The sequence below is a fragment of the Chelonia mydas genome, chromosome 3, assembly GCF_015237465.2.
Source record: "Chelonia mydas isolate rCheMyd1 chromosome 3, rCheMyd1.pri.v2, whole genome shotgun sequence".
Taxonomy (NCBI): Eukaryota; Metazoa; Chordata; order Testudines; family Cheloniidae; genus Chelonia; species Chelonia mydas.
Genome location: NC_057851.1, coordinates 42,986,932 through 43,251,019, shown reverse-complemented (window position 1 = coordinate 43,251,019; position 264,088 = coordinate 42,986,932). Strand labels below are relative to the sequence as shown.

Here is a 264,088-nt window from a genome sequence, read left to right as displayed (position 1 = left end):
TGTTTCTGTTCAGTGGTCTAGGACCAATATTTGGAAAAACATCCTGTTTGGAAATAATTTGCTCTGCTCTACCAAAGGTGTCCTACTATCAACAAGTCACATAACAGTCCATAAAATCATGTTATTCTGTTTACCATTTTGTTTTTTCACTTCAGTTTCGATGTGATTTTTTGCAACCAACATCTTTTGACTTTCTAGAGATGGAAATTCATACTTTTTATACCATTTCAAAACTGGTATTCCATTCATGTTTAGATATAAGTTTGAGACAGAAGCCAATAAGATCATGTCAGAACTCAAACGGAGGGGAAAAAGGCAAGGTGGTAATTAGAACATTGTGATCGTGTGGTCTGATATCTTATGCTCTGCTCGGGCTGGAGATTAATTATTTTTGCACCTGGAAAGATGGAATTCTGAAGCAAACTTGACTTTGCAACTTAAATTTGGCCCCCTGTGCATATGATTGTGATAAAGTCTCTAGTTATATGATCATATGGTATTTTTTTATAGGACTTCTACCTGGCAGCTTTTAAATATTGTGTTTTCTCCTCATTGTTCAATGTGTCTCTCCATACCTTATTTAGTGCACAGTATTCAAACCCTGTTCTGAAGACAGAATTATAAATTTTCTCATGGCTCTTCTATGGTGTGCATCACTTTAGTGTCAGAATGCTTTACTACACCTTTTGTGAAGATGAGTGGGTGGTAGTATTATCCCCATTTTACAAATAAGAAATTGAAATACAGAGAGAACAAGGTCAAAAGTATTCGGTAATTTTGGGTGCCTAATTAGAAATGACTAGCATCTGATTTTTCAGATTACTTAGCATTTTTTACATTTGAAGCACAGCTTCCACAGCTCAGCACTTCCCCGTATCAGACCCTAGGGTATCAAGCTGAGCACTGTGGCAGGATGTACTAGGCATTTGCTACACCTGGCCAAAGACCCCACCACCTTGGCACTCCCTGCACTAAGAAGGTGCCCTGTTAGTAGGGAAGAGCAGCAAGTTTAGATCTACAGGGTTGCCTAGAGATGATGATGAACTGCAGGCAGAACCAGCAAGAGTTGGCCTTTCAGCACTTATAAGGGCTGGTAGCAGGCTGAGGCCATTCATAGAATCATAGAATATCAGGGTTGGAAGGGACCTCAGGAGGTCATCTTATCCAACCCCCTGCTCAAAGCCGGACCAATCCCCAACTAAATCATCCCAGCCAGGGCTTAGTCAAGTTTGACCTTAAAAACTTCTAAGGAAGGAGATTCCACCACCTCCCTAGGTAACACATTCCAGTGTTTCACCACCCCCCTAGTGAAAAAGTTTTTCCTAATATCCAACCTAAACCTCCCCCACTGCAACTTGAGACCATTGCTCCTCGTTCTGTCATCTGCTACCACTGAGAACAGTCTAGCTCCATCCTCTTTGGAACCCCCTTTCAGGTAGTTGAAAGCAGCTATCAAATCCCCCCTCATTCTTCTCTTCCACAGACTAAACAATCCCAGTTCCTTCAGCCTCTCCTCGTAAGTCGTGTTCCAGTCCCCTAATCATTTTTGTTGCCCTCTGCTGGACTCTTTCCAATTTTTCCACCTCCTTCTTGTAGCGTGGGGCCCAAAACTGGACACAGTACTCCAGATGAGGCCTCACCAGTGTCAAATAGAGATGGACGTGATCGTTCCCCTCTCTGCTGGCAGTGCCCCTACTTATACATCCCAAAATGCCATTGGCCTTCTTGGCAACAAGGGCACACTGTTGACGCATATCCAGCTTCTCGTCTACTGTAACCCCTAGGTCCTTTTCTGCAGAACTGCTGCCTAGCCATTCGGTCCCTAGTCTGTAGCGGTGCATGGGATTCTTCCGTCCTAAGTGCAGGACTCTGCACTTGTCCTTGTTGAACCTCATCAGATTTCTTTTGGCCCAATCCTCTAATTTGTCTAGGGCCCTCTGTATCCTATCCCTACCCTCCAGCGTATCTACCACTCCTCCCAGTTTAGTGTCATCTGCAAACTTGCTGAGGGTGCAATCCACACCATCCTCCAGATCATTAATGAAGATATTGAACAAAACCGGCCCCAGGACTGACCCTTGGGGCACTCCACTTGATACCGGCTGCCAACTAGACATGGAGCCATTGATCACTACCCGTTGAGCCCGACAATCTAGCCAACTTTCTATCCACCTTATAGTCCATTCATCCAGCCCATACTTCTTTAACTTGCTGGCAAGAATACTGTGGGAGACCGTGTCAAAAGCTTTGCTAAAGTCAAGGAACAACACGTCCATGGCTTTCCCCTCATCCACAAAGCCAGTTATCTCGTCATAGAAGGCAATTAGATTAGTCAGGCATGACTTTCCCTTGGTGAATCCATGCTGACTGTTCCTGATCACTTTCCTCTCCTCTAAGTGCTTCAGAATTGATTCCTTGAAGACCTGCTCCATGATTTTTCCAGGGACTGAGGTGAGGCTGATTGGCCTGTAGTTCCCAGGATCCTCCTCCTTCCCTTTTTTAAAGATGGGCACAACACTAGCCTTTTTCCAGTTGTCCGGGACTTCCCCCGATTGCCATGAGTTTTCAAAGATAATGGCCAATGGGTCTGCAATCACATCCGCCAACTCCTTTAGCGCTCTCGGATGCAGCGTATCCGGCCCCATTGACTTGTGCTCGTCCAGCTTTTCTAAATAGTCCCGAACCACTTCTTTCTCCACAGAGGGCTGGTCACCTCCTCCCCATGCTGTGCTGCTCAGTGCAGTAGTCTGGGAGCTGACCTTTTTCGTGAAGACAGAGGCAAAAAAAGCATTGAGTACATTAGCTTTTTCCACATCCTCTGTCACTAGGTTGCCTCCCTCATTCAGTAAGGGGCCCACACTTCTCTTGACTTTCTTCTTGTTGCTAACATACCTGAAGAAACCCTTCTTGTTACTCTTAACATGTCAGTTTCCAGCAAGACCGATAAAAAGGGCTGTCTGCTTTTTGGAGCCAGTAAAAGGTGAAGCCAGGACAGGGAAGGAAAGCTATACCTGCCCTAACCCAAATAACCTGGCCTAGTTAGGGGCCTAGATTGGACCACATTGGCCGTGGCTCTCCATGAAGAACTAATATTTACATCATGGACTTTAATGCCTTGGTGGCTAATTTGAGTTAAGATTTAATTTTTCTGTTAATCACAGAAAGGGACCGGACTGAGCTGGATGTGTGTGTGTGGGTGCTCTGTGACCATGTGCCTCATTTCCAATCAGTAGTTTGTTCACATCTCCAGGCAGAGTTCCTCTGGGAAGTATCCAGTAGTTCGCTCAATTCCTTCAAGGAGTGGTGGGCACTGGTGTTTTCTGCTCAGTGGCCCTCTATGGAATGCTGATTTTGTATCTTTAACCTGCACTCTGTATTATTTTCATTTGTTATCTCCCAGATTTAGTTGATCCTCTCTTCTTTTTTGGCCCTTCAAGGAATCCATCAAGAACATAGGGACCAAATAGGCCTGTGCACTGAATGAGGCAGGAGTCCTGTGTCAAAAATAGTATGTGATCATGTTTATAAAGACTGTATTATAATGCATATACACAGGGTGATCGAATTAAGGTTGCATGGGCAGTCTTAATTCTGGCATTTGCTAACTTTTGAGCTTTTGACTTTGCAACCTTAATGTTGTTTTAACATAGGCTTTTCTTGTGTGTAATTTCCTAAGTGTTTAAAAAAAGCAAACTGAAATAATAGAAATTGTATCATGTGGCATATTGATACTCATGTGGTTCATCCTTTAGCTCTGCCCCAAAGACCCCTGCCACTTGAGCTAATGGAATAACTGAATGCAATAGTAGGTTGTCATCCTCAATGTGGACCAGCGCTACAGGGGATTGAGAGACATTTGCCAATGATTTTCACAAATATTTTCAGACCACAGAGGTATGGCAAGGTTCAGGAATCTTGGATTCTGTTCTGGGCTCTGGAGGGCAATGTGCTGTAGTAGGACTCTTCTTCCCAATTTCCCTCCCCACCCGCCCCCAAGATTAAGCCTTTCTATCCTGCCCCTCTAACCCAGTGGTCACCAACCCATCTGTCAAGGTTCCTTCCCCACTCTGAACTCTAGGGTACAGATATGGGGACCCACATGAAAGACTCCCTAAGCTTATTCTTACCAGTTTAGGTTAAACACCTCCCCAAGGTACAACTTCGCCTTGTCCTTGAACCCTATGCTGCCACCACCAAGCGTTTTAAACAAAGAATAGGAAAAGAGACCACTTGGAGACGTCTTCCCCAAAATATCCCCCCAAGCCCTACACTCCCTTTCCTGGGGAAGGCTTGATAAGAATCCTCACCAATTTGTACAGGTGAACACAGACCCAAACCCTTGGATCTTAAGAACAATGAAAAAGCAATCAGGTTCTTAAAAGAAGAATTTTAATTAAAGAAAAGGTAAAAGAATCACCTCTGTAAAATCAGGATTGAAAATACTTTACAGGGTATTCAGATTCAAAACACAGAGGATCCCCCTCTGGGCAAAACCTTAAAGATACAGAAAACAGGAATAAACCTCCCTCTTAACGCAGGGAAAATTCACATAAAACAAAAGATAAACTAATCCGCCTTGCTTGGCTTACCTATACTGGTTGCAATATTGGAGACTTGGATTAGGATGGGTTGGAGAAGATGGATTTCTGTCTGGCCTCTCTCAGTCCCAAGAGAAAACAAACACGTAAACAAAGAGCACAAACAAAAGCCTTCTCTCCCTCCCTCAACCCCAAGATTTGAAAGTATCTTGTTCCCTTATTGGTCCTTTGGGTCAGGTGCCAGCCAGGTTAGCTGAGCTTCTTAACCCTTTACAGTAACAGGATGTTGCCTCTGGCCAGGAGGGATTTTATTGCACTGTATACAGAAAGGTGGTAACCCTTCCCTTTATATTTATGACACCATCTCTCGCGATTTCCGGCGGTGTAGCAGGGCAGCCACTAAGGCAGGCTCCCTGCCTGCCGCAGCCCCGCGCTGCTCCTGGAAGTGGCCAACACGCCCCTGCGGCCCCATGGAAGGGGCAGGGGTCTCCATGCACTGCTTCTGCCTGCAAGCACCACCTTCACAGCTCCCTTTGGCCAGCACAGGGAACTGTGGCCAATGAGAGCTTTGGGGGCGATGCTCGCAGAGATGGGTAGCGTGCAGAGCCACATGCCCCCCGCCCGCCCCTCCCAGGGGCCGCAGAAGCACGTTGGCTCCTTCTGGGAGCGACGTGGGGCTGGGGTAAGCAGGGACCCTGCCTTAGCCTTGCTGTGCCACTGACCGGGAGCCATCCATGCTAAGTACTGCCCAGTGGGAGGCCGCACCCCAACCCCCAGCCCTGAGCCCCCTTGCAGAACCAGCACTCCAAACCCCCTCCTGCACCCCAACCCCCTTCCCCAGCCCTGAACCCCCTCCCAGAGCCAGCACCCCGCACCCCCTCCTGCACCCAACACTCTGCCCCCGCCCGGAACCCCCTCCTGCATCCAAACACCCTCCCAGAGCTTGCACCTATCACTCCCTCCTGCACCCCAACCCTCTGCCCCATGTTCAGCCCAGAGCCTCCTCCCACACTGTGAACTCCTTGGCCCCAGCCCAGAGAAAGTGAGTGAGGGTGTGGGAGAGCGAGCGATGGAGTGAGCGGGGCGGGTCTTTGGGGAAGGGGTGGGGCCTCGGGGAAGGGTACATCCTGGGTTGCCCTTAAATTCAAAAAGTGATCTTGGGCATAAAAAGGTTGGAGACTACTGCTCTAACCTATTCCTGGCCCAGCCCTGTCTCTTCTTTCCCAGTTCAATACTGCATTCCTCAGGCTTCTCAGGCCAGTCCTAGTTTCCCTGCTGTGACTCAATCTCTTTTCCCCAGTCCTCCATCCTGGCTCCTTGTCCAATCTGTTTCTTCCCCTTGGCCTCCAGTTGTCCACCACAACCCATGTTTCCCCTTCACTGACACTCAGACCCAGTCTTCTTGTCCAAACAGTCTCACTTTTCCTCCAGCTCCCTTTCCAATCTTATTGCTCCTCCCCCGGCAATCAACTGGCTCCTCCCCTTCACTTCCTTCCAGTCCCATTCTCCCTGTCCAGCTCCCAGTTCCAATCTACTTGTCCAGCAAGTCCCAGTCTCTCGAACCCCACACTTCCTAGTTACAGTTTCTCTCCTTCCCCTTCCAGTCTGTGTCTACTCCTTCTCCTCTCCCCTGGTACTCTCCCCTTCCTATAGTCAAGTCAGCCTTCCCTGGGGGTTGTATCTTGATGCGGTGGGAAGGTTTGTGAGTTCCAGTGACCTGGAGAGCTGTGCTATAGGATCACCCCAACTGAACAGGTAGATAGACAGATGGTTCTGCAAGAGGGGAGAGGGAAACTCGGCACTGAATATGCCAGTTTGATGACAAGTGACCCATCTGTTGCTCTCCCTAGATTTCTCCACCTTTTTTCCTTTCAGCCCTAACATTGAGGCTACTGGAGGTGCTTCTTCCCAGGCTGGCAGTTTTCTTTGGAAGAGGCACAGGTGGCTGCTATCCTGGTCCATCTATGCTGGTTGAAATCAAGATTTTCTTAGGCAGTTGGTGGGGGTGTGTCTGCTGTTCCTAGATGACTGAAGGATGGAGGAGAGTGAAATGCAGATAGAAACATGCACCTTCAAGTTAAAACAGACATTTAAAAAAATATACCATGAGTGGCCCATAACTCTCTTTAATCCTCGCTGTTTTATGAAGTAAGATCAGTGACACCAGTCACACTAAGATTTATTGAGTCTCCTTTATTTAGAAAATTATTTTTCTAGCTGTTTTTCTGTTGTTTGTCATAAACCAAAATTATTTTCCTTGCTCCACTTTGTTGATTTTAGTTTCCTATTTGGATTCAGATATAAATTTCTGTCTCTAAACATTCCATTTACCTTCTTAGGGACACTGCCAAACTCTGCCTTTTTTCTTCTCTACAGCCGGCCTGGATCTTTTAATTGCTGATTTTTAATAATTCAACTTGATCACTGTAACTCCTTGTTTGCGGAACTTCCTGTTCAGTCCAGCTGCCCACTATAGTTTATCTAGGGTTCAGCAACAAAGCTTCTCCTGGGACTAAACCATCTTAGCATCTTACTCCTTTTTTGAAATGATCAGTTTGGCTCAGGGGTTCAAATGTCCTTACTACATGTGGTATTATAGTAGCTTTCTGGAGGTAAATATATTAAAGATTCGCAAAAAGAAAAGGAGGACTTGTGGCACCTTAGAGACTAACCAATTTATCTGAGCATGAGCTTTCGTGAGCTACAGCTCACTTCATCGGATGCATACTGTGGAAATTGCAGAAGACATTATATACACAGATACCATGAAACAATACCTCCTCCCACCCCACTCTCCTGCTGGTAATAGCTTATCTAAAGTGATCATCAAGTTGGGCCATTTCCAGCACAAATCCAGGTTTTCTCACCCTCCGCCCCCCCACAGTATGTCCCTTGGCCTGTGCCACTTCCCGCAGGCCCCATTGGTCTGGAGCAGCGAACCGCGGCCAGTGGGAGCCACGATCGGCTGAACCTGTGGACGCGGCTGGTAAACAAACCAGCCCGGCCCGACCGGGGCTTTCCCCGCACAAGCAGCAGAACAAGTTTGGGAACCACTGATCTATAGATTAATACTGTGAATTTTAAAAACAAAGTTTGATGGTAAAAGATTGTAACTGAAAAATCAGAAGGTTTGGGGAAAGGCAGACGACTGGGATGAAGGCCTTCAGAGAATCATACAGTAGAAACTCAGAGTTATGAACACCTGGGGAATGGAGGTTATTCATAACTCTGAAATGTTCATAACGGAACAAAATATATTTTTTCTTTCAAAAGTCTACAATTGAACATTAACAATACAGCTTTGAAACTTTACTATGCAGAAGAAAAATGCTGCTTTCCCTGTATTTTTTTGTTGGTTATGCTTAATACAATACTGTACTGTACAGTGGATTGGACTAGATGACCTCCTGCAGTCCCCTTGCAACCCTGATATTCTATGATTCGCTTTTTTTTGGTCTTTGCCTGATTGTGTACTTCCAGTTCCAGGTCTGTGGTTGACTGGTCAGTGTGTAACTCTGTCGTTTTTATTTGACCCTACAGAGTTTGTGGGGAAAAACATAACACTATCCCAGGTGGTTTCTGGTACAACACATTGGCTGGTATATTCTGTATTCTGTTTTCAGGGTAGGCTTGGAAGTTAGAGGGAGTGATGATCAAAGCATTGTCTTGATTACGTCACCAATTCTGTTTCTGGGTTACATCAAAATGGCAAACCTATAATATTGGTCTGCCGGTGTAGACCAATAGACTCAATGTTGCAGAATACTGAGTGAGAATAATGTTCAGCCTTTGGGTTACTTGCCCAGTGAGCTAGTAAGACATCATGATCATTATTTGTCATTGTCCATCGATACTGTGGTTCTTAGATGTTCTTCTCTTTATACTGTCCTCACAGCACCTTAGTGTATAGGTAACCAGTGACAGATGAAGTATTTTGGAAGGGAACTAGGGTGCAGTTGCCCTATTCTGTGGCCAACCAGCTGTAATAGAGTTTTTATGTCCCTGTGTTCTGGCTGCAGTGGAGTTTAAGAAAGTTTTCCTCTCACCACAGCGTGTGCAAAGTCTAGAGCAGTGTCCTGAGAGGTCACCAGTCTAGTGAATAAGAGCTTTCTCTGCTCACATACAGAGTAAAATCTTTTTTGTTATTAAGAATTTTCCGTCTTCACAATCCAAATCAATTACATTTGGAGCAGCTCTGAAAAATGAGTCCCTAACATTTCTAAACATGGGTACCCAAAGTCAGAAATACTCAAAATAGAGCCACTTTGGAACATGTAGGCCTTAAACCTCTTCACTATTTAAGTTAGTGTAGTGTTCACACACCATATTATGAATTAACTAAGGATCTGAAAAAGAACTGTGGTTCTTGAGGTATGAAAAATATAAAGATAATCAGGCCATTCCTTGAGAAATTGGATGACATAAGTAACTTTCAGAACACTACTCCAAGTGTGATTTAGTACAATACATTTTTTAAAAACTCATCGAACAAAACAAAGCAAACCTGGATTCATGAGGCATCCCTTGTTGACTTACCCGTGACTTGCAAGGCATTTCACACAGGGGTGCATCCAGTATATATTTTTGACTGGTTAATCTCTTTGATCATACTTTTTGCACCTCACAAAGCAGAGGTTGTCTTGTTTTACTGGAGGTCCTGTGCAGTTAGGATTTTCTCTTTTCATAATTCTTGTTTACAGAAGTTACTGTCATCTAACATTAGGAACTCCATATTGCTGCCAGTTTTTAGACCCCATTTTAAAATGTGTGTTTTGAATCTGGTCTTTCATTAATGTTTATCTAGATCTTTGCATACATTTAAGCCATGCATGAAACACTTCCAGTAAACAGTTATGTATTTTGTAATGGTTTAAAAGCGTTTGGGAGTTTTTGCTTTCATATGTATACTTTTTGAGCCATTCAGGGTCACTGAAATTGAACTGCTCTATCACGCTCTACTTGCTACATTTTTCAGCTGGAAGCTATTCTGTATAGTTGAATGTTGCAAGGGACCGTCCATTACGAGAGGATGTGTGATTTGCTTTCCTAGACAAATAATTTCTTACTGTCCCCTGTAATAGTAAATCTCAGTCTTTTCAGGTCACCAACTGTAGTTGCTTCAAATAACTGCAAGTCAAGACTGGCACAGATACTTGGAGCTTGTCTAATTAAAAGGACTATAGGAGTTTAAGGATCAGATAAGAGGATATTCTAAAAGGATGAGGGGCAGAGTGGCAGGGAGCTATATTTGTCACATTTACCATACACCAATTATACTGTTTTTCTTTAGAATTAATTCCTCCTGGGCTTCAGATTTACAAGCCCTTTTACAACTATATTAATTTGCACAAGATGTGAATGTCTATTTTCTTTCATTTTTTCTTTTTGTGACACCAATGCTATATTAAGGCCCTGGCTTTCATTATTATGAATAGTCACAGAGCAATTCTTTTATACCTTTCTGTCCTTACATTGCCCTGTCACGCTTCAGAAGGGCAGCTGTTACTATTTTCTTTTACACTCAAAGCGTTCTTTGCTACATGGCTCACCTCCTGCAGGGGGTGCTGCAATTCAGGCAGTTGGCACCTTTCTCTAGAGATGTAGGCAGTTTCACAAAGCACTTAGCCTAGCCTGCAGCTAGGGATTCTGCTGTCATGGGAAAAACTAAGAGAACAGAGATTTTAGATAGAAACTTTACGTCTAGTCTGAACAGTTTGACTTCAATGTTGAAGTCAAACAGATGTCTCTAGAAGGCTATCTAGTTTATATTTAAAAAAATATGAAGGGATGTGTTTTGCTTTAGTGTTAGATCTACAGAATGTCAAATGCATGCATATATATCAAGTAAATACAAATAAATTCCACTATCGCTTGTGAGGCCAGAAAAAAATTAATTCCTTAGTTACAGACGAAGTGAATAGACACACGCAACAAATGATTAGCTGGGACATTTTGGTGTGAATTATGAACATGAACTTGCAACAGAATATATTTAACCCTTTCTCCTGTGTGAAATTAATTTGAGAGCTGCTGTTAGCAAGTTTGTTAGCTCTGTTTTCTTAAACTCTCCTAATATACATATTTTCTGAGTTGTGATCTAGCATTATTCCCAGGGGTTCTCCAAGAAAGGAAGTAAAGAATGTTCTTTTGAAAAGCATGAAGTGGGAAAATGTTTAGAACTATTTATAGCAGCTCTTAGGCTGTGGAAATCCCAGACATTATCATCTATTTATATATATTCTTTGGGTTAAAAGGGTAAAGCCCAGAAATTTTATTCAAAAATCTACATATACTTTTATCCAAGTTAAACTAATAAGTTTTGGTTTAGGTTGTTTTTTTGGGGGCGTGGGGGGTGGGGAAGGGTAGGAGGGGAAGGGGGAACAGCCGTTTGAAATATTAGTGATAACTAATAAAAAGAACGCTAGAAACAAGATAAATACAGTACATGGTGTTCAGCAGAGCAAACATACACTTTACATTTGGAAAGGAGTATCATTTTTTTTCCATACTGCTGGAGGGCCCCATCCTCTGAGGTGCTGATCATCCTGATCTCCTGTTGATTTCACTAGGAGTTGAGGCTGATCAGCTCCTTGAAGGATCAGGGCCCAAGTGGTTTCAGTTTCTCATAATAACTGCAAATTAGACAGTTTGATTGGGGGCTTTTTGCTTCAGGATTTTTTATACCAGCTGCTACAGAAAATCCCCATATCGGGTAAACTGACACTATTGCTGAGTTACCATAAACTGAGTTATTCCAGCTGAAATTACCTAAACAATTGTGACTGAATAACAAACTATTTTATTGTAAAGTTGCAGAACTATAGTATAATAGCCCCCCAAAATTATTAAAAACAAAATTACAGTCTCTACTTGTTTTCACACATCAAATCCTCTCTCTGTTTAAATCTTTCTTTTGAACTTTTTCCAGGAGGCCCTTTAATTGGTGATCTTTCCTAGATATCACTGCTGATTTGTGCTTGCAGCATGACCATGTGTATTATATGTATATCTTGTTTTATTTGTTTAAATTAGGGTCCAATCCTACAACGCCTGGAATATAAATTCCACAGTTAGATGTCTTGCAGGATTGGGACCACAGATTGAAGAAAGGTGCTCATCTTCTTATGTTTTTATACAGCACAGATCACATTGGCTACTGATACTCAATTTAAAAAGTTTTTTTTCATGTAAAGTTTGTGATAATTTTGCCACAGTCAAGTAATTGGCATCTCTTAACTCCAACAACTCCAGTTATTCAGTGTTGCAAAGTACACTACAGAGCAATGACTTATCTAGTACACAGTTGACAACAGTGATGTAAATAATCAACAGACAAAATAAACTGTCACCTCAGCATTAAGTGAAAGGTTGTATTCACACAGAAAGAAGGCAAAATCTAGTTTATAAGTAGAACAGTCTCATATAGCAATATTATTTTGTTGTTCTGATAATCTTCGTGCATATGTCTCCTCCATTATAACATGCATAATATTGTAACACTGTTAATAATAAATGCCTGTGAGCGTACTAAGTAAACTTGTCCATCACTGTGATTGCATTACAGTGCAAAATCTGTTCTGTTGCTAAAAAGTCACCTATATCATACTATGACAAATGTGTGCCTTCAGTTACTCCCCACTGTGGAGATATAATATACAAAAAATACAACCTGATTCTCCTTTCATAATCCAACACTTTACCACAACATCCTTCTATTAGTATTGTTGTATTAATTTAGATGTAATAAGTGGGTCAAAGGGTAAACATAACCCAGTCACTGTCCAACGTTAAACGGTGTTCAACAAAGGTCAAGAGTTTGGTGTACAGAGACCTTGCTTAGTACCGTGACAAACACATCATTAAAATCATTTAAACCTTTTATTAAGAAAAAAAAGAAGGAAAAACAGTTAAAGGATATGAAATTAAGTATTAAGTAAGGCTTTCATTTTAACAATATCCCTTGTTTCCTTTCCCTGGAGAGAGTTTTTAGAAGTAAAAAAACCCCTTGTCTGACAGTCTTTTAGATGGTAATAACTGTCTTTTTGGGGGAAAGAAAATAAGTTAGTTGAGATAGGCTGGAACTGCTGCTGTTAAAGTCTGATCCCATTTTATCTTCAGTGGGATTCAGCTGGAGCGGGTGGGGTGGCAATGTCATCTGGATCCCTCTCTTTGGCACAGTCTGATCAGGACATCCCTCAGGATTAGAATGAAGAAGGGTCCCAGGGGATGGCAGGGTTGGCAGCCATGATGGCGAAGCTCACTCCAGGAGCTTTGGTCTGTTCTTCAATCTCCCCACCTGCCCCAAGTCTCTTTCTTTAAGGACCCAAAAAGGGAGTGATGGATGGATAGCCCAATTCCTTGTTATTTGTCCACCAGTTAGACCTAATACACATTCATTTGGTTCATTTATGTCTGGTTCCACAACCTCTATTTTTACTAAGCATGATTTCCACACAGTGCTTGAACTATACCAGGAGGCCTTAATATCTCTGCATTTCTCCCAACAACTTCACAACCTTCTAAAAAAACTAAAAACAGGTTTAGAGGGAGTTAGATAGTCCTGTGTTCTAACAGACTGACTTACCCAGAGGGCTTCCATATTGACACTAGTGCAGCCATTTATCGCCTCATTATCAGCAACATATATACTGCTCCTAGCACTATCTGAGACAACATTAGGTATTTTTCAAAGGAGAGGTATTCTCCCAGTGTACTGGTACAGTATATACTTCACTTTTCCCCATATATTCATGAGATCAACTCTTTTGATTCCTGTCCATTAGTTCAGCAGAATGATGGGGCCAAATGAAGTCTTTCCACCACTTTGTCTTGTACCAGCTCCATGGCTTTGTTCATCTTTACACTGTTCACTTATCCAGTTGTTTGTTTCTGCATGTTGCTGTGTTCGTTCTGATCTCAGACTTTTCAAACCACCTCAGTTTCTGAGTGGTGAATTTCCCTTGTTTGTCCGGTGATGATTGAACTGACATGCTTTTGTTTCTCTTTCCATTCTTCATTCAGTTTCTGTGGGCTAGTATTCACCAAGTGTTCGCTCCTTGGTTGTGTTGACCAGTGTATCATAGTCCATCTGCAACACTCCTCTAAGCTATCTACTGGTTTGCTCCAGCACTGTTTCTGCTATTATAATACTTTACAAGTTGGTTTTTTGGTCAGATTCGCTATAGGAGACTTCTGCAGTCAGAAGGCCAGACATGCCCTTTCACTGGCTGCTTTTACCATTAGCTACCCTCACTAGGTTTAGTATGCAAGTCAAAGCAAAGTCTCAGGATGTGGTGCTGCAGTGAACATACAGCTACTAGGAGCTACTAGTCAGATTTGAGTGATTCATAGGGACCAGCTGCAAGCAAACCACGCTTTGTGGGTGCAGCTGTCTACTATGTAGAGGACCATTTTACCTAACCCCATACATCCTAAAAATCAACTCTACCTCTTAAAAATAGTAAAGTAAAACTTTAGTGCCAGTCACTGAAAATTAAGTAGTATAACTCTCCCAGCAAAAAGTTGGAATGGTTGGACATGGAGTTTGTGTTGAACATTTTTGCAATTATAGACTCCTCCTCTTTTATGAGGAGACAGCCCACAAGGTGAGTGGTACTGGGAAGGGATGACACACCACAGGCCATCTATTGTGGGAGAAAATTCTCCTTTATCTAGCCAATGGGAGGGAGACACGAGGTGAAAAAAAAATTAGTGGAGAGAGGAAAGCCAGTTTAAATGGAATTTCAGCAGCTTTCTTTTGGATGCAAAAATTAGCTCCATTTAGCTGACATCATTAAATGGAAAAGGTGGTAACTCATGTGCAAATAAGTAGATATTAATGTTTTCCTCGATCTGACCACAGAAAAGCATTGAATTTAAATGGGAAAATTTACTTGCAGATTTTGATAGATTTTGGTCCTGATGCTCAGTAGAAAGATTATCTAAAGTCTGTGACAATATATCATATTCAACAATCTACTACCCAGATTTCCTCAGGACCAGAGCCACAGTGGAACAGAGTTCTGCTTCACCAATTTCCAGTGACAGAGGAAGTGATGTTCAGGCACTACCTGAAAAAAATGGTTACTCACCTCTCATAACTGTTGTTCTTCGAGATGTGTTGCTCATATCCATTCCAATTAGGTGTGTGCGCGCCGCGTGCTCAGTCGTCAGACAGTTTTTCCCCTAGCAGCACCCATCAATTCAGCTGTGGAGCCCCCTGAAGTGGCATCTTCATGGCGCTCAATATATGACCCTGCTGACCCGGCACCTCCTCAGTTCTTTCGTGCTGGCTACTCCTACAGAGGGGAAGGCAAGTGGGTTTGGAATGGATATGATCTACACATCTCGAAGAACAACAGTTATGAGAGGTGAGTAACCGTTTTTTCTTCTTCGAGTGATTGCTCATATTGATTCCAATTAGGTGACTCCCAAGCCTTACCTAGGTGGTGGGGTCGGAGTTAAGGAAACGCTGATTGCAGCACCGCTCTGCCGAAAGCCGCGTCATCTCTGGCATGACGGACGATGGCGTAGTGAGAGGTGAAGGTATGCACCAAGGACCAAGTTGCTGCCCTGCAGATTTCTTGGATCGGGACCTGGGCCAAGAACGCTGCTGACGAGGCCTAGGCCCTAGTAGAGCTATAGGAGCTGGGGCTGGTACTTTGGCCAGTTCATAGCACATGCAGATGCACAACATGATCCAGGAAGATATTCTTTGAGATGAGACTGGGAGCCCTTTCATCCAGTCTGCCACCGCTATGAACAACTGGTTCAATTTTCTGAACGGCTTAGTGCACTTGATGTAGAAAGTTAGTGCTCGCCGAACATCGAGGGAGTGCAGCCTCTGCTCCCGGTTACTGCCATGAGGCTTAGGGTAAAAGACAGGTAGGAAAATGTCCTGTCTGGTGAGGAAGTGCAACACCACCTTGGGGAGAAAGGCTGGGTGCAGCCTGAGCTGTGGGCCTTTAGCTCAGACACCCTCCTCACAGAAGTAATGGCGACCAGGAAAGCTACCTTCCATGACAGATACAGGAGGAAGCAAGGTGCCCCAGTGGTTCGAATGGGGGCCCCATGGGCCTGGAGAGGACCAGGTTAAGGTCCTGCGCAGGGACAGGCTGCCTGATCTGGGGATGTAGGCGGTCCAGACCTTTGAGGAAGCGATCAACCATAGGGTTGGGGAAGATGGATCAACCAGACGCTCCTGGGTGGAAGGCCGAGATAGCAGCGAGGTGTACCCTTATGGAAGACGCCGCCAGGCCTTGCTGTTTCAGGTGTTGGAGGTAATCCAAGATGAGAGGTACAGGCGCCTGGAGGGGGGCGGTATACGATGCTGGTCAGACCAGCACAAGAATCTCTTTCACTTTGCCAGATACGTGGCTCTAGTGGAGGGCTTCCTCTGCCAAGGAGGATGTCCCTTACTTGTTCTGAGCACAGAAGTTCCATGGGGTTCAGCCACAAAGCTTCCAAGCCGAGAGGTGGAGGGACCACAGGCCGGAGTGATGGAGGCAACCGTGGCCTTGAGTGAGTAAGTCAGGGAGGAGAGGTAATGTGACCAGTATGTCCATCGACAGCTCCAGTAGCTAAGTGTACCAGTGTTGTCGAGGCCATGCTGGAGCTATCAGTATACCTTTGTCCCCTCCCTGTGGACCTTGAGCAGGACCTGGTGCACGAGAGGGAACTGGGGAAAGGCGTAGAGCAGGTGACCTTTCCAGGGTAGCAGGAATGCATCCGTGAGTGAGCCTGGAAGGAGCAGAACATTGGGCACTTCTTGTTGCGTGGGGTGGTAAACAGGTTGACCTGGGGAAACCCCCACCTTTGCAAAATGGGGTGTATATCATCCAGCCGGATGGACCACTTGTGTGTGCAGAAGGACCTGCTGAGGTGTTCCGCCAGCATGTTCTGAACTCCTTGTAGAAAGGATGCTTCTAGCTGAATGGAGTGGGCTACGCAGAACTCCCACAGCCGGAGGGCCTCCTGGCATAGGAGAGAGGAATGCTTGTTGATGTAAAACATGGCCGTGGTGTTGTCCGTTAGAACTGCTCCGCACTCGCCTTGCAGTCAGGCCTGGAAGGCTAGGCGCACCGCCCTCAGCTCCTTGATGTTGATATGTAGGGAGAGCTCATCCTGCGACCACAGGCCCTGTGTTTGGAGGTCTCCCAGATACGCACCCTATCCCAGAGCTGATGCGTCCATAACCAGGGACAAGGAAGATTGGGGGTTGTGGAAGGGGACTCCTTCGCACACTGCTTGAGGGTTGAGCCACCAGTGGAGGGATGTGAGGACCTGCCCTGGCACCGTGACTACTGAATTCAAGCTGTTGTGCCCCGGGCGGTAGGCCGTAGTGAGCCATGCCTGCAAAGATCTGAACCGCAAACAGCCATGTGGCCGAGGAGACTCAGGCACTCCCTTGCTGTTACAGTTGGGAATTGCTGGAGGCTTTGAATTATGTCCGTGATGGCTCAGAATCGGGTCTCTGGCAGAAGAGCTCCCGCCTGGACCGAGTGTAACACTGCCCCAATGAGTTCTATTCTTTGGGTTGCTTCCAAGGTTGACTTCCCCAAGTTGAGGAGGAGACCCAGTTGTTCGAAGGTGTACCTGACAAATGGATTTGGGACTGCACCTGCCCCCTGGTGCAGCCCCTGAGCAACCAGTCGTCGAGGTAGGGGTATACTTGCACCTGCTGTCGATCGAAGAAAGCAGCCACAACCGACATGCATTTGGTGAACACTTGGGAGGGTGGTTGAGAAGCCGAATGGTAGGACAGTGAATTGGTAATGCTTGTGGTTGACCACGAAGCGTAGGAAATGCCGATGTGCAGGACGGATCACTATATGGAAGTATGTATCCTTCATCTTGAGTGCGGCATACCAGTCTCCTGGATCCAGGGAGGGGATAATGGTGCCCAGGGAGACTATGCGGAACTTCAACTTTACCATGAATTTGTTGAGTCCACGCAGATCTAGAAAGGGTCCGAGACCCTCCTTGGTCTTGGAGATTAGGAAGTATCGGGATTAGAATCCCTTGCCCCTTAGCTCCTGAGTAACCCCCTCCACCACTCCTGTGACAAATGAAGGGTGTGGGCGAGCTCCCTTTTATAAACACCTAGCCAGCCACCAGTCCCTCTTGGTGTCTGTTCTCTGCTTGCTTTACCTGTAAAGTGTTAACAAGCCCACAGGTAAAAGAAAAGGAGTGGGCACCTGACCAAAAGACCCAATGGGAAGGCTAGAACTTTTAAAATTGGGAAAGAAACTTACCCTGTGTCTGTTGTTCTCCGGAGAAGGAGACACGGAGCAGCAATGCTGTGTAAGGCTTGAACCAGGTATAAAAATTCATAGAATCATAGAATATCAGAGTTGGAAGGTACCTCAGGAGGTCATCTAGTCCAACACCCTGGACTAGCAGGACCAATCCTCAACTAAATCATCCCAGCCAGGGCTTTGTCAAGCCTGATCTTAAAAACCTCTGAGGAAGGAGATTCCACCACCTCCCTAGATAACCCATTCCAGTGCTTCACCACCCTTTTAGTGAAAAAGTTTTTCCTATCCAACCTAAACCTCCCCCACTGCAACTTGAGACCATTACTCCTTGTCTGTCTTCTTCAAGAAGAAATTATTTGGATAGGGAATGTTTCGTTAGACACAATCAGGTTTATTTTTTATTTTGGCTTGTGGATCTCCTCTGTTCTAACCCCTGATGCTTTTGTTTGCTTGTAACCTTTAAGATGAACCCCCAAGAAAGCTAGTTTGGGTGCTTAATTTTTGGAATTGCTCTTTTAAAATCTAGCAAAAGCCTAAGTTTCAGATGTAATTTTTTCTTTTTAATAAAATTAACCTTTTTTTAAATACAGGATTGGATTTTTGGTGTCCTAAGAGGTTTGTGCATATTCTGTTTGATTAGCTGGTGGCAACAGCTAATTTCCTTTGTTTTCTTTCTCTCTCTCTCCGTGTGTGTGTGTGTGTGTGTGTGTGTGTGTGTGTGTGTGTGTGTGTGTGTGTGTGTGTAAAAGGGCTTGAGGGTACTCCACAGGGAGGAATTCCCAAGTGTTCCTTCCTGGGTCCAAGGGTGGTTTTTTTTTTTTTTTTTTGTGTGGTTTTTTGTTGTTTTGTTATTTTTGCATTTGGCAGCGTTTACCAAGCCAAGGTCAGAGAAAAGCTGTAACCTTGGGAGTTTAATACAAGCCTGAAGTGGCACGTATTCGTTTTTAGAATCCTTGCAGGCCCCTACCTTCTGCACTCAGAGTGACAGAGTGGGGATTCAGTCTTGACAGCTCCCATGGCGAGGAGCATCTGCAGCTCCTGGATAAGGAATTGCTTCTGAGAGGGGTCCCTGAACAGGGACGGGGAAGGGGGTGGTAGGGAGGGTAGGAGCAGAACTGGAGAGAATATCCCACTTCCACCATGTGGAGGACCCAGTGGTCTGAAGTTATTTGGGATCAAGCACAGTAGAAGTGGGACAGACTATTCAGAAAAGACAGGGAAGGATCTAGACCTGAGCACCGTCCTCGAGCACCCCTTTAAAAGGCTTGCTTGGAATCTGACGATGGTTTAGTCAGGCCCTGGCCCTGCCCAGAGGTGGGATTTGAAGGCTTCCTTCTGCTGTTCCTGCCCCTTCTCCTGAGGTCGAAGTGACCACCCCCACAAAAATCTTGCGACCCTCCCAAAAGCTTTTCAGATCAGGACCCCCAGTTTGAGAAACACTGGTTTCCCCCCATTAAATCTGTATAGTAGAGGGTAAAAGTACACAAAAGACCAGATTTCACAGAGGAGACCAGATTTCATGGTCCATGATGTATTTTTCATGGATGTGAATTTAGTAGGGCCCTACTCATTGAAAGTCAATGGAATTTGGGTTCCTAGCTGCCTAAATCACTTTTGAAAGTGGGACTTAGGCTGCTAAGTCACTTAAGCACTTCTGACATTTTTATGCCTAACCAGCCCCTTCTTTGTGCCATTTCACAAGTAATTCCCACATTAATTGTTTTCAGTACCTTGAATTCTGAAACGTTAGCCAAAAGTATTCAAGCTTAGATGCTTAAAATGAATCATCTAAATCCATAATTTATGTAGGTGCCTCGGAGGGTGCAAGTGTGAATATACTGATTACCTGGTTTAGGTGCTTAATTATAGATTTAGGTGTCTAGCTTTAGACAACCACATCTTAAAACAGATCTGATCAGTTCACCAGCTTCCTATTTAAATCCTCAACTATCCACACAAATTGTTATAAATACTTTCTTTTTTATATATTTTAGACCCGTCAAGAGATTAAAAAAATTAATCACATGATTAATCGCACTGTTACAATAATAGAATACCATTTATTTAAATACTTTTGGATATTTTCTACATTTTCAAATATATTGATTTCAATTACAATACAAAGTGTACAGTGTATTTTTTATTACAAATGTTTGCACTGTAAAAAACAAAATAGTATTTTTCAGTTCACACAATACAAGTACTGTAGTGCAATCTCTTTATCATGAAAATAGAACTTACAAATGTAGAATTGTGTAAAAAAAAAACTGTATTCAAAAATAAAATAATGTAAAACTTTAGAGCCTACAAGACCACTCAGTCCTATTTCTTGTTTAGCCAATCGCTCAGACAAACAAGTTTGTTTACATTTGCAGGAGATAATGCTGCCCACTTCTTGTTTACAATATCACCTGAAAGTGAGAACAGGTGTTCACATGGCACTGTTGTAGCCGGCATCAAAAGATATTTATGTGCCAGATTAACTAAAGATTCATATGTCCCTTCATGCTTCAACCACCATTCCAGAGGACATGTGTCCATGCTGATAACAGGTTCTGCTCGATAACCATCCAAAGAAGAGTAGACTGATGCATAGAGTAGACTGAGACAGATGCCACCACCAGAAGGTTGATTTTCTTTTTTGGTGGTTCGAGTTCTGTAGTTTCCGCATTGGAGTGTTGGTCTTTTAAGACTTCTGAAAGCATGCTCCACACTTCATCCCTCTCGGATTTGGGAAGGCACTTCAGTTTCTTAAACCTTGGGTTGAGTGATGTAGCTATCTTTAGAAATCTCACGCTGGTACCTTCTTTGCATTTTGTCATATCTGCAGGGAAAGCATTCTTAAAACGAACAACATGTGCTGGGTCACCATCTGAGACTGCTATAATATGAAATATGTGGTAGAATCTGAGTAAAACAGAGTAGGAGACATACAGTTCTCCCCCAAGGAATTCAGACACAAATTTAATTCTTGCATTATTTTTTTAATGAGTGTCATCAGCATGTAAGTATGTCCTCTGGAATGGTGGCCAAAGCATGAAGGGGCATACAAATGTTTAGCATATCTGGCACATAAAGACCTTGTAGCGTCGGCTGCCAAAGTGCCAGGCAGACACTTATTCTCACTTTCAGGTGACACTGTAAATAAGAAGTGGACAGCATTATCTCCTGTAAATGCAAACAAACTTGTTTGTCTTAGCGATTGGCTAAAGAAGTAGGACTGAGTGGACTTGTAGGCTCTGAAGTTTTACATGATTTTTTTTGTTATATAACTGCACTCAAAAACAAAACTAACATTTGTAAATTGCCCTATAGCACTTATATGAGGTGAATTGAAAAATAGTATTTCTTTGGTTTGCCATTTTTACAGTGCAAATATTTGTAGTAAAAAATAACAGTATAAAGTGAGCACTGTCTACTTTGTACACTATGTTGTAATTGAAATCAATACATATGAAAATTTTAAAAAACATCTAAATATTTAATAAATTTCAATTGGTATTCTGTTTAACAGTGCGATTAATTGCGATACATTTTTAAAATCGTGATTACTTTTTTTGAGTTAATCATGTGAGTTAACTGCAATTAATCGACAGCCATAATATATTTATAAACTTAATCATAAATACACATTTAATGACAAAGAATCCCAAAAGAAACACCCCACCATGCTGCAGTTACAGGAAAGATATGTGTTAATGTAACAGTAAAGTCCGTGTACTTTGGTAATGCTTTTCAGCCAAAGATCTCAAAATGCTTTACAAGCACTTTAATTTTAATAACTTTGCAATGCCTGTGTGAAGTAGTATTTCTTTCATTGTATGGATGGATAAACTAAGGTACAGAGAACATATATGACTTTCCCAAAGTGACACAGACTATCAGTGGCACAATCAGGAACAGGACACAGAACACCTGTCAGTCATATGCTCTAACCATCTCGCTGCAAAATATATATTAACACTATAAGGTTGCAAATTTGCGCACACAGAAGTCAGGAGATGCAAACTTAAGCTTCTAATAGCAAGTTAAGTCTGCCACAATCCAAACAATGTATATTAAGTTATACATGTAAAAGTTTAACTCGTGATAACAATTTTACATATGTACAAGTGTCTAATTTAACATTATTTGTATAGCATAAGTAGAGTGCCAAGCACTTTAGAGATGAATATAAAGACAACCTCCAGACCACAAAATCCTTAGAGTCCAGAGAGACCACTTAAATAGACAATGAACAAACATAAGGAAGAGGGTGTGGAAATTGACAATGTAACATAATTGAATGGTGATGTTTCGCATTTGTCTTAATAGTTCCACATTTTTATTTTTCATTATTTTTATTATAAATAAGGCACTATGATTCTAGCTGTCAGTTAAACTGTGTCAGAGTGTTACCACTGAAATCTTCAAGAGTCTGAAGTCTTTCTGGATTCAAATTTGCACCCCAGAATCCTTCAGTATCTTCCTTAATTATGGACATGTAGATTCAACTGAATAACTATCTTCAAGAGATACCCAGATGTGGAAATGAAAAAAAAAACCCATGGAAAATAGAATCCCCCTCCCCTCGCCCCTTTTCTAAAAGTCTAGACTCCATTATTTGCATCCCATCTCTTTTACGTGAGACATCAAAATGTTCAGCATCATTACAGTCATTAAAGACATTCCTCTTTTTATTAAGCAAGAAGCAGAACTTAGCTGGGAACAAAATAACAGCATTGATTCCCAGACTAGAGAACTCTGCTTTTAGTGACAATTTTTTTATTCAAGCCTGTGTTGCCTGGGCAATGTCTGGAAAAATATAAATTCTGTTCTTTAAAGAGGAAGTACTCTGTCTCCAAACTTCTGAAATGGCTATCTTTGTGTTTTACTGAAATATGATGGAGAAAGTGTCCAAAAATCATATATCTAGTCAGGAGAATTTCAAGTGGGTGTGAATTTTAAAAGTTATTCTGGGAGATTCAACCATCAATGGGGTATATCAGATTTCTTCAAGAGTCCATTAAAAGTGGCATAAGAATCAACACTTTGAAACCTCTTCACAAAGGTCAAGTACATGTAAGTTACAGTTTATTGTAATGGTCTCAAATGTCTTGGTTTTCCTACACAGTAACACATGGGCTAAATTCAGAGCAGGTCTGAATTTGCCCCATCATTAATAAAAGTGCTATGTTGCTCCTAGAATTGTCTGTTTTAACTGATGCCCCTGAATTTTCTTGATCTAAAGGTTAAGATACAGAATTTTAGACTTTGGTTCAGTTTACTCAGTATAGGGACAGAGACATAGAATCATAGAATATCAGGGTTGGAAGGGACCTCAGGAGATCATCTAAGTCCAACCCCCTGCTCAAAGCAGGCACAATCCCCAATTTTTTTTTGCCCCAGATCTCAAATGGCCCCTTCAAGGATTGAACTCACAACCCTGGCTTTAGCACGCCAATGCTCAAACCACTGAGCTATCCCTCCCCCTGTCTTCATTTAGCATCCAGAGTGTTACAGGTCAATTCACTTTCAGTCCCCCATGCACATCATTCCTCTTCAGGGTGGATAAAAACCAATGATTTAAAAAAAAAAATCAAAAAAATTGGATTTTTTTGATAAAATGCTTTTTTGAGGGAAAAACCTATCTAAAGATAAAGATACTTTATAGCTCAAAGATATCTCATAATGGAATAGGGATTATAAATTCTAATTCTATAGTATGAGACAATATATTAATGTAATGTTTAAGAAAAGCTTTGTAAATGAGTTGCGATAGTTCATGGATCCAATCTTATGGGGTTCCAGAGGCTTCTGTATAGATTATTTAGGTTAATCTTTCTATCTACCCACTGGGACTCAGTGCTTAATCTAGAAGATACCATCAGAGATGCTTAATTTTGAAGTTCCCAAACTGTGGATTTGTGTCTCCATGCTTGTTAACAGAAAAAATGTTTTTAAATAAATAAATAAATATATAGAGGTTTAGAAATAACAGACCTCAACCCTATTGTCCCTCTGCAAATTTGTGTACATAGAGTCAATCCCTTATTCTCTCACTAGAAGGGAAAACCTATAATGGCAGCAGGCTGTAAAAGAGACCCAGTTTGGAAATAAGAACCATTCAAGAAATATATGTTTGATGATGATGTTTTAAAGAACGTCACACTAGTGAACTGCTGGAAGTCACTTAAGCACTTGGATTCAGAGACTGTTGAAGTGATAATCTCACTTTTAACAGCAGTAGTTCTTCTGCTGGTGTAGAAAGAATATTTTCTTCCTTTGGACTAATTCATTCCAAATTGAGAAATCGTTTGGGACCTGAAAAAGCAGGAAAGCTTGTTTTTCATTTCCAGATTATGAACAAACAGGAAAATGAAGGTGGAGATGACTGAGTTAGCTGCAGAAGCCTATATTTTAAGTTGATCATGTTGAGCTGGCTGACATAGTTGATTAAATTTTTGTTTTTGTTTTTTTAAAAAAAATTCATTTAAATATTTTAGTTAAAAACAATTTTAACAAAAACAAACCTGATTTTTAAAAATGTGAATGTTTAACTAAATTCAAAAATTAATATGCTTGTTTTGTTAAAATATTATATGTTTGCTGTTGAAGAAAAAAATCCAGAATACATAACATTGTTGTTTTAGTTAAATAAAACAATTTAAATGTCTGTCTGATGATGTTCTCCTCCTAATACAGCATGGAAAGAAAATCCTCCAAATATTAATGATTAACCTGTTGAACTGGAGATAGTTCACCTGCCCATGACTTCATAAATATCTGCTTCAATTGCCTTTGGTAAATGAAATAACCAAACAATCATTCATTTTCTGATATAGCTGTAAAAGTAATCTGAAAAGTTTTCAAAATAAATAATTTTTTAAAAATGTATAGTGTGTACCTTCTAAAAATGAAACCTACATCTATCTCCGAGTTGTGAAGAATATGTATTAAGGGTATAACAACCAACAAGAATGCACTTTTATGTAAAATCCATGATTAAATAGAGTCTTCCTAACTAGTGATTTAAATCAAATCCACTCTGTTCTTCTTTGTCTTTAGGTTTATCCCAGGACTCAAGTGACCACTCTACAACACTTCTCCTAATTGAGCTTTCTGTGCCCCTGACTTTGAGTGTCTAAACCAGAAGGATATCTGTGTCTCCACTCTAAGCCATCAAAATCTGAAGGGTGGCTTTCCTTCTGACCCACACCCCCAAAAGATGTCTTGCAGTACTTACCCCAAATGGCAGTCAACATTTGAAAAGTTCCCTTCAATACAACCAGACTTATGCAAAATAAAAAATGGAGAAAATTCAATTAAAGGTTAAGCAGAGGGGCCAGATGTCTGCTACATCCCCATTGTGACATGATCTTTTAACAAAAGGCAAAACTCCTGAAACCTGGAACTTGAGATCTCTCCAGTGAGTCAGCGTCTGGGATAGGTGATGTTAGAGAGCTTATTCCTTCACTCTACCACTTCCCTGGTCCTTCTCGCATGAACAGAGAGCAACAATACCTGAAGTCCGAAGGTGCAAACAACAACTACATCTATAAAGACATAAGGGTTTCCCAGCAGTGTCTATTGATAAGTGAGTTTTTACCAGACAGAAAACTATCAACCTAAATTTCCTTTTACATCTTCTAGGCTCTTCTCTTTCTCTGGAGGTGATAGATCAGATCACCTTCCTAACAGCCCCATATTGACTAGTTTGGAATGTGAGGATGTGACCGGTCGCTTCCCAGCTTATGGCTGCCTCTGCTGCTTAGCCAAAGGCATTGGCCTAAGAACAGGGCCTCAGACTGTCACAGTGAGAGAAGGCCCTTACACAGATTCTTTCTTGTATACCTCTATTACTAGCTAAATGATAAACATATACCTACATTCTTAGAGCATAGGCCTTTACAGACAGGCCTGAATATCTATATCCTAACAGGTGAGACTCCTGTAGATGCTACCTTTTAAGTGGTGGCAATCACAACATTATCATCTGATATAAAGTGAAATCTCTAGGTGTATATATCATGAGACTACACAAAGCCTCATTGGGATAGGATACAGTCTTACAGTATTATTTATTACGTGCTGAAAACAGGCATAGAAATGTCCAAAGTAAACATAAAGACAGCCTTGCCAAAGAGTTTACATTCTGATCTAGACGACACAAGAAGTGCTAGTTAAGAGGAGGTAATTTAACAGTTTATTTTAGAAAATATATAGTAAATGTCTATTATTTTTCAACGTTTGTATTGCAGTTGTGGCTAAAGACAACAACCAAGTTGGATCCTGTCACGAAGGTATTGTAAAAACAAATAATGCCCTGAAGAGCTTACAATCTAAAAGACAAGACATAACAGTCAGAGAATACAAACAAGCCATGGGGGTGAGAGTCGGGTAGACAAGGCAGCAGATATAACAGAATGTGCACAATTCTTAGCCAGTCAGTAGCACTGATCACAGCTCTCCACCTGCCTAGCCATTATCAGGTTGCAGTTTACTGTTTGCATTAAGGAAGAAGTGTTTTTTAAGGAGGGACTTGAAGGAGGTGGTGGCTCTAAGGATTAGGGAGCTGTTCTTAGGCACAAGAGGTGGTGTGTGAGAAAGTGCAAAAGTGCTTGTCAGAGAAGCAGAAAATCAGGTGATCAAGGCTGGCATCTTTGCAGAGTGAAGCTGGGAGGTGACCTGTGATAGAGAAACTGGCCAGGTGGATAGGGCGAGACTAAACTGTGGACAGCTTTGTAGGTAAGGACAAGAAATTTGTCTCTGATAAATTGGAAGAAAGGGAGCCAGTAAGAGGGACTTAAACGGTGAGCTCACAGCAAGTCAGAGCAATGAGCCAAGAAAATAATCTTAAGCAGAAGCATTTCAGCTGGACTTGAGTGGGGAGCAAGTTCAGGTACCAAAGCCAGTGAGATTACAGTAGATAAGGGGCCAATGAGCAGGGAGGGTTTGGACAAATATTTTGGCAGAGAGGAAAGATTAGATCTTACAGATACTGTGCAGGGAGGGGCAAGGTTTAGACATGATCTGGAGGTAAGATTCAAAGGACAGGGATGAGTCAACGATGGATCCAGGATTATAGGACTGAGTGACAGAGGATCATGGAATTTTGTGGGCATTATGGAAAAAGTGGGGTTTTGGAGCAATTTGAATGAAGAGAGGGCGGTGGCCTGATAGAATAGGATATACTGGTTATAATTCCTTTTGATTTAAAAAAAAGATTATGTGTATACACATGCACCCATGTAAATGAACCTGCCCTTTTGCCAACAAGTCCTCTTTCTCTGTAAGCAGGGTCTGTGCGACATCCTTATGTAAAGGAAGTTCTCCCACCTTTGACAAGGCTAATTCTTCCTTGTTTACCCTGTGTTTCAGTCTGTGATCTTTTGATATTTAGATGTAAACATCCTGCTTTATAATTTGGACATGATGTCATCTTTGGAATCAGTAGACAATTTCTCAGTGTGCAACAGCATGGAGTAAGTGTATTATTGTCTCTTTTTCTACACATTGTACCCAGTATGTATTGAAGTTCACAATTCTGAGATTGAAAAGCTGCTGTTTTAAGTTTATCCACGAGACAAAATTTAATTTCCACTGGTCATGGTAAAGTAACTATATTTCTTTAATGATTTCACTTTATATCAGATGATGAAGTTTTGATTGCCACCACTTAAAAGGTAGCATCTATAGAAGTCTCACCTGCCTCAGAAGATGGTTATTTAGTGGAGAGATTCAAAGTTCCAGATTCAGGAGTTTTGCCTGTTTGCAAGTCACAATGGGGTTATAGCAGACATCAGGCCCAACCCTGCAGGATCAAACCATAAAGAGTTCAGTTTGGTTCTATTCCTTATCTTTAAACTATTAATTGAGAACACATAAATCAGTTACACAGGAGACTTGTGGGGGTGGTAACCATGATGGTGAAACTTGCTCCTTTCAGTCCAGCTATCCCAGGTGTTTTGGTCCTCCCTCCCCAAAGTTTCTTTTTTAAGGATGGCAAAAAGAGCTGATGGATAGAATAGGCCAACCTCTCATTATTTTGTCCACCAATTAGGCCTAATTTCTGACACTCCAACTTTGGTCCAATAATTTCCCATTCCATTCTCCTTTGTTTACCACTCACAATCTTGACACAGACCTGAGTGAGACCTTTGTTTGGACTAATTCAGTCTGTCTTTAATTTTTGCTGACTTTTAAAAGCAATTTTATGTAACAGGAAGAGTTGGACTTTTGTTACTTTGGATAATTTAGAGAACAGGCCTCTGCACAACGATTATCAGGTAGTGCTTTGGGGGCATTGGCTCTCCAGGAACACGCTGCAAACCACCAGATAATGCCTCTCTGCAAAGGAAAGCCACCTCAGAAGCTTCAAACAAACCTTTGGCACCACGTTAGTTACACCCTCGTGCTACCACATCAACTCCTCAGCCTTGAGCAAGAGTTTAAGCTTCCAGTTAGAGGCCAGAGCACTGTCTCATATCTAGGCCAACCATAGAACTATGATCTGCTTTGCCAATTCCCCGTAAGAGCTCTATACAGAAAGCATAGCTAACAAGTTTAAAATACCAGCTGCTAGTTGCCACCTAAAGTTTTAAAATACCATAAGGTTGAATGTTTGTACTATGCAGAGAATGTTCCAGAATAACCACCCAGTTACTCTCACCATAAGACGACCTAAAGATGGAGAATAATACTAAGAGAAAAAAATCACTGCTTAACACACGTAGGTACGCAGCTTGCAATTTGTTAACCTGTTATTCACCCTTTCATTGATCAAACCAGACTCCAGTTACTGCAGACACTCAAACTTCCATATTCTCCAGTTTTCAGCCAGACTTCTTTCTATTTCTGAGTTGTTAACCTTTCTTGACCACAGGATTCTAGCTTATTCAGCTGAGGTAGTGTTTCTGCGACACCTCGGATCATGGTTTGGAAATTATACAAACCAAACTTCACTGACTGTCACTCTTCTTATTCAGAAACATTAATTAAAAATTCTTTTGCAACTAAGATCTTAAGTGCCTTCACAGAGAAACAAGCTTTAGAGTTAATAGCAGCTTTCTGGCTCAGAATCTGTTGACAGTACCTTTCCAGATGATGCAGTTATCTTGGGTACTGTTTCATTAAGACACAGGAGTTTCTTATACTGGAACCATAAATAGAAAACTAAGCTACACAACACATTTTACAAGCATTTTTATTTAAAAAGTAATAACCTCCAAAATGTGGCCCTCTGGATGGATCAGGAAAATAAAAACATAAAAGTAGCTAAACAAATCTGTGCTTTAATAAATCCACAACAGATGGCTCCTATATTAGCAACAACGTAGCCATTTACAGGCTTGTTATCCACTCTTTATAGTGCCCAAAGGCATTTATAATCTAAAACTGCTTGCAAGGAAATCAATGCCCAATCCACCCACCTACCATTAGTTTCCACTCTTGCCATCAAACACTCTTCAGTCAATCTTGTATTATTAGCCACTGTGGCTGTAAAGAGGAGGTTTTAGGCCCTATTTTGTTTTGGAAGGAGCCCTTTTAGAATGATGCAGGGTGCGAGGGGTGAGCCACTATCTGCCAGCTAATTGTTTGGGGCCCAATTCAGCACTTAAATACATGTGTATGTTCAATTGACGTTGACCTCTGAACCGTCATGGAGAGCAGTTATTGAACAGCACAGGAGTCAAATTTCAGTTAAAGCTCTCATGCAGGGATGACACTGTGATCTGCGGTCAGGGACGTTTCTTTTCTCTTTAATTTCATCAACGATTTTAATATGCAATTTGCTATAGTGAACAATGCTGCACAGTAGCACTGACTGACTTCAGGGCTTGTGGACATGCAAAGAGAAACTAGTGTGTAACTTTTTCTTGTTAATGTGTGTCTTGTAGCTTCTGAGAGGCTTAATATCCCTTAATGGCAGTCTTATTGTTGCTTTTATTCACATTTCAGTCTAAAAAGATAATGCTTCTCAGTTTTAATGCCAATATAGAAGACTTACAGTATTTGAAGACTAGTGGAGACCATTTTAGCTGATTTCCTCTCATCCAATGTCAATGTTGTTGTTAACATAAGAATCTATATTTAATAACATGAATTCAGCTAATGATTATACATAATGCACCATGGCCAATGATGATAAATGCAAAGTAATGCACATTGGAAAACATAATTCTAACTATACATATATAACGATGGGGTCTAAATTAGCTGTTACCACGCAAGAAAGAGATCTTGGAGTCATTGTGGCTGGTTCTCTGAAAACATCCACTCAATGTGCAGCAGCACTTGGATCACTTGATGATGACCTGTTCTGTTCATTTCCTCTGAAGCCTGGTATGGGTATTGGTCATAGTTGGAAGACAGGATACTGGGCTATATGGACCATTGGTCTGACCCAGTATGGCCATTCTTATGTCCACACTGGCACTTAAGTCAGCATGAGTTATGCCGCTCAGGGGGGTGGCTAATTCACATCCCTGAGTTTTTATCATTGTGTGTGTTACATGTTTACAGGGCAGATATGAAAACAAAGTTCTTGGCCTCAAAACCTTCCACTCTAGATAACGATGCTGAGATTTTCAAAGCAATCTAGGCAATTTGGATCACCATCAATTTCAATGAAAATTGGGCATCCAAATCCTTGTGTAGCTTTGAAAATCTCAGCTTCAGTGCACAAATACAAGCGGGAACTAGAGCTGTGCGATGAAATGATGATGTTTATGAAGTATGTATCTTGTGATTTTTGCTTGGAACTTTTTATTTTTAGTGTAGAATTTCCATTGTCTTAGTTTAACAATTCTCTGAGGGAAGGACTGGGGTTGAAAGGCATGTGTAATATGTTGCAGTGAAATAATTTGATTATCCGTTACTTTTACTGGTGCTCATATGTCATCCCATAAATATGAGGTTGTATAATTATATCTAAATATATACTACATACTATGTTTAAAAAAAATTAGACATAACCCTGTGCCCACTTAAAAGTTGTCTTCAGACTGATTTGTGTTTGGAATTATTACACCAGGATAATCTTTCCATAAGCACCTAAGTGAAGCACCTAAGTGACTTAAGGCTCTTAAGTCGAAAAGGGGACCTGGGAGCCGAAGTCACTTAGGTGCTTTTGAAAATGTTGCCTCCAGTGTATAATCCTTGTACATGAGACCAGAATTAGGCCCAAAGACTTGCACAGTATACAAATAAATACAAAGCAAAAGGATTTTTATTGGGCAAATACCTTATTACAAAAGGCTAATCAAAGGATTTCATTAGACAGACATTTAGATGAGACTCACCACACTATACCAAACTTTTGGCTGTATTTAAAAACCCATTACTGTCTCTTCGTAAAATCTTGTATTCACTGTTCGTTCAGCTTCTTACTTAATTGAAAACTGGACACCTTTACTAATTTCCTCACAACCATAAGGAGGCTCTTGAGTTCGCTCACTGCTGGAACATGTAGTTTTCCAGAGGACATATCCTGTGCTGAGTGACTGAATCTACAGGAAATCAAAAAGAAATATGTTATATACTAGCATATTAGGATGAATGCATAACAAATAGCTTCTTATTAAAAAGGAAATATATGCTTTGTATAACACAATATACGCTACTAACAAAATAAACTCAGCAGACTGAAATTTTGGTATAAAGTACCTCTGAGGAGCTGAGAACATAGGGAATGAGAAGGACCATAAAGATATATGCTAGTGGTATAGTATGTACACTGCACACACCTCCAATCTGCTTTTTTTAAAAAATGCTCTATCTCTCAGGTATCAAATATGTGATTGACTGTAGGACTAATTTGTTCAGTAGCGAACAGCTGGCATTGGGTGTGGAAAGCAGAATGTATATAACCAGAAACTAACTAGATTACATAAACTAGGGCTACATTCTGATAACAATAAGAGCATCAACACTGGATAAATCCCTGAGTAATATATGAATCTAGCCATTTGACTGGATTTGTATTTGTACAAATCTGATATCCCACATACTTTCAATATTAGATTGGAAGGGACACATTTTCAAACAGGTCTGTACTTCAGCCTCCACTTTTTCTTGGGTATGTATGTACACTCACAATGTATAGGTACACTGACCTGCGTGCACACTTTAACTATTCTAGGTGTGGATCTACAAACCTATGTATATACCTAGAAAACTTGCATCTATTGGAATTGATTCAGGATTGGATTGATTGATATGGGATTTTGGGTCAGCCCATTATAAAGATATGGCTCTTTTGCAAAATTGAGAGCCGAATTTGGACGTTGACAGCCCCTCCTGCAAACTTCAGTAGTGTTTGGATTCAGAGATCTGGTTCAGGCACAACTCTAAAGCACTACAAAGAGGTGAACTAGGAGAGTAATTACTTCATTACAACTAGGCATGGCAGAATTCAATTTTTTTAAAATAAATTGGAGACTATATCAATGTTCATTTTAAGCATTTTTTTATTTTAATCTATTTGAATTTTTACAGTTGCCATAGTTTTGGGTTTTAAACTTTATTCTATTTTTTTATTTAATTTTTTATAGTTGTGGGAGATTATGGGGGATCAAACAATTATCTAATGACAGTAGATTTTGAGATTCAAAAAGTTAAAGTTTTATAGCTGTTTAAAAAACACTGTGTCAAAACATATAAAGGAAATAGCCTTAAATCAAACATTAAGTTTGCAAGCAGCAGTTTTTTACTTTGCCTATCAGTATTTTTAATTCAGTTTGTGTGTGAAATCTATGTTTACCAACATTTACTGACAAAAATCTAATCCTTCCACGCCTAATTATAACAGGTTAATTCAATACCCCTAGCAAGATGAAGGGGAATGTTTCAAGTGGCAGCTAATTCCAGCTGAGACTGGTTTTCACAGAGCTCCACCCACACAGCTCTCACAGCAGGATACAAAGGGACAATATGCAACTAATGAAAGGCAAGCACAAGGCATTACGTAGAACACTCTCACAGCTTAACATACAGAGCACGACACTTAGCGTATGTCTATACAGCGATAAAAAGCCCACAGCTGGCCCAGGTCAGCTGATTTGGGCTCACTGGGCTCAGGCTCCAGGGCTGAAAAATTGCAGTGTGGACATTTGGGCTTGTGCTGGAGCCCAAGCTCTGGGACCCTGTGAGGATGGAGGGTCTTAGAGCTCAGGCTCCAGCCTGAGTCCCAATGTCCACACAGCAATTTTTAGCCCCACAGCCCACGCCCCACGAGCCCAAAGCAGCTGACCCAGACCAGCCGTGGCTGTGCCATGGATATTTTATCCCTGAGTAGTCGTACCCTTTCCTACTGAGGGCTGTAAATTAACTGTTTCATACACAGTAATTACCAAGCATTCTTTTAACAGCTTGATTTTCTTTCTGTATTGGGAAGGAGATCAGTTAAATGAACTAAAAATATTTCCTAGCTCGTTTATTTTTTACATGCTGACAGTGTGGGCTGCTGCTGTCCACACCTCAAGGAATTTACAATAAAAACAGACAACTGGCCTGAGAGTGTTTCTGCTTTGAGCATGGTTTCACTGTCCCCCTAGGTTCTATGGAAGAATTGGGATCCTCAGTTTTGGACCTTAAGAATCTGGCAGGAGAGGCTACACAGTGCACCATGGAAAATATACATATATTTCAGAATTATATGTATATAAAATATTTTTAGAGATGAGCTAAAGCTGCAAAAGCACTGATGTGCCAAAGCACCCCTCTTATAGGCGTAGATTCACCAAGTTAGAGGTGTTAGTGTACTGCACTCTTTCCAGATGCTGATGTTCGAAGACTGATGGCCTGGCTCACCATCCTTCCATGGTGCCAATGGATCATTTACCTAATGGTTCAAGTACTTGTGCATATTTTGACGTTAATGACCGTTTCTGGCAATCAGGTAGAGGAAACATCTCACCTCCAGAGCCCCTGGTGTCTATATATTTTAAGGCTCTTGTGCCAATATTGATCTTTTATTAAAAATTGTCTGGAAGGTGAAACAATTAAAAACAACAACAGAAGTTAGATGTTTAAAATAGAAGTATGCAATTATAAGAAAATCATGATGAGGCTATCATGTTTGGGCAAAGATTATTGTATTAATTTCCCCACCAGAATTTAATATAGTAGCCATGCTGTACTATTTGAAAAAGGCACAGGAGAAAAAGTGGATCCCTGGACTAAAATTATGGACCAACTCAAAAACAACACAAACAACATAAACTATTGGTTATGCATACATTGTTAAATGGATGTTAGAGTGTCAGTTGGGATTATCATTTATGTCCATCTGGAAGTTATGTTTGAAATACTAATATGTCCAAATGTATTGTTTAATTTACTACATCATACTTCCAGTCTTCTCCTCATGCCCTATTTCTGGTTCTTTGGAGTTCTTACATACCATACTATGCTGTCTCGTCTTATCTTTCCTTTTTTGGCACACCTGTTATTTAATTCTGTTATGACTTTAGAGAGTGGCTCTCACATTGCAGATCAATCTAACTAAAAACTCACTTGTCTTTCAACTCTTCAATAATTTTATCTTTTATAAAGTATGAAATATACTTTTGTTTAGACAAGTGTTTTCTCCCTTACAACCCAGGTTTTCTTTCTGCTTCAACCTTCAGCAGTGTTTTTACTCAGACTTTGCAACATTATGATCAGACTGATTTATTTAACAACTACTATCTGAAAGCTTTAGTATCTGCTATAAAGCAGAAAGTAAAGCTATCTTATTAAGAAGACTGTTATTCAAAACACAGATATCTTATTTTCTTGTGTTGTATTATGCAAAAAGATTCTTTTTAGGAGGAGAAGACATGGAGCTAATCTAAAAGATAAATACTCTTAGAACTGTGAATCCCAAGTAGATCACCAAAAGTTTTCTTCTGTGGGGATATTGCAAATGTACACTCAATTTACTGCAAGAACTTCAAGCTTAAAACTAATTTCTATGGTGTCTTAGGAAAAACCACAGGACAAGCAACTCCCAGGAACTCAGCACCCACAGATTTTAGCAAGAAATTTTCTTCAAGCAGAGTGATAGTCATAGCAAAGAACATTTCAGACATGCATACTAAATTACATATTATATACTACAAGGCAGATCCTCAGCTGGTGCAAAATGTCAGAGCCTATTGAAGTCAACAAAGCTATGACAATTTGCACTAGCTGAGCATATTCCCCACGTATTTTTATAATCTTGAAAGACAAATTTTTCACCAGACATTTTCAAGAGAGTGCTTCCTAAGTGTTCTCTCATAACCTACTTTAATTAGACAAGTATCACATTTAAATGAAACGACTCCCATATGGAGGGCACAATTTGAAGTAATTTGGACAGCACTATGCTAGGTCCAATCCCTAAAGGTGGGTCCGAAGATCAACAGAGCCCAGCCCTAATTTTACCAGAAAGTCCCTGACAGCATGAAGTCAGGACTTCCTAAAGGGTAACGACTGTAGCACAGTCTGTTCCATTCTCTTCTCTCCACACTCTCTCTCTGGTAATCTTCCGTCCATACTTAGAGCTTGTTTAAATGGAGCAGCACTGCTCAATATGAGGATGCAATTTCTAAAATTCACTTGTGCATTAATTGGTCTGTGTAAAGCCTGCTGGTACATACTAAAGATTCCCAAGTCACCTACTACAGGACAGGCCTAACAAAGAAAATAACAGAACGCCACTAGCCGTCACCTTCAAGTCCCCAACTAAAACCCCTCCAACGCATTATTAAGGATCTACAACCTATCCTGAAGGATGACCCAACACTCTCACAAATCTTGGGAGAAAGGCCAGTCCTTGCCTACAGACAGCCCCCCAACCTGAAGCGAATACTCACCAACAACCACATACCACACAACAGAACCACTAACCCAGGAACCTATCCTTGCAACAAAGCCCGTTGCCAACTGTGCCCACATATCTATTCAGGGGACACCATCACAGGGCCTAACAACATCAGCCACACTATCAGAGGCTTGTTCACCTGCACATCCACCAATGTGATATATGCCATCATGTGCCAGCAATGCCCCTCTGCCATGTACACTGGTCAAACTGGACAGTCTCTACGTAAAAGAATAAATGGACACAAATCAGATGTCAAGAATTATAACATTCATAAACCAGTCGGAGAACACTTCAATCTCTCTGGTCACGCAATCACAGACATGAGAGTCGCTATCTTAAAGCAAAAAAACTTCAAATCCAGACTCCAGCGAGAAACTGATGAATTGGAATTCATTTGCAAATTGGATACTATTAATTTGGGCTTGAATAGAGACTGGGAGTGGCTAAGTCATTATGCAAGGTAGCCTATCTCCCCTTGTTTTTTTCCTACAAACCCCCCCCAAGACGTTCTGGTTAAACTTGGATTATTGCTGTGCACATTGTAAGATGAGCTATTGCCAGCAGGAGAGTGAGTTTGTGTGTGTGGTTTTTGGAGGGGTGTGTGTGTGTGGGGGGGGGGGGTGAGAAAACCTGGATTAGTGCTGGAAATGACCCACCTTGATTATCATGCGCATTATAAAGAGAGGTTTCAAAGAGGGATGGGCTATTACCAGCAGGAGAGTGAGTTTGTATGTGTGTGTGGTGTGTGTGGGGTGGGGGTGGGGGAAGGGTGAGAAAACCTGGATTTGTGCTGGAAATGGCTCTACTTGATGATCACTTTAGATAAGCTGTTACCAGCAGGAGAGTGGGGTGGGAGGAAGTTTTGTTTCATGGTCTCTGTGTGTATATAATGTCTTCTGCAGTTTCCACGATATGCTATGCATCCGATGAAGTGAGCTGTAGCTCACGAAAGCTCATGCTCAAAAAAACTGGTTAGTCGCTAAGGTGCCACAAGTACTCCTTTCCCTAGTGCTCTGGAACATAATGCACAGCACTACATTAAGGCCCATTAGTGAGCAGCAGCAGGGTTTACACAGACCAAGTGCACTACACTAAAGCGCACTAGGGATCTTTTAGTACACACCAGCAAGTTTACAAGAACCGATTAATGTACACACATTAATGTGCTTTTGAAATCACATCCCCCATAGGGCATATTACCACACTGTAGAAAACCCCTTAGCACATTTGAAAGCACATTTTATAGTATTATATTGGGCTGAAATTAAATCTCTTACCTAGTATCCATTTTTCTGATAAATATTTTATTTCAGGTTGCTTCTTTCCCAAATATTCTCCAATATAGATTTTGGCCTGACGTAGGGTTTTACATATTTTTCCTCCACACAACTGAACAAGTTCACTTAGCTTGTCACATGGCGGTTGACTGGCAAGAGATATAAACATTACAGGCTGACTTGAAAAGAGGTCCTGCTGATATTTTCCTGATGACAGGTGACGTTGAAGTCTGCAGATCTGTTTTTAAGGAAACAAGGAAATTAAGAACTAACATGTTTCAATTTCATTTATGAGCAGCAAGTAAAGCTAGTCTTTGCATTTAGGAATAGAATTACAGGATATGAAAACAACTCTTTACATTCCCATGTAAACTCTTGGGTAAGTCATACCATGATTAGCTAACAATCACTATATATTTATTTTTTTATTTATGACTTTTTTTGGCTTGATACAAAAGCCAAAATATCCATGTTCCACTTATTTGATTTCCATAATCTAGCCAGGTATTTATTCAATGCTCAATCTAACATGGTACTTGAATACCTTACAAGTGTATAAATGCAGCAGGCAGTGTAAAGATAAGCTCTACCTTTGGTTCTCTCCCTCCCTTTCTGCAGCACAGGTTGAAGGAATTTGTTTAATAGTATTTTCATAGTAATTTTTAATAAAAAAGCTAAGTAGATGAGACGGGTTTTGTGTTTCTCTCTGAATGCGGTGAGAATGGTGGGCGCTTTTAGGTCTTGTAGTAAGTAATTCCACTTTGGTGGGCAAGATGCTGAAAAACCTCTATCTCCTGCTTCTTCTGGTTATAGACAGATCATCGGTCTGATTATAGACAGATCATTGTTCACAGTAAATCTTGGTCATGAAGTCTTTTGAGACCGCCCAGGTCCAAGCCACTGGAAGGCTTTGACCATTAAGACCAACACATAATAAACTTAATCCTATATTTTACTTTGAGCCAGTTTTAAGAGGCATTACGGGAAACCTTTAAAAATAGGCCTTGTCTGCAGTAGGGGCTTTAGCGCTGATGTAGCAATGCATATGTGTAAACGCATCAAACCCTGGCTCCACTGAAATCAATGGCAAAACTCCCATTGACTTCAAAAGGGACCAGGATTTCACCCCTGGTATTGAGATGCACTATGCTACTGTAAACCACGGCTTGTGCTGGTGCAGCTTACACTCAGGTTTACCGGTGGCAGCTATATTTGTGTAGTTACACTACTGCTAAAAACTCCAGTGTAAACTGGGCCTTAGGAAAGTAAGATACGGTATGTTAATGGATCTTGATGGAAGTTGGTGCTCAGCATCCTTAGTCACAATAACACACATGCAGTTTGGTTGAGAAAATGCAGATGACTAAGTGTAAGGGTCACATTCAAAACATCATAGACTTGTATTGTTGGAAGAAGCTGGATCCAGCTGCAGAGCTGAAAGAGCCCAACATATTTCAAGGAAAAGAAATGTAGTCCTGAACCCGGGGAAAAAACGAAAACAGTATTTTCCCTGCAGGTCCACTGTCTATATTTGCTTAGAAGGTTTGGTAGGTATAATGAAGTGAAAAAAACCCTAGGCAACCAGAACATGGAATCAGGGAAAATATGCCATGGTAAGGGTAAAGACCCCTTTGTTATTCCCCCCCGTGTTGAGGATTAAGCAGAAGAAATGCTGGAATTATAGTAAAGAATACCAGAGAAGTCTGTTCAGTCTAGGATCAGACTGGGCCAAGAATACAGAGAATGAATGGACAGAAGATTACTTAAAACAACCAAATCCAGATTTAAGATTAACAACATGTGTATATATATAGTGGGACTATTACACACCGTACCTCTTGCATGCAAACTCTTTCCCTCTTTAGAAGACTTTTTCCATGCATAACATAGAAAGAGAAAAGGAAAGTCCTTTACAAATCTGTGCAGTCCTTAAAACTATTAATGTGGTTGTGTACTTACAATTAAACAAGAAAAAGGCTGATTGATATACATGAGGAGTGTCTAGCAATTTCTTCTCCTGGTAGGTTTGGTATACTCTGGAACAGGGGTTCTCAACCTTTTTCCTTCTGAGGCCCCCCAACATGCTAGAAAAACTCCCTGGCCCATCTGTGCCACAACAACAGGTTTTCTGCATATAAAAGCCAGGGCTGGCGTTAGGGGATAGAAAACAGGACAACTGCGTGGGGCTGCATGCCACAGGAGCCCCTGCAAAGCTAAGGTGCTCAGGCTTCGGCTTCAGCCCTGGGTGATGGGGCTCAGGTCCCCAGGCTTCAGCCCCATGCGGTGTGGCTTCAGCTTCCTACCCTGTGCCTTAGCGAGTCTAACACTGGCCATGCTTGGAGGACCCCCTGCAACTTGCTTGAGGCCCCCCAGTGGCCCCTGGACCGCTGGTTGAGAAAGACTGCTCTAGAAAGGGCAGATAGAGTACTGTGGAATGAAAAAACATTTCCTTTAGCTCAAATATGAAGTTCAGAACTATTCTGGTCAGGTTGCTACTGCAAGTACTAAAGACTAACCATTACCCCTAAACTATCTAGAGCTGAAATAATCAAACCATTATAATAAAAGGGTTTTTTATAAGCCAATTAGTTGCAGTACATAATGACTTGAGCATTCGGGCAGGGGTTCAAAATGATGTTCATAAAGATGACAGATGTGTGTTGCACCAGTTAAAGTCTTTTCAGTGTCTGATTTCACTTCCCGGTAAAGTTCAATACAGCAATCAAATCTGGAGGTCACAAATACATGGAACGTCACATCTAAGTCTTTGTCTGCCAGGATTAGGTAAAGTCTCATGGCCAGCCACAGGAAGAAGATGGCATTTAAAAAAACAAACAAACCACAACAACAGCTGCTATTTAGGTTTCCAGGGTAAGTAGAGGTTCTAGGAGGACACTGTGCTACAATATCATTTGATCAGTGAGGGGGCAGATGTCCTTGTTGACTAGTTCATTGAAATATCTTCCTCATGCCAGCAGCGCCTCCTCAGTCTAGTTCAGGTTTAACAACATATACAATAAATGCACAAACTGATAACTGGATCTGCCAAACCTATCTGATATTTTTTGTCCCTGTTTTCCTTGTTGAAGCTTGGTGAACTGGCTCTTAGGTAATAAACAAAAGAGCTACAGTTGCCAATACAAGAAGAGATGAAGGCAAAAATAAAAGTTTGGGCACAAGAGTAGCTGAGATATTTTTCGATGCTGGTAATTTTTCACGAATGTGAAAAATAGGGAAATGATCTGAACAGTGGACTCCTGACTTTGACACTGACTCACTGTGTCACTTTGGGCACTTAAGATCTTTGTGCTTTAGTTTACAAATCTATGGAGTCGGGATGAAAATGCTCATCCAATTTACAAGGGGTTGTGAAGATTAATTAATGTTTGTAAAGAGCTTTCAGATCCTCAGATAAAATTACAAAGCAGATTTATTATCTTTATAAGAGGGAGTTTCTTAGTGTTGGTGATCAGTGCCAGACGAACAAGGAAAAACAAAGCCCATGCTGAGATACCACAGGCAGCAGCAGTTGTGCAATCTCCATCGATGTCATTCTTCAGAGGAGTCAGTCCTAAATGAAGGTAAAACTCTTTATGCTCATGAAATCCTTGGCTGCTCTGCTGAAACTACAAACCGTTAGTTTTCTATAAGCTAGCTTGCGGGACATTTTAGAGAAGCCAGAAGCTGATAGAGTTAAGGCAGGCCAAAAGGGCTAAAATATGGTCAAAAATGTGTTGTAGCTATTTATTCTTACAGTGTTCAAACAACATATGCATCAATAAGGTCAAAGAAAGCTTTCCCAACTGACTTCAGTGAGTACACGCTCAAGGCCGTAATATACTTTGTAATCTCTGATGTGCAAATAAAAGGCAGGATTCTGGTATTCCTGTGATTGCACTTACTCACTTTCATGAATTACCAGTTATTTCAAAATGTGTATTCACCAAGCAAACATAAAAATGCTTTAGCTAAAAAGCATTCAGGTAAGAAGTTCAACAAATTATACACTATACTCTAGTGAAAACAACCCAGAAACAGAGCCTCATGATAAACATGATCCTATCTTTGGTGGCTCAAATAGCCTTCTTCTTCCGTTAGAGAGAATTGAGAACATCTACTAATCTCCTGAGTTGCTTATAGAGACAAATCAGCTACATCTGAAAGGAGAAAAAATAATCACCAAGAGACATTAATTTAGTGTTAGTTTATCTAAAATTAACAAATCAGACTTGATTCCAAGGGACCTTTGTGCTCGACCTGCCATGCTGCTTTTTTTAGTCTGGCGCTCTAGGGCTTCCAAGATTAAACTGATTAGGATTGACAAGATCTGTTTATGTTAAAAACCCAACAGGACATGAGTTTCTTAGATGGAAGACATACAATTTAACTTGATTGTAATCCTGCTGTTTCACACATTTTACAGGACATGATTTTAAAAGGCCCATTGTATTCCCACTTCTTCAAACATTTTCTCTGAATGCATTTATTGTTGAGGTGACTCATAATGAAAAATTGTTTTATTTGTACAGTGAGTCCTACTACTGGAAATACACTTGGGTTAAATTAATATTAAAGGCAAAAATTGCATGAATGTTATGTTAAAAATTTGCACAGCTAATCACAAAGAGTCTGGAATGTAAATGTTATGATTCCAACAGAAACATTAGGTCAAGCTGTGTTGCACAATCCATGTAGTTTGGTATATATGTTTATGTTATAAACGCTAAGGTTGGGATTTTCAAAGGAGTTAAAATGCTGAAATCCCTTTGAGATAGCTCCTACCTTTAAGCCTCTTTTGAAAATCTCAGAATAATGTATTAATCTACATATTGACTAGAATAAAAGGAACAGCATATTGTACATTGTGCAATATGACCAAAAATAAGTTTCTGTTTGGACCTTACATTTTGTTTTTCCTGACGCTTTTATTTTTAAGTACAGCTTTCCAGCCAGATTGTGCTTGGATCCTGCTCAGGTGTACAACAAGGAGAGAAACTCACCCAGAGGCTAGAAATAATTGAAAATCCTGTATTCAGACAGCACAAGGACTCTGCAGGGCTAGCACTGCTTTCAAAGCCAGCCTACGCATAGAGGAGTGGAGGTAGCCAGTCTTAGAAGAGAAAACATATTGCACGCTCTGGAAGCCATTTGACCACCCCCAACTTGGACTAGAGATTGAATGGCACAATCCACCTCTTCAAATTGAATTACCCAACTGTCTTTGTAACATCAAAGAGTTTGCAGCACTCCAGGACGGCTGCACACCCTTTGATTTTTTTTTTTTTTTAAAGTTTGAGCAAAATCTTCCTCATTTCAATCCTAATCAGAGACCAAACGTGAGAAAAATTCAGCCCAAAGAAGTGAGTATTTCCACAAATAGCATTTGTGCAAACAGTTATTATGGAAACTGTTTCATAACTGTAACTATAATAGGCATGACCAGCACCTGCTATGATATCAAACACTGATGCTAATTCTCCTGTCTAATTACTGTATATTCCTATCAGGTGGCTCTGAGAAGAGAGTCCCACTGACTATAGTCATTATTCAGGATTTAGATATTTAGCTTAGTTCTTTCATCAGACAGATGAACTGGCAATAGCACCCCCCTTACATTGTTTGGCACTGTTATAAATCATAAATAATAGAAATTAACAATTTATAATCCCCTTTGAACTGAGGATTTGAAAAAGATCATCATAACACTGACTGAAAATTAAAGGTATTGAGAATTTATGATGTAATAATGCAGCATTTCTTCATTACAATAATAACAAGTGATCAACTTTCCTCCATTTTTCATGTCTTACATTTTTAATTCTTCAGATTGTGGGTTGTATGTTACAAAGAATATTAACAATAGCAGCAAATAGGTAACATATGATCTATTTAAATATATTGCACGTATGCAGGATTGGGATTTTTGCTTCAGCCGTTACATTTAACTTCCTCTTTCTGAACTAGAGACCTCCATAAACACTATCATTTTTAGTAACAAGTGCTACAGTTGTGCCTGGAACTTTATGAGAATGTATGAAAACAAATCCCTGGACAAAAGTACTTCCAATCCAAGACCTTGATCCTTTAGTGAGACTCGGGAGAAGGCCAGATCCACCTACAGCTGAACCTCAGAGTTACAGACATCTCGGGAATAGAGGTTGTTCTTAACTCTGGAATGTTTGTAACTCTAAACAAAATGTTATGGTCGTTCTTTCAAAAGTTTACAACTGAACATTGACTTAATACAGCTTTGAAACTTTACTATGCAGAAGAAAAATGCATCCTTCTGGTTCCAAGTGAGGTGTGTGGTTGACCAATCAGTTCATAACTCTGGTGTTTGTAACTCTGCGGTTCTACTGTATTTGTAAGATTGGAGCCCAAGTCATACCAGAGAAAAAGAAGGTAAATGATCAGGTTGAGGAAGAGATGAGTGAGGATTGCAAAAAAAAAGTCATAGGGCTGATTCCGATCTTGCTGACACTGATGCAAATATTGACATCAGTGGAATTACTTCTGATTTACACCAATGTGAGGTTGGAATAAGACCCCACAAAATGTATATAGTAACCTGCATCTCTATCTTTTTCTGTCTGCCCTCAGCCTCCTTTTTGATTTTGGGAGAATAAGGTCAAATGTGAGAAAAGGGATGGATGGCACAGGAGGGGAGGTTAGTAGCAAATGGCCATATACCTGACACACACAGTTCATTAGCATTCTTTCGAAAGTTACATGAAATATCAAGTTATTCTAAGTCTTTTTAAGGTACAGTACAGTAGGTATCAGAGTTTAACTAAAAATGCACTCGGTATAAAACAAATTTAGGTTAAAGAAAATATATTTTAAAAAGCATGATTTGTTTTGGTTATTAATCCTTTTGTCTTTGCGAATTATGCATGTGGTTTCCCCACAATATACTCCAGAGTGGCCTTTCAAATTCAGGTAATAAAAGTATAAGGACATGCCTAATGTTCCTACTTTTTTTTGATATAACTGGAAAATTATTCATCAGTGAAACTGCTCCCTTCCTATGAACTACACAAGTGTTAATGCACATCCTATAAGAAAAACAGTGTTGTATTTGAAGTACTCTCCTGCCTGAAACATGGTAGTAAGCATGCAATTCTGCACAAAGATTAAGGGAAAAATATTGCCCTAAATTACTTCAGCTAAAGGAAACCTTGAATTTAGTCTACTGTCACGAAGGCTGAGTCCACTTACCAAGCTTCTGAAGTATAACATCAAATAAAATCCACCATTAACACAGATTTATAGCTATATAATTGAGAGGTAGAGTGAACATTTTCAAAATTATGATGGCAGAGTTTTGTCCATAATGCTTGTCATTCACAGGAGATACATATTTTTTTGGCACACGTTTGAGGACCAAATCTTGTTGCTTGTGAAGTCAATGGGTAATTGACCATTTCCTTTAACCAGAACAGGCTCTGACCACTAAAGGGGGAAAGGTTTGATTCCCTACTCTGTTATACCAGTTTTAGGCTGGTATAATGGCACTGAAGTGAATGGATTTACAGCAGCATAAAACTATGGTGTAACAGAGTGGTAAATCAGGCACAAAAAATAATATGCTCCATTAAGCTACAAATTTAGTAAGAAAGATAGTTCTAAAAATGGAGTTTAATGGAGTTGGGTAATATTGCTGGTGAAATCTTAAGGTCTGAGTTTACAGTTTCAGTGGGATTCAATATCGTTAAGGGTGCTCAGTATCTCTGAGGATTGAGCCATTAGTATTTGTATTTGCTGACACTGTAGTTCTTCAGAAACATCTAGGGAAGAATATGGGCCTAATTTATTGCATATGTAGGAAACATTACACTTACATTGTCCTACATTTTCAGGTAGTCTGTCACTTTCTAAAAAATTGAAAGGAAAACACATATGTGGAACCCCAGGCACATTTGAAGATGAAGAGTACACACACATGAAAGTGAATAGAGTATCAGCCTGCTTCTGATAAAGAATAGTATAATGCAGTGAAGACAGCTTAGAAGTACGGTTATCCTGCAGTGAGGGTCTTGAAGAATCTGCAGGATCCTACAGGGATCAAGGAAGCCTGCATAACTATACACTAGCTTGGGTAGGTCCAAGGAGAAATGCTCTAGGTTTTCATCTTTCTAAATGTCAGTATAAAAGGATGAAAATGATCAAACCAAACAGCGTCATTGTTTAGATAGTAACAAAGTAAAGTGCAAACTTGTTATATCATAGTGCTTAAAAAGTTGGTTTGATCTTTTTTGTCCTTTATTTATTTTAGAAATTTGCTATTAGGTCATTTAACATTATAAGCAGTTTTAAACTTGAAAATGTTATTCAGTAAATATTTTAGTTTAAAACTATATTGGAATGCTGCACTAAATAGTGGATTTTTAAAATTAGGTGCTTCATAACTAATATGATCTGGTTAAGAACTGGATTTTCCCTAAACTTACCAGCTGTTCCATGCAGACATTGTTCTTTGCCTGTGAAGAATTCTATTGAAGTTAATGGGGTTGCACATGAGTGCATTGTCCAGCAGGCATGATCAGAGCCATAGCAGTATGCTCAGCAAAAATTACCTGGGTCAGCTTGTCTGCTCTAATAGCTACAATAGTCTCAACCTTTCCTTTATTAGCATCAAGGAATTTCGTTACTAGGGCAGGTACTTATTCTGTGAAGAAAACTCAGTCTGTAATGTTTAGTGCAAATTATTGAAAATATCGTATCCACATTCTAGTATATTAACTGGAACTGATGTTTTTCTATAAACTATCAATACTGTCCAGCCAAAGTACGCGCTCCCATTTTGTCAAACTGCAGAAGCACAAGATTTCAAATGACAGAACTGCTAACACCCTTTTTGTATGACTGGTAAAGGAATGTCAGCATCCCAACATGCATTCACAAGTGGAGACTGTTTGCGGGCAAATCCATGTATGTGCATTAATGGGTTTGGGGGTCTGAAAAAGTTTGAGCATCTGTCTGAAAATCTGAGGCAGAAAAATTACCTGCCAATTTCTCCTGTTGACAACATCAAGAGAAATATGTTATAAAGACAATTGATACACAGCAAAGACTGTGGAAATTCCTCCAAAATACTTCTCTTTTTTCCTCATTAGTTTTCTACAGAAGTGTTTTCTGGCAAAAAAGAAAGTGAAGGGTGAAAGAAAACTAGAATGAAGACAATTTTACTAATAAAGTTTCTTTATACTATGTGTTGACAGACAAGCCTTACTTCTCTCAAATCTCATAGACTGATAAGTAAGGCTAACTTCAACAATATATTCTCTAAAAGACATAGTCGTATTGGGAATACTATACAAAAATGTTTGGCAAACATATCTACTGTTTGGCAGATATTCAAAATCATACTTGAAGATGTTTGGATCACTTCTTCCTCCAGAGCAAATTTTTGCAGAAAAAAACAGAACAAAATTACTTACTTTTAGTTTAGATTTGCTTTTTTCCCACTGAACCAGAACAATTTATAAAACACTGTGTAACAAAAATATATGACAGCTATATATTTTAAAAAAGAAAAGAAATTAGGCTTATCAAACACATATGCTTTTCCCTAGTGTAGATCAATAGGACTTAAAACTAAGGTTTGTATTTCAAGTGCACATACATCACATCAGAAACTTTAAGGTTGCAAGATATAGTAAGTTTCATTATAATTCCATTTTACTTGCACATAACTTCCCCAAAAAAATCTCTTTCTAAACTGAAAGTTTCCATGTTTGGTCTCAGCACAAATGAATTTTTATGGAAAATTTAAGAAAATCCCTCGAAATGTAGGCTTCGATCCTGCAATCACTTGAATGTATGCTTAACTTTACACAGGTGAGAAATGCTGTTGACCTTAGTGGAACTACTCACGTGAAAGTCTGTGTAGGAGTGAAAAGAACAGGAGTACTTGTGGCACCTTAGAGACTAACAAATTTACTAGAGCATAAGCTTTCGTGGGCTACAGCCCACTTCATCAGATGCATAGAATGGAACATATAGTAAGAAGAAATATATATACATACAGATAAGTTGGAAGTTGCCATACAAACTGTGAGAGGCTAATTAGTTAAGATGAGCTATTATCGGCAGGAGAAAAAACTTTTGTAGTGATAATCAAGATGGCCCATTTAGACAGTTGACAAGAAGGTGTGAGGATACTTAACTTTAGGGAAATAGATTCAATATGTGTAATGACCCAGCCACTCCCAGTCTCTATTCAAACCCAACTTAATTCAAGCTCAGCAATTTCTCGTGGGAGTCTGTTTTTGAAGCTTTTCTGTTGCAAAATTGCCACTCTTAAATCTTTCATTGAGTGGCCAGAGAGGTTGAAGCGTTCAACCGGTTTTTGAATGTTATGATTCCTGATGTCAGATTTGTGTCCATTTATTCTTTTGCATAGAGACTGTCCGGTTTGGCCAATGTACATGGTGGAGGGGCATTGCTGGCACATGATAGCATATATCACATTGGTAGATGTGCAGGTAAACAAGCCGCTGATGGGGTGGCTAATGTGATTAGGTTCTATGATGGTGTCACTTGAATAAATATGTGGACAGAGTTGGCATCAGGCTTTGTCGCAAGGATAGGTTCCTGGGTTAGTGTTTTTGTTGTGTGGTGTGTGGTTGCTGGAGAGTATTTGCTTCCGGTTGGGGGGCCGTCTGTAAGCGAGGACTGGTCTGTCTCCCAAGATCTGTGAGAGTGAGGGATCATTTTTCAGGATAGGTTGTAAATCTTTGGTGATGCGCTGGAGAGGTTTTAGTTGGGGGCTAAAGGTGACAGCTAGTGGCGTTCTGTTATTTTCTTTGTTGGGCCTGTCCTGTAGTAGGTGACTTCTGGGTACTCTTCTGGCTCTGTCAATCTGTTTTTTCACTTCAGCAGGTGGGTACTGTAGTTTTAAGAATGCTTGATAGAGATCTTGTAGGCGTTTGTCTCTGTCTGAGGGATTGGAGCACCATTAACCTCAGCCTAGACCAATCCACACAAGCGGTTCATTTCCTGGACACTACTGTACTAATAAGCGATGGTCACATAAACACCACCCTATACCAGACACCTACTAACGGCTATACTTACCTACATGCCTCCAGCTTCCGTCCAGGACACACCACACGCTCCATTGTCTACAGCCAAGCTCTAAGATACAACCACATTTGCCTCTCACAGTTTGTATGGCAACTTCCAACTTATATGTATGTATATATATTTCTTCTTACTATATGTTCCATTCTATGGATCCGATGAAGTGGGCTGTAGCCCACGAAAGCTTGTGCTCTAATAAATTTGTTAGTCTCTACGGTGCCACAAGTACTCCTGTTCTTTTTGCCGATACAGACTAACACGGCTGCTACTCTGAAACCTGTGTAGGCGTGGGGACTTAAATATGCAAACTTACATTAATAAATGAGGTCTTAACTACCCACAAAAAAGGAAAAGAAAGATGGATGGTTTTAAATGAGAGCATCCTTGCTTGCTTGCATCCATTCAACTAGGTCAGAAAAAACACAAAATAAATTCATCTGTGTGTGATTGACTCACACAATTGACAATAATTTACAAATGAACTAAGAGATTTTCTCCAGAGTTTAATACATTTTAAGTTTCAATAAGGACTACTTCTTGAAGTGTCTAGATTCTGTTTCCTCAAAAGTAGTTGAGAATAAAATTCACATCAGGCATTCTTTCACCCCCTCTTTTCCCACCTGCAACCTAGATCACAACAAGCTGTAGGACAAAAGTAACTGAATCAAAAATAAACAAACTGTTGAAATAAGAAAGCGTTGCGCATTTTAGTTTCCAAAGAACTTGTTTAAGAACATTATGGATGACTGAAAAAGGCATATAGTACAAAAATGAGCATGCTTTTACCAAAGGCTCACTATTATTACACATATCCTTACAAACACTGTCACATGGCAGTGAGTATGAGGTTAACTCTGACAGATGTGAGAGAATGTTTAGCCAGCCATAGCCTCTAAAGATGCAGGTACAGAAAGGAAAGCCAATCTGGGATTGACCCATAAGAAATATGGCTGACTTAATTAAATTTAGTTAATTAACCTTTGTGCATAACAACCTTATTGTTCTCACACAGTCTATCTCCTGTAAGACAGCAATAGGGAACAATACTTTGTTGGATATATGCACCCTTCTATTTGTGATCAATTTTCCATTTTTGCCATGTGGCTTTCACATACGATCTACCCTCTCAGCTCATACAATGTCAGTTGTTATACCCTTATTGAGTTTTCCCATACTCCATGAACAGTCCCATTGATTTTAATAGAACAGCTTGAGTAGTAAGGTACTACTGAATGTAAGTGGCAAAATCTGGTTAGAGAAAAACATAAGAAGGACATTGCCAAGAGATACAAACATGTATTGACCCAAAGCAAAACTGTGGAACACCATAAACATATCTGCCTTAACACAGGACACTGAAATGTAGAGTACTTAACAAGCTGACTACAGTGTGACAAGAGGCAGCCCTTTAAGAGAGGTGCACCACAGGCTAACATAGAGCCATAACTTATTAAGAAGAACCTGTGTACGACGCAGTTAAATGTTACATATCAACTAGTACAGCATTTTTCAAAGTTTGGGTTGCAACCCAGTACTGGGTTGTGGCATGTCAGGCACTGGGTCGCTCTGGTCAGCACCTCCAACTGGGATGTTAAAAGTCCCATCGGCGGTGCTGCCCAGCTAAGGCAGGCTAGGGCCTACCTGTTCCAACATTGTGCTGCGCTCCGCAAGCAGCCAGCAGCGGGTCTGGCTTTTAGGCAGGGAGGCCACGGGGTTCCACGTGCTGCCCCTGCCCCAGGCACCAGCTCCGCACTCCCATTGGCCAGTTCCTCAGGACCTGTTGCTGGCCGCTTCAGGCGCAGCGCGGTTTGCGGTCCCAGGACAGGCGGGAAGCCTGCCTCTGCACCCCAGCTGTACTGCTGACCGGGAGCCACCAGAGGTAAGTCCACACCCCAACCCCCTGCCCCAGCCCTGAGCCCCCCAACCCAAACCCCCTCATGCATCCCAAACCTTTCATCCCCGGCCCCACCGCAGAGCTTACACCCCCAGCCCAGAGCCCTGACCCCCTCCTGCACCTCAACCCCCTGCCCCAGCCCAGAGCCTCCTCCCACACCCTGAACTCCTCATTCCTGGCCCTACCCCACAGCCCTCACCCGCCCGCACCCCAACCCTGAGCTCCTCCCACACCCCAAACTCCTCAACCCCAGCTCCGTTGGGTCACAGGCATCAACAATTTTCTTCAAGTGGGTCCCCAGAAAAAAAGTTTGAAAACCACTGAACTAGTAGGTGAAAGCCTGTGCTGTCTCAGGGGCATGGCAGTTGAGCCAGGTAATCCACCATTTGTGTTCAGTATCTGATTAATTTTTCCTTAGGGTTCTCCTTGTTTTAGCTCTCTGGATAGGTCTACCCTGCAACTGGGCACCTGCGGCTGGCCTGCACCAGCTGATTCAGGCTCCAGCCCAAATGTCTACACCATCATTAAACAGCCTCTTGGCCCGAGTCATCTGGCACAGGCCAACCGCAGGCATCTAACTGCAGTGTAGACATACCCTCTAGGGCCAGTGAGAGTAGCTTTCTTGCTTGGCATTGTGTGGGGTCAGAGCTTAGAGTGGTACTTTACGGGTGCCACCACGTACTAGACGTATGGGAACTGTTTTCACTTGTACCCAGTTCTGCACGGCTTGGAATCAGATTATTTCAGTAGTCGTGGCAGGTCTTCACATCAGCATGCTTGTATACCCTTTCACCAAACAAACACTCACAAAACACCACAGGGGTGAACGCACGAACCCAACACAAAGCAGTGGGTATTATTGACCAGAAAATCCTATAGAGTGGAGGTAAGGCCATGCTTGTAGGTATTTTTGGGCTATTGTTTCCATGGGCTGTGCTGTAGTGAGCCATGTTGATGTTTGTACATGTTCCCCTAAGATAACACACAGAACTGCCCCGGCTGGAAGCACAACCACCATTTTGTTACTCCACATTGTTACCCCACCATTTTGTTACTCCCACCTTCCCTGATCAGCTATCACATTCCAATAGCCACGGAACCTTTGGAAGCCGACATTCCATCTGGTCCTCACAGGGCCCAGTGATGACTGCACCAGGTGACATTCTGAGCAAACAGAGCTCTGAGCCACGTGTGTAGCTGTTTCCATCACTTCATAATGACTCAGACATTCTAGACTTCAGAATGATAGACAGACAGAGGGACAGGCCTGGAAGATTTGTGCAGGAATCGAATGAGAGGTATGTGCTGCCATGGAGTGTGTCTAGGGTTATTGTCCATGGTGACTGTGTTGTTGTGTAGATGGTTTAGAAGAACTGTGGCAAATGGGCCAAATAATCCACCATGTGTACAGTCTCCCTCATACAAGTCAAACTGTTGCATGCAAATTAGCTGTACAGTAAGGGTGCGAGTGATACTTTTGATAGCACAATGGTCTAGGACTCTGCATGGAACAGATACATGCCTTACTACTGTAGCTATACACTGCATGGGTGTAATTCATCAAGTCAAATTGACTGAAAACTTAAAACCTGGCCAGAAACAGACCATGAAACCCGATGATTCCACCTGGTGATATTTTGAACAAAAAGAGCCATCAACATTTCTTACAGCTGTTTTCAACTGTTTCACACTGACTCAACAGACACTCTAGGCTTCAGGCGGACACACAGAGTGACAATCCTGGAATTTATTGTACAGATCAAGTTACTAGGCAAGGGAGCAATGTTTGCATAGAAGAAATATATTAAAATTATGGCATCATGTGAATTATCTTAGGTTTTTTATTTAATTTGTTGCTTTGGGAAGCCCTACATTATTATTTTTATTTTAAATGACAGGATATTTTGCAGAAAGCTCCAAGAATGACATTTGTTTTGGGGACTGAGGCAGGGGGAATGCTTCCATCAGCCTTTAGGAGTAAATGATAAATCCAGTGCTGTCATCAGATTTGCTATACCTGGCAAAGTGTAGATGAATAATACTTTGATAAAGAAAAAGGTTTCCTATTCCAGTAATAACAAAATCAGTGAGCTTTGTTGAAAGGAAAAGCCTGGCAAATGCGACGGGTTACACAGATGCTCCCTAAAGAGTCTCTCCCCAAACAGTTGTATTAGCCCATCATAAAAGTAATGTTACATTGAGAGTAACTCCTAGTTTTATTATCCTAAAAATATACATATTCTAGTCCTTCTATTCTATCTAAAACAAACCATAATTATTTAGCAAAGACAAGAGTACATTCTCTCCCCCGCCTTAATTGAAGCTGAATGCCATTAAGAACGCCCAACAGTACCGCAATGTGTGCCAAACTTGAATTTTTTTAAGCGTCATTTGAGTTTTAAAGGCTACAGTAAGTGATGGGAACACAATTGTCTTGGGAATCTACAAATAACTTTAAAAAAGCTCATAAATCTGGCTTTTATGCCTTAGTTTTCAACAGCTTCATGAAATATGTAAAAACTTGAACACAGTAGGTTCTTTTTTCTTCACATTTCTTAGGCTTGACTTTTCTCAATCTTTTTGATATGCTTCAGTGAAACGAATAGAAAGGACGTTGCTTTTAAAAAAATAAATTAGGCACCAACAAAATTACTTAAAGTTTAGCTTTGTTCTTTTCAGTTATATTAAAAGAGAACAACATGTACCCATTCAAGTACGACAGCTTAAAATAGTCCCTCAATATTTTTTTAACATTGTAAAAACACCTCTGTCCAAGAAATGATGCACTTTAATATCACAATACATTATCTTATGATGAAACAACAGTATTTGGTACCAGTACATATAATTTTGTAATGCAAAGCTCAGAGATCTCCTATTAACACTAAAAATGTCATTATCATGCACCAATTCTGTAAAATAGTTTATGAAGAAAAAAACTTTTAATCATGAAACTCTTTTCACATGCACTAAAATGAAACCACTTTGAAAATGGTGCGTACCTTGCCCAACTACCAACAGAGGGGCCAGCTAAAATTGGCACAGACGTGCAAAGTCTTTAAAGCCATTCTGAAACTAACAGTGCAAAATTGTTGAAGTATATTAGCTGATATATCATTCAACTGTATGTGACCTCTGTGGAATGCATCCTTACTGCAACAATGTAACATAGGAAATATAGAACACAATAAGTTACCGGCCTTCCAGGAGCTCCTGATGGCCCTACTACTATGAATATTTCTGGTCCAGGGTTTTTATGACCGTCACTTCATGGCAGAAAATTTTATTTGTGGGTAACGCCATCTCTCCTGGTGTGTCCACTTAAACTATTGTGACTGATTAAGGGAGAGAATCTCAGGGGAGATACAGCACACAAGGAGTGTGTGGAGTCATTCAGTCCTGCCCTTGACATAGTAGTGGTTGCAGCTTCAAGCACACACCCTGCCATAGTAAAACATGGTTCTGTTTTAAAAACATTTAGTCGTATGCTTTTTAACTAACATGTTAAATAACAGTCACTTCAAAAAGGTAGGGATTCCATGATAGCTGCTGCAGCAGCTCTTCCTTCAGAGGCATTTAAAAATGCTCTTCTGTTTGAAGTTTATCTATCTACTACTGTTATAACCCTTAGAGTGATTATACATGAAAAATTACAGAAGTAGTATCTTCCAGTTTGCTTACTGTGTGCTCTGAGCACACTTTGGGTGGGCCTTTCATTCAGCAAAGAAGGAGAGAAAATCCTGGAAAAATAGACAAGAGTAGTTCTAATGCCACAGACATAGGGAGGGAGGCTTAGGGCCAAACTGTAATACCTGAAACTACTTTTACCCCATTTTTAAACTTAGTAGATTTCAAGTTGACAGTGTCCCTTTAAAAGATTTGTTTTAACAAAACAAAACCACATCCCAAAAAATCCACCCCAAAACACAAAACCAAAAAGAAAGGATATGATCTATGGCCAATGATTTTCTTCTCAAAGCACTCATTTTCAATGTCTCTAATTTCAGAAACTGCCACCCCCCATCTTGTGGTTTGGTACACAGTTAGCAGCTAACAGAAATCATTTTTGTTTGCCAAGATTACTTCACACTCCTGTGCTTTCTGATAAAGAGCTGGTGACCTTACAGAAACCTGAAGCAAAGCAAAGGAACTGCACTCTTCACACTACTTTAACTGTCAGTGATCACATCAGATGCTGAAGGGAAAACAGAAGTTTGAAGTGGTCTTGGCAGGTATTTGGAGTAAAAGGAGGAAAATTTTCAAAATGTTTTCTTTGCAAATATACTGTCATTTTAAAATATAACATAACTTCTGTTTTGGGATCTCAAACATTTTTAATTTTTTTTAAGTGTTTTCATTCACCTTTAAAAGATATTGGAGCATATTGTGCATTCTGAGACAGTACTATTGATATTATTTATTTTCTGCTTAACTAAGAGTTTCCCTATAGTTTTAAACAAAAAGTGGAGCAATGTTCATTTAAGTTACATGATGTCTATGTTCACCCTTGCAGGATTTGCTGCAGGTAAAAAAAGGCTTGGCTTGTAGATAAGACTATCATTGTGCATGACTCTAACATATAAGGACACGGAGAAGGCACAGATCAAGATATTCTATTTACTGTAAATGTAATTTAAGATTTTTCTGTATATCGGAAAAGTTGCTTTGCATTTGAAATAAAGCTGCAAAGCTTTTTTTTTTTTAAAAAAAAGGTAAGCTGATATGACATGGCTAAATATGGAGAATTGAGTAGTCCTTATATGATAGTGTTGGTGGCATTTCAGAGTTGTTGGACGAAGCGTGCACTGCCAGTTGCTGACTCTTCCCTCTAGGAGGGCTCCTTTCTAGTTTCTTTTCTCATTTCCTTTGTTATTTTGTTAGTCAGGTGGACTAGGTGTTCTCATATTTTAAGGACTATGTAGGACAGCGAGATCCACAGTTCTTTTTGTAAAGCTCCATTGCAGTTAATGTATTTTAGTGAGAGTAGAAAGCCTTTCCAGTAGGTTGTTAACAGCATAAACAAGAAAATGGAAATTAAAGACTGCAGAGCTATTGTACATAAATTATGAACAGCTGGATATTAGAGTTCAGGTGAGGGATAAGTAAATGCAGAAAATACTTTAAAACACAGAAATAAGATGGGGCTTCACACAAGCCTATTAGAGATGTTTTTCCCAGCCAACAGACTGGGTCACTCAGAGAAGAATAGACCTGAAGAACATACAAGTTAAATAACTTCTCATTAGAAGATGTTCCACATATAGTTTCCATTTATTTATTTATTTATTTTAAAATGATGGCTGCAGTCCTTGTCCACCCAAAACTCCCACTGAGTTCAGTGGGAATTTTGGTGGACACAACAGGAATTCATGGTCAATACAATACAGACCAAATGAGATATGGAGGGCAATGCTGACTCCTTTACACAGGAAGATACTCAGAATTACTAACATGAGGACAAACTGTGAAGCCATTGTGAATTCTGTATATGTTGGGGAATTACATCATTACAAGACGTAACTGTTCTGTCTTCATATGTAGGCTGAGAGGATCTACATCCAAATGCCCAGGCTGGTTAGAGGACTGAAAAGAGGCATTTCCTTTTGTAACTAATTAGTGCTGAAATAACAGTTCCAGAAGCATAAAAGGAAGTTCTTTTTAAAACTCAACTGCTGAACGAAGTGGTGGCCCTTTGGTCACTGCTGTCCACTGTCCAACACCCATGCTCACTTTTGTGCTCCTAGACTTATATGGGCTCTGAGTGCCGCAGAGGCAGCATACTCAGCCTGTGGGTTGAGGGAAGGAGAGATCACTCTGCATATACTTCTGTGGCTAAGCAAAGTAGTTGTATTGATGGGATTTAAAGGGAGCTCAAAGCCCTTCTTACTCGCAGAACACCAGTGTTATATGGAACTTTGAGGGAAGGGAAAAAGTAAAATCTTTCACTGAGGTCTGCTATTGTAGACCAAATAATTTTATATTAAAAATAAATATGCCCCAAATTAAATGAAAGTGGCTATTTTGTCTATTACTACCATGCAAGATCTGAAAATTATGCCTGATTGGTATATAAATTAAGAACAGCTGTATATTATAATTCAGGTAGAGTGAATAAAGGGAGAAAAAAACAGAACATTTTTATTAACTGCCTTTTAAATATTACTTTTAAAGGTAGAATGTAACAGATCACTTACATCCATTAAAAGCTGAACATATTCATTCATAAACAATGGTATTGTGCCAACATGATATACTCACAAACATATGTATATCAGGATGACATAGACAGACACCTGTTTTATTGAGTTGTTTAATCAGGCTTGCTAGCAGACAAGAGAATTTTATACATAATCTAAAATTGAATCTGTACGTAATTTCCTTCCCCTTTTTAACTGAAGATTCAAAGCAAATCAAGGGGAAACCTACTATGAGACTACTTCCAACAACAGATGACTCAACTAGCACCTGAGAATTTGTTGTGCTTGTATGTACTGGGGTTCTGAACTTCCTGTTTCAATAAAATACCAAACAAGTTGTGTTTCCTTTACAAATATGCTCTTACATCAAGTCCTGTTCCTATAATTTCAGTTTTTGTCTGCATTCCAACATTTTTTTTGGCAAATGCAGAAACATTCTAATTAAAGAGTGGAGAAAAACAAGCATCATTCATCACAGAGCAAATGTCTGAAAGATCATCTTTGCTGGCTAATTCTTTCATTCACTTTAAGTTGGCTTTAAAGAGCTTGATTTCATTTTGGCATATGCTAGTCCTAAATCAAACACAGGTAATATCTTTTGATGAGGTCCTATTAGTATAAAAAATGGAAAGTGATTAACAATTCTCTTACTAAAATTCTAATGGCATACAAAACAGAATGCTTTCTGTGTGAAATGGATCAAAGGTATTTCTGGGAAAATGGCATTGTATTTTAAAATATCATACTGTTCTGTATAAGTAATTTTATCTCTCTCACCCAATTAAACCATTTAACACAATTAAATATAATTTGAAAATTATAATTCCCATCCTAATTGGAAGTGATCACTGTTTTTGTCTCAACATGTTCTAGTTGATCAAAGTAATAAGTATCTTTTTATTGTTCTTACCCTTTCTTCCACATTAACAGTCTACATTAACATCAAGAATCCAGATAAAAAAGCTCTTTCTGCTTGATTTAGAGCTATTATGAGAAAGGCAACCTCCCAAGTAGAGTTAAATCGCAGAGCTGCAAATACATGACTACAGCATAATGGTCTGGTTAAGTACAATACAAGCCCTATGCATTAGTTTCTTTCCTTAATTTCATTGGTATCACTTATAATAAGCACAGGTCGAAGCCCTTTGTCCGAGCAACATTTCTTTCATTTTCTTTCCTAGAGTCAATACATTGCACAGAGTGATAGTCACTTCTGTCAACTAGCTTCTGTTTAGAAGCCACCTGAAACCAAAGCTGAGAAAAATGTGCAAACATCCTTGTTTTAGAATCTACCTCAGTGATAAAACTGGAAATGTGTTAGTAACCTACATTGTTTGCTCTTTTAAATAGCTGATTTACCTGTACTAAAACTAAGGTCAAAAATTAAATTATAACAGAAGCTTAAAAAAATGACATCATATAATTTACTTATCCAAAATGGAATGCCTAAGTTAAAGGTGTGTGTTTGTGCATTTTATATACCATCGTGAGAGACATTGCTCCTATTTTTCTGAAAAATCTGGGATAATTTGTCGGTCAAATGTAGATAGAATCACTACCAACCTTGTCAGAATTGTGTTCAGTTCTGTAGGTGGAAGCATTAGATACCTTCAAAGAGCTCTGTACCACTGTGGTATGCCACTGTTGGCTGGTCCTATGCCAGTATTGGCTGGTCAAGGCCAATAGAGAATGCTGAGAGAAATAGCCAACACTACCTCTCTTACGGGGACATTTGTCATACCTTGAAACATGTGATAGTCTGATCTGTCATGAAGAATCCAAAACTTGCCATAAATGATCTCACTTCTCCTCAGTCTCAAACTGTTAAGAAAGTGGTAGCAAATTGACTATGATATCATGCCTCAAATAATGGCACCTCCCCTAGCAATTTGCTGGGATACTGATTTAATACTGACCAAGAGAGAAGAACTTCTACACCACCAGTACCACTTCTGTGGACTCCGAAGGTGTTGCTCAAAGGTCTCCTATCCAAGTACTGACGGACAACTGACCCAGTCCAATCTACATAGAGAGATCAGACAGAATCACAGCACATGTTGGTACAGCTGCAGGAAACTATAACAATTGTCACATCTATTTACTACTTACTGTCTGATGAAAATTCAATAGAACAGAGTAGCAAACAAACAAAACCACCTATCAGTAGTGTACAGTTTTGTTATTTTATGATTCTCACCAGCTAGAACTAACTCAGCTATAAAAGCTATGGAGATACAAACACAATTTTGCTTTTTTGAAGTGCATGAACAGTATTTCATCATAAACTGTCACCCTTGTAAAATAAATATATACATAAATGATCTGTATTATCAACACTGTTTAGTTGCTTTTCAGTTGAGTTATGTGACCATCAGCTGACATGGTTTTGTGCAAACTTTTGTGGGTTTTTTATCCACATGGGTTTTCATCTCTTGAATTTCATGTTAGAGTAGACCCAGAATCTCAAAAAGACTAACACTCAACAAGAGTGGCAGAGTTTAACCTGATTCTAAACCAGAAATCCCAACCCCACCACATAAAACTTATCCAAGTTAATCAAGAAAACCTTCTGGTACAGCTATCCCAAATTTTAGGTTGGTAAAGAAACTGCTTGTTTTGGGGTTGCAGTATAAAAGTTCAGCACCATTTCAATTTTCAATCTCTATGGTGATTTCTTAATGCTTCTTCCTTTTGAGTTTTCTAACTTAAAAATAAAAAGGGCCATTTACCCTAAGGCCTAGATGCCCCAAAATAAGTTACAAAAACAAAAGAAACGAACTTAGTAGCTAACCCCACAACAAAACAATATAATTCAATCTCTTTCAGACTGCCCACAAAGTTCCCCTCCCAGGCAAACATAATTCCCACTAAACTTCTCCCTCTGGAATAGCCTGAGAGAACAGACATGCCTTGCAGGATGAAGCACTGAAAGTCAATATAACTGTGTATTTCTGATCAGTGGGGAGGAAGGAACTAGGTCCACAGTTAATGGTCCCTCATAGAAAATGTTGTACTGCCAATCCCCTCTCTTTTTAAACTGAGTGGGATCCAGTTTGAGTGTTTCCTCTGATTGCGTTTGTGTCAGTAGGACAAGGGAAGAGGGCAAGAATGGGTTCTTCAGGCAAGAAGATACCGAGACATTTAGGTTAGATGCACTCTATTAGAAATAAAGTGGAATTATGTTTTTGTCTTCATTACCTTGTAAGCTCCTTGGGACACAGACCGTCTCTTTGTTCTGTGTTTGTACAGTGCCCAGCACAATAGAGTCCTGGTCACATGCAACCTGAGGCACGTTGCGCATATGCTAAGATGACTAGCGCAACCTAGTGATAGAGTAATACAAATATATAATTATGACAATATGTTTGTATATAAACTAGAACAATGGAGCCTGGCACTTGCTTAGAGACTCTGGGAGCTTTTTTAATATAAATATTAAAAATAATATTGTCAAACATTGCTAATTTAGATGCTCTGGTAAATAGTTCTGATGATAAATAGCTTCAGTATAGAGCACATAAATCATCATAAGAACTTGATAATTGAACAAGTTCTTGTCTTTGGAAAAGCTTGCAAGGTCTACAACAGAATCTCCTCATCACATAATAAATCAAATGTGTTATGGACAAGAATAGAAACTTTTATATATACAATAAGTCAAATAAAATCCAAAACAAATACATTCAAACTGGAGCTCTGGTTTGCAGCTATCTTATGAAAACATTTTCAAACGAGGGAGGGAGTGTTTTCCAGAGGTTGGAGCAGGGGTTTGGGAGTCAGGAATCCAAGGTGCTATTCACAGCGTTTGCTTAACATCAGAGGAAATGGACCTTCTTAGGGCAGAATTTGGACAAAAGAGCATCTATTTTATTTTAAAAAACAGATCCTGATCCTGGAATCAGCTAACATGCACCCATACAAAGTCCCCGAATTTCAATGCGACTTACAGGTGTCCACACTAGCAGACCCTAGTGCATGGTATCCTCTTTGAACTGGACTCTAAGTCTACGCTGGAGGAGCAGAATCAGAACAGCAAGGAAAGACCTCATCTCATCACAGCCTTGAAGCAGCCCTAAAAAAGGACCTGCATTGTGGTCTGCTAGTGTGTATCCTGTGATGCCCCACTGAAGTCAAGGGGACTCGTGCACAGGAATAACTGAGGACAGAAACTGGACCAAAGTACGTAATCTTTAATGAAAAAAGATAGACCCTGATCCTGCTCTGGAAACCCCTAGCATAGACCTGTGTAGTCTACATGTTGTGGGGCTGCAAGAATATAACCAAGGCCTCACCTACACTAGAAAATTAGCTCGGTTAACTACGTTGGTCAGGGGACCCCGTGTATTCTTCCATTGACCTAGCTGCTGCCTGTCAGGGAAGTGGATTATATATGCCAATGAAAGAACTTCTCCCATCAGCGTAGGTATGTCTACACTGAACCACATAGCCCTTTGATGTTATTTTAAAAAGAAAGTGGAAAATGAATCAGGAATTATATAACAAAGAAAAACAAGACACCTTTAAATAAAAATACATGGATTCACTTTTTTTGGAACCACTATGTGTCAGTGTTATAAGTGCAGTAGATTTATAACTAATTTTTATAGCCTGGATATAGTGTACTACGTTCTTGATAAACAAAAGCCAACAAAGGCTCTTCAACAGCTGTCTTCACTAAAACTGTGGAATTAGGATTTTTCCCTTCTGAGATTTAAGATAGCTATAAATAGTCCCCCCACAAAGCTTCACCATATTGTTGATTCTTCAGCTGTTCCATCTAAAACTACTGTTAAATATTTGTAACCACGGGTATTAAAAGAACCATGAAGACTGCCTTTGACATGTTATAGTGATAAGATCACATATTTCACACATTTCTTCTCCTTTATAACAAAGTTGCTTGATAGCACTAATTTTACTGTAATACAAAGCCCCTGCATTTCTGCAGTTTAAATGTATGGACCATATTGTGGACAACTAACATTTAATGAAAGATAGATAAATGCTGCATAAAAGCCAAATTTACTATTATGCAATAAAATATACATAAACAATGCCCTTCTATTATAACAAATGCAGGGATCAAATGAGACAAAAGTAGGATTTCTGTGATTTTACAGATTTCTACACCTGCTGTGGGGCTCCAAAGGTTTAACTACCACAAAGTATACAGGAACCAAGAGGTTTTCTACCCTAGATTGCTCTCATGAAAAATTTAGCCTTCAACATCTCAGTAAGATGGAGCAAGAATTCATGCTTTACCACAACCCATATATGGAATATAGTCACTACTTATAAACCACTGAGCATGCTCAGAGAGCAAACAGCCAGTTATACTGTAAAGGGTAAAAGGGTATTTAGATGTGAAGTGACAGACACTATCTTTGCAGCTAATTACCAGTAGAGAAAATGTCTATTTCTTATCCCATCCTGTGATGTACTAACTGGCACAGAGGTTCTGGCTCATCATGCTGGTCACGCCTAGATATATCAGTATTCAGTACTCCTGTTTAATGGATGGTAAGAAGCAGATATCTTTCAGATACACTTTCAGGATGATTTACCAGATATTAATGAAGAATGAAGTCTCATCCATTCACCCCAGGTGAAAGGATTCTATAAAGCTAGACATTAACTAGTTACCAGGAATTATCACAAAATACAGGTGACTGTCTGCAGGCAGTGTGTGTGATGGCAAGCCTAGAGCAAAGCATAGCATCAGAGCCAAGTTCAAGCATGAGGGAACTCAAAATACCATCAGTGTCATCATTACAAAGTTGGCAAAAAGCCAAAGGCACATAACTTCAACTAGCTCCTTCATTAGGGAGGACAAAGACCAACATAAAATTTTACTTCTATTTTTACATGAAAATCTTAATTTCCCCAAGCCCTGATTGAGTCTGTGGAAGTGTAAGGTTACAGTTTCAGTCTGGAGAGATAAATGTAAGTGTACAATGTGTTATCACTAGAGCGGATCAGAACATTTCAAAAGCTATCACCAACATGATGATGTGTAACTAAAAATTTTTTCTGGGGGGGAAAAAAATTGACAGCAGCGATATTGGTCCAAAATCTGGTGTCAGTAACACTTGTAAATCTAGAATAACTCCAGTGGTATAACTGAAAGTAGAAATCTGACCCTCTGATTTTAAGTCTTGTGTTCATAGAATCAGAATCAAAGGACTGAAAGGGAAAAATCTTTAAAAAAATTATCCTAAATTAAACTGCTAAATAAAGAAATCTCAGAGATTAGTGTGTGCCTACCAGGGAGCATTATAATGTATGGGGACTACAACTTCACTTTAACTTTTCCTTACAGGATATGCTGAGGACGCCACAACATTCAAAATGTGAAAGCTTACCAGAAAGGCAACTCCTGCAAGGAAAGGAACACTTTGGGATGGGGGGTTGTCTGCGGGAAAGGGAGGGCCAAGGTTTGCTGAGGCAATAGGAGTCCATTAGGAAAAAGACAGGGACAGCAAGGAGGATGCTGGGAGCTGTAACAAATGCATGTGCAGCAAACAATCACTATATGAATTACACAAAACACACAGAGTGGAATTAGAACCCTGGACCTTTATCACCAACCTCCCTAATCTAGCTCAATGAGTCCCCCTTAGCAACTAGTAGTGAGAGATCACATATGTTATCTGTAAGCCAGCACCAGAGGACATCATCACACACTTACTCATACACAAATCCAGTGCAACAAAGAAGGAAATCATACAGGAGCTTGGGTGTCCTCAGCAAACTAAACTTTCTGAGGAATAACACAAAGCATACATAAAGTCTGAGGTTTCAAAAATTGTGATTTGTCCTGGTTGGTTTGCTGTCTGGGTAAATTATATCCATCTTAAGAAGATTTAGAAGTATCTGTATGGTGAAAGTGGCCCTTGATTTCTGGATATCTTTGCAAACTAACATTTAAAAGACAAAAACTATAATACCTCTTTCTTTTTCAACCTTGAGCCAACTTTCCTAGTGTGGAAGCCGGATATATTGTTTTAATGACTTGGCTTCAAGTTCTCATGTCTTAATTGGTAATAAACTTTAAAGTTAGTGCCAGCTTTCAACCATGTATCTTTATTTAATAAAAAATAGTAGTAGTATACTTTTGCATTGTTCATGATGGCTATTTGAAGAATCTTTTTCTTGTCTGTGGGAATTGGAATATGGACTATTCTATGCATCAACATAAAACAGACATCAGCATAAGCTGTGGAATGATGCATGGAAATACAATATGTGGCTTGCAGGATTTGCCAGAGTGGTATCCTATAGCTCAGTCTCTGTCCCAATAGACAGACTAAGAAAATGGCTGACATATGGCCCCGTCATCTCTGTCTCAGGCTTTGGACTTAATGGTAACTTAACAGTTACTCAAACAGGCAGTAAATGAAGAAGAGCTGTAAGTTTTCCAGGGTTTCTGTTGGATTAGTGACCGTGAGTTGAAAGGCTCAAAAACAGCTGCATTTGCACTGGGTCACATGCCATGACATTTCTTGCTGTGGCCACCATAGTATGTTTCAGCTACCCTGTGGTGTTCACCCAAACGATCCCATTTAAACAGGAAACTTGTGGGACAGTTGCAGCGTACATAATTGTGGGATCGCACTGTTCTATACTCCTGCTAGCAGGACTCTAAATATATCTGAAGTTTTGGAGGATGCTGAACTCCATAGCTCAAAACAATTGGATGCAGCTTTTAGCAAGAGGCACTTGCTTTTCATTAGCTACAGTAAATACCTTTGCCCCAGAAAAAAATTGAAAAAGATAAGATGTTTATCTAACATCTAAGGAAAACAAACTTCTGTCATCAAGAGTAATTTGGCTAACATGTTCAACAGTTAAATCCTAAGAAAATACTACCCCTGCAATACTGCAATTACACTGAAAACTTGGGTTACATCTGGAGTTTAATTTAGCCCTGCTTTAGAGCAGATTTAACTAGTGTTTTAGATTCAACAAGGAATAGTCATGAGTATAAAATCTAGACATTAGGGTGCTGTTGCACATATTTGTTCGGTTCCACTCATCATTTCTGGCTTTTTACCTCTACCGGGCAAGTATCTATTGTGTAGAATTTAACTTGATGATGATGATGAATGCTTCTGTTTTGTAACTTGTCTAACATAGACATGTCATGTCTCCATCCTAGCTGGTGAAGTAGACCCAGTTGTTTGCCATGTGGTTTACAACAAAACCATAGAACCTTGTTTGTTTCCACATCAGCAAATCTGAACATTTGAAAAAAAGTTTTTTTGCTGGTTTTGTTATCATCAGGTTTGCAGTGGGAAATATACTTTGCGAGTATAGTAAAATGTCATTTTGCACCATAAAAGAACTGGGAACATTGTTATAACTGAATGCAAAATTTTCAAAAGCACCCACTGATTTAGGAACATATATCCAATTTTCAAAACTGACTCAAATTCATAGACCTCCTGTATAGCACAGGCCATAAAACTTCCTCAATATAATTCCTAGAGCAGATTTTTTTTTTTTAAATAAACATCCAATCTTGACCTAAAAATGGTCAGTGATGGAGAATCCACAGTGACCCATGGTACATTGTTTAATGGTTAATTACCCTTACTGTCAAAAAATTATTCCCTATTTCCAGCCAGAATTTGTCTTGTTTCAACTTCCAGCCACTGGATTGTTATACCTTTCTCTCCTAGACTGAATATTTGTTCCCCATGTAGCTACTTATAGACTGTAGTCAAGCCACCCCTTAACCTTCTCTTTGTTAAATTAAATAAACTGAAATAGACTATAGACTCCTTGAGTCTACCACTATAAGGCATGCTTTCTAATCCTCTAAGCGTTCTTGTGACTCCTCTCTGAACCCTCTCCAATTTATCAACATCCTTCTTCAATTGTGAGCACCAGAACTGGACACAGAATTCCAGCAGTGGTTGCACGTATGCCAAATACAGAAGTAAAATAACCTCTCTAATCCTGTGTCAAGATTCCCCGGTTTATGCATCCCTGTATTGCATTAGCTCTTTCGGCCACAGCATAACACTGGGAACTCATGTTCAACTGATTACCCACCATGACCCTCAAATCTTTTTCAGAGTCACTGCTTCTCAGAATAGGGTCCCCCACCGTGTAAGCATAAAATACATTCTTTGTTCCTAGATGTATACATTTACCTGTATTAAAATGCATATTGTTTGCTTGTGCCCAAATCACTCTGAATCTAAGACCTGTCCTCTTCATTATTTACCATTCCCCCAATTTTTGTGTCACCTGAAAACTTCAGTAATGATTTTACGTTTTCTTCCAGATCATGGATAAAAATGTTACATAGCATAGGATCAAGAACCGATCCCTGTGGGACTCGACTGGAAATAGACCTACTTGATGATGATCCCCCATTTACAGTTTGAGATCTATCAGTTAGCCAGTTTTTACTCCATTTAATGTGTGTCATGTTAATTTGTATCATTCTAGTTTTTTTATCAGAATGTCCTGGGGTACCAAGTCAAATGTATTTTCCACTGAATGCATCTGATGAAGTGAGCTGTAGCTCATGAAAGCTTATGCTCAAATAAATGTGTTAGTCTCTAAGGTGCCACATGTACTCCTTTTCTTTATGTCAATACTACTACCTTTATCAGCCAAACATGTAATTTCATAAGAAAATATAGCAAGTTAGTTTAGAGAGACAAGGTTGGTGAAGTAATACCTTTTATTGGATCAACTTCTGTTGGAGAGAGAGAGAGAAACTTTAGAGGTTATATAGATCTCTTCTTCAGGTCTGGGAAATGTATATAGCGTGTCACAGCTATGCGTAAGCTCGAATGCTTGTCTCTCTCACAAACAGAAGTTGGTTCAATAAAACTTATTACCTCACCCACCTTGTTTCTCTAACAACCTCAGACCGACATGGCTACAACAACACTGCATACATCAAGTTAGTTTGACAGGATCTATTTTCCATAAACCCATGTTGATTTAATTACATTACTCTTCTTTCTTATTCATTAAGTCCCATATCAGCTGCTCCTTTATCTTGCCTTTATCAGACTGACAGGCCTATAATTACACAGGTCACCCCATAAAGCCTTTTTAAAAATTGACACACCATTAGCTTTCTTCCAGTCTTCTGGAATTTCCCCAGTGCTACAAGACTTGTTTGAGATTGAGGTAATCAGGAGCTTAACTCAAACTGAAAGTCCCGTTAGTGCTTAAAGACCAGATTTTCAAAGATATTTGGGCATCTAAAGAGGTAGACTGGTGCCTAGTAGGATTTTCAAAAAACACTGAAGCAGCTTAAATGCTTAATTGCAATGGGACTCTGGTGCCCAAGCAGGTTAGGTGCTTTTTAAAATCCCAGTACGTGCCTAAATACCTTACTTTAAAAACCTGACCCTACATCACTTTTGAAAATAGGACTTAGACACTTTTGAATTTTTTACCCTCAGTATGTTTAATTGTAGGCCTGACTATTCTAGATATGCTATATGAATTCACATGTTTCGCTTAAAGGCACTGTTTACAAGCAGAGAAGATTAGATGAGAGTTGAATCTTGTAAGAAACATTAGAGACTGAATTAGGATTTGACATTCATTTGTTTCTCTCCCATTTTATCCTCTCTTCATGTATCTTGCCTTTTCTTTCAGTGAAAGAAAATAATAATAATAAAAAAAGATCAGATGACCACCTCCATTTTTGTTCCCTATTCCTATTCTTTTTCACCCTGGCATTCTTCCCCCTGCATTCTCTCATTTTTCTCCTACTCCTTTCCCAGTTCTCTCCCCCTGCTTCACTTTCCTCCAGTTTGCTATTCATCTCTTAGCTTTGCCCCTCCTCCAAGTTGAATAAGTTAGTTGCCCTCTTATTTTCCAGAAATAGATGCCTTTTTCTTGTAAGAAAGAACTGACACTGACTGGAATTTTGTCAAACTGCGTGAAGATTAGTTTCTTTGAAGCCTGGTCCATGTTTGAATCCAAGCTGCCAGGTGTGAAAGGTCAGCCTTTTAGCCCATGGTGACACCTCTTGTAGAAACGTGTTATTGTTGGTTTCTTTTTAATAGTTAAATTAGTGCAGTTAAAATTGGGTAAGAAGTTGAGACATTTAAAATTTCATCAATCATTATGCAAACTGCAACTGGTTGCAGATTCAGCTCAAAGACTATTTTTCAAATTTACTTTTGTCTTGTTTTTTTAAAATTGTATATATTCCCCTTGTTCATATTAACAACAACATACAGGTGCCCTGGGCCATCTTCTGCTTGTTAGCAGTGGAGACAGGGGACATGAGAATTGTTATAATGAAGAACAGACCATTCCATCTAGTTCAGGAGTCAGTCTTTCTGACTTTGGCCAATGCTGGATGCCTCAAGAAAAGACATAGGCCCTCTATATGGCATCACAATGGTGTAGTAGTATGCTATGGAGAGTAAAGTTTTCATGATCCAAGCTATTTGTCAGTTCATGAAAAGCACTTTATAAGAGCTAGATATTATTATGATGCTCTGGCAATGAAGAGATACGGGCCCAGCAGATTTAGAAAGGAGTGTATTTCCCCATCATATTCCAGGAGACTCTGGCCAGAGCAGGTCATAAAATATATGAATATAAAAAGTAATCTCTTTGAGGAAAAAATGCTTTCAAATAATGGATTTATCTGGCCAGTGAGAAAATAACCACCCTTAAACTGATAAATTAAATGGGGATATAAGTTCCATTCTGATTTTACATAAATTACCATTATGAAGGGTTATTATATATGTATTACTTATTATGAGGTGCATTTTGTATCTTGTTTAATATTGTTAAAGTGTTACATTTTTAAAAAAATTCTTATTTAAAGACAAAAGCAGTAATTGAGGTGTTAATAAATTAGAATAACTTGCCTGGTTGTGAGTGTTTGATTAGCAAAACAGGCCAAATTGTAGAAGAATAGTCTTTATCCTGTTACCAAAAGTAACAAGGTGATATTGTAGCTCTTAGAATGTTACTGAACATATAACACCGATGGAATCTGTCTGAGTATAATACAGTCACTCCACTATTGGTATGTAATTCAATGATGTTGGGATGTCTGATGTTGAGAGGCAAATTGTTGCTAATGTTGTAATATAATCTCAGATATTGTGTTTAGCAGTTTGCAGTCATTAACACTTTCATGTACTTGTGAAGGTTCTAATTTCACGGCTGTGAGAAAATGCATGATTTATCTAAATATATTAATTATATTTATATGTTATGGGTATAGTAATCTTTGCTTTAAGTGCTTTTCACATGAAGGTCCAAGATAAATATTTTTCTAAAGGCAAGTGGTGGGATTTAATCAGAGATGAAAACTGCCTATTAGATCATCTAGTGCATACTCCTGCCAATTCAGGATTTTTCCTTACAGTACATTTTCTACTGTTTTGTCCATGCAGTTTTAAATTATTCAAGCAATAGGGATTCTACCACTTCTCATGAGAGGCCATTCCACAGTCTAATACAGTGTTTCTCAAACTATTCTACTGGTAACCCCTTTCACATAGCAAGCCTCTGAGTGTGACCCCCCCGCTTATCAATTAAAAACACTTATTTAACACCATTATAAATGCTGGAGGCAAAGTGGGGTTTGGGGTGGTTGCTGACAGCTCACAACCCCCCATGTAATAACCTCGCGACCCCCTGAGGTGTTCCGACCCCCAGGTCTAATAGGTCTCAGTACTAAGAGCTATTTCTTGATGCTTGGCATGAAATTAAGAAAATTAAAATTTAGGCCATGATTCCAAGCTAGTTCCCCTTGTTTTACGCAAGGGAGTGGATTCTGTGCCACAACTCTAAGGGGCACAGCACAGATCTTGCTCCTCAGGGTGTGGGGGAGCCAAGGTAGCTTTCAACCATCTTTGCACCCTTATGATCCTGGGCTACTTTGGGGGCTGGAGAGGTCCCCAACATAATTTAGATAGCCTTGAGGCATTTCTAAATTATGGCAGGAGAGACTTTGTACCACAGCGCTGCTTGTAATTTCTCTATTGCTGCTTAATGTGGCCTCACACCTACCCCACCCTCTAATACAAGGGCTTACAATGGGCTCCTTGGCTGTCTTCCACAGTACCTGCACTGGGGGAATACTTCTACAGCCACTAACAGAGATTTAAGACCCCCTTTATGCCGCTATAGTCTTTTTATATGGAACAAAGGGGCCTGAAGAAGGGTGAAAATTTCAGCTAAGACTCTGTTCCCTTATGATGTTTATGCCCTTTGAATACCTACATTCAGTTATATCTCCACTTAAATTATCATTTAGCAGCAACAAGTCCCTTTCATCTTTCCTCATAGATCAATACCTTCCATCTCAATTATCTGTCTTGCTCACCTTTGAATTCTAACCAACTCATAGACCAAGTGAGAATCAGAGTCAGAAAGGTTAAAAACAGGAGAATAAAATGAGAAAACCTAGCACAACAGTCCAAAAAAAGCAGAAGTAGAACACAAAGAAATGTTATTAGACCATACCATCAAAAGTATTTCATTTAAATTTATTTGAGACAATGAACCTCAGCCAAAAACTAGGACAACCACATTTTCTTTCCAGTGAATCTACTTTGAATTCTTAGCTGTCTGCATACATGTAATCAGAATATTTTCTCTAGCCCCAATTTCAGACCGTTCTGACCTTCCAGTCTAGAAAGTGGTATTGTGCCAGAATGCATGATGTGTTTGATGATGAAGACAAAACAGATAAACAGAACTACATCTAGTCTAGAAAACTGGTTTCTAAAAGGCTTTTACCTCATCCACATGACTACAGAAAGCATTTTACTTTAAAATGGATTCAGCAAACAGACATTTGTAAGGACTAGTGGGCCAAACCCTAGGGCCTTGTTCCAGGAAATGAAACTTAAATTGCTTGACATGGAAATTTTTCTAAGCACGCTGCTTCAGGCTTTTTTCCCTCCAGACACCATGTCACCTTAACAGTTTAAACGATTTACTGAGATTAATAAGAGTAATATTGAAATTTTGTTAGCAGTATAATCATGGAAAAAGAAAAAATGATATTTGAGTGGGGAATTTGGAAAAGGATATAAACTAGTAAAACAGTCAGCTGATCAGGAATTTGATGAATTAGATCTAAAGTTACTAATGTTGAGGAACAATGCCAGTCACTGACCATTAAGTCAACATCCTACAGGATATGGTTAATGCAGTAACTAATGATAATGTATCACTTGATTTTAAAGGTGAATCCTTGGGAGAATATTTTAAAATAGATATTTGACAGTTCTCTGATTGCCTCCTTTAACGGAAGGAACTGACTCAAAATCATGTGAGAATATATAATTACATAAGTTTTTTTATAAGTAAAATCAGGAATGGAACTTAAGATAGATGCATTAGATAAGATTTCTACTTCTAATGTTCATATGAAGCAAGATTTGGCTGTGGCTAAGCTGACTAGTGATTCTTCTCCTGTCAAGGCAGATATGAAAAGTGTTTTTGGATTCCATTTAAAAAAAGATTGCATTTAATTTGTAGTAGAATACAATAGTAATGTTTCAAGATCTACCTTTTCACTGACAGATGCAGATTTATACAATTAAAAAGCAAATGAGCAGATTGATTGGTTTATAGCCTGATAAACTGGTGATTCATGTTGAGAAGAAAAGATACCATTTTATGGATCATGATGCTGCTAAAAGATTTGGTCAGCTATTAGCTGTACACAATCTATTATAGATAGATGATTATCTTTCTAGCAGATAATTTGTTCAGCAAGATGAATAAAGAACAGACTGTAAAGCAGACTCTGATACTACTACTGATATCATTTTAAAAAGCACCACCAAGTGTTCTGAGAGTTTTTGATATACAGGTTGGAGGTTTTTTGTTTTGTTTTCTTAAATCTCTCTTTGGTTCTTTTTGGAAATTACTGGAAAAGATATTATAACTCTAATATGAATGTTGTAAAAGAAGTTTCCAAGAGCCTCCAATTCAATTTATTAAATAGTATTTAATGGGACATATTCAAAGGAAGCCACTTTAGTGAACAAAACAATGCATCTATTACTCTGTCTACGCACAGATAGGGAAGGTGCTCATCTGTAGTCAGTGACTGGCAGTATGATTGACAGACATGTAGTTTTCTAGAAATGCTGATTAACATCAATTAACCTTTGCGGGACAGTGTCTGCTAGTTATAAAAGACAGAGAACTTTTCTTCTTTTTCTCATGTGGATTAAGGACAAAACTGAAAGTGACCAAAAATTAGATACAAAATCCTACATTAATGCAATATTAAGGATGCACAGTTATGGCACATGCAACCCAGGAACTGACAAAAGTTATGATGGAATACACAACTACGTCTCTGTCCTGTTTGCACTGCAGTACCATATAATTACACAATCACAGGTTATTAGCTACATAATGTGTTTCTCACATTATAGAAAAAAACCATACTGTATTAACCGAGAAGTAGCATGTTATAACTAAAGACATAATTGCCAATGTATGTATGGAGCAGAGTTGGGGTGTGTATTCAACTTTAACTTTTCATTTCCTGATTTGTGTGTTTAACTGCTGCATTTATATAGTTTTTTCTATCTCCAGAATATAATTTCTTAAATTAAATTGCCATGGTAGCTTTAATACCAGAAATAGTAAAATTTCAGTTTTGTACCTCATCTGAAACATGGCATCTCAACTCCAGCCATGCTGGTGTGTACAAATGCGCTGAGGCATTGCTTCAATACTGTTTCAGAGAAAATTGTGCCAGTTTCCAAAATCACTATCACTTCATCCAGCACTTCACCTGATGCTGCTTAGATATGAGATCCGAAAGGATCATGGAAAAACGTGGTTTTGACCATCGAAAATTTGTGTTGCATAAAAAAAGGATTTCCTTTTAACTATTTATAATGTGCTCCATTTTATTGTCATCAGGTGCCTTCTTGTACTTGTATTATAGGGACAGATAAATCACTAGGACATAACAATGGAGAAGAAAATGGTAATAGTGGTATTTCTTCTCCCCAGGCAAGGGATTCCTTAGCCTTAACACAATGTCTCACCTCCTCTCCTCCTAGTTACTAACACATTGCTGTTATTTTGTTTCAGTTCACCATACCCCAGGGAAATGCTCACAGCCAATCTTAAGAGAAATACTGAAAAAAAAAGTCAATGTTTCTATTAACATTAGAACTGGGAAAGCCTCTCATTCCTAACACTCTTACCTTTAAAAAAAATAAGCATAAAATTTTACATTTTGGCCCTAACCTTATTTGGAAGTCTTTGTAACATATTTGTTTATTTCCTTGTTTGTAAGCCAATAATAATGATGACGGTAATCATTAGCTGCTGCTTTCCAGCTAGAAGGGCACATGCAAGAGCTCAGGTTTTTTGTTTGTTTGGTTGGGTTTTTTTCTTTATGAGTCACCTGGCCATGTTCTTTAGTAGAGAGGAAGACAAAGAATCATCTTTAGTGAAGACAAGTCTAGTTTACAGTGGCTCTACTCATTACAAATGTGTAGCCAAATATACCGCATCAAGTATGAATACATGAAAACCTCTCTCTGCAAATATTCTGCTTGCACTCTTAAAAAAAGGTTAACACATGTACTGTACTTTTTTCTTGAGGGAAACAGATGTCAGGAACTCGGTACCTTACTGGTGCCATAAATGTCCTCTCCCTGAAACCTTTGTTTATTCCTCTTGCACAATTTCTCACTTCCTTTTCATTCTCTCTTTGACATAAATTTTTCTTTGAGTTCTGAATCTTAAGTTGAAATAACATGTTCTTGGGAAGTAAGACATGCTATTAATAAGTATACCATTATTAGATCAGAGAGTCTATCACTAACATATGAATGGCTGTGGAGCAGAGGAGAGGCTTAAATCAGAAGGGCTAAGGGTGTTTGGAAGGCTGGATTACTGTCTAATGCCTAAAACATTTTTTAAAAGGCATTGCTTTAAACAAGTTATTAAGCATAATAAACTTTCTTCTTTGAGCATAGCTGTTTTCCTATTTTTCAACAGCATTCAGGACTCTTTCATATTCAACTAATTTTACACTTGACTCCCCCGCCAAAAATAAAAAAATAAAATAAAAAAGACAAAATCCCACAGGAGAGGCAACTGGGAATCAAGGGACATTTTTCTTTGAGGATGGGGGAGATCAGAGCATATTCTATGTAGAGAGGAAGCAACCAGTCAAAGGTTAATTCAGGAAGGAATGGGGTCACAGTGCATTTGAAGAGATTAAGAGAAGAAAGCAGGTGAGAGGCTCCAGTTTTAGACGCAGAGAAGAAAGTTAGGAGGACATTAGAGAGAACTGGTAGATGAGGTCCCATGGGAAGAAAATCTAAGGTATAAGGGAATTCAGGAGGATTAACAGTTTCTCAAGGAGACAATATTAAAGGCACAATTGCAAACTATCCTAATGCAAAGAAGGAAGGAGGGAAGTGTCTAATATCCATCAGGAAGAATTTAATGACCTGAAAATCAAAAAGCACTCCTCTGATAACATGGATGACTTGCAATGGAGGAGTACAAAAGAATATCACAAGCATGTAGGTACAAGATTAGAAAGGCTGAGACACAAAATGTGTTACACCTAGCAAAGGACATAAAAGGCAATAAGAGGAAATTCTTTAAATACATTAGAAGCAAGAAAAAGATGAAAGAAAGTGGAGGCCCTCTACTTAGCGGGGAAGGAGAGCTAATAACTGATGACATCAAGAAGCTGAGGTGTTTAACGCCTATTCTGCTTCATTCTAGGGAACTTAAGGAACTAGCTGAAGCAATCTTGGAACCATTAGCAATTATCTTCGAGAACTCAAGGAGGATGGGCGAGGTCCCAGGGGACTGGAGAAGGGTAAGTATAGTACCTATCTTTAAAAAAGGGAACAAAGAGGACCTGTGGTATTATAGACCAGTCAGCCTAAGTTCAATACCTGGAAAGATACTGGAACAAATTATTACACAATAAATTTTTAAGCACCTAGATGATACCAGGGTTATAAGGAATAGCCAGCATGGATCTATCAAGAAAAAACCATACCAAAGCAATCCAGATTCCTTCTTTGACAGTATTATTGGCCTGGTGGATGGGGGAAGAGAGGAGAGCAGTAGACCTGATATATTTTGATATTAGTAAGGAATTTGAAGATCCCACATGACATTCTAATAGTCAATTTAGGGAAATGTAGTCTAGATGAAATTACTATAAAGTGGATGCACAACTGATTGAAAGGCCGTACTCAAAGTTATCAATGGTTTGCTGTCAAATTTGGAGGGCATATCTAGTGAGGTCTGCAGGGGTCAGTCCTGGGTCTGGTACTATTCAATATTTTCATTAATAAGTTGTTTATGTTATTTAATGTTATTTCAACTTGACTGGAGAGTATGCTTGTAAAATTTGCAGATGACACCATGCTGGGAGGGGTTGCAAGCACTTTGGAAGACAGGATTAGAACTGAAAATGATCTTGACAAATTAGAGAATTGGTCTAAAAACAATATGAAATTTAATAAATACAGGTGAAAAATACTATTCTTGAGAAGGAAAAATTAAATGTACAGCTACAAAATAAGGAATAATTGGCTAAGTGATAGTTATGCTGAAAAGGATCTGGGGGTTGTAGTGTAACACACAAATGAGTTAATGTGATGCAGTTGCACAAAAGGCTAATATCATTCTGGGGTACATTAATAGGAATGATGTATTTAAGACATGAGAGGTAACTGTCCCACTCTACTCAGCACTGTTGAGACTGCAGCTGGAGTACTGTGTCCAATTCTGGGTGCCACACTTTGGGAAAGATTTGAATAAATTTAATCAGGAAATACAAAGTATGCTGGAATGGAGATAGTTAAAGAGTCAGACAGTCCTTGGGTCTCACTAGTTGTTATGGTTCCTAAGAAGGATAGGAATATAAGGTTGTGTGTTGATTACAGAAAACTTAATACTGTCACAGTACCTGATGCATATCCGATGCTCAGAACTGATGGCATGTTAGATACTTTAGGCTAGGGGAAATATCTAATTACTCTAAACCTCATGAAGGGATACTAGAAAATCCTTTTAGACAGTACAGAAAAATAATCCACGTTCATTACTGATTTGGGATTTTATGAGTTGAATGTGTTACCTTTTGATTAATGCAGGAGCCACCTTTCAAAGGCTCTTTAATCAAGTGTTAAAAAGTTACAAGACTTTGCACAGGCTTATATTGACGACATTGCAATATTTAGCAATTCTTGGTCAGATCATAAAAAACACTTGGGAACAGTGCTGACAAGACTCAAAGATGCGGGTCTCACTGGAAAAGTGTCAAAAGGTAAACCAGAAGGAGCCAAAAGGTCTTTTTTAGGTAGGTAGGTGGTGGCCAAATTTCTCCTGATCCCTTGAAAGTACAAATCTATTGTTAACTGGCCTTTCCCCCCAAACTAAAAAGCAAGCCAAATCATTCATAGGCTTGGCTACCTATTACCACTTATTTGTACATGGTTTCAGTGACATCACACAAGTTGGTGTGTATACTATTCCCTGGGGGATAGCAGACATGGTATTTCTGTGAGTGTTCAGTGGAGAAGATACTTTGAAGCAGAGGAATGCTTCAAAGGGACTCAGGGATTGGGGTGCACCTATTGTTAACCTGCATGGCAAAGTTAGGGCTGACAGTACCCAGAAGAGAGTGCTTGGTAGGCTAACAGGCTAGTGGTGTCAGCGGTCTGACACCCAGTTAAACACAAACAAGTCTCTCACATGCTGGAGGCATTGGTATAATAAGGTGACTCTCAGTCCTAGGTACCCTGAGAACCATCACAGTTGGGCAAGAAGTAAAGAGCTTAATCTGCAGTAAGGGAGATTTTAGGTTAGATGTTAGAAAAATCCTTTATACTATAAAGGATAGTTACATTCTGGAATAGGCTTTCAGAGGAGGTTGTGGAATCCCCATAATTGGAGGTTTTAAGAACCAATTGCACAAACACTTTCAGGGATGGTCTAGATTTACTTGGTCCTGCCTCACTGCAGAGGGCTGGAATTGATGACCTCTCAAGGTCCCCTCCAGCACTATGATTTTATGAAGGAAGAAGACTGTTAAGGTCTTCGAAAAACTCGGTAAGATTCTGTCTGAAGAGGGAGAGTAAAATGTGGCAACAAATAGATGTCACTCACATGAGTCAAGAACAAAGAGTGATTTTGTTAATCTCTTTTGTAACTAATTCTCCATGGCATTACATCAATACAATACGACCAATATGAGACTGGCACAATATACATGTCTAAATAATTTTCCAGAATAAACTTATTTGAAAAAAATTACTTCTTATTTATATGCTTAAAAGAGACAGGTTGCAGTAAACTTAAAGTTATTCAGAATGTCTTGGCTTTTTAAAATAAGCTCATTGTTTTGCACAATAAGTTTAGCAAATTTCATAGGAAATACACATACAAGTACATCCTACATTGATAAGCTCGGATAATAAGGTGATGGGCATGGTATAAAAACCTAGATAAACTGATAGGAAGTTACTGCTTACTTCAGAAAGGATTTAGAGTTGGCTTGATTTAACTATGGGTCACGAAGAAAATACGTTCATTAATTTCAGCTCATTGCAACAAAATATTTGTCATTCCTTTCTCCTAGGGGGAAAAAAAATAAGACTGCAGACTAGATGGCATGATTAGTAGTTAGTATTCAAAACCCTTTTACTGTTTATAATTGTGATTTTATTAATCTTGTCCTTGTTTTCATTTGTTTCTGAGAAACATTCCAAAAAAATGAAGGAAAGAAAATTTTGGAGTCATCAAATGAAATTATTATAGACTAATAATATTAAAAGGACCCAAGAGTGCATCCGAGAGTGCTGAAGGAATTGGCTGCTGTGATTGCAGAGCCCTTGGCCGTTATCTTTGAAAACTCGTGGCGAACGGGGGAAGTCCCGGATGACTGGAAAAAGGCTAATGTAGTGCCAATCTTTAAAAAAGGGAAGAAGGAGGATCCTGGGAACTACAGGCCAGTCAGCCTCACCTCAGTCCCTGGAAAAATCATGGAGCAGGTCCTCAAAGAATCAATCCTGAAGCACTTACATGAGAGGAAAGTGATCAGGAACAGTCAGCATGGATTCACCAAGGGAAGGTCATGCCTGACTAATCTAATCGCCTTCTATGATGAGATTACTGGTTCTGTGGATGAAGGGAAAGCAGTGGATGTATTGTTTCTTGACTTTAGCAAAGCTTTTGACACGGTCTCCCACAGTATTCTTGTCAGCAAGTTAAGGAAGTATGGGCTGGATGAATGCACTATAAGGTGGGTAGAAAGCTGGCTAGATTGTCGGGCTCAACGGGTAGTGATCAATGGCTCCATGTCTAGTTGGCAGCCGGTGTCAAGTGGAGTGCCCCAGGGGTCGGTCCTGGGGCCGGTTTTGTTCAATATCTTCATAAATGATCTGGAGGATGGTGTGGATTGCACTCTCAGCAAATTTGCGGATGATACTAAACTGGGAGGAGTGGTAGATACGCTGGAGAGGAGGGATAGGATACAGAAGGACCTAGACAAATTGGAGGTTTGGGCCAAAAGAAATCTGATGAGGTTCAATAAGGATAAGTGCAGGGTCCTGCACTTAGGATGGAAGAATCCAATGCACCGCTACAGACTAGGGACCGAATGGCTAGGCAGCAGTTCTGCGGAAAAGGACCTAGGGGTGACAGTGGACGAGAAGCTGGATATGAGTCAGCAGTGTGCCCTTGTTGCCAAGAAGGCCAATGGCATTTTGGGATGTATAAGTAGGGGCACAGCGAGCAGATCGAGGGACGTGATCGTTCCCCTCTATTCGACACTGGTGAGGCCTCATCTGGAGTACTGTGTCCAGTTTTGGGCCCCACACTACAAGAAGGATGTGGATAAATTGGAGAGAGTCCAGCGAAGGGCAACAAAAATGATTAGGGGTCTAGAGCACATGACTTATGAGGAGAGGCTGAGGGAGCTGGGATTGTTTAGTCTGCAGAAGAGAAGAATGAGGGGGGATTTGATAGCTGCTTTCAACTACCTGAAAGGGGGTTCCAAAGAGGATGGCTCTAGACTGTTCTCAATGGTAGCAGATGACAGAACGAGGAGTAATGGTCTCAAGTTGCAATGGGGGAGGTTTAGATTGGATATTAGGAAAAACTTTTTCACTAAGAGGGTGGTGAAACACTGGAATGCGTTACCTAGGGAGGTGGTAGAATCTCCTTCCTTAGAGGTTTTTAAGGTCAGGCTTGACAAAGCCCTGGCTGGGATGATTTAACTGGGACTTGGTCCTGCTTCGAGCAGGGGGTTGGACTAGATGACCTTCTGGGGTCCCTTCCAACCCTGATATTCTATGATTCAAGAATCAAAGATGAGCAGAAAAGTATCAAAATGGCTAAAATTCAGGAACCAGCAATCTACAAAAAGGTTTTTATGATTTTAAAATTTATGACAAGATTTCAGATCTCTTATTTGCATCTAGAACTTTATTTTGAAGTTTAATTCTCTCATATTACAACAATTCTTTAAATTATTCAGGAGTGTTAAATATTACTATAATAGTGAATCAAATAGCACTTGTGCCTCATTATCATAGCCTGGCTTCTTATTCTGTCCCTCAGATTTAGTCTCACTGGAAAAAACGTGAATAAAAAAAGCATTAAAATGACAATTCACTCTCCTACACAATTAACAACCTTAGAATGAGATGGAGGAAAAAAATCTGCAAATAGAGACTAAGACCGAGTCAACATTTTCTTATATTACTTCACAAACTTTTATGCTTCCTTTAGTATCAAAGATCTCACAGAAGTGCCTCTCTACTTGCCTGTCAAACAGAAGCTGTGCAGCTGTATGTAAAATGATAATTGGAAAGATAATATTAGTGGTCTTGCTTTAATGCAGTGTACTCATATACTGTAAGAAATAAAAACAGAACTGGTTGAGTAAGGGAAATTACTGTTTCTCAAGAAAGGAAATTGCCTGAAGCACATCTGGCAAAAAGGTTTAAATGCTTAATTATGGCAAAATATACATTTCACTCCTTTTTATAAGGTGAGTTCTCTAAAGTGAATGGCTTTTTTTTTTAAAGGGGGAAATATCTAATTTTTACTTTAAATATACTGGGCAGTATTTGCTATTTTATGTCAAACACTCTATTCACTTAACTAAAAGGCAATCAGGAAATTGCAGACTAAGCATCACAATTTCAGTTTGGATAATACATTGTACTGTACATTCAAACAGGCCCCTCCATCTATAAAGCACCACCAAAGGGAGATGACCAAAATGAGTAACGTAACAAAAGTATTGAAAGGCAACTACAACTAATATGAAATATAATAAACTTTTTATTGAATTTTGTACTGAAATATAAAAAACCCTGTGCCAAGTTATTCAGAATCCTCCTACTTTAATATGTCTGACAATCTTAAAATGCGATGTTCCCACTCACTGTTGATAGGATGTAGATCAGCCTGTCATTCAGCAGTTGTGGAATAAGCCCTGCCCTCCCTCCAAGCGAGAAGCCAGACATGTTCTAACTCCTCAGAGATACAGTAACAATGCAGCATTCAGAATTTCTCCTCCTCACCGGAACTTTTGAGGACAAAAATTTATTTAAACTTTCCTAACATTTCACACTAATTTTCCAAATTCAGCTTCTTCCCATTTCCATTCCCTTGAGCTATGGCTAGTTTGGCTTTGCAGGAGGGAATTACTTTCGAGGCACAACTTTCCCTCCTCTGCTGGGAAAGCTGCTCCCAAATGGATGACGGGGCAAACAATGTTCAAAAAGATGCGCCAAATTCAGCAACTTTTTCCAACATAGGGTTAAAGAGAGGTTATGCTCATCTTGTTGGCAAGGTGCCTCACTTTCAGCTTCCTACACATGGTGGGAAAGGCTAAGATCCTTGCAGCAAAGTAGAGAGTAAGTTGAGACAGATGTCGAGACAGCAAAGTCCTCACTGATATATCTGAGGGGGACATTCAATCTACTTCACCACCGGACAGCATGTATCAGACAGGAAAGAAGAGCAGCCTCTCCTTGTGCAGGAGCACTAAACTAATCCTCCACAAACAGAAGGTTAGTCACAGCAGTGCACCCAGCCACAGATCTCAGAAGAGGCTGCTGTGCTCGGAAGCTATTGACTTGCCCACTGCTTCCACATGAGTTCCAGCCAGCATTCCTGGAGAAAGATTTCTGTACTCTCCACACTACTCCTGAATGCCACTGCAGCAATTAGGAGCCACACATTCAACAGAAATGCTAAATTGGTTGATCTTTCCAACATTCAAACCACTAGATTTCTTTCCTGTGGAGGTCCAAGCTATATCAAGGGTCTTCTACTCCAATCTTGCTCTTGACCCTCTACCCTCAAACAGCCTCTCAGACTCCTGCAGTCCCAACACAGAAGCAGGTTCAACCCTCAAAAGCCAGGGCTCCAGTGTGATGTTTCTCAGGATACCCATGACTATGATTCATCTTGTTACTTCCTTGACTTCAGTGAGAGAAAGAGATTTGCTTGTGTTTAACTGTCAGCACCCTAATATCACCAGCCTGTTAGCCATCCAACCACTCTCAACTGGACTGTGCCAGCCCTAACTTTGCCTTGAAAGTTAAGAATAGGTGTAACCCCAGTCCTTGAGCTCATTTGAAGCATTCCCCTCTGGTGTCTAGCCCTTTATCCCCTGAACACTCACAGAAATACCAGGTCTGCTGTCCCCAAGGGAACAGTATACATACCAGCTTGTATGATTTAACTCAGGATCAGCAGCACCTTTCCTAATATCACAACTCTGAGATATATTTATAGCGAAAACGAGGATAAGTTTATTACCAAAAGATTCATGATTCAAGATATTGTGTTACCATTTAAAACAAACTCATAGCACATTTTCTAGAGACTAAACTTAACAGGCTAATCTCATGTCTAAAGATGTTTATCTCACCAACGCCTTTTGCAGCATCTTCAACCAAGGCTGGTTGTGATCCCATTTTCATGAATGTAAACGCACTGCCTGTTTACTTTCTAAGGTGCAGGATCAGTGGGTGTCTTCTTTACTTTATACTTGCATCCAAAAAGTTCAGTCTGTACTGAGACAGTACAACCCCGTTGCTTGTTTTTCCTCTGTGCTGTTCCCTGTTGACTCTACACCTCTCTGCTGACTTTGTAATACTTAATTTATATGCTGACAGAGAGAGGGGTGAATAAACATCTTTTGTCTGACAGAAAAGCTCTGTTATCTCTGCCATAATACAGAATTTAAAACTTCATTTTCAACATATATACATAACTCCTAGATAGCATCTGTACTGTGATGGACTCAGACCACAAGGATATAAGAGAGTAGTGGAAGGCTGATATATCAGCCTCAGAATGAGCAGGTTCCCTAGATAGCCAAACAAAGCTACTCCAGGCCAATCAAGACACCTGATGCCAATTTAACCAGTTAAGGTCGTTAGATGAATGTTGGCACCTGACCTCAATTAACTGGCAACAGGTCAGTTAAGGCCCTTAGGCTAATGGAGACAGCTGGAACCAATTAAGGTCCTACTCATACTGCTTTAAAGCTCTCCTTTCCAGCTCTCTCTTGAGAAGCCCAGGTGAAGGGAGCTGGAGGAGCGGAGTGGAGCATTGCTGAATCCTGAGGTAAGTGCGAAGCTTGGGAAAAGGGGACCATGGGGAAGTGGCCCAGGGAATTGAAGCAGCATCATTGGTGAAGGGAAAAACCGCCAACAGCTGATACCATTAGGGTCCCTGGGCTGGAACCCAGAGTGGAGGGCGGGTCTGGGTTCCCCCCTTCCCCCATGCTCTACAGAGATCCCCTTAAGAGGGGAAGCAGACTTGGTCCAGGCCGGAGGCCAAACTGAGCCTACTGAGCTCTAAGGAGCAACAGAGACTGTGGGTATTCCACCTTCCATACTGGCCTGTGATGAAAGTAGCTCAATAAGCTGTGACCTTTGCTGCTATGCTGGGAAAGGGATGTCATATTGAGGGTCTTAGTGAGCTTCTGAGGCCACTGAATCTGCCTGGAAGTGCGGGACCCACCAATACAGGCTTGGAGCTTTGTCACAGTATGTACATTTCATAACAATATTAATGACCAGTGTGATGCTGGCTTTCAGTTAAGACCTCATATAACATTCTTTGGTGAACCAGAATCAGAATATTCTTGTAACCCTCTTGCCAGTTGGCATTGAGAGGCTGCTGGATCACATCCAGTCCCTTTGATCCCTCCTCAAAAACCCAGATGAACTGAAGTGCAAATATGTTCTCCGTGACTTAGTTGACCAGTGTGTGGAGGGATGAATGCATCATCCTTAGTAAATCAGAGCTGCCATCTCATAAGAGTTTTTCCAGATCAAGAGCTACTTTATAAATCCTCTCAGGAAAGGGTTCTTGGCCCTTCCTTGTCTGACAACTTCTCAAACTCCCGGTCTCCTTGAGATAAAGGTGGTAGCACAGCTCTAGCAATTGAGAAGAAAACCCTTAACAGATCACACTGGTAAATGTTATCCTCCACTTCATTGTCAAACTGAAGAATGAAAACACACACAGGTCCCACCAAAAAGTGTAAGAAAAGTAAGACAAATCTTCCAAGTATTCCTCACTAAGAAAAAGGAAACTTTCAGCACTGGAGCATGAAAAAGAGGCAGAACCTCATGCAAGATATTTTCCTCTTCAGTATTTTTAAACTAAGTTATCAAGGTTCGTAAGTGCTTTGGATATACTTCCAGGGGAGAAGCCAGTCTGACAGCATCTAAGTAAAAATGTGAAGCAAAAATCCCTTAAAAATGTAAAGGAAGATCTGCATCCAACTTAACTCAACTTTAATAATGCGAATGATCCGATAAATCTCATTTTGTCTGGTTAGACATCAAAAAATTTTAAAAAAATCTAAGAGAACAAATGTGATTGTGCAGACTCCCTGAAGGTTGCCACAAGTAGTCTCATTCCTTGAGAAAGAAACAGTTGTACAAACAGAAGGATATTTTTGTTCAAAGAAACCAATAGATTGAAAAGTAGAAACTTCTCTTCAGAAAAGTTTTGTGGCTGCATCAACAAGCTTTCAGGGTATCTATCACATTTATTAGTTTTGGTAGAGCAACACCAGGCTATGCATTCTCTCTATTTGCCAAAAACAAACGTTTCACTATTAGATTTATTTTACAGGAAATATCCTCACCATGTCTTAAGCTTTAGACAAACACCTCAATGTACTGGGATCCAAAGCATGGTCGTTGGCAAACAAATACTCCCCAGAAAGCAAATCTGGCATATTTGTTTTATATCTCATGCAGCTGAAACGTAAATCAAGCACATTTTGTCCCCTTTGGAGTTCTCCAGAAGTAAACTTTTTGGGTTGTCTTTAGGTAAGGCAGTCATGAAAACATAAGGTGGAGTAAGACATCTCAACCATCCAATGAGCAACAAAGTAGAGATCCTAATTCCTACAACTGGCTTTCACAGCCTTTATACAGTTTCCATATCATAGAAAGTAAAACAGTGTTAACGTGTTTTGGCAGAGAAAGATATATAGGGAAACCTGTAATGACGCTTCTTATGATATACAGTGCTTGTCCTATGGATAAATAGGGGACTTTGGTCTCCAGTGCATATTATTTTGGAACCTTCTTTAGCACAACATTCACTTAAAATTAAAAGCAATATTTAATAAGAGAAGTCCAGTTTCTGTGTCCAGATCCAAGGAATTATAGGGCAATTTCTCCTCAAGAATCAGTTCCCCAGCATGATGGTTTCCAGAGCGTATTTTCTACAGCAGACAATTTATTTTTCCAAGATTTTATTGGAATCAAACTCTTTCCTGGTCTTTCTTAGCTGTTTAGTAGTCTCATGCTTTCTGAAGTTAGCTGATCATTGCAGGACACAGAGTAATCCCTGTCCTCCCCATGTACAGCCCTGCACTATTAAATATTGCTCCATGATGTATTTTTCTTCATCTTCCACCACCGCTATTGACCACAACCAGAGGTGTGATATTAGGCCAGTATGATCTAATATAGCAAATCCTATACTCCCATGTCATTTATTCAGAGCCGACTCTAGGTTTTTTGCTGCCCCAAACAAAAAATTTGCCACCCCAAGCTCAGGTGGTGGGGCTGGGGCTCGCAGGCAGCGCTGAAGGCGGAGGCAGTGATGTCACCTTCTCCCAGAGCCTGCAGGGGCTTTACCCCCTCCCCTGCCCGGCCGCGCAGAGAAGCCCTGATATAAGGGGTGGCACAAGGCAGCGCAGCAGCCAGCTCGCAGATGAGGTAGCACAGCCCTGGCTCGCCGGCAGGACTCGCCCTCTCCTCCCCAGGTAGCGGCTGGGCCCTGGCAGGTCAGCACCCCGGGGCTGGGGCTGGGGCTGGGGCTTCCCCTTCCTTGCCTCATCTAAGTGGCGCAGCTCTGAGAGCACAACTGCCCTGAAAAAAAGGGTGGCCGGAACACCGCCCCTGGAAATGTGCCGCCCCAAGCACGTGCTTGCTTTGCTGGTGCCTAGAGCCGGTCCTGCATTTATTGAGGAATTCCTACTGCCACTCTGTTTGAAACATTATCCCCTTTTGCCCAGCTGGGAGACTTTTGATTGATGAATATTTTTAAAATGAACATAATTTAAAGTAGCCAGTTAATAACATGACTAACATTTAAAAAACTGTTTTCAAGCTTTCCTATTCACTTTTTACATGATTCACATAAAAGATCATTCTATTCTAATTACAGTAGAATGCATTTATGCACAATATGTTCAGTTGAAAGTTCAATTCTTAAAAAAAGAGCATGATTTCTTTCTGAAAGGATAAGCTGAAGCCTACCTTTGTCTGATTAGAAAAGTGTCTTCCTCCTTATTTATACAAACTATTAAACATAAGCCAAGCAATGCTGGGCTGAGAAACAGTTCAAAAGAACGGTTTCAGAGTAACAGCCGTGTTAGTCTGTATTCGCAAAAAGAAAAGGAGTACTTGTGGCACCTTAGAGACTAACCAATTTATTTGAGTATAAGCTTTCGTGAGCTACAGCTCACTTCATCGGATGCATGTGAGCTGTAACTCATGAAAGCTTATGCTCAAATAAATTGGTTAGTCTCTAAGGTGCCACAAGTACTCCTAGTTCAAAAGAATTTTTCTTTAAGAGGACCAAACAAACAAAGGAACTTTTGTGTGCATATTTTAAAATGATCACAAGAAAAAATTTACAAGCTCACACTGAAAACATACTTGGAGGCTATAAGAACTGATGTCTAGGAAATTCGTAATTAGAATTGTGCTTAAGAAATTCACAGGGGTCCTGTAATTGATCAGTTTTTCAAGAGATTTAGTGCAGCATACCATACAGCATTCAGCAGTGTGCTCTGATCTTTGTGCTGCCTTGCAAGTGACCCCCCCTACAGGAAGATAACGGATAAGCCAGGAGGGAGGAGCAGTTTAGCTACACATGTCTGGCTACTCTTATCAACTTATCATATAAGGAAAGGAAAGTGATTGATTCAGATACCGAAGCTGTAAAATCTTGCCAAAAGACAAGCAGAAGAAAACATTAAAGCTTAGTTTTAAAACTAACACAGAACTTGCAGCTGAGACAGGACTGTTTCTCTATTGCATCTGACAGTTTAGGGCACAGCCGGAGAGAAGACAGCACTTTTTTTTTTACCAAGTTTGCAACGGGAAAGTAAAAAAAAAAAAAGCCCTCATTCAGAGTACTTTACACATGACAGTAAAGCACTGAATTTCAGGGCAGGTCAACTTGATAATCTGGACTCTTGTTAAGCATACTGAAAATAAAATACTTCAGTATTTTAGATTTGCTGGGTTATCATAGCAATTAAAATGTGGCTGGCTGTTTACTTTATTTTGAGCTGTAATCTTGTTTTAGCTTCAGGGTATAGCTCCTTTCGTAAAAGCATGGAGACTATCGGCAAGAAGCAGTATCAGGTTCAGCATGGGTCATGCAGCTATACCTTTCTATTGCCTGAGATGGACAACTGCCGCTCTTCTTCTAGCTCTTATGTGTCTAATGCAGTGCAGAGGGATGCACCACTAGATTATGATGATTCAGTACAAAGACTGCAACTACTTGAAAACCTCATGGAAAACAACACTCAGTGGCTAATGAAGGTAAGACAATATCATTTCTATTCTAAACACAGGGTTTGACTTACAGTAATATGTTTCTATACTTTTACTAATGCTGCTTTTTCTACTTCTCTAAATCTCTAATTTCACAAAATTGTCACCAAACTTTCTTTCCTAGGCTACGTTTGTGAATTAAGAGGTTCAATCAAAAGCTCATTTTGAAGTCCGGGATCATTATACAATAAGTAGAAGGGGAGCGAGAGCTGCATTATTCTGCAGAACATGTATGCTGTTTAGCTTGCAAGCAACTCAAATTTAATGACAACAGTTACTAGCAGTTATATATGCTGGCTTCAGGCATACATGTGAAAAGTCATACATGAAACAGTAAAAAGAAAAGGAGTACTTGTGGCACCTTAGAGACTAACAAATTTATTTGAGTACCTAAGGTGCCACAAATACTACTTTTCTTTTTGCAAATACAGACTAACACGGCTGCTACTCTGAAACATGAAACAGTAATAGGAAAAACTTGATCAGCTAGTTATTTACAAACAACTGACAGTGGCTAGCTTATCTCTATTTAAAAGTGCCTACAGTTTATTTACATGGAGTCATTTTCAGCACATTGTACAGAGATTTAAGTATGAGACTCAAGATTAGCAATCTACAAATGCTTCTTTGCTTATCTCCAGGGACTGATTTGTAGTGAAATTAACCTAGGGAAATGACAATTTCAAGAAAGCTCCACTAACAAAAGTCCTTTGAATCTTGTAATTCTTCCACTCAAATACAGAGTTTACAAAGGAAAAAGCAGAAACAAAACGTTGTTTCCATTAGTACAGAAAGTATGTCTGTCCTCATAATTCCTACAAAACAACCTGTTATAAATTGAGGGAATACATACGTGTGTGCACACACAGATGCACATGTACACACAGATGCACATGTACACACATACCCCAAACAAGGCAATATTTATATATTTCTACATGAATAATGGAAAGGCAATTAAATAATTCACTGATAAACGTTCATGTTAACAGAGGATACAATTACATTCAATTCCACACAAACAAGTTACATTTTTACAGAACCTAATTCAGACATTCCCAAAATATTAAACAGTATGTTAAATTTTGACTTAAGCTTGAGTTACACCAGCAGCTGTATCATTTTAATCTTAGTACAGGAAGAATAGTTTAGTTGCACAGTATAGCTCTAATCCTGAATCTATTTCACACTATTATGCCTATATTCTAAGCAAAAAGTATTATGATGCTTTAACATAATCACCATAATATAATGCTGCAAATACTTCTCTTCATATGCTTCAATGACAGCATAAAAATGGTTCTGAATTGTAAACAAAAGTAGAAAGTAGCTCATTACTAGTCCAGTATGTTAGTGACTTTCTTAAATATAAACTTTATTCTTTATTTTAACATTTGTAATGAATCATCATTATAAAATATTATTTTCTCATTAGGATTTACTTCCTCCCAGCAGGTACACAGATACATAGTATGATGTATCCTGTGAAACCAGCTAAGTGTATTTGCATGTGTAAAACACAACAGCCCTATTTTCAAGATATAAAGCAATGTGTACTTTCATATGTAAAAGTAGGCCTTGGACTCTGTCCATAATCTGGAAACTTGGATGATTCTATGCAGGCCCCTAAACAACAAGTCTTCTTTTAGGGTTTAAGCTGTTTAATATTTTAGGCATCTCAGTTTGCAAATTACAGCTTAAATATCTAGCCATTAACTACTCTTTTGCTTTAACTTCCCATTTCATAAGAAAAAAATATTTCCCTCCACACTTATGTACATTCATATTTATTTAGCAATATTTCCCGTTGCAGTGTTAAAGACCAACACTAACAGATGTGCAATGTAAGATGAAAATATACAAAGTAAACCAGTCTAATCTATTCAGTTGATAAGCCATTTCATAAAATAAATATTAAAGGCACACAGAAGAATTCTGTGCTAAATGCCAGTTATTACAATATTGCATTTGCTTAATTAAGAGACATCAGGTAAAGCAAAAACCTGTAAGATAATTCCACCACTCTTAGTCAAAATACTCTTTTTCCTGTCAATCTCTGGGAAATCCTTTTAAAAAAGAATAGATAAGCAAATCCAACACTGAGAATTCAAAAGGTAAGGTTTTTTTTTTTCCAAAGAGGACACAAATAAATTGAAGTATTTCTTTGAGTTCTGCAAATGTTTCCATAGTAGCACAGTGCTGATTTTGAACTGTTTTAGCAGCTAAACATCCTGTAGAATGATTTACTGTTTACCTTTTCATTGCTTTAACACCTGGTTCTTTATGTTTTCTGTTATATCTACAAAGAGCACCTCAGAAAGTCAACTTCTGTTGAGACTCACTTTGTTAGTCACACCTGGTCTAAGGGGATGTGAAAAGCAAATAGAAAGCCTTAAAGTGCTTAATCTACCCTACTTGCTGTTTTTTCATTCTATCACATACCATACTACATGCTACTTCATTAATATTTCAGATTATTAATGAAAACTCTTTAATGATCAACTCATAATTTAAATTGTATCAAATTTACTAGAACACTGACAGAAAATTGTAACATTCACTGCAATTTCTTCTTTAGTGATTACATTGAACTTGAGAAAAGTATTATGTCTTTTGTTCTTCTAAAAAAATATTTATTCAGGAAAGCACAGTTGAGACATGGCATCTTTTTATTTTTGAAGTGAAATTAAAATGATCTAAAATTGTCTCACAAGCTTCTAACGTAAATTAACTTTACAGGCTTTGTTCCAAGTGTATTGCACATCCCAAAACAATTTCACATTTCCCCCTTTAATCTATCAACCAAAGGAAATGTTATGTTTCTGAATGAACACTGGACTATATGAATGGAACAGCCTGAGAAACGTACACTGTATCTGGTTAACAGACAAACACAATGGGAAGACAATTAGTTGCACAGGACTGTTTTTGCTTTTGTGTAAATAAGAGGAGAATTTGGCCTATAATTGCCACACATTGTATCTTATTTCATGGTACCATATTCGTTGCTGAGAACCATGCTAATAATGGATGTTATCACTGTAAATACAGTACCTAAATCTATACTGCGACCATTTTTAGTGATTTATAAACAGAGATACCTTTCTGATAACTGATATTGATCATTAAATTTGAAGGAAACTGGGAATAAGCCATCAGATACCATCAAGCATCTAGCAATAGTTGCTACAGTGGAAGGCAAAAAAGCCATAATGCACCTAACAGAACTGTGCAATCCTGCACATTAATGGTATGTCTACACAGCAAAGAAAAACCAGCGACTGGCCTGTGCCAGCTGACTTGTGTTCACAGGGTTCAGGCTGCAAGGCTGTTTCATTACTGTGTAGACTTCTGGGCTCAGGCTGCAGCCTTGGCTCTAGGACCCTGTAGGGTCCCAGAGCAATGAAACAGCCCCACAGCCTGACTCTGGGAGCCAGAATTGGCTGGCAAGGGCCAGCCACAGGGTTTTGTTTGCTGTATAGACATACCTGAAGGGAGCAATCCTTCTGGACATCCCCCATCCCAAAGGATCAGTTTACCTATTGTAACATGGTATTTGTTTATCCTATTTGTTTTGAAATGGGGGTGGGGGAGTGCCAAATAACCCTGCGTATATTTCAACTTTAAACCAGTTCAGGGGAAGAAGGAGGGGACAATTAAGGTACACCACTAACGTTTTAATTTTCCAGGCTTATGCAGTAGTTACTATTCCTATTGTGAATTTTTGTTATGCAGCAATAGCAGATCTTCAAACATTGCTGCTGCAAGGTATACAACTCCTGTCCCTAAGGTTTATGAATAAACCAAATCCTATTAAAATTAGTGGCAAATATCACTCATTTGAATAATGGCAATTTCACAGCCAAAGCTCCATGTATATCCGCTTGAGAACAGATGCTAAGATCATTGTATTCACATCTTTGTACCTAGCAACTTTAAAACGAGAGGGATGGCTCTCTATAAAGAGTGACCCTATTTAACAAATTTGCTGCGCAGTCCTAGGCTATGTTATTAGCAACAGTTAAAGACAACATATTGACCATGGAGTACTGAACTTAAACTGTACAAAATAAATTGGGTATCTGCTGACTGGGACAAGACAGACCAGCTGGTAGTAGTCTGCACCAGGACAGTCCAGGTCTAATCCAACAGCAGAACTTGGTTCCTATCCACTACTGACCTTAAACTGGATTATTATGGGGTGCAGGTGTATTGGTAGAGTTTCATTCTTTTTGGTGATATTAAACAGATTCATTTTCCTTTCTCTGTTCAGTTTGAGGTTAAAAATCCTCTGACACTTTGAAATTACCTCAGTTGACCAATGTTTCTTCTCAATCAAAAGAAGTTCGAACATCTTAGACTACATGAGAATACTACCGGCAAACGCTCATTTGCCTGCATAACTACTGCATCACTACTTAATTAAATTATTATGAAACATTTTTCAGCACCTTGAATATAAAAGGAAATATATTAAATATTCCATAAACCAAACTTTTATGCAATGCATAGGGACAAAAATACATGTTATTAAAAATTAGTCAGTTAATGTTTTATATTTTGCAGTATCCAACAGATGATTCTGACTCTCAAATCTAAGAACTACATTCCTTTCCTACATAACACATCTGTTTTCACTTACATGTTTCCATCTACCAGTTACATATTTGTTAAGCAGAAGAGTACTGGCAGGACACAAAAAGAAAATACCTCTTTTTCCCCACTTTGAGACAGTATCAGTGTATGTTTTGGGGCAAATTTTCCAAGCAACTATTCAATTTATTAATGTAAGTCATGTAGATAAATCCCAGAAAAATGTTTTGAAATTGCATTCCCGCACAAGCTTAAAGGAAAGGCTAATGTCATTATTCTAAATTGCAAAATTCCAATTTTCAATCTGAAACAAGAATGAAACTGTATGGCAAGATGAAACCAGCCAAACAGTAGCAGAATGTTTCTTGTGCAATTCTACAATACAAAAATGAGACTGAGGATTTACCACCTGGCTCATGTTGTGCATCAACTAGGATCGCAATTTAGGCATATGGATAGTTGGAGCAGCAGTTGGGGGCTTTCCCAATTCATTCCTGACTGACATTTTCCCCTTTAAACTGCCCTTCTTCTTGCACATGTAGCAGCCAAACCTGGAGATGACCGAGCACACGGTTTCCAGGACTAATGTCCCACTAAGATGCCTGCTTGCATCCCCATTTCACACATTCCAGCCAGAGCCTGCCCTTGGAGTCTGAGAGCATAATCTCCATAAAGTTCCCATAGCCTTACATGCAGAGACAATTACCTTTAAAAACTGGGTTTCTTTTTTATGGGTACAATTATCTTACCACTGGTCCTCCTTTTGCATTTGTTTTTTAAAAATATGTATGCAACTATGCAACAGGTGCATCAGTATCTATTTCTTTATAAAACGTACCAAGCAAAATAATCAGCAGCACTGATGTGATTACTACTCTCACTGAAAACTCCTTTGCCCCAACTATAAACAAGTATTTTGTCAGCATTGAGCTCTGTATAAGACAGACAACAGGGTCCATTCACAATCCACAATTCTAAACATTAATACTCTCAAGAGCTATACATATTATATATTATTTAGTATTACAGTATTTGGGGTTTTGAAAAGTTCACTGCATTTTTCCTTATTTGATTCACAACCACTTCTCATAGTAAATCAAGACTGTTCAGTGAAGAGCGCAGAATACATGCATTTTATTTGACAAGTTTTACCACACTTTTTATACAACAGCCTCATGCCACATTTATTGCTTTATTTTTTAATAGCTTTGGCTGAAAGCCAGTACAGGGTGCAATGAAATGCTACTTTCTGCATCATAGTCACATTATAGAATTGGACATATACAAGGAGATAACGTGATTTTGAAAATACAGTCTCTGGATTAGTGTCAAGGTCTGCAACATTGGTGAATAACTTAACTGCTAGAGAAGGGAACATCAGAGTAACAAGCCACATAGCCCCATCAGCTCACTCAAATAGAATCTGAATCAGCACCAAAGCAGTCAGATCAGTCCCTTCTGGCTGGGGGGATGGGGGGGGGGGAATTGAGGGAAAGAGAGAGAACCCCTCACAGGAGGTGCTAATTTGTCAGCATTGCTAATTAAATTATTGTGGTTGGCATTGCTGCTTCGCCCTGGCCTGGCATGCAAGAGCAGCAGAACAATTCCAAAACCATTGGTCTGAGGGAGAGGCAAGAAGACCGACAAAATGGGGAATGGAGTATTACCTTCGTCTTTCCTATGCTTGTGTCAGATGCCTGACAAGGATGCCTGGTGACTAGGGATTCCTGAGTGACTTTGCAATACAAATGCATCAGATGACACCTATAAGTCCCTCATGATAATTAATTAATACCGGAAATAAAAAGTGAATAAAAGCAGCGCCAGAGAATTTGACAGAAAATGTCACAAAAAATCTACAAAGTGTAATCATGTCAAATGAAATTTTGCTTTTTAAAAGTCTGTTTTAATCCCTACAAATATCTGCTTTAGCAGTATGGAACCTATACCGTTAAATTTTACAGTAGAATGATTTAAGCTAATGTCCCTTCCTACAAAATTGCTTGTCAACTGGAAAAATTATTGATCAACTTGGCTTTCTTTTTAACAGACTTACCCCACTCTCTGAAGGTATCTCCAGAGTACAAGGGAAAATAATCACGTTTGCTCTTTAAGACAGGATGGAATGCTCTGTTTGGTGCATCTCAAGTGCCTTACACTCCAAATAAACCAAACAGTGTTCAAGAACACTTCAGATTACAAAATCCAGATCCATATTTTGTATCAAGAGATTCCACACCTAAATGGTTCTGCAAACACTCTCAGTGTCAGTATTCAAGTTGCCCAAGAAAGCATGTCATATGGCATTAACTCCCTTCTTTAACAGCTTGCTTTCTGCATTTTCACTGCATCACACCATAAACATATTACTGCAAATGCTTTTTGTCTTCATTAGCCTGTATAGCATGGCTAAACCTCAAATTAGGATACTGAAAGATTTGAGTCAAAATGCATCCAGCAACTAGCATGGACAGGAATTAGTCTAGAGTTCTCTGATGGTGAATAGACTCCTCCCCTCCTCCCATATAATTTATAGAATGTTGATTCTAGTATACTACTAAGGAATTATGTATTAATTTGGGAAGTCTATGAAGCTACAGGCGCTCTGTCTCTACACTGCTCCCTCCAAAAAGCCTCAAAATGTTTGTTAGCTTATCCCAAGGACTTCCAGCCCTACTGGGGCTATAACGAAGACTCCCTATCCTCAGTCATCTTCCTCTTCCTCAAAGACCTTGACTTTCTCTTACTTGCTCTCTCCTTTACAAGAGGCCTGGAAATGAGATATCCCTTCCCTGGATGGGTGACATTTGAAGAACATCTAAAAGGTGCTGGTGAATCAGCAGTTGGCCCACTTCTTTCCAGACCAATGGACTTCAGAGATTCCTGCTGAAACCAAGCAATGTGCAATATCCTATGACACCATCTGATACTCTAGAGAAAACCATACCTTACGGTTGTAGGTTTCGTATCATGTGCAGCTTGAGTACTGAACAGAATTAGAGATTATAGAGTACCCTTCACTCACATCACCTCAACTATGTATCGTGGACTTTATACAACAACTGAAATTTTACAATGTCCCGCTGAACAGCAAAGGCAGCCTTATTCATCTTAAATTTTCTAGAGAGGAAAGCCTGTAGAACACATTGCAACAGCTGTGTCTAGTGCAACAGGAATTCTTGAACAGGCATATCTATTTATTTTATTATTATTTATATTTTTAGACTCTGAAAAATCTTATGTTAGCGCACTCATTGTGATAATGAAAACTGACAAGTATACTAAAAAAAACACAAAATGAAACTTTCATGACCTGGATAATTACATTTGAGCCCAAAGTTAGCATATAAAACATGATGTCTCAATTCTCTTCATTTTCCAATTCAAGTTAAATAGAAGGGGATTGTTTTTAGCAAATGGAATATGAGTTAAGATAATACCAGAATAAAAAATTTTATATGATTATTCTGTAATTTGTAAATTTCTTTGGCTTTTTAGGACTATATGCTAGAACTTTTAGGAGAAGAAAATTTCAATTATTTGGAATAGGAAAAAGTGTTGCTTTTTATAATGAGGATTAGTACCTTCAAATCCCGTGCTTAAAAGATAAACACATCAGCCCAAAACAGAGATGTGAAAGCCATCACTTACATAATTTCCAGAGTTTTATCTTCCGTTACAAGAACCATCCAGGTTAGTGACATCTGTATAATCCATCAGGAATCAGTTGCTTGAGAGAGTTTACTTATATATTGTGCTCAGGCTAAAGAATAATGGAACATATTTCCCACAGATTTTTACTTTCAACAGCAACATTCTGTTAATTGAGATCAATTGTTTGGTAAACAACCATTTTTTCTCCCACTTCATTTCAGTCAAGGACTGGTCAGCTTCTGGACACTTAGTTCAAATTTGTTCAGTTTTGTAACCAAATACAGTATAAAGCATCCTCTTAAATGGCACTAATCAGTCAAGTAACAGTAACCCTCTATTTCTTGCTTTTTTAAAATACAAACCAACACAGAATGTGGCACAATTGGCAATATCTGTCCTGGAAGAAGTCAGTGCTAGAATGCCAACAATGGCACAGATCAAGACTGAGATACATTGGCCTAGCTGTGCAGTACATTTTTACATTTCCCTACATTGTATCAGGGGGTAACCTGTGCAATCAGTCTCAATGTAATGTGCAAGAAAACTCCCCCAGTGCAGCTTCATGGGTTTAAAGAAACAATTCCCTTGTTTGTGTCTGCTTGATCCCTTCAGAAATGTAAGCTAATTAAATACATCTACAAGGCCTTTCCAAAAACAGAGCAAGTCAAACTCAGTAAACACCAGGCTCCCCTCCTTAGACCCAATTTTCACAGCTGGATAAAGCAAAAGGTCACAGAGTTTTAGATGAACAGTCAATTACAATATACCCAAACTTGAGACACATTTATCGGAATGAAAGTGACACAGCTGACTTCAATGGAGCTTGCTTGCATGAGGGCTGACTTTGGCCCATAGTATCTATCCCTGCGTTTGCACTTCTGTTTCACACACCTCCTCAGCTGCTATCCTGTCACCTCAACTTTTATTTTATAATCAGATACAAATAAATACTAAATAAAAGGATATCATCATGACTCTCTCTGGAGCCTTTAACAACCAAGCTTTTTGAAAGATTCTTTACACATAATGAAACATGGTACAAATTCCAAAAGGGCAACATCTAAGGTTAATAAAGAGATACTTAGAAGGGCATGTCAGCCACAACACAATATAAACAATATGGCCTCATTTGAAAGTACTAACCATTGCACATACAAGGATTATGAGAACATTAAACAGCAAAAGATGTAAAAATACTGTTTGCCAAACAAGGGGACTGTGCTCCAGCAAGGGTCTTGTTACTAGATTGCTGCATTTTTCTTTTGAAGCTTTTTAAAAAAAATTAATATCCCAGGAAGACAATAGAATAGTACATTAGAGCCGTGAGTCCCAAGCACTGTCATAATGTAGAGCAACTGTTAATGAAAAGAAAGTGAAAAGGAGTACTTGTGGCACCTTAGAGACTAACCAATTGATTTGAGCATAAGCTTTCGTGAGCTACAGCTCACTTCATCGGATGCTCAAATAAATTAGTTAGTCTCTAAGGTGCCACAAGTACTCCTTTTCTTTTTGCAAATACAGACTAACACGGCTGTTACTCTGAAACCAGTTAATAGTGAGGCCATCTCATGAAACACTTCCTTTTTCATCCAGCCAATCACAATCACACAGGCTACCCCACCTTCCTCCAGCACATGAGAGAGCTCTCTTTCTCAGTTCCCCATCCAATCCATTTCCTTTCATATAAAATTAATTCTCCATCCTCCTTTCACTTACAATAATTTTTCCAAATGAATTTCCCCACCAACTTTGCAATCAATTCTCCTTAGCCTCAAGCAAATACAAAAATAACCCCTTCCTTCCACCTGTTTTTAAAATCAGTTCTCAGCCCTTTTCCCTGCAATTCATTACTCCTGAAGACTCTTTGGCCTCCTTCCACATGCAGCCACTTACATGACCTGTTCATGTCCAGTTCCCTTCTAGCACTTGGACCCCTTTATTTCCTCCTCTAACTCATTCTGGGCCCAGCTTCCCCAGGCCAGCATTCTCCTTCCCCACTTCCCCTGTTATTCAGGACTCCCAACCCAGGCTCATTTCTCCTCAGTCCCTACTACTTAAACTTTCTTATCTCTCCATCCCTCTTCATTTCTCAGTAGATGTGGTAGGAGCTTCCCTTGGCCTGATGCCATTGGCAATGGGTTCCGCTTTATCCAGACAGTGGCTGCTCTTGGTTCTGGGAAGTGTGGAGGAGGCAGCTTCATTTACAGAGTAGTGGACGATCTGGCTCCTGGCTTTCAGGAGTCCTGGCTGGAGTTGTACACAAGAGGCAACACTATATCATGACTGCCCAGTTTTCTGACCATCAGTGAGCCAGGCAGTGTGGGTGCCTTTTTAACAAAACAAATGAGGAGAACTAACCTCAAAGCACCAGCCTATTGAGGTGGGAAGTCTTTTTAATTAAGATAACATTTATAAATAATTTTCCTCGAGTGTCAATGTTAAACACAGAAATAGGCACTACTCCCATCATTAGCATTTGCAGTGTCGTGTTTTGTTTAAGAGATATTCCATGTCACCTATGGGAGGACTTCAATCTTCCACCAGATATTTGTATTTCTTAGTTCTTAGGCAGAATAGCATCCTAGCTGTTCTTCAGGTTGGAATACTTTGAAAGGGAACAATAAAAGGAAAGGAGTACAAAATACCATTTGGCAAACAAATGTATTAAGTTGCAAATTATTCAGCTTGTGTACTTTGTAGCAGGGTGGTCTTATAAAGTCCTTCCCAGCTAATTTTTTCTGAAAGACCTGCCATTGAGTGCAATCTGGTCCACTTAAAGGTCAAACATTTTCTCTTCAGAAGTACTGTTAGGAGCCTCAGGGATGTCATCTCTGACAAGTTTGTTTTAGTACTATCCAGAGAGGTTAACACCATAAGGGGCAGGGAAATCCTTCCCACCTTTCCTTCTGTTTGGTGGTGAAATTTTAACAGGAGGCTCCCAGGACCCACTCAAAAACATCAATAAGGGAAACAACCTAGAGAGAGTTACTACGGTCTGTAAAGAAAAATCTCTGCAAATAATAACTTTAAAAAAAAAGTGACACTGGGAGGAACATTACAACACATATTGTTAGCAATAAAATGTAATCCACTAAAAGTGAACATCAGCAAACGACAATGTATGCACTGGTTCAAAATACTACACGTTCAAAACCATGCCTGTCTTCATCCTAAAAAAAGAAGTGGCTGATTTTTCACATGAAGTTTCTTCAGAAAGAGGAGGTTTATTTTACAAAATGTTACTGACTTGGAGTTAAAAGTGTTCCCGGGTTTAAGAAATATTGTGAATGTTTTCAGTGCTCCCTCTCTGTAAGTCTGGAAAATGCCAATAATTCTACACCTAACAGGTTGACACTAAAAGGTCCACTGAAAACACTCTTGAAATGAGACGCACCCAAATTTTATAACCAACGAGGGACTAATTGTGTTCTCCAGTTTCCTAACTAGTTTGATCTCTGAACTCCAAATCATTCTTTCTTCTGGTGCGGGTGCAAAGTAAGATTACTGCTTCCCTGAAAAGCACTATTATAAAATATTAGAGCAAATTGTGAATGCCTAGCATTTCCACTACGAGCAAATTTTGAAAGGAAGTTTTTACTTTTTACCTCCTAAAATAATTCAGTTATAATAGGTCAGCCCATGTCATGAGACATTTGTAAAACAGGGTATCTTCTCAAAGGAGAAATTTATGACAGACTTCAGTGGATCTGGGAACTAAAGTACAATAAAAAGGTAACGAGAGAGCTTAATCCCAAGTAGCTCCACTAACTTCCTAAAAACTTCATGGTATTAGTAAATTTGTTGGACAATACCTGTATGCATACAGATCCCAGAGCATCCCTGGTGATAAGTACTACTAATGAAGCAAGTCACCTATAGTCTATTTGTTCTATCCAGTTCACTGTCCTGCTGAAAACAGACTAAGCAAGTAGCAAAGGATTACTTCACGTCCCGAGTACTGACAGTTTATTCAGACTGTATGTTCTTCAGGGCAGGAACAGGTCTTTATACCTGTCTGCAAAAGGTCCCCGCTCATTATTGGTGCTGTACAAATATTACTAATACTGACAATGCAAAGGCTTTAGATACCCCACATCCTCTCCAAAAAAGTTAGAATATTTAATTTGTTATAATGAAAGTCTGGCCTGACACGAATCTTGAATAAAAAATTAAGTAACGTGTGGCAAGGTTACTTATATTCTTTGTAAACGAGGAGTCCTAACTCTAAATAGCTTAAAGTGGTTTGGATGAACCCATTCATTATGTTCACACAAGACTTTTTATACACAGTCTAGTGAATAGCAGGAGCACCACTGACTCACTGTCTTCCTGGCTTCATTGCTACTGAACTTCGGCAAAATGCCATTAATGACTCAGACATTTATTTATTTATTTGTCCTTTATTTTTAGACTAATGGGAACTTTATGAATTCCTTCCCTGCCTTCTAAGAGCAAATACCACTTAGCTTTGATCCTGAAAAACAGTGTTTTAGAATAAAAGCTCAGGTAATTTCATCTATTTCTGATTATATAATAGGTTGGGTTTTTTTGCTTTTTACTGATATATTTACACGTTGGGTTTCATACAGAAAGTGATTAAAACTATTACAATGTTTTCTAGCATGCACTTATTTACCGAGAATATTTAAAGAAACCTCAAGCACAGAAATTAAAATAGATGTGAGTCTATTTTCATTTATAGTCCAGATAGTCTAAAATATACATCCACCCCAATATTAAATATCTTCAAGGATATTAAATACCTTCACTCTCTTTTAAATGGAAACTATTTAGGAAAAAATATGATTTGCATATGTGAGATTACAAATTACAATATTTGGAATTGTGAAGAGCTTTTGGATATCTTGAGATCTGAAAATCCCTCTCTACCTACTGTGTACTCTTGTGCTTTTTCACAATAGTCATTTGGGTCACAATATTTGCAGTTAGCTCAAAATACGTAAGGGAAAATATTCATATCATGCTACAAAATCTTTTAGTATTGAGAAGCTCCACATAAACCACTGTGCTTTCAGATGAGACTATTTCTCTTGACATTGTCACTCTTTATATATGCTTAATATATATGTGAAGACAATGGAGATATTTATATTCATTAGGTTTCATGTCATTAATGGAGATTTGATTTTCATCTTTATCTTAACAGTTTATTTCCCTGAAGGGGACATCAGGCATATAATTTGTTTTTAATGTGCTTATTTACTATTCTAAACACTATCACTTAAACCTTTAGCATTTTATTCTAAAATTGTATTGTGAACATTTTCCAATATATCCCAATGGATGTCCAGATATTATTCATTTATGTTTTTACTTTTACTTTCACTTTTTTTTTTTTTTTTTGGTGTGTGTGGGGGACAACAGAAAAGAGAGATGAGACAAAAGCTTAGCAGGAGGCCTGGTCTGGCACAAATACACTCAGTAGGGCATGTAAAGAACTAACACTGCAGGCTTCTCAAGCATTTCCACATGCATTCTCAAGAGGATTATTTTTCCCTTGTGAAACAGAAGTCTAAAGGGACTTCCTGCCCTAAGCATCAACAGCAACAAACCAGTTTTAAATTGACAACACTGCAAACAATTTTAAACTGACTTTCTTCCAGCCTGAAATCATGTGCTTATTTTATAGTCTATTCATTTTTCTTCAAGTTGCAGAACACTAAATTCCTGTTTCCGTTTTGGCTTTTAGTAAAATGGAATAAGATTTATTTTATTTTTCTAATACTGTTGCAACAAAAACCTCATGTTACATACTTTTAATTGGGAATTTTTATACAAAGAGAACATGATCACAAATAGGCAAATGAAGCTAGCTTTTTTCTTTTTAAACATGAAGATAATACTTTAAAATTTGTTTCCCTAGGTCCAGTAATATAAATGGAACATGAAAGTGCTAGCAATATTTTCAATTTATGCTTCCATTTTAGTTAATAGCTAACATTGTCAGAAAGTGAAAACAAATATGGAGATAAAGAAAACTAGAATGTTTGCAAAATAGAAATCTTAACAGTGTTTAGCCTTCATATTACTGAGAAGTTACAGCCATGCAGAGACAAGTGTGAGCAAATTAATGCAGAGTATGGTATTCATTCTTTCTATATTACAGTATACATGATAGCTAAATCTGAGTTCAGGAACCCCACTGTCAAAGACTGGCTTAAGATTTCTCAAATTTGATATTTCTGGAAAAAATATTAATGTTTCTGTACCTGTAAGAATGATGGAAGACTTGTATGCTCGTATGTTTAACCAAACTATACTTTTTCCTTCGTATAAAGCCTGAAATATATTTCACTGTTATACATGTTCATTGACATACAGGAAAACAACTTCACCTTAAGCAACACTTAGTGTAGCTTTTAATTTTGAATAAAAACATAAAATGTAATTGTCATAAATATAAAGGGAAGGGTAAGCCCCTTTAAAATCCCTCCTGGCCAGAGGAAAACTCCTCTCACCTGTAAAGGGTTAAGAAGCTAAAGGTAACCTCGCTGGCACCTGACCAAAATGACCAATGAGGAGACAAGATACTTTCAAAAGCTGGGAGGAGGGAGAGAAACAAAGGGTCTGTGTGTCTGTTGGTATGCTGCTTTGCCGGGGATAGAACAGGAATGGAGTCTTAGAACTTTTAGTAAGTAATCTAGCTGGGTATGCGTTAGATTATGATTTCTTTAAATGGCTGAGAAAAGAATTGTGCTGAATAGAATAACTATTTCTGTCTGTGTGTCTTTTTTGTAACTTAAGGTTTTGCCTAGAGGGATTCTCTATGTTTTGAATCTAATTACCCTGTAAGGTACCTACCATCCTGATTTTACAGGGGTGATTCCTTTACTCCTATTTACTTCTATTTCTATGAAAAGTCTTCTTGTAAGAAAACTGAATGCTTTTTCATTGTTCTCAGATCCAAGGGTTTGGGTCTGTGGTCACCTATGCAAATTGGTGAGGATTTTTACCAAACCTTTCCCAGGAAGTGGGGTACAAGGGTTGGGAGGATTTTGGGGGGAAAGACGTGTCCAAACTACGTTTCCCAGTAAACCCAGTTAGAGTTTGGTGGTGGCAGTGGTTATTCCAAGGACAAAAGATAAAATTAATTTGTACCTTGGGGAAGTTTTAACCTAAGCTGGTAAAAGTAAGCTTAGGAGGTTTTCATGCAGGTCCCCACATCTGTACCCTAGAGTTCAGAGTGGGGGAGGAACCTTGACAGTAATATTTAATCTCTTAGCTTTAAATTAAAAAAACATAGTCATTTAAATGACGTAGATTTCAGAGACTTGTATTTTAAGTCTATATACACTATGATCTCCAGCCTGAGCAAGAATGCATCTGTGGGTTAGCACTCCCAGGAGTTCCACCAGGGCCACCTGAACTAATTCCCACTGCCACATCTGTACATTTGGGGGAAGTGCTTTAAAAGGTGCTCCAGGTTGTGGGACAGATGCTACCTCATGTGATTCAGTCAGCCAGTGAGAAACTGAATGGGGCCATACAGCAGACACTCTGAAACAGGCAAGAAAGTGAGACCAAGGTCCAATTGTGCTAGAGGTATAGTTTATTTTTTGTAAGTGACTACAGTGACTCTTTCAATCTCTCTCATTTTGTCCAATAAAATCTAGAGAATTAGAAACAGGAAACTTAGACAACGTAGTGAATGCAATATAGAGAAACAAAGCAATTATACATATTTTCGTAACTAAATATTATGCAGACCTTGTTTTATTTTAGATTTTTCCCCTCAGATTTTTTCTAAATCAATTTAGGAGATTAATTGCACGGAATAATTGCTATGTTCCATAATGTATGCAGTGTTGTTGTAGCCATGTTGGTCTCAGGACATTATTGAAACAAGGTGGTTGAGGAAATATCTTTTACTCGACCAACTTCTGTTGGTGAAAGAGACACCAACCTTACCTCCATGGATGTCACCTACCTATACACCAACATCACTCAATGATGGCATCGCTGTCTGCCTCAAATATTTACCAGATAATGGACAACTCTGAGATATCTACCTCAATCAAATGGTCAAACTCATCCATTTCATCCTCACACATAACAATTTTACGTTCAAGAACAAAACACTTTGGACAAAGTATGAGGACAGCCATGAATAGTAGGATGGTTACCCAGTATGCCAACCTCTTCATGGGCCACCTTGAAGAAGAATTTCTGGTTGAATGCACCATGAAACCCATGATATACTTGAGCTACATCGATGATATTTCATTCTCTTGAGGGATAACCTAAACTCCCTCACAGGATTTCCACCACAACTTCAATAACCCTACCACCCATCCATCAAACTCTCTGTAGAACACGCCCATACTATCATCCACTTCTTGGGCACCACAATCAGCTTCAACAATGGAACCCTAGACACAACTATATACAAGAAACCCATGGATCTATCTTCACAGATCCACTGACCATGCCAAACACCAAGAAATCCGTTATCTACAGCCAGGAACTCAGGTACGACAGGAAGTCCAGGATATATACCTTAACACACTTACCACCACTTTCACGAAATAAGGACACTGCAGAGAAACAGATTGCATCATGAAACAGGCCATCCCAAATACCCTAGAAGAACCTGCTTCAATACAAAAATAAAGCCCCCTCTGAGCACACACCTCTAGTTGTCACCTACCAGCCCACTTTGGGATATGGGGTATCAAACAATTACAACCCATACACATGGGGAACACATCCTGAAAGAAATTGTTCCTGAACACCATCTTCTGGCCTTCACACACACCAACCTCCTCATCAGAAGTATACTCCCCACAGATCAGGACACACTAACTCAAAGCAGTACTGACCCTACCATAAAATATGCAAATCCTGTACACATATTTCCACTGCTACTATGATCAACACTCCCCACAACACACCTTTCACAGTCCATGCGTCCTACACATGCCTATCACAACATGTGCTGTACCTCATCCAGTGCACTAATTGCCTCAACAACAACTATGTGGATGAAACCAGACAATCACTAAGCTCTTGAATGAACTCACACAGAAAAACAATAAATGACAAAAACAAATATACCTGTGGGTGAACACTTTTCACAAAGCAATCATTCTATATCTGACCTCTCAATCCTCGTTCTCAAAGGAAACCTGCACAACACCCTCAAAAGACAAGCCTTGAGCTTTAATTCATAACTTTGCTAGATTCTATACCTTTAGGTCTTCTTACAACAGTCTATAACCCACTTAATTCACCCCCAGCTTTTCCCCCTCTTCCCCATCTATGACTAGAGAGCTGTTAATGGGCCACTTTACCATGAATGGTCCCTTGAAATATGTTCAACTGTTTATACTAAACAATCTGTTCCACTTTGTATTGAGCTGTGACACTCTGAGTATGTTTCGCAGACCTGAAGAAGAGCTCTTTGTAAGTTTGAATATTAACTCACTCGTGTTCCATAATGCCAAATAATGTTTAGTATTTTACAAAAGTTTAAAATACATAATTTGCAGAGCACACTGCTGAATATAATCAAAGTCTGAGGACAACTACGGCCAAGTCTACACTACAGATCTATATTGATATAGCTACGTCACTCACGGGTATGAAAAATCCAACCCCCTGAGCAACAGTTATACCTATCTAACCCTCTATGTAGACAGCACTATGTTGATGGGAGAGCTCTTTGGGAAGGTGGATTAACTATGCCAAGGGGAGACACTCTCCTGTTGGCAGAATAGTGTCTTCACTAACATGCGACAGCTGCGCTACTGTAGCACTATATGCGAAGACAACCACTATAGCTATTTCTGGGGGAAGGGATTAATAGGAATGCTGAAAAACAGGATTAACATAAAAAGAGGGTCAGAAATGGCCTTCTCAAACTCTTGCCTCCTCTGCTGAAAATATGGAGGTTTGCTATGTCTCCTACTTTCATGTCTCACCATATTTCTCAGTGTTTGTCAGAGAAAAGAACAAGAGGGGAGAGAGCAGGGCTTTAAACAAACTATAAGAAAATGATCAACTGACATTGCAGGTCTCTTGACCACAGGGAGAGGATGACTTTGTGAGGACACCTCCTCTTACTGCTACCCTCACAATGTACCGCTAAGTGTTAAGCCAAGTCTACACTTAAAATTTTTGCTGGTATAGTAGTTAGAGGAGGGATTTTTTTTAAAAACAAAAACAAAAACAATATTTCTATAATGGCAGAGGCCCTATACTAGATGCAGTTATACCACCCAAAAAGTGTTTTTGATTGTATAGTTTATTTCATTTGGGGATCCAGGATAAGCTATATTAAGAGAGTTTGCTGGTATAGCTATCCCGGCAAACCTACTGTGCTACAGACTATTCCTAAGTCCATTCTGTTAGGTGTCCAATTGTCACCTTATGGGAATGAAACTGTTTCTAGTTTCTCGGAAAACCTCTGCTATGCTCAAAAAATTCTCCTCTCTAGATCCCTCCAACAAACTGAGGTAAGCGGCTTAGGAGCCTTTTCTTGTTTTTTTCCCCTCACATCTCTCTTCTCTGAGTTTACTCCTCAGATATTTCTTCACAAGTGAGTGGGCAGTTCAGGCTTTCCTCCTCTGCCATCTAATCAAAGTACCAAGCTTAATGAATTCTTCTGCTCTATTTTTCTCTTAGGAGGGTGGGTACAGTACATTTCTCCTCTCTTTAGCAATGGATTGTCCATTTTCCTTCTGTCTGTTGGGTGTGCACTTTCCCAGAGGCCTGAAATCTCTCAGTGACCTACTTGCTACAGCTTTCTCTTCTTAACTGCATCTCCTTTATTGCAGAACCTGGGAGATCTCTTCGGGAGCCTGAATGGTTGTTTTAGTGCTGACAACCCGACCTCAGATAGCCTCATATTCTATTGATGGCTAAGGCTATGTCTACACTACGGACTTTACAGCAGTATAGCTATACCGCTACAGCTGTACTGCTGTAAGGTCTCACCGGTAGCCACTCTTTGCTGGCAGGAGACAGCTCTCCTGCCAGCATAATTAAACCACCCCAATCAGCAGCATTAGCTATGTCGGCAGGAGAGCCTCTCCACACCAGCACTTTTGTCGGTGAAACTTTTTTCACACCTCTGACGGACAAAAGTGGTAGTGTAGACAAAGTCTATATTGAGGATTTCACGGAAATTGTGCACCATTTCACAAATAGAAATGCAGATCCAACAAGGTTAACAATGGTAGAGGCACTAGTGTAGTTCAGCTGCGGGCATTTTTACCATTGTTGCTAGTACCAGAGGAGCTGTGCCAGTGCTAAAGTATCTGTGAGAGATTTCCCTAAAATCCTCAGTGTAGTCCGAGATTATAATCACACTGCATGCACAGTAGTATCAGAATGCTATAAGGAAATAAGCAAGCAGTTAATAGTAATTGCTGTGAGTTCTCTTCTCTCCTCCCATCTCATCCTGCTGAGAGGTAATTTGTATTAGATTTATGTTTTCTGGACTGGAAACTAAATAAAAGATCATGCTCATTTCAATAGCAGATATCAGTTACTTCAACCAATTTGTTAGCATCATGCTTTAATCATAAGTTTAATCATACCAGAATAACTTATTTCCACCTACTATTATTTTCACTCCCTCCTTAGAAATGCTAATATCTTAAAACTAGATGTTAAAATACAGATGTTGTTAACTGTGTTATAAATTAGATTAATACTCATAATTAATAATGTTATATTAATAAAAATGAGTTTAATTTAAATTCACTAATTATATTCTGATGATACTTTACATCCACCCACAATAAATGAGCTAATCTGTTTCCCTTTTGTTTTAGTTTTTAGTCAATTTCATCATCAAGTCCTTCTACTATGGCAAGGCTTCATTAGTTGGGTTACAAGGGTGGGTTAGGGACTCATGGTTCATGGCACATATCTCTCATTGTCTGGGGCATAAATGTGGCCGTTAGCAGGATGAGCCTACTTTGATTAAAATGTTTGATTGTTCACTCCACCCAGGGATCTTTGAGACTGAGATCTGCATCATGTACTATATGCTTATTCGTGACATTCATGGGGGTTGGCACTTGGCAAAGTAGGGATTTTAATGTGTGTATTAATAAAACAATTATTGCTGCCAAGAACACGAATGTTTAGTTTGTTTAGATAAACCATTTAGCATTCAAGAAGACAAAACCAAAATCTCATTTATAATTTTAAATGGATAAAGTACAAAATAAAATGTCTCCAGAAAAGCACAAATCATTTGTTAGTCTATTAGCAAAGTTGTTCTGTAAGATGAACACAAACTAAACAATATGGATCACAAAGATTCTTCATTTAACTAAGAATTGGCAAGTCAATTCTTTCTGCAAGTGATTAATAATATACTCAAACCAACAGCTGAAAGATAATTTTCTATTAACAGATACATGTTTTTCTTTCCCTCACCAATTTCAAGCTTGCTGTTTGTTAAAAAAATCTTGGCTATAATAGTGATGTTTTAGAATGTGTTCCAATATGATTGATCTGCCCTCGTTCTTTTGGCAACTTAAGTTAAACATTTCTGTCAAATTTTATAATTTAATATGATTTGAAGTAATAAGGGATGACAGTCCAGATTTTACATCTAAATAAAGTGCTTTATATGTGCGTCTAAAAATGTTTTATCATCGTTATACTATGAAATAAACTAATTTTTAAAGTATTTTTTTAACTCTTTCTAAAAGCTTTGGGATCAAAACCTGTGTTAAAAAGGTTACTTTTCTGTGAATTCACTCAGGGTTACTTTCTTTAATTAGGTGTCATTAACATGTATTAAACATACGGTTTTTACACAAAAATTTCATCCAGTACCAACTTCCATGACAAAAAAACCTTGGAGAATATCACTGCATGGTGCAGTTAGAATATTGTCATATTGTGCCTTCTTTCAAATTCTATCAGAAATCTACCTCCTTTCCCCGATCCTTCAAAACAGAACCTTTGAAGTCTATTTATTATGTGGTTCTGTGAGCTGTGCTTCTTTTTAAGGCTGAATTGAATTTTGCATTTAAAAACAGGAACGTAACCACTTTACTATGCAGGACAAATACTGTGTATTCTCTCCAAAATTACAGCACTTTCGAGTACACAGATTTTCTGGGAATTTACAGGTAAATCAGTTTCTGAATTAAAACAAATATAAAAAAACAGGTAATTTAAAAAATTTTGCAGCTGGAGTTTGAACATTTCCCCCCAAAAAATCTTAATGTAATAACAAAGATGCAGAATTCCCATAAAGTTAAAACTCACTAAAGTCTCATGTATTGACTATGGTTAGAGACTTTTTCTCTTCAAGCAGCAGTAAAAAGAGAAAAGGGGGTTTGTGCGCTATATTTAACCCCATAAAGATGCTGGGTTTTGAGAGAGATGCTCTATTCTAATTCCAAAGCACTGGGAAAACACCTGGCCCTTCAGCAAACAGGGGTTTCTTTCTTTTATTCTTAGTTCTTCTGAAAGGCCTCGATGCTTTATAAGCCTGTAGAGCTTCAGAAATTCTGAAATGTAATTCGGAGATGCCAGCTTCCTTTTCTTTCTTTAACAGGTTTCATCATAGAGACCAAAACCTCTCAGATCCTCAAAGAGAAAGTTTTTATTTATTTTACTCATATAAGCTCTAAAATCCTGAGATTTTGAAAGAATACCTTTTTTTAAAAAAACTCCCATAGTACTGAAATCCATAAAATGATTTTAAAGAGTCCATTTTGACCCTTCGTCTCAGACTCTATGGATTTGGTTTTGTGAATGGTTTTGAATAAAACAAGATATAGGCACAGCCTGGCAGCTTCAGACTAAAGAATGAACCTTTCAAAATGTGTTGGATTCTAAAAGGAATCTCATTGATTCCTTTGAGTGACAAATATAGTTGTAATTTTAACCCAGCAATTCTAAACTTCCAATGTTAAGATGAACCAGGGACTGGACCAAAGAAAAATGTCTTAATATTTCATATTCCTGGAATTTGGTATCCCAGGTCTTCTTTTAAATGCAGACATTCACCCTTGAAATTCACTTGAATACCATAGGGTTTGAACCCCTCCCTCCTCCCCAGCTATGCATGTTGCCTTAAATAATAGTTCATTAATAGCTTACATTATCAGAGTTCCAAAGTCTTTTCTTTGCATCCAAATCATTGGATATTTAAAAATTCAACAAATTCTTGGTCAAAGAATTTTATTTTTGCATTCCTAGACATGTGGTGTTTATAGTAACCAAAATGGCTAACCCTAGGTTTCAGCTGTTTGAAAGGTTCTTGAATAATATATACTCACACACATACATATTTGATTTTATATATATATATATATATATATATATATATATATATATATATAAAATCAGACTTCTTCTCTGATCTTTAATCATGCAGCTAAAAAATGCTCTTCAAAATATTTCTGAAGTCTTGATACACGAAGGTGACTAAACTCTTAGGTATTTGTCTTCTAAAATTTTCCATAACTACTAACACTAGTGCAGCAGCTCTAGTGGTAACAATGGTGGGAGTGCTAGGTTCAAAGTGGCTGCCAGCATTTTAACCTCAGTTATTTAAAGAGTCCATTTTGACCCTTCATCTCAGACTCTATGGATTTGGTTTTGTGAATGGTTTTGAATAAAACAAGATATAGGCACAGCCTGGCAGCTTCAGACTAAAGAATGAACCTTTCAAAATGTGTTGGATTCTAAAAGGAATCTCATTGATTCCTTAGGGTGACAAATATAGTTGTAATATAGCAGCTCACCGCTGCTGTTCTGAGCATTTGAGGGGGGAGGGATAGCTCAGTGGTTTGAGCATTGGCCTGCTAAACCCAGGGTTGTGAGTTCAATCCTTGAGGGGGCCATTTAGGGATCTGGGGCAAAAATTGGGGACTGGTCCTGCTTTGAGCAGGGGGTTGGACTAGATGACCTCCTGAGGTCTCTTCCAATCCTGATATTCTATGATTCTATTTCTAAACCTGCCCAGAATAGTTCTACATAAATAGTGATTAACTCTGGTGGCCACAAGATCTTTAACTCGGCATGCACTCCTGCTGTTGCTCCCTCTGGTGGAGCTAATCTGCATGTTGACTGTATTCTTAAACAAAAATATAAAGAAAGCAATTATCTTTCTTTTCCTCTTGTAGCTTGAGAATTATATCCAAGACAATATGAAGAAAGAAATGGTAGAGATCCAGCAAAATGCAGTGCAGAATCAGACTGCAGTAATGATTGAAATAGGCACAAACCTACTGAATCAAACAGCTGAACAGACCCGCAAGTTGACAGATGTTGAAGCTCAAGTAAGTAATACATTTCAGATTTTCATTGACTTTAGTGGGCTTTGAAGCTACCCATACAAGGGATTGTCATAACAGGGAAATTTTAAAATGTTAGCTGCATATTTCTTTAATAAATAATACACTTAAAACCTCCAAGATCTGCCCCAGCCTAAACTGAATAATCATATGATCTGCTGTAACCCATACTACTTCCCCTTCCTGATTATTCACGTCCAATTTGTCAAGTCACAGCTAAACTGGAGTTTTATTTTCTTTGGGACAGGGACCATGCTTCTGATCTGCTACATGACTTTCTAGGCTTCAGAGTACTGTAAAAATAAAACTGATTCCTATTTCTGCTCTTTATTTTATTTTTTCCTAATCAATAAGCGTCCTCCATGATAGCTTATTCTCTCCTTGTGGACACTGTTGTGATATCATAATGAATCTAGGATAATCACAGTCATTTCCACCATAAGACACTAATGTCATAAGTACATTTTTATGATTTCACTGTGGGATGAACCACAAGAAGATTAAATGAGTGGAAGAAAGGCTGAGGAATTAGAGGAAGCTACTAGAAAAAGTAAAGGGCAATTTTTTTTCTAGTTGACTTCAGCGTGAAGTCCCAGTTCAAGTGTGGGTCTTTAAAAGAAACTGAGAAGTTCCCATACTAAAAGTGGAAAAACTTTACAGAATTCCAGCACTGGTTTAAGGCTCAAGACAATTACATCCACAAGTATGGTCACTACTGAATAACCACATACCTTCTTTTATCTTATTGCTGTAGTTAAAAAAACAAACAAAAAAAACAATTTAACAATTATTACCACACAATAAGTGACGCACAGTTTTCAAAATGAATGAATTTAAAGGTTTATCATTAATTATTGCTCTAATTGAAAAGTCTGCTAGCAGACAAATCATCAAAAACTGATTTTTTCTAAAAAAAACAAACAAACAGCAAACAAACAGTTCTAAATTGTAGAGTAAGGGTATGTCTACACTACGAAATTAGGTCAATTTTATAGAAGTCGATCTTTAGAAAGCGATTTTATACAGTCGATTGTGTATGTCCCCACTAAGCACATTAAGTCGTCAGAGTGCATCCTCACTACCATGGCTAGCATTGACTCACGGAGTGTTGCACTGTGGAAAGCTATCCCTCAGTTCCTGCAGTCTCCTCTGCCCATTGGAATTCTGGGTTAAGCTCCCAATGCCTGATGGGGCAAAAACATTGTTGTGGGTGGTGTTGGGTACATGTCGTCAGTCTCCCCTCCCTCCGTCCCTCCCTCCATGAAAGCAATGGCAGACAATCATTTGGCACCTTTTTCCCTGGGTTACACATGTAGACGCCATAGCACGGCAAGCATGGAGCCCGCTCAGCTCACCGCTGCTGTTCTGAGCATTGTAAACACCTCGTGCATTATACTGCAGTATGTGCGGAACCTGGCTAAGAGACGGCAGCATGAGGACATGTGAGGAGGTCATGGACACAGACATTCCTGAAAGCACGGGACATGGCAATTGAGACATCGTGGCTGCAGTAAGGCTGGTTGATACAGTGGAACACCGATTCTGGGCCTGGCAAACAAGCACAGACTGGTGGGACCGCATAGTCTTGAGGGTATGGGATGATTCCCAGCGGCTGTGAAACTTTCGCGTGCGTAAGACCACTTTCCTGGAACTCTGTGAATTGCTTTCCCTGGCCCTGAAGCACAGGAATACCAAGATGAGAGCTGCCCTGACAGTTGAGAAGCGAGTGGCGATAGCCCTGTAGAAGCTTGCAACGCCTGACTGCTACCGGTCTGTCGGGAATCAATTTGGAGTGGGCAAATCTAATGTGGGGACTGCTGTGATTCAAGTAGCTAATGCAATCACTGACGTTCTGCTATCAAGGTTAGTGACTCTGGGAAATGTGCAGGTCATAGTGGATGGGTTTCCCTAACTGAGGTGGGGCAATAGACGGAACGCATATCCCTATCTTGGCACCGGACCACCTTGTCAACCAGTACATAAACTACAAGGGGTACTTCTCAATGGTGCTGCAAGCACTAGTGGATCACAAGAGACGTTTTCACCGACATCAACGTGGGATGGCTGGGAAAGGTGCATGACACTCGCATCTTTAGGAACTCCGTGCTGTTTGAGCAGCTGCAAGAAGAGACTTACTTCCCAAACCAGAAAATTATCATTGGCGATGTTGAAGTGCCAATAGTTATCCTTGGAGACCCAGCCTACCCCTTGTTCCCATGGCTCATGAAGCCATACACAGGCAGGCTGGACAGTAGTAAGGAGCAGTTCAACTATAGGCTGAGCAAGTGCAGAATGATAGTAAAATGTGCCTTTGGACGTTTAAAAGCTCTCTGGTGCTGTTTGCTGACTAGGTTAGACCTCAGTGCAACCAATATTCCCATTGTTATTACTGCTCGCTGTGTGCTCCATAATATCTGTGAGAATAAGGGGGAGATGTTTATGGAGGGGTGGGAGATTGAGGCAAATCGCCTGACTGCCAATTTTGAACAGCCAGACACCAGGGTGATTAGAAGAACACAGGTAGGTGCGCTACGCATGAAAGAGGCTTTGAAAACCAGTTTCATGACTGGCCAGGCTTCGGTTTGACAGTTGTATGTGTGTTTCTCCTTGATGCAAACCCGACCCTTTGTTGATTTTAATTTCCTGTAAACCACCACCCTCCCCCCTTCGATCACAGCTGGCAACGGAAATAAAGTCACTATGGTTTTGAAACCTTGCATTCTTTCTTTATTAATTAAAAAAAAGGGAGATAACTGATAAGGTAGTCCGGGTGGGGTGGGGGAGAGGGAAGGACAAGAACACATTGCTTATTGTAGCCACATTACAAATCAAAACTTGACAGCCTTCTGTTGCTTGGGCCATCCTCTGGAGTGGAGTGGCTGGGTGCCCGGAGCCTTCCCTCTTCCCTCCCTCCCCCACCCGCCCACGTTCTTGGGTGTCTGGGTGAGGAGGATATGGAACTTGGGGAGGCGGGCAGGCAGTTGTACAGTGGATGCAGTGGCGGTCTGTGCTCTTGTTGGCTTTCCTGCAGCTCCACCAGATGCCTGAGCATATCCGTTTGCTCCCCCATTAGCCTCAGCATTGCATCCTGCCTCTTCTCATCATGCTCACTTAATGCTTTCCTGGACTCTGCTACTGAATGCCTCCATGCGTTCAGCTGTGCCCTATCAGTGCGGGAGGACTGTATGAGCTCGGAAAACATGTAATTGCAAGTGCATTTTTTTCACCTTCTGATCTGTGATAACCTCAGGGACGGAGATGATAGTGGGAGCATAGAAACATTTGCAGCTGCAGGCGGATATAAAGGGAGAGTAAAATTTAAGATGATACATTTCTGAGAATAAAAGGGAGACTCTTTCACAGTGAATCAAGCAATTCACAGCAGACAGCACATGTGCTTTAGGTACAAGGTCTCATTTTGCCTTTTATATTGAGCACCTGCCGGTATGGTGACACATCACACACGGCTGGGCAACAGAATTCAATTTCCAGGCAGCCATGGTAAGCGAAAGGGTACATGGGTTTGGCTTCTAACGCCTTCATAACATGTGGGAATGTTTTCAGACTGCAGCGTCCTCCTTTCCCATAGCAAGCAATGCTGGTTGGGTTTGCCATTTAAAAGGAGGGGCTGTGGTTTTCAGGATGTGCAGCACACACCTCCCCCCACCCTTCTGCGTGGATATTTGGGATGATCCCTTCACCTCTCCCCCTGCCGCGTGGCTATGGGATGATCCCTTTTAGCCAAGTGCAAACAGTCCAGCATGAAAAGGGGTCCTTTTACTGTTCCCTTACAAAAATTTCCCTATTTCAACCAGGTGACCATGAATGATATCACTCTCCTGAGGCTAACACAGAAAGATAAAGACCGAATCTTGCTTGAATGCCACCAAAACCCAGGACCATTCGCTGCCACACTTTGTGCTGCAGTGATTCCAGACTACTTGCCACTGGCTTGGTGTGATAAAGTGTCCTACCATGGAGGATGAAATAAGGCACCCCTCCCTAGAAACCTTCAGCAAAGGCTTTCAGAGTACCTCCAGGAGAGCTTCATGGAGATGTCCCTGGAGGATTCCCACTCCATCCCCAGACACGTTAACAGAATTTTCCAGTTGCTGTACTGGCTGTGAATGCATCCCAATTCTTCAGGGCAAATCAAACATTAAACACAATTGCTTTTAAACCCTGTACTGTAGTTACAAATGTACACTCACCAGAGTTGCCTTCTCCGCCTTCAGGGTCGGGGAGCCCGCCTTGGGAGGGTATTGGCTTCAGGGTGATGAAAAGGTCCTGGCTGCCGGGAAGAACGGATTCACCACTTGCCTGCTGTACATTCTCCTCCTACTACTCCTCCTTCTCCTCTTCTTCATCCACAAAATCCTTCTCCCGGTTGTGTGAGATTCCCCCCTTGCAGGTGTCCACGGACAGTGGTGGGGTAGTTGTAGGGTCCCCCCCCCCCCCCCGAATGCCATGCAGCTGATCATAGAATTGGCATGTATGGGGCTCTGACCCAGAGCGACCGTTTGTCTCCTTTGTCTTTTGGTAGGCTTGCCTGAGCTTCTTGATGCAGCACTGCTGTGTCCCTGTTGTAACCTCTGTCCATCACGCCCTGTGCGATTTTGGCATATATATTAGCATTTCTTCTTTTTGATCGGAATTCAGCCTGCACAGATTCTTCTCCCCATACAGCAATCAGATCCAGTGTCTCCCGTTCGCTCCATGCTGGAGCTCATTTGCAATTCTGGGGGGACTGCATGGTCACCTGTGCTGCTGAGCTTGCCACACCCACCAAACAGGAAATAAGTATTTGTGGCACCTTATAGACTAACCAATTTATTTGAGCATAAGCTTTCGTGAGCTAGAGCTCACTTAGTACTCCTTTTCTTTTTGCGAATACAGACTAACACGGCTGCTACTCTGAAACCAAACAGGAAATGAAATTCAAAAGTTCCCAGGGCTTTTCCTGTGTACCTGGGATAGTGCATCAGAGCTGAAAGTGCTGTCCAGAGCGGTCACATTAGAGCACTCTGGGATAGCTCCCGGAGGCCAATAACATCGATTTGCATCCGCACTACCCCAAATTCGACCTAGCAAGGTCGATTTTAGCACTACTCCCCTTGCCGGGGAGAAATACAGAAGTCGATTTTAAGAGCCCTTTAGGTCGACGGAACAGGGTTGCTTGTGTAGACGCATTCATTATAAAATCGACCTAATGTGGCTAAATTCGACCTAACCCTGTAGTGTAGACCAGGGCTAAGACATATAAGGATAAATCCTGGATTGAAGTAAAATGGCATTGTGTATTTTGTAACTTCTTTTCACATGGTAAGCAAATTCAGATATGTATTTCTATAGAATATATTTAAAATATTTAGCATTTATGTTATGCTTCATATGTTCAAAGTACTGTACAAATATTAACTAATAAATATTCACAGCACATACTGCTATTTATAGATATTATCTGGTTACTTGGAAGAGGTAATTTGCCACCTACAATATATATTTGTTTGAGTCTGTATGGTAAACTGATGGCTCCATTCAGAAACAAGTTAAATACATCTTTATGGCTTTATCACTAAGAACCACCATTTTTCAAGGATCCCCATGTTTTTTCACTTGCTGAGAAAATATTTGTATTCACTCACAGTAAAGTCTTCACAGAAATTACCCAGCTAGGAAAAAGACTGTCACTACAATTTTCTCTCTCTCTCTCTCTGAAATTACTGTTGAGTAGGTTAAAAGCTTAAATAATAACAGATGGAGATTAACCAAACAATTGCTCTCTCAAGGACACTCATTCTTTGGCAATAATTCTCAATTACACTTAAGTGTGAAATCATGTCCTGAATGACTGTTTAACATGAAGGATGTGAGTAATCAATTCTTCCTGTCAACTAAAGCCAAATTCTGATGAACTAAAAAAAGCTATTCTAAAACAGAAAACTGACATTGTCTAGAGAACACACAAGAATGTAACGTAACAAAGCAAAACCGATCTTCCATGCCACAACACAATACTATTGTTTTTTCAGTAGTAGATGTATTACTGAATAAAAAGGAACTTAGATAAGGAAATAATTTACTAAAACTGAAACCATGGAATGAGTCTCTTAAAAATTTGGTCACATGGTAAACAGTTCAATCCAAATTATGTTTTTCACTTCTAGACACCCGTGACTTTCTGGTCCCATTGAAGTCAAAGGCAATATTCCCAACGACTTCAGCATGGCCAGGATTTCACCCAGTCATATTAAAAGAAAATGCTTTATATAGTCACATCAGAATGGGAAGAATCTTACATAGGAAATTATTCTTAAAGAGCAAATACAATAAATACTCCTGAGGGAATTCTGCACCAAAAAATTTAAAAATCTGCACCTAAAAATTCTGCAGAGGATCTAGGTGAAGGTGGTTGGGACTCTGCGGGGGAGACTGGGTGTGGGGTCTGAGTGGTGGGGGAGTGGGGCTTGATGGGGTGGGGGGTCCAAGTGCAGCTGGTTGGGGGGTGAGGCTCGTCAGAGGGGTCCAGGCGTAGGGGGTAGGGTTTGTCACGGTGAGGGTTTGATGGGCCTGTTTAACGGGGGAGCCCCAGTTGCTGCTGAGGGGATGCGACATGCCTGGCTCCCGCTTCCCCCCGCAATTCCCTATATCCCCTTTTCTTCTCCATCTCACTCCCATATTTCCCTTCCCTATTCCACCTCCCCTTCCTTCCCCACTGTCTCTTCCCCCCACCTCACTTCTCTCATTTTCCCACTTCTGCCACAGGCACTCACTGTTGCACAGAATAGAAAATAGGAAGGTTCCCAGCACACAGAAGGGGAGCATGATCGGCACTAGGACGCAAGAGGGGGTGTTCAGCTGCAGAGCCAGTGGAGCACAGACACAGCCTCCTTCATCTGGGCAGCTCTGCGTCTGCAGAATGAGGAGTGGCAGTGGCATGTAACCCCTGTGCCCCCCCCATGCCTCGCTTCTGTTTGGAGGGGGGCAATCCCCCCCAAACTGTGACCATGGTTGCCTCCCGCTCTCCCCCCACGCAAGCTGCTGTCTTCAGGGAAACACAGGAAATCTGCGCCGGGGGGCGGGGGGGGGGGAGGCGGAAGAGGGGCATTTTCTGAGGGCACGCAGTCATGCAGAATCCCCCCAAGAGTAAATACATTTCAAATACTGATTCTCAGCTACCTCATTAGAAAGCTAATGGACAAAGTAATTTTGAAACACAATCACAAATGTGGCTTAGAAAACCACCACTGAAACATTCCTCAGGATAAAGATAAGTGGAAATATAAATTATGATGCATTTGTTTAGTGGTCGAACAAAAAACTACAGTAATTCTGAGCATTTTCCATTATACTCCTAATTAATGTATTCATGCCCAAATCAGTATACGTATGCATGCATACGTACATCTTTCAGATTATATGACAAACTACATATTTTTATTTTATTTTCTACATGTGGTAGATAACTAGTGACTCTAGAATAGCATTAAATTATAACTAGCCAAAAAAACTTAGTCTGGGTTTTCAAAGTTGATTTATTTATTTATTTAATTTAGGTATTAAATCAGACAACGAGACTTGAACTTCAGCTTCTGGAACATTCTCTTTCAACCAACAAATTAGAAAGGCAGATTTCAGATCAAACCAATGAAATAACTAAGTTGCAAGAAAAAAACAGGTAAGATAGCTCTTCCTATCCAGCATACTAAATTGTCCTTTTAATATTTTTTTCCTGCATGAAAACATTTCTCTTCCAAAATGATACCTCAATGGTTGTGCCCAACTTACAGAACCTTTACTCAATTAAGAAATACTAAGGGGAAATCCTTTATTTTGGTAAGCATAAAATAATAAAGCTGGAATGAGAGGAGCAGAGCAAAAAAACCCCACTGGAACCTCTGTATTCTCCAATTTATACAAATTGTCAGTGGTGGTATTATTGCCTAAATTAAGTCTCAACCTAACTATTCTACCACTTTTCTACTGAAATAGTAATTTTTAAAAAACATCTACTAAAACATTCTCAAAAGAAAAATTATGTAAAAACTGAAATTTTTAGAACCCACTAATTTTATAAATGATTAGCTTTGTTCATGAATTCTTGCTCCTCAAAGTGTAAATGTATTATTGTAAATACAAACCCTCACTTCTGCATTGCCTTTGTATACAACTATTAATATTAGCTACACATTCTATTATGCAATGTTAAAGATTAATGTTGGATAACCGATTTGTTTCAGTAGTGATTTCCACTCTGTGCACTACAAAAGTGTTCTTAAATACAACATTTTTAGTTTGCTGGTTTGGTTTTCCCCATGACCAATAAAGGAAATACCATTGTGTGCAATGAAGCCATAAATGTGCAGAAGCTCAGACATCTTCTTTAGGACTAAAATAAAAGCACTACCAGGACTAATATAAAAACAGACCAGGACACACCAACTGAAAGTGGCACCTGACCCTGCCAGAACAACAAATGGAAAACCTGCAGCTATTCCTCTACTGCTACAATGATCAATACCCCCACAACACAGCCTTTCACAATCCAGGGATCGTACGCATGCCTATTATATGCGGTATACCTCATCCAGTGCACTAAATGCCCCAACAACTATGGGTGAAACCAGATAATCACTAAGCTCTCGAATGAACTCACACAGGAAAATGATCAAAGACAAAAGCACCATATCATCTACTGGTGAACATTTTTCACAAAGCAATCACTCTATATCTGACCTCTCAGTCCTCATCCTCAAAGGAAAGCCGCACAACACCTTCAAAAAACGAGCCAGAGAGCTTATGTTCATAACTTTGCTAGTTACTAAAAATCATGGTCTTACAACAACCTGTAACCCACTTTTTGTCTTATGATTAGAGTGGTGTAACTGGCCACTTTATCTCCAATGGTCCCTTAGAATACATGCTAACTATTCATGCTAAACTATGTTCGACCTTCTATTTAGCTACGACACTGAGTATCTTTCCCAGACCTCAGGAAGAGCTCTGTGTAGCTCAAAACCTTGCCTCTCTTACCAACAGAAGTTGGTCCAATAAAAGATATTACCTCACCCACCTGGTCTCTCTAATATCCTAGGATTGACAATTCTACATATAAAAACATTGCCACACATGCCCAATCTATTGCCTGCTCACTTTCTGTCATACCTCTCCCTCTGCCTCTCTGAATGTTATTTAGAAAGGAGCTGAAATGGGCTCAGCAATGCATTTTAATGCCATTGTTTTGCAAGAGAAATGTTGCATTTAAAGAGGAAACCAAACAACTGTCATGTCATGACAGTTCTCATAATGAATACACAGATCCTTTGTTAGAATGGTATCTTACTTTGGAGACACAGTAGCCAACAACTAATAAATGGACTGGCACACTTGTTTGGATAAAAAGGCCACAGCTTTATTCAATCCAATACATATAAGACGACAGGCAGAGAGCCATCTTATCAGCCCCTTGTTTTCTGCATGGCCTGCAGAGCCCACTGGTCCAGCAGGGTCCAAAAGCCCCAGCTGGCCAGCATCAGTTCTGAGCTCACTGCAGGGCCAGGACACACAAGCTTGGTTGCACCTTCTCTCCACCAGCCAGCCTAAATATAAAGGGCACAGCCAAGTAAAGATGTCTAGGTTTAAAAGATCTTAACCTATGTTAGACAGGAAACCACATCTTGGTTAAACAGTCCTGGGAAGTCACAGGTGATATCTTTATCTGAAAAGAGATTGTTCTTGAGTAAGGCACTTTTGAAAAGTTTACCCTAAGTGACTTAAACTCCTAAGTCCCATCATCAAAAATGACTAGGCATTTAGCAGCCTAAGTCCTACTGACTTACAGTAAGACATAGGGATGGTCTACACTGGGAATTTATAGCAGCATAGCTGTATCTCTCAAGGGTATGAAAAATTCTGAACTAAACCCTGATACAGACAGCACTAGTGCTGCTGTAGCAGTTTAAGTGTAGACATACCAAAAGGCTCCTAAGTGCCTAAGTCACAGTGACACTTCCTTGGGGTGCCCAAGACTGAGAGTTACCTTGTTACTCCCCCTCCCTGCCTCAGTATGAGAGAGACTTGCTTGTGCTTAACTGCTCATCAGCTCCCTGACAACACAAGTCTGTTACCCACCAGAATAATCTCCTCAGGGCTCTGCTAGCCTTATTTTGCCTTGCGGGTAACAAAAGATATACCCCAGCATCTGAACCCCTCTAAAATCATCCCCTGCAGTATTCTTGTCACTGGACACTCACAGAAATGATAAGGTTTGCTGTCCCCAAAGGGAACGGCATACTTCAGCTTGTTTGAGTCAACTGAGGATTCACACTCTGCTTAATACTACAGCACTGAAATATATTTATAATAAAAATGAGAATAATTTTATTAAAGCACAGGGATTCAAAGATTCAAATGAGTAGTGAGTAAGAGTATTGGAAACAGAATAGTTACACACAAACCAAAAGTATAACATGGTTATTAGCATCTAAACTTAACTTTAACAGGCTAAAATCCCCGTCTAAAGTAATTTGTCACCTAAAGCAATCTTTCCCAGCGTCACCAACCCACGTCGCTGGGATTGGCCATTCATGGATGTAAAAAGCACCCTTCCATTTTCTCCCTCAGTGACTCATAACAAAATGTCTTACTTGTCCACCAGTGATAGTCCAGTAAACCTTTGAAGTATATCCTTTCGCAGTGCGCCCCCAGATAAAACTCTTCTCTCTCTTCCCCGCGCCCCCCCACTGCTTGTTTTCCTGTCTACTCTTTTCCTGTTGACTTCACAAGTCTCTGTTAACATGGAATGCAAACATAGCTCCCATTGTGTTTTGTTTACTATGCTTAATTTACATGAGAGACAGGGATAGGTGAATATGGGTCTGGCAGAAAACCTGCATGCTAACTCTGCTTTGATACAGACTTCAAAACATTTTCAGAATGTATACATAATTCTTCATACAGTGTCAGTACATATATTTTACACAGATATTAGTGACCAGTATGTCACCAGCTTTCATTTGATATCCTACAAAATACCGTTTATGAATCAGTACCATGAAAGTGGTGCATTAGTAGTAGTGAGTTTGTCAGGCCTGAGTTTTATAGAACAGTTGGCACTGAAGCGTTTTCCAGTTAGAGTCAAAATTACTTGTCAGAATTGAACACTTCTTGACAAACTTTCTGAACCTGCTAACTGCAACCAAGATATAAATTCTTCTCTAGGTCCACCAGAGCGAGACACAGGATTAGAGGACAGATTTAAAAATTTTTATTAGAGCTAGTGTTAAAAAATGATATAATACATAGGTTGAGAAAAGAGTGTCTGTAAATCTGGATATATTGCTTAGTTTATCCACAAATACAAAGTTTGTTTTAAAAGTCATAAGATACATATAGTGCATAATCAGCAATAACCCAAATTTAGATGAATAAATTTAAGAATACAGTTTAGATATTAACATCCAAGTATTCAGGTACATCACTCGCGAGAAGTTGTACAGAGAGTTGGTTGTGGAAAGCGAATATACCGATGAGTGAAGATTGTCCCTCAATAATTGAGAATTTAGGGTAGGTTGTCCATTTAGAAAGTACAGTCTATCAGGGAAGTATTTCAGATACTTTACCGACTGTGTTTCTCATCGGAACTCCAGCTCATCCCTCCTGGTATTGCTGATGTCCAGTGATGTGTTTTATGTAAATGTCCCTCAACCATCTGATGGTGTCAGACACCATGAGTTGTCGCATCAGCCGAGTATAGCGTTGACCGATTCCGCATTCTCTCAACACTCGCTGGCTACTAAGGTCCCATGTACCCAAGGCTCTGATGATCAGCATGTGTCTGAACCTGGTAACTCTTTGCGCTCAAGGTTTCGGCCAGAGGGGTGTATTTCTCTACCTTTCGAGCTCGGGCGTTGTGGAAGCCTGGGGTCCTGTTCTCGAAGGACACTGTGACATCCAAAACGATGATCATCTTCCGGTTCTCATTTGTGATGACGATGTCCGGTTACAGCTGGTTGTTTGTTCTGGGGATGGTGTAGTTCATGGCAACCTTCCCTATGGGTGGCAGGATGGTTCTGATCAGGCGATCTTGGATGATGTTGTGTCGCAGCTGCCAGGCTCTGGAATGGGGCTTGCAGCTACTTACTATCCAGCCTAACCCAATCAAACCTTGTCTCATCTCAGCTAAAAGTAAAGTTGTGTTGTTGTCCGTTTGCACAGGGCTATCCAGGTGCACAGCCAGATCACTGCCAAAGATTACTGCTACCATTTCTAATCCATTATATTGTGGAGGAGATGATCCTATTCAGGCCCCAGGCTCTCAACCATTCAATCTGCTGAAAGCTAGGATTAAAATCTAGCCATTATCCCTGCCCTCTTCCATATCCAATCGTTGGCCAGCAAAGGTGCGATAGCTTTTGCTTAACCACCTTCATTCACCACATTGTCATATTAATCATCTCTGAAGGATGTTACAAGGGGGACAAAACTAGTTTCTAATATGAATGAAGCATAACTGTCAAGCCTCAGAAGTTTATTTTTGTTTCAAATAGTAAACAATTTGGACATGAATCTAAAAGCAGCAATAGCAGAATACTTTAGTCTACGATCAAAATCATATTTTTCAATCAGAAAGAAAGTTGGACAGACATGGTTTGATATTTGTGTTTACTGCCCTGTTATATTTGTGTATACTTCCTGAAGACTTTATCTACCAGCTTTCTACAAACAAGAATATTTATCCAATGGGAGTAAAGTAAATATTAAATTTTAAAATGTCACTATAGTTTTTGACTACAGTTACCAGACCTGAGATCACCACATCATTACTGAAACATGTAAGAATGATCTGAATATTGGAAGTATTATTTCTTAATTTTCCAGCATTCAGTTTATCGCTTAAAAAAACAAAATAAAACAAAACCCACCAAACTCAAAACACTTATGTTTTAAATAAACACTACTAAAGATTTGACCAGAATCAGAACGAGTTACATCCTTCTAACCATTTACCTCTCCAATTCTGGAAAAAGTAGCAAGCACACTTTAGGTAACTGTATATTCATAGCTTTTCCAAATATAACAGTCAGAACCAATTTATATTTGTTGAGGCCAAAGAAGTATTTATTTAAAAACTGGAGAGAAAATAGAAAGTTGAATAGGTTTGATCTTTAAATGGGTCACTTATTCTAATGATAAAGGTCTCCGAGGCTAGCTTTTCCTTAAATTACTGAAGAGAAAAGTAGTATTATTCGCGACACTTGAATAACCATAAAGAATAGTTACTCTAGGTTTAAATCAGTTTCATGTCTGATTCTCCTACTACCCTCAAGAGAGATTGTTTTCCTTTCAAGTCCAGAAAGAAAAATATCTTTCCCTTCATACTACCGAAGTATTGTGGAACACATAAGAGTTGTTGTGGTGCATGAACTGGCAATACGGAGCATACTATAGAGTGTCCGAAAAGTTGTTCATTTATTTGACTTCTAGATTATAGATTATAGTTATGTAATGCATCAAACAAAGCATATGTCAAACTAAATACAGTTCACAGTGTTCTGCATGACACTGCATGTATAACATTCTCTGCAGAATCCACTTAGAAAAATGTCAGAGTAAAAATATGTTAAAATGGAAAATAACTTCTATAACAGGCTTAATAGTCTTCAGCTAAAAACACAGAAATGCTGAATTTACCCTAATTATATTCTTTTTATTAGCTTTCTAGAAAAAAAAGTCCTTGATATGGAAGACAAGCACACATTTCAGCTTCAGTCAATCAAGGATGAAAAAGATCAACTTCAAGTACTAGTATCCAGACAAAATTCTATAATAGAAGAACTAGAGAAACAGTTAGTCACGGCTACGGTAAACAATTCAGTTCTGCAAAAACAGCAACATGATCTGATGGAGACTGTTCACAACTTGCTTACTATGATAGCTACACCAAACTGTAAGTGAAGTATAAACACTACTATATCAACTGAGTAGCACTCACTAACTTTGTGTATCCTTACATGTTGTTCTATCTTCTCCCCACCTTAGAATCTCAAAAATGCCTTTATGTATTGTATTGTATTGTCTTAAAATCCTGCATCAGTTAATTGTTTGACTCGCTATACAATTTAAGACTTATCCTGAAGAGGTAAGCCCATTAGTCACAACCCCTCTCCCCCACTCCCCCACCAAAAAACAAAACAAATACCCCATATATTCGTTTCCCAGTAGTCAAACTCAACAGGGATGCCAAGTGTCACACAGTCTCAACATGGCACAAACATCTGGCAGCTTTGTCAAACAACCCTCATCCAAGCTGGATCCTTGCACATCCAGCTGGGCTGCCAGCAGGGGTTGTAGTTTCTCTTCCTGAGGATCACTGTGGGCACAAGCTTTGTTGGCACCAGCAACCTGTCGGTCTCCTCCTTTCAGTTCTCCATGTTTGAGCAAGGAAGGAACTGGCAGGATAGGCAGCTGAAGAAGAGGGGCTCAATATTAGGCCAAGGCTCCCTCAAGCAAGACCCCACCCACAGACATCATACATCTACAGCCCTGACAACTCCATCCAGACTTCCCAACCCCTCCCCACATACCCCACTCACCTCAGCACCTGATATTCCCCAGCCTCACCCACCTATGCTAACCATAGCTGGCAAGATCTGTGCACTCCACGTCCTACCTTACCAGTACTTGGGAAAGGGTGCATTGACCAGATGCTGAAGTTTATTGCTATATGCAAATTATTTCCAAGTAAGACTATAGAATCTTTGTTCTTTAGATTGACAGGGGCTGGGAATACAGTGCAGCATGCATAGCCTCTAAATTTATAATGTCTGAAATTATCTGCCCCACACATACAATTTAAAACAAATGTTTTCCGTACAATTGAAAGTGTGGATCACTTCAGTATTCTCAATTCAACAATCTCCACAGAACCCAAATTTGCTTATAACTTTTAGCTACCATAAATAGTTTGGGCTTACAGTTTTACCTATCTGAAAAGTTGCAGCTCAAAAAGAATTTCCAGTGTATTCTAAATATTTATTGTTAAATTAAAATTAAAACTGTTTAAGAGTATTTTCTTTAATAAACAAACATTGGCACCAACTTTGTAGACTCCACCAAAAAACCAAGGAACATATAAATTTAAATGCTGGCTCTGCTACAGCAATTAAAAAGGACATTCAAATTATGTTTAGATTTTTTCCTTAATTACCAATATCTTTTATTATTGAAAGTAAAAGAGTTTAAAAATCTAACCTTATTTTTCAAATTTTACTCTGTTTCTCTATCTAAGATGAATGCAATATAGAAAGTAATGAAAACAGTCTAGTTTAGCTGATTTGTAGTAATTTCTCTTTGCATTTCTCAAGACTAGGCACAATGCTTCAAAGTCTGATTGCAAATACAAGCAATTAGTTTTTAAATAAGAAAACATTGTTTTTTGAAAAATCTTGAAGACATATCTAGGATTGTCAATTTTTTAAAAGAAAACAACCCCCAAACTTTAGCCCTATAGCACCTGATAGTATCTCACTGAATATCATTCCTGAAGCTGTGCACATTCCTGCTGATGTTATCTGTTATGCTAGTGAACAAATAAGTAAACAAGTCAAACTCATGTTGGCTACAGAACCATTAAACCTGGAGCGGAAAAAATAATGATTGCCAACAAGAAAAAATCAACAGGGAAAGCTTCTAAGCTAGCTTACAAACAATAGAGTGTGGAAAAGCAATTATAAAGTTGAATGTGTTCTTTTTATATTTGAAGTAAACTAACTATGTAAGCAGGTAAATTGATAAACAAGCTGAAAATAATAAAAAATTATGCAAGTATTATTTACACACATTTACAGGGTTTTTATCATTGTAGTGTGTGGGCATGTTCCTCTCTTTGAATCAAAAATAGGGAACATATATTCTACTGCCCCAACACAGTATCTACCGCAAAACGGTCAAATATAGATATCAGCTAGTCGACTAAATGCCAGGAAATTCCAAACCCTCTATCAACAAACAAGAAGATACATTTTAGATTGCACTTTAAAACATGGCCAGGCATAGGCACAGATGTAATTTTTTTTTTTTTTACATCAACAAATTCCAGAAGTGAGGAACCCTCACTGAGAATGCCCTCAGCTTCACCCTTGAACACACAGAAGCATTCATGCTGAGTGCAGAGACTGTATGTTGCACACTAGCTGAAACTTCTGACTGACAGTTACGGATAACCCCAGATATGTGTATACTATGGAGAGACCCATCTCTGCAAGCAAAGGACATACTGCTGTACTGGCTAAGAGGCTATGTTTTTGAACTCTAATTCATCAAAAAGAACATGGTTTCTGGTGTAGACCAGCTCCATTTGCCCCCATCAAAAGCTACTGTACTAACTGATTTCAGTTTAAGAAAAAGCTCGTTCATGATTCAGACATCTTGCTCATCTGAAGACATTTGCTCACTTATAAGATTATCACAAAGGCATATAGTTGTACAGATATCTTTGTACATGTTAGTAATCAGTTTGTAATACAGATAGCATCAAATTCTCTGATGAGTTGAAACTGCGCAACTGATGGAAAAAATATGCCTATGTTATTCTATTCAAGCATGCAAATAGATATAAAGGAATTGATACTTGTCAAGCAGGTATGTTTGTAGCTGAATATGAAGCAGCAAAATATCACTAGCACGTTAAGCTAATTTCCTCTGGTGCTTTCCACCAGCAGGGGCAGGGCAAGAAACCTACTTCAGGACTGCAAAGTCAATATACTGTTACTTCATTACATCATTAATTACTATTACATCATGGTAACTTTCTCTCAGAAAAGAACCTGAGCTCAGAGCTATTTATCTATTTTTATATCCCTTCAATGTCTTTATTTCATTTTTAGCAGCCAAGAACAACTTTGTGGCTAAAGAAGAACAAATCCGTTTCAAAGACTGTGCCGAAGCTTTCAAATCAGGACTTTCAACCAGTGGAATCTACACCTTAACAGTTCCTAATAGTGCAGAAGAAAAAAAGGTAGTGTGTTCCCCAAAGTCTGCAACTCTAATTTATCTAGCAAATAAGATATTTTAAATCCAAATTGGGTAACCAGTCTTTTAAACTAATATTTTCTTCATGTTTGCTAATGGCAGCTTATCACTCGTCCATGTGGAAATTATTTCAGCTGAATTACTTGGTTTGAACTCTGTGGGGGGAAAAAAAAGCACTTCAAGTGAAATCTTGGGCCCACTGAAGCCAACTGGAGTTTTACCATTGACTTCAGCGGGGCCAGGATTTCACCCCTCATTTCCACATGAACAGTACAGAACTAAACTAATGCTACTGATACCGTAAGGTTCTGCCTCAACATATCTCTGTTACATACACAACACAACAGCTCTGCATATGTGCAACAGCTCACATGCCACAGCATAACTGCTTGGGAAAAAGTAAAAGGCTTGGTCTACACTAACCTTTATTCTCTGGAAACAAAACACAAAACCCCCCCAAAAAGTACCCTTGATAACACAGGTGGGACTACTCAGGAGGTAACAAAGGAATGCTAGTGTAGACAAACTACAGTAGAACCTCAGAGCTATGGACGCCTTGGGAATGGAGGTTGTCCATAACTCCAAAATGGTCCATAACTCTGAACAAGACGTTACGGACTTCAGCCAGGGTGGACCAAGGGGAAGTTGGGGCGGCAGCCTCAGGGTTCGGGGGGAGGTCAGGGCACAGGGCAGGGGGCGCAGCTGGGGCTTCTGACCCTAGGGGTCCACCAGGGCTCCGGGCTTCTGCCCCCTGGGAGCACCAGGGCTCTGGGCTTTAGACCCACAGCTCCATTCCCGGCTTCAGCTGGGTAGTGGGGGCACTGGATATCGGGTCTTTTAGTTACGGGGGGAGTGCTGGGGCTTGACAAAGCCCTGGCTGGGATGATTTAATTGGGGACTGGTCCTGCTTTGAGCAGGGGGTTGGACGAGATGACCTCCTGAGGTCCCTTCCAACCCTGATATTCTATGATTCCCCTCGTAGCTAAAGCCCTGAGCCCCGGAACGCACCGTGGGGCTGAAACTGGGAGTGGAGCCACAGGGCTCAAGCCCTGATCCCAGATGCGCTCCCCCTCCCCCGCTGAAACTGGGAACAGATCCACAGGGCTGAAGCCACAAGCCCCAGCGCTCCGCCCAGTTTAAAGCCGTGAGCGCCGGTGCTCCCAAGGGTCAGAAGTCCTGAGCCCTCACATCCGCCCAGAGCTCTGACTCCCACCCGCCTGCAGCTGCAGCCCCAACCCCCCAGTGGCTGAAGCCCCGAGGCAGTAGTGTGTGTGTGTGTGTGTGTGCGTGCGCGTGCATGCGTGCTGAGGCCTGATTGAGGGCTTCTGGTTTCACAGGGTGTCTGGTAGACACTGGAGTGAACTCTGGTGTTCGTACCTTTGAGGTTCTACTGTCCTGATGTTTTACTTCCACTAACTGTGCTGCAACAGTTAAAATCACTGTATGTATCAGCACACCGCTGTATTTAACACATTACAGGGCTAGCTGCCTCTTCAAATGTACCCTGACTGAACAAGGACAGCAGGACAGTATAAGCAACTTAAGTTCTCTGTAAGCTGTGCGGCCACTGTGCAGGCACTCAAGGAACCCGCCCAGGGACCTACTGCAGCTGGGGTGCCCCTCCTCCGGCCCCCACCTAGCCCAGCCCCCAACCTGCCACGGGAGAGGCGCCCCTCCCCTGGTCCCAACTCAGCCTGCAGCCTGGACCTGCCACAGCCCAACTCCGGAGCAGCCCAGACCCAGCAGTGGCTGAAGCAGCCCAGACCCAGGTGCGGCCAGGGTAGCGCTCCCCCAGCCCAGACTTCATAGACTCATAGATATTAAGGTCAGAAGGGACCATTATGATCATCCAGTCTGACCTCCTGCACAATGCAGACCTGCTGAGATCAGGGGAGGGGCGCCTATCCTGCAGTCCCAGCTCCACAAGCCCCCCCAGCGGTGGAGAGAGGCTCCACTTCCCCCACAAGCCCAGGTGCTGCTGAGGGGAGACAGCGCTGAGGGGAGTCCTCTCTCCACCCCCCGTAGCCCCAGAGCACCCTCCTGCACTCCAAACCCCACCCCAGAGCCTCCACTCTCAGCCGGAGCCCTCACCCCCCTGCACCCAACCCTCTGCCCAAGCCCTGAGCCCTTCATTCCTGGCCCCACCCCAGAGCCCACACCCCCAGCTAGAGCCCTCACACCCCTGCACTCCAATTCTCTTTTGAGAATATTTTTGAGATATTGGTGCACATAACATTCATTCCGCACATGGGTGGGAAAAATGAGAGGGAACACTGTAAGCAACTGGAGCATTCTTGCTGTAAATACCTCCTCAGTTTAGCAGCACCTGCCAGTTCACCAACAGGACTCTCCAGCACAATCTTAGGACCATAAATCCTTTGCCAATAAAGGAAAGCCCAATAAATCATTGATGCTCATCAGTGGTTGAGGGTGAGGTGGGGCATGGGAAAGGAGGAAAGGCAGACCTTGCAGTCTTTGTCCCTTTACACAGACCACAGTTCCCTCCAGCCCAGCCCTCTCATATGGAGAAAGGCCTAGCAGTTAAGCCATTTTGGCAGTCTACCTTACTCTAAGAAACTGCATGTGGGAGAGTAAATGTAAGTGGTGGCAGAATGCTGTAGGCAGGCAGAAGCTGCCCAACATGGGTGAACACACTCACTAGGGCTCAGCCAGCCCAGCTATGCAGTCAGTGAGGCCTTATCTACATAAGAAAATTGCACTGGTTTAACTAAAAGATACGACTTTAAACTGAGGCTATATCTACACTACAAAAAGGTGTTTTCTTAATTCAGATTAGCTAACTGGTGAGCTAATTTGGGTTAAAATAGCAGTGAAGACATTGCAACACCCCTTAAATTTGAGCTGCTAACCAGAGTTAAAAGCTGAGTTGCCAAATTAGCTCATGCAAGTTAAGAACACACCTTTTTGTAATGTAGACATACTGTTAGTTAAATTGGTGCAAACCCCTGTGTGGATACATTTATTTTGGTTTAAACCAGGTTTATTTCAGTTTATTTTAAATAGTTTAGGAATCTGGGGTTTTGCACCACCTTAATTTAAATCAGTTTCCAAAATCAATTTTAAATCAGTGCAACTTCACCATGTAGACAAGGCTTAAGGGAGGAGTTCTACGATGGCTCTAAGGATAGCTGGCAGGACTGGCAAAGAAGAAGCTATGTGGGCTCTGCAGCTTGCATACAGTTGGCAAGAACCACCAGTGCAAGCAGGTCTAGAGATGTGGCAGTATGGTGGAAAAAGCCTACAAAACCTGAGCAAAATGCAACTGTGTGAAACGTTGGACACTTGAGAGAGGTACCAGAGTCAGTTAAGGCCACTATCAGAAGACAGGATACTGGGCTAGATGGACCTTTGGTCTGACCCAGTAGGGCCATTCTTATGTTCTTATAAGGACAACAGAATTAGGAAGACAGATAATGCCTGGATGCAGAGCCAAAGAACCTGCAAAACAAAACAAAAATTCAATGAGCATCCACAGGAGTGATGCTGGATTAATGCATATTTTTGTGTTTTGAGTTTCCAAGGCAATGTTAGGCGTTAGTGTGGTATGCTCTTAAGTCCATTTTTGGCAAATATTTAGACAATGGCAACGGTTGTGTGTTAAATGATTGCACTAATTACTTCAACACTCCTTCTCAAATCTCCCTTAGCCTCTGGATGGAACTTGGCAGCTTTACATATTTTATATCCTCATCTGATTTTTATACACCCACAATTTAATAGTGTCTTGGAAGAAAACCATCACGGTCAACTGGTGGACAAACTGACAATTTGAAAGCATTTGACTGACAGCACAAGTTTAAATTTTCAGACTTGTTGCAACAGCACAATGAGTGCTTTAGGATTTAATCTTGCTGCCATATATTTACAAAGAGAAAAAATATCTAATGAATTCTCATAGCTTTTTTCTGTAGTGCATATGGAACTTACAAAAATATTATCAGAAAAATTGTACAAAATGAAAGATTAAAAAAGGGGATGTTTGGAGACACTAATATGTGAATTGATATATCTATCTTACAAGGAAAATTATGTAACATGAAATTCCACTGCTGTAATGAAATGAGGGTAGGTTGGCGTGTTTGAGATACCTAAAAGCAAAGGAAGTTTGCATTCACAACTCCAAATGTTAGAAGAGATGCAAACCACTGAATATGTAAGCACTGGACTACAGCAGTCAAACATTACAGTAAAATTATGGAGGCTCTGTGAACAGCTGTTGTGGTCCCACTTTTTGGCCTTTGGTCTTGACTCCACCTTCAAATATAATATATGGGATCATGACTATGTAGCTTGTAAAAACAGAAGTTAATGTGCCTGTTAACAGTACAAGAGAAAACTGATTTATGACTATTAGAGAGTTTAATAACATGGCTTAAATTCAAAAACATTTTAAGTTACTTTTGTATTGTTTCCAGTATAAGTATTCATAGCATGATTCACCTATTTCTTTAAAAAAACCAAACTTCTGAAATTGTGTGTAAAAATAGTCAAAATATATCATCCTTCTGATTAATTACAATCAAACTCTTTAGAATGCAAAATATACTTGACTGTAAAATATTTGCAGGGCTCATATTTTAATATTTAGTTTTGCAATAAATATCTGAACAGAAAGACCTAAGATACTCTGAAGATTCTGAGAATGGGGAATTAGCTATGTTAAAAATGAAAAATAAATTCACCTTGTGTACTGCAGATGGGGAAAAAAGAAGACATTAAGGGAACAGAAAATACATTTTTGTTATTTCTTAGGGTATCAAATTCAATTTTATTTTACACTACCCCTACATTTTCAGTCGGAGTCAGTTTTGTATTGACAATGCATAAAATAAAGTGTCAAGAGAAGTGGTGTATATATATATATATATATATATATATATATATATATATATATTCTAGATAATCAACATGGTAACACAATTTTCTACTGTTTATGATGTGGATTGCCATACAGACCAGGAAACAGAATGACTTCTTTTTATTTGCCAAAGTGCTGCACTACTGTTTATGTTTTCATCTGTTCCTCTTATACTACCTTCTGACCTCCCATTGCTTATAAACAATTTCTGTGTAAACCTATGTTACTGCATTATCAGTAGATTTCATCATAACACAGAATTAAATAAGTGTAGTATAGAGCGAGGTGGGAAATGGTTTTCCTGACAGGAATTTTTTTTGAGATTTTGAAAATGTTCTCATTCTTCATTGGCATAAAACTGGGACCTGTTGAAGTTTTAAGTTGCTCCATTTTATATTCAGTGTTGCCAAACATCCAAAAATTGAGAGTCAAGTCCCTCAAAACAATAACATTGGTTTAAAAATCATGAGACTAAAAAAAATGGTATCCTTGCATTTGCCTTCTGGTGTTTGAACCTTTAGAAATCACATTTTCAAGTTTTTCCCCACAGCCATGAAGACTGGAAACTTTTTTTTTTTTTTTTTTTTTTTTAAAGAAAAGGAAACCTGAGATTCTCAACTAATTGCATGCATCAGTGTATCTGAAAACAATCTAATATTGTGCAATGAAGTTGTGAGAGTGGCAACATTATATGATTTCAAAAGTCACGTCACTTACAATTTTTGAATTTAAATAGTCCTTGTTGTCTTATTTTGGTGCTGTGGCAAGTATATCCAGAACCTCTCCTTTTCCCTGAATGGGAAACTTTGTTCAGTATTTGACATATGTTAGTGTTTTGTACATGTAGGAAACACTTAAATGGTTGCTGTTCAGTTTATCATTTCATCATAACCTGTTAGGCAAGGTACAGAGTTTAACTCAAATTGCATATCATCCAATAGTATCAATTTTTAGGGCTGGATCCTTAAAAAGATTTACACACATGCTCAACTTTACACATTGAGTAGTCCCACCGACTTCTCACAATGCATGAAGTTAGGCTCTTTGGGACAAGGACCTTCATACAGCACCTCATACAATATGGCCCTGATCCTCAGTCCACTAATGTCACCATAATACAAAAACTAATAATCAAGTTTTGTTTCCACATAGTGCCACAGCTGCTAGGTCCTTGAGCCATCAAGCAGTTTGTTCACAAAATACATCAAATATGTGCACACGTGCACGCGCACCCATGCCCAGTTTGCTGTAATCTGAGAGGTTAATATCTTTATTTGTGTGTGGCATCTGTCTGAAGACGCCTGCTGCCTGTCTAAACCTGATATCTGTTTTTCCTGATTCCAACCAACATTACAGTAGAACCTCAGAGTTACGGACGCCTCGGGAATGGAGGTAACTCTGAACAAGACTTTACGGACTTCAGCCCCCCGAGGGGTGGGGGAGAGCGTTTGAGGCTTCAGCCATGAGTGGGGCGGGGGTGTTAGGGCATCTGACCCTCAGGAGCACCAGGGCTTTAGACTGGGGGGCACTAGGGCTCTGGGCTTCAGCCTCATGGCTCTGCGCCCAGTTTCAGCCTTACAAGAGGCGCCGGGACTTAGGGCTTCAGCCCTGCATCTCCATTCCTGGTTCTGCTCTGCAGGGGGGGAGGGCGGGCGCCAGGGCTTGGGGTGGCTCCATGGTTCCGCTCCCAGTTTCAGCTGGGGGGGAGCACCAGAGCGCAGGTGCTTTAGTTATGGGGGAAGCGCTGGGCTAAAACCGGTGCTTCCCTCATAGCTGAAGCCCCAGTGGCCCCCACAGGGCTGAAGCTGGGAAAGGAGCTGTGGAGCTGAAGCCCCGTGCCCCTGAGGATCAGAAGCCCTGACACACCCAACCACCGATCCCCCCCTTCACCCTGCAACTGCAGCCCTAACCTTCCTGCGCCTGGCTAAAGCCCCAAGGCAGTTAAGTATTTGCCTTTTTTTTTTTTTGGTCTCCGCTATTTCCAGTTCCAGAGGGTGTCTGGTTGACTGGTAAGTCCGTAACTCTGGCATTCGTATCTTTGAGGTTTTAAAGTCCAGGGGAGTTGTACCTGAGTAAAGAGTGCTAAAGAAAGTCCTATATACTGATATGTTTTCATTTTAATGTAATCCTTTTAAAGGAATTTGATCCAATTATATACACCACCAATTAGCCATTTCTCATTTTTCAATTTTCACATAAATTACTAAATGAAAAGAAATCCGTGTCCTTGGAAGCAGACTTTCACACAGTAAATCTACTGTGTTTATTTTAAACTAAGCAGTTGCCCCTGTGTCTTCCCCTTACTCACATGGCGCATCTCTTTCCTTAGGCTTTTAAGATTTTTTTTTAATTTTTTTTAAAATCAAGCTATCTTTGTCTGTAATCTCTAAAAATTTTGATAACTCCTTCTAAAGTATCTTATTCCCCTCAATGTAGTTTCTTTAACTTAACCTTTCCTTCTCTTTACTCTTCATCTTTATTTTTCTACTTTGTTATTCTCCAACCTGAAGGACTGATCTTTAAAACACAAAATTATTGAAATATATATTTAAATTACTATCTTTAAAATAAATATTACATTTAGCAGATATAGATAGGAGCCTGCATCAGTCAGGTAGTTAGTAACAGGATACTAAATTTCACCTCGAGGGCACTGATCTTGAAGTCAAAGGGGTTTACTCACATGAGTAAAGTTGAGTACATGAGTGTTTACAGGTTGGGAGCCTAGATTGCCAATCAAGATTGTAAGTAAAAAAAGTTTATCCATGTTTGAAGGCCATTTAGTACTCTGCGTGTAATTCTGCTCCAGTCCATTTCCCTGTGGAGAGGTCTGTAAAGTAACAACATGCAAAATGGATTTCAGAGTCCATACACTGAAATCTCAGGTAGATAGCTACCTTCTCACCCCTTAAAACTGGTATCTTCAGAATAGTAGGTGAGGTACACTGGCACATTCACATTACCTTGCAATACCTTTTCTGCCAATAAAATTGACTTTGAACTCCATGGCTATAAAAGTGGCACCTTTCAAAAGAACATAATACAAATTAAAAACCCAACTGATTCAGAAATCTTTGATGTGGAAATATGCATCCTGCCTTTGTTTTAAGATTATATTTATAAAATCAGTACTGCTAAGAAAATCTATTAAATAAGACTAACTCCCCCCCGCCCCCGGAACCACTTCATGTGTTCATTCCTATTAGTTTTGAGGATTTTATTTTTTGTATTTCTGTAGCCACTACAGCGTGCAAGGTACTTTCCAAAGAAAAGTGAAAATTCAGTCTTTAGCCCTAAGATTGTAAAGTCTAAAAAAGAAGCATACACTCTTACTGCTCTGGGGATAGATGAATATTTGCTAGAACATATAAATATTTTAGGGGAGACATCTGCAGAATTTAAGTAAATTATTCTATTTTATGTGATGTAAAATCCCACGGTTTGAGAATATTGTAAGCTTATTAGAACTATTTGTTTATCCTATTTTAAGGAATTTATAACTTGAAAGCAAACTCCAGTGGAACTGAAGTTTAGCCCAAGCTCTCAGGCGATAAGGAAATTGTAAAATTAGGTCCATCTAAATTAATATCCTGCCTCTGTCATTGGCTATACTTGATGGTTCAGAGGAAGGTGAACAAATTCTTTATAATGTACCAGGTAAATTATACAATGCTTTACATACAGGTACAAATTCTTCCTGACCCCTTCAATGATTAAAGCAGTTTGATGAATAAGCCTTGATGACTCTGCCATATCAACATCTTAACTTGGGTAGCTGCTTAATAAACTTATTTACACCCGTTTTAAAATCCAGCCATGGTATTTGTCTCGATTGCCTCTCATGGTAATGAATTTTACCTAGGCATTACCGATTACATAAATCAACTTTTACTGATTTTAAATTTGATCCATTTTTACCATACCTTTCATCATTTTTAATGCTCCAACTTTTCCTTTTCAAAATAAATAATCCTAGTCTTTACTACATCTTATATGCATGCTGTACCAAATCATTAACTACAAAATAGAAGTGAATCAAAAACAACAGGCGTAGGGTATAATAGAACTGCTCAACTGAATGTAACCTTATTTACCAATAATGTTAAATAGTAAGGTTGCTGCCTTCAATTTAATAGCCACCAAATTTGCGCCTAGTCCAACTCATTTTCTTCCTCTCTTTAGCCTTCCCAACAAGTTTCAATAGCATGACATAAGACTATCCTAACTTAAACACACACCCCAAGTACAACCTATCACTAGTATCTTCTCTACTTTGGATATCCTACATCCTAAGATCAATTGATAAAACCTCTTTTCATATCAACACTCTTAGAGCTTCCTCCTTGGAAAGTGGTACAATGAACCAGTACACATTTCCCTGATTACTTTATAATTAGGCATAGTCATACACATTTGCTGTGCCCATATACTTATGGGGACATACTTTTCATCCCAAGATGACCTTCACATTATTGCCACATACAAAGGCTGCAAGAGAACTCAAGGATGAAATCATGGCTCCACTGACGTTAATGGACGTTTTGCCATTGACTTCAATTAACCAGGATTTCAGGAACTCAATACAAAGGATTAAAAAAAAAAATTCACAGCTTTGATAGGAGGACCTAGAAGTTGAGCTAGAGGACAATGTGAAATAGGGAGACAGCTTAAAGGTCATGCGTAGACATGATTTTGGGGGATGTAAGTGTACCTTGTAACAGTTAGTGATAACTTTAGGAGGGAGGATATATAAGACGTCTTTTGGGGGGGCGGGGGGGAGACAGCGGGGGGGAGGAGTCAGAGCATAACTATGAAGGAAAATTCTTGTTATCAGGTGGTAGATGATATTCAGTGGTCTACAGGTTTTTTCCCCCTAAATCCAGTCTGGGGGCAGTACATAAAAATATATTCCATTGAAGTATACTGTTTTGACTTATGGGTATGATGATCGATCCATTGCTTTAAGTGGGAATGAACAACTTTATTTGATGTTAGACCATATGACACCCGGAGTTAAATGGAAGAAAGAGGGTAGAGATTAAATCAACAAAACATTGGTGATAATGCTTCCTTGCCAACTAAGTTGGGTTCAATAGAAATGCTTCAATTCTTTTGATGAAATGTCTGGCATAAGGACTAAAAGATAGCTTATCTTAACATTAATAAAAATATATTTAAACCTTTTCAAACAAGTGTTTAAAAAATCCAAATATTTTTACCCCTTCAGAGTTGGAAGCATATTGTAACGATTCAGACCTTCACTGCATAGGTAGCAGGAATACAGTCTTTAATAATACCAAATGAATCAGGCTGGAACCTTAGTGCTAGCCCATATGGATTTCAGCATTGGGCGGTAGATGATCATAGGGGGAAATCAAACAAACAATTACAATACATACTGGATGGGGACCACATCCTAAATAAATCTTTCCTGAACCCCCTCTTCTGGCTTTTAAAACACCTCCTAACCTCACCAAGATCATCATCAGAAGTAAGCTCCCCCAGACCAGAACACAACAACTCAAAACAGTGCCAGATCCTGCCAGAACAGGTGCAAAACCTGCAGACATATCTCCCCTGCTAAGATGACCAATACCCGCCACACAACATGTCTTTCAAGACCCATGGGTTCTACACATGCCTATCATAACATGTGGTGTACCTCATCCAGTGCACTGAAGGCCCCAATTACAACTATGTGGGTGAAATGAGACAATCACTACGCTCTCAAATGAATTTGAACAGAAAAACAATAAAAGACAAAAACACCATATCACCTGTGGTTGAACACTTTTCATAATGCAATCACTCCATATCTGACCTCTGAATCCTCAAAGAAAAGCTGCACAACATTTTCAAAAGACAAGCCTGGAGCTTAAATTCATAGCTTTGCTAGACACTAAAAATCATGGATTAGAAATCACTGGATTTGTGGTTTTATTATAGCAATCTAATCCATTAACCCCCACTTTTTTTTGTCCGCTGACTGCAGAAGTCTTAACCAGCCACTTGATCTTGAATGATCTCTTACAATGTGTCAATTCTTATGCTAAACAGTCTGTCCCACCCTGTATTTAGCTGTGACACTCTGAATACATTTCCCAGACCTGAAGAAGAGTTCTGTGTAGCCCAGAAGCTTGTCTCTTTCACCAACAGAGGTTGGTCCAATAAAAGATATTACCTCACCCATCTTGCCTCTCTAATATCCTGGGATCAACATGGCTACAATAACACTGCAAACTACATTTGAAGTTGACACCGTCCCTTTAATACTTTATATTAGTTGTCTTTAGGACTTCATTTACATTCTGCAAAATTAAAGGAAAGGTTCTCAATGAACTAGCCATTAGCTTACATTATGCAAAACGTAAACTAGTGGCTGAATGTCCTTGAGTCACATGTCACACAGCAACACTTTTTTTTTTTCTTTTTAACCAACCAGTGTAATTTTAATACAGGCAGAAAAAGAAAAGGGATCTTTAATGATCGTAGGTAGTCCAAACCTCTGTTTTATGTCTCCGGCAGAATGTCTTTCTAGCATCTCTTTGTAAGATTACAAATTGACTCACCAAACCACTTCCTCTAGCTCAGATTTTCCTTAGAGGGTTCCCATCTAAGTATTAACTAGACCTAACAATGCTTAGCTGATGAAGTCTCAGCCCAAAGAGGATTGGCTGCAGGCATTTTTCATGACGTGTGGCTACTTTATCCAGTGGAAACACAGTTCACCTTCCCACAGAACTAGGAAGCTTGGGTCTAATTTAATATATACATCGTTCACATTTAAAGAGTTGCAATTAAGCCTACAACACACAGCTCATATTCAGCATCAATTTATGTTCACATTAAAACTAACATAGAACAATTATTCCATGTTTAAGCTACCGTAGTGTAAATGGTATATCTAAGAAAGTATGAAGCCTCAGTCTGCATTATAAGGTAAATTAGATTGAAAGGTCTGAAAAATAAAACACTACTGTAGTTAATGGACCAAAATTGCCACTGGCAAATGTGAATCTAACTCCGCCAAATTAAATATGGCCTAATATTTCTAAAACTGAAGTGATCTAATTTTTATCACTTCTTTAAACCAAATGTATGTTACATGAATTAGTTTCTTTCAGTGTTTTCACGCTGGTAAAGCTGCTCCAAGGATTTTCTATAACAAGAAACAGGAAAGGACAGAACACTAAAAGATAGTTCACAGAGACCCTTAAACTGTAACAGGCAGTTCTTTGCATGTAATACTTTAATGACCAAGTCACAGTAAGTTTACTAAGCGTTAGGAGATAATATAATGTACTGTAATATTACATATAATATTGTACATATGATAGTAACAATTAGCTCTGATATAGCACTTTTCATTAGCCAATGGCAAAATGCTTTACAAAAAGAGGGGAGTATTATCTCCATTTTACAGACGGGGAAATTGAGGCACACAGGAGGCGAGTCACCCAGCAGGTCAGTGGCAGAGCCAGGAATACCACTCAGACAAATTACTCTATCACATAGCTCATTCTTATGTAACAAACGAAAAAATTAACACACTCTTGACTAGTTAAGAGCATGGTGCAGACCCATCCAAATTTCTAGTGTATGACTGCAAATGTTGTTGTATTTATACTCAGACATTGGTAACAATCCCTATGTTGAAATAATACTTATATCTAAAAACAATATTAAAGTGAAGGTTAGCTCAAGTGGACATCTTGAGAGATTCTCAAGGCTTTGTGATAACTTTTGAGAAAAGTCACAAATACTGGCTTAACTTTGTTTTATGTTTTTAATATACAACTTAGCTTAGAGCAATATTATTAAACCACTAGTTTAGCTGCAGCTTTTGAAGTTAGTCTTTCATCCCATTATTGCAGAAACTGATGGAATTAATTATATGTTCTGCATTGTGCAAGGCATTTTAAAAATCTAAATTGTTTTAAAATCAATGTGTCCCTTTAACTAAAATATATATTTTTTCTGAGAAACCATAAAAATAAAACAAATATTTTGTTTGAGAGTTGCTTAAACAATTTTTGCACAAGAGCAATTCCTTACAAGCCGGTTTATAAATTGAAGCGAACAAGACTTCCAAATAGAAATTCTTACTTACATGTAAGTGCAATAAATGATGTAAAAAAGCAAAGTCATAAAATGAGCGTGTGCACAGTGGTGGCCATTAAAAAGTACTTGCATACACTTAGAATAGGAAATATATGTACTTACAGTATCTTGCTCAACAAAGTGTTTAATATTTAGTAAATATTGACATTTTAAAATAATCCATGTAAACATATATTTGTATAAATTAGGTGCAATGCAAAGTCAACTTGTGGAACTTGTTGCCATGGGATGTTATGAAGGCCGAAACTATAACTGGGTTCAAAAGAGAATTAGATAAGATCATGGAGTTTTCTCCCACTGTTAGCACACGAGTACATATTTCTTGTAAAAATGGTATTTTGACAGTCCCCTGCACCTATGCAGGCCCCCAATGACTTCAGCTGGTGTCCAGCCATGTGGGGTAAATTAAAGAGTTGAAGTCCTTTTTTTTCTATTTTTAGCCCTGTAGTGCAAGCCCTGTGACGCCAAGCCAGGCTCTGAGACTTGCTGCTGTCGGTTTTTTTTTTTTTTTTTTTGCAGTGTAGACATTCCCAATGAGGATTCCATATTCTGGGGCCCCATGCAGCTGCAGATTTGGCAGTATTGTCTTAACTGGCTCTGCCTACTGTACTCTTACAGCAATAACTATAGCTAAGGCACATCAGGGAAGGATTTAATTCTGATGCACCAAACTACTACAACATAAAACCAATATACAGTGAGTACAGTATTTCAGAAACATTCAATATCATTTCAATATCATTAATTACAATTTTAATTAGAATACAAGCTATTCAAAACAGCTCAGCTTCATAGGTGGTAGCAAACCTGGCATGCTCTGCTAGGCAAACAAAAGACAACCGTAGTTTTAATGTATACTGTGCTATATAAAATATATATGCAATATGTGTCAATTGACATGTGAGTACCTGCATTTATGCAATTACACACTCTTCTTATTGACAGACATACTGTGATATGGAAAGCAGTGGAGGGGGGTGGACAGTTATTCAGCAGCGTAAAGATGGCAGTGTGGACTTCCACCGGACATGGAAAGAGTACAAGATGGTAAGAGCCACACTCTTTTGAAGCTTTAAATCTAATTTATTATTTTCTGATAATCTCTGAAATCTACACAGACTTAATCACAAAAGAATATTAATCAGTTACTTAAAGTTGTATTGCCTAAACAGGTTCTAAAGTTGCATTTTAGTTCTTAAATGAAAAATTGTGCTTTCATTTGGGAAATGTCAGAGTAATATAAACTGTTTGCCTAAGCAGAGACTTGCAAGTGTGATGTTTGTTTTTACAAAGAAACATAGCATTTTTTCCCCCTAAGTCAGCTATTTCATGTTGCGTCCACATCTTTAATTTTCATTAAGTTATTTATATTTGTGTTTCTATTGGCAAATATTCCCCAGATCTAATAAGTCTAATACTGATACATTTTGTTTAAAGTTCCTAAATTGGTCCCCGCTGAAATCCAAAATTTGAAATACCAAAGACCTAGGATCCTCATATTTGTAGTACGCTTTTTGTGTTGACAAAGCAATTACATTTAAAAATTGATGAACTGATTATTTCAAAATCAAAGAAAAACAAATTAAAGTTATTTAAATATACAACTTGGATTACAGGGATTTGGTGATCCTGCTGGGGAGTACTGGCTGGGAAATGAGTTAGTTTCTCAACTGACTAATCAGAAACGCTATGTTCTTAAAATACACCTGAAAGACTGGGAAGGAAATGAGGCATATTCATTGTATGAACATTTCTATCTAGCAAGTGAAGAACTAAAGTACAGGTAAGCAAACAAAGCACTGAATTGAAAAAACAGTCAGCCAGTTATTAATTCCTGTAAATTGTTCAGCTACATAACTTTCTTTTTATATTAATTACAAAGCAGTTGCTCTGAATGCATTTAAAGTATGTCTTTGCTACTAATTTTCACCTATAGCCTACATAATCTTAGTAGATTTTTAAAAAAATAGAACAGTATATACCTTTCACCAGTGTACAGTAGGTAAATAATACCTTCAGGCCCCTCCTTCCCCTTATAGGCTGCCCAACACGCAGTACACCTGATATCGCGTGTATAGGGGGAGAACCCAACAAGCCCAGAATTGGGTGTTGGCACATAGCTCTCAGGGGGCTGTGAAGGGGTGGCCTCCTGCATGCATGTGTTCTATTCAGGAGATGAAGAGGCAGAAGTAGGCAAATCAGGAATTACATCTAGTGACAGTCCCCACAATTCCCAATCTACACCCATAGATATGCACACTGCAACCACAAGGTTGCAGTAGCAGCTGCAGAGCAGACCCACAGTCTGCCAAAGTAGGGTTGATTTGTTCTCTTATTTTTGAGAATCAGTGCAGCTCCCAGTTGAGTTACTCAAGCTGAATGGTGGGTCCTCGGTTTATCCAAATGGCAAGGGTTTAATTTCTAGTTTCATTGTTCCTCTTATTTTAATAAAACTTTATACCTAGCAGAGTGTTCTCGTAACTTTAGCCTGTATATATTCTGTCCACAGTTACACTTACCCATATGTTAAAAAAGGAAGTCTTCAGGGGGATCTTTAAAATTCTATTCTTGAATGGAATTAAATGGTCTTGTCTTTAGGGCAAAAGAAGTTACCAGACTAAGGTCAGGAACTACTTTAAAAAAAGAAAGAAAGGAGTCACTGAAACCATGATTCCTATGGATAAATAAGGTCCTGGGGGCTGGATGACAAAGGGGATTGGTAATGCGATAAGGAGCCTTTCACTTTGGGAAACATTGCTTTAGGCGAACTATCTAGAAAAGAGTTGAGACCCATGAGAGGGAGTAGCATGAGGAGGTTTACCGTTCTTTGAGAACCACTGGACAGAATAGCATGAGGAGGCTTATAGTACTGCTGTCCACGCTTTGTCCAGTAGACAAGTTAGGAGACTACAAGGAAGGTCAATTTGACACATTTCATGATACCCAAATTCATATATTTCTAAATGAAAACCTTTATGAAATACAATTTTGCATCCAAAAACTAAACTGTATCCAAGCAGCTCAGAAACCATTAATCAACGAGCTCATTTTTTTCATCAAGGAAAATAAAATTAGAATAGAAAATTTTCGCTATCAAGAGATTACCAAAGGTAAATTGAAATATACTTTGACTTCACCTCAACTCCCATATACAAAGCAGTCCAAAACTGAAAGTTTCTTACCTGTAATTGGAGTTATTCTAGATGGCTCTGCATAGTCACAATTACAGTGTATTGTGCCACCTTGTGGTGCTTTGTGGTAGAACCTCCTCTAGCCATGTCAGCTAGAGATCTCTCATGCTCCCACCACTTCCCTCAGGGTCACTGATGTTCTGTGGGCGAGGCTATATAGGAGGCGGAGCACCCTTACCACCTTAGTTGCATCCACCGCAAAGCCAGAGACACAGAACAAACAAGGACTCTGACAGAGAGGGGAAGGTGGTGGGAAGTGTGAATATGCAGAGCCCTCTCAAAGAACTCCAATTATGAGCAAGTAACCTTCATTTCTTCTTTGAGTGGCTCTGCATATTGAGAAGCAGTGGTGAAAACTAACTTGGAGGCAGGAACAAAGTCCTAACTGAACAGAGACTGAAGCACCACTTTATCAAATCCAACATCTGCCATATAGGCGAAATCCAAAGGATAATGCTTCGTAATAGCGTGCACTGAAGTCCAGGTTCCAGCTCTCCAAATTTCAGCAGCTGGCACTTGCTTAAGACAAGCAAAGGAAGTAGCTAGTGGAATGTGGTTGAATTGAAGCAAATATAGGAACTTTTGCTAGTGTATAACTTTCAGCAATACATTTTATCCATCGAGAGAAGAAGGAATTGTATAATCTATGTAGTTTTTAGCATAAGACACTAACAATCTAGAAGATATATGAAAATTTTACTCTTATCTAAACAACAAGCAAGGGACCTTCTGGCTTCCAAAGAGTGTAGCAGGACAAATTTCTCCTTATTAGAGTATGGTGGGGGAGGGAGGGTGGCAAATTAACTGTCTGATGTGAAAAAAAAAAAAAAAATCAACCACCACTTTAGGTAAGAACTGGAGATCAAGTCTGAAAACTACCTTTGTCCTTATAAAAAGAAGTAAAAGGTGTATAAGCCATAAAAACATTCAGTTCACTCCCTCCCCAAGCCAATGTGATGGCAATAATGCAAGCCATTTTGATCAATAAATAATAGAAAGAACACAGAGCCAAGGGTTAAAAGGGCTACTTCACCAGCATGGCTAACTGAACTATGAAAAAACATCAATCTAATATCAACTAACGTCAGATGGCTGCCAAATGAACTTTAAACAATGATATAGATAATTCCTGAGATTTGAAGTACATTAAGAATTCAGAACACAAGGAACAGAAGCAGACATAAGGGAATCAGATTTTCCCTCATCCATGCCTGAAACCTGGGTCTACTTTAAGAATAACGGCTTCTACTAGACTGTTTTCTAGAGTTACTTAGCATGTCCTGCAAAAACAAAGAACATGACTGCTCAAGAGCAGACAGAGTCAAAGTCCAATTGCCAATGCCGACAGGTGAAGAAATTATGGATCTGTGTGAAAGATTCCTGCCCTCCTGCTGAAACAGCAGGTCTGGAGACAGTGTCAGACACATTAAGACTCCACCAGAGAATTGAAGGAGATCAATAAACCACTGTTGACATAGCCAAGGCAGGGCAATGATAATTATCTTTACCCTGTCCTGGTGTATCTAACCACCTTCTGAATCACTGGAGGGGGGAGCAGGGGGAAGGCGTACATCAAGCCCTTTCCCCCAGTGCAAGCAGGAAAGCATCTTACCAAGATAGTCCCTATCCACTCTGGAACAGAAGAGGTCACACTTTTTGTTGGACCATGTTGCAAACAGCTTCACATCTGATCAATTCCAGCTGGAGAATATTATAATTGACCGATCTGTTAGGTACCATTTGTGCATCTGAAAGCTGTCTTTGCTTAGATGATCTGCAACTACATTGTTTCCCCCTGCCAGATATAGGACCACAGTAAAAATGTTGTGATGGATACACCGATCCCATGGGCTTAAAGCCTCTGCACACAGGAGAGTGGACTAAGCATTCCCTTGCTTGCTGTTGTAATACATCAGCCATACATTGTCTGTCACAATCCTCCCTTATAGGTGAGAGAGGAAGTCTGAGGGCCAGATGAACAGCTGTCACTTCCAACACATTGATGTGCAGTGCAGTGCTCTCTCCTGCACATGCCCTTGAACTGTCATAAATGATTCACATGAGTCCCCCCCACACCTTGTTTGATGCATCTGAAATTACCCTGAGGGATGGTCTTGGGGGAAAGAACTGTACACCTCTGAGCACATTCTCTCTGACTGATCACCATTCTAGGAAAACTATGATGTTCTGAGGCATGGTGATCAACCTATAAAGGCTGTCCCAAACTGGTCTGTAGAGCTGAGACATCCAGTACTGCATAGGTTTCATTCCTAGATGTGCAAATGGAGTCATGTAAGTACAGGATGCTATAAAGCAGTGGTTCCCAAACTTGTTCTGCCACTTGGGCAGGGAAAGCTCCTGGTGGGCCAGGCCGGTTTGTTTACCTGCTGTGTCCGCCGGTTCAGCCGATCGCGGCTCTCACTGGCCACGGTTCGCTGCTGCAGGCCAATGGGGGCTGCTGGAAGCGGCGGTGAGTATGTCCCTCAGCCCGCGCTGCTTCCAGCGGCTCCCATTGGCCTGGAGCAGAGAACCGTGGACAGTGGGAGCCACGATTGGCTGAACCTGAGGACATGGCAGGTAAACAAACCGTCCGAGCCCAGCAGGGGCTTTCCCTGAACAAGCGGCAGAACCAGTTTGGGAACCACTGCTATAGAGCAACAAACAGAACCAAACTCTCCAGATGTACTTGTTCAAGACTATTCAGTCTAGTATTAAACAAATTCTGTCATCTTTCTTCTGCATCAGAAAGTAACAGGAATAAAAAACCCAAATCCCTCTGGTATTTGCATGACCGCCTCTACTACTCCTATCAGAAGCAATTTTTCAACTTCTGCAAGAAGAATAGCCTCATTGGAAGGGTCCCTGAAGATTTAAAGGTAGAAGAAACTGGGGGGAAGGGCGAGTCTCAAAAGGTCTGGCATAGCCCCTTTCTACAATCTCTAAAACCCATTGGTCTGATGTAATTTGCCTCCATGCATTGATAAAGTGGGCTAGTCTGTTTCGAAAGAAGAAGCTAGACTGAAACTGATTGGGTGTTCCTTGATTCTTAATTTTCTCATCAAAACTGAAGCTGCTTGTTCCACAATGAAGATGATGACAAGGAAGTGGGCTTTTTAGATTTAGACTTTGGTTTGAAAGGCCTCTTTCTACATTGATTCTGGAAGGCTACAGGTTGCTGGTATTGTTGAAGTCTTTGACTTGACAAAAAATAAAATAATGAAGACTGAGATAGGACTGCCTTTGGCACTAGAAGTAAAATAGAGGGCCTTTTCCAAGCAGAGAAAATTAAACCCAAAGAGTGGGCTGTCAATCTCTTGTCCTTTAATTTTTCTAGTAATTTGTCTGCTTTTCACTAAAAAGGCTCTCCCCCCTCCTTGAAAACGGAGCTCCTTCAGCATAAGCCAAATGTCCAGAGCTAGAGAGGAGGAACAAAGCCAAGCTTGCCTCCTGATAGAGCAAATGATAATGTTCTGGCAGCAGGGTCCAAAGTGTCATGTAAGTCTTGTTAAAACAATGTCATCTTTTCCCATAAATGGAACTGTAGTGGGCCATGACTACCTGATAATTTGCCTTTCCTCCCCTTATGAATCTATCTTTTCCCCTCTCCTTACCAGATGGGGTGGAGTGTGATTGTCCAGATGCTGCCCTGTTCCTGGCAGCAGCCACCACAGTGAATTAGGTATAGGATTTGTATGAAAACAGGAAAACCCCTCAGATGGTATCTGATACAACTTGTCAACCTCTTTGGAGGCAGGTTGACAAGAGGCAGTAGCAGACCACACACGTTTAGCCATCTGTAGCAAACCATCCAAAATGGGTAGAGATAGTCTACTCCTAAAAGTAGCACCAAGGATATCAAACAGCATGGGAGAAGTCTCCTCCACAGGCACTGCAGACAGATTCAAAGTGGATGCCATACAGTACACGAAATCGTGGAAGGGCAAAGTGTTTTCGAAAGAAAAGGAGGCTGATGCCACTCCCACATGTTCATCTGGTGATAAATCAGGTTCACAGTCTGTTTCCATATGTTTCTGCTCAAAGAGGGCAGCTATCCCCACATTCTTCCTCAGAAAGCATTTCGGGCATCATGGTCTGAAATGTCAACAGCCCCAGAGAAGTTGGATCAGAAGATCTCTGAACTGTAGGATACTTTGTAGACAAAACTTTACCTCTCCATCCACATGGAGGATAACTGACGAATTCCTGAGGTGGCCCTCAATAAGGCCATCAGTCCCAGGACCGCCCAGTCTCCCCAGCAACTCGGATTCAGGAACATGTCTACAGGAGATAGATCAAAGGGTGATACAAAGCAAGCTATAGGTCTTTGCATTCCTCTGTCTCAGGGATTCTCAAATCTCATTGCTCCGCAACCCCTTCTAACAAAAATTACTACACGACCCCAGAAGGGGGGACCGAAGCCAGAGCCCTCCTGAGCCCATCCAAAGCCCAAACCTCACCACCTCGGGTCGGGGGTCAAAGCCAAAGCCCAAGGGCTTCAGCCCCAGGCGGGGGAAACGGTAACCTGAGCCCCACCACCCAGGGCTGAAGCCCTTGGGCTTCGGCTTTGACCCTGGGCAGTAGGGCTCGGGTTTCAGCTTCCGTCCTAGCAAGTCTAACGCCATCCTTGGTGACCCCATTCAAACAGGCTTGCAATCCACTTTGGGGTCCAAACCCACAGTATGAGAACCGCTGCTCTATCTTCCCCCTGGTACTGATCCAGGTCTGGATCAGAGAGAAAACGCACCAGAGATGACAATGGATCCAGAGGACGGTCTGAGTATCCAGCTCTTTGTGGAGACCCTGTACGGGTCCCAGAAAGAGGAAACATGCCACTTTCTGGCCTCTTCTTAACAATAGACAAAGATGATGATGGATCTTGGAACCAGGGAAACATGCCTCCTTTTAGAAATCTTGCATTTCACAATCTGATCCGAAGCATGAACTGGAGCCAAAAAGTGAACTTGGGCTGCACGGTGACAGACCTTTCCAGAACCATGGATGTAGCTGGAATTGACACTGGAACCAAAGCAGGAACTGACAGCAAGTCCAAAGACTTGGACAACATCAGATCCAACATTATACACAAATCCATCTCCATTGCTACTGAAATTGGAGGTGAAACAGGTCTCTGCTCTCGAACCATATCAATCTTGTCAGAGTTGGACAGAATAGATCATTCTGATGCATGGGAAGTGGCACAGCCAACAGTGGCTACTTTGATCCTATGTAGCTTTTTTCAGTGCTACACCACTCAGAATTGAAGGTGCTGATGGCCCCAGTTCTGACACACTGATTGAAACCATCTTCCTGGATCCAGAAGTGGAAGTAGGAATTGACCTTGGTCTTTTGAGGGGGGATCAGGATCAGATGAGGGGGATCCATCAGGATCAGAAAGTTGCAAACCATGAGGTATGGTATTGGTGAGGATGATCGAACTGTCGCTTGACCTCTCTTCCGGAACTAGGGTAGTCAGATCTGACCATGCAGCCCAGGTTTGGACATGTGTAGCCTCAGGAGCTTTACTGAGGAAGCCACAGGAATTGAATCCGGTCCCAACAGGGGTTTCAGTTTCTTGGAACCCTTCAGTCACTGGAATTCACAGGAACCATGACTGGCCTCTGAGACCTTGGATCTGAGGACTGATCAGATCCAGAGAGTCTAGCCTTGAGAGCTTCCTGGAGAAGGACCTTCAAGTGAGTCTCCCTGTCCTTGCAGACTCTGGGACTAAAGGTTCAGCAAATCAAACATCTGGAAGCTGGGTGTTTTTCTCCCTGGCAGTTGAGGCTCCACATGTGGTCGTTTCCTCTGCTTCAATTCCACTATAACCCATAACGACAGAAAACATTAAATATACTAACAAGCTACCACTACCTTAAGAAGAAAAGGGCTTTGGCTCACAAACAGACTGAAGTTCATATCCATCCATGCATAGACGGTTGGAAGGAACTGAGGGGGTGAGGGTGCTGTAGGTGACACTGTTAGTAGGAGGTTCTACCAAAGGCAGCTAGGTACCCCATAAGTGGGAATGTGCAGGGCCATTTGAAGAACTATCAGTATCTTACCCCCATTCCCCCAATAAAAGTTGGATCTTAATGCCTAAATAGTATGTGGTTGTTTCAAATCCAAACCAAATATTTTCTCATCTGGAAACATTTAGACTCTATAGCAGAGATTTTATTTTTAAATTAAGGCACTATAATACTTATAAGGGCAACCTTTGCAAAATGGGTCATTACCCTTGTCCATTTACATTTTTAAAAAATAATTACTGCAAACTAAGATGGCTGTCTGCAAATAGATATTTTCTCTTGAAATGCAAGCAAGTATTTGACATGCCATAAAATGCAGTGGTTTAAAGTATATTTTATTTAACATTATAAAAAGGATATACATTTTAAAATTATCTGGAAAATATTCAGCACACTGCAATATACATGGTGTAAAAATGATTTCCTTTTACATCAGTAAGTTTTTTAAATGCTTCAAAGAAACAATGTAAGCTGTTCCAGGAAACAAAATGATATACTGATCCACTTAACACAGGAACATATATGGTCAGAACAAGACAAGACTAAGTCATGAGATCTAGTTCTATTCCCACCTCTGACAGACTTGCTGGGTGACTTTGGACATGGCAACTTATTGTCTCAGTTTCTCCATCTATATAACTGGGAGAACTATAGCTATCTGAAAAGGAGGCTGTGAATCTTAACCTTAACTTAATGCCTATTAAGTGCTTTGAGATCTTTGTACTTACAATCGGTCTCTCACTTTCTATCCAAATTATCATCATTGGCCAATAATTTATACTTAGGTTTCTAATTTCGTATAGTCTACCCTGGGAGATGCTGGTTGCTGGGTACTTTTGTAAATAAGGCCATTGTCACATTTCAGGGTGCAATCCAGACCAGTGAGAGGTTGTGTCACCGCCTGTAACCTCGGTGCCTCATAATGCTCTACTGTTGTAGCTCCCAAACTGGGCTTCTCACAAACAGCCTAACCAGGGTTGCCAACTTTCTGATTGCAGAAAACCTAACACCCTTGCCCTACCCCCTGCATCACTCTTTCTCAGAGGCCCTGTCCTTGCTCACTCCATCCCCCTCCCTTCGTCACTCGCTCTCCCCCACCCTCACTCACTTTCAGTGGGCTGTGGCAGAGGGTTGGGGTGCAGGAGGGGGTGAGGGCTCCGGCTGGGGGTGCGGGACCTGGGTTGCGGCCAGAAATGAGGGGCTTGAGAGGGGGTTCCAGGCTGGGGCCAAAGGGTTTGAAGTGCAGGAGGGTGCTCAGGGCTGGGGCAGGGTAGGGGTGTAGGACGGGGTGTGGGTTGCAGGCTCTGGGAGGGAATTTGGGTGCAGGAGGGGGCTCAGGGCTGGGGGTTGAGGTGCAGGCTCCAGAACGCTTACCTCTCAGGCGGCTCCTGGAAGCGGCCAGCATGTCCCCCTCCGTCTCCTAGGCAGAGGCGCAGCCAGGCAGCTCAGTATGCTGCCCTGTCCCCAGGTGCTGCCCCCGCAGTTCCCCTTGGTCAATGGGAGCTGCAAAGCTGGCACTTGGAGCGGGGCAGTGAGCAGAGCCTCCCTGGCTGCCCCTGCATCTAGGGGTCGCAGGGACATGCTGGCTGCTCCCATGAGTTGCAGGGAGCGTGCCTTAGCCCGGCGACACCACCAACTGGACTTTTAACAGCCCGGTCAGCAGTGCTGACTGGAGCCACCAGGGTTCCTTTTTGACCGGGCGTTCCAGTCGAAAATTGGACGTCTGGCAACTCTAAACCTAACAGCATGCAGCTCACACACTGAGTGTCTGTGTATAGCTACAGGCCTGGCGCAGCAGCAGTGACATCAGCTGCCTGTCAACAACACTCCAGTCACATTCTGGCTTTCGTAGCCTTGGTTACTACCTGCAGGGTGACCCCAACACACTCGTAGTCCTGAATTTTCCCAAAAAAGTGTGTGCTTCACTTTCCAGCCCTCTCCTGTACAGTTCAGATATTAGAGGTCCATTGCCTCTGTAAGGGGTCAATATGCAACAGTTTGCTACTTCAGCTGTTCAATTTAAACACAAAATTGGATTAGTTTTATTAAAAAATAAAACAAGTTTAACAAAGTGATTTTCAGTGAGTACAAGTATAAGGTATTAGAGTCAGAAATGGTTAAAAGAGAAATAAAGATAAAATGCTTTTTAGTAGTTAAACATAACAAGCTAGACTTGGTTCAAGGTAAAATCCTTACCAGTTTCCCAGCAACATTACTGACTAAATTCTCAGGTCAGGTATGCCTCAGAAATCAAAGGGCTAGTTACTTTGTCTTCTTAGATGAGAGAGAGATATAGTTTGGGGTGCTTTTTGCGCCTCGCTTTTATAGTCCAGTCACCTGTTGAAATGCATTTTCCTGAGGATTACCCCTAAATAAGTTCATTCCAGCTGTGCGGACGGAGACATGGAGTCTCATGATGAAAACATTTCCATGTTGTTGTTTGCTAAAATTCACACCGATCTGTTTCTGCCCCTCCTTCATTGCCAAACAATAGTCACTTGACAGATGATTGGCAATCAACTTTGACACCTGGCTAGAGGAGCCAGTTTGTCCTGTGTATTTGAGAAACTGGTTTACCCACTCCCCAGACTTTCTGGTAAACACATTGTAATCAATTTCAGCTTATATTCATAACTCTTAATACATGTTTCATATATATATATATATAAACACAAGAATATTGACGATCAGTGAGTTCTTAGATTTTAAATGATACCTCAATAAGACACATTTTGCACAAAGATTATTACAATAATTATGTAGAAAGAAAAGGAGTACTTGTGGCACCTTAGAGACTAACAAATTTATTTGAGCATAAGCTTTCATGAGCTACAGCTCACTTCATCGGATGCCGGCTGCCCTTCCCACAGCCCCCATTGGCCTGGAGCAGCGAACCGCGGCCAGTGGGAGCCACGATCGGCCGAACCTGCGGACACGGCAGGTAAACAAATTGGTCCTGCCTGCCAGGGGCTTTCCCTGAACAAGCGACAGACCGGCTTTGAGAACCACTGCTCTATACTACTTGACATGCAAAGGATATAAATCTTTCAGTTTTTAAAAACAATATAGTAGCAGCCTCACTTGAAAGTTAGAATTGTCATATGACTATGAAGTGCTATATAGCCTGTATCTTTGCTCCAATATTTGAAAATTAAAATCATCACTGTTGCCCATGAATTGATTTGACTTTTTTTTATTCTTAAAAGATTTGCAAAGGAAGAGTCCCTTTGGAAAGTGGGAAGGAAAGGACAGAGAAAATCATCCTTATTACCAATTAAATTTTACCCATCACTGATACACAGTTTTCATATTAGACTGCCACAGCATATTAATACCAGTTATTCCTGAGGACATTCTGCACCAAAAAATTAAAAATTCTGCACACAATATTTTAAAATTCTGCAAGTTTTATTTGTCAATAAATAAATGCAGAGGCTCCAGCATGGCAGCAGGGAGCACAGGCCACTGGCTGTACGAAGGTGGGAGATCACCCTACTGCCTCCCCACCCCGAGGACACGGACTCAGTGGTGAGGCTGCACCCAACCCTGACACAGCACAAGGCCTGTGCCTGCCCAAGAAACACCCTGGGGCCATGCCCCTCTGCACCAGGTGCAGGGCAGATAGGCTCAACCAGGCAGAATCCACGTGTGGAAGGGCTCAGTGTGGGGGATCCAAGTGTGGAGTGAGTGGATTCTGTGTGGGACAATCTGGGTGCAGGCAGCTCAGTGGGAGGTCTAGTGGGGATCTGGATGCACAGAGGCTCTTGGGGCAGTTTCCAGGTGCAGGGGCAATGGGACTCTGCAGGGGCTTCCAGGTGAAGGTTGTTGGGGCCCAGCCGAGGGGTCTGGGTTTGGGGGTCTCAGCGGGGGTGGGGGTGTCTGCATGCTAGGGGAGTGGGGCTTGGTAGGGTGGGGGTGTGGGTGCAGCTAGTTGGCAGTCAGTGGCATGGGGGTCTGGATGTGGGGGCTCAGAGTGGTGCAGGGGGTAGGGCATCAGCGTGGGGGTTTGAGTGCAGGGAGCTCAGTAGGGGTGGTCTGGGTACAGATGTGAGGGTCCGGAAGCAGGGGGTCTGGGTGCAGGGAGGCTCCAGATGCAGGGGTTGAGGTTTAGCAGGGTGGGGTTTGTGTATGGAGGGCTAGGAGGTTCTGGATGTACCAGGTGAGGCTTGGCAGGGATGTCTGGGTATGGGAGGACTGGATGCATGGGGGTTGCGTGGATGGAGGAAGCAGCTCCCCACACAGTGACCCCACACACCCATAGGAGTCGGGGGGCAGGAAGCAGGAGAGGACGCTGAGCTTCCTGGTTTCTGAGGGTGGGTCTGACACAGCCCTGGCCACTCCTAGCACAGGAAGAGGAAGTCCCATTCTCTCCTGCCTCCAGCCCAGTCAGGACTAGCAGCTGTTCCCAGCTCAGGGTAGGAGTATCTGGCTGGGGTGTCCCTAGCCCCATGGTGATTTACCTCTCTGCCAGCTGCTCTGGGTGCCTAAAACGTTGTACCTGTGCTGCTAGGGAGTGGTGCATGATTACTCTTGCAGCGTCCCTTTGTGTTCCTGTCAGAAAGTCATTTTTCTGCGGGAAGCAAAGAAATCTGCAGGGGACATGAATTCTGTGCAGGGGCAGTATTCCCCCAGGAATAAACAGTGTAAGAATAAGGCAGGGAGAAAATTAGGTAAAGGATTTAAAAATCCATTAATAGTATTGCTTGCATTCAATGCACTTTAATATTACAAGTTACTATGGTATTAGTAGTTCTTACATAGAGTATATTTCTCAAGGATTATCCATATATACCTCCATATAATCTCTGTTAATTTCACACAGGTGGAACAAACATCTATAAAAGCAGAGGTGATTTTATCTCTTCAGTATAATATTATGCTGACAGTGTTACTGTTCGTACCAACACAATACCCTTCAAACAAAGTTTATAGCCGTACATTAACAAGAGGAGAACCAAACTGTTGTTTAAACAGGATATTTATTACAAAAAATTTCCTCATTACTGTGTAGATCAACTGCCATTAAGCTTCGATCTAACATTTGTTTTTCCGTTCTGCACTTCTACAGGATCCACCTTAAAGGACTTACTGGGACGGCGGGCAAAATAAGTAGCATCAGCCAACCAGGAAATGATTTTAGCACAAAGGATGCAGACAATGACAAATGTATTTGCAAATGTTCACAAATGCTAACAGGAGGTAGGAATGGTTTTCTGTTTCTCAATCTTCCTATTTTTATTGGCAGTAAAACAGTCCATGAGGTAAATAGATGGTAATTTTGACGTATTAAATCCTGACTAGTGACAAAGTCCAAAACTCACGATTGGAAATGCTAGTTCAGTGAGTTCAAATTTACTATTTTACTGTTTCAGACAGCTCAGCTAAAGTAAAAATGAGAGGAGTTAAAATTGGGGGGGGGGGGGGGGGGGGGGGGCGGGAAAATAGGCCATCATTCTCTCACAACTTGTGCAACAACAAGGCCTGGTATTGTGAAACTGGTATGAGTGGAAGACAGCACAGTGCGCTTCCAAATAGCATGGGAAAGTAGCCCAAAGGTCAAAATGCCCCCAAAACGAATCAGAAATCATCTTTTTAATCAACAAAATAGTTTCTAATTGTTTAATTAGGCACAAGAAATTTCTAGTGTTCCTGGGGAACTAAGCATTTTATAGGCTCTTTAAAAGCATGACAATTAGAATGTAGTTGTCATGAAAGAATACATTTCAGTACTATAAAACATTACTTTTTTCCATATTTAAATATACTTTGAAGTGAGAATACATTTACTCAAAGCATACCAAAATTATTATGTAGGTGGATAAATTCTGGATCAATTTTGTTCACAGGTTTATTGACATTACATTTTAGATTGTTTCTGTATCTGAAAGCAGGTTTAACTTCCTCTATAATTCTGCAATCCAGTCACACTTTCTGTAATTTAAATGTTGCTTAAGAGATAAAGAGAGTCACACTCAATTTACAAAGCAGTGATCTGCTTCCTGACTGTATAGATTGCAAGTCTGAAGGCAGTTTAAATTTATCCAAAGGGAGAACTGGATTATTGCCTTGGAAAACATAGCACTCATATTACTATCAGTATAACAAAAGTTTAAAAATATTGTTTTTACTAATAAAAATAAAGTTTCCTTATTCCTTACTAACAACTCAGGACAACAAGTGAAATTTGAAGAAAAAGATGTGAAACTGAATAAGTTCAGCTACTTTTTTCTCATCATTCCTTTATACAGAGTTTCAGTACTGAGGGGCTTAGAAATAATGCACATCTTTACAGACTTTAAGCACTGAAGCAAGCTGAATTCACTGCAAGGGAAGCAATTTTCATTTAAGTAGAAATGTAGGATTTAAAAGTGGAAAATTATATAGTCTTGAGAGAAGGCAAAAGGAAAAAGAGAAAGATACAATATCATGATTATCGTCTTCAAGCCAGATTCTGCCCTTAGATCTGTCACCATCAACCTCTGAAATATGTCGTAAGTTAAGCTTTTGAGGAGTTGATTGAAGCCCTCTCCCTTAACTTACAACCACATCCCATAAAATGCTACAACTCTTACAGCCAAATTTTGTAGTGCCTATTCCTCAAGTATGTTACTCTGCTATATACATTTCATCATGGTTAAAGTTAGCAAGGAGGAGAGACCTGAAGGCACACAAGTGAAAACTAGGTATTTTAATATTCCTATATTTTTTCTAGTTTCAGGTCCAGGACGCTGTAAGGTATTTGTATATACAATTTTGAAAACTGCACTGATAATTTCATTATTTCATATCTTTGTTTGTTTTCTGTTCTTACAGGCTGGTGGTTTGATGCATGTGGTCCCTCCAACTTGAATGGAATGTACTATCCATTGCGGCAGAACACCAACAAATTTAATGGTATTAAGTGGTATTACTGGAAAGGATCAGGCTACTCTCTCAAAGCCACAAGTATGATGATCCGACCAGCAGATTTCTAAATGCCCTTTGCATTGTATATGAATTGTGTATTGTATAGTCTTCAAAGACTACATTTGCCAAACATTTAAACTCACAGCTACAATGTGTCATTTTCCAGCCCAGAAAACATGCACTAGTATTCCGAAGGGATCAATTTGTTCCAATTCTTGAATTGTGATAGTCTTCATCAGTTCAAGCTCACATTACTCAACTAGACACAGCAAAGTCTAAAACATGAAATAATCTGTGTAACAATGATTTTGGCAGAAAGACTGAGTTAAAAGGCTGTCCAAGAAACTGTCAGACAATTTAAGGACTTTGTTTTCTTGATCGTTTATGTTGTGTGTGTTAGTAAATAACTGGAACTGTGAAAAATATCTAAAAACTTAGTTTTAGAAATGCGCCTTTGTGCTCATCACTGAACTTAATAAAACATTAATATAAAACTCTCCTAACTTGCAATCTAAATCTAGAACTATTTTTCTATCCCATACCTTGTTTGTACATATATATACATAAAACTATATAGTGCCTTGTAATTAGTTCATTGTCATAATTAAAGGATACATTCCTTTGCAAAGGTTTCTAAATAACGTTTAGACTTATTTGGGGCTTTTCTTGCAGTCTACATCAGTTTATTTAACACTCTTAGGAGAAATAGCGTCTCCATTTAAGTGCTTTGCATTTATTCTTAGAAAATACTGTGTATAATTGATCACTATTTTAAGGGTTTTTTTAAACTATCAGATGATGTACTTATTGCCGTTGATATTTTAAAGTACAAACAATCCTGCCAATTATAGTATACTATCGTGTGTTTTATTACATTTTCTATGAAGATTGCACTTTTTCCCCTTTCTAGTTGTTTAATGTATAACAACTGAGAATTAAGTATTACATAATGCTGTTGCCTCACTTAAACATCAGACAACTGCTGTTCTCCATGCAATTAAATATCACCTGGTGATGTTTGTTTAGACCCTTTGTGAAAAATAAGCTAACTTTAATAACTTCTTTAAAACCAATCTGCTCTTTTATGGAAAAAAGGTCATGTTATTTCTTAAGATAAATGTTATTACATTTTAGAAAGAGAAAGAAGAGAAACCTAAAAATATCCTATGGTCAGACAGTTTTTCTGTGTGGGAAATAGCTGCATGAGGCTCAGACAATTCTGAGTGTGGTGATAATCTAGGCCTCAACGTAGATCTTTAAGTGAATAAATGGCTTTATTTGGTGATTTTTCCAATGTTTATTGTAACAATATGCTGAAAAAGTATGTATTATAGTGTATTGACAGAAATGCTAAAATTAAGGTTCAGAAGACACTTCTCTTCTAAACCCTTTCAATGTTTTATAGAAGTCAGACCAAAAAAATAAACTTCTGGGTCGAAATTTCTCATGCTTGGTATCAGCCCCAACACGACAATTTTAGAAATTTTTCATTGACCGCTATTGAACTTTGAGTTCCAAAAGTGAAACAAAAAAGCATGTTTCCGGTACAGAAAATTTTTCTAGATTTTTCTGAGGCTCAGATAACAAAACGTGTTAAAGTATTTTTATTTTTTCTATATGCACATTACATCAGTAATTGTGACTGATGTTGGGAAATGAGTTAAGAAGAACCATATTGTTGTAAATCAACTGCTCTCAAAAAGTTACCCAGTTACTTGCTTTCAGTGGCAAAAACAGACTGCTGTACTGGTAGCAAGTAATGTATCAGAATTAGTCAAGGAGAATAGAGGCAAAATATACATTATGAGACTTATAAAAATAATACTTCATAGTGTTTTATATGAACCCCATGAATTAAAAGTTAATTGAGTTGCCCTAACAATTATATTTTGCCTATTATGTAAAATACTTAAGACCGTTATTTAAAAATGTATTATTACTTCTATCAAGCTTATAACATTCTTCTTCAAACATACTAAGTCAAAAGATTACTTTGTAAATCACTTCCATAAAACAGCCGTCTCACAATGGAATGATACTTTATCCCCCATTTTTAATTCAATAGATCACCAAAATACTCATAATACTTTTATTCATATGAAGAAATACAAAAGATATCCTCAACTTCTGAAAGATTTAGGTCATTACCCACAGCAACAATCCATTCTTTAAAAGTGCTCATTAAGGAACCTCTTGGTATCAGACAGCACAACAATGGGTACAGTATGAATGACTGGTCAGTCATTAAATAAAAACCATGCTTCCTTGTCCTCAACTATAATCTTCTGTTTGTCTAAGGAAAGTACAGGGACAATATCAGATGATGAAACTAATGCTGATTTAAGGTTTAATTATTTTTTCCTATTAGGAATTGAGTTGCTTGAGTCAGATCTGTAAAATATGAATTCTTGTTTCATAATATTGTTAAAAATTATCTGTTGAGTTGCTCAAAATTTTCAGCACACCTAACAAGCAGACATTGCTGGTCTAGTTTGATTTTCCAATACTCTCAATCATTACCAGGGTATTAACCTTGATCATTACCCCAACCAAAGTCTTAAAATCATCATTCCGTAATTACCATCTCTAATTTTATTTGAAAACTCTGTAGTTTTTTGAAATCAAACCTTAATGTTTAGACAGGGCCAACCCACAATATTTTGGCACTTGAGGCAGGGAACTCAAATGACACCCCCATGCTCCCTTGCTTGGGACAAAACTTTGAAACTCTCAGTTCTGCCTTCTTCCTGTTCTACTCCTCTCATGGAAATGCTCTGTTAAAGTACCCCAATAAAGGAGAACTAACAACTTAAAATGCCTTGTTCAAAATTTTTAAACAACACTTAACTTTCAAACTCCTGAACAGCAAATGTAACTTTTCTTGTCTGCATAGTAAACACTGGCATTTTTATTTGTTTGAATAATCAAAGTGGTGCTTTCCATGCCTTCTTGGTCGCAAAGATTTGAACTGCTTCCTGCTGAAGGTCCACAGTCTGGGCCAGCTCATGCTCTATTGAGATTGTTGCAAGGCCGACCAGCCTCTCCTGCGTCATCGTGGAGCGTAGATATGTTTTTAACAACTTCAGCTTGGAGAAACTGCGTTCTCCACTGGCAACTGTTACAGGAAGTGTTAGAAGTATGCACACAGCAACAAAAGCATTTGGAAAGAGGGTGGTCATCTTATTTGTGCACAGATATTCCAGAACAGCCTTTGGAGTTGATCCTGCTGAAATGTATCTTGAAAGGGCTTTCAGTTCATCACCTAAATCACTCACATCAATATCGCGCATGTCATCATGTGTCAACACTGTCTCTAGTGCCCTGCATTGCTGGTGTAGGTCTTCTTCAGGTATAGCGAGGAGTTTTGGAATATCATACAACAGCCCAAATATACTGCTGTGTTCCTTGAGCTGCATGAAAAGTTCTTCAACTGGCTGTATTACATAATCCAGCACCTGGTTAAAGAATTCAACTTTGAATTGTTGTTTGGGGTCTCTTATGGGATTATCCCGTGCCTCATAATCAAAATGTCGTCTTCTTCTTCGGTGACTCTTGTATTCTTGAATGGGTGGGAAAATAGCTTCCGTGTGAAGTTCCTGTGCCAACTTCTGTGCACTCTTCAGAACGTTTTGAAATCCCTCATCTGACCGGTAAGACTGTAGGTATGACTTTGTTTTGTCCAGTTGTTCCATTGCTCCAGATATATCAAGGTCAACACCTTGGAGTCTCTTGCTTACAACATTTATTTCAAACAGTATGTCATGCACCACACTAAGCCACACAGAAATTTGAATTTATGTATGTTTCTAGTGATTTCATTTCCCTCTGCCACTGTTATCCCACGAACAGTTCCTGTCATAGCGTTATCCTCCATAATGGCAACTATGGCATCATCTATCTTCCCAAATTGGTGTTTGGTAGGCTTTTATCACCTCCACTCGACTTTCCAATCGTGTGGCACTCAGTGGTTTCAGTGTCAGAGAGGATGTTTCCAGATGTTGCTTCAAAATTTGCCATTGATCAGTTGATGCAGAGAAAAATATATAGATGCTTTGAATTACATTAAAAAATTCAGCAGCCTCAGTAGAAGCTGATGCTGCATCCCTGACCACCAAGTTCAATGAATGAGAAGTGCATGGGACAAAAAAAGCTCGAGGGTTTAACTCTCAGATCCACGTCTGCACTCCTCTCTTCTTTCCTCTCATGTTGGCACCATTATCGTAGCCTTGACCTCTCATGTCAGCTATCGCAATTCCCGTATCTTCCAGCTTTTTCAGAAGCACATTGGTCATACCAGCTCCTGTAGTATCATAGAATATCAGGGTTGGAAAGGACCTCAGGAGGTCATCTAATCCAACCACCTGCTCAAAGCAGGACCAATCCCCAACTAAATCATCCCAGCCAGGGGTTTGTCAAGCCTGACCTTAAAAACTTCTCAGGAAGGAGATTCCATCACCTCCCTAGGTAACGCATTCCAGTGTTTTACCACCCTCCTAGTGAAAAAGTTTTTCCTAATATCCAACCTAACCCTCCCCAACTTCAACTTGAGACCATTACTCCTTGTTCTGTCATCTGCTACCACTGAGAACAGTCTAGATCCATCCTCTTTGGAACCCCCTTTCAGGTAGTTGAAAGCAGCTATCAAATCCCCCCTCATTCTTCTCTTCTGCAGACGAAACAATCCCAGTTTCCTCAGCCTCTCCTCATAAGTCATGTGTTCCAGTCCCCTAATCATTTTTGTTGCCCTCCGCTTGACTCGCTCCAATTTTTCCACATCCTTCTTGTAGGGCTTGGTCCTTTTCTGCAGAACTGCTGCAGAGCCATTCGGTCCCTAGTCTGTAGCCGTGCATGGGATTCTTCCGTCCTAAGTGCAGGACTCTGCACTTGTCCTTATTGAACCTCATCAGATTTCTTTTAGCCCAATCCTCTAATTTGTCTAGGGCCCTCTGTATCCTATCCCTACCCTCCAGCGTATCTACCTCTCCTCCCAGTTTAGTGTCATCCGCAAACTTGCTGAGGGTGCAATCCACACCATCCTCGAGATCATTTATGAAGATATTGAACAAAACCGGCCCCAGGACCGACCCTTGGGGCACTCCACTTGATACTGGCTGCAAACTAGACATGGAGCCATTGATCACTTTACCTTGAGCCCGACAATCTAGCCAACTTTCTATCCACCTCATAGTCCATTCATCCCGCCCATACTTCTTTAACTTGCTGGCAAGAATACTGTGGGAGACCGTGTCAAAAGCTTTGCTAAAGTCAAGGAACAACACATCCACCGATTTCCCCTCATCCACAGAGCCAGTTATCTCATCATAGAAGAGATTTAGATTAGCCAGGCATGACTTGCCCTTGGTGAATCCATGCTGACTGTTCCTGATCACTTTCCTCTCCTCTAAGTGCTCCAGAATTGATTCCTTGAGGACCTGCTCCATGATTTTTCCAGGGACTGAGGTGAGGCTGAGTGGCCTGTAGTTCCCCGGATCCTCCTCCTTCCCTTTTTTAAAGCTGGGCACTACATTAGCCTTTTTCCAGTTGTCCGGGACTTCCCCCGATCGCCATGAGTTTTCAAACATAATGGCCAATGGCTCTGCAATCACATGTGGGATAGCTCAGTGGTTTGAGCATTGGCCTGCTAAACCCAGGCTGTGAGTTCAATCCTTGAGGGGGCTGTTAAGCTGATCAGGGGCAAAAAATGGGGATTGGTCCTGCTTTGAGCAGGGGGTTGGACTAGATGATCTCCTGAGGTCCCTTCCAACCCTGTGATTCTGCGATACAGACATCCGCCAACTCCTTTAGCACTCTCGGATGCAGTGCATCCAGCCCCATGGACTTGTGCTCGTCCAGCTTTTCTAAATAGTCCCGAACCACTTATTTCTCCACAGAGGGCTGGTCACCTCCTCCCCATGCTGTGCTGCCCAGTGCAGTAGTCTGGGAGCTGACCTTGTTCGTGAAGACTGAGGAAAAAAAGCATTGAGTACATTAGCTTTTTCCACATCCTCTGTCACTAGGTTGCCTCCCTCATTCAGTAAGGGGCCCACACCTTCCTTGACTTTCTTCTTGTTGCTAACATACCTGAAGAAACCCTTCTTGTTACTCTTAACATCTCTTGCTAGCTACAACTCCAAGTGTGATTTGGCCTTCCTGATTTCACTCCTGAATGCCCGAGCAATATTTTTATACTCTTCCCTGGTCATTTGTCCAATCTTCCACTTCTTGTAAGCTTCTTTTTTGTGTTTAAGATCAGCAAGAATTTCACTGTTAAGCCAAGCTGGTCACCTGCCATATTTACTATTCTTTCTACACATTGGGATGGTTTGTCCCTGTAACCTCAATAAGGATTCTTTAAAATACAGCCAGCTCTCCTGGACTCCTTTCCCCCTCATGTTATTCTCCATGGGGATCCTGCCCATCAGTTCCCGGAGGGAGTCAAAGTCTGCTTTTCTGAAGTCCAGGGTCTGTATTCTGCTGCTCTCCTTTCTTTCCTGTGTCAGGATCCTGAACTCGACCATCTCATGGTCACTGCCTCCCAGGTTCCCATCCACTTTTGCTTCCCCTACTAATTCTTCCCGGTTTGTGAGCAGCAGGTCAAGAAGAGCTCTGCCCTGAGTTGGTTCCTCCAGCACTTGCACCAGGAAATTGTCCCCTATGCTTTCCAAAAGCTTCCTGGATTGTCTGTGCACCGCTGTATTGCTCTCCCAGGAGATATCAAGGTGATTGAAGTCTCCCATGAGACTAGTAACTTCCGTGATCTAGTAACTTCCGTGAGTTGCCGGAAGAAAGCCTCATCCACCTCATCCCCCGGTCCGGTGGTCTATAGCAGACTCCCACCACGACATCACCCTTGTTGCTCACACTTCTAAACTTAATCCAGAGACTCTCAGGTTTTTCTGCAGTTTCATACTTGAGCTCTGAGCAGTCATACTGCTCCCTTACACACAATGCAACTCCCCCACCTTTTCTGCCCGCCTGTCCTTCTGGAACAGTTTATAATCCATCCATGACAGTACTCCAGTCATGTGAGTTATCCCACCAAGTCTCTGTTATTCCATTCACATCATAAATTCCTTGACTGTGCCAGGACTTCCAGTTCTCCCTGCTTGTTTCCCAGGCTTCTTGCATTTGTGTATAGGCACTTGAGATAACTTACTGATCGTCCCTCTTTCTCAGTATGAGGCAGGAGCCCTCCTCTCTCACGCGCTCCTGCTCGTGGTTCCTCCCGGTATCCCACTTCCTCACTTAACTCAGGGCTTTGGTCTCCTTCCCCCGGTGAACCTAGTTTAAAGCTCTCCTCACTAGGTTAGCCAGCCTTCTTGCAAAGATGCTCTTCCCTCTCTTCGTTAGGTGGAGCCCGTCTCTGCCTAGCACTCCTCCTTCTTGGAACACCATCCCATGGTCAAAGAATCCAAAACCTTCCCTCCGACACCAGCTGCGTAGCCATTCATTGACTTCCACAATTCGACGGTCTCTACCCAGGCCTTTTCCTTCTACGGGGAGGATGGACGAGACCACCACTTGCGCCTCAAACTCCTTTATCCTTCTTCCCAGAGCCACGTAGTCTGCAGTGATCCGCTCAAGGTCATTCTTGGCAGTATCATTGGTGTCCACGTGGAGAAGCAGGAAGGGGTAGCGATCCGAGGGCTTGAGTCTCGGCAGTCTCTCAGTCACATCGTGAATCCTAGCTCCTGGCAAGCAGCAGGCTTCTCGGTCTTCCCGGTTGGGGCGGCAGATAGATGACTCAGTCCCCCTGAGGAGAGAGTCCCCGACCACCACCACCCGCCTCCTTCTCTTGGGAGCAGTGGTCGTGGAACCCCCAACCCTAGGACAGTGCATCTCATGCCTTCCAATCAGCGGAATCTCCTTCTGTTCCCTTCCCTCAGATGTATCATCTAGTCCACTCTCTGCATTAGTACCTGTGGAGAGAACATGACAATGGTTACTTACCTGTATCTGCGTTGCTAGTACATGGATGCTCCCCTTTCTTCTTCTGGAGGTCACATGATGCCAAATTTCTTCACCGTCCTCCTGTCCCTGCAGTGCAGCCTGCTCTGAACCTTCAGAACGTTTTCTCCGTAGAAGCACATCCTGACGTCTGTCCAGGAAATCTTCAGTTTCTTTTATGCAACGCAGGGTCGATACCTGTTGCTCCAGACCTTGAACCTTCTCTTCCAATATGGAGACCAGCTTGCACTTTGTACAGAGAAAGTCACTTCTGTCATGTGGAAGAAAGACAAACATGGCACATCCAGTGCAGGTCACAACAGCTGAACGCTCCACATCCATATTACTTTTCTTCTACGAGCTTCCTCAGGAATTGTAGTAACTACTCAGAGAAGCCAGCAAGATGTAAGCCTCACTGGGCTCTCCCCAGGCGAACTCCCAGGCAAACTCCCTCTGTTAGCCTCTCTGCTGTTCGCTGCTTAGCTGGTTCGCAGCTGACTGGCTTTTTCTAACAGTCAGGCCCACTCAAGGCTCACCTGGAACAAAGCACTCCCAATTCACACTTTTCAAACAACCAGTCAAGCACACGGTCAAACTGTCCCCACAACAGACACTCAGATACTCACCAACACAGCCTCCTTAATGCAGCCCTTAGCGTACCTCCTCTCAGGCAGATCCCAGGCAAACTCCTTCTGCTAGCCTCTCTGATGTTTGCTGTCAAAGTCAATGAATTCTAGAAAATGCTCTCCGACAGTCACTATTGAAGGGACATTTTCACTAGGTTCTGTTGTTGTTACAGAACGCACCATTCAAGTCATTTGTTCCATATGGATGATGTCAGGTGTGCAGTCCAGAATAACAGAGTAATATCTTGCTGACTTCAGATCTGCCACAATCTTCTGTTTGACTTTTGTTGCCAGTAACTGTATGATCTCATTTTGAATTCTTTTTCCAAGGTAGTGGTGTGTGTACATTTCTTGGGTGGTGACTCTTCTTAGATGCTCCTGGAGTACAGCATCAAGCTCAGCCATCAGCGCCACAATTTTAAGGAAGTTTCCATCGTTTGGCATGAAGTGCCATGCAGTGCTAGGTTTTGGGTAACAAGCACGCTCACAATGAGCACAATGAGCCTTTTCAGAACATTTTGCCAGTAAAGAGACTCTGATGCAATCTTCTCTTGATGCTGATCATCTATGGTGGCCTTTAACCTTAGTCTCATCTCAAGCTCTTTCCACCTATGGAATGCTCTCTGGTGATTTGCTGCCTTCTCATGTAGTAAGATTTCTAGCCAGATTTTTCCAGTCCTTTGTTCCTGTAGAACCCAATATGGCTGGAACATTAGACTGGAAGAGTTTGCAACAAAAACGGTATGCAGCATTCTGTGTTTTTGAGTACATAGGCCATGGACTCTCCACTTTGTCACCATTGGGGATTTCACGCCAGTAATGTGTTGGATGGAAACATCTATTTTCATTGTCTTTAGAGAATATGAAGTTTTTCACTTGCTGTGGCCCATGCAGTAGAAGAAAGTCCCTCAGGCTACTGCTCAAGTGGGTCCACAGTCCTGGATCATCTAGACTTAAGAACTAAACTCAGCAGCAGCCGTTTCTTGTGCCTCCACCACACTCTTCTCTGATCTACACTTTTCTTCAGGAATGTGCATGGCTACATCCATTTGAGATGGAGATATGGATGCTGCAGTAGCTGCCAGGTCACCTGCACTCTGACTAACTGGAAGATCAGGCATCTCCTCACCACTCTCATCCTCACTGGGGCCGGAAGGCTCACCGTGAACATTTGTGTCTGTGTATCTCAGGAGAGATCCTTCCTGCTTAGATGGAAAAGCTTCCTTTGCTTTCTTTCTTTTTCTGAATGCTGCCCCAGAAGGGCGTTTTCTTCTTTCACTCATGACTGCTGTTCCGTGCCAACTATAGTGGCTCTCAACACTCAGTTGAAGGGGACAAATAAGCAGGCTGGTAGCAGAGCCTGAGTGAGGGAAGATAGGTCCTTAAGACGCTGCTAACTGGCTCCTGCTACTTCAGTTGACTGCCTGTTGTCCTCAAGTGGGTTCAGGGAAGCAGCAGGAAACAGGAAGTTCCCATAGAAGCTGGTGTTAATCAGTCCAGGGTCCTGGGGGTGCTAGAGAGGTACATAAGAGGCTCCTCCTCCTCTCTCTCCCTGCAGCTCCTGCTGCTTTCTGTTATTCCCTCTCACCTTTTCTCCTGCCTGCCTGCCATGTCTCTTGTGCCCTCCTTCCTCCAGCATAGCACTCCACCATCTCTGTGCATCTAGAGCAGAGAGAATATGTATGCACCAGCAGCAGACACAATTTTCTATACTCTGGGTCCTAGTGGCACTCCCCTCCACAGTCTGACACCTGAGGCGGCCGCCTCAGTTCGCCTCATGGTAAGACCAGCTCTGTGTTTAGAATTCAATTAATCAATTTTAGATGCCTTTCTAACTAAATAAGATTTCATGGCTTATTTAAGGTACAAACTGTAACAATGCTGGTTCTGGCAGGATCCAACTGAGAGTGCCAATTCAGGACAAATTGCTTAAAGTAGGGCAGTTACAGCCCAAGGCTGGGGTTTCTATGCACACCAAGGCAAACCAAACCAGCCAAACAGAGAAGACTTTGGTTTTACCCCACTGGCTAACCACACGTCACACAAGCAATTCCATTAGACACCACAGTTTCCCAGTATCACCACCAGTGCCACTCGTTATGGGGACAAATGGTTATGAAAACCAATACCCCAGTAAAAGAAAAAAGGTTCTCTCGATCCCAAAGGACCAAGCCCCAGACCCAGGTCAAGATACAAATCAGATCTTACCCACAAATCACGCTGTTGCCAATCCTTTAGAATCTAAAATCTAAAGGTTTATTCATAAAAGGAAAAAGATATAGGTGAGCGCAAGAATTGGTTAAATGGAATCAATTACATACAGTAATGGCAAAGTTCTTGGTTCAGGCTTGTAGCAGTGATGGAATAAACTGCAGGTTCGAATCAAGTCTCTGGAGTACATCCACAGCTGGGATGGGTCATTCATTTCTTTGTTTAGAGCTTCAGTTTGTAGCAAAATCCCTCCAGAGGTAAGAAGCAGGATTGAAGACAAGATGAAGATGAGGCATAAGCCTTTTATAGTCTTTTCCAGGTGTAAAAACACCTCTTTGTTCTTACTGTGGAAAACTACAGCAAAATGGAGTTTGGAGTCACATGGGCAAGTCCCTGCATACTTTGCTGAGTCACAAGGCCTATCTGCCTTCTCTCAATGGGTCAATTGTATAGCTGATGGTCTTAATGTGCCATCAAGCAGGCTAGGCAGAGCTGACACCAACTTGTCTGGGGTCAGAAGCATAGCATAAGTTTGAAATACAGACAGTATAGAGCCAATATTCATAACTTCAACTACAAAAATGATACACACATATAGACAGCATAATCATAACCAGCAAACCATAACCTCTCCATAGACCCCTTACATGATAACCTTTATACAATATTTGCTGCAAATATATAACAGTGGTTGCAACAATGATCTATACAGTTACAGATTATATCAATAACGTCACAGAAACGCTATCTAAAAAGACTATACAGGTGTTGGATGAGGCAATGTCAACCATTCAGTGACTTTTACCACAGCCTGCAGTGACTGCAAGAAGCGACTACAAAGTAGTAAGAGTGCCTTTTCCTGCCTCCTTCCCCAACAACCTTCAAAAGCATAACCATTCTATCTTTCTCCATTCCTAAATGCTTCTTATGAGATATAATAAGAAAAGGGAGGGAACCCTTTTGAGAGCAACTAATTACAACAAGAAAGCTAAAATCATCTGACTTTCTCCCGCTTCTCTCTTCAACATACTCTATGAACAATGATTGACACAACAGAAGCAGCACACCTACCAGGATAGAAAACAACATACTAGTTATTTGCTGCCCCACAAAACATCCCTCTACCTCTCTCTGAAAGGACTCTTACATTAAACAAATCTATAAATGCATCACTAGTTTCTTTTCACAGTCACACAGTCATTTTAGAATAACTGTTGTATTTTATCTACACTATAATAGCATGTTATTTAAAACCAAAGAGAAACCCTTATCTTGGAAATGTTTGGGTAAAACGATTATGAATGTAAAAGAGATTTAAAAATCCCAAGTTCAAAAAATTGTAGTTAGGAAAGTTCAATCACCAGTTATATGTTCTCTCATCAAAATGTTTGAAACACTATATGAAACAAGTAGCTGAAGAAAATATCTCTTACACAGCTAAGACAAATTGTAAACCCTTTTGTGATGCGATCAACCATCAGGTTGGTACAATCCTGCTTGTATTAAAGCCCAAAACAAATTTACTGCTTAATAACTTCAGACAACATGAAGTGGGGGTGTACCTGGAGATAGCCCAGTATATACAGGTAATAAAACTTTCTGCACAAATGCTCAAGTCATTGCTGGGAAGCTAGCATTTAAGAAGAACTGCTCTGTATTACTCACTTACTGGGTTGTGAAGCCCATAGCGACTAAGTTCCTGAAATCCATTCAGTGGAAAAAACAGTAATGTAAGCAGCATCTGGAACAGAAGTATTAAAGATGTGGCCTGTTGCCTTTTCCCACCTTATGATAGTCTCCAACTGAGACATGAGCACAGCAAGAAATAAGACATGATACTACAAAACTCAAGAACGTGCATATTTAAACATGAAACTTAGCCCAGGTCTAGACTACAAACTTACATTAGTGTAACAGTATAACATTGTTCAGGGGTGTGAAAAATCCTCACTCCTGAGCGAGGCAGTTATAGCGACCTAACCGCCACTGAAGACAGTGTTATGTCAGCAGGAGGGTTTCTCCCGTCGACATAGCTACTGCCTCTCCCAGAGGTAGATTAACTATGCTGATGGGAGAAGCTCTCCTGTCAGCAAAGTAACGTCTTCACTAAAGCTGCGCCACTGCAGCTTTTTACATGTAGACCTGCCCTTATTTACTCAGAAGTTATTCAACAAGTGAATCTCTTTCTAAATGTTTACATGTACCACAGGTTTTGCATACTGTTCCAGAAGGAAGATTGGACAAGAGTGGGGAGAGAGAGTGCAAGTGAGCGAGAGAGAGAGAATATGTGTATCTATATTTTTTCTAATAAAGACACTTATTCACGAGAGCCAGTCACCCTTATTACCCCCAACTTCTATAACTGTTCATTTAACAGAGAAACGAATGAAAAGGAGTACTTGTGGCACCTTAGAGACTAACCAATTTATTTGAGCATAAGCTTTCGAGAGCTACAGCTCTGATGCATCTGATGAAGTGAGCTGTAGCTCACGAAAGCTTATGCTCAAATAAATTGGTTAGTCTCTAAGGTGCCACAAGTCCTCCTTTTCTTTTTGCGAATACAGACTAACACGGCTGTTACTCTGAAACCAGAGAAATTAATGTAAGTTCACAAACAGAGGAACATTTAACTTACAGGAGCTGCAGGAAAATTGGCTGACAGTTCGTATGGTTCCTCTGAAATCCAATGTCCACATTCCAAAGACCACAGTACCTAAAATAAAGTTAAGTAGTAAGTAGACACTTAAAATTCCATTGTACTTTTTAAGAGGCAATAAAACAGCAGCCACTTTGAAAACATAACTAAAATTAACAATGAAGTTAGAATAGTTGGTTACACTTTTTTTTTTAAACCAAATCAAATGTTTTCCTGCAGATTAATAAGAGGTTTTAAAATAAGAATTTGTGGTTGCTTACTTGGAGACTCTTTTCTTCAAAAGGAATACGTCCACATATCTTCAGTGTGGATAATCACCTGTCTGTAGGTTTAGAATAAAAGATGATTGGATGGCTGATAAGAGACTAGCCCTTATCTTCTGGAGACCCCCTCAGTTTTGAGATGCTTCCAAAGCCAGCCTCTCTGGACTGTGAAACAAAAAATGAATCTCTCATCCTGCATCAGCACCTTGCAAAAATAATACTCGAAGAAAAATTTAACTACTGCAGAGAACTTCAAACAGATCTCCCTTTTTAGGGAGGAACAGATCTGTGGGCCTATTCCTTCAAAAAGGGAAAATTTTCAGGTAAGCAACCACAATTTCTCCCATTGTCTCTCTCAGGGCTAGGTCCACAGATCTCTGCGTGGGATTTTCTCAGCAGAGACAAAATTCCTAGGGAGAGAACAAAATAATGTCACTGAAAGAAAGGATTTCCTTACCCTAAGGAATCACCAGTGTGCAGAAGCCACATGACAAAGGCAGCGTCACCTGAAAACTGAATATCTATCTTGTAAAACAAGGTAAATATACACAGGGAGGACCAAGCTGCAGTTTTACAGATTTCATTGCAACCAGCCTGTCCTTTCTCCACCCACGATGCCACCACCACTTGTACTTTAAATAGATGAACAGTGAACTCTGATGCCCATTGGAGAATTGAATCCTTTTGCTCTACATGCCTCAGCAATGCATCAGCGTATCTACTCAGATTGATGATTTAGATGCCTTAGCACCTCTTTTTCTTGGATGAAATAAGACCAGTCAGTCTGTTTTTCTTATGCTCAGTCCTTTTCACATTAAACTTTAAGGCTCATCTTACATTCAACAAATGCCATAGCTTCTCCTTTGGGCGAGAAGGATGTGGACAAAAAGAAGACAATGAGATCCCTTGTGCTTAATGAAAAATCAAATTCACTTTTGGAATAAAGGTGGGATCCATTCTCAAAACCACCTTATCTTTGTAAAAGATGCAGCAGGATGGATAAAGCTCCCAACTCTAACATCTTTCTTGCTGAAGAAGTGATAGCAGTCAAAAGAGTCGTTTTGATAATCAAGTAAAAAGGACACCTGCATTATGGCACTGAGTACAACGTTCAAATTCCAAGATGGAGATCTAGGCTGTCTCGCCTGGGCGGGGAAGGTAGTGCCATGAAGGCGATGAGCTCTCTCACCGCCTCAAAGGTCTCCGGTGTGAAGGGCAGCTCCAAAGCCTCTCCACGACTCTCCCGAGGAGGGGAGTCCTGAGGAGCTGGACTCGACTGACCCCTTGTCGGTGCAGGAGTCAGCAGTGCCGGGCTAGGTGGTGCCACACTTACTTGGCCCAAAATGGGTCTCATTGTGCCAGAGTCCTTCCATCCCAGCCTCGGTGTGGATGAGCGCCCTCTGTCCAGCTTCTTCTTCTTGCAGGGCCCCAGGGACTGGGGAACAGTGCCGTGCGTCTGTATCAGAGTCTTTTCTCAGTGACCAAGTTTCCTTTGTCAATGTCGGAGCACTGCGCACCAACGCTGAGGTATTAGGCATCAATTTGGCTGAACTCGGCTCCGAGTGGGGGCAGAGGGCAGCCTCCATCAGAAGGATCTTCAACCGTTGGTCTCTTTCTTTTTGAGTCCTGGAGCAAAATCCCCTACAGATTTTGCAATGGTCCTTCTGATGCGATTCCCCCGACACTTCAAGCAAGAAGTGTGGGGGTCACTCCTGGTCATAGGCTTGTTATAAGCTGCGCAGGGTTTAAACCCCCGGGACGAAGACATGCCCCGGCACTAAGGAATGCGGGGGGGGGGGGGTAGGGAAGCAGGAGATACCCCCAGAACAATTCCCTACTGGAATCCAACTATATAATGACTAACTACAACTATTAACTAACTGATCAAACTATTTACAGAAAGACAGTCTGAAAACTACTAGGAAGAAGGCTTGCCGAAGCAAGAGCAAACGAGCGTTCCAGCTATCCAACACAGGCAGTAAGAAGGAACTGAAGTGGTGGTGGGGTCCTATATAGATGCCGTGGAGGTGCAACTCTAGGGGGCACCTGATCCAACCCGACGGGTACTGCTAGGGGAAAAACCTTCCGGCTACTGTGCACACAGCACGCACACACCTCATTGGAATCAACATGAGCAAGCACTCAAAAACTTAACTTACAGGAGCTGCAACCTGATATCAAAACCATCTTGTAAAAATTCCAGAACATGAGACACTTTCGTTACATGGTGCTGAGTATAGATTCATAGAAACGTAGGACTGGAAGAGACCTTTCCTCAGCCTCAAAGACCACACAGAGTAGTTATCAATGGTTTGCTGCCAATGTTTGGATCATTAACTGAGTCACTCAAGTAGACCCCCTCCTTGGACGGGGACCTGCCTAGAATAGGAAAGGGTATACCTGTATCCCCTTCTGCCTGAGAAAAAGCCACCAGAACAATGAGAATTTTTGAGAACGCTCATAGGTGCAGATGACAATCTAAAATAGAGCATTTTGCACTGCAAAATGATCAGTCCTATGAGCAAACTGCTGAAATCTCCTGTGTGCCTGGTGAATATAGGCTTTCTTCAAATCAATTAAAGTAATCCCTTGGCAGATCGCCACTGATATGGACTTCATGAGCATGATCCTTATGAACTTGTTCTGGTGTTTTAAGTCCAACACAGGTCTGTCCTCCTCCGATCTCCTGGGTACCAGAACAAGAGATTGAGTAATGACCAGAGAACATCTCCATCTCAGGAACTATACTGCACTGATTCACAAAAGATGATCTATGGCCTTTAGCATATCTTACCTCTTTTGCAGATTTGATGATACTAGTGAAAGGGAAAACGACAATTCACAATCTTTTAAGATTCTGTGATGTACCATTGTTAAACCACATCCAGGATCCATCTGTCTGATGTGGAGAGAGGCCACTGGGTCCTTGAACTTTAATAGTCTCTCCCATAGGTGTTGCTTGTCAGAAGTCTCCTGACCATAGTACAACATTGTTCCTAGAGTTGGAATTTGCATTGTGGAAAGACTGGTGTCTCTCCTTTCCGGGCTTAGACTCGTTACATTTGCTTTTGCCGTAGTGTTGACTTCTATACTTAGAGAAGCCACAAAAAGGATATTTAGACCTGTAAAAATCTTTAGACTGGGATTTGGAGTTAGGAAGGTTCTGCAAGGCCTTTGATTTATCTGAGGAACTTTTGTCTAATGGCTCCCCAAATAACCAAGCTCTTGAATATTTAAAAAAAATCAAATAAACCACTAATGTGATTTTTGCCTCTATATAGCCCTTCCAGGAATGTAAACAGAGGTGCTGTCTGCTCACCTCATTGGAGACCATGCTTAGTGCTGAAAACCTCAAAGCATCTCTGGTTGCATCAGCTATGAATGCTGAAGCCACTGAGATTTTCTTTAACTCTGAACCTAACCACAATGATTGCTTAGCCTTTTGGCAGTCTGACTACCAAATTGTCTGTCCAGGCCAATACTGTTCTTGCCCAACATGTTGCCACAGCAGAAGCCCTCGGAGAGAAAGATACAGCCTCAAAATGTATGATGCAGTGATATTTCAACTCTGCAGGCATTGGATTCTTTAAGGAAAAAGTCCCCTTCCATTTGGATAGCAGTCTCTTTGACTAATGATGAAACTGCCCCATCCACTTTGGGAAAAGACAAAATCTGCTTTGCTATGGTGCATGTTGTAGAATTTTCTCTCACACCTGGACAATGTCAGACTTTTGCCAAGGTTTCCCATTCAGCCTTAATTCCTCTTTCCAAAAAGACATGAAGGGGGAATGTGTGGTTCAGCTTAACCTGTTGGAATATACTTTTTTGTAATTTCTGTATCAATCCTCTCTTTTTTCTCCTTAGAATTTTTTCTAGCAGGCTCATCGGATAGAATACCTAAGTATCTAATAAATCTTTCTCAAATCATTCAGCTAGAAAAAAATCCTATTGATTCGCTTCATCCTGCGATTCAGATTCTGAGATTGAGAGTTCACCACACTCCTGTGAAGAACGTCCTGACTTTCTTCTTGACTTCTTTTTTCTTCCCTTCGATTTAGATTCAACAGATTTCCTAGCCTTCTTTTTTTTCTTTGTTGATACCCATGAAGATAAGGATGAAAATGAATTAAATGATGAAGGACCAGACAACAAATTCTACTCCTTTTATTATGATTTTTCTTTCTGAGTATGAAAACCCTGTGTGAAGAGCCTTTAGCTCTGGCATCCTCTGGGGATAAGCCAGAGGAACTGCTGTCAACTGGAGGACAGGCCAGTTTTCTCAGTTTCTGAGGTAATTTCTTGAACCTTGTTTGCCCTTTTTAAAAATTTTTCTCCTTAAGGGAGGTGGGGATTTGGAACCTGGGTCAGATGAGGAGTCCTGTGAACCTCTTCTGCTAATAGGTACCTCTTTATCTTTGTCCTTTAGAGAGAGAATAGAATGCCTGTGATGGGACACTGTAGCTGCTGCCTGGGTATCTGAGGTAAAGGAGCTTTTTGTGCTAAATCCAGGGGCTCCCTAGCCCAAGAAGTAATTTCTTCTTGAGGGGGAGAGTCCCTTCTCCCCTCTGTGCAGAATTCCTGACTCCCCATGGGGAAAGAGATTTAATTGCTTGAAAAGGGAAGGAAGGGGTGGGGAGTAACGAAACCTGCACTGCAGGAAGATGCACACCCAAAATCGTCTCACCAACCACTCCTTGCTCCGCCTGTGATGGATTCAGCCAGTCTCACTTATGGTTTCCCCATGCAGGGCTGCTGCCTTTTCATGCAACCACCTGAAAGGCTCTCAGTTTTTCCCATCATCCTCTGAGACATTTGTGGCCTGGTTGTCAAGACTCCTGGGGAATCAGCCTCCTAAGTCTGGCTAAGGTGGCCAAAGTGAAACCTTTCTGACCAAGCGGCTGGAGTGCACAATGCACAAGCCTCTCCTTCTGCACTCTCTGGCAGAGATAAAAAGCAGGAGGAACGCAGCCTTGGTCTCCTATTTGGACCATTCTTAGCCAACCTATTACCTGAGCAGTCGTGGGGGGTGCAGGAGTGCGAGATGTCATAATTCTGGCTAGAGACAAACCACCTCTTCAGGCTTTTTTCCCCACCGTTCTCTCTCAGTTGGTGCTGGATTCCACTGCCTGCCAGTGGAGACAGAACAAAACTCAGGGGGTCTTCAGAAGGTGGGGGCTTGTCCCTTGTCAGCTGTCCAATCAGCTTTGATTCTGCCTCCTACAGTTACAGACAGAAGACAACCCACACTGAGGATCTGTGGATCTAGCCCTGAGAGAGAACTGCAAGTCTGCATTAATGATTTAAATGCTACTGAATACCGGTTATGACACAAGACAAGTAACTGAAAAAGGATCATTAAGAGACTGAAATTGATGCATAATTGGGATATTACCTGAAAATAACACTGATGGGGCCATGTAGTGGGTTTCTGTGCCCACAGGCTACCATTTTTTTAAGGATCCCATTGCTGTGCTTGAAGTCAGGAGCACACCATGTTGTGGTTGACACTACAATATTGAACACACACAACTCCTCCCCACCTTGAAACTATCTGATTTCATACCTCCTCACTTGGAAGGAAGTTTTTAAAGTGCTTCTTACAAAGTGTGAATCTAGAATGACAACCGACCCTATAATATATTACCTTCCTTTTCAGTCTTTCCCATTAAAAAATTAGACACTTTTCATTTGTTTTTGTGTTAATATTTTAAGAGGTTTTGTATTTTTACATTTTTATTATATTTATTTTTATTCTAATGAACACCCTTCTGAGTGCTTTGGTGAGGTCCCTATCATTATTATAGTAAATATTTCTCTAACGCTTTAAGTGTGAACAAATCAATTCAGTTCTTCATTAGGTAGTATTAGGAAACAGTCCTAAGGACAATATACTTCTCCAAAATAAAAATCTAGCTCTTCAGTTTAATAATGCAAAATTGTAAATTTAAAGATTTTTCCCAATAAATTATTACAATTCTATATCATATTGAAATTTACGCAAATGTCATATGCAACTAATTATATTAATGGGGTTTAACCAACCTGCACAATGTAATGACAACGTATCTTATTCCCTTAATTTATACATACCCTAAAAAACACTGAAATCCTATTTATATGGGTAAATGTGTCAATGCTCTGTCCATATCTTGAGTTGAGAAAGATCATAAATTATATATCACCCCATATAAAAACAAATTAGAAGACCAAAGTTTGCAAAGTGAAACACTGAGACTCATAAAATAAAGAGTTTCCCTGCAACCTTAACTCTCTTCCAGATGCTGGCGCATTATGATACAGTCTTAAGTGGCACAACGACATACTACTTTTCCTTGCAGGGCCCCTAACTCATTCAGTGTGCAAAATGGATGGTGCTCAGTGCACGAAGCAGCTGCTTAACATTTATTTTTATCCGCATTGTCAAATGCAAGCTTCAGGCTTCACACACCATCTGACTCTTGCATTGTATAAGGCAGGTGTCCTGAGGACTTACTTCATTTACTACACAAATAAGGTTAGGCTTCTTCCCTATACAAAACTGCTTCATTCACAATTCAACCTACAGAGTAAAATGAGATTGAGGTCATGTGGGGGAAACATAATATGATCTTGTAATTTAAAACTATCATACATAACCCATATTACACAAGGTGTATATGCAAAGAGGAAAGGCTCCATTTCATTAATTCCCTCCCCTATCATCCTTTGGGAATTGCATTTACTGTAGCACTAAAAAAAAAAGGCTAATAATGATACAGCATAATGGCTAGCTGCATAAAATAGACCGAAACAACATCATTTATATTCAAGGATCTTGGCCATTCAGAGTTTCAGAGGTAGAGTTTCAGAGCAGCTGTGACACTTTCAGCAGTTACTTCAGCTTTCTGTTCCTAGTAGGGCCATTACAAAATGATTAGATAAGGAGTTAAAAAAATATTGTATTTTAACATCGCTCAGTGACATTTTCCCTGCAGAGACAGTCCATGTTTCAACGGAGACACTTCCGCTACCTGTCGCAGAAATAGTCTACTCCTAATATGGTAAATAAATGGGCAGTATACTTTGCCACATCTCTAGAAACTTACTCATTTTTACAGATTCTTGAAAATGTTATATTTTCTGGATTACCTCAGTTTCATAGGACTTTAGAAAAAAATCAGAAAACACTAGACAAATTATAATCAGTTCTTGAAAACAGTTTACCGTTAAGCCTATTTACCTGTGGCTAATAAGACATACGGTTGAGAAGCCTTACTAATAGTGTTCAGGAACAATGTCTTGGAGAGGAAGCCCATCCCATCTACATGATAGGGAGAGAATAATGAAATTCCTACCAGGGTACTAGCCCCAACCCCTGAAATTTTTCATATTAGCCTTTGTATTGTACGTGTCTGAGAATGCTGAAGCACAGATACACATTCTGTTGAAAGGAAGGACCACCGTGCTCCATCCTATTACCTCGTCCTGAGTCATGAATGTCCCCACTCTAGTACTGAATGGCTGACAAGCTGTTTGTATAATTTATTTATAAATCAATGCACTCTTGCCACAATTCAATCATCTCTCTCTCTTTTCAGAACATTTAAGTTCCACAATATCCCTCCAGTACTTCCCATTTAGCAAGGCTTGAATGTGGACCAAATGGGCACCCATCCACAAGGATTACAGTATAGTTCATGCATTATTTAATTCAATTAATTTTAAGTGCTTTCGGCAGTTTCCATAGCAATAAGAATAAAAACTGAATGGAAAAGTATATATGTACAAAAAAGGGCCATCTGAATGTAGAAGGTAAATCCCTGTGTCCCAGCCCAATTCTCATTCTGGCAAATGCCTACATCGTCTTCCTGCCATTTCAAGCAAATGGGGTCCATTTCTTTCTGTTATCATTTCTATGCACAGTTAAAGTACTCCCAAAATTCATCCCAGAACAAGTTGAATTTTATTGGTGCATGAAGTTATTCCTGTGGATAGTTTTATATATTTTAGATTTAAATTTATAAAATTTCTGGGATCCTTAAAAAAGGAGGTTCTACCTAATCCAAGATGTTAACCGTACTATAAACCATAAAACACACTACACTGAAAGATGCCATAACAGATCTCACATCTGATATGTTGATTCTTCAAAATGGTACTGGCTACTGCCCGACAGGGTATTGGACTAGATGGACTATGGGTCTGACCGAGTATGGCAACTCCTATGTTTCTAAAGAGGAGGTTGTGGCACCCTGTACCTCATGTTCACCACTTTTGTATGGTTATGATACATTTTGTACAAAGCATGCCTTGTGAGGTATCATTTGAAAACTCATGATCTACTGAACATTGTTGTTCTGTTAACATGTGTACACCATCATTATACACATAGTTACTCAATTTTGCTTTAGGTTTGTTACTGAAACAAGTTGTGAGTCTGGAGAACGCCCACAGACCACCTCCACAGAAATAACAGAGGACTGTAAACAAAGGCCTTGCATGTATCACAAATGTCACGTATACAGAAGGTACGAGCCAGAAATTTACATTTCACCTGAGAGATGCTTTGAATCTCACGTACACAAGAGATTGCTTTATCTACACCCCAGTGGGGGCAGGGGGAAGGGTGTGTTCCTCAACAAGGAAGGTATAAAATAAGAGACAATGGCTTCTTCTCCTCCACCCTGCACCCACAGAGAAAGATCCTTTAGAAAAACAAAGAAAAACCTTTGAACTGGAGTAGTCCTCCCAGGCTGTAAGGAGACCCAGCCTGTGAACTAAGAAAAATGAACTGTGAACTACCTGTAGCATCTGATAGAGTGAGAAAGTTGCTTGCTTCAAGTCTTGGTTAGCTTGGTAAATTTAGGAATTAGATTGTGATTCTATATTTTATTTCTTTTGTAACCAGTTCTGACTTTTATGCTTTTATTACTTATAATCACTTAAAATCTCTCTCTCTCTCTAGTGAATAAACTTGTTTTAATATTTTATCTAAACCAGTGCGTTTTGACTGAAGTATCTGGGGGAATCTCTACTCAAGTAAACAAAGGCTGTTGCATGATCATTTCCATTGATAAAATGACAAACTAATTAATGAGCTTACTCTGATCCAGGAGGTCTTGAGCAGTGTAAGATGCACAATTCTGGGGTGCAAGGCTGGGACTGAGGGATATGCGGGTGTTGCCCTGCGTTAGTTTATGAGTGGCTAGGAAAGCATTCAAGTAACTTTCCTTCGTGTGCCTTGACATGGCATGTGATCAGAGCCTGGAGAGGCTGCTTTTTACTAGCCTAACAGTGTAAGAGACACCCTGGTCTGGAAAATTAAGGAGACACTGCTGTTCAAAAGTCCATCTTGTACCCTGAGGAATGTCACTGAAGTTACCTACCTGTAAATGGAGGTTCTTCGAGATGTGTGGCCCCTATGGTTATTCCACTGAGGGTTTATGCATGCGCACCATGCACAGAGTCGAAAAATTAGAAAGTAGCATCCGTTGGTCTGCGCATATGCCCTGACCAGCCTTGTGCTTCTGTCCAAGGCATTGAAGGGCAGAGCAGACCAGCTACATCTCCAGTTCCTTCTCCACCATGAATCTGACAGATCCAAAGCAGAGGGGAAAGAATGGGAAGTGGAATACAGATAGGGACCACACATCTCGAAGAACCTCCAGTTACAGGTAAGCAACCTACTCTTCTTCTAGTGATGGTCCCTATTGTATTCCACTGAGTTATGACTTCCTGAGTTATTTCACTAAATTCACGACAAGCAGTACTGAAGTCAAAAGGAGGGTGAGAAGACAGAAGGGTCTTGCGGAGGCATCCACCACAGAGTCCTGCTCCAAGGTGTAGTGTGTGGAGACGGTACGTACAGAACTCCATGTGGCTGCTCTACATATGTCTATGAGATATGCTCCACATACGTCCAAGCTATGACCATTGCATCCTTTAGAACTCTAGTGGAGTGAGTCCATACCCCTATAGGGGGGAGGTTGGCTCGACAGATGGTAGCAGAGTTTTATACAGCCAGAAATCCATTTGGAAATTCTCTGGGTGGAGATGGCCTGTACCCTAAGTCTATTTACTACTGGAAGGAACAGTCTAAGGGATTTTCTGAATAGTTTTGTCCTCTGCAGGTAGAAGGCAAAAGCTTGTCAGATGTTGAGGGAATGGAGTCAACATTCTTCTGCAGATGTGTGCAGTTTCGGGAAGAAAACAGGTGGGTGAATGGATTGCTTAATGTGAAACTGGGAAACAATCTTTGGTAAAAATTTTAGATGTAGACCCTATCCTTATGGAATACTGTAGACGGCAGGTCTTCCATCATAGCTCTGAGTTCACCGACGCTTCTCACTCAGGTGACAGCAACCAGAAAGGCAACTTTCATCAAAAGGAGGAATATGAAAAAAAGTGCCAGTGGTTCAAATTGGAGCTTTTTTAATACCGAGTGTACCAGATTCAGGTCCCATCAAGGTGCAATTGTTTGGAGGGGTGGGAAGTGCGGAGGAAGCCTTTCCAAAATCTAGAAGTTAGCAGGAATAAAGGGAGAGTGACCTTCCATAGAAGGATGGAAAGCACAGATCACTACCAGGTGGACTTTCAAAGTGCTGAGGGTGAGGTCCGATGACTGGAAGGATGGAATATAGCCCAGAATGCGAGGAATTGCTGCTGTTTCTGGTAAAACCCCCTTGTGTTATGTCCAAGATAAAAAATGTTTCCACTTAGCCCAGTAACACTGTCTAGTGGAACCCTTCCTACTGTCAGAGGGAACATCTTGCACAGCTGAGGAGCATATCTGTTCTAAAGCAGATGCCAATCCAAATACCACACCCTGAGGTGGAGCTTATGTGTATTGGGATGCTTGATCCTGCCATTATACTGGGTCAGAAGACTGATGAAGCTCAGAATGGAAATCAGTGGGCAGGAGGATATGCACAGGAGATTGGGGAACCAGAATTATCTGGGCCAGAAGGGGTGATCAGAATGACCCGTCTTATTAGATCTTGTGCAGCATTTGAAGGAGTGGTGGTAGTGAGGGAAAGATGTAGCTGAATTGGCCTGCCCAGAAGAGGAGAGCATCACCCTGGGAGTGGTAGTCGAGGGCTCCCTGGAACAGTATGTGACCACTTGCTGTTCACCTGAGAGGCGAACAGGTCCTTGGTTGGGCTCCCCAATCACATGAAGCTGTCGTGTAGCACTGTATCATGAAGTTCCCACTCATGGTCTATTGCAAAGCGTATCCTGAGCAAGTCCACGATTACATTTTGTGCCCTCAGAAAATAGACTGCGGAGAGAATGATCCGATGGCTGATAAACCAGTTCCAGAGATTGACTGCCTCTGCACATAGAGTGGCAGATCTCCTTCCCCCTTGTTTGTTGACATAGAACGCAGTGTTAGTGTTGTCCGACATGATCAAGACATGATGGGAGCCAAAGAAGAGAAGAAAGGACTCATGTCTTTCTTGCTGCTAGATGTTCTAGCATATTGACATGCATCCTGGATTCCCAAAGCATCCACTTCCTTGCGTTGTGTGGTCACCCAGAAGGGTTCCCCAGCCTAACATGGATGTGTCTATTATATCCGTTTTGTCGGGGCATGAGGAAAGAAAGAGGACTTCCACAAGTACATAATATGGGTCTGTGAACCATAGGAGTATTGTACCCTGGCTAGGACTGTCAGCATGCTCTCCATAGGATGTGTGGCAGAGCTCCAACCTTGTCCCCATGGCTCCCGTGCTTCTAGGCGGTTTATGCTAGCCTCAGTGGCTCAATGCGACCCTCCATGTAGCCCTTCTCTCTAGGGCCAGGGTTATAGTCTACTGAACCCTTTTCACCATAAGCCAGCAAGGAGGTTGGTGAGAGAACTCCCACGGTCTCTGTTGTCCGTGGGAGCTTATTTCAGAACAGTTTAGCCCACCATCCTGACAGAAGCCAGTCTTCCCCTCCCAGGAGGTGTTTCTGAGGTGGCAGGTTGGGGGAACCCAGGCCCTCCCTCTACCCCAGGTTCCGGCCCAGGCACCCTAATGGTAGCAGCTGTTGGCAGCCAACCTTTCACTGCCAGAGTTGCTACATTTCCCTGGGCCACTTCCCCACAGCTCTCCTCCTTCTCTCTTCTTCACCCTTACCTTAGGACTCCCTTACTGATGGCTTAAGGGTGTCTTCATTAACCAGCCCTTTAGCTGCACTTCCTCTCCTCTGGCTCCCTGGCTCTCTTCAGCCTGACTGGAGTGAGCCATTTTATAGTAACAGAAGAGCCTTAATTAGGTGTTCACATTACCTTAATGGCCTCACCTGACTCTTTGCAGGTTAATTGGAGTCAGGTGTTCTCTAGCTTGGAGCAGCCCCTGCTCTGGTCAGTCAGAGAACAGAAAACTGCTAATCCAGTGGCCAGTATATCTGCCTTCTACTACTTTGTTGTACCCAACTGGCTTGGGTCTATCACAGATGACAATTCGAAAAGTACATGGAATGAAGCCATGTCTGAAGGCAGCGGAGGTGAAGCCTCGGGAAGGGGGTCACCTAAGTGCACGAAGCCATGTGGCCCAGAAGAGACAAGCAAGTCCTGGCTGGTACATAGGGGTTGTTCATGATACAAGCTATAATGATGTTCATTCTCTGAAACCTGTCTGTGGGTACGTATGCCCATGTCGTGATAGACTTTATGGTAGCCCTGACGAAGTCCAGTGATTGCATGTGTTTGAGGATCAACTTCTGGATGTTGAAGCTGACTCCCAGTGAAGAAAGGAGGCTAAGTAACAGAGAGATTGACACGTGAGCTTCCTGATGGGACCTGGCAGTTAGGAGCGAGTCATCTAGGGCAGGAAAACAAGGAGACTAACATCCGACATGAGCAGCTACTACTGAAAATACTTTGATGAAGACACTGGCAGTGGTAGCTATCCTGAAGGAAAGTACCCTGTATTGGAAATGGTTAGCACCCACCATAAACCTGAGAAAACATCTGTCAGCGGGGTGAATATCAACATGGAAGTAAGCATCCTTCATATCGAGAGCCATGAACCACATGCCTTTTTCTAAGGCTAGAGTTATCTCTGCAAGCATGACTATGTGAAACCTGAATTTGCAGATTAAGTGACTGAGGTGGCAGAGATCGAGGATTGCTCTCCAACCTCCCTTTTACTTGGGTCTGAGGAAGTAAATTGAGTAGAACTCAGTTCCTTGATATTCTAGAGGAATGCATTCTATTGCTCCTCATTGTAATAAAGTGTTCACCTTTCATGACAGTATTCTTGCCCAAGAGTGGTCCCTGAAGGGGGACGGAGAGCGATTTATTTATTTATTTATTTTTGAGGATGTAGCATTACAAATTCGATGGTATAGCCATGAGAGAGGACATTCACACCCATTTCTCCTTTGTTTTTGCACTCCAAGCATGGAAAAAGAATGCTAAACAACCCCCAAAGGGAATGGGAAGGTCATAAGGTGTTAGGCTCAGTGGTTGGTGGCTCTTGAACTGCATCAAAAATACCTCTTGGGGTTAGGTTTGAGACATGAAGGCCTGTGAAGGGAGGGTCAGTAAGCGAGACCTCTGCAGCTTTTGATGTTTGCAAGGGGGTTTGTAAGGTCTCTGTTGGTAAAATTAGGGAGATCTGTACCAGTGGATGGACAACAGGTGGTGAAACTTTCATTTCGGGGCAGGAATGAACCAAGAGTAGCCCTGCAGTCTTTCAGGGTATGTAACGATTCATCTGTCTTCTGGTTGAAGAGATGGGATTCATCAAAGGGGAGGTACTTGATGGTGTTCTAATCCTACCTAGGAAAACTATAAACTTGAAGCCAGGATGCCCTCCACACCATAACAGTTATAGCCATGGCTCTGGAAAAGGTATCAGCTGCATCCACTGCAGACTGGAGGGTAGTTCTCGCTATGAGTTTCCCTTCTTCGACATGGGCCTAGAGGCAGACATGATCCCATTGTGACAGTGTAATTCAGGAAATTGTATTTAGCCAATAATGTTAATGGTTAATCCCCTGAAACTGCTGGATCCCATTGTTTATGGATCTTCTTGTGCCTGTGGGACTTGGAATGTGTTCCATCCCCTTTGGTCATGCTGGTGGAGGGAACATTCATTTTACTGGACTTTGAGGAAGACTAAGTATCATGCTTATGAGAGTTCTTCCTAATCTCCTGACTAGGCCCCACCATGGGGTCAGTGGGGTTGGTTCTATCCACATCAGAATCAGATGCAGTAGGGGGAGGCACACTCCTCGCTGAATCAGTCCAATGTACATGGAGGGTTCCCTGTCCTGAGTCTGAATGCAGTGTCATGGCCACCTCCATAAGATACTTCTGGAGACAAAGTGCCTGGCCTTCTCAGTCATGGCTGGGAAATACTGCACCTGGCCGTGATGTGAGCTTCTCCCAGGCAGTAGAGGCAGCGTTGGTACAGGGGCAGGAGGAGCAAATTTTGAGGCCTGAAGTTCTGGGTATAGTCCAGTACTGACACGAGGGCTAGGGGAGGGGACGAAAATCCCTGAAGTCTACTCGAAAGTGACATTAAAACTACTAGCTAGTAAAACTAGGAAAGAAATAAAACTAGTAAAACTACAGTTAAAACTGCAAAAACTATTTACAACTATGCTTTTTAGAACTGTGTCAGATGAGGACACAGAAGGCTCCAACCTGGACCATGCAGCGGTTAGAAGTAACTGGAGATGCGGTCAGTCTGCCCCGTGCTTTATCGCCTCGGACAGAAGCGCGAGGAGAGTCAGGAGCATGAGCGGACCAATGGACATGATTTTCAAATTCTCTGCAAAAACCCTCCGTGGAACACAATACGAACTACCACTCAAAGAACAGCAATACTTTTTATAGTAAGGCAGTTTTAGGAGCTCTTTTGCCCATTTTCTGTTACTAAAAATAGCTTTTGTGTTTTTTAAATGAACTTTTGCAGGCTCTTAATCATCAAGTATAATATGTGCAGTTCTCAGTCTGAAAGAGCTACTGACTTTCGGAACATGCCACAACTGTTTGCACGGATTGCTACAGAGGGTGGGATGAGACCTGCAATGCAAGAGGAAAATTGTATATTGTTGGGCAAGTCAATTTTTCTGCATGTTGGAGAGGATAAACTGCTATTTAATTATATTTTATTCTTGTTGGTAAGTGGGAAGGGAGCCTAGAACACTTGTCTGTTATTACAGAAATCCAAAGAAATAATGTTTACCTTTAAAAAAAATATTTGGAAGTTGGATACTGCAACACTGTTTTTTTAGTACAGTTAGCAATTATGATCTGTAGCACCCAAAGTTAATGTGTTAAATGCCAAAATAAAGAAGTCATTACTGTGTCGTATAATTTGCATGGTCTATTCTTTTAAAAATCATGCCAAATATGTAATAATGCAGTATTGTATTTAGCCTCAACATATGCTGTAATTTTTTTCAGACAAGAGATTGTAATGTCTCAAAGTAGAACAAAGGATAACATCTAATAAGGAAGCCATTCTTATTTAATATCACTTAAACATAAACATTAAGATATCAGTTAGCTTTAGATTTACAGCTTCATTTGACATCATTAATCTGAGATATATCGCTTGAAAAATGTTTGGCAATTCAAATTCAGCTGAGCTGGGAAAATTGTAGTATTTCACACAGCACTTTCTTAGACATTTCAGATATATTAAATGCGAATTGGTTCCTCTACAGATAGTACCCAGCAGGAACAGATGTACCATGCACTACAATGCGTGCAGCATGTCAATGCTGTAACCAAAAGATATTTGACCAAGAGTAAACAGCAACCAATCAACTAGATTAATAGATAAATTTAAAAGATTAGTTAGGTTTGGGTAATTGGTTTTCAAAATGAAATCCAATTTTACAGTTAAACCCTAAATCAATCCTTACAGTAGTTACAGAGTTTAGTTTAGACACTAATTTTGTTCATCTGAATATAAAATGGATTATAGCTCATCTGTCTATCATGGTTTTGGACTGGAGTGCAAAGTCACACTATCTAATTTTCTGTTAAAGTAGGAAACTAGATACAGAGTCCATGAACAGGTCACAGAGGTAAATAATTTATCTGTCACTGAAACATTCAGAGTTTTCATAAACACAGTAGGCAAGATCCTGTCTCTACTAAGTCAATGGGAGTTTTGCCACTAACTTTAACAGAACCAGGATTTCATCCAATAAGTTTTCAAAACAGCACTCAGAAAATAACAAAATAAGCTACTTCCAAATATTTTCTGTAAAGACAACTGACGTAGGGACATTAGTCCAAGTAACTTTAACAGTATAAAATGAAAAGGGACAATTAAATATATTAGCATCTTTGAGTTAACTACTTTCTTTTGACCTGCTAGCGATAACGCAAAATTTGTTGTACAATAATTTTTATGTTTTTATGTATAAGAAGCTAAAGAAAGTTGCAGAATTGCAGAATATATTTGAAGTGTTTAAATTATACTAAAAGAGAAAAGTTCATAATATTTTCAAGTATAGTAGAAGATTTAACTTACAAAGTATGTTAAAGCAACACTTATTTCAAGTGTGTTTCCTGTATCTGAGTATCTGGCCTAAGATAATTTCTTTGATTATGATTACAGCAAATATGATCCATCTGTTGCATAAAACCTTTGGAACTTCAGTACTTCCTGTTCCTGAAATCTTCCCAACCTAGCATGGAAGGGATTTTAGTGCACGTTTTTCATGTCAAAAGAGTTTTGCCCCAGAAAAAAATTCACTGCTTAAGCACTAGTTATGCCATTCATTAGTTTGTACAGCTTCATTTATTACTTAATATTTACTGCTTTATTACTGTCATGTTGTATTATAGCATTGTTAAACAGTAACACACAAAAGCCCACATGGCCATGCTGATTAATGACATGACATGTCTTGCGTTCAGGGTGATGTATGAGGAAATGATGATGTTGTCTAAGCATCTGTCATTATGGAACATACTTAAATGACCAGAAGTAATTTACTGAACCTAAGAATTTAAGAATGACCATACTGGGTCAGACCAAAGGTCCATCTAGCCCAGTATCCTGTCGTCCGACAGTGGTCAATGCCAGGTGCTCCAGAGGGAATGAACAGAACAGATAATCATCAAGTGATCCATCCCCTGTCGCCCATTCCCAGCTTCTGGCAAAGAGAATTATATTCTATAATTATATTCTAGAATTTGAAACAAAACAACACTGATCTATGTAAAGTAAGTTTGTGGTTTCAGTTCCTATTGGGGAACAATCCATATCACACAAAGCATCAGTATCACTGGCATTTTTACTAGTAATCAATGATTAAGTAAGTTAGTGAGTCTAGACTATCAATTGAACCTCCAAAACCTGGTTGAAGCACTTTGGTGGGATAATGTGGAAAATGTGCCATGCAGCATCTATTCTCTATATTACATACAAAAAAAAAAATCCACCTGTAGGGGAAAAATAGTATGCCCTCATGTAATCAAAGAACGTATCTCAATACATGTGCACAAGGGGATTGAATTAAGGTTGCTTCGCCAACTGTAAATCTGGCATTCCCCAACATTTGTGTGTTTGATTTTGACACCTAAATAATGTTTTTTTAACATAGATTTTTTGTATGGAATTCCCAAAGAAAAAAGGCACTTCCTTTGCCAAACCTCAATTCCATTGCTGATTTTCAAAGGCCTGTGGCAAACAATGGAGATGTTAAAGCTTCTCAAAAAGGTCAAAAGAACCTTTTAATGCAAAGTATTAGGCAACCTAAATATCACTACTAAGTCTCTATAATTAATTCTCTTTTTAAAGCAACTCTATATACTAAAACTAAATGATAAATTATTTCCAGTGTCCAATCTGAAATGTTCTACCACTGAGAGTAGTAATATTAAGATTTAAGTTAAAGCATTTTATGGATTCATTATTTTAGCATTATTGGAAAAGACAGACTACGTTCTGCATTACTGAATTTCCTCTAACTAATTTTTTACAGTATTCCTTGTGGTCATGGAAGACAGATGAACTTTCATATAAATATGTATGGCTTCAACTATCTCCTCTCCTCTGATAAGGGTGTTGAGTCATGAATAATTTGGGTGAAATAATGGTAAATTGATGTTGATGACAAAATTAGAAATGAGACAAAAATGACCTGTCAGATAACAGGTGCCCTTAATTAGACTTTTTCTTTTTTGAAATAATTCATTTCAGGGTCTTAGTGACAGACGGAATACTTTATTCAGATCCGTTAGAAAACAGTGTTTATGAACCCTTTGATATGGAGAGTTCCTAGTGACCACTGCCACTTAACGTCTGCAGTTCTGCACACCCCAAAATCTTTTTTTAGTGATTGGATGTCAGTTAAAGCAAAATGATATTATAATATTCACAGTTAAAGGAATCTAAATATTAAATAAATTAGTGATTAATATTAAAACTAAAGCCTGTTATCCTTGCAGTTTAAATTCCTGAGTTACCTGTACCTCTGACCCTCTTGTGGCTTCCTCGAAGCCACCCAAGTTAGGGGGCAGCTGAAGGCCTGACACCTTTCTCAGGATAGAATCCCATGATTCTCTCACTTCAGACCACAGTCTCAGGCTGCAGACTCCTGCAATTCATTGTGTTCACCTCAGCAGATGTGACCTCAGTTCAGCTCTGTTGAACTCTGTTCATTATTCTCTCTAGGGCAATGGCAGAGTTAACCAGTGTCCTGGCAGCTTTCAGAAACAAAGTACTATTTATTCAAAACAAAAATATTAGAGTAAATGTATCTTAAAAACAACAAACAGCTCATACACAGGCTAGCTTACACGGTGGTCACTCACCTACCACCTGCAGACACTAGCAGGTTCTAAAATAATTCAGATCCTCCGTCAAGGTCTATTTCTGCTGCACTGAGTTTTATGCATGTCAGTTTTCAGATTGTGTCCATGACGCTCTCTCCAGATCTATTTTCAAGTCCTTTGTCTGCCAAAGCCTTTGAACTAAGTGTCAAACCCATCTGTGTGCTATTTTCCCAACGGGGCAAAACTTCAAAAAGACTTGTTACCTGCATTGTTTAAGTATTGGGGATTAGTTCCTGCAGGAAGCATCTGTTATCTGACCCATTAGTCAGGAATACAATCACAAGCAAGCCCACAAAGATACATATAACAAACTTAATACAATAGTCTTTGCATATATATTCCATGACTCCATAGCATCTATCACACTTGCCTATATCCTACTCATCCACAACTCCTACTTACTTCAGTGAGTGTGTTGCCCACACATCAACTCAGTAAAAAAAATGAGTGAAGACAGTTTAAAGATTTGGTTCAATAATACTTAAATGAACAAATTAATCCCTAATCTATTCCATTCACTTCACTGGCATTATAGTATGGATAAAGTTGGCCCAAAGGGTAAAAGCGTTGAGCTTAATATGATCCTATGTGGATTATTCCTAATCAAGCAATACTTTTGTTTTTGCTCCTAGTTAATGCTCTGTTGGAGCTCTTGACATAGAATATTACATGAGATGTGCAACTGACATTCGACAAAACAGAGAAATTGACTCTACGTAAATATTGTCAACTACACAAAGAACAGGAAAAAATCACTAAGATTTGTTTATAATCTTAGTTATTTGAAGCAATTTTCAGATGGAAATATATAATTTTCATATTCATTGCATCTTTTCATGAAAACTGCACCCTATAGAGATATACTGTTAAGAAGATATCTTTATGTGAAGTATTAAATTATACAAGACTATGGGTAGGGGTGCTGGAACAATTTTTTATAGTGGGTGATGCTTAGACCCCACAGAACCAAAACTGTAAACCCAGTAAGTAATGGAAACAACTTCAAATCAGTCATGTGGCAGCACCCCAAGTTCCAGCACCTATGATTATGGGCCAGATTTTTTAAAGTATTAGGAACTTAAAATATCAGCTAGTTGCCTAGTGCAGTGGTTCTCAACCCGGGGTACACTTACCCAGGGGGGTACACAGAAGTTTTCCAAGGGGTACATCAACTCATATAGATATTTGCCTAGTTTTACAACAGGCTACATAAAAAGCACTAGTAAAGTCAGAACAAATTAAAATTTCATACAGACAATGGACTTGTTTATATCGCTCTATATACTATACACTAAATGTAAGTACACCTCTACCCCGATATAATGCAGTCCAATATAACACAAATTTGGATATAACACGGTAAAGCAGCGCTCCGGGGAGCGGGGCTGCTTTACCTCATTATATCCGAATTCAGGTTACCACAAGCAGTTCCTCTGCACCCCACCCCCTTACTGGCTGCCCGCCCCCCCCCCCGACCCCCCCCAGCTCGCCTCCGCTCCGCCTCCACCTCCTCCCATGAGCGAGCCGCAGCTTCGTTTCTTCTCCCTCTCAGGCTTGCCGCGCCAATCAGCTGATTGGCGCGGCAAGCCTGGGAGGGAGGGGGAGAGAAGCAGAGTGGTGGTGGCGTGCTCAGGGGAGGAGGCAGAGGTGGAGTGGAGGTGAGCCGGGGCAGAGAGTGGTTCCTCTCCCTACCCAGATATAACCCAGTCTCACCTATAAGACAGTAAGATTTTTTTGGCTTCCGAGGAACGCTTTATATCAGGGTAGAGGTGTACAATATTTATATTCCAATTGATTTATTTTAGAATTATATGGTAAAAATGAGAAAGTAAGTAATTTTTTAGTAAGAGTGTGCTGAGACACTTCTGTATTTTTAGGTCTGATTTTGTAAGCAAGTAGTTTTTAAGTGAGGTGAAACTTGGGGTATGCAAGACAAATCAGATTCCTGAACGGGGTACAGTAGTCTGGAAACATTGAGAGCCTCTGGCCTAGTAGAATTTTCAAACACCTACGCACCTAATTCCCATTGATTTCATGGAAGTTAGGAACTTAGTGGGATTTTCAAAGGTGCCTGGGTATCTATCTGCTGCTTTAGGTGCCTAATTACCTTTAGAAATCTGGCCCTATGACATTGGTCCTCTGTTCTTGGTTATATGGCAACAACATGATTGATATACTTGAAACAATAAAAACTATTACATTTTAAATATATATAAGAATACAAGAAATTGACCAAGAAAGCATATTCAAAGCAATCCTTATGCACACCTTCAGACTACATAGTTGTTTGTATACAAGGTTTTCATAAAGCATGTTTTCCAATCTTCTTGTCTTCCTTTTTGTAGATCATAAAAAGGAAGAAACTGTTTTATCTAAAAATAGATTCCCTTAACAGATGTTTCAATAACACTTTAGAAATACTAAAAAAAAACCTTATGATAATCCTTGTGTATTCAATATTTGCAAAAATAGAGCTACAGTGAACCCCCGCTATAATGCAATAATTGGGGTACAAAAAATTCGATCAAGGTAAATGTGGGGTCGCTTCATAGCGGGGTCACGAAAATTTACCATTTCAAGTCCGTCAGTTAAAGTCTTGTAAAAAAAAAACACAACGATTATCCTAGTGTGTTTTAAACACAAAAGTAGTAATTTAATTACATGTACATGAAAGAAACCAGTGAAATCTACTAAAACTAATCATTGCACAGAGTGCAAAGTCAATCTGCTTGCATGAGTCCATAATTTTAAATTTCATCACTTCTTAAAAAAGCTATCTAGTGCGGTCTGCTTATTTGCCATGGACTGTTGGCTTCTAGCAAAGTCAAGAATGCTTCTGAGTTGGAGGATTGTGACGCTGTCCACGTCTTGAATTTCCAGCGACCTCAAACTAGCTTCTAGGTGCTTTACTGCCTCGGACACTTTTGGTGGAGAAGTTGAGGTGCCATCATGGTCATCGTAGTCATCATTAGCACCACTGGTTTCGGGCTCTGGTGGTGCAGCTTCATTCTTCCTACTGACATTTGCAACAATTTTGCCATCTGAGATGTGTTCATATATGGGGCAGATGTCATCTTCTGAAAACAAGTTGAGGATGTCATGATGACTGTGCTCATATTCTCTGAGTGCTTCGACTAAATGTATGTCGTCTTCAATGAATCTTGTAAATTCAGGCTCGTCGTCGTTACCATCATCGTGTGTAGATGACAGAAAAGCTGGACCAAGACCCTTTATCCAGCATCGTTCAATGCAACGTGCAGAGAGAGCAACCCAGGCTTTCCCGCCGAGGTGACAGACTTCTTTCAAGTTGCATGATGCCATTGATGTGTCAATGGAGGAGTTATCATCTGCTACCATCCGCTTGATCATTGTGCGACGATAGTTTTGCTTAAATACCGATATGATGCCTTGGTCCAGTGGCTGGATTTCTGATGTAGTGTTCTTCGGGAGATAAGAGACTTTAATCTTGCCGTCACGACTTACAAAATTTTCCGCTGGGGGTGGGCAGGGCAATTATCCAGCAGAAGGAGAGCTTTTTGGCTCCTGCTTGAGTTTTTGCAAAGGAGCCCAAACTGCTGGCACGAAAGTTTTATGGAACCAATCTTGAAATATGGAGCTATTTATCCATGCATTCTTGCTGTTGGTGTATTCAAAGGGAATGGCCTTCATATTAACATGATAAAAAATCTGGGAGACCTCGCTTTTCCGATCATCAGAGGTCTGACTTTGTGGCTGCCAGACTTGTTGACGCAAAACAAGAGAGAGTGACTCGGTCCTTCTTCTGCTTAAAGCCTTCTCATTTGTGACTATTAGTCCTGGTTGCAAGGGTGAGATCCGGTCACATTTTAAAGCATAAACCAGTCTTGTCACAGTTGTAAACTTGATCGACTGTGTAGCAACCTTCCTCCAGCAACTTTTTAAGCTCAGTTGGGTAGGAATCAGCAGCCTCTTTAACAGCTGAGCGGATTTCCCCAGAAACAAGAACTTGGCTTATAGTGTGCCTTTTCTTGAATCTGTCCAGCCAGCCGTTACTCACCTTAAATTTGGATTCATTTCCATTGATAAGGCGATCAAAATTTCTCTGCTTGAGCTTTCAGAATAGAGCCAGAAATGGGAACTCCTGAGTGAGCCTGGACAAACCATTGGTACAAGGCTGAATCTACGCTTTCGTCATTAGCAAACTTGACCTTTTTACACTGTAAACCAGTTTCCTCTTCAAGAATGCACGGTAGGCTACGGAGCTTTCCTTCTTTTTTCCACCCTCGCAGAGTGGACTTGCTAATTCCTAGATCTCTAGCAAGCTGAGTTTATTGTTTGCCCTTCTTTAGTTGATCCAAGGCATACAATTCCTCTTGGGCAGAAAATGACTTGTGTTTGCAAACTGGAATATCCATAATGGAAGAATGCAGTTTATTTATAAATGTTATAAAAAAAGTATTCCAGCAGAACGCGAACAGTATTACGGCCTTAAAGGGGAGCCAACTTATGATTGTGTTATATCCGAATTCGCGTTATCACGGGGCGTATTATTGCGAGGTTTGACTGTACATGTTTCAGAACAGAATTCTATTTAATGCAAAAGAATAATGAAGATGCTACTGCTTATGGCAAGTTTTTGATAGGGATGTTATATCTTAGCTAATGCTGAACAAACAAACTTGATTTACTTTATTGTGAAATTCAGATCTCTCTCTTACCCATTCGTAACACACAATCCAGCAGCCCCGGGCAATTCCCAGCATTACATTCAAGGTGCGACGAGGACTCCCTGTAACCACATGAGTAGTCGTTTCACATACATCATCCGAAAACAAAAAGCCTCCCAGTTTATTCACCACCTGAATTATTGCACACTGCTTCCTGCCAAAACACAGAAGGGGGGGCGGGGAATCCACAATCAGTAGAACTCAATATTAAATGTTTTATGTATACACCCTAATAGTTACTGTATAAAAAGTAATGTAAAAATTCAGACAAAACTTTTGCTTAATAGATTTCACTGGGAAATTCCAGTTGTCAACAACCTCCAAACATCAGGCAACATTTAGCCTAAATATTAAACTAGGTGTCTCAAACTCAAATACCTAATTTTAAAGTTTTGTCCCTACTGTGTAGACACCTCAAAACCATCAGAAAAATTACTGTATGTTGGTTCAATCACCAGAGCATGAAGCTCACTAGTACTACAAATTATTGCCACCAGATACAATTCCCACGTATAATACTGAATGTCCACCTGTAACTAGAGTTCTAAGTATATTATCTATGAGTATGAACATTGAAGTACACAAATACATCATCATGTGACCACTGAGATCTTGGTATCCCTTGAGGAAAGATGATGTATGAGAACTATTTACTGCTGCAGTACTGTAACAAAAAGCTTGATTCCAATGTCTTTTCTGTCCACACACCTGACTTCTGGGAGCTTGAGAGGAAGCTCAGAAACACCTCTACTCAAGATCAAGTAATTAAGAAACAGCCTGGAGCAGATTTACCCATCTAGTGCAATACTGATCTTCTCAGGAAAAATAGGCAGAGCTCATGAGTCAATCAATGCCATCTTGTAAGCTTGTACAGGACATCTCTTATAGCTTGTGGGGCACTTTTTTCATTCCATCCACATTTCTCTCTGCAGAAAGTAACTCAATAAAAAAAGCTCCCAAAATAAACTGGCTAAAACAAAGAGTGCACAGAACTCTAAGAAGATCCTAAAAGGATTCTTCAGAGAGACAGCAAAAGCTTTTAAAATGAGATTTAAAGGAAACAAATAGCTTAGCAAATTGACTTCCCACTGAAGGAGATGCCAAGTGCAGAACTGTTTTTAACTTATTTAACTGCCTGAATATATACTTAGGAGCCTAACTTTAGCCCCTCATTTGTGATCATCTTAGCCTTACTTATTTGTCACTGGATATATTTATGCTTCCTTTACCCTGCAAAGAGTGTTTTAGTTAGACAGATATTGTGTTTGATGGTCATGGCAACTTTGAACCCACAGGGATGCTGACCCTACCTGGTCTATATGCTCAGGGGGTAGGTTTTACACACGCAGTTTATCTTGGCTCTTTTTGCTAGCTATATGAGATATGCTCTGGAATGAGAGGAAAGGTCCTACAATATGAATCTGAACTGAAATAGCTCTAAGATCATAGTTTACAATAGAAACTAGCCAATTCGCATTTCAATAAACTACAAACCTACTACATGCAGATTTATGGGTTTGCAATTCCGTGAAGCACAATATGGCTAGGTATTGCTGCCGGCCAGTGGGTGATGCTATGCTCTTATAAGAGGAAAACAATGTCAAGACACCACTCATCTCACACCCTATATTTACTTAAATTCCACTGACCCATTTCTATAGCCCTGGCTCCTACTCAGACAGAACAGGCTCTTGGCCGATGGTTTCTCTCTCTCTCTCTAGAGGGATGCATTTCCTTCTCTTTCCAGAGGTAGTCTGCCCCACCCATATACTGGGGAACACAACCTATAATGTGCTCTCTATACTCTGAATGCAGTCAGCTCAAAGTAGAAAGCAGACTTTTGAGGGACAAAGTTGGTTACCATTAGCCATATAACGTACCATAACATAAACTAAGTGAGTGCAATAATACTCAGATATTAAGCAGATTTAGTAATATATATAAAAGGAGGATCCATGCAAGAAGAAGATTATATTTAATGTGAGAAAGGATGGTTTTGCAATATGGCCATGAGACCTGGGTTATTTTTCCAGCTCTGCCTTTTTCTATGTTTTCGGACAAATCACAACCTCCCTGTGCTTCATTTGTCTCATCTGTAACATGGTGATCATATTTACCGACCTTATAGGGGATGTCATGTTGTGCAATTAAATATAAGGCTTGTGAAGTGCACTGATGCTCTAAAATGGATGGGTGTTATGTGTCGGGTTTCATGAAGCATTCAGAAGATAAAACTAAAAATATATTTTAAGTTTTTCTGCTTCCTGAACTATTATTTTATAATGAAAGTGGAAAAATTGACAGAAACACAGTTAGAAGTTATCTTTAAAGAAATGCTTTAGAAAAGTGCATTTTTAAAGTATTCATCTTTATATAACCATCATGGTTTATCAAATGTTTTCAAACCTGAAACAGACATGTGGGTGGCACAAATAACTCTCTTTTTTTCCAAAGGAATTTAGCATAAAATATAGGACTTTGTTTTTGTCGGATGCTCTTTATTTTGTAGGAGTTTAAGGAGAATAAAAAGAGTATGCCAGAAAAATACTAACGCTTCCACAAATATGCAGTGGCATCTGGCTTTTAATGCTTTGTAACCAAGTGTCTAAAAAACCCTAAAAGAAATACTACTTTAACAGCTATTTATGTAAAATAAAACATTTAAATTGATGTTTCAGGCAGTTATGATGTTCTTTATAAAAACAATTCAAATATATAAGGACAAAACCAAAGACACAGGTAAAAAGTCCATGCTATTTACTGTATAATCCTCCATTTCCTCCCCAAAACTCCCAATTTATTTCAAATTGAAGTTTTCACTGTAGTTTTATTACCGTTAACTGCTGAGTAGCACAAGTATAACATGCGCTCTAGTTCAGTGGCTCGCAACCTTTCCAGACTATTGTACCCCGTTCAGGAGTCTGATTTGCCTATTGTACCCCAACTTTCACCTCACTTAAAAATTACTTGCTTACAAAATCAGACCTAAAAATACAAAAGCATCACAACACACCATTACTGAAAAATTGCTTATTTTCTCATTTTTACCATATAATTCTAAAATATATCAACTGGAATATAAATACTGTACTTACATTTGAGTGTATAGTATATTATATAGAACAGTATAAACAAGCCATTGTCTGTTTGTACTGGCCTCGCTAGTACTTTTTATGTTGCCTGTTGTAAAACTAGGCAAATATATAGATGAGCTGATGTACCCCTTGGAAGACCTCTGCGTACCCCAAGGGTACGCGTATCACAGGTTGAGAACCCATGCTCTAGTCTACAGATTAACACCATGTATTTAAGCATATGCATGCCAGTCAACAGAAGGAAATATATTTCATGGATAACCTACAAATAAATTTAATCCAGTATGTGAAAGCCAAGGCTGTAAACAAGTTCAAAATTTACACAGAATAGAAAAGTCACAAAAATATCTAGTACTTACTCAGAGGACATGCTTGTCATGACTAATGTTCTTGTTGGCTAGAGATTTTAAAAAGGAAGAACAAGAAAACAGTCAAAAATATGAAAAAAACTTTTTCCCACAGAAACTAAGTTGTAAGAGATTCCACTAAAGACACAAAGTAAATCAGGATTAAGACACTAGTTCGCAGGCCTGCTGCATGTTGCAGGAAATAAGATCTCTGAACAGATTACATGTCACATGATTCCAAGGACAGTGATGTTCAGGCATATCACAAGTGATGCACTTCGGCATCAGGGAAGGCAACCGCTAAAAACTGCACAAACACTTTCTGCCATCTGCCCTTCTCTGAAGCATAAACAAATGCTCCAACGGCCCCATCCAAATATGTTAACAATCACTTATATGGACAAAAAATTATTTCTTGGGGGAAAACGTAGAATCTATTATAAAAGGAGGGAGAGATCCTTGGAACCCCCTTGTGACAACCATTTGTTAAGATACAAGAGTAAAACCACCAATGTGGTGCCTGGGCAAGAGACGGTGCAAACAAGATGGTTCTGTAATACTAGTTTCAGCTGGTGATAATGATTAATACTTCAAATTGGTTTATAAAAACTTCAGTCCAATGCCATTGTACAGCTACCATACTTTGAGTTACACCTTCAAGCTGGTAACCAATCATTAGAAGAAAATTAGGTATATTACCAAGATACAGAATATATTCATTCTCTTAGCAAGTCTATGCTTTTATTTAACATAGAAAATTGTGGCAAAGTACTTATTCATCTTTCTGAAGCATATAGCATCAACCTGTCTACCCAAGAAACAGATATACCTAAAATAAGTTTTCCAAAAACTGAAGGCAAGCAGATCTGCTTAGTACTATATTACATATACTACCCACAGTAACAAAACAGTATGTAAGGTCTGTTTGAAAATATTTGTCTGATTCATATATTGTTTTAAATAAATCTGTGTTCTAGAATTTTTCCTGCAAATCTATTGATCCACAGACCCACACAGTGTCTCTTCTAATATTTCCCCATGCCATTCCACAACCCCAAGTTTGCTGACCCCTCCCCACAACTACTTTCCTTTGAATCATGTACATAGTTGAGAATGCTTAAGATACTGTAAATCAGCTTAAGGCTTGTAGCACAGGCTCAAGAGGTGGCTGAAAGCCTCACTGCATCTTACTTATTAATGAATCACAATAAGAGAAAGAACAGACCCACAGTATAAACTCCCCTACCAGTGCAGAATAGTTCTCCATTGTATAGTTAAGTAATTCATCCACTATAAGAAGAGGAGAGTTCCTTGGAATTATTTTACTAGACTAATGGCTTTTACTTTGCAGCAAGAATGCATTTTCATTCTTTGATGTGAATGGGCTTTAAATAAACAATTTGGCTTCAGATTATACAGTGAGTTATAACTATCAATGTTGTAAATATGTTCACATTTTTCCTTTTGCTTAAATGCTTTGTTCCTATCCTGCGTTAATTAAATATATTATTTTTAAAAGAAATGGGACGAGGACACAGAAAAGCCATTAAAAGACAGTTTTCAGAGTTTGAAATAGACAATAAAAACTTAAAGGAAATTCCAAAGAAGAGAGACTAACCACAGTTCAGCTTTTGGGAAATAAATACACTAACACAGAAATGTATATATCGGTACATTCAATTTGCGAATAACTGAAGGGGCGATCACTAGCAGCCAGCATGGATTTACTAAGAACAAATCACGCCAAACCAGCTTGATTTCCTTCTTTGACAATGTAATTGTTTTGGTAGATAGGAGGAATGTGGTGGACATAATATATCTGGACTTCAGCAATGCTTTTGATACAGTCCTACATGACATTCTGATAAACAAGCTGGAGAAACATGGGCTTGATGGAACTACCATTGAATGGCCACATAATTGGTTACACAACCTCAAACAAAGAGTCACTGTTAATGGAATGATTACTCCTGGGGGACTTCTGCACCACTGACAGGGATGCAAAGGGAAGTTGCAAGAGCAGTCACGCACCACACACTAGCAGCGCAGTTACACCATTTCAGGCAGCTGGCAGAGAGGTGGCTCCTACCCTGAGCTGGGATTGGACGGGCTGGAAGCAGGAGAGGATGGGACTTCCTCTTCCCCTGCAAAGAATGGCTGGGGCTGTATCAAACCTACCTCCAGAAACCTCCCCCCGCTGCAGAAAGCTCAGCATCCTCCCCCGCTTCCTGCCCCCATCACTCCTCAGCTGTGGGGAGAGGGGTCGCTGTGCGGGGAGCTGCTCCCGCATCCACCCAAGCCCCGTGCATCTGGACCTCCCATACCCAGATGGGCTCACCCCGTACACACAGAACTCTCCTAGCCCCTCCATACCTGAACTTCACCCCACTGAACCTCAACCCTGCATCTGGAGCCCCCCTTCACCCAGACTTCCTGCCTTCAGACCCAACCCCTGCACTCAAACCCCCACCCTGATGAGCCCCAGCCCCCTACACCACCCTGAGCCCCCACATGCAGACCCCCAACTAGATGCACCCAGACCACCACTCCACCAAGCCCTACTCCCCCAGCACCCAGACCCCTCCGCGGAAGCCCCAACCACTTTCACCTGCAAGCCCCTGCAGAGTCCCATTGCCCCTGCACATGGAACCCCCACAACGAGCCTCTGTGCATCCAGATCCCCCCCACTGAACTTCCTACACCCAAACTGTCCCACACAGAATCCTCTCACCCTACACTTGGATCCCACCACACTGAGCCCCTTCCACACTTGGATCCTGCCTGGGTGAGTCTGCCTGCCCCACACGTGGTGTAAAGGGGCAGGGCCTCGGGGTGTTTCTGGGACAGGCCTAGGCCTTGTGCTGTGTCAGGGTCGGGTGCAGCCTCACACTGAGTCTGTGTCCTCAGGGTGGGGTTGCCGCAGGGTGATCTCCCACCTTCCTACAGCCAGTGGCCTGTGCTCCCCACTGCCATGCTGGAGCCTCTGCATTTATTTATTGACAAATAAAACTTGCAGAATTTTTAATTTTTTGGCACAGAATGCCCTTAGGAGTAAATGATGGCAATTTGGAAGGAGGTCTCAAGTGGGGTTCCACAGGGATCAGTTCTGGATCTGGTGTTATTTAACATCTTTATTAATTATCTGGATGTAGGAATAGAGAGCATACTGATCAAATCTGCAGATGAGACAAAACTGGAGAGGGAGGTGCTGCAAACACTTTGGAGGATAGAGCTAAAATTCAGAGGGATCTTGATAAATTGGAGAACTGGGCTACAGATGACAAAATGAAATTCAACAAAGACAAATGTAAGGTGCTACACTTAGGGAAGAAAAACCAAATGCACAAATACAGAATGGGGGATAATTGCTGAGAAGGATCTGGGAGTTGTACAGGATCACAACCTCAGCATGAGTCAACAATACGATGCAAAACAAAATTTAAAAAAAATGCAATTTTGGGTTGCATTAACAGAGGCATAGCATACAAGTCACGGGAGGTGACAGTGTCGCTCTACGTGATGCTGGTTAGGCTTCAGCTAGAGTACTGTGTCCAATTTCGGTCACCAATTTAGAGAAACTAGAAAAGATCCAGAGGCAAGCAACAAAGTTGATAAAAGGGATGGAATGCAAGCCAAATGAGCAAAGGTTGAAGGAACTGGGTATGTTTACTTTGGAAGGAGGAGATTAAGGGAGGACATGATAGTGGTCTTCAAATACTCGAAAGGCTGCCATTAAAAAGATGAAGAAAAGTTGTTCTCTTGCCACAGAGCACAGAACAAGAGGCAATGGGTTCAAACTACAGCATAGGAGATTTAGAGTACATAAAAAAAAATTCTAACTGTAAGCAAAGTAAGACAATGAAACAGACTGCCTAGGGAAGTCATGGAAGCTCTTTCATTGCAGGTTTTCAAAAAGAGGCTGGATAGCCATCCATCTTGGATGGTTTAGATTCAACAAAACCTGCAACTTGGAAAGAGATTAGACTAGATTGACCCTTGCGTCTGACTTATGCTTCTATGATTCTACACATATACAGAAACAGGACCAAAAAAAATGTTTGTGTTGAAAACAGACAAGCGCTAGCCACAGTTATGAAAAATATTTTTGAAAAGATTTATATTTATTATACCTGAGACTTAGGAAACACTGCTGTAAATTACACAGGCATATAATAGTTCAAAAGTAAACAATTATAGAATACAAAAGAAATTAAACAGTCAAGCATAGAGGAATAACAAAGTAAACAAAAAGAAAAACAGTGCAAAAAGTGAGGTGGTGTGCTGAAATGGTGGTGTTAAATATGAGTGATAGCTGAAGATTAGCCAATGTGAAAAGCTATTAACTCAGTCCTGCTGCACCTTAACTAGAAACGTACAATGCATCTTACCAAACACTTAACTTGCTAATGGTAGCACCTGCTGATTATGTCTGTACTTATTGCTATCCTAATGACTGGAAAGAAGATTTTTAATGTACATATCTAAGATAATTAAATTTCATTCTTTTTTTAGCCAAAAGATTTTCCACTTTATTTTTGCCAAATTCACATAAGCTGTTAGTGTCAAATAGCTCTTGGAAACTTCATCAGCTTAATACAATTTCCTAAAAAAACAAATCCAGCTTCTGGACTTTTCATTTTCATATTTGGCACTCAAATACATCCCTCCAATAAAGTCCGTATCAACCTGGATCCAGGTGATATGGTCCTGTTTACTACCAGCATGGGGCATATTTCCTGTGGGCAATGTCACGGAAGCCATTAGGAGAATATGGTGGATAGCAAAAATACTGGCGCAATCAATAGTTAGACTGTATATCTGTAAAACACTAAGAGTCAGATCCACTGTGGCCACTTTACACAGAGGGCAAGGGCTAGAGCCATGTAAAGAAGTCCTAAAAAGCCCCATATCTAGCTGTGAAAGGATTGCCCCAGCACAGGCACTGCAAAAGGTAGCCATAGTGGGGGTATTGGGGCAGGGGTTGGGGCAACAGAGGCTTATGGAGGGTAGGGCCCCAGCATGCCATGCTGCAGAGATCCCAGGCAGCACTGTGGCACATAGCACAGCCCAGAGAGGCTGCTGTAACTTAGGGGCTAAGTTACACTGAGGCCTCTCCAGCCCCAGAGGCCATGGGCTGGGAGACCACAAAGATGGCTTTAAAAGACTACAGTTTCCCATCCAATTCCCTCCGCCTGGGTGGCAAATCTCATCCTATGTACTTATATTACTGTGGGTTGCCTCAGCACGAACTCAATACTTTGGAATACACTAGTATTAACAGTCAGATTCCCAACTTTGCTGAACTTGCATTCAAAGATAGGTTACCTCAAATCTACCACAAAAGCTGCTTAACTGAAGATCAATACACAGAGTTCTAGTACAGCTCTCATGCAGCTGCTTCTCAAGCCTATAAACTGAGATATTGGCTGCAGCCTACAGGGCACATAGTCAGGGTGTAAAAACTGCTGGGTCCACACAACTGTGGATCCTTCAGCCTGTCCTGACACCACTCCCTTTAAAGACAGCCTTGTGGGGCCATCAGAGAGCCTCTGGAGCACACAGAATGGATACAGCGACTAGCCTGTGTGAATGCTCCATCAGTAGCTTCTCTTTTAAAATGTCTACCATGAGGCTTAAGGAACACCAAATTCACCCAGAAGTCCATATGCAAACTACCGAACTGGGGTGAATTTCACTCCCAATGAACAGTTATTCCCTCTTCATTCAGAAGTGCACATTTCTGTAAGCTAGGTGTCATCTATTAAGCAGATGTGTCCTGTTGCTTCAATAGGACAATCAATGTGTTTTAAGATGGTTGGCCAGTAGAAAACTGAGCCAAACTATGTGTTTTAATTTTTAGTTCTAGATTTTTTAAATTAATTACTTTTACTCCCTTTTCCCCCTTTATATACACTATCTACACTATTTGTGTCTGGTTTATTTTACATTGTGCTTTTATCATAAAACATGTTCTGAATTAGCAGTTTCTTTTCTAAATGGTAAAAAAAAACCATCTGGGGAGCATCACTGAGTTTCTAATGCACTTTTATACCAGAATTATTGTTAATAAAACACTGGAAAAGGTGGCATTAGGCAAACCGACCCTTTTTATTTATCATTCATCTGTGATTCCTAAAGACCTTCACATTCGTATTCTAAAACAGAACACATTTTTCCCAAATGACACAAAGTCTGGAAGGCATGCTGTGTTATAAATTAGACACCTATAGGACCTTTACATGATTTCTGCTTTTTCTTTAAGTCTTTCTCATAAATACAGTTGCATTAAATATTTCATTTTAGAGTCTGCCAACAAGCATATTTTTTCCAAGTCACATGAAATATAAAACATGTATTTCAATATCTCTCAAAGGAAACGGCATTTATAAATCCTGCCAATACTTAAAAACAATGTGATATTTCCTGTATGTTAACTGACCTATTCTGCAGAGAGACACACCCAACCTCCAAATTTGTTCTCTTACTGCTAAATAAAATGCATCCATGATAAAAATTTGCTTGGAACAATAATATTTTACATTTGTTCCTGGCTAAGTTCTGGACGTGAGGTCTGAGGAAGTTAGGTGTCTCATCCTCACAGGCCAAGTAGAATTTGTCCAAGCAACATATGCCACCTATTTAATATGCACTACTTTGTCCAAATATTCCCCTACTGGCTGTACCACTAAACCTGGAGAAAGCCATAACCTAGAGTGGAATTATTTCAGTGACAAAGGAAATAGGACCACAAGTGCTTTTCATATACTCAACCAGATGAGAAAGCCAGGTAAAAACTGAACTTTCCATATTTGGTGCTCAGACAGGTTACTCAGGAGTTCATCCTGCCAAGGGTTTGGCCGGGGAATCATTCCTAGTGGTGATCACACACTAGATAACTAGTTTGGATTTGTCAAGTCCAGTTAAAAGCAAAACAGAGTGAAAGAACAATATTCCATTTGTTTAGGAATGCCCTACTCCATCTCCTCTAGGTCATGTGCTTGCCTTACCAGCTCCCGGGCCTCTGCCAGTGGCTCAGAACTAAGGGACATACTTTCAGTGTTCACTGTTGCATTTTAGAAATCAAGTACTTCAGTGACCAGGTCCATAACACAGAAACACAGGTCCCTCCTAGAAAGATGGAAAGGTAGACCAGCACCATAAAATTCCCATCACAGTACCCAGGAGACTGGAGTAGCGACAGAGGCTCCATGCCCTCATAAAAGCCAGGGAAATTTGGAGTGGGAAGGAGAAAATCTTCTCTCCTTTCCAACAGCCAGATACTTTTACAAAGGCAGGGAGAATGGCTTCAAATTAAAGACATGAGATGAACAAGAAAGAGGAAACCCCCTGCAGACCCTAGAGTCAGCATTCTGGTAGGAATCCCAATATCCCACCTTCAACACCCCCGCCGTCCCCCCAGTATACTGGGCTAGATGGACCTTTGGTCTGACCTAGTATGGCTGTTCTTATGTAAGAAGAGTTAGACAGGGAGAGATTAAATTGTTTAAGTCAGAAAAGAAGTTCAGGAGAGGGAGATTTAAGAGGCAGAAGAAAGAAGACAACAGAGAATGCCAAAGATAACAGGCGAAGGGAGAGAGTAGAAAACAAGAAACACACAAAGATGACAATTTGGAAAAATATACACCATGGACTACTATTGGAAAAAAGGAGAAAAAGAGGATGAAATAAAAAAAGAGAAAGTTTGGAAAAGAGACACAGTAGAGGTCAAACATTTTAAAAACTGCTCTGAATCTAATTTTAATCCTATAAAAATACCAATTACTGACTAATATATGCTCATCTCTCCAAATGATCTGGAGGCAGATCTTGCACATTTTACTATTTATTAAAACATTGAGCAATGTGAAAAAAGTTTTTTCAAAGTTAATTCGGAGCAGTTGTGACGTTGCACTCCATAATGTTTTATGGAAATATGCTTATGAGTGTGAATATAATTTAACTGGAATATGCTTTATGCAGAAGGTCTCTTGTAAGGTATCATTACAAAGCTTATGATCTACTGAGTGTGTTTATCCTATTTGCTTGCATGTATTATATCTATGTCTGAAGTTAAGAAAATAAGATATAAACTTGTATTACTGATGTAAACCCATTAAGTGGAAGCCATGAAGGGTGCTTCAGAATCAATGACCTGTAAATGATCTCTGTTTACTTGCAAACCTTCCTGGGTAGTGTGGGCCAGCCTTGGAAGAATAGGGGCTGGGGTCTCACAGGACATGTGAACATGTCACCTGATGCTGGAATCCATCTTAAACCTGGTGCTTTTCCATTTAGGAGGGGTGAGGACCCAGGGAGACTAAAGATTCCCCCCTTGTGCCAAAGCTATAAAAGGGGATGGAACAGAACAAAGGGGGCTGCAGTCATGAGAAATCCCCTAGTTACCACTGAGCTGGAACTAACAAGGACTGTACCAGGGAAAGGATTGGGTCCAGACTAGGAAGGAGTCTAGTCTGTGAAAGAAGCTTATTGGAACATCTCTGAGGGTGAGATTTACCTGTATTCAGTTTCTTAATGTATTAGGCTTAGACTTGCCTCCCCAACTGGCTTGTTGTTTAACTTAATAGTTTGTTGGTTTTCAGTTAATACACTACCACCACTATAGGAATTTGCTTTTTAAATATAAAAAATGAAATTTAAAAGCTGACATAAGTGCCAATGAAATTATTTAAAGCCACAGTTTGTGCGTGTCAACAGTTTCAGCTTTAAAAGTCAGTTTCTGTCTTTTTTGGAGTTTGCACCCCCATGAATATTAACATTTCTTCACCCATCCCCAACAATGGCAGCACACCTTGTGTTAAAAAGCTATCAGTCAAATGTTGCAGTTTGCACTGAGGCAAAACTGCCACTGATTTCAAAGCTAATGAATCTGCAGCTTCAAGCACCTTTTATGTTTTCTGTAATGAAGAAAGACACAACTATTTAAATAAGTCTAATATACAAAAGAAGTAAAATAAATCTTAACAGATTCTCTTCAACCTACAGTATGCATCCATAAAGAAGTGGTTAATTTAAATGTATAAAGACAAACATACAAACTAATTCACTTAATAAAAGTGTTATATTACTAATACAAAAAATTATGTCAATTGCTAATGAAATGGAAAAAGGAAATCTGTTGTTCAGAGAGATTTACAACGATCTTCAAGAGCTGTATGCATATAATTTAAAATGCAGTTCTGTAAACTAGACTGTTTCCGACATACAGAATTATGCCAGATATCAGTTAGCTTGCAAAGGATATTCATTTTCCAAAAGTTAAATATCCCAAATGGGAGGATCTCATCAGCAGTGGCTTTTCCTCTTGGTGATTTTCATGCCAAAAAGGGGAACAGATTCAGTTTTATACTGACTCATCAATAAGGCAGCTGCAGCCCACTGAATTGCTTTGGTTTTCTGGCATGATAATGACAACCTCAAAATAACAATTAGGTACCCAACAACAGTAACTAAACTTTCAGTTGTTTGCCATAGAAGCTATATTTTACCTTTGTGCAAGCCTCCACTGATATCGGTGTGAGTTCTACTGTAAATTAAGGATACTAATGTAGCCTGTAAGTTTATATTTATGGTCCAGGAGACAAAGTAAGGAATTTGCCCCTTCTGTAGAAGGTGTAAGACACCCTGGGATAGATGGTAAAAAAGCAAACAAGTGTATTAATATCTGAAAGTGGTAAACAGTGGTAAGATGATTGTATACAGGAATTTTGCTGGGAATGGGATACTGTATAGACCAGTGATTCTCAACCAGGGCTCCGGGGCCTCCTAGGGGGCCACAAGCAGGTTTGAGGGAGGCCACCAAGCAGGGCCAGCATTAAACTCCCTGGGGCCCAGGCAGAAAGCTGAAAGCCCACCGCATGGGGCTGAAGTCCAGGGCCCGGAGCCCCACCACCCAGGGCTGCAGCCAAAGCCTGAGCAATGTAGTTTAGCAGGGGCGCCTCTGGCACACAGCCCCAAGCAACTGCCCTGCTTGCTACCCTTTAATGCTGGCCTTGGCTTTTATATGCAGAAAACCAGTTACTGTGGCACAGGTGGGCCGGGGAGTTTTTATAGCATGTTGGAGAGTGGGGGCGGGGGGGTGGACTCAAAAAGAAAAAGGTTGAGAACCCCTGCTATAGACTATACCTATAAATTTCAGAAATACTATAGATTCACAGATAAGGCCAGAAGGATCCACTGAGATCATCTAGTCCCGCGGTTCTCAACCCGTGGCCCAATTAACACACAGCTACGGCCCAACTGTGTGCAAAAGACCACTGGGCTGCACGGTGGGGACTGGGTTCGTGGCTGCCCTGCACAGCGAGGTCCAGGCTGCCCAGCCCGCCGGGGGTCTGGGATTGGGACTGCTGGCATCCAGGGCCGCCACCCAGCCCTACAGGGTCTGGGGTTGGGGCTACTCTTGTGCGTTTAGCCATGCAGCAGCCAAGCCATCAGGTGCAGCACTGCCAAGTTTGGGTGCAAAGGAGTGCTGTGGTTCTGAAACAGTAGATCCATCCAGAGTGGCAGTGGCAATGGGGTGGCCACAGAGAGGTCCAGCAGCATGCCGAACCAGTGTTGATGAGGCCAAACCGGGGCTATTAGGATAACCTTCGCCTTGTCCTGTTTGACCTTCACAAGGAACTTATGGATTAATGGCACCATTGGGAAGGCGTACATTAGAGCCCACAACTATGGGAGCAAAAAGGCGTCTGATAGGGAGCCCCATCAATCCCCCGAATCGAGAAGAATATGTAGTACTTTCTGTTCTGCCAGGACGTGAACAAGTCCACCCAGGGAGTTTCCCATCTTCGGAAGATCACACTGACCATCTCCGGTTGGAGAGATCACTCGTGGCGAGATGAGAAGGTCGTGCTGAGGCAATCTGCCACCATGTTCCTGGCTCCGGGGAAGTGTGCAGCCATGAGATGAATGGCATGCTGCTCACAGAAATCTCAGACAGAGAGCTTCTTGATGAAGAGCTGACGACCGGACTCTGCCTTACCTGCTGATGTAAAATATTGTGGCCTTGTCCATCAGGACCTGCACCACCTTGCCCTTCAGGTAAGGCAGAAAAGCCTGGCAGGCCAAACGATTGTCTTGGGACCAACAGCCTTGAGTGCTAAGATTGCTCTGGTGGGCCCCCCAGTCAAGGTCCAAGGCACTGGAAACCACAATCAGCGACAGGGCCACAAAGGGTGATGGGGCTGAGTTCCTGGCTTCAATCTGCGGGTCTGTCCCAGGAAATGCAGTCCTCCATCCAGGACCCCCCCTTTGATGGGAGTGGGCTCTTCTTGGAGCAAATGGCTGCGAGGCTGCATGGACTCAAGGACACTCAAGCTACCCTCCACTCACTAGGTTTGCATACACTACAATCAGCGAGGAGACAGTTCAGGCCACCCCCATCTTCTAGGCCTTGGCCTCCCCGGCAGGGCTTCTCTAAGAAAAGAGATGAAGTCATGGCATTCAGCTGTCACTGTTGCCCCCTACTTCCCGTTCATCTGTCCAGCTGAGCTCCTCAAAACACCAAGGGGATCAGAGCACTAGTTTTGAGGGTGCGCTCAAGGATGGCGCCCAAGCATGCCTCAGAATCCAGCACCCTAGTCATTCCTCAGCCACCTTTGGGTCTGCTTGGTTGCGAGTAACCTCAGACTGCTGGGTGCTTGACATAATATCTCTGGGCAACACCCTGTAATTTTTGGCCTTCCCTCCTTTCCATGTCCTCTTCAGGGACACTTCCCACGAGCAACTCCTCATTTAAGAAGTGGAAAACCACCTATGGCTGGAAGCGGAGGAGGTCCCTCGGGATATGAGGGGAAAAGGGTTCTACTCCCGCTATTTCTTAATTCAGAAATGAAAGGGGGCCAAAGACCCATTTTTGAAATGCTGCCAAATCGGCCGCATCCCAGGCCATCCGGAGGGAGCTCCTCGCCACAGCGGTATCCTCCTCCAAAATGGTGGCAAACCTCTGGCCCAGGTCCTCAGGCAGGGAGTCTTTAAACTTGTTTAGGGAGTCCCACAAAATTAAAGTTGTGTCTGCCCAGTGGGGCTTGATGGCTAGACACTCTAAACTGAAGGCTGACCATCGAATAAACTTTCCTTCTGAAAAGGTCCAACCTCTTGCCATCTTTATTTTTGGGAGTGGAACTCGTCTGCCCCTTTCATTGGCCACAGAACCAGCGATCCCGGGGGCAGGTAGGTATACAAATATTCAAACCCTTTAGCAGGCACAAAATATTTCTTTTAGGCCCACTTGGAAGTTGGGGGGATAGAGGATGGGGTTTGCCAGAGGGCCTTGGCTATCTTTAGAACCCCTTTGTGCACAGGATATGTGACCTGTGAGGGGGTTGATGCTGTAAGCACATTGAATAGGTTGTCCAATTGCTCCACCATTTCCTCCACCTCCAAACCCAAATTCAAGGCCATCCTTCACAGCATTGCTTGGTGCTCCTTGAAGTCATCGGGTGAGCTAGCCCGCCCAGGCCCTGCAACTGCCTCATCTGGCAACAATTGTACCACTGGGGAAGAGGCTGGGACTGCCTCCTTTGCAGTGGACACCTGCTGCTCTCCCACAGTGTCAGAGTCTGCTCCGCTCACCGATCCCCGTACCATGGTTGCTTCTCTGAAGCGGCAAGGGAAGACTGCTGCCAGGATCTGCATGGGGGAGGCATGATTATATTGTTATTTTGACAAATAAAATACGCAGAACTTTGAAATATTGTGTGCAGAATTTTAAGATTTATTGGCACAGAATTCCTCCAGGAGTATAGGGAGTGCAGCAGTCAAGTCTGAAGGACCTGGTGTATCTGTGGCAGCCAGACCGTCTTTAGATGATCAAAGCTCTACTGATGATGGGTCCAGACCAGCACTCAGACTGAATGAGCCAACGCCTATCCTCTTGCTTTCGTACCAAGGTGACTGATTGATCTTTCTTTTTACGTGCTTTACCTTCTAATCTGGGAGTCTTCACTGGAGCCAGTTCTTTAAGGTCAAAATGTAACGTCCCACCCGACCTAAAGTGGCTTGGGGGGGGAAGCACGTTTCTTATGGACAGTCCTCAAAGAGGATCTGTCCTTATGCCCATGAGAGTGCCCTCTAGTCTCATGGGGAGCCCTAGAAGACTCTTGGGGCTTAGATGTTGGCACATACTTGGTGGGCGCTGTTGGTCAGTTGAGGCTGTATAGGGAGGTCTCCCTGACCCGGATCAGAGAGGGGCCTCGCAGCCTTCTCCATCAGGTGCTTTCATAGGTGAAGCTCTCAGGCTTCTCGAGTGCTGGGTGGGAAGGAGCAACAGATACTGCACTTTGCAGAGATCTACATCTCACCTAGACAGTACAGGCATCATTGATGTTCAACACTAATGGAGAAAGAGAGAGGGCTGGAGACACAATTCTTCAATCCCAGTTAATATAGTGACAACCTTTTCGCTTGTGAGAATGTATTAAAATCAATTATCATTCAAAATACTTCTTATGGGAGTCCTGATTCTAAACAAACTTTTGAAGGAAAATTAACTATAGATTATATTGTTTCCCAGACTGTTTTTTACAGGTTAAATAATAACTTGAGCAGATCACATTTCAAAATGAGTATCTGTAACTACAGTAGCAAGATCAAACACAGCCTTATACAACTGGAATTCTGCAGAACCACTCTTGGGTTCAATTAGACTGGAAGCAATAGCAATTTATGAGCTTTTGAAAGAGCCTTTGAATTTGTATTGTGATGAGATGGATTCTGCTATACTGCTTGCATATTGCATTATGTAATATGCTTAATACTAAGCAAGCAAAAAAAAGTTAGGATAAACAAGGATCCCAAAATAGATAAGAGCAAGGAGATAAAATTGGAACTATTGTATACACTTGTGGTAGTAAATAATTTACACAGACTAAAGATGAATAAATCAGTGACAACAAATCTGATACAAAATCTCAATCACTGCTATTGTAAGTAGTCCTAACAAAGATTGAATGGTGATATTTTCTGGGGGTGCAATACAGTGTCATATTTTTGTGGCAAACCATGAAATTGTTCTGACTAAATTCTTCAAAATAGTGGACCAGAAATCTTCAAATATAGCAACAGCTGCGATTTCAGCAAGTCTGTTCTCTTTCTTTTTAAAGAGAATCTGTCTGTGAACAGTTAAAAGAATCAAGTAGCATAAAGGCAGGAAATAAAGTCATAATTTCAACCCAAAGCAACCATTGGTCTATCTAGTCCAGCAAGTTGCTACCAAGAGTGGCATTTAATTTGGAAGCTCTCTAATAATTGCACCTACTTAATATTTCAATGTAGAAGGAAAATAGGTCTTTTGATCAGCAGATCTCTGAAATTCTTTAGACAGACATTCATTGAAACACATGAGCTAGCTTTCTATCCTACTTTAGCTGATTTATACTTCATCTCTCTGTATTCTCTCTGGGTGATTTTGTCTGCAAGAAACTTCAGCCATCTTTATCTTCATTCTTCCATTTGGTACATAGTGTGTTAATTTACTTTTACCAGTTATATTTGCTGCTAATCAATTTTACATTTACCAAGAACAAGGTTTTTAAAAAGTGAAAAACTAGAAGGATTAAGTGACAGTAGTTCTATAGTGATGCTTCATCTTCCAAGTTTTACATTCAAGTCCTGCTTGAACCATAAATTGTTTAGTACTATACATCACATAGAAGTGAAACCCACTTTGTTTAAATGGATGCTTCACAATACAACTGCTAAAAATATCACAATTAGTAGTTCTCTGATAAAGAGAAACTTAAGGCATGTTTCCAAGTCATATTCTAATACACTGACAATCATATGATGTAGTTCATACATAGCCAAGCCTCACTAGAGTAGGCTGTCTAGGCCTTCCTATTCAATATTCACCCAAAATATAAACAAAAAAAATGACAGAAAATTCAATAGATCATTTTGCATTGCATACTGAGGAAAGTTATCTTTTAAAGGTGTTAAAATTATATATTACATATAAAAAATGGTCTTGCCATTGTGTCTACGAAGACTGACCTTTTTGATTCTCCCAGTTTTCTTTGATTCCCCACTGGGCTTATTCTTCTTTTCATTAAAAACTTCACAAGAGCCATCTGTAGCCTCACATACTGAAGTTTCATTTTCAATACCTAAAAACCAAGTGCATTACAAGTTTAGAACCTTGCAGGGAAAGCAAGGTGCAATCTGGTAAAAAAAATTCTAAAAAAAGGTTTTGGAAAGCTTTTCACCCAAGTACCACCAAATATGATTGAAACCTTTTCAAAATATAATTGCATATTAACATTTGTCGTGTTTACTTTTCTATTTCACTGAAACTATGACAGTGCATTTACCCTTCTATGTCTCTGGTTTAGCCTCACAATTTCTAGTCTCATGCACAGTGGCACAATGATACAGTATCTAAATTTTCAAAACACACAAAGGCATTTTTATTTAGAAAAGTATTCAGAATTTCTTTGTATCCACACAAAGCCTAAATATGGGGATTATAAAGCACAGGTGTTTGAATTTTTCCTTATATGTCAATGTACATTAGCCTACTTAAAATAAATTGGCGGTCTCAGACCTATTTTCAAATCATACCCCCAAACGCAATTGGCACCTTGTCATCAGGAATAGGACTAAATGGGCATGGAGCCTAGCTACTACTCTAAATATGGCCCTCCAGAAGAAGATAGCACATTGATAGGGAGGCTGCCAAAAGGAACCATGCACTGTCATTGCCTGTGCTGTATCTGTTCTGTGATTTAATAACTTTCAGTCTCCAGGGCTGTCAAAACCACTTTTGAGAAGATAATTTGCCTGATTAAGATATTTACTCTTTGATCAATCTTTTGATAAATGCAGGTTTAATTACTGAAGATTTAACTAGGTCATTATTGCCAATTTAGTTTACTAGAGTCTAGTCTAGGCCATTGCACAATTTTTCATTTCAAAATGTTAATGTCTTGTTAAAGAAAGTTTAGTGCCCCAGGTATTCGAAATTCAACTCCCCCCAAATAAGCTGATTTTCTATTTGTTTTAGGGGATAAAATACAAAAGTGTACTAAATCAATATTCATGAATATAACTGCATTTAAAACTTGACCAAGCAAAATGAATCGTATAAATGATTTTTTTAAAAAAAATCTTCATTAGTAAAATCTAAAACTTTCAAATTCGCTATCAAGCATTTTAAAAAATGACTTCTTAAAAGGACAAAAATATGGCAAATAATTTAAGAACAAAAAAAGTGTCATTTATCCATTATTACTGTTTAAATTTTTTCAGTTTTAATCTAGTTAAGTGTTCTACCATTTCTTCTATTTAATGTGTGTGCCTTACTATTTTAATTTTATCATCTAAGTTATGAGTAAGTTTCACTTGGTTTTAGAGTGTCACATTCTGGTTCTCATAGAACAGAAAAAAGCTGATAAGTTTTAATTCCAACACTGCAGAGTAATATTTACATAATGATATTTCTCACTAATTCATGAAGGCATATACCTTAATATTACATTTCAGGTAAAATCCTTTCATATGGAAGAGCTAAAATTGGGATTTAATTTAAATTAAAGTGTCCTTTTAAATGCAGAGTAGCAATTACATAGCTTTAGCATTATTGGTTTATTATATATATATATATATATATAATTTGAATTACATTTGTGCCTATGGGCCCCAATCATAGACCAGGATTCCATCAGGCAAGGAACAAGGTCAGCTCCCAGACTGCTGCACTGGGCAGCAGAGCATGGGGAGGAGGTGACCAGCCCTCTGTGAAGAAAAAAGTAGTTCGGGACTATTTAGAAAAGCTGGACGAGCACAAGTCTATGGGGCCGGATGGGCTGCACCCGAGAGTGCTAAAGGAGTTTGCGGATATGATTGCAAAGCCATTCGCCATTATCTTTGAAAACTCATGGCAATCGGGGGAGGTCCCGGACGACTGGAAAAAGGCTAATGTAGTGCCCATCTTTAAAAAAGGGAAGGAGGAGGATCCGGGGAACTACAGGCCACTCAGCCTCACCTCACTCCCTGGAAAAATCATGGAACAGGTCCTAAAGGAATCAATTCTGAAGCACTTAGAGGAGAGGAATGTGATCAGGAACAGTCAGCATGGATTCACCAAGGGCAAGTCATGCCTGACTAATCTAATTGCCTTCTATGACGAGATAACTGGCTTTGTGGATGAGGGGAAAGCAGTGGACGTGTTGTTCCTTGACTTTAGCAAAGCTTTTGACACAGTCTCCCACAGTATTCTTGCCAGCAAGTTATAGACGTATGGGCTGGATGAATGGACGATAAGGTGGATAGAAAGCTGGCTAGATTGTCGGGCTCCACGGGTAGTGATCATTGGCTCCATGTCTAGTTGGCAGCCGGTATCAAGTGGAGTGCTCCAAAAGTCGGTCCTCGGGCCGGTTTTATTAAAGATCTTCATTAATGATCTGGAGGATGGTGTGGATTGCACCCTCAGCAAGTTTTCAGATGACACTAAACTGGGAGGAGAGGTAGATACACTGGAGGGTAGGGATAGGATACAGAGGGCCCTAGACAAATAAGAGGATTGGGGCCAAAAGAAATCTGATGAGGTTCAACAAGGACAAGTGCAGAATCCTGCACTTAGGACGGAAGAATCCCATACACCGCTACGGACTAGGGACCGAATGGCTAGGCAGCAGTCCTGCAGAAAAGGACCTAGGGCTTACAGTGGACGAAAAGCTGGATAGGAGTCAACAGTGTGCCCTTGTTGCGAAGGCCAATGGCATTTTGGGATGTATAAGTAGGGGCATTGCCAGCAGATCGAGGGACGTGATCGTTCCCCTCTATTCGACATTGGTGAGGCCTCATCTGGAGTACTGTGTCCAGTTTGGGGCCCCACACTACAAGAAGGATGTGGAAAAATTGGAAAGAGTCCAGCGGAGGGCAACAAAAAGGATTAGGGGACTGGAACACATGACTTATGAGGAGAGGCTGAGGAAACTGGGATTGTTTAGTCTGCGGAAGAGAAGAATGAGGGGGGATTTGATAGCTGCTTTCAACTACTTGAAAGGGGGTTCCAAAGAGGATGGATTAGACCGTTCTCAGTGGTAGCTGATGACAGAACAAGGAGTAATGGTCTCAAGTTGCAGTGGGGGAGGTTTAGGTTGGATATTAGGAAAAACTTTTTCACTAGGAGGGTGGTGAAACACTGGAATGCGTTACCTAGGGAGGTGGTGGAATCTCCATCCTTAGATATTTTTAAGGTCAGGCTTGACAAAGCCCTGGCTGGGATGATTTAGTTGGGGATTGGTCCTGCTTTGAGCAGGGGGTTGGACTAGACCTCCTGAGGTCCCTTCCAACCCTGATATTCTGTGATTCTATGTATAGAAAACTATAAAACTAGTGCTGTTGGTTGGTTGCATTTAACTCACACAATTAACTCAAAAAAATTAATCACCATTTAAAAAATTAATCGCGATTAAGCGCCCTGTGAAACAATAGAATACCGATTGAAATTTATTAAACATTTGTGGATGTTTTTCTACATTGTCAAATGTATGGATTTCTATTACAACACAAAAAGAAAAGGAATACTAGTGGTGCTTTAGAGACTAACCAATTTATTAGTCTTTAAGGTGCCACTAGTACTCCTTTTCTTTTTGCAAATACAGACTAACACGGTTGCTACTCTGAAACCTACTACAACACAGAACACAAAAAAAGTGTACAGTTCTCACTTATTAATTTTTATTACAAATATTTGGACTGTAAAATGATAAACAGAAGAAACAGTATTTTTCAATTCACCTCATATAAGTACTGTAGTGAAATCTCTTTATTGTGAAAGTGTAACTTACAAATGTAAATTTTGTTTGTTACATAACTGCACTCAAAAACAAAACAATGTAAAACTTTAGAGCCTACAAAAGTCCACTCAGTTCTGCTTCTTGTTCAGCCACTCGCAAAGACAAACAAGCTTGTTTACATTTACGGGAGATACTGCTGCCTGCTTCTTATTTACGTCACCTGAGAATGAGAACAGGCGTTTGCATGGCACTTTTGTAGCCGGCGTTGCAAGGTATTTACATGCCAGATATGCTAAACATTCGTATGCCCCTTCATGCTTCGGCCACCATTCCAGGGGACATGCATCCATGCCGACGATGCTCGTTAAAAAAAATATGCAATAAAATTTGTGACGGAACTCCTTGAGGGGAGAATTGTATGTCTCCTGTTCTGTTTTACCCGCACTCTGCCATATATTTCCTGTTATAGCAGTCTCGGATGATGACCCAGTACATATTGTTCATTTTAAGAACATTTTCACAGCAGATTTGACAAAATACAAAGAAGGTACCAATGTGAGATTTCTAAAAATAGCTACAGCACTCAAGCCAAGGTTTAAGAATTTGAAGTGCCTTCCAAAATCTGAGAGGGATGGGGTGTGGAGCATGCTTTCAGAAGTCTTAAAAGAGTAACACTACGATGAGGAAACTACAGAACCCAAACCACCAAAAAAAAGAAAAATCAACCTGCTGGTGGCATCTGACTCAGATGATGAAAATGAACATACGTCGGTCTGTTCTACTTTGGATCATTACCAAGCAAAACTCGTCATCAGCATGGACGCATGTCCTCTGGAATGGTAGCTGAAGCATGAAGGAACACATGAATCATTAGAGCACCTGGCATGTAAATATCTTGTGATACCGGCTACAACAGTGCCATGCAATCTCCTGTTCTCACTTTCAGGTGACACTGTAAACAAAAAGCGGGCAACATTATCTCCTGCAAATTGTAACCAAACATTTGTCTGAGCAATTGGCTGAAGCAGGACTGAGTAGACTTGTAGGCTCTAAAGTTTTACATTGTTTTATTTTTGAATACAGGCTTTTTTGTACCTAATTCTACATATGTAAGTTCAACTTTCATGATAAAGAGATTGCACTACAATATGTGTATTAGATGAACTGAAAAATACTATTTCTTTTGTTTTTTACTGTGAAAATATTTGTAATAAGAATATAAAGTGAGCACTGTACATTTTGTATTCTGTGCTGTAACTGAAATCAATAGATTTGAAAATGTAGAAAACATCAAAAATATTTAAATAAATGTTATTCTATTATTGTTTAATCGCGTGATTAATTTTTGAGAGATTAATAGCGATTAATTTTTTAATCGCTTGACAATCCTATATAAAACATTTATTTACAAGTAGAGGATTAAAAACGTTAAGAAATATAATATGTAGCTGTGGGACGGGGTATCTCTACCTCGCACTGGCCCACCTGGGATTGACAACACATTGTGGGCTGAAGAGGCCATGACCCTTGACCCTGCTGAGCATGCTCTAGCTGGAAGAAGGATATAAAAGGTAGCAGCCCAGCCCAGGCTGGACTGACTGAGGACGAGTGTGGACATATGCTGCAGGCTCCTGCCAGAGAACTGCTGGAGCTCCAGACTGCCAAGGCTGAAGACACGGCATCTGAGCTGGAACTCCCCTCAGCTAGAGAGGAACAGAGCGACAGGAGGTCACTACCTCCAAAGGAACTTATGGAGCCGGAAGCAAGGGTAGGAGGCAGCCCAGGGAATACGAAGATTGAAATGGGAAACAAGCCTGACTGGGTTTCATAAGGTCCTGGGTCGGAATCTGGTGGGGTAGGGTGAGCCAGGAGCCCCCTATCCTGCCCCACATTTACCGCTGGGTGCAGGCACGTGTAGGGTGGACATGACTGCCCAAGGGCAGCTCCAAGGACTCTGGGCACTAAGCCACACTGCCCTGGGAGCAATGGTGGCCCTATGGACTCTGGCCACTAGGCCAAGCTGCCCTAAAGACAGAACACCCTAGTTACTCTTGCCATTTGAGCCATAGCTACTCCTTTAAATTGTCTGCCTCAACCTGACACCCCGTGACAAGCTGTAATATAACCACACACACACACACACACACACCCAGCCTTAAAGTGTCTGTGTCTTTACAGAGGTGGAAAAATTAAGGTAAAGAAATTAAGGCTAGCATTTTCAAATTTGTATGTCTCAAATATCAGCAGTGCTGAACACCCAGGATGAAAGCCTGGCCCAACTGAAATCTGTGGCAAAACTCCTGTTGACTTCAAGAGAGTCCAGGTGTCACCCCGCCCCACCCCCAGAGCTCCCATCCAAAAAAATGGGACTAAAGTTGCCCATTGTCACCACAAGCAAATAGCAGCGATGAAGAGATTTCAGGACTCCTGATTCTTCAGCCTTGTGCTCCATCCACAAGACTATAGGGGACCAGAGCAATTTACAGTTTTTGCCACGTAAGAGAATGTACTGTTTCTATATTCACTATAAAGCATCTTAAAAAAAAAAAAAAAAAAAAAAATCACTCAAGTCCCAAGTTTGTAATTCAGAAAGACTAAAAAGAATATGAATGAATCCTATGTTTAAGTGTCATCTGAACAATTGAAGAATGTTTAATCTTTCTTAAAATCTATTAATGTTCCATTCCTTGCCTCACCTATCATTTATTGCTGGGGTTTTTAGGTAAGTAGCTATAGGAATTAAATAGATCTGGGCAAGTGTTATTCTAGACCACAGTACAACACCAAATTATCTAATCGCTATCCCTATCAAAAAATAAATCACAACCAGACTGATGGAAATTGTATTACTATAAAATGTATAGTTTAATTAAGTAAGTTTTACATCCATTAGGCTTCCCTTATCTCATGGTATATTAACTGTCACTGAAAATAGTGTATACTGCTGCATCTCCATTAAACTCTTATTCACAGATGAGGAAACCACCGATTCTCTCCCTTGTGTTCAGTGCAAATGTCACTGATCACAAAGCACTGTAAGATGTTAACCATAGCTTTTCTTATTCCTGCACAGCTCAGGAAGAGACACGGACAACAGTGGGAACAGAGCCTTATAAAAGTGAACTGCTTAGGAAATTGTGCACAGTTTGCAAAGTCAGATCAGGGGACCTGAATTGTCAGACCCCAGATTTCACTTGCATGTAATGCCCGTGCACTCACATCTATGGTTTGCACAAATGGTTTGCACATAAAAATTTTATCAACTGCTCACACAAGTCTTGATGGTGGAAAATAACATGCACAGACAAAGGCAGAATTGAGGATCCATTGCAAATAAGTATCCTCTCATTGAAGTCAATGGGAATTTTGCCAATAACCAAAGGAAAGAAATATTTGGGGTCAAATCTTTTTTTCTCTAAGTTTCAAACTCTAGCATAAGTGTATCCAGAGCAAAAAAAAATTTTTTCAAGGGACAAATCTTTTATGCAGAAAGCAGATCAGTTCTGTCATCATGGATATTGGATTACTTTTTGTCTACATGTTTCAGGAGAAAGGTCAAAGATTTATTTTATCAGAGATTTTTTTCAGCATTTTAAAAAACACAGCAGTTTCCTCTCTGCTAGCTCTAATTAATATTTGCATATAACACTTTCAAACAATTACCTGACATAGGAACAAAAATAAAAGTTAACAACAAATTTTTACTATTTCAACATAAACAGTAACAAATAAATTCTCTTGCATTAGAAGGGAATTCACAATCAATCCAAAATAAAATGAAGGCTTTATTTACAAAACATCAATATTTAATAACCACGCTGATTCAGTCTGAAAATTCACCACATTAACTACTCTAAAAGTTTAAGTGGGACTTGTGTTTCACATAACTTTATATTTAAACAAATTCAAATCTTATTCTTTTTATTATTGCTTCTTCCCTTTCAAATGATTTTAAACAAGGGCTCCCCAAACTCAGGCTCTATTTGATCCTGCAGTGAAGTCACAAGGTTGAACATGTGACATCAGAAGCACAACCAAAGAAAACAGTAACAATTGTAAATGTCAGATAACATCATTAGATCAAGCAAACTTGAGTAATGAAAGTTCTTAACCAAAAAACAGATTTTCAAACAGCAGCAGGAGGCAGAAAAATATAAAGGCTCAGTAAATTGATTGTATTTTCAAGTTTGCCAAAGTCTGAAAGGTCTTCTTTGGGAATTAAAGCAGAGTATCCCCAAAGACATGCTCATTTTTGTATCTGGAGCTAGAATTTATAAGTTAATCAAAGCAATTGATGTAAATATCTAACTTTAAAACCACACAAATGGAAGAAGCACCTTTGAGGTCCTTATGCTTATCTTGTAAAAAGAACAAAGGAAAGGTATTAATTTGATGACCGTTTTCTAAGCTTGGGTACCTGGCACAAAAAACAGATCTCCATAATCGTTTAGGTTTAAACTTGCAACAAAAGCTATTTTTTTTAAGCTATACAATTGTGGGGTACTCCAGACCTAAAAATATTGGTACTTCTTTTATTAATTAAGCCAAACCAGTAGCCTGAGGTGTAGAGATACCATACATACAGCTATATTTAAGGTTCTCTATGAATCATGAAAAAAGCCCAAGTTGACAATCAGCTATGTTTGCTGTGCACTAAAACTTTGCATGAAGTTTTTAATAATAAAATTTAGATATTCTAGCACTCTTTTACAAAAGTCTAACTAAATTTACAAAATGAAATTAACCTTATATGAAAAAGTTTTCCCATATTCAAAAGTCAAAAATATCAAATTTTAAAAATAGTGTACCCACAACAGGCAGTAATTTTTTGCAGGGAAATTCCTATGGTATCGTATCATACTAGTATATTCTAATACCAGAATGATTCTAGTAATTTTTAAACCAGCTTAAATGATTATCCAATAATAAAAAAATCTGATGACTGTTAAAAATTAAGCTTGCAACATAGTGAAAAACAAATTCTAAGTTGAATCCATCCATCCATATATCTCTTGGACTCACTCCTTCACTTCCATCCACACCGATGGCATGAGTTACAGGAATGCAAGTTTTCAACTTATATTTTTATGGGCATCTCCCCCTGCTGATTTACACCATAATTTTATTTAAAGGGAGTTTTTCCACTGGTGGATTAAAAGGAATATACACTCCAAATTAAGTACTATATAATATGGACAATTTGTAAAATCACAGTATAATTAACCATGATAATACTGTTTCTTAGGATGCACAAGAAAAATGGCACAGGGCTTTTATCGTGTGCCAAATACCAGGAAAAAAAAGTTCACGTACTTGGACTGCATTTTTTGAGCAGGATTTCCTTCTTTTCTCCTGTTGACATTTCTGTATTTGTAGAGTCTGGAAAAGTAGGTGGGTGTTCTTTTGGCTCCACTGCACCCATTTTGTCACTTTTTAAAGAATCTGATGTCATAGATACAGTATTTTCTTCTGGTAGTCTAGTTTCTGAAAGCCATTGTTTTCCCTCAACATGGTAGTCCATTTCAGAATTTAGTTGCACAAGCATTTTTAATGCATCATGATGCTGCATCTTTGAATTTTCATTTGAATGGAGCAACTTACCAGTAGCTTGAGGGCAGCTATTCACGCTAGTTCTGCAGGATATTTTCTGAACATTTTGATGCAGTTGATTCAGAGGGCTAGAACCCAGGGCTTCTGCAGTCTCAGTGTTTACTCCACCTGACGTGCAGTTTAAGGTCACACTTACTGTACTTTCTGAACATTCAGTTAGCTTGCAGTCACTCTCTGTTGAAACACCACTTGTCTCAACAGTTCTTTTCCTTTTTTTGGAAAGAGCAATGCACTGTTTATCTGACCCTTCAAACAATCTATCTTGTTTGTGGCTTAAAAAGTCTCTTTTGCAACTCACTTCAGGAGCACTTGGTGAATTCTGCTGAACTTGCAAAGGAAAGTGTCTTACGTGCATTTCACTTTTCTTCAAATTAGAAGGTGAAAAAAAGTCTTCATACGAAGCTTCCTCTATGTCTGATGACTTGTTACGTGTGGTCATCGCTAGAAGAAACTTATTTTCAGACCCTCTCTTACATAATGCCAATGTGGTCAATTTCATATTATATTTTTCTCTTTTTGGTTTTCCCCTTATTTTGTATCGGACACTACAATCCCTTGTGTCAACAGGAATATTTGTGTCACCCAAATGCATATTAATAGAATCTTCATGGCTCACTAATGAATCAGACTGATTACCTGTGGTAACTGCAGCAGCTTCCAGCTCGACAATTTTTTGGGAAAGAGTGATGTGACTCAAGTCTTTTTCCTGGAGAAAAGAACTTTTGGTTGAAACCGATGCAGAAGTCAGAGTATCTTCACCACACTGATTTAGGTCAGGGGAGACTTTAGATTTTCTCTTTTTAGCAAACAGTTTATCTTCTAGAGGGCGTTGCAAAATTAGTTTTTTGCTTAAATGTTTTCTGTTAGATGATTTTGGAGTTAAATTCCCTTGGTCACTGCTTGAAAACAGAGAATGCTCTGATGCAGGTGTTGAAACGTAAATATCACTTTCAGCTGATGCTGGTTTCTGATTTTTGTATTTACAGTTTCCCCAAATGTCATCAAAAGTCAAGTTTAAAGAATCACTGATGTGTTCTTCTGCAAGACATTAACAACAGCAGTATAAACACTTTAACAAAATGGAACAGTAGAAAAGTTAGTGAAGTATGTGGGAAGTTACTGAAATAATTGTCCAAAGATTTAGCCACTTAACACTCACACAGCTAAGATTTTCACTTAAATATTGAAAAAATGCATTTCTGTATTTTTCTCTTACAATATTCACTTTATAAAGTGTTTGGTGGAAGAATGTGATCATTTTAAAGAACGTTTTCAGAACTCTAGCAAACCAATGCTCAGATACAGACTAGAAGAGTTTTGATTATTCTAGAACAGCTCTGAGAAACCCGAGGCCCCTATATCAGTACTTACATTTTTTTGAAACACATACTCATTTATTGCAATAGCTATGTTTATAATGAAATGCTCTCCTACAAGAATTACAGTAAGTTTTATAGGTAGCGCACAAGTCTATTAGCTGTCTTGATTTAAGTATGATATGGCTATTATCCTGATTAACTGAGTTGGAGGAGACGAGAGCTGAAACTTCACATAACATATCAGACACCTGAGACAGCAACTGAAAGTGAAATCCATATTTGTGCTTAACTGACATTAACAAAAGGGCACATACTAGATAAAAGAGAGGACTTCAATTCATGTCTAAAATTAAGTGTGACGTTACACTTCCATATTCTTCATAGAAATATGTTATTGATATGAATATGGTATAATTAAGATATACTTTATGCAAGATGGGTCTTGTAAGATATCATTGGAAAGGTTATAATTTACTGAATATGTTTATCCAATTTGTATGCATGTATCATTTTTGTATCTGAAGCTGGGAATATTGACCATGTCTCTGTATTTCAAATGTGCTACACTGGATGAGGACAAACAATGTTAGTGGCTTTAAATGCACACAAGCAAAAGGATTACTCCAGCAACTGTGTGCAATAGAAACCCCTCAGAAATAGCTCTACACAAGGAGAACTGTTTGACCCAGGTCACAGCAAAAAAGCTTTCCAGCAAGTGGGGGGAAAGATATAAAAGAGGGACAAATGACAACATGGGGGTCCTCACTCTCCCGAAAATACCACACCTGAAAACACCTGAAGAACAAAGACTGAACTGTGAGAAATGATGGTCCCAGGCCAAGATCTTTAGCCGGTGTATGAAAACCTGAGAAAGCCAAGGCAACTTGTGCTTTAAGAATCTGCTAGCCTGTTTATCACTCAGGGTGAGAATTTGCTAATTTGTATCCCACCTATCTAGTGTGATAAACTCAGTTTGTGGCTTTTGTTTATTTACTATGGTAATCTGCTTTGTTCTGTTTGCTATCCCTTTAACCACTTAAAATCTACCTTTTGTAGTTAATAAACTTATTTTGTTTATTATTAAACCCAGATTATGTAATTTCTAACCGGAATGGGGAAAAAGTCATGCACATCTCTCTTCACAGTGAGAAAGAGGGTGGATTTTCATGAGCTTGCGCTGTGCAGATTTTTTTTTTTTTTTTTTTTTTTTTTATTACAGTGCAAGACCGTTTATCTCCCAAAAGGTGTGTGCACGTGAGTGCTGGGGGAGCCCTCTCACACACAGCTGACTTCAGTATGTGTCTGCAGCGGGGTGTGACCCTACATGTGTGTGTGCGCGCGCGCATGCGCGCACACACACAGCAAGAGGTCAGAGAATCTAATTCAGCAAAGCAGGAAGAGCGAACCCAGACTGGTTGAGCAGGAGAGGCTCAGTGAAATCCCAGTACATGAGGTGGCATCCCAGAAGGGGGAGGGGGGAGAGGCAAACCCACCACATTAAGTTAATTTGAGTTAAAACAGCACCTGAAGCTTCTTCCTTAAACAATGCGGAAATGATTTGTATTATCACTTTAACCACTACCAAACTAAAAATCTATATACTGCAGCTCATTCTACTAAAGCATTTGAATTTTGAACATTTTCTAAAGGAGGTGCTGATGGAATTATTATTGCAGTTATGTAACTAAATAGAAATCTGAATTTTTCAGGAGATTATGGCAGTCTTTCTACACTATAATTAATCTCTCCTTTTTCTTTGCCTATCGTCAAAAGTGTGCTGGTTGTGGCTTTAGTGTTGCAAAAGATTCCTGAAGGAACCTACAGTACAGACAAAAAGATGGTGATCATAGGCTACGGGGGAAAGAGAGAGGGCAGCTTCTTCTTTTATGGGAATATCAATACTGCTCTCCAGACACTGCTATGTTTATAACTGAAAGCAAAGCCACAGGAGGACATATCATGACAATAATCCAACACATGCTGTATTCGCAGGAGCAGATCCACTCTTACATACCTATAACCCTCTGCTTTCTTATTATAGAATACCCACATGGTACATTAGTGACAGGCACGACATCTGCAAGAAGCATATGATACAGCCTAGTGTCAGGAGTAAGACACTAGACAGGCAACTGAACTGTCTGCCATTATGACAATTCTTATGGCTGTGCAGATCTTACTTTCTACTTTGATCAATTGCTACAACCTAAATCTAGTTCTTTGCTCTTGCCTCCAACATAGAAGCTGCATCAAATACAAAAAATAAACATGAGGCCATAGTTACATGTGCCAGCAACAAGATTAATAGGCAGATGAGCATGAAAGAAAGCTGAGCAGCTCTCAGCAAGTCATTCCCTATACTGCACAGCATACAAAGCAAGCATCTAGCTTCTTAAGCAGCAGCCCTGATTACGATACTGCCGCTGATTAACCTGTAACCATAAAACATGAGCAAGAAAATGTAAAAACATACTGTCATTTTATTACTGCAATAGATTGCTGCATACTTTGGTTTATAAATTACTCTCTCTCTCAAATTCAAACTTTTTTCCAGTGGCCTTCAGTAAAATATTCCATATGTTCATTACAGTATGTGTGGAAGTTTTGTAAGAACATAAGAATGGCCACACTGGTCAGATCAATTGTTCATTTAGCGCAGTATCCTGTCTTCCAACAGTGGCCAGTGCCAGATGTTTCAGAGGGAATGAACAGAACAGGACAATTATTGAATGGTCCCCTGTCACAGTTCCAGCTTCTGGCAGTTGGAGGGTTGGAGACACCCAGAGCATGGGCTTGCGTCCCTGACCATCTGGCTAATAGCCATTGATGGACGTATCCTTCTTGAACTTATCTATTTCCTTTTTGAACCCAATTATACCCTTCACAACGTCCCTTGGCAACAAGCTCCACAGGTTGTGCATTGTGTAAAGAATTACTTCCTTATGTTTGTTTTAAACCTGCTGCCTATTAATTTCACTGGCTGAACCCTGGTTATTGTGTTACTGAGTAAATAACACTCGTTATTTTTTGTGTTATTTAGTAAATATCAGTTCCTTGTTCACTTTCTCCGCACTATTCATGATTTCATAGACTTCTATCATATCCCCCCGTAGTCCTCTTTTTCTAAATTGAACCATCCCAGTCTTTTTAATCTCTCCTGTAAAAGCTGTTCAAGACCCGTAATCATTTTTGTTGCTCTTCTCTGTACTTTTTCAAATTATTACATATATTTTTGAGATGGGGTGACCAGAACTGCACATAATATTCAAAGTGTGGGCATACCATGGATTTACAGAGTGACATTATGATTTTCCTATTTTCTCTCCGTTTCCTAATTGTTCCTAACATTGTTAGCTCTTTTGACTGCCACTGCACATTGAGCAGATGTTTTCCAAGAACTATCCATAACAACTCCAAGATTTCCTTCTTGAGTGGTAACAGCTCATTCAAATCCCATCATTTTGTCTGTGTACTTGGGATTATTTTTTCAAACGTGCATTACTTTCCAGTTATCCACATTGAATTTGATCTCCCATTTTGTTGCCCAGTGACCTAGTATAGTGACAGCTCTTTGTACCTCTCCACAATCCTCTTTGTATTTAACTATCTTGAGTAATACTGTTATCATCTGCAAACGTTGTCCCCTCACGATTCATCCACTTTTCCATATCATTTGTGACGATGTTGAATAGCATAGTCCTACTACAGATTGTTTTGTGACACTGAACCCCATATTCCTCACAGATATATTATTTTATATATATATGTATATATAGAGATATATGATATGATACTGGCATAATTATGATGTATTTTATGCAAGATAGGTCATGTGAGATTGTGACGAAGTGGGAATATTCTTAATGTTTTCTCTGAATGCTGTGTGAGTGCCTCAGTTTTCCCTATGCTGTTCTTAAGTATCTAGGTGGTGGGATAAGCTGGGTGATTGTTGCAGAGCCCTAGAGGGCCAGTGTGATGCTGTCTGCACAGAGAATGGCCGACGCCCTGTCTCCTAGCAACTGATGGCCTGGCCCCCTCCTCTGCAAGGTGCCACTGAAGATATTGGAGAACAAAGAGATCAGGTGGCTTCCTGGCCCGAAAAAGAGACAAAGGCTGGAGGAGGGGCTGGAGAGTTTCAGTTTGGAGCTGGCTGGGAAAATGGAGGGAGGCCTAGATGGGGAAATGGCCTCCCTGCCCCACAAGTTGGACCTGACTGAGGGGTCCTGTTCTCTGTACCTACAAGCTCTGTTTTAGACCATGTACACCTGTCTTCTCATAAACCTTCTGGCTGGCTGAGAGTCACGTCTAACTGCAGAATTGGGGTGCAGGGCCCTCTGGCTTCCCCAGGAGCCCCGCCGGTATGGACTCACTGCAGGAAGCACACCGTGTAAAGAGAGGATGCTAAATGCTCCGAGGTCAGCCCCAGGAAGGCCAAAGTTGTGTAAGCTTCTTGCCCTGGAGACAGTCTGCTCAGAGAGAGGCAGCTTCCCCAGAGTCCTGACTGGCTTCGTATGGAGTAGTTCCAGAGCATTGCCCGGTGACTCCGTGACAGAGATATCACTGGAAAGGTTATCATTTACTGAATGATTATCCTATTTGTATGCAAGTGTCATTTTTGTATCTGAAGTTAGAAATATTGACTATGTATCTGTGTTACAAATATATCTACACCTGGGTAACGCCCACTAGACAAAAGACTCTCAGTCTAGATGGCTGGTTAGGAAGGGCCCATTCAGGTTAATGAGCCATTAGGAAAACAACAGGCCTTAGAAGCAGCTTATTTTCTTCATCCTGGGGACGCTACAAACAGACTCCGAGTTATGGCTACTGTAACATTACAGGGCCATGTGCCCAGTCACCTGGTGCTGGACTCCATCTTGGGATACCAGTGTTTTTCAACTGACAGGCGTGGGAACCAAGCTTTGAAACAAAGGGTTCCCGTGATATGCAAAAGCTATATAAGGAAGGGGAGTGACATCATGGGGGTTCTTTACTGACTCCCCAACCCAGAGAGACTCTTGAAAACACCTAAGGAACAGAAAGACTGAACTGGGAGAAGTGCTGGATGCAGGCTGAAGGGATTTTTAACCTGTGAATGAAACACCTGGAGATTCTAAGCTGAAAGTTAGTGCAGCTTGCCCCTTTAGAATCTGAAACATGCTGGTATCTTCATTTAGAGTGAGAATCTGCTATTCATATCTGATCTATGTAGTATATTAAGCTTAGTTTGTGTTTACTAGCTAGGTAATTTGTTTTAATATTGCTATCCCTTATAATCACTTAAAATCTATCTTTTGTAGTTAAACTTGATTTTGCTTTGTCTAAAACCAGTGTGTGTGGGGAAATCATAAATCAGGGCAGAAAGCTTTTGGATATTTCCTCTCCACATTGAGGGAGGGGGTGAATTTCATGAGCTTACTCTGCACAGTCCTCTGTGCAGCGCAAGAAGGTAAAATTTTGAGTTTACACCCGGGGGGGGGGGGGGGAATGAGGTGTATCTGAGTAGCTGGAAAGTTCCTTAGCTGAAGCTTCCCCATGCACAGCTGATCACAGCATCTCTGTGTAACTGCAGCTGGGTGTGTCCCTACCTGCATGTGTGCTGGTAAAATTGCAGGCTGAGAGAGGGCTTGGCAGGCTGGGCACAGCAGTACAGTGTAAAGTGAACCTAGGCTGGTAGGTCAGGGGGGCTTAGTGGTATCCTAGTTTCAAGTGGCATCCTAGGGGGAACCAGTCACACTTTATTTACCTTTCTCCATTCTGAAAAAACTGACCATTTATTCCTACTCTTTGTTTTCTGTCTTTTAACCAGTTACTGATCCATGAGAGGATCTTCCCTCTTATCCCAGCACTACTTACTTTGCTTAAGAGCCTTTGGTGAAGGACCTTGTTAAAGGCTTTCAGAAAAAGTCCAAGTACATAATATCAACTGAATCACCCGTGTCCACATGCTTGGTGAATACCTCAAAGAATTCTAATAGATTGGTGAGGCATGATTTCCTTTTAGAAAGCCATGTTGACTTTTTCCCTACACACCATGTTCATCTGTGTCTGGTAATTCTGTTATTTACTATATAGTTTCAACCAGTTTGCATGGTAATGAAGTTATGTTTACTGGCCTATAATTGCTTATAGGGCTGTCAATTCATCACAGTTGACTCAAGCGATTAACTCAAAATAAACTTGAGTAAAAAATTAATCATGATTAATCACAGTTTTAATCACACTTACATTTAAATTGCTTTTTATTATTGTTTATAATAAAAAATGTGATGTTTTTCTACTTTTTCAAATATATTGATTTCAATTACAACACAGAACACAGTCTACAGTGCTCAGTTTATTACAAATATTTGCACTGTAAAAAACAAAAATAGTATTTTTCCATTCACCTCATACAAGTACTATAAATGCAATCTCTTTACATGAGAGTGCAAGTTACAAATGTAGATTTTTTTGTTTGTTACATAACTGCACTCAAAAACACAGCAACGTCAGACTTTAGAACCTGCAAGTCCACTCAGTCCTACTTCATGTTCAGCCAACTGCTAAGACAAACAAGTTTGTTTACATTTACGGGAGATACTGCTGCCTGCTTCTTATTTACAATGTCGCCTGAAAGTGAGAACAGGAGTTCACATGGCATTTTTGTACCCTGCATTGCAAGGTATTTATGTGCCAGATATGCTAAACATTCATATGCGCCTTCATGCTTCAGCCACCATTCCAGAAGACATGCCTACATGCTGATGACACTCGTTAAAAAAATAACATGTTAATTAAATTTGTGACAGAACTCCTTGGGGGAGAATTTTATGTCTCCTGCTCAGTGGTTTTACTTGCATTCTGCCATATATTTTGTGGTGTGGCAGTCTCGGATGACAACTAAGCATACGTTATTCGATTTAAGAACATTTTCACTGCAGATTTGACAAAAAGCAAAGAAGGTACCAATATGAGATTTCTAAAGATAGCTATAGCACTCAATCCAGGGTTTAAGACTCTGAAGTGCCTTCCAAAACCTGAGAAGGACGAGGCGTGGAACATGTCAGAAGTCTTAAAAGAGCAACACTCCGATTTGGAAACTACAGAACCTGAACCACCAAAAAAGAAAATGAACCACCTGTTGGTGGCGTCGGACTCAGATGATGAAAATGAATGTGCGTCAGTCCATACTGTGTTGGATAGTTATTGAGCAGAACCAGTCATCAGCATGGAAGCATGTCCTCTGGAATGGTGGCCGAAGCATGAAGGCACATATGAATGTTTAGCATATCTGGCACGTAAATACTTTGCAACACCAGCTACAATAGTGTTATGTGAACACCTGCTCTCACTTTCAGGTGACATTGTAAATAAGAAGCAGGCAGCATTATCTCCCGTAAATGTAACCAAAATTGTTTAACGGTTGGCTGACCAAGAAGTAGGACTGAGTGGACTTGTAGGCTCTAAAGTTGTACATTGTTTTCTTTTTGAGTGCAGTTATGTAATACAAAAAAAAAAAAATCTACATTTGTAAGTTGCACTTTTATGTAAAGAGATTGCACTAGAGTACTTGTATGAGGCGAACTGAAAAATACTATTTCTTGTTTCTTTTTTACATTGCAAATATTTGTAATAAAAAATAATATAGACCGAGCACTGTACACTTTGTATTCTGTATTTTGATTGAAATCAATTTGAAAATGTAAAAAATATTTAAAAACAATAGAATACCATTTAACAGTGCAATTAAAACCACAATTAATTGTGATTTTTTTTTTAATCTTGTGATTAATCACAATTTTTTTAACAGTTTGACAGCCCTAATTGAAAGACTCGCCTCTAGAGTCTTTTTTTTTTTTAAATCAGCATTACATTAGGTATCCTCCAGTCACCTGGTACAGAGGTTGATTTAAGTGATAGATTACATACCACAGTTACTAGTTCTGCAATTTCGTATTTGAGTTTCTTCAGAACCCTTGAGCTTAGTGATTTAGTGTTTAATTTATCAGCTTGTAAAAAATTAAGACACCTAAGTCTGGAACAGTTCCACAGATTTGTCACCTAAAAAGAATGTCTCAGCAGTGGGAATCTTCCGCACATTCTCTGAGTGAAGACCGATGCAAAGGATTCATTTAGTTTCTCCACAACGGCCTTGTCTTCAAGTTCTCCTTTTGCTTCCAGTATCAGACTGTCTGAACTACACACATAAAAGTTCATATAGCACTACTAAAAGAAAAGATAACCAATAGCGAACCAAGACAGTAAGCCACAAGAACAAGGATGGGCATTTACCTCATGTTGTTTCTCATGCTCTTTCATTACAGTTCTTACACTTTACATGCTTTTCAAATCAAGGGGAGAACTTTTTGCTTACTTTTACCACTTGTATTCAAATATAAGCATGTTTTCCCAAATCTCGCAGGGATATTTATCCTCACAACACATTAAGGATTGTGAAACACTCGGAGATATGCTAATAAAAAGTGCTATATAAGAAAGGTTGTCTCATTGAAGTCAAAACCTGAGTATGTCACACTACACTATAATACAAACTATCTAGAATAAATTATGTTTTTACTTAGCACATTTAAAATTTTAAAAAATATATTTCACAGAACTTAAAATTACATTATTTACCTGGCAGCAATGCACTTGCAGAACTGGTGACACCAAGAGACTCTCCATATCCAGGTTGTGTTGAATTAAGTGTAGACATTTGTGAAGCTAAAATATAATTTATGAATACTTTATTACACTTTTTTCCCTAGGAAAGTTTCAAATTTAAAATGCTCATCTATGCTAAGAGACAAATCCAAGACGTCATTAACATCCTTACTGTGAGGCAAAACGCGCACATACAAAATTATAAGCAAACAGGCCTGTGATATATTTGCAACAAATACCACTTTCTGATATACTGAACTTCCATAAGTCAAGAAAGCTAAAATGCTTCAACCTGGCTATCTGAGTCCCTCCCTAAATATCTGTAGGTGTCTAAGTATGGGTTTAGAAGCCTAACTTTAGGCTCCTATTTCTGAACATTTTGGCCTGTGGGTATAAACAAGTTCACAAGTGCTTTGTTAAAATACTGAAAGTCTAAATAGCTTTGTATTGTTAACAGTGAAGGGAATTTAATTTGAAGTGAAAAAAGAAATTATGCCACTAAGGGAAAATACAATTTTAGCCCTTAACGCTGCAAACACTCGTGCACCTATTAAAATTTCAAGCACTTGAATGATCCCATTGAAATCAGTCGGACTATTTATGTGAGTAAAGTTATGGATGTGCTTAAATGTTTGCTGTATCAAGGCCTTAATCTTCATGGTTTTGAATTCTGCAGATAGTTCTGTAAATTCAAATACCAGTTGTGGCACCTGCAAATACAGTGTTTATACTTCAGTTCATTGTAAATTTTAATATTACAAATAGCACAAATTTGCACAGCTTAATATAGCCACAAGCCAATTGAAACCTGTTTCTTAAAAAAAATATTTAAATCCGTTATTTCAAATCAGACCACCCAATGCTACTTTGTATAGTAAATTAGTAACATTTAGATTGCATATGATTTTTATCTATCATGAGCTCTCCCTTTTATCGTGACCTGACATTAAGTATATGAATAAAAATTTTTAAAAAAAGGAAAAAGCTGGTTTAGTTTGAATTTTCAAAAAGGTCCATTTTTGTGGAATTTTGTTCAAAACCAGAGGACTATACTATTACAAAAATCAATATTTTAATATTCAATTTGTTTTAAACAAATTTATTCCCATAAAACATACTTCAAAACAAAAACAGATACTTCAAAATAGCATGTTTCTGGTATGAAATATATATTTTTAAATCTAAAAAACAAAACATTTGAGTCAAGAAATGTGATTAAATAAGATTTCACTCTCAAAGTGTTACTTGCATAATTCTACTATGCATATCAGCAGAACCACTGCAGTTTATGTAATCTGACAATCACGGATTTCAGTTATAGTATGAAATGTCAGATAGTATTTAAATAGACATATTAGGGAATATTAAAATAATAGCACTAGGGAGTGGGAAGAATCTTTAAGAATTTCCAGTATTTCTGTGGTTAGTGGGAATGTTTTTAGTAGCAGGAACAAAAATGTTAAATTTACCAAGTTGCTGCTCATGACTGGAGTGTGACAGAGTGGTATGTGGCTGGTTATTATGAAGTATTATAGAAATGTAGGGCTGAAAGGGACCTTGAGAAGTTAAAGTCCATCCCCCTGCACTGTGGCAGGACCATCCCTGATAGATGTTTGTCTAACCTGTTTTTAAAAACCTCCAATGATCGGGATTCCACAACCTCCCCTGGAAGCCTATTCCAGTGCTTAACTGCCCTTATAGTTAGAAAGTTTTTCTTAATATTTAGCCTAAACCTCTAGTGCTGAAGATTAAGTCTATTACATCCTGTCCTATTTTCAGTGGACATGAAGACCATTTGATCACTATCCTCTTTATAGAAACACTTAACTTAGCAGGTCCCCCCTCAGTCTTCTTTTCTCAAGACTAAACATGCCCAGTTTTTGTTTTTTAACCTTTCCTCATAGGTCAGGTTTTCAAAAAGCTCCATGTTGTATTAGGACATCCATTTGGTATTACTTGCTGAACACATGACTAACCTGGTCCAAGGCCAGGCTATTATGAGATATTCCAATCGGCTGCCCAGAAAGGTGTGTGACACCACATTGGAGAACAATCTGAGAAGCCCCCAACCCAAACAAAAAAATAAAAAAATCTAGGGCCATTGAACGGTTGTCTTTCAACTACCAGTTCTCCATGGAACAACTGATTCTCTACACAGGAGCCCAGAGAAAGAACAAGGCAAAGCGGTAAAGACTATTTAAGAAGAGTTTCTCTTTGAAGTAGATCATTCATCGGCACGTGCCAAAAGTAACGGTCACGCAGGAGGAACTCTGCCTACCCTGAAATGCTGACAAGACCTCACACTCTCAGAAGGGTTGAGATTAGACTGGGCAGGAGGAGTTGTGCATCTCAGGTATTCTGTCATTTTGCAAAGATCTGTAACGCTAGTGCTTTTTCAGAGTAAAGTGATTGTGGTTAAAAAACTTTCATTGCTAAGCCTATGTTCTTTGCCTTTCTGCCACAATGACCCTGAAAGCTGTGGCTAACAGTTAAGCCTTAAGACAAACTCTGCAGGAGGATGTGCAAGCAAATAGGAGCTCAGGCGGTTTGAGACACTGGTTCCAGTGTTTTGGGTAGCTGGACTGTGGAGTCCCAAGGATGGGCTCAAACAAAAAGATCTCAGCCTAGGAGTGTACCTTGGAGTCCAAAACTAGAAACAGATTAGACTCAGCCCAGACCCAGGTGGCTTAAAAACACATGGGACCCAGCATTTGGGTCCACTTACGACAGACTTGTGACTGTCTAGAAGGGGACTAGACCAGGGAACATGTAGCAATAGGAGTGCAGAATATAATTCTTTAAACGGGTGGAGCAACAAAGTTCTGTTGGTGAACTGTAGACAGGTATTCGTACTAACACATCTGTGGATCCTAAACGACACACTCTGAAGACAGAGTGTAAAGGAAAAAGCTCAATTTTCTACCTGTTTTCAACCCCCAAAATAGGAAGAGTCCAGGAGGTTGACCATGGGATATTTTATGAAACTGGACTATTAGTCTATGTCTATATTTAAACCACTACACTAGCACAGTGACAGCACTTCCACTACACCACCATAGCGCTTCAGTGTAGACACTCACTACAGCAATGGGAGGGATTCTCCCATCACTGTAAGGACTCCACCCCTCACCCCAGCCCTGACAGGTGATTGCTAAGTCGATAAAAGAATTCTTCCATTGACCTAGCGCTGTCTACACCGGGGGTTAGGTGTAGCGACGTAGCTGAGTCGACGTAACCTTTTAGTGCAGACCTGGCCGCAGGACTGTGAGCATTGTACCACTACTCTCCACCATGCTTAGATCCATGCTGCCATCCAGAGTTACCTATGCTGCCCATGCAATTTTTATCTCTGGCAAAAGAAGGTGCAAGGAATTCCAGAGAGCAACGATCCCAATATTTGTGGGTTCCACCAGTTGTTCACATCAGATTTCACTGGGTAAGGGGTAAAAACAATGGAGGTTCATTTGTGGAGGGGTGGAGGAGGGGAGAGGGGTATATCATCTCATCTTCAATTCTACTTTATGATCATCATCTTGAAGTACCCAAAGTTTTTTTAAAAAAAAAAAAAAAAAAAATTAAGCTACTCTAGAAACTATGAACTAGGATGACTTCATCTACCACTGAACTACTAATTCTGGGTTGAAATGGAGCACAAAGCAATAATCAACAGTTTAGATTACAAGAAATATTGTAAACAATTTTAACTGCAGGAAGAAGGTAATTAAGATGTTATTTCACCAGCACCCCCACTTTTGCAAGAGGTGTCAAAGGTTCTTTAAAGACTACAGGCAATCAAGAATTTGGTTTTACATATTATCTGAAAGACAGCATCTCCCAACATTATGCTATGTCAACAGTTCAACACTCAGAGGGCAGAGCCCTCATTCTAATGGATTACTAGCACCTATGGGTTCCTTGGAAATCCCTTATCCAAGTAATGACTTAACCCTGCTTGACTTCAATGATTTCAACATAAAAATCGCATGACTACTGGTTGTCGGACCAAGAGTCCTCTATTTGGTTTAAATATTTCTAATCATGCATTTTCAGTTTAAGTCAGGATAAGCAGATGTTTCACAGCAACATCATTTATCAAATCAAAAGAAAATTACACAGTCCTGGAATGTGTCCAGGGCTAGCATCAACATAATTCAGCGAGAAAGATGCAACCATTTATGCTTTTTAATTAATTCATAAGGCTTAACTCCTTACCGGTAGGGGAAAGATTTTCCCTTTTTTCCTTCATGTCCTTTATTCTCTTTTCCATTGCACTGCACTGATCTTTAATCTTATTTGTAGGGCTATATGCAAGTGAACCATCATCCTCAAATAATAAAACAGGTATATCGGTTTCTAAAAAAGTAATTGTAATTTGCAAATATGAGGCTTCATTATTTGAACAGAGCATAAATTTTTAAAGTACTAAGTTGTATTTTTAAATTCAAAGTTACTTAAAAACTGCATTTCTATAATGCTGTCAGTACCGTAAGTTTAATAATGCTGAATTCTAAACAACTCCTTAAAAATGAAGTCCAATACTACTTTTTAAATTACTAAAAAGTAAATTATTCTTTAATATCAAAGCATGCATAATACATATAGTAGCTTTTCTTAATGAGAATTCATATTATAAATAACTATGTTAACTTCCATTATAAAGTGATAAAAGAAAAATAAGCTATATCTTATGTGTTCTCTTGAATCTTAAAACAAAGATATTTTGGCATTTCTTTTTGGCGCAGAGTTTAATTTTTACAATCTAATCAGAACTATGTATTAACTCACCGGTTGCTGTTTTTTGTATATCTAGTTCTTTAGCCATCAGGTCCAATTTTTTTTGTAGTCTTTTATCATTTTCTGGTGTTTTTTCAATGAAGTCTTTGGGCTGCATGCATTTGTGCTACAAGATTAACCACAGCATAAATCTCTCATAATTAACTTGTACTTAACATTTCTCAATTTTATCATGTAATACTATGTGTATTATATGATCATTCTACATCATTTATGACTCCAGGTAAATCCCATTTAGCCAGCCATGGATAGATGATAAAATTTAGGGGGAAATTTCAATGAGAGTTTCAGTATGGATTAAGGAAAAAATGATTTCCGAGTTATCAGAATGACCAATAAGAAATTAGACAAAATCACTGTGGACATTTTAATAAGCATTTGAAAATATGGAATATTTTATACTTGGATTAACATTTTCTAAAGTGCCTAAGCATATGTCTACACTGCATCTGGGAAATAAGAGTCCCAGCGCAGGCAGGCAGACACACTATCTCTGCTTGAGTTAGCATGCTAGAAATAGCAGTGCATGTATGTTGCAGCATAGGCAGCTGCTCATGCTAGCTGCCCAAGCTCAGACTCAGGGAGTCGGGTGGCCTTGTACTTGGGTGGCATTTTAAAATTATACACTCACTTTTTTAATTAGAAGGGGTAACCCTTCATTAGTATATATTGCAGGAAATAATGATTCATCAACATGGGCACCAGCTTCTCTGCATCTGTACAATATAATAAATAAGTAGTTAATGCATTTACTTTGTTTAAAAATAGAATTTAATTTGAAAATGGTAAAAAGGCCATACCGATTAGCCACAACAAATATCTAAATTAACAGAGAGAACAGACCGAGAAAGAATACCTGAAGGGAAGTGGAAAACCCAAAAACTGTTCCTCTGACTCCTTAGTTTGCCCAGCAGGCAGAGAGCTCCTTACAAAGTCCATCTGGCATGACTTAGCTCTCCATCATGCCAGTGGCCTTGACCTGCATCTGGGAACTAAAGGTCTCCTTTGATCAGGCAGTGAACTTCTTTTGAAGTGCCTATGAATTAAGGACTTAATTTCCTTGCCGAGAGTCTATTCTCTCAAATCAGGGTCCACAAAATCTCATGGGTAAGCAAAGTTTGAAAAGAAAGGGTTTGCAATCAGGCAGATGATGAGAAAGAGGCCCTATCCCATCTTAACTTTCACTTTTAATCATTCCTCACCCAGTCTTCTCCCAGTTTCCTCACTCGACACAAGGAACAAACTGACAAGGTCCATTGTTACTCATCCAGCTGACTTTGGCAAACATGCTGCCTCAACCCAGTCAGCTATGTTTCTTCCATTTTTCCTGCTGGTAGTTTGACCTGAGAATATTAGGACTAAAATCTTTGTTAGCTGGGGTCCTATCCATCTGTAGTTTTGAATAATTTGAGGGAAGTTGGGACACCATTTTGGGTACTAATATAGAATACACTACATAAAACAAAGAGCTAAAAAAACAATTTTGACCAGAAACAGTAAAAGAGTTTCATTACTCTACAATCTTTCAATAAATAATAGAACTGACTATGGAAAAAAAATTATGAATCATTAACATTGCACTAGGAATTTCTGATAGAGTAATTCAAATATGTGATTCTAGTGACACCTAGTGATCTTACATTTATAAAGTACACATTTACAGTACAGCATGATTTGAGTAATTCTAAGTTTTGGAGTAGAAAATATACGAACGAATTTCTTCACGGCCACAGATTTGTTTTATGCAAAATATTCAGTTTCAAATAGATTTTAGTACATTAATCTGAATTTACTGGGATTTTCTGAAACATCAAACAAAAGTGATTTCAAAAAACATGATAATCAATGAGCTTTAAACAACTGGCTATTATTAAATCCCAAATGCTACCACCAATGGAACATAACTAGACTATCTTAAATGTAAAAAAAAGTTATATTAACAGCACTGAGGCAGAGAAAATTGAAACAGAAGTGAGAAAATGAAAACATTTGTCCAATTTGCATAAGATCAGTTAAACTGTTAATAAAAGCACCTTTTAATATTTAATATATGCAATGTGAACGAGTTACAAATTTCTGAGAACATTGATTTGCATTTCCTAGCATTCTGTGTAGAAATCTGGAGCCTTAATGCTACATCAGTATAGTTTTTAAAGAGACACGTTGAATTTAGAAATTTCAGTTCACTGTAGCATCTGAACACCTTTCCTCCAAACTCAATTTGGGATCTAAGATGAACTTGTGTTTAACACACACACACCTTTCAATAATCTAAGCAGAAATCAGTGCCAATCAGGTTGAATTGCATAGCATCTCTGATGAAATATTCCATAAAAACTGGTTAGATAATGTTTACGGATAGACAAGACCTGGATTTCTAAAGCAAAAATAAGTGTTTTTCTGCTTAATACATGAAACAAAAACACCTTTCAGATCTACATATTCCACAAAGAATTATTTCTGCTCTTCTGCTTTTGAGTTCTCTTTACTTTTTGGCATTTTCTGACTTTTCAGTGCTTAGCCTTGCAACTTTAATATTATTTTAACAGTATTTCTCTCTAATAGACTTGTAAGTAAAGTGGTGGCATTATATTGAGCTCAGATACAAATAGAGATTACCCTTGCCCCAAAAAGCTTTTCAAATAAAATTCAGACTGATGCAACATGAGCACTAGAGACGCATGGGGTTGGAGCTCAAACTGTGGTTTTGTAAAAAGCCTCTAATACCAAATTAGGTTCTCATGGAGGTACTCTATACATTGTCTGAGGCATCTATAGGGATGCTATTCTCAGGAAACTCTTACTGTCAGGGTTGAGAAATAATTGAGTTTTTCCCATACTCAGCACTTAGGTTTCCAGTATTTATGGAATTCTGATTGACCTGGGAGATATATTCTGCATCAGTCTTTGAACTTTATTCACCTAACTAAATAGACAATTGGCTGTTTTCCTTTTGAATGACAGGAATGTGATCAATCACCATAGCCTCTTCACTCTTTAGCTGTTTCCTCTCAACAACCAGGTAGCTTAATTCCATTTTCCTGGCTATAGATGACATGGTATTTTATTCTAGGCCATGGACTGGTCTTTGTAATATAATGCCCTGTCTGAGCAGAGCAACCACAAGGGGTTCATTCAGATGCATGAGTTCCAAAAGTATGGAATACTTAGTGCTCCCCTCTGGCTGAGGGGACGGAGCTTCATTGGGGGCTGCTTAAAGTCTGCGAATGAACCCCTCACAGGAAATAAGGACTATGACAAACCTCACCACCTTCTGCAAGTATCAGGCTCATTTACTTGACCTGCCTTGTCTAACAAACTAATAGCAGCATGTGTAATATATGAGGCTACGTTTTAGTCACGGGTATTTTTAGTAAGACTCATGGACAGGTCACGAACAGGTTTCAGAGTAACAGCCGTGTTAGTCTGTATTCGCAAAAAGAAAAGGAGGACTTGTGGCACCTTAGAGACTAACCAATTTATTTGAGCATAAGCTTTTGTGAGCTACAGCTCCCTTCATCGGATGCATCCGATGAAGGGAGCTGTAGCTCACGGAAGCTTATGCTCAAATAAATTGGTTAGTCTCTAAGGTGCCACAAGTCCTCCTTTTCTTTTTAGGTCATGAACAGTAAACAAAAATTCACAGCCCGTTACTTGTCCATGACTTTTACTATATATCCCTGACTAAATCTTGGGGGGAAAAGGGGGCAGCCCAGGGAGCACCGTGGGGCAGTGACAGGCAGTGGCACACAGCCTGGATCCCCCGCTGAGGTTGGGGGGGGTGTCAAACTCCTTACCTGGCTCCGCGCCTCCCAGAAGTGGCAACATCCCCCTCCCTCAGCTCCTAGGTGGAAACGTGGCCAGGCAGTTCTACACATTGCCTCCGCAGCTCCCATTGGCCGTGGCTCATGGGGGCGGTGCCTGCAAGCAGAGGCAGTGTGCAGAGCCACCTGCCCGCACCTCCGCCTAGGAATGTTGCCACTTCCGGGGAACCCCCCCCCCACCAAGGTAAGGGCTGCCCAGAGCCCTCACCTCCTCCCACTCTCCAATGCCCAGCCCTGAGCCCCCTCTTACACACAAACTCCTGCTGCTGCTGCAAGGAGACGGGGGACTAAGGTGGCCCGAGATTGCCCCAGCAGTAGCCGGTGCGGCTGGCCTGGGGGCCACCCAAGCTGCTCAGGCAGCCCCCGGGCCAGCTGCAATGGCCACTGCAAAAGTCACAGAGGTCCCAGAAAGTCACGGAACCCGTGACGAACCTGCAGCCTTAGTAATATTTATTTTAAAAATCCAGAACAAAACACTCCATTGTACACTCTCCTCCCCCTAGGGAGGTGAAAGGATAAATATGTGACAGAGGTTTATCACATTGCTTAATGGACTACTAGAAGATGCTCAGATACCACAGTGATGAGTGTAGTTTAAGAACCTATATAAAACAGAACTTACACTCTTAACATTGGAACCCCCACGGTTGCTCTGCTCCCACGTCATTCTCTGGATTATTCAAAGAGAGCAAAAGGTGGAAACATATGTAGAAGATCCTCTGACTAGGTCTAAGACCTGGTTTACACTGGGGGCAGGGGAAAATCGATTTAAGTTACGCAACTTCAGCTACGTGAATAACGTAGCTGAAGTTGATGTACTTAGATCTACTTACCGCGGTAAGTCGACAGCTGACACTCTCCCGTCGACTTCGCCTGTGCCGCTCGCCCTGCTGGAGTACCGGAGTCGACGGGAGAGCACTTGGCGGCCGATCGACCCCCCGCTGGATTGATCGCTGCCCATCGATCCAGCAGATAATGTAAACAACCCTAAGACACTGCATCCACAGCAATAGCCCCTGGATCACATTTTTTTGAGAAAATATTTGAATTGTGTGTTTAGAAAGTAATCACGTGCACCAGAAGGATTTTGACAAAAACTCAAGATGCTGTGACTAACTGGAAGGGCAAAGCTCCGTATTTAAGAGCTGGCATTCATAAGCAAAAGTAAAATAATTTTCTTCTGTGCTGGACAAAATTGTCTATGACACTCAGAGGCTTGTAGATGACAGAAAACCTCCCTATGATATGGCTGTCTGGGTCAATATCAAATATGAACTTTTTCAAGTGGCTGCTGAGAAACTTCCAAATACAGAACCAATCTATCCCTGCCAGATCTCATAGGAACCAGATTAAATATGGCCCTCATTCTTTCTCCTATGCAGGCACATTCTATATGGAGCTGATTTGTAGAAGCTGGGCAATTTACTCTGATTGTTTGAGGGGGGTGAGGGGTACCATACTAGAAGCTGTTTCCTAGGAAAAAGGAGAAACTCTACTGTGCATTTATTCTGTATTACCTCCGTTGCCCATCTGTCCAAAGTAGTTTTGGCACAGGTCTCTGAGAAGAGAGGGTTGTATGACTATTAGAGAATACATCATAAAATCAGGTTTACAGTCATTTCACTTTTCAAAATAGAACCACGCTCATCCTCTTTAGGGAACCAACATGCCTTAAAATAGAATTACCAAATGTACATCACTTCAGTATGACCTCTCAAAATGGCCAGTTAGCCATAGTTGTGAAGGTTATTTTAAATATATAAAAAACATATATATTGTACTTTCTTGCAGTTCTTAAAAACATATTGCTTGTTTAGATTCCCTCTTCCCCTTGGAAAAAGTCACATTTTTAATATCCAGCACTACTCACTTTTCCACCCAGAGTACAGAAACTAGTTTTACTCCAGTCTTCTGTGCCTTTCGCCATGTAGCCAAATGTCCTTCTTTGAAGACTACATGAGTCACTTGCTTGTTAAAAGTTTTTGAAACCTACAGGATTATACAAAGAGAAGTATTAGTAATTTCAGTTCACTGATCAGCAAACCCTCATGAAATTACATAAAATAGTCCACTTTTATTGCAAGTAGTAATCCAGGGACTTCATAAAAGTTACTGTACAAATTTTAAAGTGTGTATTGTCAAAGATTGTTTTGATCTTTCCTTTCTCAGCAAGAAACACCCAAAAACAAGCTAATTCATTAGTCAAACCAGTACATTACTAAAGAAGAGCTTTTACCACCTCAAAGCAAGAATTCCACCATGTAAGGTAGGATAAAATAGACTCATGATTTCAAACAGAGGTTTGTTCTAGGCCACCACTTTTTAGCTGCCTGCTGTACCTTTATTTTCAACCCTCCAAATGCCTTGGAAAGGTTGCCTCATTTAAGAAGCCCTAAATATGACTTCATGCATCAGGTATCACAAGAGGTAGACCCAGAAACTAGTCAGCGTCATCCAAAATGATAATAAGTGCATCACCATATAATATTAAAGTATGCACAAGGCTGAAGAGTTCTAATGTTACCTCTAACTGATTTTCATCCATATATACTTTATTTGTACTTTTGAAATGGCCCTCACAGCGGGCTGGTCTACACTACAAAACTAATCACAGCTGGGAAGAATCAAGTTAGCTGACAAGATACTGAGAACAACTATGTGGTCAGTGTGTAACAGCACAAGTCACTTTCATCATCATATTGACTAATCACAATTAAGCCCTCAGGAACTATTACACTGACCACTAAATCATGATCATAGTTTCACCTAACTAAACCTTCATAAACATATAAACATAGTAAAATTTTGTAGTGAATACAAGCCCAGTGTTTAGAAAGATGGTGAGTGGTGAAACAATTTGAACTGAATTCTAATGTTCCACCCTTCCTTCACCTAAGTTATTTAAAATTTGCTTTTGACAGGCTTGTAAAATATTATCTTAACCAAACCAAAAATACCCATGTAGCCCTCAAAACACATGCATTACTCAAGAGATTGCACGATCATCTCCTCACCTCATCTTCTTTGATCTTTTATAGTTCTTGTCAACTTAATTCTCTGAGGCAGGTACTCTGTTTAAGGTTCCATCCATATGTGTGGCACCACAATTAATCACTCTATTAGAGGATGCTGGAAGATTACTAGCATCTTGAAATCTTTTGGTGGGGTTCAAACTGATACCAGTCTGTCAGAAGACAACTCATATTGGGAAAGCTGAATTGACCTATGCACTAATTATAGTGTTGGACTTGACACTGAAAGAGCTTCTTGGGACGTGTAGAGATTGAGCATTTGTCAACCAACTTCACCGTGCACCAGGGCCACTCATCCTAAAACACAATTAAAGACTTTGCTAAAAGTTAAGAATGTGTTTTGCAAATGATGAAGAATACAGGTGTTTAAAAAATTTTTTTTTATATAAGTTACCTCCACAAATGACTAAGAAATCTGATGTGCAAATTTACTCCTGGCTGTCAGAGTGAGCAATATCAAAAGTATCATTAATAGATGGACCAAAAAGAAGGGTTCAGAAGAATTTCAAACTGTATTTTGCTACTTGTGCTGTCGTCCACTGTCAGAGAACCTTGAAAATCAACAGCTCAGAGATTTTCAAGACCTCAGTGTAATTATAGCCTGGTCCACATGAAACAACACCACTTTATTCAACAGATCTACTCCGTGTTCATTGTGAGTCATATTTGCTTTTGTGACAAATTATTATATTACCACAGACCTAGGAGCACTAGTCATGGACGACAACCCCATGGTGCTAGGCATGGTACAAACAGAACAAAGATGGTCCCTGTTCCCGAAAGCTTACTATCTAAGTATAAGACTAGAGACAACTGATGGATACAGACATACAGATGGTTTCTTTGTACTCCCCACAATGAGACAACATTGATCTGCATGATAGGAAGTGGTCTGAGCACACCAATGGTCTCTAATCATTGTCAACTTTTTCACAGGCATCATGGCAAAGAAGAATTTGAAGGAGGTAACTTTGGGAGCTCCTCCCATCCATGAGAGACAGCATAGTAGAAAGCTTGAAGGTGCTTGTTTGAAAATTTAACAAGTGGGCAAGAGAGGCTGGCATCATGGGTCAAACAGAGGTGGTGCCAATATCTTCATAGTAAAAGAAAGATAAGTAAGGTGGGCATAGGTCACGAAGGGCCTTGAAAGTTAAGACAAGTAGTTTATCTTTGATGCAACAGAGAAGGTGGAAGAGCACAAGTCCATGGGGCCGGATGCGTTGCATCCGAGAGTGCTAAAGGAGTTAGCGGATGTGATTGCAGACCCATTGGCCATTATCTTTGAAAACTCATAGCGATCGGGGGGAGGTCCCGGACGACTGGAAAAAGGCTAATGTAGTGCCCATCTTTAAAAAAGGGAAGGAGGAGGATCCTGGGAACTATAGGCCAGTCAGCCTCACCTCACTCCCTGGAAAAATCATGGAGCAGGTCCTCAAGGAATCAATTCTGAAGCACTTAGAGGAGAGGAAAGTGATCAGGAACAGTCAGCATGGATTCACCAAGGGCAAGTCATGCCTGACTAATCTAACTGCCTTCTATGACGAGATAACTGGCTCTGTGGATGAAGGGAAAGCAGTGGACGTGTTGTTCCTTGACTTTAGCAAAGCGTTTGACACGGTCTCCCACAGTATTCTTGCCAGCAAGTTAAAGTAGTATGGGCTGGATGGACGGACTATAAGGTGGATAGAAAGCTGACTAGATTGTCGGGCTCAACAGGTCGTGATCAATAGCTCCATGTCTAGTTGGCAGCCGGTATCAAGTGGAGTGCCCCAAGGGTCGGTCCTCGGGCCGGTTTTATTAAAGATCTTCATTAATGATCTGGAGGATGGTGTGGATTGCACCCTCAGCAAGTTTTCAGATGACACTAAACTGGGAGGAGAGTTAGATACGCTGGAGGGTAGGGATAGCATACAGAGGGACCTAGACAAATTGGAGGATTGGGCCAAAAGAAATCTGATGAGGTTCAACAAGGACAAGTGCAGAATCCTGCACTTAGGACGGAAGAATCCCATGCACTGCTACAGACTCGGGACCGAATGGCTAGGCAGCAGTTCTGCAGAAAAGGACCTAGGGGTTACAGTGGACGAGAAGCTGGCTATAAGTCAGCAGTGTGCCCTTGTTGCCAAGAAGGCCAATGGCATTTTGGGATGTATAAGTAGGGACATTGCCAGCAGATCGAGGGACGTGATCGTTCCCCTATATTCGACACTGGTGAGGCCTCATCTGGAGTACTGTGTCCAGTTTTGGGCCCCACACTACAAGAAGGATGTGGAAAAATTGGAAAGAGTCCAGCGGAGGGCAACAAAAATGATTAGGGGACTGGAACACATGATTTACGAGGAGAGGCTGAGGGAACTGGGGATGTTTAGTCTACGGAAGAGAAGAATGAGGGGGGATTTGATAGCTGCTTTCAACTACCTGAAAGGGGGTTCCAAAGAGGATGGATCTAGACTGTTCTCAGTGGTAGCTGATGACAGAACAAGGAGTAATGGTCTCAAGTTGCAGTGGGGTAGATTTAGGTTGGATATTAGGAAAAATTTTTCACTGGGAGGGTGGTGAAACACTGGAATGCGTTACCTAGGGAGGTAGTGGAATCTCCTTCCTTTGAAGTTTTTAAGGTCAGGCTTGACAAAGCCCTGGCTGGGATGATTTAGTTGGGGATTGGTCCTGCTTTAAGCAGGTGGTTGGACTAGATGACCTCCTGAGGTCCCTTCCAACCCTGATATTCTATGATTCTATGAGGGATGCAAAAAGTGGGGCACAACGTGCTCTGACTGATTGGTCTCAGGGGTGGCTTCAAAAAGGCAGACTAAAACTCATAGAAGTGGTAGGTAAGGTTTGGTGGGAAGAAAATCTAAGGGAAAATCTCAGGACAGTTGGCAGTTTCTCAGAGAGACAACATTAAAGGCACAACAGCAAACTATCAAGATGTGAAGGAAAGTTAGGAAGAACAACAAGGCCAATATGGTTTCATCAGGAACTCTTTAAAGATCTGAAAATCAAAAAGGAATCCTACATAAAGTGAAAATATGGACAAATTGCTAAGGACAAATGAAAAAAGGATAGCACAAGCATGTCAGGACAAAATCAGAAAGCTTAAGACACAAAATGAGTTACTCCTAGCAGAGGATACAAAAGGAAATAAGAAGAGGTTTCATACATACATCGGGAGCAAGAAAAAGACAAAGGTGAGTGTAGGTCCACTACTTAGTACGGAAGGAGAGCTAATAATGTATGACATCAAGAAGACTGATGTGTTTAATCCTATTTTGCTTCAGTCTTCACTAGATCAGTGAATTGTGACCAGATATTTAAAACACAATTAATATTAGCAAGGGGAAGGAACACAAGTCAGAATAAGGAAAGAACAGGATAAAGAATATTTAGACAAGTTAGGCCTGACCTGACTTAAGTGCAGACCAACGTAACTATATTGACCATGAGTGTGAAAAATCTACACCTCTGACTGATATAGTTATGCCAGCCTAACTCCCATCGTAAATGCAGTCATGTGAACAGAAGAATGCTTCTGTCGATGTAACTACCATCATTCGGGAAGGCAGTGTCCCTCTACTAATGGAAAATAATTCTTCCTTTGGTGTAGACTGCATCTACATATACAGTAATTCCAGAATAGCTATGGTGATGTAGCTATACCGGTATAGTCTCTATATTATAAACATATCACCAGATGTATTCAAATCAGCATGATGGAATTCACTCGAGGACATTTAAGGTACTAGGTGAAGCAATCTGAGAACGACTAGCTATTATCTTCAAAAACCCATGGACGATGGGTGACGTCCCAGAGGATTGGAGAAGGACAAACATAAAACCCTATGGTTAAAGAGAGGTACAAACAGGACACGGACAATTACAGACCATCAGCCTAAGTTAAATGCAGTGCCCTAAAGAGCTTAATTCTGGTAAAAGTTTGCCAGGCCTCTGAGCTAATAAGACCACCATGGTGTCTGTGTTTTTCCAGTGGCAAGATTGCAAGTGAAAGCCAATATCGGAGGCACAAGCTGCATTTGCTATTTTTGCTGTTCTTTCCTCTGCCCTCGTTTGTCGTTTTGTCTTCTAAAAAACGGAATCAAGCTGCAACAGCAACAACAGCTTCAGGCCACCTCAACCAACTTTTGCTCCTTTGCACAAAAAGGACAGTTATAATCTTTAATAGCACCTATAAGGGAAAAACTTGTTTGACAGCCTTTTAAAAATTCTCTATAGCTAAAGGAAAGGGAACACTGGATATGGGTAAAATGAAAGCCTTAACACTTTATATTTCAAATTCTTGAACTGTTTTTCCTTCTTTTTCTGTTTTTGTTTTTTTAACTAAAGTTAAAAAAAAAAAAAGTGTTTCTCGTGGTGCTAAGCAGGCTGAAATCTCTGTATACTAAACCCTGAACTTTTTTAAAAACTGTTCAACATTGGACAGTTTCAGAGTGATGTTAACTTCTTTGGGCCCATTTATTCGATATAAATTAATATAACAGTGGTCTATCCTAGGTCCTGTACTATTTTCTTTAATGACCTGAACAACACCATGCAGTGTGCGCTTATAAAATGTGTGGATGACACCAACCTGGGAGGGGCTGCCAGCGCTTTGGAGGACAAAATTAGAATTCAAACTAACCCTGACAAATTGGAAAACTGTCTGAGTCAACAAAATGAAATTAAATAAAGACAAGTACAAAGTATGCAGTGTTGTTATAGCCATGTCAGTCCCAGGATATTAGAAAGACAAAGTGGATGAGGTAATGTCTTTTATTGGACCAACTTTTTTTGGTGAGAGAGACAAGCTTTCGCAAAGCTCTTCTTCAGGTCTGGGAAGATTAGGTCTGGTCTACACTACTGAGTTAGGTCAACATAGTCAGGTCAACGCAGAGTTAGTGTAGACACTGCATTGACTGTTCCGGCTGTCAGCCCCAATGCTCCACAGTGCCCCACACGGTCAGTTAAATCGGTGGAAGTGCTCCTAGTGAGGATGAGCACCACCAACAGAAGTAGTGGGGACATGAAAAAGCAATTTAATTACTGCGATGGCTGTACGTCAACATAACTTAAGTCGACTTAATTTTGCAGTGTAGACTTGCCCGTAGTGTCACAGCTCAATACACATCATGACAGATTGCTATTGTGCCTTTAATGTTGTCTCTGAGAAACTGCCAGCTCTCCTGAACTCCCTTTTGTAGGCCGACTGAAACAGAGAAGTCGTAGGTAAGGTTCCATCAGCTTAGAGTCAAGCTGGGATATTTCCTTCTTTCACATCATCACCAGTTAACAGAGATTCCATAGCCCATGCTGTCAATGACACATATGCCAACCCTTTTAATAGACTTGCACAGGTGTCTAATTGTAATTTAGTAAACAATTTTTCTGATTCACATGAAAGATAGTACTGAGCGCACTCTCTTAGATGCGGAGCCCACGCATCTGGGCTTTGCTAGGCTAACATGAGTAAACAGTAGATTTCCCTTTCTAATCCAGGCCTGTCTCCTTCCATTCAAACTAAAATCTCAGCCTGTCCCTCCGACACATCCTCATGTATGTCTAGCCTCCGGCTCAAGCTCAGCATGGCTAAAAAATGGAGTTAAACATTTTTACACTTGAAAACCAAGCACATTAGAGATATTCACCACTGAAACACATACACAGAATCCCCCAATACTACTTTTACAGTCACTCTTCAGAGCAGAGCCATACTAGTAGGGATGTTGGCAGGATAGTGGGTTAACAAGGTGAAAGGTACGATTGTGGTGCATGGTCTGGATTTATGATAATTGTAGCAATGATAAGGTGGGTGAGAGTACTGGATATGTCCTGGTAAGCAGCTTAGCTTTTCTTTTCCTTGCTTTGGGGGTTTGTGTCAAGTATGTGGTGTTTACCAAAAAACACTTTGTTGTGAAGCAGTTAGGCTTGCTATACTACTATATAATAGGGTGTAACACATTTCCCATCTGCCATACAAATTCTGAATTTGAGTGATGGTAGCAGTATCAACTCTTACAACATCCCTCCTAGATTAATCCATTCATACAAGGAGACATACATGACAAGCAGAATATGAAAGCAACAGTCTGAGAGGGAACTTTGCAAGAAAGAAAATAATTTCCTTACTTTTGCTCCCATATCCAGAAGTTGTTGTGCAAATGTTTTTGAATAATTCTCTGTTCTGTTGGATGACCACACTTCTACATATGCTGAAACACCTGGGGAACAAAAGCTGTGTATTAGCATGTGCTTTTGTCTATTTGTATATTGAAAAAAAACTTGCTCAAGTCTCTTTTAAGACCAGATTCTGCCACCCTTACTTGTACTGAGTAGTAACTTACTCTGCAAGAAGTGTCAGTGTGTGTAAGCTTATCACCAGCAGTGACATGTGTTTAATAGACTTAACGCCATGCATCAGCAACAGAAGGGGTTTTTTTTTTGTTTTGTTTTTTTAAAAAGACTTGTTTAGAAGGGCTGCTAGAATTTTAGTAAAACTGAAACTGACAAGTTGGTGAATATACTGCCATGGTTGGCCAGTTCAGCGTGGTAAGAGCATGAAAGTACAGCTAAATCTGGCCTTCCAAATGACCCAGATACTTTTATCTGACTTGCCAAAAAGACAATCACAAAGTTCAAATGGATATTAAATATGCGGCTTAAAACAGGACGTTATCCAGCATTTATTTCCTGACAACCTCTCTCTCTTCTTTTTAAACTTATGTTCTTAGGTATTTATACGGTCCCCCAATAACATGGCATCTGAGCACCTCAGTGTCTTTCTTCTTTTTTTTTAAATGTATTTATCCTCACAGCATCCCTATGAGGTAGGAAAATACTATTACATCCATTTTATTGATGGGAAGGTGAGGCACAGAGAACTTGAGAGACTTGCCCGATGTTACACATGTAGTCTGCAGAGCAGCAGCGAATTGAATCCAGGTCCCAGACTAGCACCCTTACCAAGGGACCATCCTTAGTCTCCAAAAAATTAAGGTGTCAATGTTGGATCGTATTAAAGTAGTTCTGTATTAAAAATCACAAATGAGTTTGATTCCCCATAGTTTAAATTCCAGAGTATTACTAATTAAGAGGTCTCTTGGTTTTTGGTACTGTTTCTCTCCCTCTATGTGTGAACCTTGCAAGCTGCTAATTGTGTTAGTACATTCTAAGACAGTCTGTTCTCAAAGCAATTCTTTGTAACAACAACTACTCACACAGAGAGAGACTCAAAGCAATACTCTGTAACAACAGAAACAGCACCCAGAGACTCCCTACCCTTTTGTTGTATTCATCTCGCTTTGTTAACAATTGTGATTAAAATAGAGATAGAGGATGTATGTGGATGGATGCTTGGTGTGGATAATAACTGAATGATCAGGGAAGTGCCAGCCTAAGAATCCAGTGTCCATCGGCTGAAGAAGGCGTCAAGTGGAAATAACCAGAGGACCCCCGGAGGGCAGACTGGAATCCACCCAACAGCCTCAAGAATGGGAGAACCAAAGAACAAAATAACATCTGGCAGCACGGAGCCGTCAGGAATGTGCCATCTGCTGACTGATTCAGCAACAGTATGATGAAGCAATTCCCATAGATTGGCATAGGAAGAAATTCCTATAAAAATGGACTCTAGAAAGTGAGAACTTTGGGGTCTGATTCTGCAAACCAACTTCCAGGAGCATCAGATGAGCATCTGACAAGACCCTGCTCCCTCCTCATGTCCAGGCCACCTGGCCAGTGGTTTGGCATGAGCAACTCTAAGGCTGGTAACTATGATAACAACCTTGCAGAACCTGCGTGTGTATGTGTATGAATGAATGTGTGAATAAATATGAAATTGAATGGAATGTTATAGCTATAACTAACTGCTTACTATGAGTCTTTCTGTATTCAAAATAAATGTGGCATTTTGCCTTTTCCCCTTTAATAAGATCCTGCTGGTTTTTATTTTATTGGTATAACATCAAGAGTTTCTCCTTGGCCTCCTTTTCTCAGGCTTGCTCCACAAGTTGAGCATAATGATAAGCAACACGTTTTATCTAAATTGTTCTAAGCTAAACTCAAGAATTATTCTGAAATATAACCAGCCACTTGCTAATACTGAAGAAAAGGAAGTGGTTGCATCATCTGCCACAACAGTGGCATCCAGCAAGGACATGTTTGTCACATGTGGCATCCACTATGGGCCAGATGCGGTCAGGGTTGGAAACTCAGGCTAACTGGCAAGTGAACGTTCTATTTTAGGGAGGTGACAACAAATCCCATATACTTGTATTCCTTATGCTTCCAGGCGTACTTCAGCTTCTACTGTCATGGCACTATCTCTGAGCATGTCTATACAAGCAAATTTAGCACATGTATTTAGACGTGGTGCTGCTGCTAGCATAGACAGGGTTTTAGAATTTTTACTACTATTTAATGAAGACTTACTCAGTAGACAATGTTCATTGTTAGATAATGTTCTAGTGTTTTTATACTAGTGCTTATTGTTTTACCGCTGCTAACAGTGTAGCTTCACCATTGCAGGGAGCTCCTGAAATTGAGTTTTTATTTTTGCTCATGTAAATAAGGCCTAAGGGACTCTTACATGCGATGTGGTGCTCACAGCACTGTAGCAGTTTCCCTACCTACACCAGGCCAGAAGTGCCTTCCAGTCACCACAAACACAGCTCAGAGAGCAGTTGCAGGAGTAACAACTCCCACCCTGAACTTACTGTATCAAAATGTATCAATTTTCCAACAGTACAGTTACACCAGAACCTGCAATGGAGTGTTAATGTAGCACGACTCAGGGATTTTCTCCAAATCATGAAAACGATACAGCAGCTTTTAGGGTGACCAGGTGTCCAGTTTACGACCGGAACACCCAGTCGAAAAGGGACCCTGGCGGCTCCAGTCAGCACCGCCGAGTGGGCTGTTAAAAGTCTAGTCGGCGGTGCTGTGACTAGTCTCTACCCGTCCTTGCTCTGCGTTGCACCCCAGAAGCGGCCAGCAGGTCCAGCTCCTAGGCGGGGGGGCCCCAAAGGGCTCCACACACTGACCCTGTCCCAAGCACTGGCTCCGCACTCCCATTGGCCAGGAGCCACGGCCAATGGGAGCTGAGGGGGCAGTGCCTGTCGGTGAGAGCCACGTGCAGAGCCACTTGCCGCGCCTCCACCTAGGAGCCGGACCAACTGGTCGCTTCCGGGGCAAAACGCCCTTCCCCAGCCCAGTGAAAGTGAGTGAGGGCAATAGAGACAGAATGGAGTGAACAGGGTGTGTGGCCTCAGAGAAGGGGCGGGGCTAGGGTATTCGGTTTTGTGTGATTAGAAAATTGGCAACCCTAGCAGGTTTTCATAATCTGATGGTAAAAACACCCCCATCCCATCTACACTACTGCTTAAGGCAATCACAGCTACACTGCTAATAGAGAATAGTTACAAGATTTTCAAACGTTAACAAGGCCCAACTGTCTTGCTGGCCAGGACAAGAGGAAACTGAAAATGACAGGGAAACTGGTGGGACGGAAGAAACAATGCAAATGAGTGCCACAGAGGATGCATCTTCACGAGGAGAAAAGGTGTGTTCTTAAGTTACCTAAATCCAAGTAAAGTCCTAGCTAAGACAAGGTGGGTGAGGTAATATATTTGAATGGACCAACTTCTGTTGATGAGAGAGACCAAAAAGCTAAACAACAAGCCCTGAAAATACAGACAGAAAATGGGGAATGCTGCTGACTCCCCCCCCCTCCAGCTACCCCCCCTCCTCCTCCTGGAGCTGCTGACTCCCCCCCCTCCAGCTACCCCCCCCCCTCCTCCTCCTCCTGGAGCTGCTGACTCCCCCCCCTCCAGCTACCCCCCCCCTCCTCCTCCTCCTGGAGCTGCTGACTCCCCCCCTCCAGCTACCCCCCCTCCTCCTCCTCCTGGAGCTGCTGACTCCCCCCCCCTCCAGCTACCCCCCCCCTCCTCCTCCTCCTCCTGGAGCTGCTGACTCCCCCCCCTCCAGCTACCCCCCCCTCCTCCTCCTCCTCCTGGAGCTGCTGACTCCCCCCCTCCTCCAGCTACCCCCCCTCCTCCTCCTGGAGCTGCTGACTCCCCCCCCCCCCTCCAGCTACCCCCCCCTCCTCCTCCTCCTCCTCCTGGAGCTGCTGACTCCCCCCCCCTCCAGCTACCCCCCCCTCCTCCTCCTCCTCGAGCTGCTGACTCCCCCCCCCTCCAGCTACCCCCCCCCTCCTCCTCCTCCTCGAGCTGCTGACTTCCCCCCCCCCTCCAGCTACCCCCCCCTCCTCCTCCTCCTGGAGCTGCTGACTCCCCCCCCCTCCAGCTACCCCCCCCTCCTCCTCCTCCTGGAGCTGCTGACTCCCCCCCCCCCACAGCTACCCCCCCTCCTCCTCCTGGAGCTGCTGACTCCCCCCCCCTCCAGCTACCCCCCCTCCTCCTCCTCCTCCTGGAGCTGCTGACTCCCCCCCCCTCCAGCTACCCCCCCTCCTCCTCCTCCTCCTGGAGCTGCTGACTCCCCCCCCCCTCCAGCTACCCCCCCTCCTCCTCCTCCTCCTGGAGCTGCTGACTCCCCCCCCCCTCCAGCTACCCCCCCTCCTCCTGGAGCTGCTGACTCCCCCCCCCTCCAGCTACCCCCCCTCCTCCTGGAGCTGCTGACTCCCCCCCCCTCCAGCTACCCCCCCCTCCTCCTCCTGGAGCTGCTGACTCCCCCCCCCCCAGCTACCCCCCCCTCCTCCTCCTGGAGCTGCTGACTCCCCCCCCCCCCTCCAGCTACCCCTCCTCCTCCTCCTCCTCCTCCTGGAGCTGTTGACTCCCCCCCCCTCCAGCTACCCCCCCTCCTCCTCCTCCTCCTGGAGCTGCTGACTCCCCCCCCCCTCCAGCTACCCCCCCCCTCCTCCTCCTCCTCGAGCTGCTGACTCCCCCCCCCTCCAGCTACCCCCCCTCCTCCTCCTCCTCCTCCTGGAGCTGCTGACTCCCCCCCCCCCTCCAGCTACCCCCCCTCCTCCTCCTCCTGGAGCTGCTGACTCCCCCCCCCCTCCAGCTACCCCCCCCTCCTCCTGGAGCTGCTGACTCCCCCCCCCCTCCAGCTACCCCTCCTCCTCCTCCTGGAGCTGCTGACTCCCCCCCCCCTCCAGCTACCCCCCCTCCTCCTCCTCCTCCTGGAGCTGCTGACTCCCCCCCCCTCCAGCTACCCCCCCCTCCTCCTCCTGGAGCTGCTGACTCCCCCCCCCCTCCAGCTACCCCCCATCCTCCTCCTCCTCCTGGAGCTGCTGACTCCCCCCCCCCTCCAGCTACCCCCCCTCCTCCTCCTGGAGCTGCTGACTCACCCCCCCCTCCAGCTACCCCCACCCCCCCTCCTCCTCCTGGAGCTGCTGACTCCCCCCCCTCCAGCTACCCCCACCCCCCTCCTCCTCCTCCTCCTGGAGCTGCTGACTCCCCCCCCTCCAGCTACCCCCACCCCCCTCCTCCTCCTCCTCCTGGAGCTGCTGACTCCCCCCCCTCCAGCTACCCCCACCCCCCTCCTCCTCCTCCTCCTGGAGCTGCTGACTCCCCCCCCTCCAGCTACCCCCACCCCCCTCCTCCTCCTCCTCCTGGAGCTGCTGACTCCCCCCCCTCCAGCTACCCCCACCCCCCTCCTCCTCCTCCTCCTGGAGCTGCTGACTCCCCCCCCACACTCCTCCTCCTCCTCCTCCTCCTGGAGCTGCTGACTCCCCCCCCCTCCAGCTACCCCCCCTCCTCCTGGAGCTGCTGACTCCCCCCCCCCCTCCAGCTACCCCTCCTCCTCCTCCTCCTGGAGCTGTTGACTCCCCCCCCCTCCAGCTACCCCCCCCCCTCCTCCTCCTCCTCCTGGAGCTGCTGACTCCCCCCCCCTCCAGCTACCCCCCCCTCCTCCTCCTCCTGGAGCTGCTGACTCCCCCCCCCTCCAGCTACCCCCCATCCTCCTCCTCCTCCTCCTCCTCCTGGAGCTGCTGACTTCCCCCCCCCTCCAGCTACCCCCCATCCTCCTCCTCCTCCTCCTCCTGGAGCTGCTGACTCCCCCCCCCCTCCAGCTACCCCCCATCCTCCTCCTCCTCCTCCTCCTGGAGCTGCTGACTCCCCCCCCCCCCTCCAGCTACCCCCCATCCTCCTCCTCCTCCTCCTGGAGCTGCTGACTCCCCCCCCCCTCCAGCTACCCCCCATCCTCCTCCTCCTCCTCCTCCTCCTGGAGCTGCTGACTCCCCCCCCCCTCCAGCTACCCCCCATCCTCCTCCTCCTCCTCCTCCTGGAGCTGCTGACTCCCCCCCCCTCCCGCTACCCCCCCCTCCTCCTCCTCCTGGAGCTGCTGACTCACCCCCCCCCCTCCAGCTACCCCCACCCGCCTCCTCCTCCTCCTCCTCCTCCTGGAGCTGCTGACTCCCCCCCCCCTCCAGCTACCCCCACCCCCCTCCTCCTCCTCCTCCTGGAGCTGCTGACTCCCCCCCCCCTCCAGCTACCCCCCATCCTCCTCCTCCTCCTCCTCCTCCTGGAGCTGCTGACTCCCCCCCCCCTCCAGCTACCCCCCATCCTCCTCCTCCTCCTCCTCCTGGAGCTGCTGACTCCCCCCCCCTCCAGCTACCCCCCCCTCCTCCTCCTCCTGGAGCTGCTGACTCACCCCCCCCCCTCCAGCTACCCCCACCCGCCTCCTCCTCCTCCTCCTCCTCCTGGAGCTGCTGACTCCCCCCCCCTCCAGCTACCCCCACCCCCCTCCTCCTCCTCCTCCTGGAGCTGCTGACTCCCCCCCCTTCTCCTCCAGCTGCTACCTCCAGCTACACCCCCTCGTGGAGCAGCTGCTACCTCCCCCCGCCTCGTGAGCTGCCCCCACACGCTGGCGGACGGCCCCGAGGGGCGGCTCGGTACCTTCCAGGATAGGCTCCATGTTGCCCGCTCAGGGCCGGTCGCGCTCTGTGCTACGCTACGACCGGATCAGCTCCGCCGGCTCCCGCCGCAGTTCAAACCGCTTCCGCCCCGGCCCGGCCGACAGCGCCTGCGCACTGCGCTCGGCTCGGCTCGGCTCGGCTCGCCCCTCCCCTCCCCGGCCCAAGAGAGACCTGCTCTTGGGGCTGGCAGAAAAGGGCGGCGGGTCATTCAGAGCCTCGCGATGAGCTGGGGGGAGGGGGTGGCCAGTGCTGTGTTTGTATCTGTGTCACCTCGGGGGGGTGATGCAAAATACTGAAAACTGCCCTTGCACAATCGTCTCCCAGAACCATCACCGCGTGCGGCGTGGTGGGGAAACACACACACAGGGCGGAGTACACAGTGTTACGGGGACACACACACACACACACGTTCCCCACGGAGTGTCCTGTTTTGGGGACACGCGCACACATTCCGCAGTGAATGCAGCGCTGTGATAGGGTGATAGCGGCCCCCCTTCCCCCTGCAGAGATGGCCCAAGCCGCTTGCCCAAGCCCCCCTCCACGCAGGGCTGGCGGGCATCTCTGCTCCTGGGAGCCCTGCCTCCCCCAGTGCGCGGAGCTGGCATCACCAGTGCCCCCCACGGCACGTTTCTCAGCACCCCACCTATGTCGGGCCACACATACATTCCCTACTGAGTGCAATATTATGAGAACACACATTCCCCCCTGAGTGCAGTGTTGTGGGGACTAACACACACACACACACACACACATATTGCCTACTGCGTGCAGTGTTGTGAATACACACACATTCCCCACTGAGTCCAGTGTTATGGGGGGGACACACACATATTCACAAACTTTATCATGAAATTTTTTGACATTTGATCTAGTGATATCTATGCCTCCATCCAACAACAATATTACTCTGTGGACTTTTTGTGACAGGCAGAGGTGAAAACCTGCAAAATGAAATTTTGCGAAATTCTACCATCCAAATGGGTAGGGCAATAAGTGCAGGTTTCAGTTAAATAGCTGTTTCACATAAAAATGTTAGTCTTGCATGTTTTTTGATGCAAAGCTACCTTCACTCAACAAACAGGCTATTTTCATAGCAATATGGGAGTGGTTAGATTAAAAAAATTGTGTACCTAGGCCATAATTTTGGAAGAAACAGTTCTTTTTCAAGTAGGTAACATTACAAAAAGAAAACTACTTGAACTCCATGATTTTGCATTTTGTTAAGAATATTTGATCAAAGCTCAAGTCCTAAGGTCAAGTCCAGACCTTATTCAGAGAATTTGGGCCCAGTTCTGCTGTCACTGAAATTATTGAAAAAAGAAAAGGAGGACTTGTGGCACCTTAGAGACTAACAAATTTATTTGAGCGTAAGATTTTCCACTGAATGCATCCGATGAAGTGAGCTGTAGCTCACAAAAGCTTATGCTCAAATAAATTTGTTAGTCTCTAAGGTGCCACAAGTCCTCCTTTTCTTTGTGCGGATACAGACTAACTCGGCTGCTACTCTGAAACCTGAAATTATTGAGAATTTTGCCATTGACTTTTGCAATACCAAAATTTGGATGATTCCTGTGTCACACCAAGGTGCCTCCATTTTGGGCCTCTCTAAAATATACAATTTATTAAAGCCACCAAGAAATGAGTGGTGAATTAATTTAGATATATGCAAGTTATATAATCAGTGTATACAAAGTACAATTCCAAAACCCAAGAGAATATAAGCAGTGAAATCTATTAAATATTTACTACGTTATCATTCAGGTGAGAAAAAAAGATGATCCCATTCTACAATGTAAAAACAAAAACAAAAAAACCCCAAAACTAGGGCTGTCAAGCAATTAAAAAAATTTATCGTGATTAGTCTCATGATTAATTGCACTATTAAACAACAATAGAATACCATTTATTTTAAATATTTTTGAATGTTTGCTACCTTTTCAAATATATTAATTTAAATTACAACACAGCATAAAGTGTATGGTGCTCACTTCACATTTATTTTTATTACAAATATTTGCACTGTAAACAACAAAATAATTGTATTCTTCAATTGACCTCATACAAGTACTGTAGTGCAATCTCTTTATCATGAAAATTGAACTTACAAATGTAGAATTATGTACAAAAAAACCTGCATTAAAAATAAAACAATGGAAAACTTTAGAGTCTACAAGTCCACTCAGCCCTACTTCTTGGTCAGCCAATCACTCAGACAAACAAGGTTGGTTACAATTTGCTGGAGATAATGCTGCCTGTTTCTTGTTTACAATGTCATCTGAATGTGAGAACAGGCATTTGCATGGCACTGTTGTAGTTACCGTTGCAATATATTTACATGCCAGATGCGCTAAAGATTCATATGTCCCTTCATGCTTCAACCACCATTCCAGAGGACATGCTTCCATGCTGATGATGGGTTCTGCTTGATAACAATCCAAAGCAGTGTGGACTGACGCGTGTTCATTTTCATCATCTGTGGGCTAGTCTACACTGGCTAAGCTAAAGTACTTTAACATGGCTTGTGTAGTCATGGCACAGTGCTAGAAGAGAGCTCTCTCAGCCCTCAGTGTATACTTTGTATACACTGATTATATAACTTATATAACTAACAGTGTGCTCAGCGCATGGCTCCCAGCGCTGGTGCACTGTTTACACAGGTGCTTTACAGCACTGAAACTTGCTGCACTGCGGGGGGGAGGGGGGTGTTTTTCACACCCCTGAGCAAGAAAGTTGCAGCAATGTAAATTGCCACTGTAGACAAGCCCTGAGTCTGATGCCATCAGCAAAAGGTTGATTTTGTTTTTTGGTGGTTTGGGTTCTGTAGTTTCCTTATCAAAGCGTTGCTCTTTTAAGACTTCTAAAAGCATGCTCCACACCTCGTCCCTCTCAGATTTTGGAAGGAACTTCAGATTCTTAAACCTTGGGTCGAATGCTGTAGCTATTTTTAGAAATCTGACATGTGAACCTTCTTTGTGTTTTGTCAAATCTGCTGTGAAAGTGTTCTTAAAGCGAACATGTGCTAGGTCATCATCCAAGACTGCTATAACATGAAATATATGCAGCATGAAGGTAAAACAGAACAGGAGACATACAATTCTCCCCCCCAAGGACTACAGTCACAAACTTAATTGACGCATTATTTTTTTAACGAACATCATCAGCAAGGAAGCATGTCCTCTGGAATGGTGGCCAAAGCATGGAAAGGGAATATGAATGTTTAGCATATCTGGCATGTAAATACCTTGCAATGCTGGCTACAAAAGTGCCATGTGAATGCCTATTCTCACTTTCAGGTGACATTGTAAATAAGAAGCAGGCAGCATTATCTCCTGTCAATGTAAACAAACTTGCTTGTGTTAGCGATTGGCAGAATAAGGAGTAGGACTGAGTGGACTTGTGGGCACTGAAGTTTTACACTGTTTTGTTTTTGAGTGCAGCTATGTAACCAAAAAAATATGTAATTTTTAAGTTACACTTTCAAGATAAAGAGATTGCACTTCAGTACTTGTATGGGCGGGGGAGGGGTTTGTGTAGGAGGCAGCAGAACCACCCAGCCCAATTTATGCCAGCAGCGAGTAGTTGGTGCGCCAGGCTTATTCTCTGCTGGCTGTATCCGGATGCTTTGAGGCAACATTACACAGTGCCCAGTGGCGTTAGCAAACCAGAGAACCCAGCTCATTGTCCTAACCTTAGTGCTACTAAATTCAATGTGGGAGGATGCTGTTAGCCTGCCACCTTCCATACCAAATAGCAGTCTGACACAAGCACTGGGAGTAGTTTACAGTATACTGCACCTCTAAAAAGACGATGTAGGAGTCACCGGTCTGTGGCCCCAGAGGTATTTTGCATGCCTAATTTCTCCACAGACAAAATCCCTCCCTGGAGTGCCAATAGTATGTGGATCCCCTTCTCCTGGATCTCTTCTTACGTGACTGTTGGTTAAAACCCCACAATATAGCTCTGCACTTCTATTTTGCAAAAGAGTAAAAATCTTTCTTTGACAAAGCAATAAAACCTAAATAGACATAGGGCATTTCTTACCTCTTAGCTCTTCCCCTTTCTTCTATTTTGTAAGATGTTAAAACAGAGAAACTTAGAGTTGTTTTTAAGATAATCTAAGTATTTTAGCAAGCGTTTTCAAAAGGAGAGTGTTATGTAAACCTGTCAAATGGATATGTATATATTATTCTCAGAAACCTTTACTGATAGCCTTGCTCTTTATTTGTATTTACAGTCTGGGAGGATAATGTAATAAAATCTCATTCCATGACAAGTTAGTGATAGAAAGGTAAGAGAAGTGTCATTTGAGTCTATCATTAACTTTTCCACGGAATTACACATGTTCCCAGCCTGCTAACAGCATGTGGTAAACCTTGTTAGGAACATTGGTTTCTGGTCACAAAGAAAATATAATATCTTGGAGTCTTGCAGAATTTTTAAATGTTTTCAGCAAGGTGAGGGCTTTGTTTTCTAATTTTCTAGTGCAGATGATCACAGTCAAGGAAGTGATATGTACTAAGTATAAAACTTTCTTCAGGCTGTAGAAAAAGAAAAATCAATGCAAAAATATTTGTTCTTCAACTGAAGCAGAGACTCCAATTTTATTTTCTCTTTCCATCCTATAATTTTAAAAATGACCGCTTTTGGACCTGCACTTAATCTGCTGACACAGCACCAGGTTTACTTTTGAGTTTGTGGAATGCTGATAATGGGAGAGAGTCCTACCCTTGTGAATTTTTAGTCATACTATTAAAACACATCTCTTTGGCATAGCATTCCCCAAAGAGCCAGAATAGATGAAAACATAGTGCCGTGCTTAAAAATAACAGTCCATCATAGAACTGAGAGCAGGACTCAACACCATGCTAATAAACAGGAGACCTAATTGCTCATGGAGTGGTGTAGTGTGGTTTAGTGAACTTAACTAACTGCTCTCCAGACAGCTCTAGCTGGCTGCAATTTTGGACAGCAGCTGTAAAGAGACTGTACAGCCAGTTTAACTGACCTCTGTGCAATACCCCTGGTGTGAGTGTTTGTGTGGTTCCCCCAGCAGTGTAGAGCTGAAATAGTGGCTTTATCCCACTCCCTGTTCAGTCTTTTGTGGAGGGACATGCTAGAGGCAAGCTTAAGGCAAGAAGGAGAGTATCAAGAGAGGGAGGCGTGTGGTCAGTGCTTCATGCTCCAGCTAGTCTTGGCTGGCTCCAGGAGGCAATTTAAAGCCCTTATAATTTAGAGCAATCCCTGTGGTTCACTAACTTACATGGGGGACCAGGCTGCCAAATCACAGGTTGCAAAAAGGTGGTTTAAAATACACCCTTTCCCCGCTCCCCAAGCAGAACCTTCTGACAGGCACAGCTCCAAATTGAGACCACTGCCTTTTGAAGCCTTGTGCCACTCATATGCCACAGCAACAGGCATTCTGTAAATGCATATAATAGATTTGATTAGGTGTTCTAGTACTTTAGGGAATATCTTCTTTATGCTGTACATTTTGGAAGTGAATAGCCTATGAAATGAACACAGTATTACTTCCTCTTCCATCGGCCTTATCTATTTCTCCCCTCCTCCATGAATACGTCTAAACAGCATACAATATAATATGGCTGCAAAATATTTTTGCATTTCCTTAGCTCCTGTTTAGTTAGTTACATCCATTATCAAGGTAAGTGGATAGAACAGATGTGACAGAACTAAGTATAGCTCTCAGTGCTGTAACATGTGCAAACAGATTATAGACTAGCAGCAAACGTTGTTCCTCCCATAGAAATTACAAACGTTAGGTAAACATGTAGTTACTGTCAGCAAGAACAAACACATTTTGTTCATTTTAAAGTGGTTTATAATATACTCTTAGTTGTCAGGGGCCAAATTTACCCTTGGTGTGAATTCCTTGAAGTCAATAATGAATTTGGTCCATCTAGTATCAGATAACATGTGAAAGGATGAGCCCAACTGGATTATAAAGAAGGAATATAGATGGCGGCTGTGAGATTTGGTGATCCGAAACGTTAACCCATTTCCTTTGCATCTTTTGAGACTTGCACTCCAATTTGTCTGTCAATAGGTCACAACTGAAATAAATTTGGTCCACTTGAATGTCCTATGATGGTGAAACAAACGAAGAAACTGCTTCTCCTGAAGTATTGTGTAGTTTATCTGACTCTGAGATTAATGACACTCCTCATTTTCTCCTTGTAACCAGAAGCATTGATCAGTCATAATTTATGTAAAGATGAGCTTTTGGTTTTTTTATATTGACAATCATTAAATCACGGAAATGTAGGGCTGAAAGGGAGCTTGAGAAGTCATTAAGTCCAGCCCCCTGAGGTGTAGCAGGACCAAATATACCTAGCCCATCCCTGACAGGTATTCATCTAAACCTCCAATGATGGGGATTCCACAAGGTCCATTGGTAACCTCTTCCAGTACTTAACTACCCTTATAGTTAGAAAGTTTTTCCTAATATCTAAACTAAGTCTCCCTTGCTGCAGTAAGCCTATTATTACTTTCCCTACCTTCGGTGGACATGGAGAACAATTGATCACTGTCCTCTACAGCCTTTAACAGATCCTTTTCTGCAGTAAAGATGAACGTTTGGATCTGGTCCAGCATTGTATGTGCTGTGTTAAGAGCAGAGTGAGAGAATTGCCAGCTTACAGGGATGATATAAACTGTCCAATATTTTAACAAATCCATTGCCAAGTAGGATCATTATAATTCTAGTATGATGAACACGATGACCCCTTGATATTTCCTGGCAACATCTGAGGTAGAACTTGCATTCTTCTACTTCAAAAATCACAGACCTCTATCATTTGGACTAAAGGACAACCTCAATTTGCTGTTAGCAGCATAGGACAGATGGCACACAATTCTCATTCTGTTCAGTAGATGGTAGTGGTACGTAAATAGGGCCCTACCAAATTCACGGCCATGAAAAACATGTTATGGACCATGAAATCTGGAGTCCCCCCATGAAATCTGGTCTTGTATGTGCTTTTACCCTTTACAATACAGATTTCACAAGGGGAGATCAGCGTTACTCAAATTGTGGGTCCTGACCCAAAAAGGAGGGTCACAAAGTTATTTTAGGGGGGTTGTAGTATTGCCACTCTTGCTTCTGCGCTGCTTTCAGATCTGGGCGGCTGGAGAGCAGCAGTTGTTAGCCGGGTATCCTTCTCTGAAGGCAGCGCCCCGCCAGCAGCAGCGCAGAAGTAAGGGTGGCAATACCATACCATGCCACCCTTACTTCTGTGCTGCTGCCTTCAGATCTGGGCAGCTGGAGAGTGGCATCTGCTGACTGAAGGCCCAGCTCTGGAGGCAGCAGTGCAGAAGTAAGGGTTGCAATACCGTAGCATGCCATCCTTACTTCTGCGCTGCTCCTGGCAGCTGCTCTGCCTTCAGAGCTGAACTCCGGGTCAGCAGCCACTGCTCTCTAGCTGCCCAGCTCTGAAGGCAGTGCCGCCACCAGCAGCACAGAAATAAGGGTAGCAGTACCACAATCCCCTCTACAATAACCTTGTGACCCCCACCCCTCCCAACTCTTTTATGGGTCAGGTTACACCACCATGAAATTTCAGATTTAAATAGCTGAAATAATGACATTTACAATTTTAAAAATCCAATGACTGTGAAATTGACCAAAATGGACTGTGAATTTGGTAGGGCCCTATACATAAACATCCTAGCCATTTCATCACATTATGATGGTTCTCAGCCTTTTCCACATTATGAACCTATGTTACAATACAAAAAAGTTTCAGGACTTCCCTCTTTTCTAGACACAAAGAAAGGGAGGAGAATCATGACAAGCTCCCTCTCCCAACCTGTTGTGATCCACCCGTAGGGATAACAACTCCCAGATTGTGAACCCAAAATGTAGAGAATATTCTGCACATTGCTGCAAAAGATTTTATCTGATTAGCAAAGACAGGAAACAGGCACAGTTTGATCCCCAACAAAAAAATCAATATTAAAAATGAAATAATCAGAATAACTTTCTGTGACCGAATGCACTCCTGTATTCGCACCCAACATACTATTGTAATAATCTTTGTACAATATAAGATATTATTTGAAAACAAATGCTCACTGATCAATAATATCATGGTAAAATGTAAGTAACAACATTATATGTGAAGTTATGAACATTAGTTGAAATCATGAATGAAGTGTGTCATGATAGGTCTCTGGAGTGGGTAAACCTGTTTCTCAAAGACAAAGGACAAGCTGATGCCCAGTCAGGTGTCATCAAAGCTGACGGATCATCAGCTATCACTAGGCCATTCTTTGGCAAGGGGCAGGAACAATAAGATCTGGATGCTAGAAAACAACTTAGCAAACCTCCCCCACACCAGACTCCATGCATCCGTGCTTTCAGCTGGAAAGAACTTTATATAAGGGACACTCTCAGCAAGATACATTTCAAAGTGTGACTGAACTATAAAAGTAAGGGGCAAAACCACCCCAGATTGTCTGTCTCCCTGTCCATCTCTCTTTTTCACCTACAAAGACAAAAGAAACAGCTGTTGAACTTTGAGGGAAGAGTCCTGACCTGAAAAGTTTGGTCAGAAGTGTTGTTAGAAGGATATGGTAAGGACTTTACTTTGAATCAAGTATAGTTTGTTAAGTTAGGCACTAGGAAATGCGTTATCTTTATTTGTCCTATACCATTCTGACCTTTATGCCTCATTACTTGTACTCACTTCAAATCTATCTCTTTGTAGTTAAAAA

The 264,088-nt window shown here is 40.8% G+C and overlaps 2 protein-coding genes across 17 annotated transcripts; one reads left to right on the top strand and one right to left on the bottom strand.

Annotated features, from left to right (window-relative positions):
• Positions 1 to 30,986: 30,986 nt before the first annotated feature.
• Positions 30,987 to 255,510, bottom strand: MCPH1 (microcephalin 1). Of its 14 annotated transcripts, none has more exons than XM_043542344.1 (15): positions 255,336 to 255,510; positions 248,611 to 248,702; positions 241,329 to 241,447; positions 236,266 to 236,350; positions 235,626 to 235,740; positions 235,053 to 235,193; positions 230,814 to 230,900; positions 220,579 to 221,913; positions 211,517 to 211,629; positions 196,520 to 196,557; positions 193,057 to 193,219; positions 169,301 to 169,378; positions 168,335 to 168,406; positions 36,905 to 37,142; positions 30,987 to 31,284 (listed from the first exon to the last, which is right to left on the bottom strand). In XM_043542344.1, the coding sequence occupies exons 1-15, from the start codon at positions 255,352 to 255,354 to the stop codon at positions 31,229 to 31,231; spliced, it is 2,751 nt and encodes a 916-aa protein (XP_043398279.1). In that variant the 5' UTR covers positions 255,355 to 255,510; the 3' UTR covers positions 30,987 to 31,228. The 14 variants fall into 14 exon arrangements, with proteins under 14 accessions (XP_043398279.1, XP_043398283.1, XP_043398289.1 ...); XM_043542348.1 differs by having other exon boundaries at positions 220,867 to 221,913; positions 255,336 to 255,471; XM_043542354.1 differs by having other exon boundaries at positions 221,512 to 221,913; positions 255,336 to 255,471.
• On the top strand, positions 53,969 to 158,628 carry ANGPT2 (angiopoietin 2). Of its 3 annotated transcripts, XM_043542356.1 has the most exons (11): positions 53,969 to 54,115; positions 73,820 to 77,357; positions 85,931 to 86,172; positions 109,554 to 109,709; positions 117,281 to 117,402; positions 123,440 to 123,672; positions 126,611 to 126,741; positions 140,701 to 140,802; positions 141,372 to 141,538; positions 154,044 to 154,174; positions 155,789 to 158,628. In XM_043542356.1, exons 3-11 carry the CDS (start codon positions 85,960 to 85,962, stop codon positions 155,947 to 155,949), a joined length of 1,416 nt encoding a protein of 471 aa, XP_043398291.1. In that variant the 5' UTR covers positions 53,969 to 54,115; positions 73,820 to 77,357; positions 85,931 to 85,959; the 3' UTR covers positions 155,950 to 158,628. The 3 variants fall into 3 exon arrangements, with proteins under 3 accessions (XP_043398291.1, XP_037750126.1, XP_007055110.2); XM_037894198.2 differs by lacking the exons at positions 53,969 to 54,115; positions 73,820 to 77,357 and having other exon boundaries at positions 85,332 to 86,172; positions 126,614 to 126,741; XM_007055048.4 differs by lacking the exons at positions 53,969 to 54,115; positions 73,820 to 77,357 and having other exon boundaries at positions 85,352 to 86,172.
• Positions 255,511 to 264,088: the final 8,578 nt, after the last annotated feature.

What these genes read in the sequence shown, in the direction of transcription:
- ANGPT2 (XM_007055048.4), top strand. Translation starts at nt 85,885, where the DNA reads ATGTGGCTGGCTGTTTACTTTATTTTGAGCTGTAATCTTGTTTTAGCT. An exon ending in ACACTCAGTGGCTAATGAAG is followed by an intron (nt 86,173 to 109,553) that starts GTAAGACAATAT and finishes TTCCTCTTGTAG; the next exon opens with CTTGAGAATTATATCCAAGA. An exon ending in TGACAGATGTTGAAGCTCAA is followed by an intron (nt 109,710 to 117,280) that starts GTAAGTAATACA and finishes TATTTAATTTAG; the next exon opens with GTATTAAATCAGACAACGAG.
- MCPH1 (XM_043542344.1), bottom strand. An exon ending in TATACAAAAAACAGCAACCG is followed by an intron (nt 235,194 to 235,625) that starts GTGAGTTAATAC and finishes TTACTTTTTTAG; the next exon opens with AAACCGATATACCTGTTTTA. An exon ending in ATGACAAGCATGTCCTCTGA is followed by an intron (nt 193,220 to 196,519) that starts GTAAGTACTAGA and finishes GTGTTTTGGCAG; the next exon opens with GAAGCAGTGTGCAATAATTC.